This window comes from Perognathus longimembris, chromosome 4 (assembly GCF_023159225.1).
Source record: "Perognathus longimembris pacificus isolate PPM17 chromosome 4, ASM2315922v1, whole genome shotgun sequence".
NCBI classification, from domain to species: domain Eukaryota; kingdom Metazoa; phylum Chordata; class Mammalia; order Rodentia; family Heteromyidae; genus Perognathus; species Perognathus longimembris.
In genome coordinates, this window is record NC_063164.1 from 90,274,342 (window position 1) to 90,562,699 (window position 288,358).

The window sequence follows — 288,358 nt, forward strand, 5'->3', positions numbered from 1 at the left end:
ATGTTATTGAGAACCAACCACATATAGGACACACCATTCATTTGATTTCCACAGATGACCTATTAGGGGGTTGTGATTCCCCATTTTTTTTTTCAGAACAGAGTTGGAGAAGTTGAATAGTTGCACAGTACTACTCATAGTCTGAAAACACAAGGACAGAGTTAGAGCACAGAGTTCTCAGAATCCAGCTCCTGCTCTATTGGAACTTCCTCTGTTCCTAACTAGAGGCAAGCCTACCACAGATGGCTGAGCAATGTGTTCTGGCCTCCTGGGATGTCTTTGAGATACTCAAGCAATTTAACATGACACAGTGACAGGCACTGTACTGAGGGTGTCCAGGGCCTTTGAGAGGATTGAAGGAAGAAAGAAGTTAATTCTGAGGCCTTTGCACACATTCCTAATAACATTAAAATAACAATAAAATAACATTAAAGTAGCAATATTTTGCTAGATCATTCTTAAGTAATCCCAGGTGTATCTTAAGGTTTTATAATACTATTTCTTTTCTTTAGTGTGAGTGTGGGTGTGGGTGAAGGACCTAGTACAGGGGCTTGAATTCAGCACCTGGCTATCCCTTAGCTTTTCTGTTCAAAGCTGGCACTCCACAACTTGAGCCACAGCTCCATTTCCTCATATTGTTGTTTCTTAGGAGCACATGGTAGGAAAATAGATATTTCTTGGAATGCAACAGGATGTTCTGATTAGTTCACTTTGGTAAGAAGTTTTTAGAATATGTAGGCTAACACACTTTATTTGTGAAGTTGAAAAAACTAATAAATATTTTAAATCACCTTAAACACTTTAAATTAAGATATTTTAAATACAGTTTCCAGTGTATCCTAAAGCAGCAAAATATTTCTTCTTATATCTTTAACTGCTTATCTGCAAAAGAATAAAAAGAACCTGTAGCCTCCACTATGAAACACATACACACACACACACACACACACACACACACACACACACGTTGTTCTGATACTGAGGCTTGAACCCTGGGCCTGGGCACACTGTCCCTTAGCCTTTTTATCAATTTGAACCATAGCTCCACTTCCAGCCAGAAGATAAGGGCCTCATAGACTTTCCTGCATGGGCTGGCTTTGAAACCTGATCCTCAGATCTCAGCCTCCTTATTAGCTGGGATTACAGGTTTAAGCCACCAATGGTTAGCTCACATTTATATTTTTATTTTATTAGCTTGTAGAAAAATAAAATACTACTAATGTAATCACAAATAAAAGGCAAGAAAATAAAGCTTTAAGGGCCCAAACAGGTAGCAGGTGAAATACCTTCAAGGCAAATCCTTCTCTCCAAATTATACTATGGAGCTGAGTCAGACACTGCAGGTATGGGGAACTCTGACTGACATCAATGCTCAGTAGAGAATAGATTGTTAAAGCTAGGGTCAGGCAGACAGCATTTGAGTAGACTTGTGTCCTTGGACTTTGCCTTTAAGGGTTAATGTGTCACTATGTTTTCCAGAACTTGGGGAGCCAGCTAGCTTTGCACATTGGGTACTGGAAATGGCCAAGTCCTTACCTTTGGGAAGAGATTTGTTTTCTGGCCTCAGGGGACACAGAGCTCTGCAATTTAAGGTGTCCTTGAATCTTGTTCATTCAGTGCAAGTGATTCTGACTCAAGACTGGGAAACCAGGTTTGCATTAACCTATAGGCCTATTCCCCCCCCCCCCCCAATCTGTTTTCTATTCACTTTTTAACAAATATTTATGAAGGACTTGCATACCCTGGAAATTATCTACAGACATGCATGGTCCAAGCCTGCAAGAAACTCAGTCAAGTTGGAAGTTAGACTTTAACCAGTCACATTAGTCACACTAGTGAATGTGTAATTCTGAATAGGGATAAATAGACTCAGGCGGGAACTAAGGTTCTGGAAGAGCAAATACATTCTCCTACATGCAAATGACACTGAAGAGATTTCCAGGACAAGGTAAACCTGCAGATGAGATGGAGAGAAGGTGACATGAAGAAAGGGACGCTGGGAGTAAACAGAGCTACATCAAATCAAGCAAGAGGGTCTGGTTAAGAATTTAATCCATGAAGCCAGGTGCTATTGGCTACTCCTAGCTATTCAGGAGGCTGAGATCTGAGTATTGTGGTTCAAAGCCTGCCCAGGCAGGACGGCCCATGAGACTCTTAACTCCAATTAACCACCAAAAAGCTGAAAGTAGAGCTGTGGCTCAAGTGGTAGAGTGCTAGTCTTGATTGAAAAAACTAAGAAACAGTGCCCAGATCCTGAGTTCAAGCCCCAGTACCAGTACAAAAAAAAAAAAAGAATGTGTTCCCTATATGAATGATAGGAATGTCTGGAGTATTCTAAGCAGGAGATGATGTAATCAGATGTGCCCTTTGGCAAGATAGCCTTATGGTAATATAATGATCAGAAGGAGAAGAGAGGCTGCCAGAGCATCCACAAGAAGATCAACTAGTAGACTACGAGACTGCCCACACCAATGGAGCAAAAAAGAACTCTCACTGTGACTGATATACATGCAATGGTGCTGCAACTATAAAAAAAAATAGGTTGACAGTTTCTTATAAAATTAATCTTATCATAAAATCTAAACAATTCTTGGTATTTGCCAAAAAAGTTGAAGGTTTATTTCTACACATATACTTGTACATGGATGTTTCCAGAAGCTGTATTCACAGTTGCCTAAACTTGGAGGCAGCCAAGATATCTATCAGCAGGTGAAGAGGATAGTGAATTGTGGCTTACATTCACAGGGGAACATTATTCAGTGCTGAACAGGAATGCATTATGGAGCCGTGAAAAGACATGCAGGAAACTAAAATGAGTGAAAGAAGCCATCCTGGAATTCTAACTGGGTGATTTTAAGTCTATGGCTTTCTAGAAAAGGCAGAACTATGGCAACAGTGAACAGGAGAATGACTTCCAGTATTGCGGGGGGAGGGTGGCAAATAGGTAGAATAAGAAATATTTTGAAAGCAGTGACACTATTCCACATTATATTATGTTTGGTAATATTATCTAAACTGTAGAATGTGCGCTATGAGGGAATCTTCATGTTAGCATAGTCTCTGGGTGCTGTGTTGGATCAATACATAGATTCGTCAGTTCTAACAAATGTACCACTCGGAACTGGGTGCCAGTGACTCATGTCTGTAATCCTACTGGCACAGAAGGAAGGGAAGGAGGGAGGGAGGGAGGGAGGGAGGGAGGGAGGGAGGGAGGGAGGGAGGGAGGGAGGGAGGGAGAGCAAAGCAAAGCAGAAAATATCTTTGAAAAAAAAAAGATTGTTGTCCAAGCTATAGGCATGGCTCAGAGTAGAACACCTGCCTAGCAAGCACAAAGTCCTGAGTTCAAACCAAAGCAAAACAAAACTACCCAAAACAAAACAAAACAATCAGTGATTGTAGTGGTCAAGACAAGATGGTGGTAAGGACAATAAGAAGAAATCCTGAAGGTAAGTGAGACATGTCTGAAGAGGGACTGGATGTAAATGGGGGAAAGAAGGAGATGTACTTGGTACCTAGCTTTTGGAATGGGGTAGACACTGGTGCCATTTAGTAAGACAGAGATCTAGGAGGAGACTGGATGGTAGAGGAGAAAGCTAGGATTCAGACTCAGCTACTCAAAGTGTGCAGTGCTTTTGAAACACCCACTTCAAGCTGACCCCTTGCATGGGAAGGAGCATTCAAACCTAGCAGTCATCAGTGTGTCATGAATAATGAAGATGAGAATGGAGTCCTCAAGGCTAAGGATGTATATAACATTAAAGGAGGAAAGGGCTTTGATAGTCTTTATGAATTCTAGCACATAGCTTGGTAGAAGATTGAGGTTTTCTTAAAAAATATTCTAAAGTAGATTTGCTGCAAAATTATTTTTCCCATGTGTAGGTTTTATCCAAGGCTCTTTATTCATAATTTTGCATTTTTAAAACAATTCTCATTATAAAAAAACACTTTCATCTCCACAAAACCTGGTTATAGCCAGACACTAATAAATAAATCTAATAATAATAATAGTAGTGCCGGGCTTAGCTCTACCTCCATCTGCGTGGAGGTCCTGGGCCTCTCTGCCTCTTCCGTGTGGTCCTCTATCGCCCTCAACGCATCCCCTGGCCAGTAGGGATTGACTGCAGGAGTGAAGGCCACGTGCAGCCTCGGTCAGAGTGTGGTAGCAGGACGCCCTGCCCCCTTCCCCATACTCCCCAAGGAAGACACGGGCCCGTGGGGTCCCGGAGAACCCTCAAGGGGTGTTCTGGTTTAATAAGGGAAGGGCTAACAGTCTTATACCAGTAATGACATTCAAAGGAGAGGGACTGGCCAGGTGCCAACGATAGGCTAACAAGCGTGTCCATCACGGTGATGTCACAGAACTTCCCGCAGAGGCGGACACCTCCTGGCTCCGCCTCCAGGGCCAGCCAGTGCCATTCTGACACACATGCTTGCCGCTGAGAGGCGGGGGCTGGTCCGGCTTCTCTTCTGGTTGAAGCCAGAAGGAGGTGGGACGGGCTAGAGCCAGCCGTCCCCTCTTAAAGGCATAGCCATCCCCTACAAGTAGTAGTAGTAATCTAGTAATACAATAAAGTCAAAATGAAAACTAAATTGCTGAACATGTGTAGAATTATATTATTGCAAAAATGTTTACAATACATGAAAAGGAATTGTTTAGCAAAGAGACACAACAAAGAAAGCAGAACCCAAGGTACAATTTCACAGGGAGATTTAAAAAAAAAAAAAAAAGGATCAGCCTTGGGAGAAAGGCACCCAAAAAGCGAAACACAAACACTAATTCACACATACATAAAATCATATGTACATAGTTTAATATCCAGGCTGTAAAGAACACCAACGATAAGGAAGCAAAAGACTTCTTGATAATCAATCTTAGAGAAACTAAAGGACCCTATGCCCTTTACCTCACACAAGATGTACACAGGTACACATCTGAAAGAAGATGGGAGGAGGGCCCAGAATGAATGGGAAATGGAGGTGGGGGAAAATACAGTAGAAAGGGCCCAATAACTGCAATGGTCACTGATGAGAACAAACCAAGCAGCTCAAGGGCAGCAGGGAAGGGGGAAGAAATTAGAGAAAAAGAAGGAACAGACTACACTAAACAAGAGAAAAGAGATGTGTATGTATACATCACCTGATCTGGAAGGAATTGTTTTACAATTAATAACCATAGAGGATATAAGCATTGTAGACTGGAGAAACAATGTGAATTAAGGATAAGAATTTTATTTGTTTTAGAAAAAAATAATGAAGAAAGCAAGGGGGTGAGGGGCAGGGGGAAGGGAAGGAGGAAGAAAAATAAGGAAGGGGATAACAGATATGACAAGAAATGTATGTGTATTCACTACCTTAAGCATATGACTGTAACCCCTATGTGCATCATCTTGACAATCAAAAAAGGAATTGCTTAGGAATACATACATACATGATACAAAAATATGTAAATAAGTCCTGACACAGATGGCTTCATCTATAATCATAGCTATTCTAGAGGCTGAGATTTGAAGATGAAGATTGAAATCAGCCTGAGCAAGAAGGTCAATAAGACTCTTATCTCCAATTGATCAGCAAAAAGCCAGAGGTAGAGGCTTGGGTCAAGTGGTAGAGTGCTAGGAATTAGTGAGGAAGCTGATTAAGTGAGGAGTCCTGAGTTCAAGCATTAGTATTACCACAAAATAAATAAAATATGCCAGGAGAGGGGATGAGAGGAGGAGAGAGGAGGAGAGAAGAGAGGAGAGAGGAAAAGATAAAGAAGGGAAGGAAGAGAAGGACAGAGGAAGGGAGGGGAGAAGGAGGGAGTGGAAGAGAGAAGAGAGGAGAATAAGGGATGGAGATGGGGAGAGGACAGAGGAGAGGAGCATTTGCGTGGGAGCTCATGTAAAAGACTAGATCAGGAGGTGATAGAGCTGAGAATAGGCAGAAATGAGCATGCTTGGAGCAGGAGGAGGAGGAAGCAAGGAGAAGAGAACTGAGGACAAGGAAAACATTTGTCTTACATGGGGAATTTCTATTGCTTTCCTCCTTGCACATTACTTCCATGAGGCTCTGAAGGCTTAAGGGTACTGTTACCCCCTAAAAGGTTCTGAGACTACTTCTCTATTAGAAGGACCTGAGCCACGGAGTGATCGCAGCTAGACACCTCCACTTTTCATTAAATGTAGAGTGTGTATTTTTGCTGTACCTGAGGGAGACAGAAATAATTGGACAGATAATTAATAGTCTTTCATGATTCTGCTTTTAGCAGGTGTTTGGCTAGGGCTTAGAAGCCCAGGAGCTAAATAATTCTTCATTATAAACTGATTTCTCAGTGAATAGTGTTATTGGTATGAATTATTAGAGTCAATTTACCATCAACTACACTATTGAGTGGAGAAACAGTGTTTGTAATCTAGAATGTGCAATGATTTTTGAAATGCTTTCCATTGTTCCCAGGCACTTGGCACCTTTCCTGTGCATTTGCTTTTTTATTATTTCTGACCTGGGATGATTGGGAAGTGAGTTTGCCTTAATTTGCCTTCTCAGACTTTCAGAACTCACCTCTTGTACCCCCCAAACATGCTTTGTTCTCCTCAGTAATACATTTTACCTTAGATTAAAAACTTTTTTAAAACTCTGTAACTAAAACTATTAGGAGCAGGATATATTAAAAGAACCATGGGAGTAATTAATGATCCTCAGTCTAATCTGCCTTAAAACATTTTAACATCTATTCAAAATGGATCAAAGACCTTGATGTAAGACCTGAAACTGTGAAACTACTACACGAAGGAAGAGAAACCTGAGAACTTATTGCCATAGGGAGGAATCTTCTGAGTAGAGTTGCAGGCTCAATAAATGAATACAAATAATTGACAAATAGTGTTGCATCAAGCTAAATAAGGCCTCTGAACAGCAAAGATAAAAGGAGCCCACAGAATGGGAGTAGATCTTTACCAGCTATATATCTGACAAGGACCTAATATTCAGAAAATACAAGGTACTCAAGATACTAATGCTCGGGCTGGGGATATAGCCTAGTGGCAAGAGTGCCTGCCTCGGATACACGAGGCCCTAGGTTCGATTCCCCAGCACCACATATACAGAAAACGGCCAGAAGCGGCGCTGTGGCTGAAGTGGCAGAGTGCTAGCCTTCAGCGGGAAGAAGCCAGGGACAGTGCTCAGGCCCTGAGTCCAAGGCCCAGGACTGGCCAAAAAAAAAAAAAAGAAACTAATGCTCCCAAAGAATCAATAACACAATTAATAAATGGGAAAAGAAACTAAGTAGAGACTTCTAAGGACTAAAAATGTCCAATAAACACATGAACAAGTCATCAATATCTTTAGTCACAAAGAAAATGCAAATCAAAACACTGATATTCCATCCCTAGTAAGATTGGCCATCACCTGGACAAGTGGGACTGCATCAAACTGCAGAGCTTCTGCAGGGCAAAGGACATAGCTCACAAGATAAACAGAAAGCCCACAGATTGGGAAAAGATCTTTACCGGCCATACAATGGGCAAAGGTCTCATATCTAAAATATATGCAGGGCCGACCCTGGCCCAAACAGGGCCAGGCTGGGAAAGGGGAACCCAGCGACTGGCAGACAGGCTCCAAGAGCGCAGAATTCATATAGCGGGAGACCCACGGACACAAGGCAGGGTGCGGACCAAGACACACACCGGCAGCGACGAAAAGTTCGGGTCCACACCGGGTTTGGACAAGGGAACCCAGCGCGGCAGAAAGAGGGAACGGGGGAAGCCACCACGACACTTCGCCAACCCCTGAAGGGCCAACGACTGCGCGGGACACACACACAAAGCAGCAAAAGTGAGTCCCCCATTATCCCCTCCCCCAACGGGAGACCAGCTATCAGAGACCCAAGCCGGACAAAAAAGCTAGATCTCCCTCCCTCCCCCTCCCCACCCCCGAGGGAACAAAGAACCGCCAAATCAGGCGGGAAGCTCCCATCAGGCGCTGGGAAGCCAGTTTAGCAGGGGAAGGGCGGAACAGCCCCCAGCCCCCACAGGTTCCTGAACTGGCAGAACCGGCCCCGCCCCCTTCCCAACAGGGGCCGGGGGACGGCCGGCAGGGCAAGCCCGACCCGAGGAGCCTGGACCTCACAGACTCTTACAACTAAAATCACAGGTGCTGGCGGGCAATACCAGCCCAGCAGGGTCACCTGAGCCTGATCACGTCCCCCCACTTGCAGCGGAGGCGAGGTCTGAGGGTGCCAAGCCACACCCAGACAGTCGATCCCACTGGGCCCCACACATACCGCCTCCCCCAACGGACTCGCGGGAGGGCGCAAGCACAACCCAACAACCCAGGACTCGCTCTGGGAGGCATATCCCGCTAAAGTGCATGTTGTAGTGGACAATAGCGCACAGGAGGGTGGGGCCCCGGCAACAGCGCCCGCTCTGGTAGGCGTACCCTGCACTGGTGGGCGGCGCCACAGCGGCAGCACCTGCTGCCCTAGATACACCTACACAGGAGGGAGGAAAGAGCTACAAACCAAACTTGAGAAGCCATCCACAGATTTCCAGATGCGCAAATCACAAAGAAACATAACTCAGTTCATCAAAGGACAAGCCAACTCGCCAGCTCCAAAAAGCAGCACGACTGAAGAGGAGATGGAGACTAAAAAAGCAAATGAGGCTTGTTAACAGGAATGATCGAAAGCGACAGAAATTAAATCAGAAAACAATTCCAGGAGTTTAGAGCGGAAATCTGGAAGGACACCCAGGAAGCCAAGAAAGAAATGGAAGCAAAAATGGATACAATGCAAGCCTCGTTTAAAGAAATGGAAGCAAAAATGGATACAATGCAAGCCACCTTTAAAGAAAATCTCCACATCCTGAGAATTGAAATGCATGAAAAAATAGATTTAAAATACAACTCTTTAAAGGAAGAAATTTCCACGATCAGAGCTGATATGACAACCATAAATAGCTCTCTGACATCCATAAACTCCGCAATTGAAACCATAACACAAAGAGTGGACCATATAGAATCCAGAATCTCTCGCCTGGACGATGAAGCAGCTGACAACAACCAGAAAATGACCACACTCCAAGAAAAGGTGAAGCTTCAGGGAAGATTAATCCAGGAACTAATGGACAAAGACAAGATATATAATCTGCGCATAATTGGAATAGAAAAAGGAGCCGAATATCAGAACAGAGGACTTAATCATGTTCTCAATAAAGTTATTGCAGAAAACTTCCCCAATCTCACAGGGGACCCCATCCAGGTAACCGAAGCCTATAGGACACCTGGCAGGCCAGACCCCAGGAAAACCACCCCAAGGTACATAATATTCAAGACTACAGACCTCAAGATTAAAGAGCAAATTCTGAATTCAGCCAAAGCGAAGAAGGAAACTTTTTTCAATGGGAAGAGGATTCGAATAACATCCGACTTATCCACACAAACTTACCAAGCTCGAAGTGAGTGGAAGAACACCATCCAAGTACTTCAGAATAACAATTTACAACCTCAGATCAAATATCCAGCGAAATTGGAGTTCACATTCGAAGGGAGAACCAGATCTTTCCACACCAAAGAGGAACTAAAGGAGTATGTGAATAAAAAACCAGCCCTATAGCGAATTATAAGAGGGGAAGCCCACCCAACAGAGATCGTAAAAGACACACAGACAGAATCAGAAAGAAACTTCAACAGCCAAAGTCCAGCAGAAAGACCAGCTCACTAAAAACAAGAAGAAAAAAAAAAAGAGGAAAAAACAGCCCACCAAGAAAATGGAAGTAGAAAAAACACCCTTATCCTTGATCTCTTTAAATATAAATGGCTTAAACTCCCCGATTAAGAGGAGCAGACTGGCAGAATGGATTCGCTAACAAAAAGTTGACATCTGCTGTCTACAAGAGACCCACCTTACAGCAAGGGACAAAAACAGGCTTCGAATGAAAGGATGGAGCAAGATCTACCAAGCAAATGCACCCACCAAAACGGCAGGTGTAGCCATGCTGATCTCAGACAAGCTGGACTTCTCTTTAAAGTCCACTCAAAAAGACAAAGAAGGACACTACGTATTAATACAAGGAAAAATCCAGGATCAAGACATCACGGTGATAAATGTATACTCACCGAACAAAAGAGGCCCGACATATGTCAAGCAAATTCTCACAGAATTACAGAGCAAGATAGACACAAACACAATCATAGTGGGTGACTTTAATACTCCTCTCTCTCCAAGAGACAGATCCAACACCCAGAGGATTAGTAAGGGAGCTGAGGACCTAAATAACACCATTTCCCAAATGGATCTAACAGACCTATATAGAACCTTTCACCCTACAGAGACCCAATACACCTTCTTTTCAGCAACCCATGGATCATATTCCAAAATAGACCACATCATAGCCCACACAAAGAACCTCAGCAAATACAAAAGTATTGACGTCATCCCATGTATTATATCTGATCACAGTGGATTAAAGGTAACCCTCAACAACAAAGGAAACCACAGACACTATACACACTCTTGGAGGCTAAACCCCACGCTGCTATCCAACACTTGGGCCACAGACCAAATTAAAGATGAAATCAACGAATTCATAAGCCACAATGACAAAGAAAACACATCACAAAGAAATCTATGGGACACAGCTAAGGCAGTACTGAGGGGCAAGATCATTGCACTCAGCACCCACATTAAAAGAATGGAAGCAGAGCAGGTGAATACCTTCACGGTGAAACTAAAACAACTGGAGAAACAAGAAATGACAGAATCTAAAACGACTAGGAGGGGAGAGATCACAAAGATTAAAGAAGAGATAAATCTGATTGAAAATAGAAAGACCATTCAACAAATAAATAAGACTAAAAGCTGGCTCTTTGAGAAAATAAACAAAATTGACAGACCCCTTGCAAGACTTACAAAAAAAAGAAGAGACTCATATACGTAAAATCAGGGACTCCACTGGAAAAATTACAACAAGTACACACGATATTCAAACAATCATAAGGAGCTATTTCCAAAACCTCTACTCAGCAAAAAACAATAATTTTACAGAAATGGATCAATTCTTAGAGAAGTACAAACTGCCCAAACTGAACCAAGAAGAAATAAATCAACTAAATAAACCAATAACTTATGGTGAGATACAGGAGGTAATCAAGAACCTCCCTACTAAGAAAAGCCCAGGCCCAGATGGATTCACCAACGAATTCTACAAAACCTTTAGTGAGGAGCTAATACCAATACTCCTCAAACTCTTCCACGAAATAGAAACAGAGGGAGAAATCCCAAACTCATTCTACGAAGCTAATATCATACTCATTCCCCAACCAGGCAAAGACCCAACAAAAAAAGAGAACTACAGACCAATATCACTAATGAACACAGACGCAAAGCTCCTCAATAAAATATTAGCCAACAGGATCCAGAAACTGATCAAGAAAATCATACATCATGACCAAGTAGGCTTCATCCCTCAGTCACAAGGATGGTTCAACATCCATAAATCAATCAACATAATTCACCACATAAACAGATCTAAAATTAAGAATTACATTGTTATCTCAGTCGATGCCCAAAAAGCCTTTGACAAAATACAACATCCATACCTATTAAAAGCTTTGGAGAGAACAGGAATAGATGGAACATTCCTCAAAACAATAAAAGCCATATACAACAGACCAACTGCTAATATCATATTAAATGGAGAGAAACTGAAATCATTCCCCCTAAACTCAGGAACAAGACAAGGATGCCCACTCTCCCCACTTCTGTTCAACATAGTGCTGGAATCCCTAGCCATAGCAATAAGGCAAGAGGAGGACATCAAAGGGATCCACATCGGCAAGGAAGAAATCAAGTTATCCCTATTCGCAGACGACATGATCTTATATCTGAAGGACCCAAAAAACTCAGTCCCCAAACTCCTACACCTAATAAACCAATTTGGCAAAGTAGCAGTATACAAAATCAATCCACAAAAGTCAGCAGCTTTTCTGTACACCAGCAATATACAAACAGAAAATGAAATTATGGAAACAATTCCATTTACAGTAGCCAAAAAAAGAATAAAGTACCTAGGGATCAACTTAACCAAGGACGTGACTGACCTATTCAATGAAAACTACAAAAATCAAAGAAGACACAAGGAGATGGAAAGACCTCCCATGCTCATGGGTAGGCAGAATCAATATAGTGAAAATAGCCATATTGCCCAAATTGTTATACAAATTCAATGCAATACCTATCAAAATCCCAGCCACATTCTTCACTGAAATAGAGAAACCAATCCATAAATTCATATGGAACAGCAAAAAACCTAGAATAGCCAAAGCAATTCTAGGCAAAAAAAATAGTGCAGGAGGTATCACGATACCAGACTTCAAGCCCTACTACAAGGCCATCATAACAAAAACAGCCTGGTATTGGTATTAAAACAGATCGGAAGACCAGTGGATTAGAATTGAAGACCCAGAAATAAAACCGCACTCTTACAGCCAACTGATATTCGACAAAGGAGCTAAAGACATACAATGGAATAAACATAGCCTCTTCAACTACTGGTGCTGGGAGAACTGGGCAGCCATATGCAGAAAACTCAAAGTAGACCCAAGCCTATCACCATGCACCAAGATCAACTCAAAATGGATCAAGGACCTCAACATCAGACCTGAATCCTTGAAACTACTGAAGGACAGAGTAGGAAAGATGCTAGAACTTATAGGCACAGGAAGGAACTTCCTGAATAGAGTCCCAGGGGCACAACAAATAGGGGAAAGACTCAACAAATGGGACTACTACAAATTAAAAAGTTTCTGCACAGCTAAGGTCATAGCCACCAAAATAGAAAGACAGCCAACGATATGGGAAAGGATATTTACCAGCACAGCAACAGACAAAGGCCTGATATCAGTCATCTACAGAGAACTAAAAAAACTAAGCCCCTCCAAGTCCAATAAACCTATTAGGAAATGGGCAAAAGAGCTCAAGACAGACTTCACAAGAGAAGATATAAAAATGGCAAAGAAACACATGAGGAAATGCTCAACATCCCTGCTAGTAAAGGAAATGCAAATAAAAACAACCCTGAGATACCACCTCACCCCAGTTAGAATGGCCTATACTCTGAACTCAGGAAACAACAAATGCTGGAGGGGCTGTGGGGAAAGAGGAACCCTTTTCCATTGTTGGTGGGAGTGCAAATTAGTACAACCACTTTGGAGAACAGTATGGAGGTTTCTCAAAAAGCTCAATATAGACCTACCCTATGACCCAGCCATACCACTCCTAAGCATCTATCCTAAACAGCAAAACCCAAGATATCAAAAAGACATTTGTACTTCCCTGTTTATCGCTGCACAATTCACAATAGCCAAAATATGGAAACAACCCAGATGCCCCTCCACAGATGAATGGATCCAAAAAATATGGTACTTATACACAATGGAATACTACATAGCGATTAGGAATGGTGAAATATTGTTATTTGCAGGGAAATAGTCAGAACTCGAACAAATAATGTTGAGTGAGACAAGCCTAGAACACAGAAAACAAAGGGGCATGATCTCCCTGATATATGACTGTTAACAAAGGGAGATGGAGAGACAGTAGAGACCAAGTCTGTGAACACTGTATATGTGCTTGATACATTGTATATTGCATATGTGTCTACCTGACCTAGACAAGGGATGGAAAAACAGGTTGTAAGATATCACAAGAAATGTACACACTGCCCTTCTATGTAACTGCACCCTCTTTGCACAACACCTTGTAAAAAAATTTATGTTCAATTAATTAAAAATAAATAAATAAATAAATAAAATATATGCAGAACTAAAAAAACTACATTCCTTCAAGACAAAACCGCAAAGAACCAATAGCCCCCTCAACAAGTGGGCTAAAGACTTAAAAAGAGACTTCTCTGATGAGGAAATGAGAATGGCCAAGAGACATATGAATAAGTGCTCTACATCACTGGCCATAAAAGAAATGCAAATCAAAACAACATTGAGATTCCATCTCACCCCAGTAAAAATGTCCTACATCAAGAAAACTAACAATAATAAATGTTGGAGGAGATGTGGCCAAAAGGGAACCCTACTTCATTGATGGTGGGAATGTAAACTGGTTCAGCCACTCTGGAAAGCAGTATGGAGATTCCTTAGAAGGATAAACATAGAGCTCCCCTATGACCCAGCAGCCCCACTTTTGAGCATCTACCCAAAAGACCACAAACAAGAACACACTAAAGCCACCAGCACAACATTGTTCATCGCAGCACAATTTGTCATAGCTAAAACATGGAACCAACCCAGATGCCCTTCAGTAGACAAATGGATTAGGAAAATGTGGTATATATACACAATGGAATTTTACGCCTCTATCAGAAAGAATGACATTGCCCCATTCGTAAGGAAATGGAAGAACTTGGAAAAAATTATAATAAGTGAAGTGAGCCAGACCCAAAGAAACATGGACTCTATGGTCTCCCTCATAGGGAATAATTAGCACCGGTTTAGGCTAGTCACAGCAGAGGATCACAAGAGTCCAATAGCTATGCCCTTATGAACACAGAAGATGACACTAAGTGAAATGAACTCCATGTTATGGAAACGACTATTATATCACTGTTGTAATTATTTTCAATATACCACATGAAACCGTAGCTTCTAGTGTTGATGATCCTCTTGTATCCTCTTTCTGTGGTTGTACCTGCACTATCACTGTATCTTATCTGAGTACATTGCAAATTGTGTATACTGGTATTAGAACTAGGAAAGTGAAAGGGAATACCAAAATCGAGAGACACAGGATAAAAAGACAAAAGACTACAAAAGCAATACTTGCAAAACTGTTTGGTGTAAACCAACTGAACAACCCATGGAGGGAGAGGGGAAGGGGGCGGGGGGTGGGGGGAATGAGGGAGGAGGTAACAAACAGTACAAGAAATGTACACAAGGCCTGACGTATGAAACTGTAACCTCTCTGTACATCACTTTAACAATAAAAAATTAAATTAAATTTTAAAAAAAGATTGGCCATCACCAAGAATACAAACAACAATAAATGCCAGTGGGGATGCAGGGAAAATGAACACTATTACACCACAGATGGGAATGTAAACTAGTGCAACCACTATGGAAAGCAGTTTGGAGATTCCTTAAAAATGGTATTTGTAGGGGAGGATTACAATGGTGTAACTCCTTGGAACAACTTACTGTTTAACAAAACCAATACCAGGAGCTGGTATACATGTTGTCAGGAAGGGGATCAAGGAGAGAAGGGTCGACAAATGGAAAGAAGAGTGGGCAAAAAATTCATAATATTCAATTAATATATGTGAAAAGGGATCAGGTAACTTGAGATGAATAGTGAATTGGAAGTTGTGATCAAGATGCATTGTACTAGTTGGGTACCTGTGACTTATGTCTGTAATCTCCATTACTCAGCAGGGTGAGATCTGAGGATTATAATTCAAAGCCAGACTGAGCAGGAAAGTCCATGAGACTTTTATTTCCAGTTACCCACCAAAAAGCTAGAGGTGGAGCTGTGCAAGTGGTAGAGCACCAGTCTTGAGCAAAAAAAATCACAGGGAGGGTACATAGGCCCTAAGGACCTGAGCTCAAATATCAGGACATGCACATGCACACATTATACTCATAAAATTACATGTTAAATTGAAACCTCTTTACACAGCTACTTAATGACAATAAAAGATAAAACCCAAGCACCAGAGGCTCATGCCAACAATCCTGGCAACTCAGGAGGCTGAGATCTGAAGATCATGATTTGAAGCCATCATCTAGAGCAGGAGAATCTGTGGGATTCTTATCTCCAATTAAGCAACCCCTGTCAAAAAAAAAAAAGCTAGAAATGGAGCCGTGGCTCAAGTGGTACAGTGCTAGCCTTGTGTACAAAAGCTAACACCTAAGCCCTGAGTTCAAGCCACAGGACTGGTATTTAAAAAAGAAAAAAGAAAGATGCTTTGGCAATATTTGCTAGGTAACCATGTTTAGTTCTTCTTGTTAGTGATTTGTGAGACCAAACAGCAGGTATAAAAGATCTAGAAATAAATAAGGTATGATCTTAGGAACCACTGACACATGAGAAAAACATTCCTAGGAAACACTGACAGAGGAGAAAAATCAGTATACAAGCTGGGCACTGATATTATGCCTGTAATCTTGGCAACTCAGAAAGCTGATATCTGAGAATACCAAAACAAAGCTAGCCCAGGTACAAAGATCTGTGAGACACTTATTGTCAATTAACCACTAAAATCTCAGAAGTGGAGCTATGGCTCAGGTAGCAGAGCACTAGCTTCAAGCAAATAAGGTCAGGGTCAGTGCCCCAGCTCTAAGTTCAAGCTCCAGGACTGGTGCAATAAGAAAACAAACAAATCCAGCATATAAATATACATTTGCTCCCAAATTTTAACAAATATTTGGTTCCAAAATTTAATAAATACAAAGAAAAAGCAATCTACTCAGTCTCAGATGAAGGCCTTCAATGAAGATGTGCATAAAAGGGCTGGGGATATAGCCTAGTGGCAAGAGTGCCTGCCTCGGATACACGAGGCCCTAGGTTCGATTCCCCAGCACCACATATACAGAAAACGGCCAGAAGCGGCGCTGTGGCTCAAGTGGCGGAGTGCTAGCCTTGAGCGGGAAGAAGCCAGGGACAGTGCTCAGGCCCGGAGTCCAAGGCCCAGGACTGGCCAAAAAAAAAAAAAAAAAAAAAAAAAAAAAAAAAGATGTGCATAAAAGATACCTAAAAATATTTCCCTTTGTGTTGGGGTTCAGCTTTGGCCTTGAAGGGGGAAGGGTAAGGAGAGCTATCCCGAGATGCTGCCCTTCCCCCAGCCCTGGGGGAATGTGGAAGCAGGCCACACTTCTCTGGGTCTGGAACCAGAAGAGCTGGCTTTGCAACCAGCCCCCCCCCCAACCTCTCACCAACCCATGTGCTCCCCATTTTCACGGGCTTTGCCCATGGGGCGGTGCTATGCAAGTGACGTTAGCTGATGAAGGGGTCTTAAGACAAGCTCGCCAGCCTATCACCAGCTCCTGGTCTATCACCCCTTTTCTTGTCAGCATTACTATATTAACTGTTAGCCACTCCCTTATTAAATCAGATCTTGCTCTTGAAGCTGTCTCCGAGACTCCCTACGCCTGGCTTCCTACGTGGGTAAGAGGGAGGAAAAGGGATCTCGTTTCGGCCACGTGCACCTGAGGTCTTCCCTAGCCCCCCACTCCACCCTGGCCTTGCCTGTGGGTCGGGTGACCAGGGGAGAGGGTGAGAAAGGGAGCACAGATAATAGAGTAAAGCCTGACATCCCCGTGCCAGGGGAGGCGACCCTGGCCCGGCACCTTTGTGGTAACTTTTTTCAATAAATAATATTCTATTTATTTTTAAAGAATTTTTTCTTATCTTTAAGTAGTTATACAAAAGTTACCATTCAATGAAGCAGTTTATGAATACAATATGTCTTGATCAATGTCACCCCTTTCAACATTCTCACCTATCCCTTCCCACCTTTTCCCTCACTCTTTATTTCATAGCTTTACATTGGATTGTTGGCCACATTTTCTAGCTCTTCTCTTTGTGGGATATTCATTGGTTACCTGACTGTGTTATAACCCTCTTCTCATTCTGCTACCTCTTTTTCACCTTGATGGCACCCCACTTCTTTTGAGTACATGCTTTCTGGTGTTTTTGTTTTGATTTCTCTTTTTTTTTTTTTTTTTTTTTTTTTGAGATTTCACCAGAATCAGGAAATAGTGTCCCCAGTCCTTTTTTTTTTTTTTTTTTTTTTTGGCCAGTCCTGGGCCTTGAACTCAGGGCCTGAGCACTGTCCCTGGCTTCTTCCCGCTCAAGGCTAGCACTCTGCCACCTGAGCCACAGCGCTGCTTCTGGCCGTTTTCTGTATATGTGGTGCTGGGGAATCGAACCTAGGGCCTCATGTATCCGAGGCAGGCACTCTTGCCACTAGGCTATATCCCCAGCCCCCCAGTACTTTTTTAAAAAATTTAAACTTTATTGTAAAAGTGATGTACAGAGGGGTTACAGTTACATAAGAGTACATTTTGTTTTGCATAGTGTTACACCCTCCCTCATTTTCTCCCATTCGCCCCCACTCTCTCCTCACAGCCAAGTTGTAAAGTTCATTTCCAACACAATGTCTGGTGAGTATCACTGTGGAATTGGTTCACCCTTTGTCTCACTGTTTCTGTGATTTCCCTTCCCTTCCCCAAATCAGATAAAGGGTACTAAAATTAAGAAAAGAAAGATTGGCAACAGGAAATCAACCAAAAGGGGGGAGAGAAATAACTGCAAACAGTGCAATAAAAAAAAAAACCTCTTGTTTGCATGTCTTGAAGTTCATTTCAATAACCAGCATTTTAAACTGTCATATACACATAGCTATTGAGCCATTGTGATCCTCTGCTAAGACTATCCTAAACATATTCTAGCTATTACTAATGAGGGAAATCATGCAGCCTGTGTTTTTGGGGCTTGGCTTACTTCACTTAACATAATTTTTTTCAAGTCTTTCCACTTCCTTACAAATGGGACAATGTCATTCTTTCGCATGGAAGCATAGAATTCCAATATGTATGTATACCACATTTTCACCATCCATTCATCTACTGAGGGGCATCTGGGTTGATTCCATAGCTTAGCTATGGTAATGCTGCAATGAACATAGTTGTGCTGTAGCTTTAGTGTGACCCTGTTTGTGTTCTTTGGGGCAAATACCAAGGAGTGGGACTGCTGGATCATAGGAAAGCTCCGTATTTAGTCTTTTGAGGACCCTCCATACTGCTTTCCAGAGTAGTTGAACAAGTTTACTTTCCTGCCAACAGTGTAGTAGTGTTCCCTTTTGGCCACAGCCCCACCAGCATCTACTATTTTTTGTTTTCTTAATAACAGCCATTCTAACTGGGGTGAAGTAGAATCTCAATGTTGTTCTAATTTGCATTTATTTTATGGCCTGAGATGTTGAACATTTCTTCATATATCTATTGGCCATTTTTATTTCTTTAAATCTTTAGCCCACTTATAGATGGGGTTGTTACTTCTTTGAGGATTTGTTTGGGGGGGGGGGTAATTCTTGAGCTTCAAGTATATTTTAGAGATGAGGCCCTTGTCTGATGCATAGCTAGTAAAGTTCTTCTCCCAATCTGTGGGCTTTCTAACTATCCTGCTAGCTATATCCCTTGCCATACAGAAATTCTTCAGTGTAATGCAATTCAATTTATCCAGCTTTTACATCTTTGGTTAACTCCTAGGTATTTTTTTTTAGCCTATTACAAAAAGAAAGTTGCTTTCCTTATTTCAGCCTCACTCTTCCCATTGTTGGCATCCGAAAAGCTATTGATTTTTGTGGGTTAATTTTATACCCTGCTACTTTGCCAAAGTTTTGAACCAGCTCAATAACTTGGGAGACGAATCTATGGACTTCTTCAAATACAGGATCATATCATCTGCAAAGGAGGGTTTTACTTCTTTCTCACCACATGAGGGCAGAGAAAAGAGGTGGCTTCTGACAGGCCAAATCTCAGGAGAGACTAAACCTGCTGGTACCTTCATCTTGAACACGCAGCCTCCCAAACTGTAAGAAAATAAAGTGTTGTTGAGATTATCCAGCCAATTATGGTATTGTTACAACAGTCCCAGAAAACTGAACACTAGCCTAGGGCTACTGCATCAGATGCTTCTAATTTCAGAGCCTAATGTGTCTCATCTAGACTAACTAAATCAAAATTTATGTGGTGAAGGAGATAGAAGTCAGGATTTTAAGCATCCACTCAAAAACAAAAATGAAAAAAATTAAATATTCTCATCCATATGAAGTTTCAAAACTACTAGAATTAAGAACAACATAGGTGACACTGTTAAAAAAAAAGAAAATTACTCCTTACCTGACTTATATAACTGTTATCCTTCTGTGATCATCTTTACAATAAAAAAGAACATGTTCTATAGAGAGAATATATACATATATAGAATATATTTATTCTATATATACATACCTATGAGTTTCTGATAAACTCCAACATATGGAAACAAGAAGGTTATCGTTGTTGTTTTTGTTGTTTTTAGTGTACTGTGTAAAGATATTTCTTTTTTCTTTCTTTTTTTTCCCCTTTGGTTTATCCTTGTTGTCACTGTATTTGACTCTGGTATCCTGTGTTTTATGTATATATTTATCTGATTTAGGGAAGGGAAGGGGAACAACAAAGTGGTGAGACAAAGACAAAGGATGAACTAATGTAACAGCGAAACTCACAAGACAATATGTTGGAAATGAACTTTATGACTGGGGAGAGGGAAAGTGGGAGAAAAATGAGGGAGGGAATAACAATGTTCAACAAGAAATGCATGCAGGGGCTGGGAATATTGCCTAGTTGTAAAGTGCTCACCTCGTATACATGAAGCCTTGGGTTCGATTCCCCAGCACCACATATATAGAAAATGGCCAGAAGTGGCGCTGTGGCTCAGGTGGCAGAGTGTGCCAGCCTTAAGCATAAAGAAGCCAGAGGCAGTGCTCAGGCCCTGAGTCCAAGGCCCAGGACTGGTGAAAAGAAAGAAAGATATGCATTACTTATGTATGCAAGTGTAACCCCTCTCTGTACATCACCTGAACAATGAAATTCAATTTTTAAAAATCTATGTGGAAAAAAGAAAAGAATTCATGGATTTACTCACAAGAAACCTGTCCTGCCAAAAGTTTATGAAAGATGAAGATCCACTATGTTCATTTTAGCATATAATTATCAGCTTGTACTGACCTGATCTCACTATCTTTATCCGGCTCTTTAGATACTGTATTCATTTTCTGTCTTGTGATGACCTTTTCACTTCAATCTTTTTTCACCGCCTTTTACTATAAAACACTACTTTTCTTTTTTAGATAAATAAAATGTTGCCATAGAGAAAACATCCTTTTGCTAGTTGCTAAACTCTACTCACAAATAGAGAAAAAGGGATTTCAGGGTATGAATAGACCCCAGGCACATTAAAGTCACTATGTAAATAAACAAGGACCTAAATGAGAACAAGCTGAACTTAATAATTAATAACTTGCTCAAACATACTGGGTCATGCCACCCTCTTTCTCAAATATGTGGTTATGCATATATAGGTGCATAGTTCAACCTAAATGTCCATACATGGCTATATATATAATACTTGGTAGCAGTTAATTAGTAAGAGGAGAAGAAAGACAATTTTCCAGTCAGTCAGATCATGGTTTCAAGGATAATGGCAGAATTTCACATGTGTGAGGAAGAAATACTTGATTTGTTGGCACTTGCATGGGCCCTGGTCTATGTGGGATTTGAGGAGCGCATGCTTGGCCCTTAGGACCAGGGCAGCTGGTAGCTAACATAGTCTAACAGCCCCTCAGGCCTCAGATCAGTCTAACCACACAGCTGCATCTGTTAGGAGCATGGCCAATCATGGGAGCTTGGGTACAGAATTGCAGAAGGAGCCCTAGAAACCACTCGAACCAGTGTTCTACCTACATTCAGCAGGCTATGCATGTGACTGCCCTAAGCAGAAAAGGGGTTGGTGTATTTGCCAAGCACTTGATACGGTTTCTTCACATGATGTTTGGAGCAGATATTACTAACCCCATTTAGTAGCTGAAAAAACTGAGATTTAGAAAAAGTAAACTTGTAGGAACATCAGTTATACACACAGACCTTGCCAGGCACCAGTGGCTCACACCTGTAATCCTAGCTACTCAGGAGGCTGAGATCTGAGGATCACAGTTTGAAGCCAGCCTAGTTAGGAAACTCCTTAAGCTGCTTATCTCCATTTAACCTAGAAGTGGCACTGTGGCTCAAGGTAGTACAGCACTAGCCTTGAGAGAAAAAGCTCAGGGACAGCACCCAGGCCTAAATTCAAGCCCCATGACTGACAAAAGTAAGTAAGTAGCTAAATAAATAAATAAAATAAACAAACCTCACTTGTCAGGTACCTGCCAAGAATGGGCTCTTGATGAAAGGGCTATGGAGATAAGGTACCATTTAATCCCCATGTTAGGTCTGCCTATTCCCTTTGTTCTCCTTCCATGCACACATAGCCCCTTCCCTAGAAGTCCCAGACCAGCAACTATAACCTGGATGACTGTGCACCATGGTGCAGAGGAAGGTCCCCCAGGTTCTGATATCACTTCCTCTTCCTCTAAGGTCATGTTCTCACCTGCCCAAGTCATGCCTCCTTTGGACTGTGAGAGGTTCCCAGGCAATGAGGTCATGTCCAAAATCTGCTGTGGACACACCTCCTCCCTGCCCTCTCCCTATATAATCAATCTCCATGATCAGTTCCCTCTCCGTACACCTCCATCTCTTTCAGGGAAAACTTGCTCTCCACCTAATAAACTCTTTTCTGTTTGAACCACATGACTGGCTCCTTTCGGCAAACCTTACTGTTAGGTTTATTAAAGTACATTAGGTTTATTAAAGTAGGTAGCCAATAAAGGAGAATACCAAGCGGTATTCGGGCAGGAGAGAAAGTTATTCTGCTGACCTGCTCCCAAGTCCAAGGTGCATGCGGCTGGCAAGAGAAGGAGTCACCCCCAGGGGATGCCTTATGTAGGGTAGGGTGGGGAGGTGTGGCCAGGTGGATTAGGATGTGTACTCAGGGAAGAGGGAGGTGGTAACTTGGTGGAGACTTAACCAGGTGGGGGGCATCTGCATGGAGCCCTCTGGGAGAGGACCTTACACTTACATATGACCTGGGAGGGGATAGTGTCAGGAGTAGCTAGACCCTCCTTCTCTCTCTTTCTGAGAGTCAGTTAACTTCCTGTCCCCCCCTCCACAGACCCAAACTGCCATAGGAGCCCCACACTGTACCTCTCACCTTTACCATTGCTGGCCATGCATTCACTAAACCATTTCCTGTTTCCTATCTACATCTGGTGAGTGACTCTGTTCATCTGTCTCTGTCACCACGCCAGAGGGGCCCTTGCTCATTCTTCTTTTTGTCTCTCCAGGCAAACTCCCTCCGTCAACCTTCACATCTGTGCCTTCCAGCCATCTCCTCTATAAAGGTAACTTTCCTTATCTTGTAGCAGTTCAATCTCCTCTGTCTCTGTCTCTCTCTGTCTTTGTCTCTCTATTTTTTGGCTTGTCCCTTTGAGAGTGAGATTCAGGCTGGGACCTGGGGATCCCCCTCTAGGTTCCCTCTTGAAGGCTAGCCATCCTGGGCTTGAATTCTCTTAGCTAAAACTATCTGTCTATATATCTCTTTGAGAGTACCCACATTCTGTTACAGTGTGCCCCTTCCTTTCTGTCTGTCTGCCTGCTTGGTTACTCAGTAAGGCTCCACCAAGTTTTCCTACCATTGTGACTTGTCCAGGAATTTGCCATCTTGGCCATGTGGTGGGTTTTCATGTGACAACCACCCTCCTAGCAAGTGTTCAAAGCTCAATTTGTATGCAAATATGTCTTTTTTACCAAAATTGTTTTAAAGATTTTATGTTAACTACTTAACTGGCTCCTCAGGCCAGAAAGAAAAAATGGGCAGTTTTAAGCTTAAGCCACAAAGAAGCAAACAAATGTGTTTATTATCTGTTTCCCAAGTGTGCAAGCCACCTCGGATACAGAGCTCACAATGTTATGCCCATGTCGCGAGGAGACCGCCAAGAAGACCACCGAGAGACAGACGTTCCGAAATGCAAAAGCAAGGCTTTATTCAGGCGAGCTGCAACTCGGGCCTCGCTCGTCCTACCCACCGACACAGCGGAGGTTAGGAGGAAGGCCACAAGCAGAGTTTTACAGGGGTATTTAAAGGAAAAAATCACAAAGTTACATAAACCAGGTGCAGGCAGGATTGGGGTGTGAGAACAAATCTGATTGCCATGAGCCAGGTGCAGGGTTGGGGTGTGAGGACAAATCTGATTGACTCGGGGCTAGGGGTTCTCTAAAAATTGGTCTGACGACATTCCAGGGTGGTCAAAGTATCTGGAATGTTCCCGAACCGGTTGGGCCATCCGGGAAATGGGTTTTTATGGCTGGTTGGTTTATTCTTAGCTTAACACAAACAAAAAGATGGTTGCAGTTTCAAGATGGAGTCGTCCTAGTCTTTCAACAACAGTTTCAAACTTAATTCATATCTTAAACTACTATATTCAGTTAAAAATTAGCTAGATTTTTAATCAGTTGTTGTTTTGTTTTAAAACTCTCATAATGTCTACTATTGAGTTTTGTCATTACAGATTTTATCCTCTGTATCATTTAGTCAGACCCACAGAGGGATAAATACTCTTACAAGTATTTATTGGTCAAACTTCTGTTCTTAACAAGTTTGAGGTAAGCCCGGTTTAAAAACTATTTCTATTGATCTCCTGTTGCTTCAATTGGAACTATAGGGGCAAAGACTCATTTGATCTGAGGATCATGGTTTGAAGCCAGCTTGGGCAGAAAAGTCCCTCTGAGACTCTTTTCTCTAATTAACCAGCAGTCTGCTGTAATTGGTGCTGAGGCTCAAAGTAGTAGAGCACTAGCCTTGAGCAAAAGAGCTGAGGGACAGCTCCCAGGCCCTGAGTTCAAGCCAGCAACCAACAAAAGAACACCAACGAGGGCATTATTTCAGAAAGGAGCAGACACCACCAGGACAAAGCTTGTCCTGGTGAGGAGAGTCCATCCAGAGGTAGCTGGAAAAGAGGGGATGTTGTCACATCCTAAATGGAGTAACTCTGTGCCTGCCCTTTCAAAACTAACCAGAGCCAGGAGATCAAAAGAAAATAACTAATAAGCATGACTATCTAATGTTCATACCTGTCTTTCTTCTAAATGGATAGGAACTTACAGTGAGTCTCAGACTTAAGACAGTTAGCCTTGGCGCCTTCCTGGGTCTGCCATCCATACTCCATAGTTGAGACATCTATAGTCCAGTTACAAGCAATGACCAAGGCTCCTACCAGGCCCTTGACCACCCCAGTCCAGTCCCAGCTTTTGACTGCTTATTCTTAACCAGTCTACCATGCTTTCCCCTACGCTGTCACCAAATGCGAATCAGTCAGAAGTAGTTAGGGACATGCTCCACCAAATGCAGGAACATCTGGAACACAAGAGACAGGAACTAGACAAGTCATCCAATTTTTCTTCTCTACCCTAAACGGATGTCTGCCCTTCCTTCTGCCATTTGTGTACCCTCCAATATTATGATTTCTTTTCTAATTGTTCAGCCTCTCCCTCCTAAGGCCTCTTTCAGACTTCACCCAAGGATGCATGCACACATTCACCACCAAGGAACTGTTACTGCTGTCTTCTCCCAGACCAGATAGACAATATCTCCACCTTCTACCCCTAATGTGAACACCCCTTGTCAGCAGAAAGTAGCCAGAGAGAATCAGTGCCTCTTTATAACTATCAAAAGGCTGGAATGTTAGGTCCGCCCAGGAAAAATGGACTCTTCCCTTTGTTCTCCCTCTCCCCTTCCCTAGAAGTCCCCACCCAGCATCTGTAACCCAGGTAACTGGTGCAACAGGGGGCAGAGGGAAAGCCTCCAGGTTCTGACATCACTTCCTCTTCCTCTGAGTTCACATCCTCACTCCCCCCCCCCCAGCACCAGTCATGCCTCCTTCGGACTGTGAGAGGTCCCAGGCAATGAGGTCATATCCAAACCTGCTGTGAACACACCTCCTCTCCACCCTCTCCCTATACAAACAATCCTTATGATCAGTTCCCTCTCTGCAGACCTCTCTTGCAGGACCGGAAGTTGCTATCCCCCCCCCCCCGCCCCAGTAAATTCTTTTTTGCCTGAACTACTTGGCAGTCTCCTTTTGGGAAACCTTATATACCTCATCTACCAGTCCTTTCTCTAATCCATCTGTGAGGAAACTCTGCAAGGAGAAATGACTAGTCCTGTGCACACCATTCACATGTAGCAATGCTAGGATTTAAACACTGAAGTCTATGTTGCTCTTACTCTTCACTGTGACTTTTCAGTGTCCTTGAAAATAAATTCTCCTTAGGCCTCAACAGTTTCAAGGACAGAGAACTTGCTCTTCTGAAAGTGGCCTAATCTGCACATGAAATGCACTCATTACCTGAGTCATGTAATTGTAACCCTCCTGTATATCACTTCTACATTAACAATAAAATACATTGAAAAATGAAAATGATAAAGTGTTCTAAAAGATAAGAAAGGGAGGGAGGGAGGGAAAGGGAAGGAAGGAGAGAAAGAAAGGAAGGAGGGAGAGGAGTAGGGAGGAGGGAGCAAGCAAGCACTGGAAGTACCTGACCCTGTAGTATTAAAATGAGACACTCAGCCAAGAGCTGAGAGCTTATGTCTGTAATCCTAGCTACCCAGGAGACTGAGATCTGAGGATTGCAGTTTGAAGCTAACCAAGGCAGGAAAGTCTGTGAAAATCTTATCTCCAATTAACCACCAAAAAGCCAGAAGAAGAGATGTGGTTCAAATGGGTGAGAACAAAAGTGGGAGAGCACCCAGGCCCTAAGTTCAAGCCCAGAACAGGCATGAAACAGAAAGAGAGAGGGGGGGGAGAGATGGAAGAAAGGAAAGAAGAAAGGAAGGAAGGAAGGAAGGAAGGAAGGAAGGAAGGAAGGAAGGAAGGAAGGAAGGAAAGAAGGAAGGAAGGTGTTGGGGTCCATCTTTCTCCCCTGGATGGAAGGGGCCTGAGGCACCTCCCCCAGCTGGGGAATGCGGCCCTTCCATCCTCTCTACATTGGAATCCGGAGAAACCGGTTGGGCAAATAGACCCCCGACTTAGCTAGCAGCCAGCCTGGCGCCTACCAGCCCCGCCCTGGTTTGGCGCGCTCAGAGTGATGTAGCCCCTTGGAGGTCAAGTGACCAGCCCCTTGGAGGTCAAGTGACAGCCTTTTGGCCTATCGGAATCCTGGCCAACCCCCTTCCCCCGGATCATCTCCCCTTGTCCCTCTCTCAATAAAGTTAGTTCGCTCTCAGAAGCTTACTCCGTGGTCTATGTGCGTTAGCTCCCAGGGTAGGATAGTGGTCACATTGCCACGCGGGTCGCGCGCACGCCAGGACGGAGCCGCCCCTACGTCTCACCCTGACAGACCTGCAGGCCGAGGGTTAGGGGAAAGGACGATACGAGGGTAATAAGAGAGAAAATAAGCATTTGAGCCGGAGCAGAGAAAGCAGACCCAACAGAAGGAAGGAAGGAGGGGAGACGGAGGGAAGAGAGAGAGAGAGTTAAGAGAAGAGAGAGAGAGAGAAAGGGTTAAGTCAAAACTGGAAGAGTAAGGTCTGAATGCCAAGCTACTGTGCACATACTTGAGAATGTGCCTTCCAGATGCTCAGGGACCCTCCTGCCAATGCACAGACCAGTGAGCAGGTTGCCGTGGCACCAGCGGGCAGAGAAGGAATCCCTGAGAAGATAGTTACTGCCAGCTTCATCCAGCAGCACCATAAACTTTAATTAAAGCGAGCATTCAGCCTGACCAAGGGACTAGGAGCAGCATTTTGATGTTGGTGTCCAGTGGGGGCCAACAGAGAACTGCTGACTGTGAGCAGGGCAGCAGCCAGAAGCAAGCACTGGGGAACACGCAAAGAAAACAAAGCAATCAAAGGCTGCTAAGAAGATTGTGTTCCAAACCTGAATGCCGAGGCTGACAGATTGTTTCCCAAACCCAGCTCTGGAACGCAAATAATCATTAAGTCTTCCAGCTAGTTACTGGCTATCCTCCCTCCCTGCCTTGTCTTCCTTAGGAAAAAAGAACTAGATAATATCGGTAATAATAGGATGCACACTGAAGAGTTTTTTGCTTGGTTAGTTGGCTGGGTTTTGTGTGTGTGTGTGTGTTTGGTTGGTTTGGGTGCTGGTCCTAGTTCTTGAGCATTCTCTGTTGGGTTTTTCCGCTCAAGGCTATCACATTACCACTTGGACCACACCTCTACTTCTGGACTTTTTGCTGGTTAATTGGAGATAAGAGTCTCAAGACTTTTCTGCCCAGGCTGGCTTCAAACACAATCTTCAGATTTTTAGCCTCCTGAGCTGGGATTACAGGCATGAGTCCTTGGAGTTGTCTTTTTGTTTGGTTTGGTTTTGGTTAACATCTTTTAATTTTTTCTTTTATTATTATTTTTTTTTTCAAACCCCGTGTTGAGGGCTGACTTTCATTCGACCGCAGTGAGGGATTTCAGACCTGCTCTGCTATGTACTAAACCCTGACCCAGAAACAGGTCATGAAGGAACATTTTAGAGCCACATTCCACATGAGCAGGCGTTGTGTGATGGGGGAGGGGTGGAGTTATTTTTAGTGATTTAAATAAACTAAGAAGGTCAGGAGTTTCTTGCCTAGCACTCCAGAAGTACTTGTAAATGTTAGTTGTTGTTATTTTAATGTTCTTATGTATATAGTATCACAGAGATATTAGGAGCAAATGCTACTAACACTGTTTAGTAAAGGGCCATACTGACTTACACACTGTACTATTAAGCCATAAGTATATTTATCTTGTTTACTGTTGAGTGCCTGTGAAGAAGAGGCAGATGGGGTGATACACCCTTCTCTTCCTGGGACTCTGGGAAAGAGAACACCTAATAGAGCCTATACTCTTCTCCTTTTCCTGAAGACCCCCAGAAAGCAATGGAGGATGATAATGACACTGCTCTTTCTTCTTCCTAAAGACTCTGGGAAGCCTAGACAAAGACTGACAAAAGCAAAGCCCCTGACCGCCCTGCAGCAGACCCTCGAAGGGGACAAGCACTGCTCCCTTTGTGGTGAAGTTGACAGTGAACCAAGAAGATGCCAGAGCAGCTGAGACTTGCACAAAAGGATATAAAAGGGGGGCCCACAAGCACTGCAGGTAAGGCACAGTCTTCAGGCCTCCTTTATACTCTCACTGAAATCTCTATCCTCTCCTCCTCCTCTGACTCCTCCTCCTCTTCTTCCTCTCCTATCCCTCCCCTCCCTATCCTATCTTCATCCTCGCCTGGGAAGGGGAGTCTGGTTTGGGGGCCTATACTGACCGGGTCAATAGCCAGGAGGCTTTTCCTCAGTTTCTTCTGATGTCTTACTTTCAAATAACACTGGCCTCTGCTTCCACTTGTGCTTCATAATTCATATTTGGTAGAAAGAGCTCAAGACCCTTAGATGGCATTACCTACCCTTGTACTTGACTGTATTCTATATACACACATGCATATGAAAAGTTAATGTGTATGAAAAGTTAATGTGGCAGCCAGCACAACAATGTTCATCGCAGCACAATTTGTCATAGCGAGAAGCTGGAACCAACCCAGATGCCCCTCCATAGATCAGGAAAATGTGGTACATTTACACAATGGAATTTTATGCCTCTATCAGAAAGAATGACATTGTTCCATTTGTAAGGAAATGGAAGGACTTGGAAAAAGTTATACTAAGTGAAGTGAGCCAGACCCAAAGAAACATGGACTCTATGGCCTCCCTTATTGGGAATAATTAGTACAGGTTTAGGCAAGCCATAGCAGAGCATCACAAGGCCCAATAGCTATACCCTTAGAAACACATAAGATGATGCTAATTGAAATGAACTCCATGTTATGGAAACAAGTGATATATCACAGTTGTAACTACTTTCAACGTCCTATGTGTATGTGTAGTTTCTATTATTGATAATGTTTTGTATCACCTTCCTATGTTTGTACCTACACTATCTCTGTAATCTTATCTGAGTATATTGGAAACCGTGTTTACTGGTATTGGAAGTAGGAAATTCAAAGAGAATACCAAATTTGAGAGACACAGGGTAAAAAAAGAGAAATAACTACAAAAGCAATACTTGCAAAACTGTTTGGTGTAAGTGAACTGAACACCTGGGGGGGGAGGGAAGGGGGGAGGGAGGGGGGCATGAGGGACAAGGCAACAAACAGTACAAGAAATGTATCCAATGCCCAACGTATGATACTGTAACCTCTCTGTAAGTCAGTTTGATAATAAAAATTTGAGAAAAAAAAAAAAAAGAAAGAAAAAAAAGAAAAAAGAAAAAAAAAGAAAAAAAAAAGTTAATGTGGCAGAACAATAGTTACTAGATCCTGGAAAGAGTGTGGGAAAGAGGATGGCAGTGGTTGACAATAATTACATATTTCAAAATGTTGCTGGTGGTTGAAAGCTTTTAGCTGGATGATAGACGACAGCTTCCCTCAGCTTCCCAGTTTCTGTGCAAAATCACAGGTCCTTGAAACACGCTCAGAAAAACATGTCAACATGGCTCACTGAAAGCAAAGTCTCATATAATGAATGTTTTAGCAAGAATTTTTTTAATATAACAAGTTAGAAAAAAGAAATGAGAAAAGGAGAAATATTTCCTGCTCCCTACATAGGAACTGGACATTAAAGACTCAAAATGGTGGCTCCCGCCAGTAGTCTTTATAGTTTCTTAGCTGGGAGACTATCCCTGTCTTATGCTCTAGCAATTCTTAATCTTTAGACAGTGATTCTGGACCCATGGGTGCTGCTTATTATTCTGAAATATGAAGATATGTCTGGGTCTGCTCAAAACTTAGGGATGGGGCTGGGAATGTGGCTCAGTGGTAGAGTGCTTGCCTCGCATGCATGAAGCCCTGGGTTCAATGCCTCAGCACCACATAGACAAAAAAAGCTCGAAGTGGCACTGTGGCTCAAGTGGTAGAGTGCTAGCCTTGAACAAAAAGAAGCCAGGGACAGTGCTCAGGCCCCTAGTTCAAGCCCCAGGACTGGCCAAAAAACAAACAAACAAAGAAAAACTTAGGGATGGATGGAAGGTACATTTTAGGGCTTTCTTTTCCAACGTTTGTTTCTCATCTCTATGTCTCTAAACAGCTTTTTAAACAAAGGAGGATGAGAAGGCAGATGCTGATGTCTCTATGTCTCTCTTGTGACAACAGTAAGTAAAATGATAGGAAGGAAACGTGACTGTCTTTCTTTAGATTAGCTCCTGATTTCAACTTCTGAGTCTAGCCCCCGTGTGTGTGTGTGTGTGTGTGTGTGTGTGTGTGTGTGTGTGTGTGTGTGTCTGTGTGTCTGTGTGTGTGTGTGCAATGTCCCTGTCTCCTCATCTATCTGTCCTGACTCAATCTCAGAGATAGAGGGACAAATTAAGAAGTCTATGTAATGTTTACAAATCCTGTCACTGTCAGAGATAAACTGCAAGGCAGACAATGAAAGGAACTGGGAGGACATTTTATTACAGAATAAAAGTACACACTTGTAAGGAAAGTGCAGGCTTCTCAAGAAAGACTTGTGTCACTTGGGATTTTGGACAGAATTTTAACACACATTTATTTGGTAGAGAGGACTATTTATGAGTTAAAGCTGCAGAAATGAGGAAAAGTCAGGATTTTCCTGGAGCAGAGTTTACTGGCCTTTTCTGTCCTTAAGAGGAAGAACAGAGGGGAGGGGACAAAGGGGAGGGACAGGGCTGTTGGAGGAAGTTGAAGGTGTTGCTGATTGGTTCACCTGGGAGTAAGTTACAGGAGACTGAAACCTAGGTGGCACTATGATGACAAAAGATCCCGTAAAGCCTATGATGATGAAGGCTAATGGCAGAAGTTGTTTGTCCTCATTAAGGTATGCTTTTGAATATGGCTCAAAATAATCCTCTTTGGGTGAGCTTCTCTTTTGGGGAGCTATTTGACAGGCTGTTTGGAAGTGTTCTGGGAGTCCACGTGGACTCCTCAAAGACTCAAGGAAGTGAAGCTACTCCAACTCCAACTGCTCCCAGGGATTATTTATTCATACGTACTCTGTTCTACATTAGCGATTTTAGTTTTAGCTAGTCGAGGCTGCTACTTAAATAATATATCTTGATCCCAAAAGATAATCCTAAAATTCCTTGTGCCTTTTTACAATGGAGAATATTTTGATATTACAAGAATTAGTTGAATAGAAGATTAGATCTTAGGAATTACAGGATCGGAATTCAAAAGTCTTGGTTTCCAATCCTCTACTTCAGTGTATGAATCATAATGTACTTGCAAATGATATCAATTTACGCTCCTTAAGTTCATGTCATCCTTAAAAATTTCATGGCATTTTGGTCTGTGATTTATTATTTTTTTTCTCCTTCTTTGGTTAAAACTAAAATGCCCCCCCCCATTCTCCCTTATTTGAAGTCCTATGGTGTTTGAAGTAATGAAAAGCTTGACTGAAGTTTACTACTGAAAGATTACTAAAGTAAATGAAGATGCAAAAAGACTACTAAAGACAAAGAACAGAACAAAACAAACTTACAGAAGTCTTTCAGATTTTAGAGTCTCTTGGATTTGTGGATATTTGCATAAATTTCCAGGTTGAGTATCCCTAATTGGAAAAATCCAAACTCAAAAGTCTCTTAAATTCACAATGCTGCTCTGAAATCTTAAACTTTTAGAGTTTATTATCAGCTTATTGCATGCCTAATCACTATGGTGATCTTTGTCCCCAGGCTGGCTCTCCTAAAACACTTGCCTGGCAAAATTAGCACCAGGTTGGAGTTACTATTTGTACTTTGGAATATTAAAATTTCATTTCCCTGAAAACCTTCAGAGGGATAGTTATTTAACTCTGGTAGGGAGCAATGGTCCAGCTCTAATCAGCCTCCTTATTTCTGGTGGGCTCCAGGTGGCAGGGTCCGCTCCAAGACTGAAGGCAAGCCCTTCCACTTCCACCCTCATGATCGCTGGTGGGAGGGTATCCACTTCAAAGAGAACTTCCTTGCTGTGGTGATCCATTCAGAAAGCATTTAGTGAAAGCCCACTGGTCTCCAAGGTGGGAGGAGTCCAATCAGAAGGGAACTTAGGTGCCCTAACTCCCAGAGGGAGGGGATCCCATAAGAAAGGCCTCCGCAGTAGACGCTAGTGCATTGTGCCTGTAATCCTTGCTACTCCAGAGGCTGAGATCTAAGGACTGTTGTTCAAGTCCAGCCCAAGCAGGAAAATCCATAAGACTCACATCTCCAGTGAACCTAAAAAATGCCACACGTGGAGCTGTGGTTCAAGTGGTAGAACATTAGCCCTGAGCAAAATGTTCAGGGCCAATGCTCAGGCCCTGAATTCAAGTCCCAGCACTGGTGCATGCACACACATACACACACACACACAAACACACACACACACACACACACAAATTTGAAAAAAGAAAGAAGCTGGGCCCTGGTGGCTCACACTTGTAATCCTAGCTACTCAGGAGGCTGAGATCTGAGGATCATAGTTTGAAACCATCCCAGACAGAAGAGTGCATGAGATTCGAATCTCCAATTAACACCCAAAAAACTGGAACTGGACACTGGCCTTGATCACAAAACCTCAGGGACAGTGACCAGGCCCTGAGTGTAAGCCTCAGGACTGGTTAAAAAAAAAAAAGGAAAGTGAAGCCTCTAGAAGCTAACACATGACTCAAACCAAAACTACATTCCCCAAAGAGGGATATGTTAGGGACCACACATCTGTCAGGACCAGACAATGAAACTCTGGATATTCCCCTTATTGCAATTTCCCTTCACTCTTGAAAAGCCTGCTCCCTCAAACTCCTCTTTCTTTCCTTTCACTTTTAAATAAACTTACTCAAACCCTTTCCTGCTTTGTTGTTTTGTATTTTTTCCAATAGAATTCTTTTATTGCATCATTGAAGTATCACAAACTGGTTGTCAGGATCCTGGATGGTGTTTCTGAAGATGGGTTAACTTAGATCTTATTCATCAGCCTGTTGAACTGTTCCTTTTTCATAAACATAGATACCTTCCAAAAATTTTCTGATATCCTGTTTTTTAACTGTTGTTGCTTGCTGAATCAAAGCAGCTGAATTTGAGACAAGTTCAATATCATTTCCTTCAAGGATTAATTCATCTTTCTGGGCTTGAGATACAGAACTGCTAAGCAACACCTGTCCTCATCCGAACTCTTCGGATGTTCGGATGTATTTCTCACCCAAGAAGTTTCAGATTTCAACTATTCTCCTGAATAACAAAGTTGATGGGGAAGCGAGCATAAACAGACCTCATCTTGTAGCAGAAGCCCAGTGTAACACCCTTGATCGTGTTCTGTACATGACTACAGATAGTGCGAACGGTAGCCAGTTCCTTTTTGTTTCCCCACCATTTGTCAACCTGGAGCCTCTTCTTTTTTTTTTCCCAAGGAGACTGAGTTCTACGGTGATGTGGTTGAAATCCCTCCGCAGGGTTCCGCAGGGGCCCTTCACGATTACCGTGCATCCCTTCAGAGTGATGTCGACATTCTCTGGAATGTGGACAGTCTGATTTCTGAGAATGGTCTCCATTCTTGCAGTAGATGGGGCAAAGACCTTTGTTGTTCTTTAATTGGCAGAGAAAACAAACCTTCTCCTAGATGGTATCAATTTCATAATTATGAATTTTTTTTCCTCCTTAGTTTTGTTATGGGGTGGGGAGGACAAGCCCCCAACCCAAGATGTTACAGGGTTTGAGCAAAAACAAGTCCAGCACACAAACAAAGTAGGGAGAATTCAAGCTTTATTGCAAGCACAAAAGCTGACCGGCCAGGGACATAGTGCAGACTCGGGAGCTAACACTGTAACCTTGAACAGTCCTCAAGCCATCTTGGTTCGGAAATATTTGTCTCCTTATCAGTTTCTAAAATCAAGATTTGGCAGTACCAGCCTAAAGAAAGGAACTTGAAGGATAGTTAACTGGTCTTTCTTAGGTGATTAGGGTTAGAAAATGGTGACTGGGGCAGACCAACATGGCAAGAGATAATGACAAATGTCAAAATGTCTCTTGTTGGGGATTCAGCTTGGCCTTGAGGAAGGAAGTGCGATGAGAGTGGTCCCGAGACACTGCCCTTCCTCCTGCCCTGGGGCAGTGTGGAAGTTAGCCCCACCTGTCTCCTTCTGGGTCCGGAACCGGAGGGAGTAGCTCTGAAACCAGCCCCCCACCTCTCACCAGCGAGCACATGTGTCCTCTTTTCTCGGGCAGTACCCAGAGGGCGTGACATTAGCCCATGAGGGAGGTGCTAGGGAGCTGCTCTTGGATGGACAAGCTCGACAGCCTATTGTTAGTTCCTGGTCTATCCCTCCCCCCTTTCCTCCTCATCATTGCTATATGACTGTTAGCCCCACCCTTGAATAAACAGATTTCCCTCTGAGGCTTCTCCGAGACCAGTGCCTGGCTTCCTTGGTGGGTATAGGAAGAGGGAGGAAAAGGGGTCTCGTCCGGCCACGTGCACCTGAGGCTTGCCCATGTTCCTCCACTCCAATCTTGGCCTGCCTGCAAGTCAGGCAGCCAGGGGAGAGGGTGGAAAGGGAGCGCAGATAAGGGAGTAAGCGTAGCATCCCCGCACCAGGGGAGGTAAATCTAGCCCAGCATTTGGCACCCAATGTGGGACACAAAGCCCACAGGAGCAAGTCCGGCAGCTACCGGTAAGCCCTCAGGAATTTGGAGTGGGTTCTCCGGGACACGTGGTTCTCTCATCAGGTCAGTAAAGAAGATGGGACAGAATCAGAGTAGGTGGAATAATTCGCACCTTAAAATTCTGAGGTTCACCCTCCAAAATGCATGGATGAGTATTTCCGAACCCCATGCTATACAAATTTGGGAGAAGTTGACCTGTAGGGTCCCGTGGTTCGCTGGAGCCAATCCACTCTCGTGGGAAACTTGGGACCAACGAGGGAGAGAATTGGAAGGCAAGGAAGCGGAGTTGGGAGAGGAGCTCCCCCTTGTGGCCTTCCAAGCTATTAAGACCCTTAAAGCCTGCTTTTCTTCTGACCCAGGGGAGAATCTCTGGGTTTGGGAGAGGGCAGCAGGGGGGAATTTTTATCTAGAGGGGGCCCAATGCCCCGCTCCAGGGACGAGTGTGAGCCTGATCCCCGGGACCCTGGACTAGGTGCTGCTGTCCCGAGACACATGGCGGGAGAAGAATGCACGCAGCAGCCTCCGCCATCTCGCTACCCCTCCTCCACCGGATGCTCAGCTCCACTCTATGCAGACCTAAGGAGTCCCACTGAGCAGCCGCTTCACAGCGACTGCAACTGCGCGCATTCACCGAGCCCAGACGAATCCGAAAATCTCAACCTGGTAGCCATCTCAACATCGTGGTTGCCCCAGGAGGAGAAGGATTTCAGAGAATCCAGGAGAATAGTCCTCGAGGGAGGGGGACTGAATACTCGCTGTGGGGAGAGCCTCCTCTAGAGCGTGGCCCACCAGTTTTCTACCGCTCAGGAGTGGAGAAGCCTAGCCCGGTCATTGCTTGATAGAACAATGTATGAGGAGTGGTGTTCCCTTTTCAGACATGAGTGCTATGCTCAGGCAGAGAGAAATCAGGCCACCGATCCACCAATCCCCATAACCTTTGGCATGCTGTTTGGATCCACCCGCCCCCAACGGGCTGCCCTCCCTGCCCCCTACCTGCCCCCTACTGTGGGACTGGCAGCGTGGCATGGCTTGGGGGAGGGGTCCCTAGAGACTCCGGCAATAAAAACTACCCAAGGGACCAATGAGAGTCTTGCTGCCTTCATTGGCTGAGTGAGGGACAATTTCCACCGACAGTTTCCTGGGTCCCAGGCAAATCAATTTCTAAGAAGCCTGGTGTGGGAAGGGATGACATCAGAATGCAGATTGGCTTGTGCAGGAGTAAAGGAGAGATCTGTGGACAGCTGGATATATGCTTGTCAGGGCATCAGCACTCGAACCCGTCGGGGGCAGCTGCTGGCCGCCCTGCTTACTGAGGAGCCCGCCCCTGCCCCCACCCGTGAGGTAAGCAAGGAGCACTGTTACAAAGGTGGTGGCCTGGGCCACTTTAAGAGGGAGTGTCCTTCTGGTCTTGTAAGATCTGGCACCTCGAGAGGACAGCCCTCAGGCCAGACCAAGGAGCTACCCACAAAACCTTGCCCCGCTGCAAAAAGGGGTTTCATTGGCAAAAGGGTTGTAAGTCCAAATTTGATGCTAAGGGGAAGCCTTTCTAGTAGTGGGGCGCCCTCCAGCCCTGTCACCCAAAGGAGGCAATCAGTCCAGTGATCAGTCCAGCGACAGGCCTAATGACCACCCTGAGGCCCACTGGGCAGTCCCAATAGTCCCGGGAATTAGGCCAAAGACAGAAATTGTTATATCTGGGAAGAGGTTCCGATTCTTAATTGATACCGGAGCAGATCGGACTATATTAAAAAAGGAGGAGGTTCCTCCGTGGTGGGACTTGATCCTCGGGCCCCAGACCTCAGGGGTGGGAGGTAAAGCTGAGAGTGAGACAACTGGCTTACCTGGGATGGGATGATATAAGCGGTGGTAAGGGAGTAGTGCGTCCCCTGATAATGACAGGATTACCAGATAACCTGCTAGGACAGGATATCTTGGGAAAAGCTGAGGCCTCGATCATCACAGGCCATAGCCTGTCAGGTGGCCCTAGTGGCTATCAGGGAGTGCCTCCTTTCGAGGCCTCGGGGCAGGAGGCTCTCGTTTCTTCTACAGGGCCTCACCCCCAATTCTAAGGGCCACTATTCCTACCGTCCCTGCCATTCAATGGCTCCTGGGTCCCCCGGTGTGGGTGGAACAGTGGCCACTCCCCTCAAACAAATTAGAAAAATTAAAGGAAATAATATCAGAACAACTGTCCCTAGGGCATATTAGACCTTCGCTGAGCCCTTGGAACAGCCTTGTATTTGTTATACAAAAGGCCTCAGGTAAATGGAGGATGGTACAGGACCTAAGAAAAATTAATGAGCAGATAATCCCTGCAGACACCCCTTTACAGGGGCTGCCATGGAGCCCCTCCATTCCTAGGGATCGGAATTTCATTATAATTGACATCAAGGACTGCTTCTTTTCCATTCCCCTTGACCCCCAGGACTGTGAAAAGTTTGCTTTCTCCGTGCCCTCAGTTAACTACCAGGGGCCAGACCAGAGGTATGAGTGGGTAGTCTTACCTCAGGGCATGGCTAATAGTCCAGCCTTCTGCCAACATTATGTGTCACAAGTTCTTCAACCTCTTCAGAGCCAGTCAGATATTATTTTATATGTCTATATGGATGACATCATTATTGGGGCAGCAGATGCCCAAGTGCTGGACGCTGCCTATAGGAAGCTACGAACACTCCTACAAAGAGGACTGCAGTCTCTTATTCCCATCAGACCATGTGAGCTCCAAAACGTAGATACACGGACCTTACAAGGGAAAGGAGGAGATCTTATCACCCTCCTACTCCTGTTCTGATATGGAGGATCCAATGGAAGCGGAGTTCTGAATTTGTGTTCAGAGTTGGAGAAGCCGATCAGAAGGTCCCCAGTGGCACATGACCATGACTCAGCCAATTAAACCAAAGATGCATTCCCCCAAGAGAAAGAATGGCACTGAATACATGGCACACCTTGACAAAGAGGTTCAGGATACCAAACTCTGGGTTTTCTCCTTGGAGAGTCTGCTTTGCTTTGCTTTTTGTTTGCTCTATATGTGTCAATGACCTTCTTGCCTTTTGGTTCTTTAATCAGTGAAAAGTCTTAGCTGTAGACCAGATCAAGCTGAAACCAGAGGAATGCCAAGGATGTACTTTATTTATGTTTCCCTTTCATCTTAAAGAAGGGGAAGCATTCTTGCTACTTTTTTCTTAATTTTTTATTGTTATAAAAGTGATGTGCATAGGGGTTACAGTTATGCAAATCAGGTAATGAGTACACTTCTTTTTGGATAATGTCACCCCATCCCTTGCTCTCTTCCAGTTTTTCCCTCTGGTCCCCACCCACAAGTTGTATAGTTCATTTTCAGCATAGTGTCTAGTGAGTATCACTGCTGCAGTTATTCACCCTTTGTCCTGTGCCCCCACACATACTTTACCCTCCACACATACTTTATACTCTCAAAGGCAGATAAATTAACAAACAAGACAAAAAGAAAATAAGCACAACAAAGAAAAGTTCTTATGTTTCCATTTACTGGAGTTCATTTCAATAAATATCACGTTATATGATTAGAGGCACATAGAGGATCTTTTTTATTAACATGACATATTGTGACAGCCTGTACTCCTAGCTTACAAAGACACCAAGATCCAAGCCTATCCCCACTGGAGACATTATTTCTCCCCTTACACCTTGTAAGCAGGTATCTTCCATGTATATTATTTTGAGAAAGAGAGGGAAGGCTGTATTTTAAGAATTCCTGATGTAACTCAATTATCATAATGGGTATGCCGTGGGAAAGCTGCATTATCATCAGGTGTTTCCAAATTCCTAAGACAGAGGATACAAGATAGTAATTTAGGAAGGGGAGAGCAGAAAATCTTTACATGTGCATTTCATAAAAATGGATTGCATCTCCTGAATTTTAGTGTGACAGAATATTTGCCCTGCTTGTCCTGCTATTATCAATTAAGCTGCTTGTTATTAAAAAAGAAATATTTTTAAAAAGAAGTATGCATGACTGTTGAGAATGTTACCTTAATGACTATGCTCTATACTCTGTAAAATACCTCACTGGGATAGTGTCACCTGGACTGAAAGACAGATACAAACCCTGTGACCCAAATTGTGTTGACATATAAAGTAGGCTAATTCCACAAATACCCAAATTAAAAAAGCCAGTTCTATGGGCTGGGAACATGGCCTAGCAGTAGAGTGCTTGCCTCACATACATGAAGCCCTGGGTATGATTCCTCAGCACCACATACACAGAAAAAGCCAGAAGTGGCTCTGTGGCTCAAGTGGAAAAGTGCTAGCCTTGAGCAAAAAAAAAAGAAGCTAGAGACATGCTCAGGCCTTAAGTTCAAGCCCCAGGACTAGCAAAAGAAAAAAAAAAAAGCCGGTTCTACAAGCCCCATGACCTTACATTGAGTAAAGGAATAAAATGCCAAATGTTTTTCCAGTGAGTTGAAAGATCTAATTCAGCATAGTTTTAAAAAATAAAAACTGTATAAAAAAATGACAGATACTTTTTAGGTCTGTGTGATGGTACTAAGGTTTGAACTCAGGGCCTGTGTTGCAAGGCTAGTGTTCTACCACTTGAGTTATACCTGCACTTCCATTTTGCTTATTAATTGCTTGAACCTCAATCCTCATATCTCAGTTTTCTTAATAGCTAGGAATACAGATATGACACATTGGTGCCTAGCTGGCATATACTGTGTGTGTGTGTGTGTGTGTGTATACATGTATGTCCCAGTTTTGAGAAAGACTTGAACCAATGAAATACCAGCGGAATGAAAAAAATGTAGTGTCCCAATTTTTTAACACTAAATTCCGTTCTCTACAAAAGGGAGCCAAGACATTTGGGGACCAATTAATTCCAGGGATGTCACAGGGAAACTAGAAGTTATTCCTGGAATATCTTGTGCCAGAAAGTAAGGAATGAATTCAAATCCCATCAAATGGAACTCGGAAACATCTTTTTTTTTTTTTTTTTTTTTTTTTTTTGGCCAGTCCTGGGGCTTGAACTCTGGGCCTGAGCACTGTCCCTGGCTTCTTTTTGCAAAAGGCTAGCACTCTGCCACTTGAGCCACAGCCCCATTTCTGGCCATTTTCTGTATATGTGGTGCTGGGGAATCGAACCCAGGGCCTCATGTATATGAGGCAGGCACTCTTGCCACTAGGCCATATCCCCAGCCCCACTCGGAAACATCTTGAAGAGATTGTGTTTGTTTGTTTTTTAATCTAGCCTAATTGGCAATACTTTGATATAAAAATAATCGTAGCAATGAATTTTAACCCATCACAAAAATAGGAATCATGAGTCTGTGCTGATGTGCCCTAAAAACTGAGGAGAACGGAAGGATTGCCCTACCATAGAATGTTCTCTTTAGGGAAGATGGATAATGCCACTCAGGAGTTTCTATGTTTGTTGTCAGGTGAATTCTTATCTTCCAAAGTACTAAAAGAAGCAAAGAACAAAGTACAAGGCTGGCTAATGAGTAATCAACATGGTCTGATATGCTATGTGCCATTGTGAGAGAACCACCAGGCACTTAAGAGATGGGAGATCTGGAGACTTTTATACAAATTTTAAATACATATTTTAGGAGACAGAGTCTTGCTACAGTGTCCAGGCTGGCTTCAAACTCTTTGGCCCAAGTGATCCTTTTGCCTTCTTCTTCTGAGTACATGACATTAAGTCAGCTTAATTTTTTCAATCATTGCAACAAGTTTTTCCTCTGCACTGTGTTGACTTCCTAGTCAGTGTGAAAGAGGTGCTTTCTAAAATGTTGATTCTCTGGCACCTACAGCTCCTTCCATCAAAATACTGAATTCAAATTAGCCAGCCAGCTCATGAGTGAACTATACTTTGTATGTAGTCAAATGAACAGCTACTATTATTTTATTAATAGTAAGCAAATGAACTAGAAGGGATAAATCAAGGCCTATTGGAATTTATTGCCTAAAATACTATTATTTGGTGGCCATAAAACTTCCACCTTTCCCTAATAATTTAAACACATTAGCTACTAATTTTTTGGAAAGTACAATGTGCATTAAATTATTGTTTAATGTAAACAAAAAAGCAAAAACTGTCGAGTAAACACTTTCAATGTACCCTTGGGGGTTTAATTTTAGATGTTTAATCAGGTGTTTTACACATATTCAAAATGTGTATAACCTTTGAAATTTTCCTATATTAAAATTGTTCCTCTCTGTCACCTTTTTGTGGTTGGTTGTTGAAGTAACCATTTAAAGTACCTTTTAATTACATACTCCTAATCAAAATCTTGGCCCAGGGGGCCGTGTTTTTAATCCCCAGGAAGACACCAGTCTTTAATTACTCTTGCATTGTTTTTAGTTCCACTTTCAAAGTATATTCTCATCTGGAGTGACAAGATGTAAAAAAAAAAAATCTTACATTTCACATTTTGCACTTACAATCTAAATTGCACAGGACAATGGTAATCAGACTGTATTGTTTCGATCCTAAACCTGAGAGCTGTGGGAGATGGGGCTCCTAATAGAAAGAATTATTCAGTGCTTTTTTGGTATTCATGGGAGGAGGAGATATACTTGCTGTAGAGTAACATCTTTTTAGTGGCTCCAGCTTCTGACTGGGAAAACCATTCCCATGTGATTTCTTCCTAACAAGCCAGAAAGCTGCTTTAATCTTACCACATGAAGCCTTGTGCTTACAGTATCAAAGGTAGGCAAGTTCTCCTACTGAGGTTCAAAAGCAGATAATAAGAAGAACCCCATTTCTAATGACAGGCTGATGTCAGGCCTGAAACCACTTTTCACTTGATTGAGGCATTTTGTTCTCAGTCCTGCTTTGCTTTGTTCTGTTCTTCTGAATTTCCTCCAGCCCCTAACCAGGAGCAGCACGCTACATGTGGACCTAGAGGCTTCTTGTCAGCAGTTAGAGCCCTGAGCAACAGACACAGTTCTTGATAGTCTTCACACAGCCCAGGGAAAGTCAGGCACTTTTTCCAAACCAGGCCCCAGGCTCACTTGTCCACCACCACCACAGTGCTGACACTTCAGGTCCCAGATTGAGAAGACACCACTCTGACCAGGGTAGGCCTCCCAGACAACAGACCTTCCAGGATGCTGGAATACTGTCTGCGGCTCAGGCTCATTTTCTCCACTGATTAAAGAATTAAAGGGTGTTCAAAGCACACAGAGCATGTTTATGTGAAAAAGAAAGAAACCAGGAAATGACCTTCTTTTGCAAGGAAGGATGGAAATCTGCAATCCCCAAAATGTGAATGTCCACTCTGCCCTCAACCCCACCCTTGCCCTATCCCCCAGATATCAGAGGCCTGAATTCCCTGAAACAAGCCACACCTGGCTGAAACAGGACCAGCTCAGTGAGTTTGCACAACAGGCTTCGTAAATTACTTCAGACCCAAACCACAAACTTGCAATGCACAACTTTTTGTACTGTCCAACCACCCTCCCCCAGGGCCCTACTGAAGCCCCTCCACCCTTGCCCCCCAGGACACCTGTGTGTCCTGACTCTCCTCAGGTCACCATGGCATCACTCTTCAACTCTCCATTAAAGTTGATCTGGTCTGTTGAGGTGGTGTTCTGCTTTCTTTATTCTAACATCCTCATGACTCAGTTTCCTAACAAAGAAGGGTCCCAGAACCCAGTGTCTGCAGTCTCTCGGTGCCCTCTAGATAGAGAGTCTCCATTCTCCTTCCTCTAAGGGCACATGCCTGCTTCCACTCGCCAGAGGAGTGGACATGTATTTGATGGAAGTCTTGGGATTGGTTCCACCACCTCAGAAGTCTAGTAGTGTCTCTATGATTGGCTCTATCACCTCCTCAATAAGGAGGCAAGGTACTCTTGATTGGATGGAAGCTAGGTGAACACGTACTTGGTCATAGCCATGAAAGGCAAATGCATCTGCGACCCAGTGCCCATGGAGCCTGATGGGTATTTCTTGCTGCATCATTCCTCTCAGCCATGTTGGAACCAGGCCTGACCACCATTTTCTATCCCTCACTCCCTAGACAGGGAGGCCTGGGTTTCATGAAGATTTTCATATTCAGTTGTACACTTTGAGGAGTCATTCTATAAACTGTCTCCTACTAAAATAGGAAGAAGGAAAAGAGAAAAAGTTATTGTCAAAGAAAATTCTACCAGATAAAAGCAAGACTTGGATAAAGGGAAACCAAATAAACACATAACTATTCAGGTTGCAAGCATCTAACTTCTCATCTGCATATGATCCAAGATTTGAGGAAATGTACACTGTGCAGTTTTGAGTGTAATCCAAGACTGAGGAAGCCCAAGACCACTAGTCTCTGAAATGAAAGTCACTTTATATCATTTTACTTAGTTATTTATATAATTTTCCTGTGCCAGTTAAACCAGATTACCATAAATTCATATTTTAACACAAGATAAATTTATTCTTTCCTCGTTCTTGAGGCCAGAAGCTCAACATCAAGGCATTGGTAGGGTCATATCCACTTAAGAGTCTGTGGAAGAATTGACTCTGCCTCCTACAAGCAGAAATGTGTCATTCTAGGACTTGTGGCTGCATCATTTTAATTTTTAGTTTCTAGTCACCTTACTTTCTCTTCCTTCTGCATCAAATGTGCCTCCCTTTGTTCCCCCTGTAAGCATACAGGTGAATTACATGTAGTGCTTATCTGAGAAGCTGTAGAGATATTCTCCACATCTCAAGACCCTTAGTTTAGCTTTGTCTGCAGAATGCTTCTGTGCTGCATAAGGTAACATTCACAGGCTCTGAGCATTAGAACAAGCACATCTTTGTGGGGGCCATTATTCAGCCTACCATTGCTAGTTCTCTGTTCAGTGGACACTGTGATGGCAGATAGAAGGATTACTCATGCACAATATTCATTATGCCAAGATATATATTCATATTTCCATGAGAGTGAGGACAAGTTTAATGAACAGCCCCAATTAAACTCCTGCGTACACTCTGTCCTCTACACTTTTAATGGGTCAGAGAATACATGGTAGTTTGGAATGGTTTCCATTACAGATTAAAGGGTACATTCCAAGGGGGCAGGTAACAAGATATAAGGGAACAGTAAAGATAAGGACACTAAAGAGCAAGTACTCACTCTGACTTGGTCAGGGTCGCTGTGTAATATCCAGTGGTCAGGATCACTGTGTAATGTCCAGTAGTCAAGATTGCTGTGTAATGTCCAGAGATCAGGATTGCTGTGTAATGGCCAGTGATCAGGATCGCTGTGTAATGTCCACTGGTCAGGGTCACTGTGTAACATCCAGTGGTCAGGGTCTCTGTGTAATTTCCAGTGGTCAGGATTGCTGTATAACGTCCAGTACCCACAATCCAGTGTAAACAGGACAGGGAAACACACACAAACCAGCAGTTCCCCACTGGTATCAGACGTCCTCCACACACCCCATCCCACCATGCTCCCTGCACCCAGTTTAAGCTCCCAGGGGCTACAGGGCCCCCACATACCATGTTATTGTTAATTACTAAGACATGCCTCTTCTAGTATCTGAAAATAGGGACTGGCTGATAGAATAGAGCTGGGTAGTACATCCCAGCTTGGCCTCCTAGAACATCTCAGTCGCCTGTGGCTTTCCATAAGTAAACCACCAAATAAGACAGAACTTATTCACCCTGTTTCCCATCAGGCTGAGAGCCTCCAGATAGCTGAGTAAAATATGAAAGGTTGTCAAACCACCTTAAAACTTCCTTTTGGAAGATTAATAAAGAACTGATTACATTTAGTTTGCTTTAGAGTATATGCCTAGCAAGCGCAAGGCCCTGAGTTCAAACCCCAGTACCTCCCCAAAAAGCTTATGTTTGCTTCCAATGAGCATTTTTGTGAGCCCAAAAAGTCACAGGGTATGTACACCTAAAGGTATCTTTAAAAATCTACCACATCATTTCACTGGCTTTTCAGTCACTCATTGCTATGAGCAAATAGTCAATTGTGCAAGGCTGCATTCCCTTCAAGGGGCTGCAGCAGAGGCTGGTGGGACTTGCATGTTTGGGTATGACTTATAGGTTCTAAATAATTTGCAGCATAGCCTCCATCTGATATTATGATCTATATCACCTGGCTTGCTGGCCTGTGCTAAGAGTATGTACCAGGTAGTTACGCAGTATTGAGATTTGCATCCATTGGGTACACATCTATAACTTTCAGCAGCAACAATACAGAGGATGCACTCTGAAAATGTAGAAACTCTAGGCCTCATCCCCAGCATTATACTTAGTGGACAATACATCATAAATGAGGACGAGAATACACGAAAAGTAAAACAAGGGAATGAGAAGCTTTGCCAGGAACTGGGAATGTGGCTTAGCGATAGAGTGCTTGCCTCACATGCATGAAGCCCTGGGTTCAATTCCTAAGCACCACATAAACAGATGTGGCACTATGGCTCAAGAGGTAGAGTGCTAGCCTTGAGCAAAAAGAAGCCAGGGACAGTGGTCAGGCCCTGAGTCCAAGCCCCAAGACTTGCAAGAAGAAGAAGAAGGAGAAGGAGAAGGAGAAGAAGAGAAGGAGAAGGAGCAGAAGCAGCTTTGCCAGTTGAAAGCTTTCTTTCCCAACTCCCATCTCCTGCCTCTGCCTCACCAGTCTGAGCTGCTTACCAGTAAAGCTGGCTCTGCATTCACTCTGAATACATTCACATTTAAAATGTCCAGTAATAATGACATCCCTTAGCTGCTAATTGGTTGTGAAATGCTTTCAAGAGCTTTATGACAGAAGGAAGACACAATTAGTTATTATTAGATCATAGAATTTGTTAACTTAAAAGGGCAAACACAGCCTCACTGTGAGAAAATAGACTTTTCGGGTGCTCTCTGCTATTAGCAATGTCACTGCCTCACCAGAGTGGGATTTGTATATGTTGACACAATGTGAAAGTATAGTTGGGAGCAGTTATTAATGTTCAATTAGAGGGGATACTCCATTAAAACATAATTTAGCCATCTTATCCAATAAACAAAACTCAGATAGGAAGCTCTTATTCACTGTTTGAAATATCATAGGGTTAAAAGCAAAAAGGAAAGTCATGAGTTTAACACTGCTAGAACGCCATAAAAAAAAAACTCCTCATGTATATAGGAAAAGGAAAGTTTCAAAGCTATGACTACTTTAAAAAGAAATATTTAAGCTGCACTTATGAAATAATCTTTCTGTATAAATTACTAATGATACCATCCCACTTTCTGTTCCCTGAAGTATCTTCACAGTGAGAAGTTTCGTGTCTTGCTTTTCGATCTCCTGAGAACAGTTTTGGCTACTTACCTTTATAGACATTCTTTCTAAACAGGAGCCCTCAGCGCCTGAGGTGTGGCTCCCCAGTATTGCACCTGCCCACCAAGCACACAACTCTGACTAGTTCAAACCCAGTATAGCAAGAAAAGAATTTTTAAAAAATAATAAATAGACAACAAAAGCTGGGACATGTAGACTTTAAAAAAGCAACCACAAATAGCTCTTTTTGCTTGTTTGGTTGGTTGGTTTGGGGTTTTTATTGGTGGTGGTTGGTTGGTTTGGGGAACCAGATCTCACTCTATAGTCCAGGCTGACTTAGAATAGAACTCATGATTCTGCTGTCTCAGGTTCTTGTATGTTATAATTATGGAGTATTATGTTCCACTGTGGCTAGTGAAAAGTATCCTCAAGAACTTGACTTGAGGTTGAAGGCATGGCTCAGGTGGTAATGAACAAAATCATTAGTTACCAAGTTCTAGTCAGGATCTCAAAAAACAAAACAAAACAGAAGAACCTGGCTTATAACTTAACTTTTGGAATTGTAACCTCTCTGTACAACTATTTAATAATATAACTTTTAAAGTATTTGGAGGAACAACCTAGTCTAGCAAGTGCAAGGTCCTGGGTTCAATCCCAATACAAAGGAAGGGAGGGAGAGAGGAAAAGAGGAAGGGAGGGAGGGAGAGAGGGAGGGAGGGAGGGAGGGAGGGAGGGAGGGAGGGAGGAAGGAAGGAAGGAAGGAAGGAAGGAAGGAAGGAAGGAAGGAAGGAAGGAAGGAAGGAAGGATCACAGTTTGAGGCCAGTGTGTGGATGGGGAGGGGGGGAGTTCATGAGACTCCATCTCAACCAATAGCTAAGTACTTCTGTAGTGTTTCTGCATTCAGCTATGGTGGAAAGCATAAATAGGATTGTAGTAGAGAGAGCAGGACCGTATCTCAAAAATAACTAGAGCAATAGAGATAGGAAAAGCAAAGTTTAAAGCCAGTTGGAGGCAGAAATTTCTTGGAGACTCCACTTTCAATGAACTAGCCAAAAAAAAAAAAAAACTAGGCTAAAAGCATGACTCACCTGGTATAGTACCAGCCATGAGCAAGAAAGCCAAGCAAGAGCTTGAGGCGCTGAGTTCAAGCAATAGAACTGGTGATGATGATGATGAGGACGATGAAGACGACAATGGATACTGATATAGCCAGAGCAAAAAGGTCGAGAGGTATGATTCAAATGCCTGCCTAGTAATACGTAAAGTTCAAAACTCCAGTACCACAAAAAAAAAGGCAGAAAGTTTTCTGAAAGTGTTTTCATATATATCTCATCTATTGGGAACTTACCTAGATTCTTTGACTACAAGTGACAGACACCAAACTCTGCCATTCCAAACTAGGAGATGGAAGGGATGGAACTGATCTTAGGGATTCCTACATGCAGGGACTCAAATGCTCTGAAGATACGTTATCAGTGTGACCAAATTCCTGACCGAAACAACGTAGAGGAGGAATGATTTATTTAGCCCACAAGTGCAGAGGGGTCATCCCATGTAAGTGGGGAGACCATCATGGTAGGGGGAGATGTGGAGAAGGAAGCTGTCCACTTCATGGTGGACAGGAAGCAGAGAGAGCAAAGAAGGGATGAGGGACCAGGTATTACATAAAAAAATGTGTCCCATCCTCAGCTGCTTCCTTTAGCTAGGCCCCACCTCCGAAAGTTTCCAAAACCTCCCAAAATAGAACCAACAGATGAAGACCAAGCCTGTGGGGCACATTTCATACTTAAACTGTAACAGGGAACTTCACTCAATCTATCTCTTCTTTCTACATTTTGGCTTCGTTGATTTCATCAAAAGTAGAATTTCTCCATATAGCATAGACTTGGGCTTATAGCCTTCTATCTTAGTGATTCTTCTGGGAGAGGAACTCCTTTCACCAGATAGAGTTGGAAAACTCCAAGGAAGAGTTCTGACTGGCTTATTTTGAGCCACATCAGTATGCCTAGACCTATCTCTGAGGGCAATGGAAAGGTATAACTTTTGTATTCCTCCTCATGTCTATGAAGGGGAATTTTGGTAGAATAAACACAACCCAGAGCCAGACAACTATTGTGTTGGAGGATACAGGTATCTTCAATGACACAGAAGTTTGAATAATTAATAATTATAATATCAGACCACTGCTTTCTTTCAATATGGTTTGAGTTTTGGTATATGATTAAAGAAATCCTTCCCTGTGGTCCTAGAAATAATCTCTTATTTTCTTCTCTTTACATTAATCCACTTGGAGTTTTTTGTGTGCGATTGGTATTAAGTAGAGGTCTAATTTAGTGCTTTTCTTTATGAGTAGCTGGCTGTCCAAATCCATTCTTTGAAAAATCCATTCCTTTTGCACTGATTCATGGTTTACCCTATTGGTAGTACATGTCCTCTATATAGCTGAGGCTACTTATCAGTTCTTCTGTTCTATTTGTTTTCTTGACACTAATACTACAACAGCAGGTACCCTTCTAACATCTCCAAACTTCTCTTGACTTTTCTGGCCTAAAAGATAGAGACGATGCCTCTGTCACTATGGCTGGTACATATTAACATGTTTAATGAACAGTAGCTATGCCCTTTACCATTAGCAATTACCACCAGTTTGGCTAGATTCATTCATATGCCAGCAATTCTCAGCTTCCTGGAATAAGTTCTAAATGTATAGGTAGGGTTTCATTTTAACTAGCCCATTTATGTGTACAACACTTTTTTTTATCATAATCACCACTCTGCCATTCTCAAACCAATCTCATTAAGGGCCTTCTTCTATTTTCACACACACACACACACACACACACACACACACACACACACACACAATCACCTCCTTGTCTGCTTTTCTCCTACTAATGCCTACATACCAGACAGGAAATGTTTCAACTCCTCATATTCTTTTTAGCTAAAATGCTTGTTAAAGATAGTTTAACAAAATTAATGCCTAGAAGCTGAAATATGTTTCGCCTGGGGATTGTGGGGCTTGAGGTAGAGAGCCAATAAATGGAGAGACAAATAGCAGGTGAATACAGTCATAATATTCAATGTACATATGTGAATATGGAGCTAGATGACTTGAGTAGATGATTAGGGTTGGGATAGATGGGGGAGAATGACGGAAAGACAGCACTGGTCAAGATGCACTGTAAACATAAGTGATGTGTAGTGTTGAAAAATTTCATAAAATAAAATGCCTGCTACTTGTTCAATGGGGTTTTATGATATTGTCTCATACATGCACATACCAATGAGTGGCTGTCCACAGCCTGCATGAGCTCGCCACGCATCGCCCAGCCCTTCTGAGTAGATGCCTGTTCTAATCATGACATGATATCAAGGACCAAATGCACAACTGCTCAGGGCCAGGGTGATGTGATGTGCTGTACAGGGATTTGTGTTCAGGGCCATGAGGAGGGAGGCAGAGCCTCTCTGGCAGGGGCCTTTGTCCTGACTGTCCAGCCAGGCTCTTTTTCTGCTCTCAATGGCCTATTCTCATTCAAATCCAGAACCTCTAGAAAATCCAAAAGGGGCCTGGATATTGGCGTGTAAATGGGGTTCTTCATCAAAATCCACTAGAAAGTGCTCATGTTCTACATGAATCCCTATTCTTTCCCTGGGCCCATCTGTTTTCTAAAAAGAAAAGTTGAGCAAAAGAGAATCATTAAATTCTTTTTCAAAAAATCTATCAGTTCCAATCACTTTTCAAACTTAGGCAGAATGACTTGCACAGCTTCATTCAAGTTTGTCAAAAAGTAATTTTCTATCTAATTTACTTTCATAGAATGCAGACCTTTTCAAAAACCGGAGAAAAATTCCTTCCTGACAAGGCTGAGGCTGGTTCTTTCAAGGTTTCCTGCCTCCTGGCTACTTTGCATGTGTCAGACACGAAGGACAGAGGCCGCCTGGGCCTGGCACTGGAGCAAGGCCACTCCTACCCTGGCAGAACGGGAACCTGCGTCATCTGAGTCCCTGCCAGCACTGCTTGCTTGCCTAACTCCAGTATGGTCACCAAACAGAAATCCTGGGTCCCTGGGGACTGCGACACAGCTAAGAGAAAGAAAAAATACTGTGTGACTTCTTCTTTGCACAGGGGTTAAATGGAGGAAGGAAAAACTCAAAACCAGTATTGACTTGAGTTTTGCTAAGTCATTTATGGTAATGCAAATATAAATAAACCAGGAAAGGAAATCAGGCAAGTAAATTATTGTGACTTTCTAAGTGACCTCCTGCAGAGCTCTCTCAATCTCTCAATCTCTCTCTCTGTCTCTGTCTCTCCTGTCTCTCTGTCTCTCTGTCTCTCTGTCTCTCTGTCTCTCTGTCTCTCTGTCTCTCTCTCTCTCTGTCTCTCTCTCTCTCTCTCTCTCTCTCTCTCTCTCTCTCTCTCTCTCTCTCTCTCTCTCTCATTCTGGGGCTTGAACTCTGGACCCAAGCACTGTCCCTAGACCACTTTTGGCTTAAGGCTAGTGCTCTACCATCTGAGTCACAGTGCCACTCCCAGCTCTTTCTGTGACTAATTGGAGATAAGAGCCTCATGGACTTTCCTGCCCAGGCTGGCTTTGAACCCTGATCCTCAAATCTCAGCCTCCTGAGAGCTAGGATTATAGGCAGAGCCACGAGTACTTGGCCTCTCTCTCTTACCTCCCCCTCCCCCACCGTCTCTCTCTCTCCAGTCCTGGGGCTTGAACTCTAAGTTTCATTTTGTTCAAGGCTAATGCTCTACCACTTACAGCCACGGCCTCACTTCCCTCTTTTTCTGAGTAGTTTATTGGAGATAGGGAGCTCATGGACCTTCGGACTTTTCTGCCTGGGCTGCCTTTGAAAGGCAATCCTCAGATCTCAGCCTCCTGAGTAGCTAGGATTATAGGCTTGAGCCAGTGGTGCCTGGCTAATAGCAGGCTTTTCCTTACCAAGTTGAGCTAGTTCTGATAAGGACAGGTTTTCCTTACTATTTCCAGTAGAGCTGTGTATTTTATACACATACATTTTATTCCTTAAATATTGCTGTCTCCACATTATAGATTATTACTTTACTCTTCTGTCATGCACCACGGCTCACACCTCCATCCTAGCCACTCGGGAGACTGAGATCTATGAGTTAACCAACACAAAAGCCAGAACTAGAGGCTTGGTTCAGGTGGTAGAGTAACAGTCATGATCAAAAATGCCAAGTGAGAACACAGATCCAGAGTTCAAGTCCCATTACTGATACAAAATAACAACAAAACCTTGTCTACCTAATTGGCTCCAGCTGTGTCCATTTCCCCTAGTTAGTCTGCAGTCACCATCCTTGAGAGTATTTCTCCAACATTAGAGCCCATACTATAGCCTGCTCTGGCTCAGAACTAGATTTTGGAGGGATCAGATTCATCATTCACCTAAGTAGGTTTTCACTTTGCAATTAAAACCATCAACCTCCACCCCTTGTGAATAAAGGAACAGCCACCACAGAAAACACCCAATTGGCCTAAATCTCCGATTCAGCGTGGGACTCAGCCAAAAGGCTTCTTTACTCAGACACACATATGGTGGGATAACATACCTGCGCGGAGTCCAAATCAAATCCAACAACAGGCAAGTCATCTATGAAAGGAAATCGTTCAAAGATCACAGCAGAATTGCTTGTTAAGAGTTATTATAAATCACAGTACAAACATCGATGTTTATCCACATTTTTATTGTTGTTTTAAACAGCTGGCTTAGCAAACTATTTATCTCTCTGGGTATCCTGGCTCTAATAAATTGGCCTCGTGAAATGACAAAAACCAGAGCGCACTGTAAAAGTTACAGCCAGGATCCATGAGGGCCTCCAGCACCAAGCCAACAATCAACATACTCGATGTTTGGAATAAGAAGCATCCTGGGCAACAGCAGAAAGAGTAAAAAGTAAAAGTTGGTATTTTGTGGGCAAGAGAAGAGGAGAAAGTATTTATGTTTGCACTTCTGCAACCACCGTGGGTGACACTCCCTTCTTATGCTCCTCAGTAGAAAACCAGAGCTCTCCTTTGTCTAAACTCAGAACGTTCTCCAGGCTCTTTGAAGAGAAGGAAACCTCCCTTCCACTTCTCTGACCACTAACCACCCTGCATGTATGCCATTCTTTCCCACACCATACTTGTCTACTTTAGCCTGACCCTGCATCCCTGTGGCCTGGAACAAAGAGCAGGAAGCAAAGGGCAGCAGTGGGAGAGCAGGAGGGTAGGGTCATTCTGCCGTGTGAGCAAGTCACCCACAGCTACTGCCTGAGCCTCACTAGTACCCCCTGTATGTTCCTATGACCCCCACATTCTTGTGTGAGATGTTCTCCAGAATGCCATGAACGTGTTCTGGAAAGCAGCGAGAAGGAGTCTCAATTACCTGCTGCAACAGCTGTGGAAGCTGTCAAGCCGTATAAGAGAAAATGTGTGCACAGGTAACGTGCTGGCTGGAGTTTTTTGTTTTGTTTTGTTTTGTCTTACTGTATAGCCCAGGCTGTCCTCACACTCATAATCCTCCCGCTTCAGCCTCTCAAATTCTGAGATTAGAGGTGTTCTCCACCACACTCACCTTAAGGTAAATTCTTTGTGTAGCTTAAAGGGAAACAGGACAATCTGAAAGAGTTCCATGAGCTAGAACATTCAGAATGAGCTTAAGTGTAGAAGAGACTAGTGGTAGTAACTGACTTCTAAAGAAGAGCTGGGAGACTGGGAAGGGTGGACACATGACTTATGTACTACCATATTTAAACCTTTACTTTGGATTCTGCATTTAACCTTGTGTCAAGGTTGGCACTCTACTACTTGAGCCGCACCTCCACTTCTGGCTTTTTGCTAGTTAATTGGAAATTCAATGGAGACTTAATTTGCTACTTAATTGGCATTAATTGGAGAGTCTCACAGACTTTTCTGCCCAGGTTGGCTTCAAACCTTGATCCTCAGATCTCAGCTACATGAGTTGCTAGGAGTTGCATGGATGAGCCACCTGCACCCGGCTTATCTTGTATATTTTTTAAGGTTGGTTTTAGTGGACCTTGAGAATCATCCATATGAGGGTGAAATGTAAGGCTGGACTTTTCAAAAATGGAAGCCTGGCCACCATTCATTTGTCTCTTCACAAGACTTCCAGAAGTTCTTTCGAAGGGAAGGGACTCATTTTGAGAGGCAACTCATTTCCTGCATTTGCTCACAGATCTGGCAATGGAACAGGGAACAAATGGTGCTCATAGTTTTTGTTTCTTCCAACTTATTGCTCAAGCACCTGACATAAAAATTTCTTCTTCAGTATTCTTTCCCTCTCGATACTCCATGCCCAGGAACAGCTAACATTAATGGAAGCTCGCTAGCTCCACAGCATTGCGAAATGTTCGGATTGAGTCTGTTGTGTGCTGCTAAGCAGAACTGCACAGTCTGGCTAAATTTATAAAGAAAGGTATTTATTACAGTTCTGAACTCTGGGCAGTTCAAGGTCCAGGGGCTCCTTCTGGTGAAGACATGGGCTGCATGATCACACGGCGGAAGGCCAGAAGGGCAAGCATGTCACACAGGAAGCACAAGTAGGGGAAATGGGCTAAGCAGATCCCTTTGTCAGGAACCTACTTCGATGGCATCTAACCCACAGGTGTAGAAACAGCACTAATGAATTCCTGAGCACTCCTGACATCTCCTAAAGATCTCACCTCTCAACAGCATTGCTGGAAGACTAAGTTCCCAAACTACGTATTTCAGAGGATACATTCAAATTATAACCACATCATCTAATGTTCTTCCATTTACAGATATGAATGCTGAAATAAGAAAAGTGATGGCTTGAACACTAGCTTCAAATCTGAGGGTGTCCAAAGCCTAACCTATTAATCCCAACACAACATTCCATATTCTTCCTTCCTACTACTCATTGCTATTCCCCCAGCAACCCCTCCATTCACTGAAGAGTTTTCCATTTCACATTGCTATTTCTGTACTCCCCTTACCTCGCTTTCCTTGTAGGCTGGGAAAGACACCATGGAAGGGCATTCAAGGAAAGTGGAGAAAGCAGATGCATGTGTGCATGCGCGCATGCGCACGCACACACACACACACACACACACACACACACACACACACACACACAAGCTCTTGACAACCATAAGCTCCACTACTGAAAACTGTGCTCCTTTTGTTTCCTATAACCTTGAGCTTCTGCTTTTTAGTTCTTCTTCTTCTTCTTCTTTTTTTTTTTTTAAGATCCCTAAAAGCCTTGCCAAGAGGAATGGGAAAAGTTGCCTGGTAGACGTTTTCTGTGATTTGTCTGCATAGGTTGAGATGTATCCAGGCAGGCAGGACGTAGTAGGAATTGGGTATTAGGAAACAATGGCTGAAACAGGGAAGAGGCTGTGGATCAGGACTAGGAAACACAGAAGGACAAAGAAGGAAAGGGACAGATTAGTCCAGAGTGTGTGCAATTAGGCCTTTCATTCATGAGACAAACATCTCAGACAGATCAATATTTGGGGCAGTACTAGACTGAACTCGGGCTTCGCACTTGCAAGGCAGGTGCTCTACTGCTTGAGCCATGCCTCCAACTCTTTCTTGCTGTATTTATTTTTAAAATAGAATTTCTCTTTTTGCCTAAGCCATCCTACACTGTATTCGTATTTGTGTTGTAGCTGGAATAACATCCATGCTCTACCACATTCAGCTCCTTCTGTTGAGAGAGAGGCTCTGGAATTTTTTGACTTCTCAAGTAGCTAGGTTTACAGATGTGAGCCACCCATGCTCAGAAAACACCTTACTTCTTTTCGACACCAGAGTTTGAACTCAGGATCTTATCCTTGCTAGGCAAGCACTTTACTGCTTGAGCCATATCCACTGCTCTCAACTTTTAAAGAAAAAAAAGGAAAGGTTTGTTTGGGGGTCTCAATGTGAAGTTTTCTGTCCATGATGGACTGAGCCTGCAGCTTTGGGGGCAGTGGTATGGCAGCACTTGTCAGAGAATCTATGGCAGAATCTATGGCAGCCAGGAAGCAAGAAGAGAAAAATGAAGGAAGGGTATCCAACAGTCCTCTTTGAGTGCATATCAAACCCCGCTTCCCCACACTGTGATCTAGGATTTTTCACAATGCCCCATTCTTAGAGACTCTATACCTCCTGGTACAATATGGTCTTTGGATCTAGAATGCCCACATGTCACGACTATCACATTGGGGGGTCAGAGGCAACCTGTGGGTTGGGGGTATGGCATGGGGATTGGTGTTAAACTCATAACTGGCTGAGCTTTTCCCCTTTTCTTTTTCAACTTTCATAAAACAATCACAGAAACAAGAAAGTTCATCATACCCCCCTTTTACCACCTAGGAAAGTGTTGAACATTTGAGGACATTCTAGATCCAAATTATAGCCGGGCCTATAATAATGCCAACGTCTGGGTTGCTTATCAAGATTTGATTTCTCAGTCTTTGAGGCAGGTCCAGTGTGTGGCTAGGCTGCTTCCTAGTTCATGAGATCTCCTTAGTATGTTCACATGACAGAAAGCAGGGGACCGGAGCAAGCCCTTTTGCATTTCTTCTTGTAAAGGTGTTGATGCCATCATGAAGGCTGAGTCTCAGGATCTCATGTGACCTCGGTCACCTCCCACACACCACATCCCATTACTCCCATGTCAGAGATTAAAGTTTCAATCCACAGCCTTGAATGTGGGGGGGAGCAAAAACATTTAGTCCACAGTGGAGATTTTTTTCCTTCAACTTTTTCAAAGCAATCGTAACAACAAGAAAATGAATCACTCCCTCTTCCTACCCTCTCACTAATCAATAACCTGAAAAGAAATAACTCAATTACTGTCTTCCTCTCAGCCAGTCCAATCAGCCATTCCATAGTGAAAAGAAAAAAAAACCTACATTCAAAGCCTGTGTGCTAGAAGGAAGAAAAAGAGCTCCTGTTTGGTTTTCACATTCAAAAGTAGCTATCAGAACCTTACTAAGGAACACAGGAACACACACACACACACACACACACACACACACCATCTAGATAGATATCGTTGTATGTTGATTTCCTACAGATTGTGTCCCACACATGAAAGATGTTTCAGGGTCTAACAGGGGACTAACTAGCTTGAAAGGAAAACTGAAGAACTTAAACAGGTTTCTGGATAAGATCAGATTCAAATCGTCAAGAAGACTCTTGTTGTCTTATTTCCCCTCATCTATTTTCTCTTTTTCTTTCCTTGCTGCATACCTAAGAATCTCCATTTCTACTCTGTGTTTTTTTTTTCTCTTTTTCATAAAAACTAGACACAACAGCCAATGACATTACTTTAACTGACACAGCGCTAGAGTAAATACAGGACTGGAAGCTTCAAAAAGCATCCAGGTAAGATGCAATAGAATGGTGTGTGTGTGTGTGCACGTGTGCACACACACACATGCACACCTGCACCAGTGCTAGAGCTAGAGCCTGGCACTTTCACTTTTTCACTGAAGGCTGGTGCTCTACCACTTGAGCCACAGTTCCACTTCTGGTTTTGCTGGTTATTTGGAGATAAGAGTTCAAAGACTTTGCTGCTTGACTGGCTTTGAACTCGAATCCTCAGCTCTCAGCCTCCTGAGGAGCTAGGCTTACAGGCATGGGCCACCCACACCCAGTAGAGTGGCACCCTCGGAACAGCAGTCGCAGCCCATATCTGCAAGGTGAACAGAGCTGTATTTTTGGAGCTGCAAACTTAATCCACCAAGTCAATGGAAACAGATATTTTACACAAGAACTGTTGCTGGAAAGCCCAAGACTACACCTACAGCTGTTCTCAATAAATGCTGCTGTAGTAGATCATAGGAGAACATACGATGAGCAAGGTTTCTCAGTTCTATAAGTCACTATGCCTTGTGTCAAGAGTGGAAATAGGATCTGAACCTTCTCACCGAGGTCATTTATATGTGTTTCTAGATCACATGGGAACCTTGAGGACAAGGTAAAGAGCTTGGGTGAAGACTCGGGCACAGTAAGCATTCCATGTGGGTGGAGCCCCTGCTGAATAAGCTGGAGGTCCCTGCCTTGGCATCAATGTATGAGATGCAGTGCCACTGAAGGTTAACAATCTGAGCTGGTGCCGTGGCTCATGCCTATAACCCTAGCACAGCAGAACAAAACAAGTAGAGATGCACCTCTAGTGGTAGAACACCAGCTTTATGTGAGAAAGTGAAAGTGTAAGACCCAGGTGTTCAAATTCAAATACCAGCGCAAAAAGAGGAAAAGGAAGGGGAAGGGGAAGGGGAAAGGGAAGAAGGAGAAGGAGAAGGAGAAGGAGGAGGAGGAGGAGGAGGAGGAGGAGGAGGAGGAGGAGGAGGAGGAGGAGGAGGAGAAGAAGAAGAAGAAGAAGAAGAAGAAGAAGAAGAAGAAGAAGAAGAAGAAGAAGAAGAAGAAGAAGAAGAAGAAGAAGAAGAAGATAGTGAAACTTGGTCTCTAAAAAGAGAAAAGCCAGGCTGGGAATATGGCCTAGTGGCAAAAGTGCTTGCCTTGTATACATGAAGACCTGGGTTCGATTCCTCAGCACCATATATATAGAAAAGGCTTGAAGTGGTGCTGTGGCTCAAGTGGTAGAGTGCTAGCCTTGAGCAAAAAGAAGCCAGGGACAGTGCTCAGGCCCTGAGTTCAAGCCCCAGCACTGGCAAGAGAGAGAGAGAGAGAGAGAGAGAGAGAGAGAGAGAGAGAGAGAGAGAGAGGCCAAGTGCTGGAGGCTAAAGCCTATAATCGTTGCTATTCAGGAGGTTGAGATCTGAGGGTCATAGTTGGAAGCTAGCCTGGGGAAGAAAGTCTGCGAGACTCTTATCTCCAATAAACTACTCAGAAAAATCCAGAAGTGGCACTATGGCTCAAGTGGTAGAGTACTTACCTTGAGCAAAAAGAGGCTCAGGTTTTGGTACACTGTGTAATGTATATATGTCTACCTGATCTAGGGAAGGGAAAGAAAAACAGGGTGTAAGATATCACAAGAAATGTACACACTGCCCTATTAGGTAACTGTACCCCTTTTACACAACACCTTGTCAAAAAAATTGTTTAATTAATAAATAAATTATTTTTTAAAAAAAAGAGGCTCAGGGAGAGCGTCCAGGCCCTGAGTTCAAGCCCCAGGACCAGCGAAGGAAAGAAGGAAGGAAGGTTCTAACTTGGGATCAAAGTGCAGGTAACGGTATGTAGCTTGCTTGCATGTGTGCATGTGTATATGTGTAAGACCTGACAAGTGTCCTGCTTAGACAACAGGAGAATTCTGAGTGCCTTGCAAAGGTGGAATGTGTGGGGCAGTTCCTCCCAGCCTTGACCACACATTAGGATCATCTGGGAACTTTGAAGCCATGCCAGCCCCTGGGCCCTGATCCAATGTAGATATAGCCTCCCAGATAGGCTAAGCCACGGGCAGGGTGGTATACACGGGCCTTGGCATGGGCAAATAGATGGTCAAGTTCCAGCTCTGATACTTACAAGTGGCACAATTTTGAATGAATTCTTTAACATTAACTTAAGAATCTTTTTTTTTTTAAATTGAGCCAGCACTATCAATCTCACTACTGTATAAATGAGCAGCAGGGCTCACAGTAGGGACTCGATAAATTTGGTGACTTTCCTCTGGTATGCCAAGCATTTGAACTAAGTGCAAAAAATCACACATTATAGTAAATAAGGCAACTTCCACAATATTGAGTTCCACACTTTTCTCCCCTCTGGCACTCCCAAAACCTTCTTACAGAGTAGCTAGTGATTTCTCATATCTGAACTATTCTCAGTTTAAAATAATTTTATCTGAAATGCAGATACATGTTACCCCAGAGGTGCTGTTTTCATTGTTCTATTGTAGAACTCAGGTATTGGTATTTTTTAAAGACACATACATAGTGAAACAATAAATTCATGGCCAAAAGATGGGATTGTCTTCTAGCTCTGTCATTCACCTTGGACACATCACACAAAGTCTCAAAAATTGAAAGCAAATCCAAAGGTGTAGCTCCTCTAAACATTTAAAGTGCTATTTATTAAAATGAGTTTCAGAAAGTGGATGCATGGGTAGTGGTGCTTGTTTTTGTTTTTGGTTTTTTCTTTTGAGGGAGAAGCAAAAATGGGGTCCAGGGAGGGAGGGAGGAAGGAAAGGTGAACAAAGGCAGCCATGGTGCTCAGTACTGTGGAAAATGAACTGAGAAACTTGTGGCCAGAGACAAGAGCGAGAAACTGAGGGAAAGCAAATGAAAGGTGACATTGTCCAAAGAAAGAAATGTATTCATTACCTGACTTATGAAATGGCAACCCCTCTGTGTATAACATCTTAGTAATAACAACAAAAGTATACTTTAAATATTGAAAACAGAGATTGGCTTAGTAGTCAGTCATAGATTTGAAGAAGATAAGGTACTTGAAAATGCTTTTAAAACAGTGATGTGTAAGAGGCAATCTAAAAGATTCTTTTGTTGGACCCTGTGAATTAACTACATCCTCCAACTTGGTATCTGTGCTCTTGTTCTGGGTTATTCTCTGCTACATTTTACAACTACCTTGTGCTCCAGGAAAGGAAAGATTCCCTAGTAAGTATCCTGTGTGGAAGGCAAACTGCTCCCTCAAACAAGGCAATGCTCTCCTTTTATCATCTTATTTCTTTTTTTTTTGGCCAGTCCTGGGCCTTGGACTCAGGGCCTGAGCACTGTCCCTGGCTTCTTCCCGCTCAAGGCTAGCACTCTGCCACTTGAGCCACAGCGCCACTTCTGGCCGTTTTCTGTATATGTGGTGCTGGGGAATCAAACCTAGGGCCTCGTGTATCCGAGGCAGGCACTCTTGCCACTAGGCTATATCCCCAGCCCATCCTTTTATCATCTTAAATGAAACAACCAAAATCTCAGGAGATCACTAGTCAGGCAACTTGTTTAGATTCCCATTCCGATGCTAACGTGACAATAACTCTGGAATTCTCCAAGGACAAAGACAGAGCCATTAGTCAACCTGGCCACTTCCTGTGATTTGGGACTGTTTTAATTATACATACCTTTCTTACCTGCTACCCCCCCCTCCTCCTGCTTCTCTTCTTCCTCTTCTTCTTCCTCTTCTTCCTTTTCCTCCTTCTCCTGTTGCTGCTGCTGCTCCTCCTCCTCTTCCTCCTCCTTGGCCTCTTCTTCCTCTTCTCCTGGTCTTCTCTTCTTCTTGTGAAGGACATGCTTTATTATACAGACATCCTAACTCTTCCCTCCTCCCCCCACCAGTTGTTATTTAGCCTGAAGCCAATGTCTGTACCCAGGGGTATGGCTGAAGATGCTGTCTTCTCATGGCTGCCAAGTGATAAATATCCTTTCTCTACCTTCCACCAGGTTTCTTTACTTGGCATATGGAGGCAAATGGAGGCTGGACTTTGGTTCTAGAGTCTAAAAACCTTGGTTTCAAAATCATGGGGCATTTTAGCTGTTATTCTCCAGACAAAGTCTCTGGTGAGCTGCATAGCTGGCCCACAACCTTTCTCACACTGTCTAGTGCTTGGAGGTAGGACTGGGGCAGGCTTGAGGGCTGAGACACATGAGCATGTCCGCAGGAGATGATGTTGACTGTAACAAGGCCTTACGCACTTTCTCAAATAGGAAAAAGAAAACATCTCTGGTTCAAGAATTCAAACTTCAGGGCAAATTGAAGCAGTATATTACTTATCATCCCAAACAACCATTTATCTGCTATGGAATAGTTGCTTGGTTTTCTTATTTTTGCAATACAGTTTCTACTTTCTGAATATGGCTTCCTCCTGATCCTATAGTCCCTCCCCCACAACAGGTCTTGGAGGCAGATGGAGTCTTTCATTATTCTAATCACGCAGGTCCAGGTAGTGAATTTAATTGAGCTGCTTGTGCAGAGAATGGTAGGATATTGTCAAGCCTTTAGCCCTTGGCATTCTAAATCAGTGTGAATGTCAGTCAAGAAAACTAGTGAGATGTGAGTTAGGTTTTTGTCTGCAAATACTGTTACTTGTACCTGCAAATACTTTTAGTTCTGTAATAAGGGGGGAAAACAATAAAAGCAATAAACATTGCACTAAAATTCTACTTTATGGCAGAGTTAGAGATGTTTTCCAAATGCTGCCCTCATTGTTCAGCTCTCATTACACATGAAGCCATGTGTTCTTCTAACAGTTCTTTACTCGTCATCGTTCTCCCTGGTCACATCAAAGCAAGATAAGAGAAAATAAGGCATGCTATACAACAGCCATGAATCCAGAAACAAGCAGTGTATTTAGAAACATAGAAGAACTATCTTCTTTGCTTCTAAAAAGACTTGCTTCTGAATATCAAGAATGCACAAAGCCGGGCACTGGTGGCTCACACCTGAGATCTAAGGATCAGTTCAAGCCCCACAACAAAAAAAAAAAAAAAAAAAAGAAGAAGAAAGAAAGAAAACAACAAAACCCCAAAAAGCACATAGATTTTATGGCAGAATGCATTCCTTATCTCAAGGATAAGCATGTTTTATGGCAGAGTGCATTCTTTCCTGAAAGGGACACCCAAATATAATGGTCAAATATTTAAAGGACAGGTCACTCTTAGAGACCCTGAGCCCAAGTGATAAAAGTATAACACCAAGAGGGACTAGGAGCAAAGACAAACACTTAGAATAACATTAAGTCAGACCCTGCTTTTATCATATATGTGATATATATGCATCATATCACATGAGGATGAGATATGCATCCCTCTCAAGGTCTTTCCCTTTGAGGGCATCCACACTCTATCTACTAAAGTGTGCCTTTGCCTTTCTGCATGCATGTCTGCTTGTCTGCTTGTCTGCTTGCTATCTTACTCAACAAAGCTCTGCCAAGTTTTTTGCCATTATGACTTGGCCAGAAATTCATATGTTACGGTTGCAGTCAAGGACCTATGTGGAGAGCCCCTACTTCTAAAGGGAAACATCACAAACTCTATCCTGGAAGTGGTGACAGCATCATGTTGGAGTTTTTGAGAAATCACCATGTCTGGCTCCCTGGCAGATTCCACAGGTGGTTCTTGTACCCAGTGAAATTTGGAAGTGCCTGTCTGAAAAATCATCCTGATTTTAATCCTGAAAAGAATATGGCAGTATTGGGCTGGGAATATGGCCTAGTGGCAAGAGAGCTTGCCTTGTATACATGAAGCCCTGGGTTCAATTCCCCAGCACCACATATATAGAAAATGGCCAGAAGTGGTGCTGTGGCTCAAGTGGCAGAGTGCTAGCCTTGAGCAAAAAGAAGCAGGGACAGTGCTCAGGCCCTGAGTCCAAGGCCCTAGGATTGGCAAAAAAAGAATATGGCAGTATTATTCTCCAACTCACAAGGAAATGACAGAGACTCAGACAGGAGCAATCATGGGACTGGGCCAAGACCACATAGCTAGGTACTAATAACGCAGACTGGTCCCACCTAGATCGGCTGATTCTAAGAACAGAGTTCTTTCCATCTCAGGACATAGTCCTTTATGGATGATTATTTGAGCTGTGTTTTTTTGTTCTGTTCATGATTATACAGGAGCTTGAACTTAGGGCTTGGGCACTATCCTTCAGTCTGGCACTCTACCACTTGAGCCATAGCTCCACTCTGGACTTTCTGTTGTTCACTGGAGATAAGCGCATCACTGACTTTCTTACCAGGGCTGGCTTTGAACTACAGTCCTCAGATCTTAGCATCCTGAGTAGTTAGGATTACAGGCATGAAGCACTGGTACCTGGCTGTTTCGTTTGTTTGTTTTGTTTTAACTGTTATTGAAAACATGGTCTATAATTCATTTTATATTCTCTGCACCAAGAAGCTTCTTAGGGATTGTTTTGAACAAGCTAACTGCACATGGGTAGGAAAAAGAGAAAAGTATGAGAGATTCCATCCAGATGATAAAAAGTATGATTTCCCTTGATAGGGACCTTCATGAGAAAGCCAGGAAAAGGCTTCAATCTATGGATTTCTGGTAACCCTGGAAACCTGCTCTTCTGTAGCAGAGGGATAAAAATCCTCAAAGGATGCAGATGAGGATTAGTGACATAATTAGGTAGAAGGCATATAGAATCCTTTGAGAAAGAAATCAATACCCACACAGATGTAGAGTGGCCAGACAGGAATACACCCACTCTACCATTACACCCTGCAGCAAAACACTGTGGCCACATTTGAGGAGAAGGCAAATGTCCGAGACCTGACTGATGATATCATTCAGGTCGTCCTGTGCACTTGTCCTGCCTGATTCAAACTATAAGTAACCAGCAATGCAAGTGGTGCCAGAGGCTGAGGCATAGGAGTACATGAATATACATGGAATGGTTGTTAGTAACTGTGTGCCCTTAGGTAAAAGTCACCTGACTTATTTGAACTTCATTCTTCATATCCATATAATGGGACCTAATAAACCTGCCTCCCCTATATCATGGACTCTTTTGTTGTGCCAAGTTTCAAGACCACCCCCAAGAAGACCACCGAGATTCAGACACTCCGAAATGCAAAAGCAAGGCAAGGCTTTATTTAACGAGCTGCCAACTCGGGCCTCGTCCTACCCACCGACACAGCGGAGGTTAGGAGGAAGCCCCGAGCTGTGATTACACAGGGCTTATAAAGGCAAAGAACAAGGTTACAACAATCAGCTGTGCAAGCAAGATTAGAACACAGGTACAAATCTGATTGGCTCAGGGTTCGATTCTAAAATGGGGTTCACGTGGTGGGGCCTGACTTCAAAGTCTGGCACCTCATTTCCCCCTTTTTCTTTTTGGTACCTTGGGAGCCAATCATGGCTCCATTCTGTCCATTTCAATGGCTTGCATGTCTAGGGGATGATATAGAGGTAAGGCATGGGCCAGTAGGGCCCAATGTAGTAAACAAATGGCCTGTCACTATTTCTTACAAGAATATTCTCTGTGCCTCTTGCATGTCTCTAGTTTATCCTGCCTCATCTTCCCAAAAACAACTCTGGTCCCTTGATTTTAAAGGGGGGCTGATGGGTGAAGATCATCCATCTTCTGTAACTTCTTCAGGCTGACTCAGGGGCGTAGACCTTACCTAGCCAGGAACCTATAACCTTAGTCTCAGTCTAACTTTCTTTTCTTGAGGCGAAGGCAAAGCAGCTGAGTTGGGTGCTTGGAGACCTCCCATATTCCATCACAGTAGTTGTCATCCAGGGCAAAGGGGTCAGCTGGCTTGGCGTGGAAGCAATGAACCCAAGTGGCGATGCCGTCTAGGGTCCCTTCCACCGTGGTTAATCTGTTGATTGAGGGCATTGGCAAGCTGACAGGCCTTTAACAGATCTCAATAAGGACAACACAATCTCAGGTCTACAAGCTTTCTTTCCTAAACAGATGTATCAACTTAAAATCTTACTGCCAGTCAGGGCTTTGAGTAACTGTGGGGGGTGAGATTTTAATCTATCCTCTCATTTGACAAACTTACCCTTACTAACCACTATCACAGATGACTGGCAAATTCCTGCCCAGTAGACAGACATGGGCATTGGAAAGGCATGCTTATGAACTATTCTTCTAGGACTTCCCGGCTTTAACTTTTGAAAGGCCAACAGTAGTGACTCTAGGATCTGACACCATCTCTGCCATCCAAGCAGTGGCTTACTGCCTCTGGATGCTCCATCTCTTTTGTCCCAGGAGGAGTGACTTTCCACTGGACTTGGACTCAGGGCCTGAGTGCTGTCCCTCAGCTCTCCAGCTCAAGACTAGCACCGTACCACTTTTGAGCTCCACACCACTCCGTTCCCAGCACTCTGCTGGCTGATTAGAGACAAGTCTCTCACAGGGACCTTTCTTTGCCCGGGCTGGCTTCGAACCGCAGATTCAGATCAATGAGTCTTATAAGGGGCCACTTTACTCCAATTATAAGCAACAAGGTGATCCACACAGAAGTAGTTTTTAAGCATGCTCTCTTACCTGGAACTTAAGGGTCAGTATTAGATCTTGACAAACTTGTAGGAATCACCTGTGCTTTTCTGTGGGCCTGCTGGAAACTGTTACAAAAAAACCTACAAAGAAGCTGGAATGGCAATTAAACATTTTGGTAGCCATAATTCTCCTTTTCTCACTTTGCAATAATTATTTAGGACAATTTTACTTCCAAATTTCTTATCTAGAAATGTATTCTTGATTTCCAAAGCCTTTTTAACACTAACACAACACTTTAGCTTTTATCTGCATCAGAAAAACTGAAGCTCACAGGCAATCTGAAACCAGGTGCCGCCCTTTGCTTACGGGCTGCTTGTTTCAAAAGAGCCTTTTTTTTTTTTTCTTCAGTCCCAGTTACTGCATGGCATGAAGACCTTTGAATTTAAACTTAGTTTTGCATCATACTGCAGTCTTGAACATGTTCACACTCACACATGCACACACACATACATTTTCAAAAGATCTTAAAGCGCGCTGAATAAGCATCGGCCATACATTTTAAGACAAAAACCTTTAACAAATGATTTTAGCATTCTCCAGCCTCATTTTCCAGGGCTTGATAGTTTTAGTAAAACATTTTTAGTCTTAGTAAAACATTTTAGCGCACCAAACAATTTTCTGCTTAAGAAGGTTGGGTGGGGGTCCCCTAGAGTTCTTTTTTTTGCGGACATTCTCACTGATTGACTGATTGTGGACTGTCACCTGTACATCTTTCCAGTGAGCTAAAGTCAAGTCCAGGGGAGTGGAAGGAACGTTCCCCATCATCCGTTTGTCAATCAGGCACAGTGCAAGAAAAAAACACACAAAAATGAGCTATCTCCTTAACCTCCCTCCAGTGAGCTAGGATCAAGTCTAGGGGGCTAGATGGAGGTCCTCAAGATAGAACGTTATCCATAGCTCTGATCAGATGTTCAGTCCAAAAGGCTACAAGAAACAAACAATTAATACAAAAGGAGGAAAACACACAGGCCTAAGAAAAGCTACGAGTTGGAGATCTCCCAAGCTGGCCCACAACCTCCTACAAGGGTGCAGAAGGAATGGACCCGAGTTGGCCCACAACCTCCTGCAAGAAGGAGTGGACCCGAGTTGGCCCACAACCTCCTGCAAGGGTGCAGAAGGAGTGGACCCGAGTTGGCCCACAACCTCCTACAAGGGTGCAGAAGGAATGGACCCGAGTTGGCCCACAACCTCCTGCAAGAAGGAGTGGACCCGAGTTGGCCCACAACCTCCTGCCAGATAACCAGAAGGAGCAGACCCAAGTACAAGGTGGGCGGGTTGAGTCTCGTTTAGGAGGCCCTCCTGGTCAGTTCCGGCCAAAAACCAAACTGACTCGCGCCCTACAAGTATAAGCAAAAGCAAAACAGACAGACAAATTACAGGACAAGACAAATGAACAGCGCTGTTTTCTTACCTTCGGAGTCTGGGATCTCGGGGTCTCTGGGGCTATCCCGGACGAGCCCCCAAATGTTGTGCCAAGTTTCAAGACCACCCCCAAGAAGACCACCGAGATTCAGACACTCCGAAATGCAAAAGCAAGGCAAGGCTTTATTTAACGAGCTGCCAACTCGGGCCTCGTCCTACCCACCGACACAGCGGAGGTTAGGAGGAAGCCCCGAGCTGTGATTACACAGGGCTTATAAAGGCAAAGAACAAGGTTACAACAATCAGCTGTGCAAGCAAGATTAGAACACAGGTACAAATCTGATTGGCTCAGGGTTCGATTCTAAAATGGGGTTCACGTGGTGGGGCCTGACTTCAAAGTCTGGCACCTCATTTGATTCCTAACTAAACTAATCCATGTGAATGTACTTTAGAAATCATGGAGGCTGATGATAAATTGTAAGTACTGTTGTAATTAATAGTTTTTTTCCCCTTGTCTTTTAGTCATAATCACCTGAGACCCAGATTCCAACTGTGATGCTGAAAGTGGTGAGCATAATGCAGAACTCATCAGCTGCTGTGTGGCTTGCAGTCTGTGTCAAGCTGCACATAAGCAGAGGCTCTTTACTCAAGGCTGGGAATGAGGTGGGGAAAGCCCCCTAACAAAACACATCCCTCTAAACTCTGTCTCCTACTCTACCATTAAAGACATGTTTGTTTCCCTGAAGCAGGGTTCTTGAGAAGTGTGTGTGTGTGTGTGTGTGTGTGTGTGTGTGTGTGTGTGTGTGTGTGTCAGTCCTGGGGCTTGAACTTAATGCCTGAGCACTGTCCCTGAGTTTTTGTGCTCAAGGCTAGCACTCCACCACATGTGCCACAGCTCTACTTCCTGGGTTGTTTGTTTGCGATGTTTAATTGAAGATAAGTGTCTCATGAATTTTCTTGCGCAGGCCAGCTAATTTAAATCATGGTCTTTGGATCTCAGCCTCCTCAATAGCTAGGACTGTAAACATGAGCCACTTGTGCCCAGCTTGTCCTTGACCAGCTTTAAAATGCAAGATCTCCCAGGAAAGTTAACATACTGTTTATTCCTTACACTATATTTAGAATTTGTCTATCTACAGATTCTTCAAGTATTGTTCTTAAGCAAATACCCTAACCAAAGGTTCAAACCCAAGGAAATAAATGGTCATTTTGATAGTAGAGAAAAGGAAATTTTGGAGATTGAGACACTTCCTTGAGAGGCAAATTGTTGAAGTAGAGATACCAGTGGCTCAGGTTGCCTCCCAGGAGGAGAGATTCCCCAACTAGAGCAACGAATGCCAAATGAATGGTACATGGTGCTAAACCAAAGCTTCCTAAACTTTGATCAAGATCTGAAAGAAGTGGGCCCTGCCTTCCTGGCCTGATCTCTGCCTCTGTTCAGGAGGATTCTTTGTTTTCTGTTTAGAGCAGAATTTAGTTGGATATTCCTCCAGGTTATGGAAAAACAAGCAAAGCTAATGAAAAGTTTCTTAGCTATTGTTCTTTGCAAATCATCATTTATCCCAAACAGTTAGCTAAACTCCCTTTTAATTCTATCATGTTTTTTAAAATCAAAATCCTTAGCCAGGTGCCAGTGGCTCACACCTGTAATCCTAGCTACTCCCGACGCCACGATCAGAATATCCCAGATTGAAGTCAGCCCAGGCGAAAAGCCAGAAGCACAGGTGTGACTCCAGTGGTACAATATCAGTCTTGAGCTAAAAAACCAAGCAAAAGGGTGAGGCACTGAATTTAAGCTTCAGCGCCAGCACAAACACAAAAACCAAAGTCCTTTAAAGGCTTTTGTCCTGTGTAAGTTATTTATATTAACAAAGTAAGCATTCAAGGTTCTAAAAAAGAATCATTGAAAGCCATAGATCTGGGAAGTATTCTACATGATCTTTCACTGGTGTAATGAGCTGCCTCAGTTTCCCCAGGGTGATTAGGGTCTACATGGCTGAAGATAAGAAAATGAGTGGCTAACACTTCTCTGAAATACACTGTGTTGTCTCACAATGCCCAAGTGGATCCTAGTATGTTCTTTTTAAAAAATATGTTTATTATCTTTAAGTAGTTGTATCCAGTAATTGCCATTCAGCAAAGCAGTTTGTGAGTGCAATGCATCTTGATATAGTAGTATGTTCTTTTCTACAAGCTTGTACATTGTGAACCTTTAAACCAGCCAGCTCTTCCATGTCCTCACTTGCTACAGACTGGAGGACAGAGATCACCAGCATGTGTGCACAATGTCTCCCATTTTGCACTGAATCTCTGGATTCCTCCAGTTCTCACAGTTCCAGCCTCAAGACTTTTCACTTTGGGTTCTAACCTCTCATATTGTACTCAATCCAATTGTACTTAGATCCTAACTATGACTTTGGAGACCCCTAACTCACTAGGGTAGCTGGGCCTACCCAAATTACTCCATATTCTTACTCTGTCTTTGGAGGGTCTTTTAGGCCCACCCTGAAGAACTCTGTAGTAGTTATAGGCTCCCTTGGTCAATGAGAAGAGGCAGAAGTAACAGTGAGATCTACAGTAGGATTGCCTGGTTGGCATTTCCTCTTCTCAGTGCAGGAAATGTTGCCAGGAAAAGGCCTGGTCCTAGCACAGAAGTGTGTAAAAGTATTACAGCTGGCTCCGGTTGGACAAGGAGGGAGAAATAAACCTTTGTTACTATAAACATGGAAATTTGGAAGTCTCACTTGTCAATGTAAGTGATTCGTTGACACATCCTCAGGTTCCTATCTCTTGTGACTGGGAGGAAGCAGTCCTGAAGTGCAAACACAATACCTTGTCTCCATTCAAAGGTGGTTTTTAAAGTTTATTTTTCACATAGAGTTGTTTCTGTCCTAGGTAGGCACCTCAAGCAACAATTCTACCTATGCTTTATAGAGAGGGGAATTAAGATGTGTGTCACCAGGTGCTGGTGGCTCATGCCTGTAATCCTAGCTACTTTGGAGTCTGAGATCTGAGGGTTTGGGCTCAAAGCCAGCCTGGGCAGAAAAGTCCATAAGACTCTTATCTCCAACTAACCACCAGAAAAGTGTAAGTGGTGCTGTGGCCCAAGTGGTCGAGTGTTAGCCTTGAACAAAAGAGCTCAGAAACAGTCCCCAGGCCCTCAGTTCAAGCCCCAAGACCAACAACAGCAATAAAAATGTGTGTCCTTGTACCTATAATCCTAGGTACTTAGGCTGACATTTGAGGATCAAGGTTAAAAGCCAGCCTAAGGAGGAAAATAGACAATTACCTGCAGTAAATTACCAAAAAAGCTGGAAATGGAGCTATGGCTCAAGTGGTAGAGCATCACCTTGGGCTATAAAGCTAAGCAAGAGTGCAAGACCTGGAGTTCTTGCCACAGCACAGGCAAAACAAACAAACAAACAAACAAAAACCTGAGCATTGGTGGTGGCTCATGTTTATAATCTTATCTCCAATTAACTACCAAAATGAGAGAAGCAGAGCTGCGGTTCAAGTGGTAGAGAACTAGCCTTGAGTGAAAAGCTAAAAGATTGCACCCAGGCCCTGAGAAGAAACAAAAGGAAAGAAGGAAGGGAGGGAGGGGGGAGGAGGGAGGGGGGGAGAGAGATAGAGAGAGAAGCCATCATGTCAAGTCCTAGACTCCTATCTCATACAGCAAGTTCAGTAGACTGAACACAGAGACTCTTAGATGTCACTGCAGCCCAACACACTATAGTCTTCAGAGAGGAAGATGGACTCATAAGCTAGGAAAAGGCAAAGTGTTGTGTGGTGATTTCATGTCCCTTGATTGACAGATACCCAGCATTAATCACTACAGACATTGCTTTGTATGTAAAATTTTCTCCACATAAGAATTTTCATTTCTTCTTTTCTGCTTTTCAATCCAGGAAATAGGTATCTAGGTTGAGCTGAGAAAGCAGCTTCAACAATGCTGCATACCCCAGTGCAACGTTGAGACAGTCGTACCCCCTCAGGGCCTCTGAATTCTGAGTAATTCTTCAGAGGTAGCTCTCTCTGACACTAAACATACCGAAATGGTGGCTGCATACTACTGTCATGTTTTCCAAGCTCCATATATGCACACACATATATGTATATGTAGGTATACACATACGTGTGTGTGTGTGTGTGTGTGTATTTTCACCCTCCTCTGACCACACCAGTATAGGAAACTACAATATCTTGAGGGTAGAGACTAAAACCAACTCTTTTTAATTTTTTTATTATCTTTAGTTGTACAAAGGAGCTGCCATTCAACAAAGCAGTTTATCAATATGTGTCTTGATCTGTCATCCCTTTCGACATTCTCATCCATCCTTCCCAACTCATCCCTTCTCTCACTTGTCTTAATTTTGTACTTAATTTTTTACTGCAAGCCCTCATTCAATTACCGCTTCTCCCCTTGACCTTACTCCACCCTTTTCAAGTTCCTGGTTATTTGTTGAACTATGATTTTGCTTTTCTAAGGAGGACTTTGAGTTCTCCTTCAAATCTACCATATTTCAGTTAGTATGTTTGTGTATACTTGCATACCACTCAAGGTATTTACTTACCTATTTATAAACTAATTCTAGCTTCCACATATGAGAGAAAACATCTTTCTGGACCTGACTTAGTTCACTTAACATAATTTCTTTGCAAATGGTGCCATATCTTTTTTGGGGGGCGGGGAGGAGGCTAGTTCTGGGGCTTAAATTCATCCTGGTGCTGTCCTTGAGCTTCTTTTGCTCAAGGCTAGCACTCTACTAATTGAGCTGTAGCTCCATTTCCAGATTTTTGGGTCATTAATTGCACTTTCCTGCCTGGGCTGGCTTTGAAAAGTGATCCTCAGATCTCAGCCTCCTGAGTAGCTAGGATTACAGGCGTGAACCACCAGTGCCTGACTTGGAATAACATTTTTTTGTGGATGATGATACTGCAACTTATTTGAAACTCATTTTTAGTGGATGAGTAAAATTCCATTATGCGCATATATATATGTGTGTGTGTGTGTGTGTATATATATATATATATATATATATCACATTTTATTGATCCATTTGTCCATTGGGGGACATGTAGGTTGATTCCATACCTTGGCTATGGTGAATAGTGTTGCAGCACACATGGTTGTGCTGGTGGCTTTACTCTATCCTAGTTTGGGATAAATACTGAAGAGTGGAGTTGCTGAATCACAAGGCAGACAAATTTTTATTTGCTTTTTACAGGTACTGGAGCTTGAATTCAGGGCCTAGACATTGTCCCTGAGGCTTATTTTCCCTTAAAGTTGGTGTTCTACCACTTGAGCCACAGCTCCACATCTGGCTTTTTGGTGGTTAATTGAAGATAAAAGTCTCAAAGACTTTTTGCTCAAGGTAGCATTGAACAGTGATCCTTAGATTTCAGTAGCTAGTATTACAGGCATGAGCTACTGGCACCTAGCTTGATAACTTATTTGCCACTTAAGTGGCTACTAAATGGCCTGAGACACAATAAATATCCAATATGCACAGTGAAGCAAAATTATGAGTGAATGGAATAGAGTCTTTTGAAATAATTTGCCTTTCTTTCCTTTAGTTTTCTTTCTGCTATATATCCTATGCTCACCATGGCAGTCATCCAATGAAGGGAATGTGTGTATGTGTGTGTGTGTACACACACACACACACACACACACACACACACACACACACAAATGCCTAGCACCCTGAGCTCTACAAGAATGGGGTATTTTTACAGCCTTTGTTGAGATAGGAGTCTAGAGGAGAGATTCTGCTCCTCTGTGTACTGTCCATGTGCTTTAACCTGGCCATGCATTGGGATTCAGCAATTGAACCCCATCGTGGCCATGCTGGCTAATACATATTACTTTCAGAGTATACAAAATTTATTAGCAGGAGTTATAGCCAGCCAGTGGTTTAAATTATACATGAAATCATAATAAGAATTTTAAAAGGTAACCAACATCTCTGCCTGATTTTGACTTTGTAAAGGGTGAATAATAATTTTTTATTTATTCCCAAGCAGATATTAGATCTTCCTTTACCTGAATTCAGCATCTGTCTGGTGCTGCCAAGCCACACCTTGGCATCTGTTCTGCTGCTGTAGGGTACTATGTTTTCTCCTGAAACTTGGATCTAGACATTTCCAGAAAAGGGTGGCATGGAACTGGATGGAAATTTTTCACTTCTAGCAAGCAGAACCTAATTTTGAGGTACTCTAGAAACACAAAGCAGTCATGTCCCACAGATGTGTGTGTGTTTATATGTGTGTATGCATATATGTGTATATTTGTATACATATATATGTGTGTATATACTGATACTGATGTTTGAATTCAGGGCCTCATGTTCTTCTTTGGATCCTTTGCTCAAAGCTGGCACTTTGCCACTTGAGCCACACACCACTTCCAAGAAATTGCTTTCCTGTATGCTAGTACTGAAGCTTGAACTCAGGGCCTAAGCATTGTCCCTTAGCTTTTTCACTCAAGGCTATTGCTCTACCACTTGAAGTTTATCTCCACTTCTGGCTTTTGTGGTAGTTAATTAAAAAGTCTCATGGATTTTTCTGCCTGGGCTGGCTTTGACCTGTGAAACTCAAATCTTAGCCACCTGAGTAGCTAGGATTACTGGAGTGAGTGGCCAGTGCCTGACAGAATCATTTTGTTTATTTATTATCCCGGATTGGGACTCAAACTTGGTATCTGAGGCTTGTTACTCATTGACTGGCACTCTACCACCTGAGCCACATCTCCAACCCCAGAATCACTATTTTTTAATAGACTCTGTAGGTAAATCTTTCACATACTGAGCTGTTGAGAGTTCCCAGTATATTGGTTAAGACCATGGGCTGTAGAGTCAAATGAAGCCAAGTTTGAATTATTACTAGCTGTGTCACCAGCTACTTCACTTCACTAGACCTCATCATCTACACTTCTGAAAGGCTGCCCACTAAGTTGGAAAGGCAAAATGACACCAAGCAGTGTTCCTCAAATCTATGTGCACAGGGATGACCAGGGCCTTGCTAAAATGCAAACTCTGATCCAGTAAGCTCTCTGGTGAAGCCACTATAGCCAACCTTCTGTCTGTTTTTTTTATTACCTGGCATATTGTAAGTTCTTAAAGTTGTCATCTCCTCCATTATTCAGCATGGTGATGATGGAATGAGTATGCAGTGGGTTCATTTACTTATTTGGTGGCACGGGAATGAACTCAAGACCTGATGTCTATTAGGAAAGTACTCTACCATTTAATTTATAACCACCTCAAGTCATTTCTTTAATTTTAGGTTTTTTTTTTCACATTGGATCTTGTGCTTTGGCCTCCACTGGCTGTGGAATATGATCCTTCTACCTCTACCTGCTGGTATTGCAGGCATAAGCCACCATGCCTAGCCTATGTGGTAGCTAGGCTTTTTTTTCTTTAACTTCTATCACTCATTAGAATTATGCGATTGTTTGAAAAGCTTGAAAGGCTCCCATCTCAGAATATTCAGGTAGGTATCTTTAGGCAGAATCTAAGATTTATCTTCTTCAAGTGTTACAAGTGATCCAGGAAAAATAAGTATCTTGTATAAAGTTATTTTATAACCACTGAGAGAACACTCAAAGGTCTCCCTGGTACAGAATTCTAATTTAGCATGATGCTATTTTTAAATGGGCTGGCTAAATCATGACCATTAAAAGAAGAGCAAAAGCTGAGCACTAGTGGCTCATGCCTGTAATCCTAGCTATGCAGAAGGCTGAGATCTGAGGATCACGGTTCGAAGCCAACCTGGACAGAAAGTCCCTGTGAGACTCTCATCTCTAATTAACCACTCAAAACTGGAAGTGGTGCTGTGGCTCAAAGTGACAGACAGGAGACTTGAGCAAAATAGAGCTCAGGGACAGGGCCCAGGCCTAGAGTTCAAGCCCCATGACTGGCCAAAAAAAAAAAAAAAGAACACTCTCATCCTGAGTTCAAATCCCATTACTAGCACAAAAGTAAACAAATAACAACAATACTTATACCTCAGAATGAAATAAAAAGACAAGCTCATTATTTTTGTACAGCTTCATCTCAGCATTTGCAAAAATGCAGATTCTGAAATAAGGTCTGAGATTCTTCATTTCTACAAGCTCCTAACAGAGACCTAAGCACTAGATTACAAACAACAAATCAGAGCATAGGGAGTTAAACATGGGAATTCAGGTCCCTCACCTAGGCCCTGTCCCAGCAGCCTGGAGAGCCAGGGAGGAGGAAACATTCTAGTGTATCATAATCTATCTGTTCCACAATGGAATACCCTAATCCATCCCATTCAGACTGGGTCCAGAAACCTTGTTCCTGGCACCCAGTGGCACTGGCGGTGTGTGATACACATGCTGGGGTGTAGCCAAGGACACATCAGTGTTGAGGGGGAAAGGAAGTACTGAAGCAGGAAGCTGCATGGCCTTCAAGCCAAGAAGCCTATTGCCATCATCAGCCTAGGGCTGCTCCACAAATGTAGAGCTGTACTACCCACATGTCTTTCCTTGGTGTGGAACAGTGTAGGGTGGCTCCCAGGAGCCATGAGCATTCTCCCTCTGGCAACTAACTGCCTTTTTCACAGATGTTTTGTTCACCCTCCCATGAACTTCCCCCAGTAATTGGTTTCATGGAAATATGTGCTGGTGTAGCATTTTTGCCCCTCAGATTCATGTCCAGATTGGGAAGTGTTACATACCTCTTTCTACCTGGACTCATAAGAATTTAGGAAGACATTTTATCTAAAGGAAAAGAATATATTTAATAAGCATTATCAAAAAAACCTGAGTAGTGGGCTGGGGATATGGCCTAGTGGCAAGAGCACTTGCCTCGTATACTTGAAGCCCTGGGTTCGATTCCCCAGCACCACATATACAGAAAATGGCCAGAAGTGGCGCTGTGACTCAAGTGGCAGAGTGCTAGCCTTGAGCAAAAAGAAGCCAGGGACAGTGATCACGCCCTAAGTCCAAAGCCCAGGCAAAAAAAAAAAAACTGAGTAGATTAAAATATTCATTCACAGAACTGCATTTTACAGGAAAACTTAACCCCGCCCCCAAAAAACAAACTTCATTGTATTTAAAAAAAATTAACTTCTAGCTAGACACTCAAAGTCAGCTTGGAAAGAAAAGTCTGAGGTTCTTATCTCTAATAAACCACTCAAAAGCTGGAACTGGAGGTGTGGCTAAGGGATAGAGCCCCAGAGAAAAAGTCGAGGGATAGCACCCAGGTCCTGAGTTCAAGTCCCAGTCCCAGTCCACCCCCTCCCCCCACACCAGTCCTGTAACAGTGGCTGTCGCACAGATACTAATGTGAGACTCATAATGTGGATGTGTGTTCCACCCATTTGCTTCTCTAGGGCAGGCCCAGCGCCCTCTGCACAGTTAACAGAAGATTCTGATGGAGGAACTCAGTCTTAACAATGCCAATGATACTGCCTTGGATGTTTTTTGTTTATTTGTTTCGTTTTTCCATTTCCTATTCTTTTTATTGCAGGGGAGAAGAAGGAGGAAGAGAGGGAGAAGGAGGAAAAAGAGGAGGAGATGGGAAGGAGGAAGAGGAGGAGTAGGAGGAAGAGGAGGAGGAGGAGGAGGAGGAGGAGGAGGAGGAGGAGGAGGAGGAGGAAGAGGAGAGGATGACCACCTGCTTCTCAATTACAAACATTTCAAAGTTTGGCCATGCTGCCCTCTAGTGCAGACATTTTAATTTTCACTACTAAAAAATGTCGAAGTGAAAAAAATGTTGATATAGTGCCAGATGAAGTTACTGATCACGCCTCTACTATTGGTCCCATCTGCAACCAGATAAGGGTAGAACTACAGTATCTATACTTGGCTCTTTGCTCACCTTGTAGTTTTAAGACTTAGAAGGTCCTTATAAAAATGCGAACATACTCAGGAAGATACTCTATGAATCCTTTACAACTTGAATTAAGCTAGTTCAAGAGAGGAGACACCATGTAGATTACTTTTCTTATGGTGCTTGTCCTGGAGTTTGAACTTGGGGTTCTGCACCCTTGCTTCACTTTTTCACTCAAGGTTGATGCTCTACCACTGATTCCTACCTCCACTGCCAGGTTTTTCCCCTGTTTATAATTTGAGATAAGAGTCTCATGGACTTTTCTACAAGGGTTGGCTTCAAACTATGATTGTTCGTATCTCAGTGTCATGGGTAGCTAGAGATTGTAGCTAGTGCTCAGTGAGAAAGGCTCAGGAAACTCTATGGGAAATTGGTCATACAGCTGATCCATACAGGGAACCCTGGCTACTCCAAGGCTGAAGACCAGAAAGTGTGAATATCAACAATGCTTGCTTAAAAACCTCCCATGCTCCTGGATTAGAAGGATTAATATCATGGAAGCAGCAACGCTACCCAAAGCCATTTACAAGTTTGATGCAATGCCCATCAAAATTCCCACAACATTCTTCCATGATATAGAGAAAGCAATCCAAAAATAGCAAAAACAATCCTTAGTAGGAAAAACAATGCTGGAGGAATATCAATACACAACTTCAAACTCTATTACAAAGCTTTAGTAATAATAATAATAATAAAAACTCAACTTGGTACTGGCACAAGAATGGGCCCAAGGACCAAGAGAACATAATATAAGACCCAGAAATAAACCCACAGAACTATAACCACCTAATATTTGATAAGGAGCCAAGAACACAGGATGGAAGAAAGCCTTTTCAACAAATGGTACATGCAGGATTGGCTACACACATGCAGAAAACTGAAGCTAGATCCTTATGTATCACCCTGCACCAGAATCAATTCCAAATGTGTGGGAGAATTAACTTCTCTGACCAGTGGAAAACTTAGCCTTGGCACAGTTACTCAGATGCCTCATTAGCACACTAATAAGCCCATATGGAAAAAAAATTCCTACTAATGAGTTCCTTTGTGCTTGCAGGGCAAAGGACTCCACCTTTTGTTATGAGAATCTCCCCTTCCCCTGTACAGAGTCTCTCTGAGGAGACTGGCTTGACCAGCTGCCTTTAGCAATAGATGCTCACAGTAGATAGGGAAGTCTTTTCACAAGTGAATGGAGAAGTCAAGATCAAAGTTATTTAGCCTTGAGGAGATAGTAGCTAGGAGATAATTATAGCTCTGCCTTGACTGGTTATGGTCCTTTGTTTTTATATCAACAATCTTTGTAATGACTACCTGTTGTGATAGGAAAACTTTCCTACTAGTCTCTTTCCTCCCAGTAGTAACCTCCTCCACTTTTGTATTTGAGATGGATATCATACTGTATCAATGTTTACCCTTGAAGTTGTAAAGTTGATTTCTAACCCTATATAAACCCTGGCCCTCCTAAAATAAAGTGTGCATTGGTTCACTCGCCTTGCATCCCCTGTGTCCTGACTACTGGGTCCAGCACAAATGGATCAAAGACCTCAATCTAAGGCCAGATATCATAAAAATATTACCAGAAGGGGTAGGGGAAATACTAGGGCTCCTAGACATGGGTGAAAACTTCATAAGTAAATATCTCAAATCACAACAAATCAAAGAAAGATTGGATGAATGGAATTGCATCAAACTGAAGAGTTTCTGCATACCAACAGACATAGCCAGCAAGATAAATAAAAAGACCACAGAATGGGAGAAGATTTTTACTATGCATCAGAGAAGGGCCTCTAAAATATACTTAGGTTCAAACAAATAAATCCCCTCAAAATAAGCCCTCAAAGAAACAACCATCCAATTGATAAATGGGCTAAAGACAAAGAGTTTTCAGAAGAAGTAAGAAGGCCAATAGACACATGAAGAAATATTCAACATCATTAAAAGAAATGCAAATGAAAACAATATTGAGATTTCACTTCACCTCAGTTACAATGGCCATTATCAAGAAAATTAACAATAACAGATGTTGGCAGGGATGTGACCAAAAGGGAATGCTACTACACTGTTGGTGGGAATGTACTTGTTCAAACACTCTGGAAAGCAGTATGAAGGTTCCTTAAAAGACTAAACATAGAGCTCCCCTTTGACCAGGTAGTTCCACTCCTGGGCATTTATCCAACTGAACACAAACAAGGCCAGCTACCAGGTACCAAGTACCAGCACTGTTAGGTCCTCTCCCTGAGGGCTCCATGTAGCTGCCCCCCCTCATTAAGTCTCCACCCAGTTACCTGGGTAACCTGCAGACCTGGAGGCAGTTACCTCCCCTTTCCCTGAGGTCATATCCTAATCCACCTGGCCACACCCCTTGCCCCTGCCCTAGATATAAGGCAGGGGTGGGTGGGGGTCGCTCTCCCTTCTCTCTGGCCATGGATCATCTTGACCACAGGCCAGCAGTTCGGTAATAAACTTTCTCTCCTGCCTGAATATCGCGTGGTGTTCTCCTTTACTGGCTACCTACTTTAAAAACCTAACAAGCACAACCTTCATTGCTGCAACCAAGATATGGAATCAATCCCTCAGCAGACAAATAGGAATGTGGTATATATACACAATGGAATTGTATGCTCCCATCAGAAGGAATGATAGTGTACCATTTGTAAGGAAGTGGAAAGACTTGGAAAAAATTATATTAAGTGAAGTAAGTTAGACTCTAAAAAACATAAGTTGCATAGTTTCTCTCATTTGTTGTAACTAGAAATTGCCTATAAATGTACAAATAAACAGAGAGTGGTAAAAGACAAAAAATACACTTGGACATGATAAATTATACAAGACTCAAGACATTCACACAAGACCAAAGGAGGATAGTCTTAGGAGAAGATCATAAAGGCTCAATAGCTATGTGTATATGATCATATCAAGTGATGTTTACTGAAATGAACTCCAAGAAATTGAATTAAGAAGGTTTTTGGTTGCTGTTGTCATTTTGCTTCTTGGTGTTTTTTTTTTTTTTTTTTTGTCTTTTGTTGCTATTTTATACTCCTGTACCTTTTGTCTTATAGGTAAGTTTATTTGATTTGAGGAGGGTAAGGGGGAGCAGAGAAATGGAGGGATAAGGGTAAACAAATGCAGCAGTGACACTCACTAGATACTATGCTGAAAATGAACTATATAACTTATAGAGTGGGGTTAGGAAGGACAAACTGGGAGAAAAAGGAAGAAGTGATAATGTTCAAAAAGAAATGTTCTCACAACCTGACTTACATAATTGTTTATAATAACAATTTTTAAAATGTTGCCTCTACTCTCTCAAAAGTTGCCATTGTCTATTTAAACAGTGTTGGGGATCATTATGGCCTGGGAAAGGCTGCCCTTCCACCAGCCTTGGGACAATAGAAGTCCCTCCCACCTTCTGGCCTCCACCCCTTGGGAGGTGAACAAGTGCGTGCCACCATGATGGGGTTGTCCCGCCCACAAAGGGAAGTTTCGTGATGTCACTTGATGGACATGCTCCCTAGCCTATGACTGACCCTTTGGCCAGCCCCCTTTCTTTCCCGCCATTACTTCTATATAAGTGCCCTTCCATATTAAAGTTTTTGAGACGCTTTTCACCACCGCAGCGTGTCCCTGATGCCTTCCTTTTCGCCTCCGCCCTCGGTAACATGTGGGGGGACTGGGGGGAGGGGAAACTTCAGCAACCCGTCCTCAACTTAGCGTTTGCCCATGTGAGCACGCCTTTGGCCTTCCGCTGGCGGAGGGCCAGGCTGAGTGCTCTTTCATAGAGTTTGTGGTTACCATTCTCCCCGTGGGGGGGAGAAAGGGGGTGTCCAGAACCCCAACAAACAGAAATGCCTCAAAGAAATAAAATTAGAGCATAGTGTTAGGTTTTTAAAGTAGGTAGCTGGTAAAAGAGAACGCCACGCAGTATTCAGGCAGGAGAGAAAAGTTTATTCTACTGACCTGCTCCCAAGCTCAAGGTGCACGAGGTAGGCAAGAGAGCGAACCACCCCGGGGGGGGGGGGGGGGATGCCTTATGTAGGGCAGGGATGGGGAGGTGTGGCCAGGATGTAACTTCAGGGAAGGGGGAGGTAACTGCCTCCAGGTCTGCTGGTTACCCAGGTAACTGGGTGGAGACTTAATGGGTAGGGGCATCTGCATGTAGCCCTCAGGGAGAGGACCTTACACATAGATCTTGAAGTAAAATATGCAAAACTTCTAAGCTCAACAGGTGACTCCTTTTAATATAACATGTGTTGGCATCAAGAGTCTTAAATTTGGAGTAAAAAAAGGGAGGGAAGCTGGGCACCAGTGGCTCATGCTTGTAATCTTAGCTACTTAGGAGGCTGAAATCTGAGGATTGTGGTTCAAAGCCAGCTCAAGCAGGAAAGTCTGTGAGACTCTTATTTCCAATTAACCACCAGAAAACCAGAAAGGGTGCTGTGGCTAAAGTGGTCGGGCACTAGCCTTGAGCTGAAGAGGTCAGGGAGAGTGCCCAGGTCCAGAGTTCAAGCCCCATGACCAACAATAACAACAAAAAAGGAGATTAAATGCCATATATCTTTTATATATATGCTAATCATATATTAATCTTTTATTATTATAAAAGTGATGTTCATAAGGGTTCAAATTATGTAAGTAAGATAAAGAGCATATTTCTTTTTGGACATTGTCACCCCTTCCCTCACTCTCTCCCAGGTTAAATGCCATTCTTCTATTGACAAGATAAATCATACATACTAAGAAACCATTTAGCCTGCTTGTATCATCTGTAGAATGAGTGTGATGGTGATAATTTTCTGCTCTCTATAAAATGTTGGGGGAGGGCTGGGGATATGGCCTAGTGGCAAGAGTGCTCGCCTCATATACATGAAGCCCTGGGTTCGATTCCACAGCACCACATATACAGAAAATGGCCAGAAGGGGTGCTGTGGCTCAAGTGGCAGAGTGCTAGCCTTGAGCAAAAGGAAGCCAGGGACAGTGCTCAGCCCCTGAGTCCAAGGCAAAGGACTGGTAAAAAAAAAAAAAAAATGTTGGGGGACCCATACATTATGCAACAGTTTTATTATCTTAGGAATCCCTGAGAATCATGTGTTGTTACTAAGGTGGAAGTTTAAAGAAGGGTGTGTACAGTAAAAAAACAAAACAAAACAAAAAACCACTTGCCTTCAGACCTGTGCCTGGTAATTTGATGAGTATTATTAGGTAGCCATTGGCAGATTATGAAGTCTTTAACTTGTTTGAAAAATCAAGGAAAGAATGCACAGGTGAACAAGACACTATTAAAGAACTTCAGGAGAAAATCCAAAAGGGAAATACCTTAGGAGCAAAGATGGGAAATACTTTTTAAAGGTAAAGGGCTCATCAACACTGGAAACAGGGGAAAGGTGATAGGAGAGATTCCAGTCACAGATAGCAGAGAGGAGTTTTCTCCAAAGAAGAAAGGCCATGAACCCAAATGTAGAACTCGCAGAGATGGTTTGAGAGACAGACAGGCTCAAGAGACTCCCAAGACAAGGTAGAGGTGGTTCTAGGTAGTGGTGCACAACAAAAAGAAAAGAATGATGAAACCATTCCCAATGACTTTTACTCCAGTCAGTTAAGAACAAGGCATAGCCAAAGTTCTATCATATCAGACACAGAACCGGGAAAATATTTCCTGTTGGCCAGTGAGTTAAAACCCAGAGTTAGGGGCTGGGAATATGGCCTAGTGGTAGAGTGCTTGCCTCATATACATGAAGCCCTGGGTTCGCTTCCCCAGCACCACATATATAGAAAATAGCCAGAGGTGGCGCTGTGGCTCAAGTGGTAGAGTGCTAGCCTTGAGCAAAAAGAAGCCAGGGACAGTGCTCAGGCCCTGAGCCCAAGGCTCAGGACTGGCCAAAAAAAAAAAAAAAAAGAAAAGAAATGTACACATCACCTGACATATGTAACTGTAACCCCTCTGTAACACCATCACCTTTACAAAAAAAATGATAAAATAAAATGCCTTTGATGAGGCACATCTTCATTTAAAAAAAAATAAATAAAACCCAGAGTTATTTTTAAAATTAGGTCATATTATAATAGGAAAAACTAATATTAAATGTATTTAAACACCAATGGGTAATACTGACTCTAGATGATACAATCTGGAAACAGAAGACTAGTCCTGATACATCTGTCCTAATCCAATCCAAAAAATTTAAGATTGTGGTTAGGGAATGCAGTATCAGTTCCACCCAGGGATACCAAAATGGACAGTACAGCACCAAGCTTATTAACTTCCTGTGGAATCTTGTGTATAGCAATGTTTCTCAAACATTAATGTACAGACTATCAGTAGAGCTAGTGAAACTACAGAATCTTTGAGCTGAAGGTATAGTTTAGTGGTAGAGTGCTTGCCTAGCACACAAGGGCCCTAGGTCAATTCCTAGCACTTTATACATACATACTACACACACAAACACACACACACACACACACACACACACACACACACACACTTTGATTCGGGAAAGGGCCTTCAAGTCTGCATTTCCAACAAACTCCCAGAGGATGCTACTGCTGCTGGCCCTTATGCCACACACTGGATAGCAAGAGTCTAGATTTCTGTTATGTTGGTGGGTAAATGGGAAAAACAATGGCTGAAGAGAATATTAAGAAAATAACACTGGGTTTTGTGTTGGATCAATTAAAGCACATGAATTGCTAGTAAGGAATTCTAAAAGTTACCTGCCTTGCCAGGTACCAATGGCTTATGCTTGTAATCCTAGCTACTCAGGATGATGAACTTGGAGGATCATGGTTCAAAGCTAGACCAGGCAGGTAAGTCTGTGAGGCTCTTATCTCCATTAAACTACCAAACAAGCTAGAAGTGGAGCTGTGGCTCAAATGGTAGAGTGTATGCTAGCCTTGAGTAAAAGAAGCTCAGGGACAGAGTCTAGACCCTGAGTTCAAGCCCTAGGACTAACACAAAAACAAAATAAAAATAAATAAGTTACCAGCCTTGTATCTGTGTTGGTAGCCAAATAATAGTTTGATCTTTTGTAATTATTTTTGTATTTAATCTAAGTAAAATACATACAATTTTTCTATTTGGGTTTTTACAACTTAAGTCTTTAAAATATGAAATACAGCCAGGCTGTGATGGCTCACAACTGTAATCCTAGCTACTCAGGAGGCTGAGATTTGAGGATCACAATTCGAAGCCAGTCAAGGCAAAAAAAAAAAATTGTCCCCATAAGACTCTTATGTCCAATAAAGCACTCAAAAACCAGAAGTGGTTCAAAGTGGTAAAACACTAGCATTGAGCAAACGAGCTCAGGGAGAGTGCCCAGGCCCTGAGTTCAAGCCTTACAACCACCAAAAGAAAAATAAAATAAAATATCAAGTATGTCTGAATGCCAATGACTCACATGTTTAATCCTAGCTACTCAGGAAGCTGAGATCTGAGGATCATAGTCTGAAGCCAGCCCAGGTAGGAAAAATCTATGAGCCTCTTCTCTTCAATTAACCACCACCACCACCACCAACAACAACAACAAAAAACCCAGAAGTGGGGCTTGGGCTCCAAAAAGCCATGAAACTGAAGGGGATAGGGAAACTGCACGGTGCTTTGGAAAATTATAGCTTGGCACTAAATCTTGCCTAAAGCATTATACAATAGGCATATATATGTACATATATATATATATATATATATATATATATATATTTGCCGGTTTGGGGCTTGGACTCAGGGCCTGAGCACTGTCCCTGGCTTCTTTTTGCTCAAGGTTAGCACTCTGATACTTGAGCCACAGCGCCACTTCTGGCCTTTTCTATATATGTAGTGCTGAGGAATCGAACCCAGGGCTTCACATAAACGAGGCAAGCACTCTTGCCACTAGGCCATATTTCCAGCCCAGGCATATATTTTGATGGGTATGAATCGACATCTCTGAATCTGTGCTTCAAGCTCAAGATATGTTTCTGATGGATTATTCATTAAGGTACACTTAAGAGAAATAAGGAGGGAAGCAGGGAAGAAAAACTCAAGTAGCTGGGAATTGTAGTCCTGGTCCTGCCCTTTGACACAGGTGCTCTTAACCAAGTTGATGAGCCTCTCAGCTTCTTGGAAGGGTCACCTTATTTCTTCTTTATGTACTTGAGCCTTCCTTCCTCGATATTCTAATGTTTAAGTACACATTGCTTTGGTCCTTAGCATACTGCCTCTCTCACTCGGCAAATCCTCCTGACGTGCTCCCATCCACTTCTACAGCTTGGTACACACCAACACCTGCTATCCCTAGCTCAGTTCTTTCTGTGCTTTGTTTCCTAGTACATTGATTTTGTTGCACAAAACTCAAGATTCGACAGCACAGAAAACTCAAAATATGAAGACTTGAGCTCATCACGATGTTCACTTAACTATTTTATCTTTTTCCTTCCTTCTCTCCTTTAATCTCTTTCCTTCCTTCTCAGCTCAGTCTGCCCTCAAATTTCCACTCATCCTACCTACAGTGTGCTGGAAGTACAGGCAGGTGCCACCACACCCAACATCATTCTCCCTCTCTTCAATCTCTCAGGCAATTGTACTGCTGCTTCTGTAAGCTAACTATTTCTGGGATTCATTGCTTTGCATAGATATCCCACAAACAGCTCAGACTCAGCATATTCAAGGCCTAACTCACTCCTTTCCAACCTGCTGCTTCCCACTAGGTTCTAGGGAATGTGATCTTCATCACCAGTCATCAAATCTGGAATCCGGCTGTCATCTTCGACTGCTGTCTTATCTCTCAGAACCAAGTCATCACCAATTCCTGACATTTGACTTCCTACTTGCCTTCAGGCCGGTAGCCCCAGAGCCTGGGGAGGCTGGGATCTGAGGACCACTGTGGGGAGCCAGCCGGGCAGGAAAGTCCGCGGGATTTGTGTCCCCAATTAACCACCCAAAAGCCACACGTGGAGCTGCGGATCGCTCAACGGTGCAGAGCTAGCCTTGAGCCAGGCCCCGGGTTCAAGCCCCAAGGCCGTCAAAAGAGGGGGAGCAATCTCCTCTTCCCACAACCGGCAAGTGAGAGAAATAAAGGGCCGCTACGTAAGACTGCTGCGTGCACGCCTGCGTACCGCGTGCCTGCGTGCGTGAGCGTGCACAGGCCGGGCACCGAGTCGCCGCGGACTTCCCGGCGGCCCCAGGGTTGGCTGCCCCGGGCCGATTCCCGCGGCTGGGTCCCGCCATTGGCGGGCGGTTTGAATGGCGGAAGTGACGAGAGCCGGACGATGGCCGCCCCCTAGATACTCAAACGGCTACTGGGAGGCTGAGTGGGGTGAGCTGTCGGATCTCGTTTCCTGCGGGCTGCAGACCGAAGACTCCCGCTTTCCAGGTGAGCGGCTGCGGCAGCCCGGCCCGCGGAGCCTCGGCCTGGCGGCGGACGGAAAACAACCTGAAGGAGCGCGGCGGCCGGACGGGGACCGGGGGGGAGCGCGGCGGCCGGACGGGGACCCGGGGGGGGGGGGGGAAGCGCGGCGGCCTGAGACGCCCGGCCCCCGCCCGCCGGCCCTGGGCGAGAGCGCCGCGGCCCTGCCCCGCGCGCGGCCCCACAGCCGCCCAAGCTTCCGGGCTCCCGGCTTGCGCGCCGGACGCCGCCAGACCTTTAAGAGCTCTTCCCGGAGCCACTTCCTGCAAGAGCGAGCTCTCTGGGGCTCTGCCACCTTTAATCTCTCTGGTCATGTACATAGATATTGTATATAATTGTATATATATACATGTAACATGTACATTCTGTCACTAATCCAGTGTCCGAAATAGCAGTCATGAGTCCTTAATACTTATAATGGATTAGGCAGTTTTATGCTAATTAAGTTTCGAAATCATTAGTGTAACCTGCTGAGAGATAGCACTCCCTTATTCAGCTTAATCGATACCAGAAGGATTAAGTGACTTGGACGGTGTTGCTAATTAGTGGGCAAGGGTGGCTATTCAGCGCGTGTTGTCTCCGTTTAGTATTTGCGATAGCCACGTGCCAGGAATCCTCAGGATGAAATGTTGCAAGATAAGTAGTATCACCTCTGTCATTGTGTCTAAAACAGAATTTTAAAATGTGTATTGGTGGGGTTGGGAATATGGCCTAGTGGCAAGAGTGCGTGCCTTGTATACATGAAGCCCTGGGTTCGATTCCTCAGCACCCACATATATAGAAAATGGCCAAAAGTGGCACTGTGGCTCAAGTGGAAGAGTGCTAGCCTTGAGGAAAAAAAAACAAACCAACAGGGACAGTGCTCAGATCCTGAGTTCAAGCTCCAGGACTGGCAAAAAAATAAATAAATAAATAAATAAAATGAGTATTGGTAATAATAAGCAATTTCTTAAGTGAGGAAAACTTAAGGAAGTAGAACCAGCAGTAGTAATGACTGATATGTGTGGAAAGGGATAATGAAAATAGAAAATAACACTTGATACAGTAACTGGTTTGCCCAATTTTCAGTAGTTGATAAAATAAACCTAGTGGGCAAAAGAGATGAGAAATAGGACTTTTATAGATAGCCTGTGTTATCTATCCATCAATTACTAGGGGAAGAAGTGATTATAGTAGAGAAGCCTGGTAAGACATTGTCTTAACTCAGTGATCAAAGCTCACATCACCAGTAGTAAAACATGTTGACATCATGTACCTCCTGACAAGTACATTATAACTTCTGTGCAATGTGTGTGTGTGTGTGTGTGTGTGTGTGTGTGTATTTGTGTGCCAGTACTAGAGGACCTAAACTTGTTAGGCAGGTCAGGTTCTTTACCACTTGAGCTCCCCAGTTCTTTTTTTTTCTTTTTTTTTTTCCCCCTGGTACTAGGGCTTGAATTCGGTACCCAGTTTTTTCACTCAAGGCTGGCACTCTTCCACTTGGGCCACAGCTCAAGTGACTTTTTGGTGGTATATTGGCAATAAGAACTCAAACAGACTGCTCTCTGGACTGGTCTAGGCAGAAATTTTAAATTTTCTTAATCTACATGTTTTTGCATGGCAGAAAGCAAAGAGCTGTTTCACATAAGGAAAGCAAATTCTTCCCTTGACTCTGCCAGTAGATCCTTTAACTAAGGGCAGGTCCATTAACACAGAGGCCTTTATTCCTTCATATATAATATGAAGGTAAAAAGAATTGACACATTACTTATTGTTACCAAAGCCTTTACCAATTCACATTGCCATTAGAGTATTATTTGTATGACTCATTGGAAAAGTTTTAAACACAAGCAGTTTTGACATCAGAATCCTGTTGAAATAGTAGTACTCGCTGTATGCCTGTGTAGTACTTTCAGTGAATTAAGACGCCAAATCTGTCAGTCAAAACTGAAGCATCTATGCAGCTGCTTCTTGGAGACAGATTGCTGAGCATAAAATGGCATATAAGGTCATCTGTGTCCTCATTGAAGTTACACTATGAGAATTCACTGGAAAAATATTAGCCCATATTAGGTCACTCTAGGTCATGTTCTGTTTATATCTAATTGAACACAGTATGCATTCATAGTTTGTGAAGTAGTTATTATTACAATTAATATTAGTTTTAGTTTAATATTTTTTATTTTGTGGTGTCAGCAACGAAACCCTGGGTATCATACATGCTAGGCAAGTACTCTACCACTGAGCTACTCTCCAGCCATTTGGGGTTTTTTTGGGTTTTTTTTTTTTTTTCTTTTGGCCAATCCTGGGCCTGAGCACTGTCCCTGGCTTCTTTTTGCTCAAGGCTAGCACTCTGCCACTTGAGCCACAGTGCCATTTCTGGCCGTTTTTTTCTATATATGTGGTGCTGGGGAATCGAACCTAGCGCTTAATGTATGAGGCAAGCACTCTTGCCACTAGGCCATATTCCCAGCTTCATTTGGGTTTTTTTGTTTTTTTGTTTTTTTTGTTTTATGTTGTTTTTTGGGGATACGGTCTTGCTGTGTAGATCAGGTTGGCCTTGAACTCAGAATCCTGCTTGCCTCCTGAGTGCTGAGTTTATAAGATTTTTTTAAAATGACAGCCACCATCTTTCAGTTGTTAGGAATATATGTACAAAAGAAAATTGATCAAGAGCTAGAAGAAATAATACCGAGACAACAGTAGAAGTCTCTTTATGATTGTAGAGGTGATTTGCATTTTACCTGGACAGGGCAAGAATGGATGAGCAGAGCAGCTTCTACTAGAAGACAGCTTCACAGAAGAAGCAGGGTTTTGGCTGCTTTTAGAAAGACTTAAATATGTAGGAATATAGTTTATCTTGTCAGAGTAAAGAGACCTGAGAAAGAGACTTAACATAAAATCATGGTTGTGTTTCAATAATAACTAATTTTTGGAAATGGTGGTAATAGGAACAAGTTGATAGCAAGATTACTTTGGAAGGGTTTTCAAATTTTAGAAACTCTAGACTTATTTCTCTTTCTCCCATCACCCTCCCTCACACAGAGACTTGTTAAAATCTAGGGAGGAGAGTGAAAATTCCCGGTGTAAAAGTAGAAATACATTTGGCTAATCTAAATACAACATCCAAATGAATTATTTGATTAAAAGTGGGTATTGTTTTGTTTTCAGTTTGATTTTTGTGCTTCTCCTGGGGCTTGAACTCTGTCCCTGAGCTTTTTTTCTTAAGATTAAAACACCACTTGAGCCACAGCTCCACTTCCAACTTTTTTGGTGATCAATTGGAGATGGTTAGTTTGGTGATAAATCTTTGGACTGGGCATGGTGACTCTTGTTGTAATCCTAGCTACTCAGGAGGCTGAGATCTGAGGGTCACTGTTTAAAACCAGCCTGGGGAAGAAAAGTCCCCATGAGATTCTTATCTCCAATTAACCACTCAGAAAGTGTTTTGAAATGGCGCTGTGGCTCAGAGTAGTAGAGTGCTAGCCTTGAGCAAAAGGGCTCAGGGACAGAGTTCAGCCCTGAGTTCAAGTCTCATGGACTGACCAAAAAACAATAATAAAAAGTCTTTTGTCTCCTGGACTTCTCTGCCCAAGCTGGATTTGAGCTGCAGTCTTCAGAGCTCAGCCTCCTGAATAGCTAGGATTACAGGTGTGAGCCATTGGTGCCTAGCCTAATACAGGGTTTTAAAGGTGATTATTGATTAGAAAAAAATCATACCTTCATAATTATTGAAGAATAATTTGCTGTGGAGTAAGCCCATGGGATCACTGCAGTGATGGTTGGCGCTCAAATGATTTACAATAGACCCAGGAGATGGGTATAGCATGGCCTGCTTGTTCAGCTGGAGTTCTGCCACTTGAGCCTTCATCTCTGCTCTTTGTTGGGTAATTTGGAGGAGTCTCAGACTTTTCTGCCAGGGTTGGCTTCACAGAGAGATCCTCTAACTTTGCCCCCTGGGTAGCTACAGTTATGAATGTAAGCCCGTCACACTGGGCTTGTGCTTTTTCATTCAAATGAACTAAACTGAAAATTCCAGTGAGGAGTGAGGTCTAAGATATTCTAGGTAATTAGTATGCTGCGTTTCATTCTTCACTTCTTTTTGTTTGTTTTTGTTTTTCGACAGTGTCTTCTTTTTTAACCACTGTTCTGAGAACCAGTGATCTAAAGGCTGGATTTATAATTATTTGTAAATAAGCTGGCCCATTCTTGTTTACCCCCATTATTTTACTTGTATATCTTGGGCCTTTTAACTGTTATAAGTATGGATATGATTCCCCCCGCCCCCCTTTGGGCTTGAACTGGGCCTGGACACTGTCCTTGAGCCACAGCGCCTCTTCTGGTTTTCTGGTGGTTAGTTGGAGATAAGAATCTCGGGGGGGGGGGGGGGGGCTTCCCTGCCTGGGCTGGCTTCATACCCCAATCCTCAGATCTCAACTTCCTAAATAGCTAGGATTACAGGCATGAGCCACCGGTGCCCAGCTAGACAAAAAATTTTTTTAAATTATTTTCATCTCTGCTACCCTACTCAATAATTATCCAATAATTTATCTTTTCTTTGTGAGAAGTGAATTTAGGACCTCACACTTGCTAGACAGGATTTCTATTTTAGCCACAGTTCCAGCTCAGTAGTAAATCTCTTTATAGATATTCTTCCTTTCTTTGAATTCAGATCTTATATATTTAAAATACACAGAAATGAAGAGAAAAGTAGTGAATGCTAGCAAGCTGAGATTGAGTCCTAATGAGGAAGCTTGCATTTTGAAAGAAGATTATGAAAGAAGACGAAAACTAAGATTGCTACAGGTATGATTTATTTTAACTTATGTTCCTCAAATCATCTGCTTTTCACATTGGAGTGTTCTAAATGAAAAACTGCATTTAAGTGTTTTCTGGTTATGTAATAGTACTGATTCTTGTGTATTAACCAGGTTTGCAGCATTTGGGGGAAAAAGATGGTAAGTAGATTAGAGATGAGTTGAAGGACAGATGTTTGACTCAATAAATATTGGAAAATAATTTGTCAAGTATCTTTAAATGTCTGAATTTGGCAGGAATTAGAATAGGAAGCTTAGATTGACTTTGAAGAAAATATATTGGAAAGATTATTAGATGATTTCTCGGGAAATTACAGATTATTGTCCTGTTCTGGCAGTAGAGAATAAGAATGGAAGCTTTGTGAAGTATGCTTTAGATGCCATCCTGTCTAGAATTGGAGATGTACCCTAGAAATGGAGTTCTTGTCTAGCTCTGTTAAGAGTTCCTCTTGGTTCTCAATTTTGTTTCATCATGTTGTATACCAGAAATAGAGCTCTTATCTGGCTCTTTCAGAGCTCTTCTGAGCTCTGGATTTTGTTAGATCATTTTACTATCTTATTAGACTTTTATAGGTTGTTCAGGTGGTAGCACTAGTTCCTCTAGGGGTTTAGAATCAAGGATCAAAATCAGACGAGGCTTTGGGAGATATCCACTAAATACTCATCCTCCAGGTTCGAGAACAGGAAAGGGACATCGCCTTACAGATCAGAGAAGACATCAAGCAGAGAAGAAATGAACAGTTTACTCGCTTGGCAGAGGAGCTGAGGGCACAATGGGAAGAAGCCCAATCTCAGAAAATACAGAACTTGGAAAAACTGTACTTGGCAAGTTTAAGAGAGATGGGAAAGGGACATCGGCAAGCCAAAGAAAATGTGAGTGAGCTTATTTGGCTATTTGATTGATAGTAGCAGTGATACTGCTTCAGAGTAAATTATATTGTTTAATGTTTGTATATCTGTATTGAGCAGCCTTAGGTAGCTTCTTTTTTTTCTTTTGTTAATATAATTTGAAAATAAAACTATGTGCATTTCTTAGTAAATCATATCAGGTAAACTACTTCACCTATGATGTTTGAGTTAGCACTATTCTCTTCCATATTTTCTCCATTTGTGTAAACCAAGAAATAACTTTTTGAATCAAAAGTTGTTAAGCAGATTCCAATTTAGATTTCTAATTTTACTATTATTCCTGATAGGTTGAGTATCTGTGGGTGAACATATATACATTTAAGTTTCATATATAGATAGAAAAACTGATAGAAGAACTTATTCGATATTCAAGGCTGTTGCTTGACTTATTTTTTTTATTGTTTATTGTGACTTACGGTTAGAAGGTACTGTGGTTCTTGGCCTCAGGTGCACAGTAAACAGCCTGGTTCCAAGGGAGACAAATCTCAGATAACATTTTGTGGAAAAATCAATTATCTTTAAGCAGTGTGGCAGCCTGTTTTTCCCCCTGGTTTTCATATATGTGTTTAGTAATAATCCTAGGTTCTGACATCAGATTTTTGTAACTTTGATGTCACGTTTTGCACCATTAACTTTGTGCTTTAGCTACTCAGGAGGCTGAGACCTGAGGATTGCAATCTGAAGCCCTGGCAGAAAAGTATATGAGACATAGGACTCATCACCAATTGAAGCCAGAAGTGGAAGTGTGGCTCAGGTTGTGAAATGCCAGCCTGGAGTAGAAAAGGGCAAGAAAGAGAAGCTGAGGCCCTTAGTTCAAGCCTCCATACCAACACACACACACACACACACACACACACACACACACACACACACACACAACTTAATATTTCAGTGCAGTTTTCCCCAACTTCCGTCATTTCAGTGGCACTGCATAGTTTTTCCCTGGGTGAGACACACGCAAGTATTACTATATATTTATCATGTTAGCTTAAATGAACTCATTAGTTAACCTTTGTCCTTAAGTAGTTTGAACTCTGTTTACACTGCTTGTTTCTGTTTGTCTAACCCCTTGTAGCCTATGATTGGTGATGATATTATCATCTTTGAGAGGTACTGGGGTAGCATGTAGGCATAGATTGCAAAAATAAAAGGTCACATTTGTATTGATATGAAATATAGATGCATTTGTTTAACATTTTAAGTAATATGTACTTTCAGCAGCCAGATTTGGATGCTGTGGCACGGCGAGCAGCAGAAAGGAAGAAAAAAGCAGAAGTGAGACATAGAGAGGCCCTGAAATTACAGAAAAATCAAAAAGAAATGTCTCTGAAAGAGAAAACCTGGTAGTGTAATTTTTACCATTTTCTTCTCAATTGAAACTAACATGGTTGGAAACGAGATACATAAGAGATTGTGTAAGCCTATTACATGAAAGTCATATAGTGTATCCACTGCATTCTCAAAGTGGGTTTAAAACAGTGTGGTGGGTACTTGTGATAACTGATGAGTACTGCCATGTTTTAGTCTGAAAGTTCTGCAGAAACAGATGGCATGCTCAGAATACATGGCAACCAAAATCTGTGTGTCTCTGATGTAAATGGGAAATAAAAACGGATGTGATTAAGAACGTTGGGACAGGTTGCAGACCTTGTGGATGTCATTAGGTTGGTTTTCTTTGGGTATTTTTTTTCATGTTTTAAAAATTAAGGAGTCTGTTACTGGTGTCTTGATGGTCATTTTGTGAAATGGCCCATCTTCCATTAACATATGTAGCTTGCCACTCTAAACTGTTGTAAAGAACAACAGATGCTTGTGAGGCTCCTGTATAGCTTTCTGTAGACTGGCCTCTTCTAATTGGCAAGTGTTCTTGGACATGTCCCCTTTGAATGGGCTTTTGTCATATAGTGTGCTAAGTCCGTAAGCTCAGGCTGGAGTCTCTGCCTTCCCTGCTTTTTAATGCTGCTAGAATCTGAGAGATTAAGTGCTGACCTCTCATTTTTTAAGGTATATAAACGCTCGAAAAGAAGCATTGCTTGTGGAAAAAGAGAGATCTGCCAAGATTACAAGCCTGCCAATTCCTCCTCCAGCTCCTTTTGAGGTAAATTACTTTGAACTTTGAGAGGAATTAGTTGATAATTTTTTACATTTAAGTTTTATTGGAGGTTATCATTTGTTTAAACTTCAATCTTTAGCTAAGCACCAGTGGGTCATCCTGCCTATAATCCTAACTACTCAGGAGGCTGAGATCTGAGGATCATGGGTAAAAGCCAACCTGGGCAAGAAAGTCAATAAGACTCTTACCTACAATTAATCACCAAAAAGCCAAAAATGGACTGTAGCTCAAGTGAATAGAGTGCTCCTCCCAGGGACAAATGCACAGGCCCTGAGTTCAAGCCCCAGGACTGGCAAAAAAAAGAAGAGGGGAAGTAAGGAAGAGTGGAGGAGGTGAGGTTGATGGGATTTTGTATGCATGTATGGAAATGTTACAGTGAAACCTCCCTTGTATAACAGTGTATACTAATAACAATCCTGCTCCTGACTTATTCATATATTACGTAGCATTACTCAATTTGGTGATAATTGTGTGTGTGTAAATGTGTGTGTATGCACAGGTATGTGCAGATACTGGGTCTTAAATGCATAATCTCATGTTCTTGCTTGGGTTTTCCATTCATGGCTAGTCCTCTGCCTCTTGAGCCACATATATCCAGTTTTTTTGCTGGTTAATTGGAGATAGAATCTCATAGACTTCCTGTCTAGATTGGTTTCAAACTATGATTCTCAGGTCTCAGCCTTCTGAGTAGCTCAGATTACAGGTATTAACCCCAACAACCTTCTAGAATTGATGTCAATTTAACCCTCAAACAATGACCCCAGTTTTGGGAATCCTCGGTGGGGGGGGGGGGGTGGTATTTATGCCTTTATTCTTCTGGAAGTAATTGGAAGTTGTGAATTAAATCACATTTTTATTCCAATTACATAAAGAAGTCTTGTAGACTTTCTTTTTCACTTGTGTATGTGCACACATGCACATGTGCAGGTACGCATGTACCTGGGGCTTGAACTTAGGGCCTAAGAGGTGTATCTCAAGGCTAGCTAACACACTGTCACTTGAGCCTCAGCTCCACTTCTGGCTTTTTGCTTGTTGGTAGTAAATTGGAGATGTTTGGTTTATAAATCAACTGGGATGGTTTTGAACCAAAATCCTCAGATCTCAACATCCTGAGTAACTAAGATTACTGGCATGTGCCTGGCTGATATGTTTGTTTTTGTTTTGTTTTTGAAGGGTTGACTTAAAAGTGACTGAGAGGCTAGGTGCCTGTGGCTCACGTCTGTAATCCTAACTACTCAGGAGGTTAGACCCTGAGGATCACGGTTTAAAGCTAACCCAGGAAGTAAAATTTATGAAACAGTTACCTCCAATAATAAATTACCAAAAAGAAGTGGAGCCTATGGCTCAAGTGGTAGAGTATGCTAGCCTTGAGCAAAAGAAGCTCAAGGATAATGCCCAGACCCTGGGTTCAAGGCCCAGGCTGCTACCCAGAGAGAAAAGAAGAAAACTACTAAGATCTTCTGTGGAGTGGAACATTGTTATTTGATTATTGTATTATTGCTATCTCTGAATGTTTGCTTTGTAATTTCATTTTCTTTTTGCTCTTTTATGTTTTACTCCTTCCCTTTTTTTGGTGGTACAGCTGGTTGCTCAAAGTTGTTTCCAGCTTTGGCTGGATATTCATCATCTGGAAGCTTGTGATGGGCTCTACCCCCCATCCCAAAGATTCTGATTTTAATTGGTTTAGTAGAGGGCCAGTTTGTCCACACTTTTTTTTAAAGCAGTTCAGACAATTCTGCCCTAGTTACTGATTTAGTTTTCATTCATCCCACCTTTGTCCCTTTTTGTTTTCTCATTTATATTTTTCACCTATTTGTATTAAAGATAAATCTGATTCTCAGTCCGTTCTTACACTTTTCTCCCTCCAAGCTTGTGTTGGATTTATGTCAGTGTTCCCATTTTTCAGTTATAAGAGTTTTTTTAGAAATCAGTTGTGACAGAAGTTGTCACAATGGCTATGTGTTATGAGGAAAACTGCCCCCACTTGAGAAGACAGAGGCCAAAGATGTTACAGAACCTTCAGAGACCAGTACAGAAGACAGCAGAGGTTTTAGCATTTCCTTGTAAATATTTCTTTCATCATGTTATATATAAAATGCCATCTTATTTGAACTGTTACTTTGAGCTCCTTAAAGTCAGGGGACATTCTTTTATTTTACTTTTCAATATCATTATATAGTAGGTAATTAAGAGATTTCTTGTTAGTTTATTTGATTTAACTAGATGCCTGTGCAAAATAAATTGTGGTAGGCCAAATCTGCTTTTATGGCAAAATGTAGGAAAGTAGGAGTAGAAAGTAATTTGTTTCATCTTTGTGAGAGTTATTTTGTTCTGGAATTAGTATACTTAATATTGGCTAATACGTGAAACACCAAAGCCTAAAATGTGAGAAGTAAAACTGATGTGAGCTACAGTGGAATTTTTATAATTTTTGTGATTTGATATGGAAAAGAACAGGTTTTTATAATTTTTGTGATTTGTTATGGAAAAGAACAAGCCTGGGTTTGGTCTTTTTTTTCTGTTTTTTATTTACAAATGAAATACCTTGCCAAGGACAAGTAACTTCTGCCTGTCATCCCAGCTCTTTGGGAGGTGAGAATCCCCAGGATCACAGATTGAAGCTGTCCTGTCTCACTTAATATGTGAGGCATGATGGTGTACATCTCTAGTCCCAGCTGCCCTGTAAGCCTTAGGTAGGAGGATGCTGGGGTGAGGCCAGCCCTGGGAAAACAAAACAAAAAACAACAACTGAGATGCACCAAGAAAAATAATTGAAGCAAAAAAGGGTTAAGTGGTTAGGTGTCTGGCTGAAGTAGTAGACCCGCTGCCTACCAAGCATGAGGTCCTTGAGTTCAAACCCTGGTGCCGGCAGAAAAAACAAAAACACCTCAGGGTGGCAATGCAGCTCAGAGGAAGAATAGCTCCCTAGTGTGGGTGAGACTGTGAGCTCAGCCACTAGGATGAAGCAAGGAATGTATGTGTGTGTTTAGTGTCTCTCTAACTTGGAATTTGAAGGGAACGTCTGAACTGAAGGAAAAGACAGCTAGAAGATATTTTGAAGCACTGGACATCTAATTAAAATTTGAAGTAAGATATTTAGCTCATCTCAGATGAGATTAGCTGGTTTTCAGTGTATATTCTGTTACTAATAACACAGGCCACACACTAAATATATTACAGAGAAAAGAAATATATTTTGGTTTATGGTCCAAGGTTGAGGGACTGTGCAGACACAGTCTGATGTTGGCAAGGTTGAGTGACTGTGCAGACATAGTCTGATGTTGGCCTGTATGCTGGCAGAGCTCACATGGCTAGAATAAAGGAGTGTGCCAGACTGGATTGTAGAGCAGACTCACTCTGGAAGTAGTTCATTATCACTGAGAGGATTAGTCTGTTCATGAAAGGAGAGGCTTTGTGACCTCCCAGAGGTCCCACTTGGTCGCCTGCAATATCCCAGAATGGAGATTAAATGTCAACGTAAGCCTAGAGGACAATTATAATACTAATTAAAATACAAGTTTTTTTTTAATTGGATCCAGCTGTAATTTGAATATCTGTGTTTTATATTCCTCTTTTCAGAACATAGAAATAAAAAAGATTTCTTCGGTGAAAACCAATAGTTCTACCTACCATCATATGTCCACATTTGTGAATAGACAGATGGATGCATCGGAGGTGATTGACTTTTTGTTTCTTTTGTGTTCATTGGATTAAGTTCTATCCTGATTCTATGTCTGATGTTGCCAGATTTCAAAATTTGAACAGGCCATCCTAAGGGTACTTGGTATCAAAGCCTCCTGAATGTGTTTTGAGTATTCATGTCAGGTGTATGTATGATAACTGTTTCAGTGGTTGGGCCTTCATTCAGTGTACGAAATAATGGGTTTCATTAGATTTTTAAACTTTTTATCATAAAGTAAAAATGTGAAAACTTTAGATTTATGCACATAAACATAACTGGTAAATGCTAATATTGTATCACCAAGTGTTATAGTTAATATCTTAATGAATTAATCTTAGCCAATTTATATATAAACATATACATGTACTTTTCAAAACATGATTTTTAAGTAGCCACTTAGTATTTCATCATTGGGTTTACTTAACTCTTTTCATTGTTTTGGGTTTTACTTCCTTAAATAATGCAAACATTTATATCCGCATCTCTTTTTTTTTTTTTTTTTGGCCAGTCCTGGGCCTTGGACTCAGGGCCTGAGCACTGTCCCTGGCTTCTTCCCGCTCAAGGCTAGCACTCTGCCACTTGAGCCACAGCGCCCCTTCTGGCCGTTTTCTGTATATGTGGTGCCGGGGAATCGAACCTAGGGCCTCGTGTATCCGAGGCAGGCACTCTTGCCACTAGGCTATATCCCCAGCCCTATATCCGCATCTCTTAAAAGAATAGATTCCTAGAAGAAAAAATTTTGATTCCTAACGATATAACATTTGATTCAGATCATTAAATTGCTTTTTATAAAATATCTGAGCAGGCTGGGAATGTGGCTTAGTGGTAGAGTGCTTGCCTAGCATGCATGAATCCCTGGGTTTGATTCCTCAGCACCACATAAACAGAAAAGACCAGGAGTGGTGCTGTGGCTGAAGTGGTAGAGTGCTAGCCTTGAGCCAAAACAAAAGCCAGAGACAGTGTGCAGGCCTTGAGTTCAAGCCCCAGGACTGGCATAAATTAAAGAGGGGGGGAGGGAGAGAGCAAGAGAGAGGGGAGAGAGAGAAAGGGAGGAAGGAAGGAAGGAAAGAAGGGAGGGAGGGGGGGAGGGAGGGAAGGAGGGAGGGAGGAAGGAAGGAAGGAAGGAAGGAAGGAAGGAAGGAAGGAAGGGAGGAAGGGAGGAAAAAGGAAGGAAAGGAAGGTCCTCTGACATACCTTTGTCTGTTCAGGATGTTATGGCTTAATAATGATTGCCTTCTGACACTGCTGACTCATGCTCTTCAGGAGGCTGAGATCTAAGGAACTTGATTTGAAAGCCTATCTTTTCCTTACTTTCTGGTCAGGAAAGTCTGTGAGACTCTTATCATCAATTAACAACCATCACAAAGCCAGTATTGGAGCTATGGCTCAAATGGTAGAGCATGAGCTTTGAACAAAAAAGCTCAGGGACAGCACATAGCCCCTGAGTTTAAGCCTGGGGACTGGCACCAAAAAGCGGGGGAGGGAGGGAAATTACCAGCTTCGAGTGCTGTAGATTTTAATTTTTTTTAATATTTTTATGTTGCATCTGTTTGGCTAGTAGGAAAATCAACTATCAGTGTAGTATTCTTCTGGGGTTTAGAACACATCAACTGCAGGCTGGAGTGGGGCCAAAGCATGGAGAACTTGCCAGTTGCTTAGCCCTTGAGGACCTGAGTTCAATCCTCAGTACTGAAAGAGTAAAAAGGCAAAAGGAAAAAAGAGAATGTAACAAATATTTATTTTAGCTGACTTCTTAATTGCTGATGTTAAAGTCATTGTACCAAAGATAAATATTATCATTACAGAATGAGCCTCTAAGATTGAAGACTTAATTTAAGATTTATTTAAAATTGTACAGTGTTATGATTTTGATATTATAATACAGCAGTAATTTCAGTCTGCATTTTTTGCCATATTTACTAGATGTTCCCTTCTACTAAAAGTGATGAAGAAAGACTTTTTCTGCCTCTCTCCCTTCATATAGAGTAATGCTGAAGTGCTGCATTCAGCTACAGCTTCCTTTTTTGATAGTCACTTACAACCTGTCCTCTTCAGTTTCAGGCAGTGTTAGCTGAAAACCAAAGACAAAACTGTGTCCCTTAGCCACTGTGTGACCTTAAATGTTGTAGGTTGTTTAATGTCTTTGTAAGTTTTCCAGCAATTTCTTTACTTCAAAAATAGGAAGGAATATGTTTGGATAAGTAAAGCTTAATTTGCTTGGAAATTAATTTATAAAACTATACTGGGAGAAAAGTGAGGGAGGACATAACAAGTTTGACGTATGTAATTGTAATCCCTCTGTATATCACCTTGACAATAAAATTTAAAAACTTCTATTCATCCTTTTTATCAATTTTCAGTTAATAAATTGTGGTCTTCTTGCCTTTTAGTTTTAATAACTATGAAGTGCCTTTAAGGCTATTTTTATTTTAGCTAATTCTTTGCCTCACACTTCAAAGAAAAAAAATATCTAAAATATTCTTGATTGACTGCTAGCCAGATGCTCGTTTGGCTGCTGAAAAAGAAGCTACCCGGTTGGAAGAGCTACAGAGGCAAGCTGCACAAGAGAGAACAGAGCAGTTTGAGAAGGCATATGCTCGGGGTTTCCAAGCAATGCAGAAGATCCATTTGGCCCACGTAAGAATTAACTTCTATTTGTGACTACTACTGGTAGCCTTCCAGACCTGGTTAGTGAGTGAGCTCAAATGAGGAGGATATGAGGATGTTAAATATAATCTGAGTCATCTGATTTCAAGCTTCCCAAGTACCTTGTCCTGCTAGTTCAACTTTAGGTTACATTAAGCTATTCTCACAAGTGTGTCACTATTCTAAAATTTTACTAATAATTTTCTTAAAGGTGATTTCACTCCAAAAATAACCTGAGAATATTAATCACTTTCTGAATATAGTTAGTTTTTCATTTGTCCTCTATAAATATAAGGATCCCATTTATTAAATATTAATTGAACAAAACAACTACTGGCTTTGCAGTGTATTGATTAAGAGGTAGAAGCATCAGGGCACCAGTGGCTCACACCTATAATCCTACTTACTTAGGAGGGTGAGGTCTAAGCCAGCCCAGGCAGAAAAGTCTCCTCCAATTAACCACTCAAAAACTGGAAATGGAACTGTGGTTGAAAGTGGTACTGCTAGGGCTGGGAATATGGCCTAGTGGCAAGAGCGCTTGCCTCATATACAGGAAGCCCTGGGTTCGATTCCCCAGCAACCACATATATAGAAAATGGCCAGAAGTGGTGCTGTGGCTCAAGTGGCAGAGTGCTAGCCTTGAGCAAAAAGAAACCAGGGACAGTGCTCAGGCCCTGAGTCCAAGCCCCAGGACTGGCCAAAATAAATAAATAAATAAATAAATAAAATAAAAAAAGAAAGTGGTACTGCTAGCCTGAGCAAAAGAGCTCAGGGACAGTGCCCAGGCCCTGAGTTTAAGCCCCACAGTACACACACACATTCTCTCCTTCCTTCCCTCTCTCTTCTGTTTTTCTCCCCCCCTCCCCCGTGAAAGAGCTCTGAAACAGCCTAAAAATAATTCATCCTAAATAAAAACATCCTTAAAATGACTCATCCTTAAAAACATAATTTCATTTTCTGAATTTAGCTAATAATGTACTTGGACATTTTAAATACCTACCTTAGGTATGAGGTTTGTAATTTTGTGAAAATTAAATGCTTATTTTTTTAAAAAAATCATTTGATTAATTTAAAATAAATTATGATCTTTTTCCTTAAATTTTTGGCTTTTGTAAACTGGGTAATTATGACTAAAATAACTGAACTATCTTTAGTCTAAGGTTTAAAACTCTAGAAAAATGCATACAAGAAGCAATGGTAGGGGCTGGGGATATGGCCTAGTGGCAAGAGTGCTTGTCTCGTATACATGAGGCCCTGGGTTCAATTCCCCAGCACCACATATGTAGAAAATGGCCAGAAGTGGCGCTGTGGCTCAAGTGGCAGAGTGCTAGCCTTGAGCAAAAAGAAGCCAGGGATGGTGCTCAGGCCCTGAGTCCAAGCCCCAGGACTGGCCAAGATAAAAAAAAAAAAAGAAGCAATGGTAGGGTCTGGGAATGTGGCTTAGTGGTAGAGTGCTTGCCTAGCATGCATGAAGTCCTGAGTTCAATTCCTCAGCACCACATACACAGAAAAGGCTAGGAGTGGCACTGTGGCTCAAGTGGTAGAATGCTAGCCTTGAGCAAAAAAAAAAAAAAAAAGAAGGAGAAGAAGTAGCAGTGGTAAATTGAACCCATTCTTCCATAAAATAGCAGTTTTGAGTGGCTGGTGACTGCAACTTCTTTTTATTACTTGTTGTTTGAGCTCAAGTCACTTAGCCTTTCTGAGATCTGGTCCAAGGACTTATTAAGGAGATAAATATCTTTTAAACTCCTTAGGGAATGTACATAGAGTTTCCAAAGTTCACAGTAAATGTTGGTAGGAATGATCACTTACTAAAAATAACACTGGTAGAATAATTTGTCTTCCTTTTAGTTGGCTCACAATAGTACACTTATTCAGATAATTTACTGAGATGATTTGAATCTTAATGTAAATGAATGTATTCTCAATTGGTTATCTTTTTTTTGGTCTGTTGTGGGGCTTGAACTCTAGGCCTGGGTGCTATCCCTGAGTTCTTCAGCTCAAGGCTAGTGGCCCTTTGAGCCACGGCGCCACTTCCAGTTTTCTGGTGGATAATTAGAGAGTAGAGTCTCACAACTTTCCTGCCTGGGCTGGCTTTGAACCACAATCCTCAGATCTCAGCCTCCTGAGTAGCTAGGATTACAGGCGTGAGCCATTAGCACCCAGCTTCTTTATCACTTCTACTTTACTCTGCACTTCGTATATATGAATGTTTGTTCAAAATGGAGTACTCTTAGTACTGACATATTCCCTTTTCCTGTCTGAACCATTTTGCTGTGGTATCTGTTGTGACCTATTTTTCTGATGGGTCTGTTGTACATAGTATGTTGTTGAACCTGGGTAACTGCAGTCGAAATCAGGACACGGGGGATGCAAGGCGAGTGAACCAATGCATACTTTATTCCAAGAGGGCCAGGGTTTATATAGGGTTAGAAACCAATTTTACAATTACAGGGTAAAAGATCAATACAGCATGACATTTGTCTCAAATACAAAAGTGGAGGAAATTTCCTACTGTGAGGGCAGGAACTTGGTACAAATGCCTTTCTAATTACAGGAGGTAGTGACTACAAAGATTATAGATATCAAGACAAGGAACTGTATACAACTGAGGTAGAACTAATTATCTCCTAGCTATTATCTCCTTAAGGCTAGATAACATTAATCTTGACTTCTCCAAATACTTGTGAAATAACAGTGAGGAGACTTTCCTGTTTACAGTGAGAATCTAGTGAGGAGACTTTCCTGTTTACAGAGATAATCTAACACTAAAGGCAGCTGGTCTAGCAAGTCTCCTAAGAGAGACTTGCTAAGTAGGGGGAAAAAGGAGATTCTCGCAACAACTGGTGGCTTCCTTTGGCCCACAAACACCAGAAACTCCTTACTGGGAATGAGTTCCCAAGGGCCTATTAGTGTGCTAATGAGGCATCGGAGTAACCGTGCCGGGGCTAAATTTTTCCACTGGTTGGAGACTTTAATTCTCCAACAATTCCCCCTTTTTTATTAATTTTATTAATTTTATTAATTTTCCACAGCCGCTTCTCTAGAAAGTTTAAGGGCAGTTAGTAAAACATCAGAGGAATTATTCCTAGTGTAACGCTTTATTATAGCTATGATAGAACAATATCCTAAGAAAAAGACACATATCATAAGTATTAAGGCAATAGAAGCACTTCCAACACTATGGGTAATACTTTGCCACCACCCCCTAGGGTCTAGTCCTTCTAAGGTCTGAGCTAGTCCTTGGGCTATATCATCAATAGAAGAGGCATCTGGCAATTCCTTTTGAAAAGCTTCAAAAACCTCCCTGTACAAGCTTTGTTCACTTAACGTACCATTTAGTAGGGCTCCATCTATAAGCATTTGTATATCATTCCATTCACATTCAGAGGCATTATATTTATAAGGTGTTACACAGACATGACTAGAATTCCAATCACGAGTCAAAAACAATCGTTGCTGTAAAGCCAAATATTTCTGTCCAAGCCAAAACACTCCTCCTTTAACAGCTTCTAACTCATCTTGAAGGTGGGCATTTACTTCCAGCTGGTGTTGCCACAGATTGTGGGAGTCCTGGTGCCACTGCACCATAAAGTCATGAGTTTGTACAGATTGTCGCAATGCAGCTCCGGATACTGCTGCAGTTGTAGCAATGGCAATTAGTCCAACAAGTCCTGCAATAATCAGTCCAATGGCACGACGACTCCTCCTCAGAAGCCGCTTGAAAAACTGCATTACCAATCCTTGCACAGGTCCTCCAGCCCAGGGACGGTGCATGCGAACAGGAACCCAAAGGGAGTTGCGCTGGGTTAAAATCATGATCCTATCTTGACTAAAATTAAAGGTGACATTGTTATTCAAACAAGTATACAATTTACAATTTATGCAGGTAATGGCATTCTTAGTTATGTTTATGGGGCCGACCATCAGTACATGTGGAAAATGAACACAAGCAGAGATATTATAGGTCTTTACAACTGTGAAGTTGTAGGAGGCCGAGGATCTTTTAGTTCCTGAGTAAGTTCCATTGGCCAGCAATACAGGAGCCAGAGAAGCTGCTAATTTCCAGAGATGACGTTGTGGAGGAAATAGCCTGTTTCCATGGGCGAGAGCAGGCCGGGGGTCACCAAAGCCTGCTCCAAACCACCCTAAAAGCTGTTTAGCAGACATGGCATTGGACATGTTCATAGATAAAGTAGGGTCACAAGATGAGTTATATTCAGTGCAGTTTTTCAACTGCACACCAAAAGGTCCCCAATCATACCAAGTATGCTGGGATGTATTCCAAATAGTTGGAAAAAGTTCAGGTTCAGATAAGTAAAATTGTCACATTTAGGCAGGCCAGCAGGGCTAGGATAATTATCTAATTTATAGGTATGAGATCCCACAGACCAGGAAGACAGTCTAATCAGCCGAGTTCTACTGGAGTTATATGAACCTCCATGCTGAATCCAATATTGATATCTAAAAGGGTAACATGGGGAGCGGCCTTGACAGATAGCTTTAGAGAACTGAGAATAAGAGAAGTTAAATGATCTTTCCTCTTCCATAGGAAAGACTGGAATGCCAGACCCATAGGGGGAGAGAGTAAATTAGTAATAGATGTAAAAGAGACAGGGGCTTTTGTCCATAAGTATGGACATAAAGGAGGGTTAGAAATATAGGCCCAATACATTACCTCTGATGTAGCCCCTACAGGTTACCAGTGCACACCTGTCCATTAGAATGGCCTTATCACTTGGATGAGAATGTTTCACCCCGGTCTTGATGCACAGAGGGGTGTTTGTTGCTGGATCCACTGGAGCAGGTGCTAGAAAGATGGGCTGTCTTCTGTAGAAACATAAGCATACCCTCGCCCCTGGGTTAACAACTCCCCGGGGACCCAATTTAGCCCAACCCCCAATCTAATCCAAACCGGCTGCGGTTTGTTTTGCATAGGCGGAGCTAGGAAGTGTCGCTCAGCTCTTGCTAAAACATCTCCTTGAGACAAATTTAAAAAGTTAAGGACAAATAGTGCTTCTGCAATAACGGCTTGGGCTGTTTTGTAAATACTTTTCATAGAAGTTGCATATCCCTCAGTACTATCCATACTCCCCCTCTTTAGTTTTTTAATTTGTGTTTTTAATGTATAATGAGCTCTTTCTACTATACCTTGACCTTGAGGATTGTATTCAATTCCTGTAACATGAAAAATGTTATGAAATTCTAAAAATTTTCGTACTTGTTTACTGGAATAAGTTGGTGCATTGTCAGTTTTTATTTGAGAAGGAATCCCCATGACTGCGAATGTTTCTAGTAAATGTTGAATGACATGAGTCCCTTTTTCCCCTGGTAGAGGAGTTGCCCAAATAAAAGAAGAATATGTATCAATGGATACATGCACATATTGTAAGCGGCCAAATTCAGGGATGTGCGTTACATCCATTTGGTAAATTTTGTTAGGAGCCAATCCTCGAGGATTTGCACCGTGGGGAAGAGTTTGCAGATGTAAGGGTCTGTAAGTAGGACAGTTAGCAATGATTTGTTTAGCTTGTTTAAAGGGAATTTTATAAGTAACATGTAAATGACCTGCATTAGAGTGCCGGGCAGCATGATCTTCTTCTGCTGAGGCAAAAGAGACTAAAGCATCTACTTTAGCATTACCGTATGCCATAGGACCTGGCAAATTAGAATGAGCTCAAATATGGACTACATACAAAGAGTGTTGCCTCTGGCGCAACAGGTTCTGTAATTGATTAAATAGTGAACTTAGTGGGGGTTTTATTTGAGAAATAACAGCAGAGTATATATTGCATAAAACATGTGCTGCATAAGCAGAGTCAGTAATTAAATTAAAAGGTATCAAGAAATTTCCCAGAGCATATATAATAGCCTGTAACTCATTTTGTTGTGCTGATTGCCAAGGGGTAAAGAAAACTTGATATTTATCTTCTGTCCAGAAAGCACATTTGTTATTTTTAGTACCATCTACAAAAACATTGGGAGCATTTAGAATGGGCTCAGAGAGTAAAATATTATCAATAACATAAGTTTGTCTTTGAAAAAATTGCCAAAGAGGACTAGAAGGTAAATGGTATAAAATTTCCCCTGTAAAGCCATTTAAAGCCAGAGGGAGAAGATCAGAGGTTTGTAACATAAACTCAAACTGCTGTTTAGGTATAGGGGTGATAATGAAGTAGGCGTCTTGCCCACTGATTTGCAGGCATCTCTTACGGCCTTGCATGATAATGAAACTGATCATCTCTGGATAGGTGGATAACGTTTTGGAGAAAGTGTGTTTGGTATATATCCATTCCAAAGGCTTATTGTACTGAGCTAGCACCCCTGTAGGGTAGTCTTTGGTAAGTAAAATTAGCAACCCAATAGGGGCAGATAGGTCTACCCAAGCTAAGGAATTTTGAGCCAGGGCCTTTTCCACTAGAAGTAGCTCCTGACGTGCCTCATCAGTTAATTTTTGGGGGCTTTTTAAGTCCGAATCTCCTTGAAGGATGGAAAATAGGTTAGGAATTCTGGGAATTACCAGAATTCCTAAGGAAGGGCAAAGCCAATTGATGTCCCTAGTAACTTTTGAAAATTATTAAGAGTTTTAAACTCTTCAGTACGAATTTTTATTAATTGGGGGGTAATTACTTGTCTTTTAACTAAATATCCCAGATACTTAAATGGTTCTTCTGTTTAAATGAATTTTATCAGGGGCAATTATTAAATCATACTGTTGAAAGTCTAAAGGCAAAATTTGTAACAATTTTGATACAATATTTTTATCAGGTGCAGCAAATAATAAATCATTTTATTGAAAACCTGTAAAACAAACTGGAGTAGTAATTAAACAATCATCTTGATAGCCATCGTTTTCCTATATCCAACTTAAAACAAACATTTTAAATTTCATATCTCAGAATACATTTTTGATCTCAAGTCTTTTACCAAGCCTGGTTGTATTAAAAGAAATCTGGAGCCTAGGTATCACCCATTGCTTCATGCTGCTTGTTTTTCACTTCCAAATTTCTTATCTAGAAAGGCATTCTAAAACCTTTTAAAGTAGAGGCTTTCACACCTTTACCTCAGCCTGTATTTGCATAGAAAAACTGAGGCCCAGGGGGCACATTGCCTCCTGGTTGTCTGCTTTAAAAGAGCCATTTTCCTATATACAGAGAGTTAATGAAAGTTGTGTACTTCTATCCCCCATTAGTTTATATACTTTAAAATATTTACCTGATTATATGTGACTTAAGATAGTTAATCTTACTGTTACAGTACAGTTTACACTTAAAAAATTTAGTACCTGATTCATTAAAGTGATACCCAAAACAATTGTAACAAGAGTACACTTAGCAGTGTGCCCCAGAATTATAACCATGAGATTTCAGAGTTAGCATATTTGCCTTTTTAATACATCCAAATTGCAAACCTGTACAGGAATCGAGTTATATCAGGTAAATAAACTTTTAACTCTCCTTTAAGATATTCCAATTTTAATCCATCCTAAGGGGCAATTTTTAGAAGTATCAGTCAAATCATACATTTTACCATGAGGTTTCCAATGTTTACCTGAAAACAAAAGAAATAAAAGAAAGGCCTCCATTGGCCTGTCCTATAGAATGGGCCTATCTCCATCCTACTCCTTAGAGCTTGATGAACTGCCTTGGGGCCAGCTTGCCCTCTCCCACTATGAATGGACGCCACCCTACGGCTGTCCCATCACGTGGATGGCTAAACTGTACTTTTGTCAGTTTACCCCTCACTACTGAGGATAGGTTCAAGGGCCCTTGCTAAGTTCTTATTTATTTATTTATTTATTTATTTATTTTTAACCATGAATTAAAGAATTTTTTAACTATAGTCCCTTTTAAAATAAAGTAATAATCCTTTAAAGCTTTTGGTAAAGCCCAAACTCGATGATCTTTTGAAGTTTAAAGTTAAACTAACCTATTTTTACATCATACATTTTTAATCTTGAACACATTCACACCCACATTTGTGCGCGCGCACACACACATACATACATTCACATATGTAGGTATATTAATGTAAAAAGAACTTAAAAGCAGTCCAAATAACTATCAGCTGTACTTTTTTAGTGGCAAAAGGTATATTTTCCAATCTTACTCTTGTAATGACCAAAACTTAAAACAAAACCTTTAATGAATGATTTTAGCATTGTTTAGTCTTATTCGCTAGGGCCTATTAGTTTTAGCAAAGTATCTTAGCATACTAAACACTGAAGATAACTGGGTTGGGGTCCCCTGGAGTATTACTGAGTCCACCTAGCACTTGACTCTTAGTGTTTACTCTCAGGCTAAGATTAGCCTACCCGGCTGTTTGAACTCAGCTCTTAGCAGCCTGCACTTTTTCTGTCTTCTTGCAGAAGGAGACACAGTACCTAGTAAATGTTTTGCCCATAGACATGTAAATGGACAACAGAAATAAGGGAAACAAAAGTTTATGTTTAAAACTGGTACCAATCTCAAAGACAAAACTAGTCAAGACAAAACAGAACATAGAAACAGAGGCTTTTACGCCTTGGATGGCATGTCCAGCGTCCACAAGCTGCCAGCCAGAGTGATGGAAAGTCCATAGGGCCCTGAAAATTCTCAGGGGGATCCTCCCCAGTGGAGATTTCCATCCCATGGCAATCAACCTGCCGAGGCCGCCCACCAGAGGACTTTTTTCCCAATTTAGCACTCCACACGAAACACAACTAATCAAACAAGGACAAAGACACATGAAACATGTAGCGCAGGCGCAAATTAAAAGTGCAATTGCAGTAAAAATTCTCTTGAGAAGTAAAAGAAAAATCACTAGTCCTTCCCCAATTCCAGGCTGATGGACTAAAACAGGGAGTGTCAGCTCCCCTGCTAGCGCCTGGTTGTAAAGAAAAGATGATGGGGAAGCCTCCTTCACTGAAAGGGAGCCATGAGACGGCCCCGTATTACAGCTGTCCTAAGTTAAGTGACCCTGGTCAATATCTTGTTAATGAGGGGTCTGTGCTACACCTCCGGTTGGAGGGGGTTGAATGACAGGAAAAGTTTGATAGCAAGAGAGAGAAGCAGAACCATAGGACTTAGATTAATTAAAGTAAAAGTGGGCTCCGCGGCCACAATTATTTGTTCTTTACTTTCACCTTCCTGACTGCCCCTGGCAGATCGAAAGAGCATCTGTAGCACTTTGACTGCACTGCTGAGCTGCCTAAATTATCATCTTTCTCTGAAGGAGCATAGGTAGAGGCTGAAAGCTTATTTGATGTTAATTTTTCTTTAACAAAACTGACAGGAGATAGTTCAGGTGTTGCCATGTCTTTTAGCTCCTGCCCAATTTGAGTTTTTACCTCCCCGGACAAATTATAAGCCTTCATAGCTTTTTCCACGTCAGCCTCTGGCTCAGCAGCTGATGTTATGATAGCATCAGGAGACATCATGCTCACGGCTGTATGTATTAATGCCCAAACAGACCAAAATGTAACTGGAACCTTGTCTCCACACCGATATTCATTTTTCATATTATTCTCTACTCGTTCCCAGACTTCTAAATCTAAAGTATCTTCCTCCAGGAACCATAGATTATACTCCACTACCTGTACACACTCATCTCTTTGTGAACAGGAGACCATAGCTCCGTCCCGTTTTAATACATGGTGGATAAAATTAGAAAATGGAGTTGGTTTAGCTTGTCCCATAACCCCGTAATTTTTTAAGAATAGGAGCTCACCACACAGATCCCTTGTCTCCTGTGAATTACACACAGATCCCTTGTCTCCTGTGAATTAAAAATATCTCTCACCTCACTCGAGAGCTCGGCAGTTCCGCAATCTCCTGTGGATCAATTGTCAGGTCCCTGGGTCCGGACGCCAGATGTTGAACCTGGGTAACTGCAGTCGAAATCAGGACACGGGGGATGCAAGGCGAGTGAACCAATGCATACTTTATTCCAAGAGGGCCAGGGTTTATATAGGGTTAGAAACCAATTTTACAATTACAGGGTAAAAGATCAATACAGCATGACATTTGTCTCAAATACAAAAGTGGAGGAAATTTCCTACTGTGAGGGCAGGAACTTGGTACAAATGCCTTTCTAATTACAGGAGGTAGTGACTACAAAGATTATAGATATCAAGACAAGGAACTGTATACAACTGAGGTAGAACTAATTATCTCCTAGCTATTATCTCCTTAAGGCTAGATAACATTAATCTTGACTTCTCCAAATACTTGTGAAATAACAGTGAGGAGACTTTCCTGTTTACAGTGAGAATCTAGTGAGGAGACTTTCCTGTTTACAGAGATAATCTAACACTAAAGGCAGCTGGTCTAGCAAGTCTCCTAAGAGAGACTTGCTAAGTAGGGGGAAAAAGGAGATTCTCGCAACAACTGGTGGCTTCCTTTGGCCCACAAACACCAGAAACTCCTTACTGGGAATGAGTTCCCAAGGGCCTATTAGTGTGCTAATGAGGCATCGGAGTAACCGTGCCGGGGCTAAATTTTTCCACTGGTTGGAGACTTTAATTCTCCAACAGTATGTGGCTGCTATCTGTCTCTCCTGGGTTGTTTGTTTTTGTTTTTTGTTTTTTTCCTTCCACCCATGCTTTAGCTATAATGAACAGTGTGTGTTCTCTAAACACCCCAAGTCTTCATCTCCACACTTTTGTGCTGCAGTTTTTCCTTTTATTTCTGCTCCTTCACTCATATATATCTTACTAAATTCTCATCCAAGGACTGGCCAGTCTCCCTGTCTCTCTTAACCTCTACCACCAAAACTCAGTTTAGTTAACCTCATTACAGTACTGTGCATAACCTCTCAGATCAGCCATATTCTTAGCTTAAAGAGATGCAGACCTCTGTTACTGATGGGAATATTAAGAGCATGGAGTAACAAGGACTATCATTAGTTACGCCACAGTTACTCCGGATCTTAGCTCTTGCCTGTATATGGAGTACATTGCAGGAGCCATGGCAACTGCATGTTACAAGAAAAGTAACTTAATGACTTTCCTCAGAAAGGAGAGCTGTCTTGGCAGACACTTTTGAAGCTCTATCACTTAGCCAGAGCTACTCTCTCAGAGTACTAACAAAATGCTATCTGTTGGGCTCATTTACTACATGCCAGGTTGAGATTTTTCTCCCTAGTACTTACATTTCCCTGATACTTGTTGATATTCAGCAAGTGTTTATTGAATGCCTATATTAACTAATGTCATTTATTTTGGTGCAGAACAGTGAAAGGGGTGAGGAGAAAACTGTAGGCCCTCTGTTCCTCATAGTTTCCCTATGTTTTCCCTCGCTGGTTATTGTTCCTATCCAATTTGATTAATCTGCCATTGATCTCCATTCTTAAAGAATCAGGAGAACGTAATGAGAGAGCTGAAGCAGCGTCAGCAAGAAGACCTGGCACGCAGGCGGCAGACTGTAGCACAGATGCCACCACAGCTAGTGGAGCTCCCGTACAGACGAAGTGAAATGAAGGAAGACTGGCAGAGAGAGCTGGAATTCGCCTTTGAAGACATGTACAATGCAGACAGGAGTAAGATGTTTTCCACAGATTTTCAACAGTTCTTTTAAATATTTTAGTGGGAAAGTAAATTTGTGATGGTAAAGTAGTTCCTATTTTGAAATGAGCTTTTAGTTTGAAAGAGCCCTAACATTTTAGAGTTTAAATGGCCTAATTCTTTTAAATGATGTTGGTTTGGAAACATACCTGTTTATTTTTTATTTATTAAGAGGTGAAAGGAAACCTGATTTTGCACCTTGAGCCAGAGCCTTTGCCCACCATGAGTGACCAGATTCAGGATGAAGAATTGGACCTTTCGGTAGAACAGAAAGATATGGATGAACTTGAGAACCTTCAAATGACGGATGCTGCAGTCGTAGGTCCTCATGAAACAAATGGTAAAAGTTCCTTCTAGGCCAAATATGGCAATATTACACAGGATAAAAAGAATATCCACTATGAGCCAACAGAAAAATCTCTTTTGGCTTAAGTACAAATAATGACCCATCCTGTAGGAGTGGGTATCCAGGTAAAGTTACTGTTTTCAAGTGTTCATAGTCTGCAGATTCTTAGATTAGTTAGCTGCTTGATTCTGAATTCATTTGAATGGTCAGAAGTTTATAGAATTAGAAATCCTCCAGTGTTCTATTCTTACTGGATACTTCTGGTATAATGATGAGTGTATGAACATTGATCTCCTTCCCTTCATCTCTGTCTCCAGCATACTGGACTTTTCACATGTTGGCTGTCCCATAGGTACTTCAAACTCCGAGTCCAGCAAAAAATTAGCATCATCACTTCCTCTCTTTCTTACCTTAGTTAGTAATGGTTCTGCAGTCTGAGGTTCCTATGCCACATGGGTGGCCTCTCCTTTGACCTTCCCTTTCTTTTACTGCCATACCTCCTTAAAGACCAAGTCCTTTGGGACCTCTTTTTCTTCTCCCATACCTTCATTATTACTGCCTGTTTAAAACCCTTCAGATTCCTTTTCTCTGTACCCTACACTGTGAACATAACCCTCTGATGCTAACATTAGGTAAGTCTACTAGACTCCTCAGGTGGGCACTCTTAACTTTCATTCTTGGCTTATCTGCCAATGTGGGGATAGCCCACATTGCTCTCCAAACAAGTAGAGGTTCCTGTGTTTGGCTTTGGCATAAATTCAACATAGTTTCCGTATTCACTTGCCTTTCTTCTAGAGTTCCCATGAAAACTTCATTTCTGAATAAGTCAACAGTGTCTTTAAAAAGATGTTCTACCACTTAGCCTTTTATTTTATTTGTTTTTATTTCTTGTTATTCATTTATTGTTATTTTGTGAGGCTTCAACTTTGCCTGGGCACTGCCCCTGAGCTTTTTGCTGTTCAAGGCTAGTGCTCTACCATGTTTGGCCACAGCACCACTTCCAATTTTCTGTTGGTTAATTGGAAATAAGAGTCTCAACAGACTTTTCTGCCCTAGATTGCTTTGAACTGCAATCCTCAGATCTCAGCCTCCTGAGTAGCTAGGATTACAAGCGTGAGCCACTGGCACTCAGCCAAATTCTTAATTTAAGGTATTGACAGCGAAAGTTCAGAATGCTATTTGGTGGTAGAGCCCTTGCCTAGTATATGCAAATGCCTGGGTCCAATCCTCAGGAAAATACTGGTAACTAATCAGTTTCTTAAAAATGAGTTGGTCTACCAGCAGCTGATGGCTCAAGCCTGTAATCCTAACTAATCGGGAGGCTAAGATTTGAGGCTTCTGAGCTCAAAGCCAGCTTGGGCAGAGAAAATCTGTGAAACTCTTCAATTAAGCTCTACTTCCAACTTTTTGCTATTTAATTGGAGATAAGAAAAGCCAAGTGAGCATGTGAGTTCAAGCTCCAGAACTCATGCGAGTGCGCATACACACACACACAGCCTCATGGTGAGTGGAAGAAGCCAAACAGAAAAGTTTACCACATACATGAATCCATGTTTATATGAAGTTAAAAAACAAACACAAGGGGCTGGGAATATGGCCTAGTGGCAAGAGTACTTGCCTCATATACATGAAGCCCTGGGTTCGATTCCTCAGCACCACATATCTAGAAAAGGCCACAAGTGGCTCTGTGGCTGAAGTGGTAGAGTGCTAGCCTTGAGCGAAAAAGAAGCCAGGGACAGTGCTCAGGCCCTGAGTTTAAGCCCCAGGACTGGCAAAAACAAAAACAAAAAAACACACACAAAAAACTAATCCATGGTGGTGCGGGAAATCTTCCACATAGTGATCTGGATGATGCTACACTGGTGTGTAAAAGTCATTGACCTATGTACTTTGTAAACCTACAATGCAAATACAAAGTGTGCGTGCGTGCGTGCGTGCGTGTATCCTGGGCCTTCATCTTAGGGCCTGAGTGCTATCCCTGAGCCTTTGTGCTTAAGGCTGGCACTTTACCACTTGAGCCACAGCTCCGCTTCAGGCTTTTATAGTGGTTGCTTGGAGATGCAGCTCTCACATACTTTCCTGCCTAGACTGGCTTAGAGCCACATCCTAACATTGCTGTGGGTATGGAACTAGTTTCCCAGTTTACAACTTCTGTAGAGATTTCTTAATTTTACTCCTTGATTAGCCAGAGTGCTATATGTTAAGCTCTGAGTTTTGTTTCCGTAGAAAATTATTGACTGTCGTGACTCTTAGTATAACATCATCAGTCTGGATGAAAGAATACTTGGTTTTTATTTTGTTTTTGGTAATTGAAGGAACTTCTTTACAAAGATAGAAGGGAGTTTTCCTCAGATGGTATTGGGAATAACTTGGGAGCAATTGATTTGATTTAAAGTTATAAAGCAGTGTTTTCTTCTCAAACTCATTCAGAAGTACTGAGCCACATTTGGAATTAGGAGAGTATAAGTCAAATTTAAGCATGCTTTTTGCTAAAATGTAATATTAAAGAAAACAAAGTTTTTCTGTTCATTTGTTTGTTTACTAGTCCTGGGCTTGAACTCGGGGCCTGCACACTGTCCCTGAGCTTCTTTTGCTCTACCACTTTAGCCACAGTGGTACTGAGGAATCAAACCCAGGGTTTCATGCATGCTAGACAAGCACTCTACCACCAAGCCACATTCCCAGTCCCAGAGTTGTATTTTTATTCTAAGTAAGGGGTAACTAAGTATGATTAGAGCACTCTCTGCCTGGCACATAATAGGTTCTAAATAAGGTTTTGTTGTTGTTTTTCTTTTTCCCCTTGGCAGTGAAGACTCAACAAATTCCTTCAAAAATTCTTTTTAAAAAATTACTAAATAAAATTCGAAGCCAAAAATCCCTGTGGACAATTAAATCCATATCTGAAGATGAATGTGAAATGACTACAACTGTTAGTGAATCTGAGCGCAAAACAGCAGCAGTTGAAGCAGGAGCAGTTGATGGTGAGGAAAAACATTGGCCTCCCTTTTCTCCATTTGTTGGTTTGATAGCACAGACTGTTTAAAGTTGTTTAAAAATTCAGATCATTCCTGAAAAATTGAGGTTAGAGGTCAAAAGTTTCTGTAACTACAACAAAGAAATGATGAAAACCTTATTGAATCTCTGTAGTACACATATTAATCACAGGGAAATCAGTGAATCAAAATGAACCAAGTTCCTGTTGCTGGCTGTGGCTGTGACATTTATGTTGTTTTCACTTTTTTTTTTTTTTTTTTCAGTACTGTGGGAATTGAACTCAGGGCCTCTCCCTTGATGGGCAGGTACTCTGTCACTTAAGCCATACCTCTAGCCCCATTTTCCATTGGTTATTTTCTTTTTTATAATTTATTAATTAAACAAAATTTTTTTGACAAGGTGTTGTGCAAAAGGGGTACAGTTACATAGTAGGGCAGTATGTACATTTCTTGTGCTATCTTACACCATGTTTTTCTTTCCCTTCCCTAGGTCAGGTAGACATATATACAATACACAATGTACCAAGAACATATATAGTAGTCATGTGGCCTACGCCAAAGAAAATTCACCTAGTGCTTTAAATGTAATGTCTACAATAGACAATATATCGACAATAGTCTTATATGAACGTACATACATAGCTTTTGAGCTATTGTGATCCACTGAGAGGTCTATTTTTGACCTTTATATGTTGAGTAGTTGTTTGGTTTTAGTTACATAATGTAGGGTTGCTGACCCAAACCTGTGGGAAATACCATTTGACAAGAGGTTTTTGGTTTTACAGACCTGGTCTCTACTGTCTCCCCCTCCCCCCACCTTAACAGTCATATATTGGAGATCATGCCCCTTTGTTTTCTGTGTTCTAGGCTTGTCTCGCTCAATATTATTTGTTCAAGTTCTGACCATTTCCCTGCGAATACCAATATTTCACCATTTCTAATCGCTATGTAGTATTCCATTGTGTATAGGTATCCATTGGTTATTTTCAAGGTAGGGTCTCTATGCTTGGCTGGGCTCTGATCCTCCTAATTGTGCTTTCCTGTCTTGCTGGGGATAACAAGCTTGTGCCAATGTAAGACCCCATAGCAGGGACTGGCAATGTGGTCTAGTGGTAGAGTGCTTGCCTCACATACATGAAGCCCTGGGATCAATTCTTCAGCACCACATATACAAAAAAAGCCAGAAGTGGTACTGTGGCTCAAGTGGCTAGGGTGCTATCCTTGAGCAAAAAGAAGCCAGGGACAGTGCTCAGGCCCTGAGTTCAAGCCCCAAGTCTGGCAAAAAGAAAAAAAGGAAAAGAAAAAAAGAAATGTATTCACTGCCTTATGTGTGAAACTGTAACCCCTCTGTCCATCACTTTGACAAATAAATTTTTAAAAATTAAAAAAAAAAAGACCCCATAGCGGGGATAATGGGTATGTGCCATAACACCCAGCCATTGTCTGAGATGGAGTCTTTCAGAGTTGTTCTTGGCCTCAGGTTACAGGTTTGAGCCACCATGCCTAGTCCATGTCTTTTATTTTCTTCCACACAGATTTTTTTGTCATGCCTTTCTTTTTAAAAAAAATAATTATTTATTGTCTAAATGATGTACAGATGGGTTACAGTTTCATATGTAAGGCAATGGGTACATTTTTTGTACTATTTGTTACCTCCTCTCTCACTCTCCCCTCCCCTTTTCCCTTTCCCCCATGAGTTGTTCACTTGATTTACACCAAATGGTTTTGCAAGTATTGCTTTTGGAGTCGTTTGTCTTTTTAGTCTTTGTCTCTCGATTTTGATATTCCCTTTCACTTCCCTAGTTCTAATACCAGTATATACAGTGTCCAGGGTACTCACACGAGATACAGTGAATAGCGCCAGGACAACTGCAGGAAGGGGATACAAGAGGATCATCAACAAAAGAAGCTAAGGTTTCACATGGCATGTTGATAGTAATTACAACAGTGATATAACACTCGTTTCCACAAAATGGAGTTCATTTCACTTAGCATCATCTTATGTGTTCTTAAGGGCATAGCTATTGGGCTCTTGTGATCCTCTGCTGTGACTAGCCTAAACCTGTGCTAATTATTCCCTATGAGGGAAACCATAGAGTCCATGCCTTTCTTCTTTTTGCAATACAGGGGTTTCAACTCAAGACCTTATTACACTGGCCCACTTGCTTGACATGTATGTACCACCGGTGCCACACCTCCAGCCCCCACTTGCCTTTATTAGCATATATTAATTACTTGTAGGAGGTCTTTGTTGTGATATATCATATTCATATAAAATAAGTTGATGGCTGGACTGGTGGCTCATACCTGTAATCTTATCTACTCAGGAGGCTGAGATCTGAGGGTCATGGTTCAAAGCCAGCCCAAGCAGGAAAGTCTAGGAGACTCTTATCTCCAGTTAACCACCAGAAAACAAGTGGCACTGTGGCTTGAAGTGGTTAGCCTTAAGCAAAAGAGTTCAGGGACAGTGCCCAGGGCCTGAATTCACTATGACCCACAAATATAAAAAATAAAAAGTAATAATTAGATCATATTCACTCCTCTACTTTTTTCTTAGCAACAATTTAGTTATACAATAGGGTTTTATTTTAACATGTCCATTTATGTATCCTGATTACAATTACCCCCTCTGTCATTCTCCTCGCTTTCCCCTTTCCCAGATTCTGTGACTTTTTATCCTTGCAGTTTTGTTTTTGTTTTTTTTGCTTTGTTTTTTCCCTGATCAGTAACCACATTGGTTTATGTGTATTTTTTCCAGCAAAGAAGGGAAACACATGATTCAGTAATTCATTGTTAGGACAACAGTGGAATGCTATATGTATAGAATCAGTGGTCCTGGCCATGAGCTGTAGTGCAAGGATACCAAAGAGAATTTATTATGACCTTTCCTACTTGTATACAATGTACTTCAATTCTACTCTCCTTCTGCCTTGCCCTCTCTTTCCTTCTTCACTTCCTGCTAATTCCTTCTTCCACAACAATCCTCCATTTATGTTCATGTCCAGTATTTTTCCTTGTGATCTCACTTCTACATAATGAAATATGCCATAATTGTCCTTCTGTATTTAGCTTATTTTATTTAACACAATGATTTCCAATTCTATCCATTTTTGTATAAATGACATAATTTTTGTGTTTTTTTAAATGACCAAATAATACTCCATAGTAATATGTATGCCACAATTTTTTGTTTTATTTGTTTTGTTTCTGTTGCCAGTCCTGGGGCGTGGACTCATGGCCGGAGCACTGTCCCTGGCTTCTTTTTGCTCAAGGCTAGTACTCTACCTCTTGAGCTACAGCTCCACTTCCGGCTTTTTTCTATATATGTGGTGCTAAGGAATCGAACCCAGGGCTTCATGTATACGAGGCGAGCACTTTACAACTAGGCAATGTTCCCAGCCCCATATACTGCAATCTTTATTTATTTATTTATTTATTTATTTTTGGCCAGTTCTGGGGCTTGGACTCAGGGCCTGAGCACTGTCCCTGGCTTCTTTCTTGCTCAAGGCTAGCACTCTGCCACTTGAGCCACAGCGCCACTTCTGGCCGTTTTCTGTATATGTGGTGCTGGGGAATTGAACCCAGGGCCTCATGTATGCGAGGCAAGCACTCTTGCCACTAGGCCATATCCCCAGCCCCTGCAATTTTTTAATCCATTTGATAAACACCTAGGCTGATTCCATAACTTGCCTCTTGTGAGTAGTATTACAGTGAATATAAATGTATAGGTATTTGTATTATGTGCTTACATTACTTTGGGTATATGCCCAAGAATGATATAGCAGGATCATATGGTAGAACTCTTATTACTTTTTTAAAGAACCTCCTTCAACAATGTATAAAAAATACACACACACGTGCGTACACACACACATACATACACTTAGCCTGCACATCTTCACATTTGCTGTTTTTTCTTTTTCATTTTCCTTTTTCCTTTTTTTTTTTTTTTTTTTTTTGACAGTGCTGGGGCTTGGGACTCAGGGCCTGAGCACTGTCCTTGGCTTCTTTTTGCTCAAGGCTAGCACTCTAACACTTGAGCTACAGAGCCTCTTCTGGCTTTTCCTATATATGTGGTGCTGAAGAATTGAACCCAGGGCTTCAAGTATATGAAGCAAGCACTCTACCACTAGGCCATATTCCCAGCCCTGCTGTTGTTTTCTTAATGACTGCCATTCTGAATGGAATGAGATAGAATCTCATTATAATTTTTTATTTTTATTTTTGTCAGTCTTGGGGCTTGAACTTGGCCTGGGCACTGTCCCCTGAGCTCTTTTGCTCAAGTCTAGTGCTCTACTACTTTGAGCCACAGCTCTACTTCCTGTTTTTCAGTGGTTAATTGGAGACAAAAGTCTCATGGATTTTCTTACCTAGGCTGGCTTTGAGCCACTGTCTTCAGATCTCAGCCTCCTGAGTAGTTAGGATTATAGCTTTGAACCACCAGGGCATGGCTCTTGGTGTAATTTTTATGTATATTTCCTTTATGGCTCATATGGTGAATATTTCTTCATATACCTATTGGCCATTTCTACTTTTTTAAATAGAATTTTGTTACTAAGATGTTGCACAGGGGTTACTGTTTCTCATTTCTACTTTTTTAAATATAATTTTGTTATTAAGATGTTGCACAGGAGTTACTGTTTCTTAAGTGAAGTAATAAGTACATTTCTTTTTGGACAGTGTCACATCTTCCTTTGTTCTCTCCCAGTTTTTCCCTCCTGTCTCTCCACAAGTTGCATACATAGTTCATTTTCCACCTAGTGTCTACTGAGTACTTTTTAAAAAGAAATGTCTGTTCAATTCATTTACCCATTTTCAATTGGATTGTGTTTTGGATTTTTTTTTTTTAGTTCTTTGTATATTCTAGATATCCCTATCTGATAGTTGGTGAAGATTTTCTTCCCTTCTGTAGGCTATGTCTGCATTCCAATAATTGTTTCTTTTGATATGTTTGATGCAATTCCATTTGTCTATTCAAGATTTTCTTTCCTGAGTAATTTTTTTCACTCACAGCTAAAGGGCTACCACTTGATGTGTACTTCAAGTTCTAGCCTTTTACTGGTTAGTTGGAGAGAAGTGTATGTCTTATTTGTGTTGCTGTGCTGGCTTTGAACTGAGATCCTCAGATCTTAGCCTCCTGAGTAACTAGGATTACTGGCACCCAGTTCTGCTTTTTGAGAGAGGCTTACTCCTAGCCTTGAACTTGTGATCCTCCTTGCCTGCAGGAGTATGCACCAGCACATCTGATCTTTCCCCCCTTCCCCCACTCCCCCCCCCCCCTTTTCCAGTCCTGGGGCTTGAACTCAGGTCCTGAGCACTGTCCCTGCTCAAGGCTAGTGTTCTACCACTTGAGCCACAGCTTTTTCTGGGTAGTTCACTGAAGATCAGAGTCTCACGGACTTTCCTGCCCAGGCTGGCTTTGAACCACAGTCCTCAGATCTCAGCCCCCTGAGTAACTAGGACTATAGGCATGACCCAACAGCGCCTGGCCAGAGTCAGTATATGTTTGCTATGTTTGAATGCTATATTACCAGAGCCTAGTGCTTTGTTCATTAAAGATGCCCAATTAGTGTTGGTTGAATTAGTTGACTAGCTTAAATCAAGAGATGATTTGAGAAAGCAGACATGTGTAATGTTTAAAGCCATAGACATGGAAAGAATTTAGTGAGAAGAGGGAAGCCATCTGAGTAATTACAGGAACCTTTATATTAATACATAATTGAGTTCTTTTGTATGAGCAAGCTTTCTTTATTCTCACGGTGCTTCATCCTTCCCCTTTCCTGACTATACTTTATGCACACAGATCTTCTTTCGGTTCTTTCCCCCACCTCCTACCCTGTCCATCCTGTCACAGGTGAAGAGAAAGGTGCCCCCAACCAGCTATTCTCCTTTTTAGCATGCACACACACAAACATAGCCAGGTAGCAGTGGTTCCCCTTCTCTCTGTCGCTTAGAACCAGCTGCTTTCTGTCAAGAGATGGTTCAGAGACCGCAGACCTCCTGCTCTGGCTTCCTGTATAACCAGAATTGTAGGGATGCATCCCACTTACTCAGTGTATTCTGCTGGCAAAGTATTTTATTTCCCCTTTTTTTTTCCTGCCAGTACTAGCCTTGAGCTCAGAACCTGAAGGCTCTCCTCCTTCAGTTCTTCAAGCCAAGCTTTATTTTCACAGGGCCTTTTATATAACCTGATTCTTCTATACTATCAGGTGTCTGCCTAAAGGTGATTTCTTCCAAGAAAACAGATCAGACCCACAAATCCAGTATTATCTTTAACACATTCATTCTGTTGTGTAACTCTTAAGTTTTTCCAGGATAATGATATGAAGAACTTGTCCCTCCTTTTACCCTGTTAAAATTATCCCTGGAAGCTTGTTCTCATTTACCACAGTTTCCTTAATGGCTAAGTGCCAAACGATGAATGAGTGAACAAGTGAGTGCTTCAAACAGAGTATCTGCCTACCTTCATATGATGAGAGTAAATTGTTCAACTTTCTTCACACAGTGTCCTGGCTTCACAAATAATAAAAAAATCTTTGCATTTAAACATACCAAAGACTCTTACTTAGCTTCCCTTTTTTAACTTTGATACTTTGCTTATTCTGTGCTTTTTTTTTAATGCTTCCCCATTGTGTTTGAAAACTGTCAGCATACATTTTAAACCAGTTCTTTATTTTTTTCCTTGTTGGTGATTTTAGTCTTCTGCATTGCCATAAGAACCTGGGGTTTGATGGGTAATGTATCTGATCATCAAGAAGGTGACCAGATCTTAATGAAGTGGTTCACTTCAGGTAGACTAAGATTCAATGGTTACTTTGAATGTCAGTTTTGTGATTTTTGCTCCCATTAAGCTTGACAGTGATGAGATGGTTATAGTAACAGTGGTATGATCTATTACAGTCATCCAAAGTGATGTGCTGACAATTGAGTCTGGACCACTTTCTAGTGAAGATAAATCACTTCCATGCCATACAGACACTGAAAAAGAACAAGGTATTTGTTTGTTTGTTTTTTATCACATCCTCAGATTAAGCTTGGTAGGCTCTGTAGGTGTTTTTCCTAGTAAGATATATAATAAATGCATGACAGGGTGTTGTTGTGGGATCAAAATTCTAAGTTATTGAAACTGATTTTTCTTTTGGGCATTGTCATAGAAGTAGATGAGACTCTACCTGGCACAGCTGTCGCTCAGAGCTCAATTCTACTTCATCCTCAAGAAGAAGCAGTCAGAGTTAGAACATCAGCAAAGCAGAAACAGGTTATATGAAATTTTATTTTCTTCTAGATACTATGATTTTGTTTAACCCATGTAATCTGTCTTACTGTCTAGCTAATTTTGATGTCATGTTTCCTACCTGTCTTGCATAGATATTTAGCTGATAAAATATATTTTGTCTTTGCTCATTTATTTGACCCTTACTGTGTCTACTTTGTATTTTATATTTGTATTACTATAAAATTTATAAGTCTTTTTAAGTTAGTATTTTCTTTAAAAAGATCAATTGATCCTAGAGTTTCTGATGCAATGCCTTACATAGTAAGTGCCCAATGAAATACTTGTTGAATTACTAAGTCCTTGCCATAATGCTAGACAGCCAGATGGTCTTTGTGTAACCCCAAAAGATTTTGAAAAATAATCTTTTAAAGCAATTGATTTATTTGCTTGTTTTTGGTTGCAGTGCAGGGGATACACTTGCTGGACAATCGCTCTACTTGTTGTGCTAAACCTTCCACCTAGATCATGCCTCTTGAGGGTTTGGGGAGTTTCATTGGCTTGTTTTTGGTGCTCTACCTGGGGCTTGAACTCAGGGCCTAGGTACTGTCTCTGAGCGTTTTTGCTCAAGACTGGCACTCTACCACTTTGTGCCAAAGCTGCACTTAGGGATTTTGTGTAGTTAATTGAAGATAAAAGTCTCACAGACTTTCTTGCCTGGGCTGGCTTTGAACTGTGATTCTAAGAGCTCTGCCTCTTGAATAGGTAGGATTACAGATAGGAACCACTGACACAAGCCTATCTCTTCTTTTTTTGTTGTTGTTGTTCTTTTGAGGTAGTCTCAATATTTAGCCAGACTGATCTTGACGTTGCTTTGTAGTCAAGGCTGGACTAGGAGCACCAGACTTCAAATTCAGATAAATCTATATCTATATCCATATCCATATCTATAGATAGATACCCATTTATCTAGCCAAATTACAGATAGTAGATACAGGACATTTATCACTGATCCAGTACTTGAACCTACTATTCATTTCAAGTTCAACCAACTGGCAGCTATTTTATTATATTTTTCTTGTGGTATGGAAACCCCCAGCTGGAGATAATGTATTGCATCAAATTGTCATGCCTCCTCATTCTCCTTTAATTGGAGGAAGGAGGTGGTTTTTATGTTATTTTTGGTTTGTGTTGGGTTGGTTTGAATTGGGTTGGTTTGTTTCTTGTTTGGAGACATGGTTCTATATCATTGGTTGCACTTGAACTCACAGTCTTTCTTTCTCAGCCTTCTGAGTGCTGGGATTACAGGTGTGTGTTTACAACACCTGGCTTAGAAGAAAAATTGTCTAATTCAGCTACTTATCTAAAATTCTAGTCTCTTCTACTTTTAATAAATGGTTTTAATGCAAATTAACTTGAATTTGCTTATTACTACTTAGCCAATTTCAAAAACACAACTGGGAAATGGGAATTCTACAAGTCAAATCTATCTATGGCATGAGGCTTGAGCTTAGAACCTTTGTGGCTGGTGTTTTGCAACTTGAGCCACATTTCTCCTCTGTTATTTTGCTAGCTATTTTGGAGATAGAGTATGGTGGTCTTAGCTACAAGGGCTGGATTTGAATATTGGTCATCCAGGGCTCAGCCTCCTGAATAGCTAGAGTTAGAGGTGTCTTGCTTCATTATTCCTTTTCAAATGTCTTCTAATCTATTACAAAACAGTGTTGTACAATAGGACTTTTCTATCATGATAGAAATGTCACACATCTCTGTCATATATGGATACTGCTAGCCACATGAGCTGTTGAACATTTAAGATGTGACTGAAGAGCTAAATTTTACATTAGAATTAATATAATTATTCACATGTAGCTAGTGATTCACATTAATAGTACAGTACTAGATGTGCTACAGACCTCACATAATCTAAGCTCAGTGGCCCCTGTGATGAAGAATAAATAAGGAAGAAATCAGTAACTCTGCCATAGCCACTATTGCCTGAATATTTAAAATCTCAGGTTGAGATAGTCTTCATTATCTCTCTCTTCAAGTGCTCTTTATAAAACTACATATGTTTGCCCTTTTCTACTTATTCAGTAAATATTTGCAAAGCAGGACTCTAAGTGCTGCATTTGGCAGACAACAAAAGAGACTAGTCCTTTGACTTCCAAATAGCTACTGTACTTAACCACTGTCCCTAAGAAGTCAAATCGGTTTTGGAGGCCTCAGCATTTAATTTCTTTAGTAATATACATACTGGGAACATTATAAATTAAAGAAGTAAACATAGAGTTTGGTTTCTCAATGCTTGCACCTTTTCTGGAAGCAGTTCTTCAGTGGTGATCTTGATTTCCGGCCCTCCCAGAAAAACAAGTAATAAATGCTCTAATTTCCTCTTTTCTGTCTGCCACATTAAGCTTTTCTCCTCTTTTTTTTTTTTTCACATGCCTCCTTTGGTATTGCTAGTAACAAATAAAATGCTGGTCATGAGCCCTGTTTCTCCTGGTATTGGGGTTTGAACTCATGGCCTTTGTAGACAGATATTCTACAACTTGAGCCATATCCCCAGCCCCTTTCTGACTTCCTTGTTTTTTTCAAATAGGGTCTTTTTGCTTAGGCTGTTCTGGACCATAATCTTCCTATTTATACTTTGCAAGTAGCTGAGATACCAGATGTGCACCATCATGCCCAGCCTTATGTTAGTTGAGATGGTGTCCTTTTGATCTTTGCTGGCCTTGAACTCTAATCATCCACAGCTACCTTCTATATAGCTAGGATTACATGTGTGACCTACTACATATGGCCTAAACCTATTTTAAGTTTAAATAAATTTTCTTTTGTATAAGCTTTTTTTAACAGATCAGTGGTATTCTTATCTAGATAATGGAAATAGAAATTCAAAAGCAAAAGCAGTTGGAGTTACTGGCACAAATTGAACAACAAAAGTTAAGATTGGAAACCGATTGTTTCCGGGCTCAGCTGGAAGAAGACAGAAGAAAAAGGACTCTGCAGCCTGAGGTAGGATGCAAGGAATGTCTTTCCTACATAAACTATTGGGGGGAGCACAAGAAAATATGAGCAGTCATAATATTCAGAAATGTAAAATGTCCTTCACCTACATTTATTTGGTCATTTAATAAGCTTGTTTTGGTCATTAAAGTTATCTGTATACACAAATAAGTTTGACTTTTTCTTTCAGTTTCAGTAGGGTACCAACATAGACATGGCCATGATTTATGTAATATGTATGTACAGATTTTAGACTCAGCACTAAAGTAGATTACTTCATTTCTTTTATATAGAAGTGCCAATGTTTTTAATTGTGTTTTGTTCAAACACAGCTATCGCCCTAGCCTGCCCAAGGGAGCTTTAAACTTGTGTTCCTCCTGCCTTAGCTTCCTAGGTACTGGCATTCATATATATATATATATATATATATATATATATATATATATGCACTGCACTGGGCTGCGCACACACACACACGCAACACGCGCACACATACGCATGCTCAAAGTTAGGTAACCATTACCACTATTATCAGTTTGGGTGAGGGTTTTTTGTTGTTTGTTCTTAAAACACTTTTATTTTTATTTATTATTACAGTCCTTGGGATCAAACCTAGACAAGTGCTCTACAACTAAGCTATATTCCCAGTCCTAATTTCCAATCTTTTTATAAAAAATAAAGCCAGGCACTAGTGGTTCATACCTGCAATCCTAGCCACTTAAAAGGCTGAGATCTAAGGATCATTGTTTGAAGCCAGCCTGGACAGGAAAGTCTATGAGACGCTTATTTCCAAAAAAGCTGGAAGTAGAGCTGTGGCTCAAGTGGTAGAGTGCTAGCCTTGGATAGCACTCAGGCCCTGAGTTCAAGCCCCAGGACTGGCCAAAAGTGAAAAAGAAAAGGCTACATAGAAATGTATAATTATAGAACTTTAATTTGTTTTTTGTTTTTGTTTTTTTGGCCAGTCCTGGGGCTTGGACTCAGGGCCTGAGCACTGTCCCTGGCTTCTTCTTGCTCAAGGCTAGCACTCTGCCACTTGAGCCACAGCGCCACTTCTGGCCATTTTCTGTATATGTGGTGCTGGGGAATCGAACCCAGGGCCTCATGTATACGAGGCAAGCACTCTTGCCACTAGGCCATATCCCCAGCCTTGTTCTTTGTTTTTGCTTTTGCTTTTATTAATCTTTTGAATTAGCTGGGTGCCATCTTAGCTACTTTTGAGGCTGAGATCTGAGGATCATGGTTCAAAGCCATCCTGGGCAAGAAATTTCATGAGACTCCAATAAACTACTCAGAAAAAGCTAGAAGTGGCTCTGTGGCTAAAGTGGTAGAGTGCTAGCCTTGAGCAAAAGAAGTTCAGGAACAGTACCCTGAGTTGAAGCCCCAAGACTAACAAAAAACTTTAGTATTTGTTTCTGAGTTTTGCCTTCTAATTAACTGTCTTTTATTAGGTCGGTACTGATTCTTCATCAAGCACTGTCATTTCTGATGAAGATGACCATAGGCAGATGATTCGTAACTATCAACAGCAACTCTTACACCAAAACAGGTATTAGAATATAATTTCTGTATGACAATAGACTGTGTCTTCAGGGTTAATTATTTGATTTATACACATATCTAACTGGGATTTCTTTAGAACTTAGCATTTTGATTTCTCTAAGGGCAATAGGGGTGTTGCCTCTCTTCCACTATGATTATAGATAGTCCTAGATTGCTGTTTGTTAAATTCAGTATGTAAACACTTGAGAATGTGAGGCTTTTATTTAAATTTTAAAAAATATTTGTTTTGTGCTTATTTTTGATAGGTTACACAGACAATCTGTTGAAACTGCCAGGAAACGGTTACTAGAGTATCAGACTATATTAAAAGAGAAGTACCCTTCGTCAGCCACAACATCATTGGTGTCTGATTCTGTTGTATCAGAACATTGGCATCAGAGTCGGGGTCTAAATTCATGTCCCTACAAGTCCAAGCCTGTGCAACCCATCCAGTCCTCCAGATTAGAACAAGGTCATATTCAGTCACTAAGACAGAGTCCCATTCCACAAAGACAGGTGGAAGCTACAGAAAAACTAAGTGCTTCAGATGTTTTAGCCAAGAAGTCTTTAGACTCACAAGACCATATAAGGCAATTCTCTGGAACTGAAACACAACAGACAGACTATACATTGGTCCCTACTGAGTTTCATATACTTTCAAGGGCATTGTCATCTGATAGGGCACGAATACAAAATGCTAGAGAACTATCTGAAACATTTAGGCTAACAACTTTTCAAACTTTAGACTCCCAGCAAATGTCACAGGACAATGAAAACATATCTTCTAAGCTAACTGAATCGTCTTCATTTCTACCACTGGTACCTGAACATTCTTTTACTCTTCTCCCTGTTAACGCTGAATCTGGAAAAATTCAGGAACCCTTACCAACCACCAGCAAAAGTGCAGTTTGCATAAGCCATTCTGTAGATAGCCAAATGCATGATCAGCCTTTGACATCCTCAGAGACTATCACAGCCCATCAAGGTAATTTGAAGGCTCTTCAAGAACAGTTAGAACTACAGAAGGATATTCTTCAGGCAAGACAAGAAACTCAAGAGCAAATGCTTTTGCATAAACAGAAGGAATTGGAAGAGCAGATTGGCTTCTCAGTATTCCTCCCATCAGTAGCACATTCATTTGCTTCACTGACTTCTGCCACAGCAAAATCAGGAAGAACCCAGGAGTCTTCTGTAGCCAAGAATGCTACATCAACTTCCTCAAGCGATCCTGTGATCCCACAACTTCAGGATAGGCTTTCAAGTGTTTCACAGCCTACGTTATCGCAGCTAAATAGCTTAAAATTTCCCCCTGAACAGTTGAATATTCATAAAGACAGCCTTCAGGCCAGGCGGGAGGCTCAGGAAGTCTTATTTGTACATAAGCAGTGTGATTTGGATGGAGGACTGTGTTCTGGACAGCCTGGACCCTCTTTTCAACCACACCAAGTAGCTCAGCATACATTTACTTCATGTCCTTTTGCTGATACAAAATCTACAATAATCCAGGAACAGCCTTTATCTAACAATGAGGAAGGGTTTCTGTCAAGCCATTCTGAAATGCTAGTGTCTCAGAATGGAGCTTGGAGTTTCCTCCCTCTACATGATAGTTCAAGGTTACTTCAAGAACAGCTGGCTACACAAAAGGATATTCCTCCCATTAGATGTGATGCTCAAGTGGACGCACTTTTACATAGACAAAAGGATGTGAGGAACACTCAGCTTGGGCACATAGGCTCTTCACCAGTACTCGTTCAACACATAGACGCTTCACCAGTTTCTACTGATGCTCAGCCTAGATTTCAGAAACATTACTTATTGAAGAAGGAGAGCATAATTCCCTCTGATGATTTGACAAGCCCAAGATTTCAAGATACATCTCTTAGCTTTCCACAACAGGGCGTGCCAAAGCAAGAACATTTCACAACACTCCAGGAACAATCACACATACAGAGAGTAATACTTGGAGCTAGAAAAGAAACTCAGAAATTTGTATACAAACAAACTGAACTGGAAAAAAGAATTTCTTCTGAACAGAGTGGCACCTCTTTACCAGGAGCTGAATCTGGAAGATTCCAGGACTTGACATCAATCAAGAGTGATGATACAGGTCCCTTAATTCATTCTACAATTCCAAGGTTTCAAGAAAGACTTTTGAGATTTTCACAACATGTACTACCTCAACCAGATAATTTACAGAAACACCAAGAATATATGGACACACCAAAAGAGGTCTCGCATTTTAGTCAAAAAAACCAAGATAATACACCTTCTGAACAAACTGGTTTTTCTTCCTTCACGCCTCAATTAAAGCAGCTCTCAATTACATCATTACGTTCTCCTGACTCTAGTATAACCCAGGAGCCAATTTCAATAGCAAGTGATAGTAAAATATCTTCAAGCCATTTTCAGATTCCCCAGTTACAGCACAAGCTTCTAAAGCTATCACGTTGTATCCAGCCTCAACAAGATAATTTGAAGGCACTTCAAGAAAAATTAGCTACACAGAGGGAAGCCATCATTCAAGCTAGACAGGAAGCTAGGGAAGAAATACTTTTACGGAACCAGCGAAATTGGGAGGAAAGAGTATCACCTGAGCAGGTTGGCATCTCATCCTCACTCCGAATAGCCCAACACCCATGTGCTTCATTACCTCCTACTGGGCCTGAAAGAACCCAAGAACCCTGTCCTGCACACACAGAGAGTACAACCCCCTCCAGTCACACTGAGGTGCTGGTTTTGCCTGATAGGCTGTTAGGTTTATCACATACTGTTTTGCAACAGCAAGATAATTTGATTACACTTCAAGAGCACTTGCATGTACAGACAGATTCAATTCCTTCTGAGAAAACTCAGAAAGAGTTAGTGTCCAGACAACGTGAGTCTGAGACAAAAGGATCTTCTGAGCATTTTATCCAACCTCACCATGGTGATTTGAAGACATTGCAACACCAGTTAGACATACAAAGGAAAGCCATTCGCTTTGGCCAAGAAGTTCAAGAAGAACTGCTTTTACAGAGATTAAGTACATTGGAGAAAAGAGTATCCTCTGAGCAGATTAGCTCATTTGCATCCCAGGTAGAGTTACCTATTGCAATCTCTGAAGGAACCCAAAAGTCTTTCCCAGCAGACAGCGGTAATATGGAATTCTCCGCATTGCCTTTGAGCTCTTCACAGCCTGTTCTGCCTCCTCAAGGTGATTTGAAAGTGTGTCATGAAGAGGACACCCAAGAAGAACTGCTGTTAAACAAAGAAAGTCAATTTAGCAAAATTGAATCTGCTGAGCTTGCTCTTTCTTCTTCCTTTCTATCTGAGGAGCTAGAGCATTCATTCATTCCACTACCTTTTGCAGAAACTAAATATACAAGTACTTATGAATTGAATTCATCTAAAAATGAACATGAAGCTTCCTCATGTGATTCTGAGATACCAGGATTTCAAGAAAGACTTTTGAATTATTCACAGCCCATCTTACTTCAGCAAAATTATATGAGTGCTGAGAAGCAGTTCGATCTACAGAGGGAAGTTGTGCATTATAACCAGAAAGCCTCTGAAGAATTTCTTGAGCATAGACAAACATTGCAGAAACATAGTGACCATCAGGTAAATTTTAACTTAAAAACCTAAAATTTAAACCACCTTACTCCCTTTTCATTTTAGGCCTATAATTTTTAGTGATTGAGGATAAGTGGTTTGACCTTTAACTGCTTTCATCTGCTACCCAAACAATTGGGAAATTAAAGTAGAAATTTATCTACCTCATATGGTGTTTATGATATAAATGCTTATTTGAAACCCAACTAATTTTAGATGTAAACATTACAAAAGCATATAAATTTCTAACTCTTATTTTCTCTGCTGTGCTCAGCTGGAATTCAGGGGTTGGTGCATGCTAGGCAAGATCTCTGTCACTGATCTAGATCTCCTGTGAGAATATAGATTCTAATTTGGAATCAAGTTTTGTTACAGATTTTACAGAAGTGTGGCCCAAATGGTAAAGTGTCAGCTTTGAGTGAAAAAGCCAAGTAAAAGCACAAAGCCTTGAGTTTAAGTCCTAGTGCTGGTGTACACAAACACAAAAATGCTATTCAGAAGGCTGTGATCTGAGGATCACACTTCAAAGCCAGCCCAGGCAAGAGAGTCTGTTTAACTCCAATAAACCATGAGAAAACTGGAAGTAGTACTGAGGCTCAAAGTGGTAGAGCTCTGGCCTTAAGAAAAAAGAGCTCAGGGACAGTGCTGAGGCCCCAAGTTCAAGCCACATGACCAACAATACAACAAAAAAAGGAATTTTTAAGTTTAATATAGATAACATTGTAAAAATAACTCATTGGCAGAATGTCTTATGCCATAGCAAAGACCTTTATGTAATTGTATATGAATGTTCTTTATGTATACTACATTGTAGACATTTATATATGGTTAAAACTGGTACTCTCTTTTTCCTTAATTGCTTTATTGTAGATTGTTATAAAGGTATTTATAGAATGATTTAGAATTGGACTTGATACTCTTGCTTCTGAATATTTGGAAAGACTGGCTTGGTCACTCAGACATTCATAGCTCTTCCCATAGGAGACAAGAGTGTGTTCTCCTGTATAAATGTATACATATTGTTGTAGAAGGTCATTTAACTTGTTGGTGTTCAGGAAAATTTGATTTGAGTCCAGTAGAAGCTAAGTCTTAGGAATTAGTATAGAGGAAAATGGAAATGAAAAGCAGAGAATAGCCAAGTATCTTTCGCTAAAAAAAAAGTACATAGGAAACTTAAGTTTTATGATAGTTGTACTGTTCAGTGGGAAAACCAACTTTTCAATATTGACAACATATCTCATTTTATCCATGAGTAAAATTGTAATTGTGTGAGTGATGGAATATGGGTTTGGTTGAGGTTATGATGTAAGTAAATTCTTGGCATGATTCCTCAGTGTGTCATCCCTGCTTTCATCTGTCCACTTTTCAGGAAAGCAAGGCCATGACTGAAAATTACTTTAAAATGCAGAAGATGGAGCAGTTCAGAGAATGGATTCCTCATATCCAAGGCCTAGCAGGAGGTGATCAGGAAAGCATTAGTCATGCTGCAGGTAGGGGCAAATCTGATGATGATCAGCTGCTTTCAGAAGATACTAGTGCCAAGCTAAGGGGTAACAAGATTGCATTTATTGAGTTCTGCTCTTTGCTTTCATCCTCTGAAGACAGAAGCTTACAGTGTGCTAATGGATCTTTATTGTGCTTGATTTTGTCTTTGAACTGATAGGTGAGCATCTAGACAAAGAACTGTGTAAAAGAGCCTCTAAGCCGCCTGTGGCCAAAGTTAAATGTGGACTGAACTTAAATCAGCATGAACTTAGTGCTATACAAGAAATAGAATCACCAGTAAGTGGCAGAACTTCTATACCAGGTAAACCAGTGGTTTGATAAGTGATATTTTAATATTTTGCTAGTTTCCTACAACTTTTTAGGATGCTAAAATTTATCAAAAAGAGATTTAGTATTTACTTTTTCAGAAGAATTTTCTGCTTAAATGGGTCCTTTTTTTTTTTTTTTTTTTGTCAGCCCTGGGCTTGGACTCAGGGCCTGAGCACTGTCCCTGGGTTCTTTTTGCTCAAGGCTAGCACTCTTCCACTTGAGCAACAGCATCACTTCTGGCCGTTTTCTATATATGTGGTGCTGAGGAATCGAACCCAGGGCTTCATGTATACAAAATAAGCACTCTTGCCATTAGGCCATGTACCCAGCTTAAATGGGTCTTTAAACTCGTAAAGAAGTGAAATTAGGTGGCTACTTGAAATATTAGGTGACTTTTTTTTTTTTTTTTGGCCAGTCCTGGGCTTGGACTCAGGACCTGAGCACTGTCCCTGGCTTCTTCTTGCTCAAGGCTAGCACTCTGCCACTTGAGCCACAGCGCCCCTTCTGGCCATTTTCTGTATATATGGTGCTGGGGAATCGAACCCAGGGCCTCATGTATACGAGGCAAGCACTCTTGCCAATAGGCCATATCCCCAGCCCTAGGTGACCTTTTTTTTAATGTATAGGAGGAAGCAATTTACAGTAGCCAAATAGTGTTATATCCCATATGACATTCTTACGCATTCTGCCTTCTTTGATGTCTACCTTCTAAATCTGTTTAGGATATGACTCAATTCTTTTCTTCCCTTGTTGCTTTTCTACTTTCACTACTCATTTCACAGCTCTGTCTGTCTTCCCTCCCTCCCTCTCCATCCTTCTCCCTCCTTCCCCCCCCTCACAATTATCATAAAAAAATTAATTTTCCAGTACTAGGGCTTGAACTCAGGGACTCTCGCTTTCTCAGCTTTTTTTGCTCAAGGCTGCTGCTCTACCACTTGAGCTGCTGCCAGCCTTTTTTGAGTTAATTGGACGTGAGTCTTGCATATGTGTCTCCCTGGCCGATTGCACACTGCAATTCTCAGGTAGCCTTCTGAGCAGCTAGGATTATAGGCCTGAGCTCCTGAGTGTTCCAAGTTTTCCATTCCTGAAGATTAGTTTCTTTTTCTAATAGCTGGTATCTTTACTTCCCAACATTTTTGTGTGGATTTGGCATTTGTTATTTTTTGTATGTCAAAATATAACATTCAGAGAGGTACATAAGTCTTAAATTTATTTCAGTAGTTTGTTTTTAACGGTCATGGGGCTTGAACTCTGGGCCTGGGCACTGTTTCTGAGCTTTTCAGCTTGAAGCTAGTGTTCTACCACTTGAGCCACAGTGCCACTCCAGTTTTCTGGTGGTTAACTGGAGATAAGAGTCTCATGGACTTTCCTGCCCAGGCTGGCTTTGAACTGTAATCTTAAGATCTCAGCCTATTGAGTAGCTAGGATTACAGGCTTGAGCCACTGGTGCCTGGTTCAGTGGTTTATTAAGTGTTTTTTTTTGTTTTTGTTTTTGTTTTTATTATAAGCTAAATCACTGGGGCTGGGGATATCAAGAGCGCTTGCCTCGTATACATGAAGCCCTCGGTTCGATTCCCCAGTACCACATATACAGAAAATGGCCAGAAGTGGCGCTGCGGCTCAAGTGGCAGAGTGCTAGCCTTGAACAAAAAGAAGACAGGGACAGTGCTCAGGCCCTGAGTCCAAGGCCCAGGACTGGCCAAAAAATAAAAAAATAAAAATAAGCTAAATCACTGGATTCGGGTCCACAGCTGAAACAGCCATGTAAGTACCACCTATATCATGAACTGGAGCATTACAGCTCTATGAATTCTTCCCTTATGTCCTCATTATCCTTTCTTCTAAGCCTGTATCTTGATTTCTTACATCACAGATTTGTTGTGACTGGTTTTTGAACTTAATACCTATTCTTCGTGCATGTTATATCTCAAAGTATGATGTGATTAGTAGATTATCCAAGCCTTTTCCCCTGTTATTAGTTAGTACTGAAGTATGATCTGGTCTAAAGACATAGGAGCATCCTTAAAAGCTTGTAAAAATGAAAATAACTTTAGAAGGTCTGTGAACAATAAGCAGTTACTATTTCGTTGCTTTTAAGATTTTAGATTTTTTCCTTAGTATCTAAATTACCATTTTAGTTTTAACTCACTGTAGAAATTTAAGTGGAAATCTAAGGAATCTATTTTCTTCTCAGATAAGCTAGTTATTTTTGAAGACAGAGACCCCATGAGAGTCTCAATAAGCCGAGAACAAAATTTCCTTCAGAGCCCACCTGCTCATGATCCATTTGTTTGTCATCAGCCATCTGCACAGGAGAATATCAGAAGTGATGGCATCACTGATGAAGCAGGTGAGAGAGAATTATGTTGGAATCGAAACTGTAGAGTTATTTGTTAGGGATAAGAACCTCAGTGACTGTTAAGCATGAAATCATGATAGCATATGCATGTGTTCTATACATAGCAACTTACCTAGAATGGCCATCATTATTGGTACAGAGTTGTTTCAGGGGCTAGGTTTTGCCTTCTCTCTTACGTACTCAAACATCATAGACTTTTTAATAAGCATGTGTTATGTCTGAAGTTTATTGGGAAAACAAGAAATTTTGCTTTTTTGGGGGCCAGTCCTGGGCCTTGGACTCAGAGCCTGAGCACTGTCCCTGGCTTCTTTTTGCTCAAGGCTAGCACTCTGCCACTTGAGCCACAGTGCCACTTCTGGCCATTTTCTATATATGTGGTGCTGAGGAATCAAACCCAGGGCTTCATGTATACAAGGCAAGCACTCTTGCCACTAGGCCATATTCCCAGCCCGAAATTTTGCTTTTAATTGCTTCATTAACTGCCAGTTGGAAGTAATGAGGGTATGAGTTTGATACAGTTGGCAGCTCTGTATAGTTTGTGTTGAAGAGACAAACAGTCCACATTTGTAACACACTTGTAACAGTCCACATTTCAATATAGTATTAAGAAATATTTTAAAATTTTGATAGTATTCTAAATGAGCTGCTTTAGGTTTATTTGTAAATATTTGGGCAGATAAAGATAATTATAAGGACTTTATATCAATCCTACTACCTAATGACAATGTTAATTTTATTGCTTCTGAATTTATATGTGCATACACCATATTTTGTATGTAATATTGCTTACTGACCCTACAAGGCATATTTCTAGTAATGCTTTACTATTTGCAACCTATCTTTTAAATTGAAGCAAGTTTAAATTCCTTTTATTTTAGCTGTTATGTCTATCATTTATGTCTTCGTTATATCTATAGTTTAATAGCATAAGATGAGGGACATTCTGTTTTAGGGTTATAGGGGAAAAATTGACTTTACTGTCTGTTTTTTAAAATGTAGGTGGGAATAACTGTAAAAGATATCACTTAAGGAAATGAATCTATGGCTCAGGTGGTAGAATGCTAGCCTTGAACAAGAAAAGCTCAGGGACAGTGCCCAGGCCCTGAGTTCAAGCTTCAGGACTGGTACCAAAGTGTGTGGGAGGGTAATTTAGTACATTAAAATTTTTGACATTTTTTAATAAAACTTCATATTTTTAGATTGTACCACATTAGTAAACATGTTAGCAAAAAGGCATTAAAATTTTATTTATTTATTTTGCCAGTCCTGGGGCTTGAACTCGGCCTGAGCACTGTCCCTGGCTTCTTTCTGCTTAAGGCTAGCACTCAGCCACACTTGAGCCACAGTGCCACTTCTGGCCATTTCCTATATATGTAGTGCTGAGGAATCGAACCTAGGGCTTCATGTATACGAGGCAAGCACTCTTGCAACTAGGCCATATTCCCAGCCTGGCATTAAAATTTATTATAGCCATCTCTCTGCATTTAAAGATTCTGTATCTATGGATTCAATCACTTGCACATCAAAAATAACTTGAAATGGTGGGAGCGTAGCTCACTGGTAGAGCACTTACCCAGGTACCCTGAATTAATTCCCAGCACTGTCAAAGGGGAAAAAAAAACATTGCCTGAGTTTTTTTCTTTGATGTTTTCCTAAACTACAGTGGAAGAACGATTGCATGGCATTTATTTGTATTAGGTAGTATAAGTAATATAGAAATGGTTAAAGTACAGGAGAGGAGGAAGTATGTAAGTTATATGCAAATTACATACCCTCTTATATGAGGTACTTGCTATCTGCAGGGGTCCTGTCACTTTTGTACAGGAAGGGACAACTATATATTACTTTGCTTGTATTAGATGATTTGGAGGAAAACTCAAAGAAACAAGACTCGTATTGCTGTTAGGAAGTGCTAGTGTTAGTGTTGTGAGGAAATAGGGTAGTTCTGTTAGTAGGGAGGTAAGAAACCGATTTCCATGAAGTAGGAAGAATGAAGTGAGGTAAAGTTGCAACCACTAAAGCAGCATCAGATGTTGTACTAACCTGGAGAAGAGGATACTTGATCATTTTGTGTCTTGGACAATATTCATGGGGCTTTTTGCATTTAAATATCTTATAAAGGCCTTGGTTTTGCTATTAAAATTCTGTTTCCCCTGCCCCTTCATGCTAGTCTCCAATATCTCACACCTTGTTTTCTTAGTAGCCCTTTAGATAGAATTACTAGCTTCAAGCTCTATATCCTTAGCTTTTCTAAGAAAGCAGGATTTTAATATTTTATATACACACACAAACTACATGAAAGGCATGAGTTATAGAAAACCTGAACTAGAATAGGATAGAGTAAAACTATTTGAAGATAAGTAATACTTGCTATTAGTTTTTGCTTCAACCAAGCATATATATTTTATAAATGGACTTAGGTCCATATATATGTACACATTTGGGTACAGAGTTCCCATTTAAATATATCTTTTAACATATGTGATCTCTCATAATATCAAGATGGTGGTAATACAGAAATTTAGTTTTAATTTTATTCACTTCCAGAGCCAAAGGTAGTTGTATATCTTGGCAAGATTTCTCAAATTCAAAACTCCTGGGTATAATTAGTGGAAACAGTATAATTTCTGTATGTGAAATATAATTAGAAATGGCAGCCATTATTCATATATACTGTGTATCTAGAAAGCATTGCAGGTGAAGCTCAGTGTAGAGTGATTGTTTAGCATGCACAGAGCTCTGGGTTTTAGTGGCATATGACTTCAGCATCTTCAGGGGATTGAATTGGAAGGATCTTCCTCCCTTCCCCTTCTTCTTCCCCTTCCTCTTCCCCTTTCCCTCACCCCCCTTACCCCCCCTGTATGTTGATACTGGGACTTGAATTCGGGGCTTTGTGCTATTTTTTACTTTTAATTTTTTTTTTTGCTCCCAACTAGTGCTTTTTTCTGGTTAGCTGGAAATACAATCTCCTGTCTGCCTGGGCTGGCTTCTAACCTTGTCAGACCTCAGTGGTCATAGGCGTGAGCTACTGGCACCTGACTAACTCAGGATTTTTTAGGTTTACTTTGTTTTGCTTTGTTTTTTTTGGCCAGTCCTGGGCCTTGGACTCAGGGCCTGAACACTGTCCCTGGCTTCCTTTTGCTCAAGGCTAGCACTCTGCCACTTGAGCCACAGCGCCACTTCTGGCCGTTTTCTGTATATGTGGTGCTGGGGAATCGAACCCAGGGCCTCATGTATACAAGGCAAGCTCTCTTGCCACTAGGCCATATCCCCAGCCCTTTAGGTTTACTTTGGACAACATGTGAAATAAGTGTCTTATCACTAATAATTATACTTTGGTGTTGTTCATTGGTGTCTAATATGCATTTTTCTCATATTTGTGGTTATGTTGTACTTTAGTTCACATTTTTTGCTTCACATTATAATGACAAAAGGATTTCCCACTACTTTGATGTCTTATATTTTATATATAAAACCTCAAAACAATATGTGAATTTTATATATTATATATTTTTAAAGGGCTTTATTCAAGAAGTAACAATGAGGGCTGGGGATATAGCCTAGTGGCAAGAGTGCCTGCCTCGGATACACGAGGCCCTAGTTTCAATTCCCCAGCACCACATATACAGAAAACGGCCATAAGCGGCGCTGTGGCTCAAGTGGCAGAGTGCTAGCCTTGAGCAAGAAGAAGCCAGGGACAGTGCTCAGGCCCTGAGTCCAAGGCCCAGGACTGGCCAAAAAAAAAAAAAAAAAGAAGTAACAATGACGAGTAGTTTTTTGGGTACTTTTAAGGAGTGAGTGCTGCCATTTCATTTTTTTTTTTTCAAGTAAAAAGATGGATTTATTGGGGAAGTAAAAAGTATACTGACCAGCCTAGGTCACAGCCCAGACTCAGGAGCTGGGACCGCAACCGTAAAAAGCAGGCTGGCCGGCCAGGGCCACAGCCCAGACTCAGGACCTGGGACTGTGTGCCTGCCATTTCATTTTTTTTTTTTTTTTTTTTTGGCCAGTCCTGGGCCTTGGACTCAGGGCCTGAGCACTGTCCCTGGCTTCTTTCCGCTCAAGGCTAGGACTCTGCCACTTGAGCCACAGCGCCGCTTCTGGCCGTTTTCTGTATATGTGGTGCTGGGGAATCGAACCTAGGGCCTCGTGTATCCGAGGCAGGCACTCTTGCCACTAGGCTATATCCCCAGCCCTGCCATTTCATTTTAAATGCAAAATAAAGTGATAGCTAGGCTTCGGTGACTAACATCTGCAGTCCTAGCTACTCAGGAGGATGATGATCATAGTTTGAAGCCATCCTGGGTAGAAAAGTCCCTATCCCTATAAAATAACCATAAAAAGGTAAGCTGATGACATGGCTTAAGTGGTAGCATGCTGTTAGAGACAGTAAGGTAAGCAATCACATGGCCTGTGTTCAAATTCCAGTAACAGCAAAACAATAATACCCAGATACTGGTGGCTTGCACCTGTAGTCTTAACAGTTAAGGAGGCTGAAATCTGAGGTTTGAAGTTCAAAGTCAGCCCAGGAAGGACAGTCCATGAGACTCTAGTTGACTAGCAAAAAGCTGGAAGTGGAGCAGTGGCTCAAGTGGTTGAGCATCAGCCTTGAGCAAAAAAAGATAATGATAAAGTGGCCTTGAGTTCAATCCACTGTATTTACACAAAGATAGACAGTCAGTCAGACAGACAGACAGACAGACAGACAGACTGAATAAATATATTTTTCCCCTCTGGTCTTAAGACAAGGCATCTTTAAAAAGCCAAACTGTTCAGCCTACTGGTGAGAAGGTAGAGAATGGTGACCTGTTGCTGAGACTTTGATTTGTCCTCATCCATCCCACCCTCATTTTGAATTTCAAAATCATTTTTAGTCAAGGTCAAGGAATCTGACGTTGAAAATTGTGCAGTATTAAGCTATGCTGTGGAAGAAGTGTGCACACATGTGACTCCAGTTGTGCAGCCAGATAATAAGGTTAGTAATATCTTCACATTTACTAATGCTTTTTGTTTTATATTCTCTAGTTTCCTGAAAAATTAAAGTCTGTTACCTGAGGTCTGCTTTCATTAAAGTGGATCAATGATGAAAATAGCCAAATCTGAGCATCAGAGGATCTACCGGTCTACCTGATGCATGATCTCTAGAGTTCTGAGAAGCAAAACTACAAAATAATAAAGATATTGTGTGTGTCTGTGTGTGTGAGAGAGTGAGTGAGTGAATGAATGAATGAGAAGCTAATCATCTCTGAGCAGTGATGAAAAAATTTTACTACTGACCTTTATAACTATGAAGGCTTCTACACTTGACCTGAGCTCAGAATTGACAGCTACAGAGATTGGTGAGTTTTTGTAGCTCTTGCTTGATACATCATGGTCTGGTTTCTAACATTTCCCTTTAATTTTTAGACTGAAGCACAAGATCCTTCTCACGAGCCATCCTCAATAACTGTTTCTACTGGTAGCTTTTTAAGTTATGAAAACACAGATTTGAGCCTTACAGATGCAGGTAATAATACCAAACCATATGTAAACAGATTGAAAGATCAGTTGCAGCATAATGTTGGGAGAAGCATTACTTTCTCACAGCAGTGACAGGAAACACTTTCAGTTCCAAAAGGAAAATTCTAGTGATGAATAGAATATTGGACAATATAGTATTCTAAAAATGACTGGAAGTCACAGGATATCCTGTAAATCCTTTGAGAAACACTTGCTACTATCACATTTTCCCATTTGCTGGAAATCTGTCCAAACAAATTTCTTTTTTGTGCTGATCTCGTAGCAATATATATTGCCATACCTCTGTACCAGAATATCTTTCTAAGGAATTACTTAGGCAATTAAAAGCAACATTTTTAATGTTCAGTAAGTATCTTCATGAAACTCAATTTTCAGAGTCATTTTCGGAGCCTATGGACCATCAGGAACAAGAATCTACCATTAAACAAGAGAAAACAGATATTTTAAGTTCTGTAGTTTCTTCAATGCAAATGATTTATCAGCAGCAACAGAACTCTTCAGATGTTCCTAACTCTCTGTTGCCTGTAATGGAAGAATTTACTTCTGGTCACACAGAATCTCAACAGAACACAGACAGTTGCAGAAAGGAAGTAAATCTGATACCTGAGAAAACAGACTTGTGGGGTAAAATTATCTTAAAGGAATACTTTTGTATAAATTGTGTTTAACTTTTCACATTTCATCCTTTTTTGTATTTAGTATTTGTGTTGCATGTTCTGCTGCAGCACACTTATACCAGAGAAAATATTGAGAGCATTTAGTGAGAGAAGTATCAAAAGTTAATGCCAAATTTACTAATTAAAGAACATAAAGAGGTAAATGAGGAGATGTGTTTAGCCTTTTCACCTCCAGCTTAAAAATCAGAAAGTCCTTGGTTCCAGAGTTAGACCATTTCCTAGCCATGAGGCCATGGGCAAGTTAAACCACTCCTTCCATAAAAAGGTACTAGAGATTAAATGAGATAGGACCTGTGAAGTACTCTAGTGAATATTTCCTTTAGAAGTACTCTAAATAGTGAATATTTCCTTTTCATCTTTTTAAAATCATTAATCCTGAAGTGAGCTAAGTAAGAACAACAAAGTTTGTTTAAAAAAAAAAAGTAATGAGCACCTATTGTTACTCTTTAGAAGCCTTTGGAACTAGTAGAAATAGAAATGCTTTTTAATGTCTATCATCTCTAAAAGTAAATTTGAAGTATAAAAGCAATTCAGAAACAAATTTATATTTGTCAAAAATTCTGGTCACTGAGAATATCTGTGTTTTCTATACCTTGAAAATAGTCATGATAGGACTTAATTTGAAAGCATCTGTTGATCCTGGAGAGGGAAAAAAAGAAACAATTTGTTGAACTGGAGTTACCTAATTTTTTTTTTCAATGATTATGTCTTAGAACTCTTCTAGGCTTTAAATTGAAAACAAAATTGTCTTTTTTTCTCTCAAATCCAACAGTTGACCTTGACTTTCCAGAACTGGAGTTTGTTTTCCCAAATTTGCATCATCAGCTCTTTCAACCCTTAAAGCCACAAGCAAATTTTGATTTATCATCATCATCATCATCTGGGATTTCTCAAGACAACAGAGAGTTTTACCAGGTATATTAAAGTAAATGCTCCATTGCAAGGACTTGTTTTCTTTTATAGAAACTTTTTTTTGGTTTTTTGGTCAGTCATGAGGCTTGAATTCAGAGCTTGGGTGCTATTCCTGAGCTCTTTTTGTTCAAGGCTAGAGCTTTACCACTTCGAGCCTCAGCACCATTTCTGGTTTTAAGGTAGCTAATTGGAGTTAAAGAGTCTCATGGACTCTTTTGCCCAGGTTGGCTTTGAGCTGCGAGCCTCAGATCTCAGCCTCATGGATAGCTTTATCAGGCCTTGTTTAATTACTTTAAAAAAGTAAAAAGCAGTTGTGCCCAGTAGCCTCCTGTCATCCCAACTACTCCAGAAGCAGAGATGCTCCAGAGCGAGGGTCCTGCCTGGTTCAGGACCTAGTCTAAACCTCTGATTAGAAAGATCCCAGGTGGACCAGCTGCCAAGTATGGTGTATGTATCTGTAATTACAGCTGTTCAGGAGGCTTCAAGTGTAGAACAATGGCAGTCAAAAACGCTCCTGGCAAAAACTGACCCTGTCTGAAAACTAATGCAAAAAATGGACTGTGGGTAGAGGTAGAGGATTTGCCGAGCAAACATGAGCCCTTAAATTCAAACCACTCCCCCTCCAAAAAAGATCCTACTGCTGAGGCTATACCCCAGGCCAACCAAATCACTGCACTATTTTGTTTTTTAAAGCTTCCAGTTATTGGAGATGTAGAGGCGAGATGGAAAGCATCAGCTGGGTGTGTTGAGTTAGGCTTATCATCCCCAGGACTTGAGAACAGGGAAGCGATGGCAAGTTGGAGGCTACTCTTAGCAAGTTGCAGGTCACCCCAAGTTATATTGTAAGACACAATGGAGTATACACAATGGAATTTTATGCCTCTATCAGAAAGAATGACATTGTCCTATTTGTAAGGAAATGGAAGGACTTGGAAAAAGTTATACTAAGTGAAGTGAGCCAGACCCAAAGAAACATGGACTCTATGGTCTCCCTTATTGGGAATAATTAGTACAGGTTTAGGCAAGTCATAGCAGAGCATCACAAGGCCCAATAGCTATACCCTTATGAACACATAAGATGATGCTAAGTGAAATGAACTCCATGTTATGGAAACAATTGTTATATCACAGTTGTAACTACTTTCAACGTCCCATGTGTATATGTAGCTTCTATTATTGATGATGTTCTTGTATCACCTTCCTGTGGTTGTACCTACACTATCTCTGTAATCTTATCTGAGTATATTGGAAACCGTGTATACTGGTATTGGATGCAGAAAATTGAAAGGGAATACCAAATTTGAGAGACACAGGGTAACAAAAGACAAACAACTACAAAAGCAATACTTGCAAAACTGTTTGGTGTAAGTGAACTGAACACCTCCGGGGGGGGGGGGAGGGAAAGGGAGGAGGGAGGGGGGTATGAGGGACAAAAACAGTACAAGAAATGTATCCAATGCCTAACGTATGAAACTGTAACCTCTCTGTACATCAGTTTGATAATAAAAATTTGAAGAAAAAAAAAAACATGTAAAGGAGGGGAAGGAGAGGTGTGCACTCCATTTGTCTTACCCGCTTTGCCTGTAGCTTGTGGGGATAAGTTTAGGAAAGACCAAAGGACTCCTTTAACTTCCACAGAACGTTAAAGTATTTAAACAAATATGATTTTAGAACATTTCAAAAATACTTTCCTGCACAGTAAAGAAACTGAATTTCAAACTTGGGACTGTATTTCTTCACATTCTGACATCAGAAGTTGTTCTAATTATTTCCTGCTTGTCAAGAAATTATCATGTTTTTAAATTGCCTAATTCCTTTTTTTTTTTTTTTCCTTTTTCAAATGAGTTTATTTCAACTATGGTTTCTCAAGAGGCAAGGGACATTTGAACAGCTCTGGGTATTTCCATATTCCAATAAGTACCTGTCAGTATAGCTCATTACAAAATAGGCAAAATGTCAAAAGAGATCACTCACTGAAGAAGATACACAAATGGGCTGGGAATATGGCTGAGTGGCAAGAGTGCTTGCCTTGTATACATAAAGCCCTGGGTTCGATTCCTCAGCACCATATATAAAAAAAAGGCCAGAAGAGGCGCTGTGGCTCAAGTGGCAAAGTGCGAGCCTTGAGCAGAAAGAAGCCAGGGACAGTGCTCAGGCCCTGAGTCCAAGCACCAGGACTGGCAAAAAAAAATAGACAAATGGCAAACAAGCATAGGAATAAAAGATGCTCAATATAATTAGGAATTAAAGAAAGGCAAATTTGGGGCTGGGAATATGGCCTAGTGGTAGAATGCTTGCCTAGTATGCATGAATCCCCTGGGTATAGAAAAAGCCAGAAGTGGTGCTGTGGCTCAAGTGATGGAGTGCTACCCTTGAGCACAGAGGTTCAAGCTCCAGGACTGGCATACTATTACCATGCAGCTTCAGAAAGGCTGAAATAAAAATAGTAATAACAAAAAATGCTGGTGAGGATATAGAGTAAAAAGAAACTAGGTCACAGATAAGAATGTGAAATGGTGTTACCTAGTCTTTAAAACATAAACTACCTAATTCTTTTGGACAAAAGTAATTTCTTTTTCTTAAGTCTTCCATAATGGCTGAAAGGAAGAGATGGGTTTGTCAGTCCACAAATTATTCTTGTTCTACTGAAGTAGTACTTAAGAACATAAACTAGTATGAGCCGGGCATCAGTGGCTCATGTCTATAGAGCTACTCAGGAATCTGAGGTTTGATGATTATGTTGGTTCAGGCCAGCCTGGGCAGATAAATCCAAGAGAAAGCTATTTCCAATAAGTAGCAAAAAGCCAGAACTAGAGATGATGTGGTCAAAAGGCACTAGCTGTGAGCAAAAAAGCCAAGTGAAATTGCTCAATACTGGCACTTAAAAAAAAAAAAGTAATATGAAGTTTATTTGACTATTTCAAACTTTTTGTGTTGTTTTTGACAGACCTTAGATTCATCTGAAAGATACCATGCTACTGTAACATCCAGAAGTACAGTTTCTTTTACAGCACTGAGGCAGACCCACTTGAATTCTTTTCTTAACACAAGACTAAACCAGCAACCTGACCCTAACTTGACTCATATTGCAACTCCTACTTTTGCTGCAGGAAACACTGAGGGTATGTACAACTACCATAGAAAAAAGTTAAGACCCAGTACTTTATGGTTCCTTTTCATCCATTTCCTTAGGGATCATGCTTGGATACTTCTTTGTCTGCACATTTGTCATAAGTGTTTTATATATATATATATATGATCTTTTTTTTTTTTGCTATCCAGGGGCTTGAGCTCAGGGCCTGAGCACTGTCCCTGGCTTCTTTTTGCTCAAGGCTAGCACTCTGCCACTTACTTCTGCCACAGTGCCTCTTCTGGCTTTTTCTATGTATGTGGTACTGAGGAATCAAACCCAGAGCTTCATGTATACGAGACGAACATTTTACCACTAGGCCATATTCCCAGCCCCTGTTGAATTTTTTTTTTTTAAACACACATTAGTGAGGCACCAATGGCTCGTGCCTCTAATCCTAGCTACTAAGGATGCTGAGATCTGAGAATTGGAGTTACAAGCCCGCCCAGCCAACAAAGTCCATGAGATTCTTAACTCCAGTTAACCACTATAAAGTCAATAGAGGTGTGGGCCAAGTTACAGTGAGCAAAAAAGCTCAAGGACAATGCCCAGGCCCGCAGTTCAAGCCCCAAATTGGGTAACACTTGTATGCAAGTACACACACACACACACACACACTTACACACTTGAAGCTGGGCATTGATGGCTCATACAATAACTATAATCCTAGCTACTAAGGAGGCTGAGATCTGAGGATCAAGGTTCAGAACCAGCCCAGACAGACATATTTTGAGATTCTTACCCTAAGTAGCAAAAAGCTGGAAGTGAAAGTGTGGCTCAAGTAGTAGAGTTCCAACCCTGAGCAAAAAAGGTAAAAGCAAATGCATGGGAACACACATATGTATACACTTCATTTACATTATGACAATACTGAATTTCATTAGAAGCCCAAAAGTTGTTCCTGCCACTGAGTTTCTCTAACCACAAATTATGTATTTGTTAGATCAATGCATACATAGATATGTGCATTCTATTCTGTTTATTAAATATTCACTTCCATAGGGGAAAATCTGCATTGTATTGAATAATTTTTACTTAGAAACACTTGCAAATACATGAGGTACAGTTGTTTGGAAACCACTGTGTACATCGTTCATGTTTACTACATCCATCTTGACTCAAAATTGTAGGAGCCTTGCAATCTGTTGCAGAATATGTAAGACTGAGTTTTATTAAATTTTTTTAATGTAGGATCTGAAGAACCTTTTCAAAAGCTTCTGCCAGAAATTTCTTCCCAGGAGGGGAGCCAGCATGCCGATCTTCCAACTATTGTTAGCATTGAAGCAAGAGATTCTTCCCAAGGCATGGAAAATGAGAAATCTCCCTGTGAACAGGCTGAAATTCTACAGAATAAGAAAAGTGTTCATTTTCACCGTTGTGTAGGAGATTCTAGTTCAGCCTGCAGTTCATCTGATTTTAGTGTGTTTGATCAGTTGCGTGTACAGCACAGCACTCCATGTGGCTCCACCTCCAGTGAGTGCTCAATAAAACTAGAAAGTGAAGAGGGCAGGCTGGACTTCCAAGAATTGTCCAAAAGACAGATGGTCACAATATTACAAAGCCAAGAATTGAAAGATGATAAAAGGACAACTTGTAGGTCACCTATAAATCCCCATGTTGAAGACAGTGACTCACAGTTGCGTGTGAGAACAGTAGAGATGGGAACTTCAGTGCAGACACCTGAAGAGTATTTTGAAAAATCATGTAAGATCGAAACTCCAGAAGCCCTAAGCCTATCTCAACCAGCACTGTCAGAACCCCATAGAAGTCTAAGATCATTTTCATTCCAGAGCTCTATTCCAGTGTGGGTAAGAACTCCAATTAACAGAATTTAAATACCTTTTAAATATTAGAAGCATCAAAACTAATGGCTAATATTCCTGAAGCAAGCTGATAAAGCCCAATTTTTTTAATGTAAGAGATTTATCCTAAGATCCCTTTTCCAGTTCCCAACCTGTGGCTCAACTTGTGCTTTACGCCTATGCTTCATACATTGCATTCAACCTAGTGATTCCAGTTGTCAACAGCTTGATAGTTGCAGTCCTTTATGTGTATGAAGATCAGGTCAATGTCACCCACTCAATTGTTCACTCCTTCCCATTGATTTATATAGTTCATTCAATCCTTACTTAGTACACATTGGAGCACATCTGTGCTCTTCTTCCTGCCTCTCGCTTTGAGAACTAGCTCAGAACAACCTTTGCTGGGGTCATGAATGCACATTGTACCTGTAAAAACTGGCAATCTACCAGTAAGTCACATCCTAACTTCCAATACTTAATTGAAGACTTCCCTGCTTGTGCTAGCTTTTAATCTGATCTTTAGATCCCATTTGGGTCAGGCCCCTGAACTTCATTTTTGGTGGTTGTTGATCTCTGCCTCCTTAGCAGCTAGTAGGACTACAAGCCAACAGTGCCTAGTGTACAATTGTGAAACTTGCTCTAACTCCCCTTGGAAGTCCTGACTTCAGAAGACTACATATTGAAAACCATTTGTTCATAGTTTGTGACTGTTGCATTTCTCCCATCTATTGGTCTATAAAATATTGTATTTATGGACCAAAGGCTGTTTTCCTTATACTGTGCAGGAGACAGAATCTGGCCATGGCATCATGGAAGAGCCAGATCTTACTCTAGTAAGCAGCAGTGATATCAGTATTGCTGAGACCGATTTTGCAAACTTGACCATAGAAGAAAGGAATGAATCAAACTCTGTTCAGGTAAACTTAGTGACAAAACTTACATGGGTGACAGCTAATTTCCTTTAGTGGACCGGGAAATTAATGATTCAACTCTTGTAGAGGAGCTGCAGGTGGGGGATACTTTGTACAGGTGCTGGAGCAGGATTGAAGCCAAGGTTTGGGATATAAGGTTACATTCACAAACCAAAGGCAGGGTGTGATAGAAACAATTTCCAACCTTTTTTACAATTAGGTGAATGAATTTCTGCCTTTTATATCAGCAACAGAAGCCTCAGATTACACACCAACAGTTTCTACAGGTATGTATCCAACAGCCCAGGGAAAATGGGAGCTCATGGAAGATGCAATTTTAATGAAAACATTCCCCAAATTACAGCTATGCCTGAGACTTTACAAGCAGCATTTATGCAAGAAAAAGAATCATTTATGGCAAGATCCTACCAGAGGCAGAAAGAACTATCAAGCAAAACGCAAATCTCTGAAAATTCTCTGATTGGAACAGGTGAAGTACCATGGCTTCTTTCAGTCCATTGAAACAGCCCCCCCCAAGACAACTAATGCTTTTCTTTTCTCAGATTCAGCAGGTCATCACAAGGATGTGAATGATGTCAGGGTATGTCTTCCTGAAGACAGACAGAATGAACAAGCCATTATGCCAAGAAGGGTTAAAAGGTAGTTTTTGTTTATACTTACATGTAGTGATTTGTTTCAGCACTAGTTGTACTTCATACAAATTTCTTCCAGGTTATGCAATCAACTAGCTGAAGTCAAACAACAAAAGGAAGAAAAAGCAAAACAGGAAGTATATGCCCAAAACAGAGCAAAGGCTAAAGAGTTTCATAAGGTGAGCAGACACCAGCCCCCCCATGTTATCTCATGCTTGAGACAAACCACTAAACAACTTTATTCCCTCTCTCCACAGAAAACACTAGAGAAACTTCGAGCCAAAAATACATGCTGACACACAGTATTTCTTTTGAAGTCAATAAATTTTTATTTAATCATTTCCATGTGAATTTCTCTTGAAATCTAAGGCAGTCCTGAAAGAAAGTAAATAATAATTAATGTCTTGGGCATTTATGATTATTGCTTTTTCCAATTTTATTACAGTGTATCTCCTCTGGAAAACATAGCACTTAACATTGAGTGGCTATCACATCCTATGGAGACCTTCTATCTTTGGTCACAGCGTTAAGAGCTTTTGGTTTGAGAACCCAACAAGCCCTCTTTGAAATGACCACCATATATAGTATCTTTTCTCCTGTGTACATACACACCTTGAAAGAATTTAAGCCACAACTCTGCCCAGGAAAGTGTTGGTTGCTAGTCCAAATGGCCAGCAAAAAGCTTAAACTCAAGTGGAAAAAGCACCAGGTCCCAAGTTCAATCGATCTCCAGTGCCAGAACTGATTGGCCCTGCATAAAACAAAGAACTGTTATGTAGCTCCCCTAATTTAAATATTAGAAGCCAAGAGTTACAATGTGAAAAGCCTATTGCTTTTTGGGGTACTGATAGCCTACATGGTCCAAGTGTTCAATCTCCATGATCTTCCCTTACAATCACAGCAGAATAAAACAAGTAAGCTTAATAAAATGTTCCCAATAGGTTGACTGCTAACAAGGTAGCATATAAGATGAAAACCTAGTGGAAATTTCTCTATGGTCATGTCCACGGCAAACTAGAAACTGCATTCTATAAGCCTTGGTAATTGACCATTGCAATCTAAACAGTTTGCTTGCAGTTAAGAGAAAACTTACCTACCACAAATCTTCTATAATACTGATGACAACTTCAAAATTCAACATCTGTGAACAAAAGGACTTTCAAAATCAGGTGGCTAAAATTTAAAATACCCTTAACCTTAGTAACCAAAAGTTCATTTATTAACGAACTATTTGCATTCAATACCACATGGCACTGGGCAGAGGATGTGACAGGATGACTAGCCTTAACCCAGAAGAAAACTACCTATTAAGGACCCTGTCTCATTTAAAAAAATTGAACTTACTTTCTGATCTACCCTCAAGTCCAGAATTTGAAAGGTTAAGTTCCTTCTGTGGATGTTCAGAAAGGCAACTTCATTCAGCTCATTCAGAGCAGTTGAACATTTTGCCCATCATCATAACATGTCAGCCAAGTAAACATGATCTTTGTTCCTCTAATAGTCAGTGAAAAAAAATAAATTTGGCTGCAGTGAGATTGCTAACTAGTGCAGCAGTGCTACAGAGCATCACACAACTTAGGAGAAAAGATTCTTACCTGGTCTTTGAAATGACATTCCTCAAGCAAATTATTTGGCGATCCTAGAAAGATGAATTATAGAAAGCTCATGTTATAATTTTGTGCATTACTATTAATACGGATTGAAAATTCCTCATATCTTTTTTTTTTTTGCCAGTCCAGGGTGTTCAACTCAGGGCCTGAACACTGCCCCTGGTTTATTGACAAAGTGTTGTGCAAAGGCCTAGCTTCTTTTTGCTCAAAGCTAGCACTCTGCCACTTGAGCTGCACAGGATGCTGAGGAAGCCCAGGGCTTCATGTGTATGAGGCAAGCACTCTTGCCACTAGGCCTTGGATCCCCAGCCCATCACTGTATCTTTTGACCCATGAGCTTAAAATGTTACAGGTCTCATTGTCACCACTGCAATTCATTTACTGTGATGGAAGCACAACCTGTGTCTCAATTTTGCCCCTGTACCAATTTTGGACACTGATCAACAGTGCCCATTCTCATCTGGAATGAGGCTTTGTGCAAGTCCTTCCCAAGCTCTGCCTCTGTGTGCATGTCGTTATAGGGTAGGGATAGAAATTGCCTTACATTTTTAAGGTTAAGTCCAACTGCTTGATTTCAACAGCTAGCCACCTGCCTAGATAAAGAAAAGCATTTGCTGAGAAAAGCATTTACTGTATTATCAATATGAATTGTCAGAGAAGCTGTATATACTGTATCAATAGAAATACCAGGTTTACCATGGACAAATGCCAGGAAAACCAACGATGCCAGATATTGAATTTATATTGCACTGTCCTTTGAACACAACAGCAGGACATACTGCTGAGTGCAGATACCATGCAGTGCAATTATAATTGTGTTTCTACTCATGCTACTGAGAAAACTGAATGATTTTATACACAATTATTATTCCAACAATGTAATTAACATCTTACATAATCAAGCAAAATATCCAAGTATACTAACAAGAGTTGCCATAGAGGGCTGCAAGAGGCCTTTGATACAGGCCTGTAATCCTGATTAGCCAGGAGGCTGAAATTTGATGAGTAGGATAAGTCTGCGCCCTAAGTGGCTCCAAACTGTCAACCTTGAGCAAGAAAAAGTTCAGAAAGAACACTCAGGCCCCAAGTTGAATCCCAAAACTCACTTAAAGAAACAGGTTAGAGGGGCTGGGGATATGGCCTAGCTGCAAGCCTCGTATACATGAGGCCCCAGGTTCAATACAGAAAATGGCCAGAAGTGGCCCTGTGGCTCAAGTGGCAGTGCTAGCCTTGAGCAAAAAGCCAGGAACAGTGCTCAGTCCGAGTCCAAGGCCCAGGACTGGCCAGAAAAAAAAGAAACAGGTTAGAAATCTCATGATTTTTGCTGTTCTCACCTAGAAATTTTTTTTGAGCTAAAAAGCATATAGCCCATCCATCTGGTCTCTGCCTACACACTTACTGAAATTGCAGGCATGGACCAGCATGATGGTCAGCTCAGTTCCATCTCCTTGACTATATATATAGGTTATTCAGGACAAAATGCCTAACTTGCTTATAGCATATGTCTAATTTAAAAAAACAAAAACCTGAGACACCATTATCACCTGCCAGTCAGGGAAAATCAGCAATGAAACGGTTCAAATGGTAGAAGGTCAGCCTAAGTGAAAAAGCTATAAAGGAGAGCATATAGAGGCTGGGTTCAAGCCCAGTACTCTTGCACTATAAGAACTGCATAAAAAAAAAAGGCAGAATTGATGTTGTGCTGATGACTCACACTTTAATCATAGGCTCCTCAGGAAAAGCCCACTGGGGGTATGGCTCAAGTGATAAACATACCAGCCCAGCAAGCAAGTTGATGGATGGAAACAACTCCAAATCAGACAGCTACTCAAAAGTGGCTGCTAAGATTTTTAGATCTGAGGATAACCGTTCAAAGCCAGCCCAAGCTGGGACTGGTTCTCACCTGTAATCCTAGCTACTCATTAGACTGAATCTGAGGATCACGTTCAAAGCCAGCCTGGAAAGGAAAGGAAAGGAAAGACTCAAACATGAAACATATCTCCAATTAACCACTAGAAAACTCAAAGTGGCACTGTGACTCAAAGTGGTAAAGCACTGGGTCAGTGTCAAGAAGCAGAGTTAAAGCCCCATGACAACCAGAAAAGGGTTAGCCCAGGCAGTAAAGTCTGATTATTCTTTGCTTCAAGTTCTGTACAGTTAATATAAGTATTTCACTCACCCAGTTCTACGAGTCAGCGGCAAAGTAATTTCTCCTGAGAAAATATCAAAGAAAAGTTTAGGATGCTCTAGTTACAAAAATGGGAAGGTATTATACATTCAGAATGAATATTCAGCTCTGTCAGAATTAAGTTCCAGTTCATTCTGTATCATGCAGCAGTTGAACAGTTACATTCATCATTAGAACCAAAATGATATTCCTAAAAGATTTTATTGGCAATTAAAACTTACCTATATTGCAGGCAAGTCTTGGACATGCTAATACCTAAGTTAACAAAAAGAAATATAAGCCAGGTTCTTAGAAAACCAATTATCTGAAAATCATTGTTCCAAACCAGTTGCTGTTAGCAGGAATGCCTATGATACTCTTGCCTAAGAACTACCATAAAAGCAAGAAGTGGAGCTGAGGCTCACTACCCTGGAGAACAAAAACTCAGGGCCAGCAGAAATAAAATTTAAATATACAGAAGTGATATCACTAAGTGCATTTACATAAATTTACATATTCTGCCTTTATGTAAATGTAGGCAAGTACATTATCTGTCCTGCAGTTAACTTCCCACAGACACAAAATAGTACTGTGAATAAAGCAAACCACATATTTACTCTATGAGGCGTTTCCAACGATGTGTGGCCACAGATGCTCCATCGGGATAGACCTCAACTAAGTCTTTTTAAGTATTAAGTTGAAATTAACCAACTATCACAGCCCTGAGAACAAGCCCAAGTCATATCTCACATTACAATATTATACTTACTGTATGATCCATTCACAGTAAATTTATCTTCAACTCGAGACCTCAAGTTCTCAAGACAGAAGCCTTAAAAACAAAGCCACCTTCATGTTATCACATGAAAACTGAAATGCTTACTAAGTCTCAGAAGCATCAATTAGCTTTTATATCAACTTTATTCAGAGCCAACCTGTGTGAGTTAACAAAGCCCCACATTGCCAACTGTTGTAGGAATCATATTCCTTCTTAGATGTACCAAAATCTCATATTCAACAATGAGTTCTGGGTTGCAAAAGAGGATTTACTGTTTGCACCTGTCTGTAAGGCTTTGTTACACAACTAAACAAAGGCACACACACAAGTGCTCCAATACACATCAATACATATTTAGGAACAATGTTAATTACATTAGTTTAAAGGTATTACAGGTGAGACTCTATGGTGCCAGAGATTGAATTTAGGACCTTGAGTGAAATCACCAATGCATGGGGAACCTATTTAATTTTTCTAACAATGTCAAACATTCAACAAAGATCACTTTTCCCTTCACATACCCTCATTAATAAGTTGGTTACAGCTTGACATGGTGACTAACACCTACAGTTCTAACACTGAGGCACAAAGAGGAGTTATTTCAAGAAAATTAAAATCCCTTGTTTCAATAGTGCAGTAATACCTATAATCAGTAAAACAGCAGGACTACTACTTAGGGAAGAAATCCAACCCTTTCTTCAGTTTCCAATTTTAACCACTTTGTTCTCTTTCATATACTCCAGATGTTCTTATTCTTCTCCTTTGGATGTTCTTGATATATTCTTCATCCCAAGCTGGCTCATACATTCACATTTAACCTTCCTATGCAAAGTCATTCTTGCTGTAGTTTACCTTGTCATTCACATGTTTTGTCTCCTTTTCAGCCCAATCTCTTTTTTTTCCCATTAGTTTCTTTCCCCTTAGTTCTCTTCTTAGACAGTGTAACTTCTTTATTCGTTTGTTCTAAATCTGCCTTCCTTTTCTTTGGGAATTTAGAACTTATTATGAAACAATTGTGCTCCTACACAAAAAAAAAAATATCAGTGTAACTAAGCAGATGATTTTGTGACTTAGTGCTATTACTTGATTAAAAAAATCTAGCTACATCCAAGTGCAAAATTCCAAATTGTCTATGTATTTTCTCACTTTATAACAGTCCAAATGTACAAGTTCATAAAAATCCTTTCAGCCTCAGTGGCAGAATGCAAATGGAAAAATGTCCACATTATCATTGTCAACTATCCAAATATTTCCTTGTGTCCTACCTTAAATTTACTGAGCCTTACAAATTTCAATAGAATGTAACCAAAACTACTGTACTTCCCCAATTGAGATGAATCACTTACTACCAACTGGATATCACAATCAGGTTCATGATGTGCAGGCTCATCTTCACCTCTGTAACAAAAAGATGGATCACTTCAACAATGAAGTCTCTGAGCTCATTTATGTGCTCTATTGACAAGGCAATACTAGTGATGGTAAAAAAAAAATCCAACAGTAACACACAAATGGATACCTTGTGTTTTGAGCTCAGGCTCAAATGTATTTCCAATTGCTTATTACTCTAGCATTTACTAAGTATTAAAAACACTGGCTGGGAATATGGCTTAGTAGTAGAGTGCTTGCCTAGCATTCATGAAGCCCTGGATTTGATTCCTCAGTACCACATAATCCAAAAGCCAGAAATGACTCTGTGGCTCAAATGGTAGAGTGCTAGCCTTGAGCAAAAGCTCAAGGACATTGGGCTGGGAATGTGGCCTAGTGGTATGGCCTAGCATGCATGAAGCCCTGGATGATTACTCAGCACCACATAAATAGAAAAAGTCAGAAGTGGTGCTGTGGCTCAAGTGGTAGAATGCTAGACTTGAGCAAAAGAAGTCAGGGACAGTTCTCAGGCCCTGAGTTCAATCCCCAGGACAGGCAAAAAACAACAAAAAAAAACATTGATGGATCTAACCTATCAGCAGTTATTTTACACGATTCAACTTACATCGTTTCTTCAATAGGAGAAATGGATCCATCATCATCCAAATATTTGTATCTACGACTATCCAGATCTTCTTTTTCTAAATCTTCACCAGCATTCATTTGTTTCAATGATTCCTTAAGGTGGTGTTCATACTTCAGTTTTTCAATGTGGTTAAAGAACCCTCTTGCAATAGCTTGCTGTTAAAAATTGTCTTTCATTAGTCTAATCAACTAAGATGCTTTCCTTCATTATCAGCAGATACCCTATGTGCCTATAAAATGTATAACACCTTCCATCTGAATCTTGACTTAACCAGTCCCTGTTTCGGGATTCTGCATTATTCCTTGTAATGTATCAAGCATTAATTCTCTTGGGGGGGGGGGGGAATCACTGGTTCTAGTAAGGGATCGAGTATTAACAAGCATTCAAGTATTTGAATGAACTGGCTTCACTAAGATTACTGCAAATTAGCAAAACGTATACTCAGGTTGTATTTAAAAAGCCAAGGGCTAGGAATATGGTAGAGTACAAACATAGCATGTATGAAACCTGGGTCGATTCCTCAGTCCACATAAAGAGCTACTAGTGGCGCTGTGGCTTGGTGGTAGAGTGCTAGCCTTAAGGAAAAGCTCAGGCTTTGAATGCCATAAATTGTATAGTCTAACCTGTAATATCTCTAATATCCACTGAATAGGATAGTAAGACTGAACCAGAAATCCAAGTGCATTTTCCACTTAAAGATGTGCTTTACACAAAGTCAGCAAAAAACAGATTCATCATCCAGGCTTAGGTGGCACAAGGCCTAGCTAGTCTGGAGGCTGGCTGGGAATCTATTTGAAGCAAGACTGTGAAGTGAAGTGCTTGAGACACTTACCTCCCATTAGCCACTGAACAGCTTATTCAGTGAAGATGTAGTACAAATGGGAGAGCACTAGCCTGGATACAAAAGCTCAAGGGCAGTGCACAAGTAGACCTGACTTCATGCCCAAAAAAGGGAGAAGCATGACAGGATAGATCATACAAAAGAATTAGGGAGAAAATGGGTGAGAACAGAGAGGGAACATGGTAGGTGAATCTTTCCAATATACTGCAACTATGTATGAAAATAAGGGATCTCAATAGAAGCAATCAACCAGTAGGTTGAAGGGCAGAGGAAATGGAAAGGGCTTTCACTCTGCCTGGCCACTATACCTGAACTCTTTTGCTTAAGGCTAGTCCTCTACACCTAGAACCACAGCTCCACTTCTGGTCCTTCAGTGGTTAATTGGAGATGAGTGACAGGGACTTTCCTGCCCAAGCTGGCCTCAAATTTCAATCCTCAGATATCATCCTCCTGAGTAGCTAAGGACTACAGGTGTGAGCCACCAACACCTAGCTCTAAAACTCATACTTTAATTTTCATGTTTCATGACAGGAATATAGAGCAGGCTCTGTTGGAGAGTGGTACTGGTAGGAGATGGTAAATAAGCTGGTCCAGGAATGTGGCTTAGTGGTTAAGAGTGCTTACCTAATAGAAGCCATGAATTCGAATTCTCACTACCACACTAACAGAAAAAAACATAAGTGGCACTATGGCTCATGTGGTGGAGTACTAACCTTGAGCAAAAGCCCAGGGATAGTGCCCAGGCCAAGTTCAAGCCACAGGACTGGCCAAAAAAAAAAAGTTCAATGTTTTTCTGCCTATATGAAAATGTTATTGGGGGCTGGGAATATGGCCTAGTGGCAAGAGTGCTCGCCTCCTATACATGAAGCCCTGGGTTCGATTCCCCAGCACCACATATATAGAAAATGGCCAGAAGTGGCACTGTGGCTCAAGTGGCAGGGTGCTAGCCTTGAGCAAGAAGCCAGGGACAGTGCTCAGGCCCTGAGTCCAAGGCCCAGGACTGGAAAAAAAAAAAAAGGAAAATGTTATTGGGTACATTGTATACATGGGTGGAGATTGCATATGAAACGCCCTTTAACTCGTGTGCTAATAATTTTTCAGATATTTCAGAGTGTATTCCAGGTGCATTTTTTTTTTGGTGTGGATAACTTGGGATTGAACTCTTGGCCTTGTGCTTTTTCACTCAAGAGTGGGTGGTACTCTGTCACTTGAGGTACAGCCCACATCCAGCCTTTTGCTTGGCTGGTTAACATAATAGACTTCTACATGGGCTGGATTCAAAGCTAAATCTCAGAGTAGTTAGGATTGCAGGTGTGAGCCACCAGTGCTAGACTTCCAAGGATACCTTAGGACAATTCTGAGTCTTTTTTTGTCATCTATGTACATCAGTAAATAAAAAATACTTACCTCAAAGGTTAAAATTTTCCTCCATGGTAATGTTTTTTTCCCACTCTCAGTTTGCAAAAATTGAAACCTTGATCCTTTGTCTTTAATTTGTTTCTTATCTATCTGGGACCTTCTAGTGTTTTTTCTGCCTTTTGGTCTTCCTCGTGGTGTTAATTTTCGTTTATATTTCTTCTTTTTACGTTTCCGCTTCTTTTGCTTGAATCTTTCAAAAATAGCTTTTAAAGTCAATGGTCTTGGTTCTATGGATGAGTCACTTGAATCTGTTTGAACACTTTCAAGTGAATGAGTAAGAGTAGATTTTCTGATAAAGTCTACTTGCCTCCATTTAGGTGAAAGAGGAACACATTGTGTTTTAAATAAACTGCTTCCCGATGAAGAGTCGCTACAAGAAAAAAAAATTAAGTGAATGGCTGGTATACTGGAGAGGCAAATGTACACTTCCTCTACTTATATCTAACAATGGGCTCAAGATCAGCCAGAATGCTGCTTACCATCATACCCAAAATTGACCCTCTAGTAAAAATTACCTTATTTTCTGAAACAAGTTCCAGTGATCTATAGCAACCCCTAACCAGTGCACCTGACAAAACTGGGGCAATTTAGTCAGGAATACAATGTTGTTGTCTTTTTAAATAACTCAAAACTATACAAAGAGGTAAGCCAGCAAAGTCAGTGCTCTCTTAATTTGCAGAAATTGTATCTCCTGGTAATCAAACATCTCAAATATTTCAACTGAATAGTCATGTCTCCCATAAAAATCCATTTACCTTTCATTTTCAATTTCCATAGTTCTATCAGATGATATTCAGTCAAGAGAATCCATTTGATCTGCAATTGAAAAATTCAGTAAATGTAACATAGTGTCACTAAATAAATGCAAACATACAGCTAGTTACCTAACATGTAGAATCTAACTTTATTTCTGAAAACCCAGAACCTGCATTCTTGTGTTGGGGACGCGATCAGATACCCTGGTGTCCAATCTGGGGGTGGGAGCTGCATTCACAGGCTCTTCCCAGTTTTGCTCTCTAGGGTATACTCAAGATATTTCCAAGGAAGATAGAGTATGAGAAGCTTGACAAGCCACATAATATCACTTCATACAATGTTAATGTACATTAGTGAGCAAAATGTTTTCCAATGCCCAGGGAAATTACATCATGTATCATTTTTGTATTCCTGGTCTGGGATTACCACAACCCTCTTTGCCATGATGGATACCGTCTTTTCCCCAAGCTAGAATTTTAGATATACACCTTTTCTGTGCAACTGCTTATTCCATTTCATTATCACAAATCCCTCATCATACATGAGGGCTGGCATTTAAACGGAAACACACCCCATAATTAAGTACTCCAAGTCTAGCGAGATGACCAGAGCAGTAAGCTCATTGCTCTTTTGTTGTTCTTGCTGGTGCCCGTACCCAAGGCCTCGATTTTGTCCCTTCACTGATTTGCTCGAGGGCGGCGAGATCATCGAGCCCTCGCCCCTTCCCCCGCTTCTCTTCTGGCCGTTTACTGTTCACCTGAGCGCCAAGGACCGCGGTTCGAAGCCTGCAGGGACAGGAGGACCAGGACTCCAGCCAAACACTGAAAACTCGACCACGGGAGCAGAGGGCGGCTCGCGGCCCGGCGCCGTCCTGGGGCAGCGGCCGCGGGGCCGAGGCCTGGCCTTACCATCCGGAAAGCACCGGGCACGGAAGACGGGGCCCGCAACGGCCCCCAGGCAGCCCTGGACACCGGCCGCAAGTGACCTCCGCCACCCGCCTAACGGCCACACCGCGGCCCGATGCTTCCAACCCAAGGCGTGCGGGGCCGGGGGTGGAGCCGCGGCCCACCTCGCCCCTCACGCAGACCCGGTGCCGGCTGCGACCCGAGCCCCGGCCTCCACGCGGCCCCTCCATACCCGCTCACCACACGAAGCGGCTCCTACCTCCTCAGCTGCGCGGCGGGAAAGGGCTCGCGTGGTGCGCAGCCGCACTAAAACGCGGGCGAAGTCTCGCGGCGACACAGGCTGGCGAGACGGGGGTGGAGACGCAACCCGGAAATGCCTTCGGGACTCGCTGGGAGGTGGCGCGGGGGCAGGGCCGGCGGGGCGGGGCGGGGCCCACGGACGTCAGTTCCAGCGCGGTCTGCATTTCTCCCCGCCCAGCGCGGTGCGGCTCACGGATACACCTTGTGGCTGGTAGGCAGGCTTTGCGGAGCGGGGCGGGCGGGCTGGCCGGGAACCCGGGGGTGCGGGGGTTTCCTGAGGCCTCCCACGTGGCCTTCAAGCGGCGGGCGGAGGTGCGTACCCGCTCGCCTGCTCCCTTCTGGTCCGCCTCTGCCCTCTGGCGGGAAGCGCAGGCCCTTTGAAGTTCCTACCAGTAGTTGGAGCCTCTTTTTCCCAACAAAAAGTAGATTTTGTTGTTGGCTAAAAAAGAAAAAAGCGCCAGATACTGAGCAGTTCCAAACCAAGTGATCAGGATCCTGCCCGACGGCAGCAGTCACACCTGTAAACCTAGATACCTTCCCTAGAGTTCCAGAACAAAAGGCTTATTGTTTAAAAAGGAAAGCCTGGGGCCCGGGCGCACACCTGTGCTCCCAGCCACAGGCAAGGCCACACTGAGAGATCCTTTCTCCACTTCAGCAAAATGCTTAGACTTGAGACATGGCTCAGGTGTCAGTGGTGAGGGAACAAGTAGGAGGCCCAGAGTTCACATCTAAGGCTGATCGTGAGGCATCCCTACCACAATCTGAGTTATCCTATGCCCCAGTTCCAGTACCGTCTGCTTGACTCAGAAACTAACACAAGCACTCACGGACAGGTTCAGTACACAATGAAAACGCGAACCCCTTGCAGGAGATAAAGAGAAAGAAAAGTGACCTTGGAGACGCTAAAATAGCTGGTGTCCAGGTGCATGCATACCCTGGGCGGTGGGTGCATTCCCCAAGACCTCCAAACAGGATACTAAAATACAAGCTCTTCCCTGGCATTGCACTGACTGAAAGAACCTGCCCCAGCCATTCCAGAGGACCATGTGGAGATAGTCACAGGACAGGAAAAGGTTTATAAGGAGGTTTACTAGAGGGGCCATATTACTTATATAACTCTAGGGCTAAACCTAAAGGGGAAGTAGGTAGGTCTGAATGGTGAGTGGGAGTGGCCCATTATAGCTGTAGGACAAATAGTTTAGGTAGGGTGGATCTGGGGGTTAATGGGAAGGGCTGAGGACCTGAGGCAGGTAGGTAAGAGTCTAGCAAACTACTGCCTGGGCAGGCTTTGAACTGAGATCTGAGATCTGAGCCCTGAGTAGCTAGGATTACAGGCATGGGCCACCAGCGCCCAGCCCTGGTTTTTGTTCCCCTCCCTTGGCACAGTCACACATTCTGTGAAATCCAGCACCCCTGAGGTTCCACATGTGGGTCCATGAGAGTTCTGTTCTAACGGTGCCTTACAGAGCCTTACTAGAATGTGGTAGCAAGGTGCGGTAGAAGGCACAAGTACGTACCTCTTTATTCTTGTTCTGCTCCTGCTTAACTGACCTATGGGACTTCACTTAGACAAAACTGTTAGATTTTAAGTAGGCTAACTAATTAACTAATTAGAGACTAGCACGTGGTATTCAGGCAGGAGAGAAATTTAATTTCTGAACCACCAAGCCCAGCACAAGTTGGAGATGCAGGTGGCAGAAGGGATGGGGAGCTGCCCAGCCTGGGTTAAACTAGGGAAGCAGTGGAGAAAAGGTGTGGTCACATAGGATGGGATGTTACCAAAGAGCCTGGGAACCTCCCCTGGTCAGAAGGAAGACTGATGGGGCGGTCCAGGATGTGTCCTTAGAAGAGGCAGGGTTACTGCCTTCTGGTGTACAGTCACCTAGGTAAAGCAGGTGCTGGGCAGTCTTCCTGCATGGAAAATGGGGGGGGGTGGGAGGGGGGTTGCCTATGTGTAAGCTGTCAAGGGGCTCCTACAGGACCTTCCAGGAAGATCTAACAAAAACACAATTTCAAATAAAAAGTTCACTTGGTATGTTATCAGAGTAACTGAACCTAAAAACCACCAAGAAAAACTATTCATTTGTAAACTAAACTCAAAATTGGAATTTCAGAAGCTAATCATTCCATAGGTTTCCATTTCTATTAGTAATTTAAATTTTCTTTTGTAAATTTTCTTTTAAATTTTGTTTTTGTCTACACATTCACACACAGTGAGACCAAAGGAGGACACGCTTAGGGGAGGAACACAAAGGCAAAATGCCTATGTGCCTCTGACCATATAAAATAATATTTATTGAAGTTAACTCCAAAAAACCTGTTGTTTCTGAAATCTTTTTAAATTTTCATTTGTAAAAATAACATTGAAGTTTTGTTTTTTGTTTGGTTTCTTTTGCCAGTCTTGGAGCTTGAACTCAGGGCCTGAACACTGTCCTGGAGCTTCTTTTACTCAGGGCAACTACTTGAGCCACAGAGCCACTTCTAGCTCTTTCTGTTTATGTGGTACTGAGGAATCAAACCCAGGGCTTCATGCATGCGAGGCACGCAATCTACCGCAAAATCAAGTTTCAGCCGGGTGCCGGGGCCCAGTGGCTCACGCCTATAATCCTAGCTACTCAAGAGGCTGAGTTCTGAGTATCTCAGTTCAAAGCCAATCTTGGGCAGGAAAGTCCGTGAGACTCTTATCCCCAGTTAACCACAAGAAAACCAGAAGTGACACTGTGGCTGAAGTGGTAGAGCGCTAGCTTTGAGCTGAAGAGCTCAGGGACAGCACCCAGGCCCAGGGTTCAAGCTCCACAACCGACCCCACTCCCCTCAAAAAATCAAGTTTCTATTTAATTTGTGAAAGGAAACTACATTTTTAGCTTAAAAGTCAAGTAGAGTAAGAAATACAAATTACCTGTTTTAGAAATGATTATGTGTTTGTTGATTCATTTGCACATACACTATACAGTATAGTATAATAGGCATATCATTATATCTAGTACATACATTATACTATCTACAACCACTTAGACAATGTATGTGTGCATGTGTATCTGCTGGTACTGGGACTTGAATTGAGCTTCTGCATTCTTGCTCTGTTTTTTCACTCTTTCATTTGAGCCATGCCTCTGGTACAGGATGTTTTTGTTTTGTCTTTTGATGGTTAAGTAGAGGTAAGATTTTGTCTGCCCAAACTGGCACTGAACTTCTATCCTGCTATGTAGTAAGGATATCCAGCTAGACACTTATTCATAATCCTCAGAATTTTGCTTTAGGGGGCTGAGAATATGGCTAAGCAGTAGAGTCCTTGCCTTCCACCCATGAAGCCCTGGGTTCGATTCCTCAGCATTACATTTATAGAAAAAGCCAGAAGTGGGGCTGTGGCTCAAGAGATAGAGTGATATCCCCAGGACTGGCAAAAAAAAAAAAAAAAATTTGCTTCAAGACCTATTTTCTTTCCATTGGCCAGCCATTAGAAAATTAAGTTCAATGAAGGAAGGTAAGTAAACAGAAAAATGAATCATAGGTACCTTGTTGGCTTGGGAATTCTCTTTGGGTCTTTTTAAATGTTAACCATGTGAAATAACAAAGCCTGGTACTACTGAAGAGTCTAAGGATTGTGATTTGAAGCCAGCTAAAGCAGGAAAGTACCTGAGACTCTTATCTCCAATTCAACAGCAAAAAGCCAGAAAAAGTAGAGTGCTAGCCTAGCCTTAAGTAGTAAAGCTAAGGGTTAGTGCTCAGGTTTGAGTTTAGTACTGGCACTAGAGATAGATAGATACATAGATAAATAGATACATAGATAATATAACAGTGGTTGGGAATGTAGCTCTGTGGTAGAATGCTTTCCTAGCATGCATGAGGCCTGTATTTGATTCCCAGAGCAACAAAAAAAAGAGTAGTATTAGAAGAGGTCACTTGGGGGGCTGGGGATATGGCCTAGTTGCAAGAGTGCTTGCCTCGTATACATGAAGCCCTGGGTTCAATTCCCCAGCACCACATATACAGAAAATGTCCAGAAGTGGCTCAAGTGGCAGAGTGCTATCCTTGAGCAAAAAGAAGCCAATGACAGTGCTCAGGCCTTGAGTCCAAGCCCCAGGACTGGCCAAAAAAAAAAAAAAAGAAGAAGAGGTCACTTGGGCATTGCCCAGTTGAAATAGTAAGTGCTAGAACCTGTGATTGCCTTTCTGTGGGAACAGCAAAATCTGAATGTTCTTTGCTCTCTTTATGTAACTGAACTCTGAGGATAGAAAATGCCTTTTGCCCTCTTTATGGTTACATAACTCCTTAATTGTTCATTTTTAGAGCAGTGGCTGTTCTTGCTGATAGCACTGTGAACTCTCGTGATAACTTACCAACACCAGCATCATTTGTGCAACCTCCTGCCTGAAGAAGAAGGAAACATGGCTTGTATTGAGTTTTCTTTTCATGTGCCAAGTCTGGAGGAGCTTGCTGGAGGTAAAAATGATATTAACTTTGGATTTTTAAGATCTATATTAAGGTAAAAAAATGGAATGATTTTTAATGTATTTTACTCCTTACCTTGGTTGTTGAAATGGTACTTTTGATACAGAATTTTCCATTCCAGTATCTGTTCTGTACTGTTCTGGTCAATCATAGGGCTTGAACTCAGAGCCTGGGAGCTGTCCCTGAGCTCTTTGGCTCAAAGCTAATGCTCTACCACTTTGAGCCACAGCCCCACTTCTCAGTTTTCTGGTGGCTAATTGGAGATAAAAGTCTTACGGACCTTCCTGCCTAGTCTGGTTTTGAGCCTCAATCCTCAGTTCTCAGTCTCCTGAGTAACTAGGATTACAGGCATAAGCCACTGGCACCCGACTGTCCTTGAGCTTCTTTTTGCTCAAGGTTAGCATTCTCCCACTTGAGCCACAGCTACACTTTTCAGTTTTTGGCAGTTTTTTGTTGGAGATAAGAGTCTCATGGGCTTTCCTGCCTGAGCTGGCTTCAAACTGCCATCCTCAGATCTCATCCTCATGAGTGGCTAGGATTACAGCTGAGAGCCACTGGCTCCAGCCTGTACTGATACTTTTTGTTTTTGTTTTTACCGAGAAAGTTCAGCATTCTGTTTCTCATTTTTAAAAAAAGTAAATTCATCATTTATACATGCTTGATTATACCAGCTTTACATAGGGGAAAGAACTGGAACTCCAAGATTTAAATATGTGTGATAGCCAAAGAGCTGTACAACTTTGCTTTAACATTTTACCAGTTACAATATTACTTAACTATAAGCCTACTAATTGTGTTCCCAAATATGCTTGTTCCCCCAACCTTATGACTTGGCTGTCTGCCAATAAACTTGCCTAGATTTCAGTGTATATTTTACCTTCTGAGTTGGCTGCCTGCCAGTAAACTTGCTTAGATTCCAGTGGATATGTATTTTACCTTGTTTGGACAAGAATTTCAAGCAGCTACCTAATGTAAGTTAGGAGAAAAGACAATGAGAAGGAAAAAAAAAAAAATGGAGCCATAAAGTAAAGCTGAATAGTGCTCATTCAAACAACTGTGAGTGCTGGGACTGTGTATGGTACACAGTCCCCTGCTTTATTTCAAAGTACATTGACCTGGTAGTTGGTCTCTCCACCTGGTAAGAAGAAAATCAAAAAGTGTCCTCATTTTTTTTTGTTAGTTCCCTGAGTATATTTTGTTTTGTGATGGTACTGGTGCTAGAACTCAGTTGGGCACGGTCCCATAGCTTTTTCCACTCAAGACTGGTGTTCTACCACTTGAGCATAGCTCTGTTTCTGGTCTTTTGGTGGTTAATTGGAGCTAAGAACTTTCTTGCTGTGGCTGGATTAGACCCATGATCTCTAAATCTCTGCCTCTTGAGTAGCTAGAATTACAGTTTTGAGCCATTGGTGCCTAGCTTTGTTGTTGTTGTTGTTGTCTAAGTTAATGGTAGCTGGTAAAATGTTAAGAGTATTTGGGGGCCTATATTTCTCTTCAAATCAGTCTTTCTGTCATCTCTTATATGACAGTATAGCCAAGAATCTTTTCTTTGAGTAATTTTCTCTATCAGTCTTCTCTGGTGTTTTTATGTTTCTACCTTTCTGCTATCTGTTTAGAATATGCTCAGTATAAAATAGAAATGTAACCTAAATTATCTGGCTTAACATTTTTTTTTATCAGCCCTAAGGCTTGAACTCAGGGCCTGGGCACTGTCCCTGGTTTCTCTTTGCTCAAGGCTAGCACTCTACCACTTGAGCCACAGTGCCACTTCTGGCTTTTTCTACATATGTGGTGCTGAAGAACGGAACCCAGGGCTTTGTGTATGCAAGGCAAGCCATATTCCCAGCCCTGGCTTAACATTTTTTTAGCAAGAACTTGGTCCCATTGTAATTGGTTAAAAAATGTTTTGTTACAGATTGATATACTGAATCTGTATATATTCATAAGTCATTAGTCAAAGTAGAGGTATTTTCCAATTTGGCTTTTGCTTTTACATAAGTAATGGTTCTGATATGGACTATCTATATGGCAAGATTTAGGCTGACTTTGTGTTTCAGAGTATGACATTACTATTGTCATACTGTTATTGAACTTTTGGTTACAAATTCATTGCTCTTAGATTTATAACTTGAGAGACAACTATGCTTGTCTACGTTTTAACTATGACATAACATATATTCAGCAAGTACAATCATTATAAACAGACAGCTTATTGAATGTTAATCTATATTCATACCATGTAACTACCATCCATATCAAAATACAAAGTGTTTTCTACATCCTAGAAGGCTTCCTTATGAACCTTTCCAGTCAGTCTCCATCCCAAGGGGTAACTGCTATTCTGATCTTCTTCACCTAAATTAGTTACCTGTGTTTGAATGCATAGTCATTTTGTAGTATTCTTTGCTAAAGCTGTGACATATAATTCATTACTTTTTTTTTTTGTCAGTCCTGGGCCTTGAACTCAGGGCCTGAGCACTGTCCCTGGCTTTTGTTTGCTCAAGGCTAGTACTCTGCCACTTGAGCCACAGCGCCACTTCTGGCCGTTTTCTATATATGTGGTGCTAGGGAATCGAACCTAGGGCTTCATGTATAGGAGGCAAGCACTCTTGCCACTAGGCCATATTCCCAGCCGCAATTCATTACTTTTTAAGGAGCTTGAAGTACATATCAATTGAAAACCTTTTGGGGGTAAAGGTTTTAAAATCCCCTTTCTCAAAGGAATATAGTCTGTCTATATTTTTAACTGGTTTGTAGTCATAATGGATATTTATATGCATTTGTGTACATTACATTATTTGATGATGTTAAAGTCTAATCTTATTTATTTGTTTGTTTGTTGCCAGTTCTGGGGTAGGACTCAGGGGCTGTGCACTGTCCCTGGCTTCTTTTAGCTCAAGACTAGCACTCTACCACTTGAGCCACAGCGCCACTTCTGGCTTTTTCTGTATATGTGGTGCTGAGGAATCGAACCCAGGGCTTCATGTATATGAGGCAAGCACTCTACTACTAGGCCATATTCCCAGCCCTAATCATATTTATTAATAAAACAACTTCTCAGCGTGGGGGATTGGAGTACCTCAGTGGTAGAACTTGTGATCAGCATGCCTTAGGCCAGGGATTTCATCCCTAAAATTACACTAAAAAAGAAATAATAATAATTTAAAAAGTTGGATGTTGGTGGGTCATACCTATAATCCCAGCTAATCAGGAGACTGAGCACTGAGAACTGAGGTTCAAAGTCAACCCAAATAGGAAAGTCTGTGAGAGGGCTGGGAATATAGCCTAGTGGCAAGAGTGCTTGCCTCATATACATGAAACCCTGGGTTCGATTCCTAGCACCACATATATAGAAAACGTCCAGAAGTGGTGCTGTGGCTCAAGTGGCAGAGTGCTAGCCTTGAGCAAAAAGAAGCCAGGGACAGTGCTCAGGCCCTGAGTCCAAGCCCAGGACTGGCAAAGAAAAAGAAAAGTCTGTGAGACTCATCTCCAGTCAACAAACAGCCAGAAGTAGAGTTGTGGCTCAAGTATAGGGTGCCACCCTTAAGCAAAAAAGCTAAGGGAGGGCCCAGGCCATGAGTTCAATCCCCAGTTAACCACCAGAAAACCAAGAAGTAGAGCTGTGGTAGAGCACTAATCTTGAGCAAAAAGCTTGAGAACAGCTCAAGCCCTGAATTCAAGCCCCATAACAGAGAGAGAGAGAGAAAGAGAGAATGAGAGAGAGAGAGAGAGAGAGAGAGAGAGAGAGAGAGAGAGAGAGAGAGAGAAAGAAGATCATCTCTACACTTAAAAAAAAAATAAGTATAGTTTGCCAGTAAGAAACACAGAAAACTTGAGGGAAAATTTAAAATGCCAATGTTTGACTTACTATTAAGTATCCCTTTTTCATGTGTTTATTAGTTTTGCAGAAGGGGCTAAAAGATAACTTTGCTGATGTCCAGGTCTCTGTAGTTGATTGTCCTGATTTGACTAAGGAACCATTTACCTTTCCTGTAAAAGGTAAGCAAGTTTTTTAATATGCTTTGGGTTTTGCTTTTTCTGAGCTCAGATCATTTTTTTCTTTTCAATAGAGGATATTTATTGTTAAAACTTATAGGCTAAATTTTGCCTGATTTCTATGTTCATTTCTTTTTAATGTTGGTCCAGTTTCACTTTAGACCCACATAGAAAAGATAATGTTTTTTTTTGTTTGTTTGTTTTGGGGTTTTTTGTTTGTTTTTTTTGCCAGTCCTGGAGCTTGAACCCAGGGCTTCATGTATACGAGGCGAGCACTGTACCACTAGGCCATATTCCCAGCCCAGAAAAGATAATGTTTAATGTGCTTCACTGGCTATAAAATAGATATTCAATAAGCTAGAAACTTTTTTTTGTAGTACTGGTGTTTGAACTCTAGCCAGTTGAAGACTGGCCCAAGCCCCCAGTCTTCAATAGGCTAGAATCGTGTGTGTGCGCATGCATGTACGCGCCCGCACGCGCCCATGCGTCAATACTAGAACTTGAACTCAGGGCCTGGACACGGTCCCCTGGTTTTTTCCACTCAAGGCTGGTGCTCTACCACCTGAATGGTTAATTGAAGATAAGAGTCTCAAAGATTTTCCTGAGTTAGCTTCAAACTGTGATCCATAGATCTCAGACTCCTAAGTAATTAGGATTACTGTAAACCACTGAGTATTAGGACACTAACTTTAATTTTTTGTTTTATTTATTCACCAGAAAGCATCTTAAAAGGCTTATATTTAATGCACTTATTAAATTCTTCCAACCTTGGCTAAAATGGATATACTATTTGAAGTGAGAAGGGAAGGAAATTCATATTGGTTGAGTATAATACTGTATCATTGTTATAGATGCCCATTTTTGATAACGTAATGTTAACCATACTACTGCAAGGTATTAGTTGCAAACATAGAAAAGAAAACTGAAGCTGAACAAAGCTAAAGTAATCTAAGTGTGAGTCCCTGAGGCAGGTCTGTCTGCCTCAGAAGTCCTTCTACCAAATTGTTGTTCTTTTATTATGTAATGGATACCTTTTGTTAAAAAGATCTGGGCCAAGTGCTGGTAACTCATGCCTATAATCCTAGCTATTTAGGAGACTGAGATCCCAGGATTGTGATTCAAAGCCAGCCCAGAAAGGAAAGTCCATAAGATTCTTACCTCCAACTAACCACCAGAAAATTGGAAGTGGAGCTATGGCACAAAGTGGCCTTGAGCAAAAGAGCTCAGGGACAGCACCCCGACCCTGAATTCATGCCTCAAGTTCCACTACTAGTATACACACACACACACACACACACACACACACACAATATCAAAAAGTCTGATTTTTAAGTAGTCAGGTAAATTCTAAAACTTATTTGTGTCTGATTCAAATTCTCTTAGCACTTTGAAATCATTTAGAATAATATCTTAGACTCTAATTGTTTTATGTAACTCTCTTAGTTTTTCTATTTATCTTTGTTTGTACCTTGAGATAACAACTTTATATATAAAATATTGATGTATTTTCAGCTATTTAAAGGACATCTCTACCAATAATTTCCTGTCTTCCCTCTCTGCAGTCACCATTATTAGCTCTCTTACCTAGACTGCTAATAGTCTCCTCATGGTTTCTCTACACTTGGTCTTGAAGTGCCAGACTTTGAAGTCAGGCCCCATTTTACCACGTGAACCCCATTTTAGAATCGAACCCTGAGCCAATCAGATTTGTACCTGTGTCCTAATCTTGCTTGCTTGAACACCTGATTGTTGTAACCTTGTTCTTTGCCTTTATTAGCCCTGTGTAATCACAGCTCGGGGCTCCCTCCTAACTTCCGCTGTGTCGGTGGGTAGGACGAGGCCCGAGTTGCAGCTTGCTTAAATAAAGCCTTGCCTTGCTTTTGCATTTCGGAATGTCTGAGTCTCGGTGGTCTTCTTGGTGGTGGTCTCATGACTTGGCATAACAGTCTGAGCCAAAGGCTCAAAAGCAATTCCTAGTGACTTCTCTAGAATTCAGACATCCCTGTCTTTTCTGAGAACCTTGTCTATGAATAATTTACATGGAAAACATTTCCTAAGACTTCATTTAAAATAAGGACCTCATAAAACTTTTTTTTTTTGGCCAGTCCTGGGCCTTGGACTCAGGGCCTGAGCACTGTCCCTGGCTTCCTTTTGCTCAAGGCTAGCACTCTGCCGCTTGAGCCACAGCGCCACTTCTGGCCATTTTCTGTATATGTGGTGCTGGGGAATCGAACCCAGGGCCTCATGTATACGAGGCAAGCTCTCTTGCCACTAGGCCATATCCCCAGCCCCCTCATAAAACTTTTGTATATCTACCTTCTGCACAGATAAAGAAACAGAACAGTTACATTTATTTTACTGTGTAATGTGTTAGTATAAAACTGGCAACTGGGGCTGGGGAATATGGCCTAGTGGCAAGAGTGCCTGCCTCGGATACACGAGGCCCTAGGTTCGATTCCCCAGCACCACATATACAGAAAACGGCCAGAACCAGCGCTGTGGCTCAAGCGGCAGAGTGCTAGCCTTGAGCAGGAAGAAGCCAGGGACAGTGCTCAGGCCCTGAGTCCAAGGCCCAGGACTGGCAAAAAAAAAAAAAAACTGGCAAGTCTACTTTTTTCTCAACTAGAATTTTTTTTCACTCTTCACTTAAAAACAAAAAGACTTCTCAAGCTGGGAACTTGGCCTAGGGGTAGAGTGCTTGCTCATATACATGAAGCCCTGAGTTCAACCTAGGCACCACATATATAGAAAAGGCCAGAAGTGCGCTGTGGCTCAAGTGGTTAAGTGTTAGCCTTGAGCAAAAAGAAGCCAGGAACAGTGCTCTGGCCCTGAGTTCAAGCCCCAGGACTGGCAAAAGAAAAGAAGACATCTCACACATGCTGTTGGCTCATGCCTTTAATCCTACCTACTTAGTAAGCTGAGATCTGAGGATCACAATAAAAGTGAGCCCAGACAATTATCTACCAAACTAACTAGCAAAAAGAAGCCAGACTGCAGATGTGACTCAAGTGGTAGGACTCCAACCTCGAGTGAAAAACACGGAGAGAATTTGAGGCCATGAGTTTAAGCCCAGGTACTGGCATTTAAAAAAAAGCCTTCTACCAAATTGTGTATAACTGTATTATGCTAATAATAAAATGTAAGTAGAAGACTGGAGTTGTAATGCTGTATGCTCTTAGACTCAAGATTCTGAGTTTTGATGGTAATAATTCTCACCATCAAAAAAAAACCCCTAAAACTTTCACCTGACATACGTAACTGCAATCCCTCTGTATATCACCGTTATAGTAACTTTTTTTTTTTTTTTGGTCTGTCATGGGCTTGAACTCTGGGCCTAGGCACTGTCCATGAGCTAGCTCTTCAGCTCAAGGCTAGCACTCTACCACTTGAGCCACAGCACCATTTCTGGTTTTCTGGTGGTTAGAGATAAGAGTCTCACAGATTTTCCTGCCATGGCTGACTTTGCCCCCCCCCCTTTTTTTTTCCCCCAGTCCTGGGGCTTGGACCCAGGGCCTGAGCACTGTCCTTGGCTTCTGGTTTTTTTTGCTCAAGGCTAGCACTCTACCACTTGAGCCACAGCCCCACTTCTGGCCTTTTCGACATATGTGGTGCTGAGGAATCGAACCCAGGGCTTCATGTATACAAGGCAAGCACTCTTGCCACAAGGCCATATTCCCAGCCCTCAGGGCTGACTTTGAAGCACAATCCTCAGATCTCAGCCTCCAGAGTAGCTAGGATTACAGATGTGAGCCACAGTGCCCGGCAAATAGTACAAATTTTTTTCTGTTTGCCAGTCTTGTGGCTTGAACTCAGCGCCTGAGCATCTTCCCTGGCTTCTTTTTGCTCAGGTTAGTACTCGGCCACTTGAGCCACAGCACCACTTTGGGCTTTTTCTGTTTATGTGGTGCTGAGGAATCGAACCCAGGGTTTCACGCATGCTAGGCAAGCACTCTACCACTAAGACACATTCCCAGCCCGTAACAATTTTTTAAAAAGCTAAATAAACTTGCCAGTGGCTCATGCCACTGTAATCCTAGCTACTCAAGAGGCTTGAGATCTGACGATTCCAGTTCAAAGCCAGTCTTGGTAGGAAAGCCTCTGAGACTCTTTTTTTGCCAGTCATGGGGCTTGAACTCAGGGCCTGAACACTGTCCCTGGCTTCATTTTACTCAAAGCTAGCACTCTACCACTTGAGCCACAGCTCCATGTTCAGTTTTTTTTCTGGTTATGTGGTACTGAGGAATCAAACCCAGGGCTTCATGCATGCAAGGCAAACACTCTACCACTAAGCCACATTCCCAACCTCTCTGAGATTCTTTATCTCCAGTTATCCAACAAAAGCCAAAAGGAGCTGTGCTCATGGCTCACACCTGTAATCCTAGCTACTCTGGAGGCTGAAATCTGAGGATTATGGTTTGAAGCCAGTATGAGCAGAAAAGTGAGACTCCTCTTATCTCCAATAAACTACTCAGACAAAGTCAGAAGAGGAACTGTATCTCAAGTGGTAGAGTGCTAGCCTTAAGCAAAAGAAGCTCAGGGACAGCACCAAGGCCAGTATTAAAGCCTCAGGACCCGCAGGAAAGTAAAAAACAAAGTGAGTAGAGCTGTGGCTCAAGTGGTAGAACACCATCCTTGAGCAGAAAAACCTAACAGCTAGTTGCCAGGCCCTGAATTCAAGCCCCTGCACTGAGACAAGAAGAGAAAAAATAAGTAAACAACTGAAATAGAAAGCTCCTAGCATCTAAGCCTTATCTGTCATTTGTACTAAAACTACTAGAAATAAACTTACAAGAATATTTCCTAATATAGATGTAAAAAGTATATATTCTGCCGGGTGCCAGTGGCTCAATTCTGTAGTCCTACTCAAGAGGCTGAGATATGATGATTGTGACTCAAAGCTTTGAAGGAAAGTCCATTAATCTTCAATTAACCACCAAACCAGAACTGGAACTATCGCTCAAGTGGTAGAGTGCTAGAATTCAGAAAAAATAGCTAAACAGCTGTGCCCAGGTCATACGTTCAAGCCCCAGGACTGGAACACACATATAAAACTCTATTTCTATGGGAGTAAGCTGGGGTTTTTTTTCCTCCTTTTTAAATTATGTTTTTATTATCTTTAAAGTAGTGGTACAAAAGAGTTAGCATTCAACCAGAGTAAATTGCTTTTAAGTTCAAAAAATTCTAGCCAAAAGAAGAAAGGAAGGGGGCTGGGAATATGGCCTAGTGGCAAGAGTGCTTGCCTTGTATTGAAACCCTGGGTTCAATTCCCCAGCACCACATATATAGAAAACGGCCAGAAGTGGCACTGTGGCTCAAGTGGCAGAGTGCTCTTCTTGAGCAAAAAGAAGCCAGGGACAGTGCTCAGGCCCCAAGTCCAAGTGCGAGGACTGGCCAAAAAAAAAAAAAAGCAAGAAGAAAGGAAGGACCCTCCCACTGGAAAAACAATAGATTTTAAGAGATTATGACATTATAGACTAACTCTAAAAATTTTATCCAGTCTGAACTTGGACCTGTCAGTAGCTTTTAGTTACTTGTATTCTGCCAACTATGTATCAAGTGGTACTTAGAAATGACATTATTGCAGACAGAGCTAAAATTGGACATGTGTGCAAGTTATATCTTACATGCTCTGCCGTTTGCAAAACTAGGAGGATGGAGAAGTGGTATACTATTCATAAACAAAATTGTTGTCTTCTGGCATTTAATATTGAAGTTGTCTGCTTCCCTATTTTTAAGATGGCTTGTGTTTTTTTAGGCATCTGTGGGAAAACTAGAATTGCAGAAGTAGGAGGTGTGCCTTACTTACTGCCTCTTATAAACAAAAAAAAAGTAAGTGTACATTTACTCTTCACATTCACATTGAAGATGGCAGAAATTGGGTTGATTCCTGTTTATTGTAAGAAGACTGATCAATGTAGCAGACAAAGTGCTGTAGAACTTGGCTATAAAAAGGAACTCATGAAATTTATATGTTCTGATTGAAATATTTTTATCTTCATTATAGGTTTATGATCTGAATAACATTGCAAAAGAAATCAAGCTGCCTGGAGCTTTTATTCTTGGAGCAGGGGCAGGCCCATTTCAAACTCTTGGGTTCAATTCTGAGGTCAGCATACACATAATTATTTTATTCTATTGATTTCATGTTTGGTTTGTCTTTTCTTTTCACCGCTCTATCAACAAGCCTACTTCTTTGAATAAATTTTAAGTAGTTGAAACATACCTTTCTACAGATTTACAACTATTTGATACAGATTTGAACTACTCATACTCCAATAGGTACAACGGTAGTACATCAGTAATATTTAGTTTCAGGGGTTTTTTGTTTGTTTGTTTTTGTTTGTCATGGGTCTTGAACTCTGGGCCTGGGCCTGGGCACTGTCCCTGAGCGCTTCAGCTCAGGGCTAGTGCTCTATCACTCAAGCCATAGCAGCACTTCCCGTTTTCTGGTGGTTAGAAATAAGAGTCTCCTGGACTTTCCTGCCCAGGCAGGAGTGATCCTCAGATCTCAGTCTCCTGAGTAGCTAGGATGATAGGAGTAAGCCCCCAACACCTGGCTAGTTTCAGATTTTCTTAAGGAAAAGATTCAACCTTATATGAACCAAATCTTTATGGTATTCTGGGAAGACCTTGGAGTGTAAATTCTGAGATCTTTCCTCGATGGAAAGGAGAAAGAGAAGGAAAGAAGGAAAGGGAGGGTAGAATAAGCACAACAGCAGCCAGGTGCTGGTGGCTCACTCCTGTAATCCTAGCTATTCTGGAAGCTGAGATCTGACGATGGTGGTTCAAAGCCACTCCAGAAAGGAAAGTCTGTGAGACTTGTATCTCCAGTTAACCCCCAGGAAATCAGAAGTTGTGCTGTGGCTGAAAGTGGTAGAATGCTAGCCTTGAGAAAAAAGAGCTTAAGAACAGCACCAGGCCCCAAGTTCAAGTCCCAATACTGACAAAAAAATAATAATAACAAGGGCAAAGGAGGAAAAAGATTATTGTGAACATTTGTAAAAATGTTTATACTAGATTTTCATATTGACAATATAACTGTAATAACCAGGTTTTAAGGAAGAAAAATTTAATTTGTCCAGTTTCAGAAGTTTGGTCTCATTTCTTAGAGCACTATAGCAAGGGGTTCATAGTGCAGCAAAGCTGCTCATCTTGTGGGGAACAAGAATTAGACAGGTCAATAGAGACAGAGACAGGGGGAGCTCAGTAATATAACAAAGCCCTTCCCACACCATGCATTGAGCTATGAATCCATAAATGTGTTGACTTATGAGATCAGAGTCCTCATAACCTAGTCAACTCCCAAAGTCTCCAACTCAGAAACCACTGTACTGAGTCCCAAGCCTTCAGGATATGGGGGCTCTTAAGATCCAAACTATCACATGTGGGCCAGGAATGAGGCTTAGTAGAAGAGTGCTTGCCTAGCATGCATGAAACCCTGGGTTTGATTCCTCAGTACTACATAAACAGTAAAAGCTGGAAGTGGTGCTGGGCTCAAGTGGTAGAGTGCTAGGCTTGAGCAAAAGAAGCTCAGGGACAGTGCCTAGGCCCTGAGTTCAAGCCCCAGGACTGGTAAACACACACACACACACACACACACACACACACACACACTCTAACATGTTTCTTGTGTTTTGTACCTAAAGGTAAGTACTTTGTATATCATGTGATTTTGTATGTGTTAGAAAAGACTTGAAATAAAACGTCCTAAGTCCAAGACAAAATATTCTTCCATCATTTTTTTTTGCCATTCCTGGGGCTTAAAATCATGGCCTGAGCACTGTCCCTGGCTTCTTTTTGCTCAAGGCTAGCACTCTGCCACTTGAGCCACAGAGCCACTTCTGGCCTTTTCTATATATGTGGTGCTGAGGAATCCAACCCAGGGCTTCATGTATACAAGGCAAGCACTCTTGCCATTAGGCCATATTCCCAGCCCAAGACAAAATATTCTATTACATTATTTAAGATTAAGATGTTTTCTAGCCAGGTGCTGTTTACTCACACCTGTAAGCCTGGCTACTCAGGAGGCTGAGATATGAGGATTGTAGTTCAAAGTCACATTCCAGAAAGGAAAGTCTGTGAAATTCTTTTTCTCCAATAAACTACCCAGAAAAAGCCAGAAGTGGCTCTGTGACTCAAGTAGTAGAGCACTAGCCTTGAGAAAAAGAAGCTTAGAGGTGTCTCTCTCTTTGAGAACATCCACATTCTTAGTGGCTTCCTTTCCTTTCTTTGAGGAAAGATCTCAAAAATGTACAGTCCAAGGTCTTTAAAGAATACCATAAAGATTTGAGTCATATAAGATTGAACCTATTCCCTGCCTTGCTGCTTGTCTGATTTTTTTTTTTTTTTTGGGCCGGTCCTGGGGCTTGAACTCAGGGCCTGAGCACTGTCCCTGGCTTCTTTTTGCTCAAGGCTAGCACTCTGCCACTTGAGCCACAGAGCCACTTCTGGCCATTTTATGTATATGTGGTGCTGGGGAATTGAACCCAGGGCCTCATGTATACGAGGCAAGCTCTCTTGCCACTAGGCCATATCCCCAGCCCCGCTTGTCTGATTTTTTTCTGTCTGGTTGCTTGCTTTCTTATTCAATAAAGCTCTGCCAAGTTTTCTTACCATTATTTAAAAAAAGAAGAGTGGCTGGGAATATGGCCTAGTGGCAGAGTGCTTGCCTTGTAGACATGAAGCCCTGGTTTTGATTCCTCAGCACCACATATATAGAAAAGGCCAGAAGTGGTGCTGTGGCTCAAGTGGCCAAGTGCTAGCCTTGAGCAAAAAGAAGCCAGGGACGGTGCTCAGGCCCTGAGTCCAAGGCCCAGCACTGGCAACAACAACAAAAAAAGAAGCATCTTAGGGACAGTGACCAGGCTCTAAGTTCAAGCCCCTTGACCAGTGCTCCCCATATGTGTTTTTTCTAAATATAGATTTACTAATTGCCTTTTCTTTTCCTTTTAGTTTATGCCAGTTGTGCAAACAGAAAGTGAACACAACCCTCCTGTGAACAGAAGTTACTTTGCACGGATTAGCCCTGATGATGGAGGGTGCTTACTAGAGAAATACAGTGAGAAATACCATGGTTTTGGATGTGCATTACTGGCTAATCTTTTTGCCAGTGAGGGCCAACCTGGCAAGGTGATTTTTGTCCACAAAAACACAGAATTCTAGCTGGCTACCTGGGGTTCATGCTTGTAATCCTAGGTACTCAGGAGGCTGAGACCTGAGGGTCACGGTTCAAAGCCAGCCCAGGCAGGAAAGTCCATGGACTCTCATCTCCAGTTCTCTACCAAAAAGCTGGAAGTGGACCCTTGGCTCAGTGGTAAAGCACTATCCTTGAGCAAAACGCTTACAAGCCTCAGGATTGGCGCACATACACACACACAGAAAAAGGAGTGAGAAAGGGAGGGAGGGTTAAAAAAAAAGGGAGGAAAAGAAAAGAGTATTCAAAGTTACACACACACACACACACATGCACACATATACATGTAATGTGTATATATGTGCGTATGATTGATTAAGAAGTGTTTCAGAGGATTGAGACATCTCAACTCACACTTAGATGCACTGAACAAATGCGAATATTTTCTTGATGGCACTTAGATAATGCTACCTTTAAGTAGTTAACCACTGCAAATTTTTCAGCTTACTTAATGGTGTGCTTATTTGTGTAGGTCATTGAAGTAAAAGCCAAAAGAAGAACTGGACAGCTTAACTTTGTGACGTGTATGAGACAGGCTCTAGAAAACCATTATGAAAACAAACCAGTAGGGATGGGAGGCACGTTTCTGGTTCAGAAGGGAAAAGTAAAGGCTCACATTATGGTAAGAGCTCAATGTATGTTGCATGGATTGCTGTGTGTATGTACCTATACTCACCATCTCTAAAGACACTCTTTTGTTGTGAATCTGTTACTTGAAAATTTGAATATAAAAATTCTACACATCAGGGCTGGGAATATGGCTTAGTGGTAGAGTGCTAGCCTTGCATGCATAAAGCCCTGGGTTCAATTCTTCAGCACCACATAAACAGAAAAAGCTGAAGAGGTGCTATGGTCAAGTGGTAAAGTGCTAGCCTTGAGCAAAAAGGAAGCCAGGGACGGTGCTCAGGCCGTGAATCCAAGCCCCAAGTCTGGCAAAAATAAAAATAAAACAAAAAAATTTTACGCATCATATTTTGAGATAACGTCTAGTAAAAGTATTGCAATTTTCTTTTAGATTTTTATTTGTATCTTTCAATCCTCAAACGATTGTATAAAGGACTTACAATTTAATGTGTCCATTTATGTATCTATCCGGTGCTCCTTGAGCAGAGTCACCCCTCCTGTCTTTCCCCCACCTGCTCTACTCCTTCTCCCCAGGCTCATGTATTTTTGTGTGTGTGCCAGTCCTGGGGCTTGAATTTAAGAGCTTGGGCACTGTCCCTGAGCTACTTCTGCTCAAGGCTAGCATTCTACCACTTGAGCCAGAGCACCACTAGTGGCTTTTCATGCATGCTAGGCAAGCACTTGTACCACTAAGCCACATCCCCAGCCCTATTTCCCACTTGTTGATCAGATATGTATATTGTATTTGTCCACCATTCCCTTTTCCACTCATTTACAACCCCATCTCACTACCTCTCCCCACAATGTTGATTTCAATAGGCTTTGTGGGTTTTGTTTTGTTTTGTTTCGTTTTTGCTGATGCTTTAGTTGGCCCAGTATCTCATACATACTAGTCAAATGTGCTACCACTTGAGCTGTGCACTGTGTCCTGACAGTTTTCATTATTTGAAGACAGGCCATATCTTCCATATCATCTTCCACAGTGGCTGCACCATTTTACTTTCAGCAGTGCTCAAGAGTTTCAGTTTCTGTACATCATAGCCAATGCTTGTTATTTAAGGGTTTTATAATAATAGCCATTCCACCGGGTTAACGTACTGTCTCCTTGTCATTTTAATTTCCCTAATGATTAGTGATGTTTAACATCTTTTCACATTATTTTCATTTTAACTAATTTTTAAAAATTTTAACATAAATCCAGACACCAGTGAATTACCTTTTGTAATCCTAGCTAGTCTAGAGCTGAGGATCCAGGTTGAAAACCAGAGCAGGAGAGAAAGTCTGTGACTTGCTTATCTCCAATTAACTATCAATAAGTCAGAAGCAGAACTGTGGCTCACAGGGTAGAATAGCAGCCTTCAGCAAAAAGCTAAGGGAAAGTGTCTAGGCCCTGTGTTTGAGCCCCAGCATCACACACACATATACACCTCACAAATGTTAATATAAAATCACACATTTCTGGGGATTTGATGCATTGTATCATGTTTAAATTAGCTTAAATGTATTTGACAAGACTAACCAATATGGATTACACATTCAAAATCCATTTTTTGTAGCTTTAAAAAATGTACAGTATATTATCATTGCTTTTAGTTATCATAGCTCACCAGGATTTCTTACCCCTATCTAAGTAAAACATATTATCAATCAACTTTACCCAGCTTTCCTTCACTCATGAAAACCATATTCTGCTTTCAACTTCGTGTGTGTTTGTGTGTGTGTGTGTCTAAGTCTAAGTAAAACATATTATCGATCAACTTTATCTACCTCTCCTTCACTCATAGAAACCATATTCAGCTTCAACTTTTACCTAGCTCTCCTTCACTCATGGAAACCATATTCAGCTTTCGTGTGTGTGTGTGTGTGTTTTCCTGGGGACTGAACCCAGGGCCTTACACATACCAGGCAAGCACTTTACCATTGATACCAATGAGTACATTCCCCTATGGGAAGTAATTTACCTATGGGTAATTTACCCATTATTAGTGGTGCTAATCAAAGAATAGGCCTTACACAACCAACTGTACAACTCATAGGGGGGAAAGGGAAAGGGGAAGGAGGTGGGGGAAAAATGAGGGAGGAGGTAACAAGTTGAACATGAAATGTACTCACTGCCTTACATATGAAACTGTAACCCCTCTGTACTTCACTTTGACAATAAAGAAAAAAAAAGAATAGGCCTTACACATCATAGGCAAATGGCCTATCACTGAGGTAATGCCTCAGCCCTGAAGTACCTCAGCAAGTCATCGAGTCCCCAAACACAAGATGTTTTCCTTCTTACAAAACTCTTCTTTCTGGGCATCAGTGGTTCACATGTATAATACTACTACTCAGGAGGCAGAGATAGGAGGATTGTGGTTCCACGCCAACCCATACAGAAAAGTCCATGAGATTCCAAATAACTACCAGATCTCAAAATAACTACCAAAAACCAGAAGTGGAGCTGTAGCTTGAGTGGTAGAGGGCCAACCTTCAGCAAAACAGCTCAGAAACAGTACCCTGAGTTCAAACCCCAGGACAAGCATACATGGACACACACACACACATCTTTATTTCTTTCAGCAGTGTTGTCTATAAATAAGTCTTTTATTTTCTTGGTTAATTTCAAAATGGTTGTGTATAGTTTTGTGTGTGTGTGTGTGTATGTGTATGTATACACCAGTCCTGGGGCTTGAATTCGGGGCCTGTTCTCTTCTCTTTATCTCTGAGCTCTTTTACTAAAGGCTGGTAATATACTACTTGAACTCTAATTCTGGCTTTTTAGTTAATTGGAAATAGAAGAGTCTCACAAGTTTTCGTGCCTATACTGGCTTTAAACTGGGATCCTCAGACCTCAGCCTCCTGAGTAGCTAGGATTACAGGCAGGAGCCACTGCACCCGGCTTTTATTCTATCTTTTATGTCAAAATTTCTTTTTTTTGTAATATCTTTATTAATTAAACAAAAATTTTTTTGACCAGGTGTTGGCAAAAAGGGTACAGTTACATAGTAGGTCAGTGTGTACATTTCTTGTGATATCTTACACCCTGTTTTTTTTTCCCTTCCCTAGGTCAGGTAGACATATATACAATACACAATGTACCAAGAACATATACAGTAGCCAAGTGGCCTATGCCCAAGAAAATTCACCTAGGGCTTTAAATGTAATGTCGACATTAGACAATATGTCGACAGTAGTCTTATATGAACGTACATACATAGCTTTTGAGCTATTGTATTCCACTGAGAGGTCAATTTTTGACCTTTATATGTTGAGTAGTTGTTTGGTTTTAGTTACATAGTGTTGGGTCACTGACCCAATCCTGTGGGAAATACCATTTGACAAGTAGTTTTTGGTTTCACAGACCTGGTCTCTACTGTCTCTCCGTCACCCCATCTTAACAGTCATATGTCAGGGAGATCATGCCCCTTTGTTTTCTGTGTTCTAGGCTTGTCTTGCTCAACATTATTTGTTCAAGTTCTGACCATTTCCCTGCGAATAACAGTATACCATTACTAATCGCTATGTAGTATTCCATTGTGTATAGGTACCATATTTTTTGGATCCATTCATCTGTGGAGGGGCATCTGGGTTGTTTTCATATTTTGGCTATTGTGAATTGTGCAGTGATAAACATGGAAGTGCAAATGTCTTTTTGATATCTTGGGGCCTGTTGTTCCGGGTAGATGCCTAGGAGTGGAATGGCTGGGTCATAGGGTACGTCTATATTGAGCTTTTTGGGAAACTTCCATACTGTTCTCCAAAGTGGTTGTACTAATTTGCACTCCCACCAACAATGGAGAAGGGTTCCTCTTTCCCCGCACCCCCTCCAGCATTTGTTGTTGCCTGAGTTCAGGGTATAGGCCATTCTAACTGGAGTGAGGTGGTATCTCAGGGCTGTTTTTATTTGCATTTCCTTTACTACCGGGGATGTTAAACATTTCCTCATATGTTTCTTTGCCATTTTTATCTCTTCTCTTGTGAAGTCTCTCTTGAGCTCCTTTGCCCATTTCCTAATTGGTTTATTGGGCTTGGAGGGGCTTAGTTTTTTGAGTTCTCTGTAGATGACAGATATTAGGCCTTTGTCTGTTGCTGTGCTGGTAAAGATCCCTTCCCATATGGTTGGCTGTCTTTCTATTTTGGTGGCTATGTCCTTAGCTGTGCAGAAACTTTTTAATTTGTAGTAGTCCCATTTGTCGAATCTCTCCCCTATTTGTTGTGCCCCTGGGACTATATTCAGGAAGTTCCTTCCTGTGCCTATAAGTTCTAGCATCTTTCCTACTCTGTCCTTCAGTAGTTTCAAGGATTCAGGTTTGATATTGAGGTCTTTGATCCATTTTGAGTTGATCTTGGTGCATGGTGATAGGCTTGGGTCTACTTTGAGTTTTCTGCATATGGCTGTCCAGTTCTCCCAGAACCAGTAGTTGAAGAGGCTATGTTTATTCCATTGTATGTCTTTAGCTCCTTTGTCGAATACCAGCTGACTGTAAGAGTGTGGTTTTATTTCTGGATCTTCAATTCTGATCCATTGGTCTTCCGGTCTGTTTTTATACCAATACCAGGCTGTTTTTGTTATGATGGCCCTATAGTAGAGCTTGAAGTCTGGTATTGTGATACCTCCTGCACTGCTTTTTTTGCCTAGAATTGCTTTGGCTATTCTAGGTCTTTTGCTGTTCCATATGAATTTATGGATTGCTTTCTCTATTTCAGTGAAGAATGTAACTGGGATTTTGATAGGGATTGCATTGAATTTGTATAACAATTTGGGCAATATGGCCATTTTCACTATATTGATTCTGCTTACCCATGAGCATGGGAGGTCTTTCCATCTCCTTGTGTCTTCTTTGATTTCTCTTATTAGATTTTTATAGTTCTCATTAAATAGGTCCGTCACATCCTTGGTTAGATTGATCCCTAGGTACTTTATTCTTTTTCTGGCTACTGTAAATGGAATTGTTTCCATAATTTCCTTTTCTGCTTGTACATTGCTGGTGTACAGAAAAGCTGCTGACTTTTGTGGATTGTTTTTGTATCCTGCTACTTTGCCAAAATGGTTTATTAGGTGTAGGAGTTTGGGGACTGAGTTTTTTGGGTCCTTCAGATATAAGATCATGTCGTCTGCGAATAGGGATAGCTTGATTTCTTCCTAGATGATGTGGATCCCTTTGATGTCCTCCTCTTGCCTTATTGCTATGGCTAGGGATTCCAGCACTATGTTGAAAAGAAGTGGGGAGAGTGGGCATCCTTGTCTGGTTCCTGAGTTTAGGGGGAATGATTTCAGTTTCTCTGCATTAAATATGATGTTAGCAGTTGGTCTATTGTATATAGTTTTTATTGTTTTGAGGAATGTTCTATCTATTCCTGTTGTCTCCAGAGCTTTTAATAGGTATGGATGTTGTATTTTGTCAAAGGCTTTTTGGGCATCCACTGAGATAACAATGTGATTCTTGATTTTAGTTCTGTTTATGTGGTGAATTACATTGATTGATTTACGGATGTTGAACCATCCTTGTGACTGTGGGATGAAGCCTACTTGGTCATGATGTATAATTTTCTTTCTTTTTTTTTTTTTTTTTTTGGCCAGTCCTGGGCCTTGGATTCCTGGAATTGTTTTCTGATTTCGTTTCTGAGGCTTTCCATCATTTCTGCTAACAAAGCCTCAGTTGATTTTTTTATTCTCCATCTCGAGTCGTGCTGCTTTTTGGAGCTGGCAAGTTGCCTTGCCCTTTGATGAAATTAGTTATATTTCTTTGTGATTTGCTCATCTGGAGATCTGTGTGTGGCTTCCCTGGTTTGGCTTTGTGCTGGTTCCTGCTGGTCCGTCAGTGGGAGACTTGTTTGTGTCCTGGCTCTGGGTTTGAGCTTGGCTGTTGATCCTTACTGCCCAATGGTTGAGCGTGACCATCTCGGTTGTTGCCGAGGTGGTCACCCTCCCTGCACTTGGGGGTGGGTAGGTTCTGTGTCTTTCTCTGCAGGATAGTGTCCTGCCGCTGTGTTGTGCTGACCCTAGCGTGCCCCTGGTGGAGGTTTGCTGGTCGCTGATTCAGCGTGGCGTGGAGGCTTTTCTCTTCTTTGGTTCTTTTTTCCTCTCAGGTGGTTCACCCTCCTGTGTGGATTGCTCCGGGGCTGGTGTTGTTGAGGGGCGGCCCACCCACTTGTGTGAAATTTGCCAATCTGAGTGGGCGCTGCTGCTGGGTGGCTCTGCCCTCCTGTGCGGGTGCGCCTATCAGAGCGGGCGCTGCTGCTGGGGGGGCCCTGCCCACCTGTGTGGCGTATGCCTACCAGAGCGAGCCCGGGGTCGTTGGGGTGTGCTTGTGCCCTCCTGTGAGTTTGCTGTGGGGGTCGGTATGTGTGGGCTCCAGTGGGATCAAGTGCCCGGGCGTGGGTTGGCGCCCACAGACTGCGCCTCCGCTGCGAGGGGGGCATGTGATCGGGCCCAGGTGTCCCTGCTGGGCTGGCATTGCCCACCAGCGCGCCTGTGACTTTTGTTCAAAAAGTCCGCAAGGCCCAGGCGCCTCAGGTGGGGCTTCTAATGCCTGCCGGTCTCCTGTTGGGAAGGGGGCAGGGCCGGTGTAGCCGGTTCAGGCTCCTCTGCTGTCTTGGCGCTGCTCCGCCCCTCCTCTGCTAGCTCCGGTGTCCTCCCAGAGTCTGAAGGGACCTTTTGCCACCTGATTTGGTGGTTCTTTGTTCCCTCGGGGAGGGAAGGGGGAGGGAGGGAGCTCTAGCTTCTTTGTAGGGTTTGGGTCTCTGATAGCTGGTCTCCCGTAGGGGGAGGGGGTAATGGGGAATTTACTGGTCCTGGATCATTTGTGTGTCTCGCGCTGTTGTTGGCCCTTCGGGGCTCTGGTGCTGGGGTGCGGCGCTTGGTCTTTTGGTGGTGGCGGGCCCAGGCTCTCCCATTCTGCATCGCCTGGTTCCCCCGCCGCTCACGTCCAATCCCGGCCCTGCGGTCCTGTGCCTCCCGTTGCTGCCGTCTGTCTGGATTGGTCCGCGCTCCCCCTGGGGTACGTGGAGCTCTTGCTGTCTGGACTCCGCGCTCCTGGCGTGACTTTTCAGCAGTCGGTTTGCCGGCGCCGGGTCCCCTTTCCCAGCCTGGCCCTGTTCGGGCCAGGGTCGGTGGGTGGGGGGCGGGTACCCCGGAGATTTTCTGGCTCTGCGCAGGTTATAGGCTCTTCTTTTTTTGTTCTTTTTCGTTTCCTGCGTTTTTTCTATTGCTTCTGGCTGCTGGTTTTGCTGGGTTCTTGATGGGGTGTTGGGTGCTGGAGTTCCCAGCTCGCTATTCAGTTGGAGCGAGTTGGGGTGCCTCCCTACTGTGGCAGCGCCATCTTCTCCAACCCAAAATTTCTTTTTATTAACAAAGATTGGAAACTGTACCCCGTTTGCACAACACCTTGTCAATAAAATTTAATTAAAAAAACAACAAAACAAATGTTGGTTATACAAGGGGGTTTTCATTGTGACATTTTCCCATATGCATACAAGATACCCCATTAACCTCCTAGGTTTAATCCAAAGCACCACACACCTCCAAAACTTTTGAACATTATGATAAAAAGTTGAGAGGCACCGGGCAGTGCCTCTCGGGAGCCAGAAGTGGAGCTATAGATCAAGTGGTAGAGCACTCGTCTTGAGCCTTGATGAAGCCCCATGACCAACAACAACAACAAAAAAAAGTCTCACTGACTTTACTGCCAGGGTTGGTTTGGAACTGTGATCCTCAGATCTCAGCCTCCTGAGTAGCTAGGATTGCATTCATGAGCTACTGGCTCCAAGTGAATCACTATTTTTTTTGAAAAGTTGGGTATAATAATAATAAGACCAAAACAGTCAGTACAGTGTGTAAGAGGGCTTAAAAGTATAACTGAGGGGCTGGGAATATGGCCTAGTGGTAAAGTGCTTGCCTCATATACATGAAGCCCTTGGTTCGATTCCTCAGCACCACATATATAGAAAAAGCTAGAAGTGGCGCTATGGTAGCCTTGAGCAAAAAGAAGCCAGAGACAGTGCTCAGGCCCTGAGTTCAAGCCCCAGGACTGGCAAAAACACAAAACAAACAAAAAAAGTATAACTGAATCAAATTATGCCATTATAAAAAGAACTTTAATTTTCATGATACTCCATATGTTTACCTGTTTAATAATTTGTTGTTACAGCCTGCAGAATTTTCCTCCTGCCCACTGGACTCTGATGAACAAGTGAATAAATGGCTGCATTTTTATGAGATGAAGGCTCCTCTGGTTTGTCTTCCAGTTTTTGTCTCCAGAGACCCAGTAAGTTTATGCTGTCTTTTATATTACAGTATACTGTAGTGATAGCTTGATGTTAGAATATTCTTTTAGAATTAGGTACTTTTTTGTTCTGTTATTTAAGGACTAAAATAAGCTTTACAATTTTCTTGAAAGATAAGGCTTCCTGCCCTGAGTTTGGCAGAGCAGATTTTACTTTTGAGAAAGTGAAGCAACAAGTATTTTCAGTAAGACATAAAGCCATGCAATGAAATAGTAGAAACATAAATAGAATCTATTGCTTCTGTCTTATTTAATGTTTATATTCTAATTCTACACACTGGATAAAAATTAATATAGACCAGACAGTTGCTGGTGGCTCACATCTGTAATCCTAGCTATTTAGGAGGCAGATCTGAGAATCATGGTTCAAGTTGATCCCAGGCAAAAAGTCAGTGAGACTCTTATCTCCAATTAACCACCAAAAGGCCAGAAGTGCAGCTGTGGCCCAAATGTTAAGAATACCAGCCTTGAGCAAAGAAGCTAAGGGTTAGCATCCAGGACTTGAGTTCAAGTCCCAGTATCAACACCAAACACATTCTCAAAGCTATATTGTTGAGTAAGAAAACAGTATGTAGAACCATGTACAGAGAATGCTACAAGTTGAGTGCAAAGAGGAAAAAAAAGTAAGTATTTCTGGAAAGCTATGTAAGAAACTACTTATATTTGTTGTGTGAAAGGAAAGGAAATGAATGGTAAAGTTAAGGAAGGGATCCTTTTACTGAAGGCATCCTTTCATGTTTGGAATCATGTGCTTATACTGCTTTTTTAAAAAAAAATACATGGATGCAGCTAAGTGGTATAATGTTCACCTATCAGCATATAGCCCTTGGTCCTACAAAAAAAAAAGAAATGAAAAATTAAAAAAAAATATTGGGGCTTGAGATGTAGCTTAGTGGCAGAATGCTTGATTAGCATATGTGAGGCCCTAGGTTTGATGGTCAGCACTACAAAAGAAAAATAATCACAATTCTTGGCATGGTGGTACAGACCTATAATCCTAACATTTAGGAATTAGGGATAGGAGAATCACAAGTTCTAGACCTGAGTTACCTTGAGACTCTGTTATATACACACAACACACACCAAAAACAAAAAAAAAAACCCAAAACTTTTGTAATGTAAATGAAAAAAATCTGTCCTTAAAACTTTTTAAACAAGGACTGGGAATATGGCCTAGTGGTAGAGTGCTTGTCTCGTATACATGAAGCCCTAGGTTTATTTCCTCAGCACCACATATAGAAAAGGCCAGAAGTGGCGCTGTGGCTCAAGTGGTAGAGTGCTAGCTTTGAGCAAAAAGAAGCCAGGGACAGTGCTCAGGCCCTGAGTTCAAGCCCAAGACTGGCAAAAAATAAAAGCTTCTTAAACAACAAAAATCATTATTTGGGGAGGCGGGGGAGCTGGGAATATGGCCTAGTGGCAAGAGTGCTTGCCTCATACATGAAGCCCTAGATTCTGGCAAAAAAAAAAAAAAAAAGGGTACTGCTTTTGCACTCAAGGCTTCTGCACTCATTACACAAATGCTCTACCACTTGGACCGTGTCCCCAGCTCTTACCGATTCTGTTAGGTTTTGAATAGGGTCTTACTAAATTTGCCCAGGCCTTCTTGATCTTCAGTCCTGGCTTCCTACATAGCCAGGATTATAGGCCTTCCCTGGCACATCTAGCTTTTTCCTGGCTAAGATGGGGTGTTTATGGGCTCAGATGTAGCTCATTGGCAAAGTACTTGCCTAGCAGGTGCAGTGCTCTGGGTTCAATCCCCAATACCAAAAGACAAAGATGGGGTGTTGATTGAGAACTTTTTGCTCGGCTAGCTTCAAATCATGGTACTCCCACTCTCTGCCTCTTGACCAGTTAGGATTACAGACATGAGATACTATACCCATTATCCTCAAAATTCTCATCAAAGTAACTACCGTGCATGCTAACAGGTTATTTCTCTGTTGTCCCAGGGGCTCGATTTGCGCCTGGAACACACTCACTTCTTCAGTCATCATGGAGAAGGTGGACATTACCACTGTGACATCACCCCAGACACGGTGGAGTATATCGGCTACTTCTCACCTGCCCAGCTTCTCTACAGAATTGATCAGCCAAAAGAGACTCACTCATTTGGAAGAGACTAAGTCAGCTGATGCTCATTTAGAAAAAAACTATTCAAATTGATCAGCTTGTTAATTGACATCAACATAAAATCCAATAGAAATTATGTTTCTACTATCATCCTATTTTAATAGTATGTGAAAGGAAGGGTTATATTGACATAGGTTACTTCATTGTCTGAAAGAGTTTACTGGGAACAAAGATATGTAATTGAAGTTTATTTTCTTTTTTATGTACTCATTGAATCAGCATCATTTTTTGTTCTTCAATATCAGCACAGCCTAGTTTATAATTATATATCAACTATGAACATGAACAGGAATCATGGTAAATCATATAGTCATTTAATGATTCTAATTCTTACTATCTAATAGAAACATGTCTGAGTAACACTTAAAATTTCAAATTAGTCTGACAACGAATAAGCAGATTTTCAGGTTTTTTGAAAAAGATCATTATCATATTGATGCTTGTTGAATTTTTGTACTGAATTTTTAAAAGCCCACTCTAGAAATCAGAATATAGATTTTTTCATGGAACAAAGTGAGCAGTGGGGAGGCTGTCACTCTTTAGGTGAAGTTATGCCATATTGAGAATTTACTTCACAAATATTAGCAACATGTTGATTAGCCAAGATTCTTCCCTTATTGTGACTGGCAGTCAGAAGAAGTTTGTACCTTATTGGTTGTTTGCAAGAAGGGGGAGGGGTAGAAACCAGCATCAAAATACATTGATGTGACAATATCACATACTGTATTCTTCAGTGAGATTGTTGCTGAACATGAATCACTGTCTATATGAAATAGAAAATCACACCTTTTTACTGATTACAATGTGTGAGATTTTCCTTGGTGTTCTGTGTATGTTTGTGTGTCTGTGTGCATCAGTGTACACTGGGTTCAGGCTTGAACTCGGGGTGAAAGGCTGTAATTTACTCCACCTTTTTGCTCACTGCTGATCTCTACCACTTGAGCCACAACTCCATTCTGGCTTTTTGCTGGTTAATTGGAGATAGTCTCTATGACTTTTCTTCCTGGGTTAACTTCAAACCTTAGTTCTCAGATCTCAGCCTCCTAAGTAACTAAGATTACAGGTGGAAGTCAGTGGTTCAGTGGTACCTGATCTTTTTTCCTTTTTTTTTTTTTTTTTTTGCCAGTCCTGGGGCTTGAATTCAGGGCTTTGTTCCCATCCCTGAGCTTCTTTTGCTCAAGACTAGCACTCACCACTTGAGCCACAGCATCACTTTGGGCCTTTTCTGTGTGTGTGATACTGAGGAATCAAACCCAGGGCTGCCTGCATGCTAGGCAAGAACTCTACCAATAAGCCACATTCCCAGCCCCTTGGTTTTCTTAATAATACTAGCTAGAAGCCAATTTTCCACTTTTAGCAATGTCAACAATGTGTTAATTTAGGAACAATATAGTATTAAGCATATAATCAATAGTGTATTTGGATTGTTTGCATTTTATATCTTGATATTGTTTCTTGCATGGGTTGGCCTCTAATCATGATCCTCCACATCTCTATTTCCACGTAGCTAGGATTACAAGTGAGAACTACTATACCTGATCCTAACTAAATGAAGTTTTCTTAGTTTTTTTTTGTTTGTTTGTTTTAATCAGTATTAATCAGTACTGGGGCTTAGAATCAGGGCCAGGGCACTCTCCCTTAGCTTTATTGCTTAAGGCTGGCACAGTACAACTTGAACCACAATTTGGTGATTAATTGGAGATAATCTCTAGGACTTTGCTGCCTGTGCCAGTTTGCAACCAAAATCCTTGTTATCTCTGCCTCCTGAGTAGCTAGGATTACAGTTTAGAAACTTCTTCCAATGTACATATTTAATCAATTTGTAAGCTTCCTCTTCCCCCTTCTGGTATAAGAAGGGGATATGACTGGAGTATTTTCTATAGAGAGTGAATTATTGATTCTGCTTTCCCTCTTTGACAGGTGACTGAAGTTTCCCTAGTTAACTGTTTTGAGACAGGATCTAGGCTGGTCTTGGGCTCAGCTTCCTGAGTACTGGGGTCGTAGGCGTATACCCCCACTACTGGCTTAATCTAAAACTTCTATTCTTGTTTTTGTGGTTCTGTTGATTGAACCCAGGATAGAGGTTTCAGCCCACCCCACACAGATGAGTCAGATGACTTGTGGTTTAGGATGAAACATCCCAAGCAAGGTTAAGACTGATGAGGATTACCCCCATTGGCACAGGGCTTGCCCAACAGAAGGAAGGCTGAGTGTGATACCAGAATCATATTATTTTATTTGTATTGTTACTATAAAGGTAATGTACAGAGGGGTTACAGTTACTTAAGTCAGATAAAGGGTGCATTTCTTTTTGGTCAACACCACCAACAACAGAAAAACCTTTGTACCATTTCCTAGAGTTCATTTTGACAAATATTAATTTTTTTTAAAGTATTGTCATTATAAAAGTTATATACAGAGGTGGTTACAAACTATCTAGGAAGATAATAGCAAAGCTCTCCTGGGGCTAAACAGCATGACATCTGCAATCCAAAGAATGGTACATATCTCACTTCTAGGCCTTTCAAAGGCAGGTGAAAAGCCCCCACCACCCAGAAAGACACCAGGATGGCTGTAAGAACAAGGCATGTTATTTAGCCCCAGTCTCCTTATTCAAAGCATACGCAATTTAACTTTAGGTGGTGATGAGCATGATTGTTTTCTTCCAATTGTGTCTCCCCCCCCCCCCCCCCCCAGTTGTGGGGTTGTGGAGATTGAACTCTGGGCCTGGTCGCTATCCCTGAGCTTTTTGTGCTCAAGGCTAGTGCTATAACACTGGAACTATACAGCTCCAGCCTCCTGCTTCTTATGGTTAATTGGAGATAAGAGTTCACATACTTTCCTGCTGGCTTCAAACCACTATCATCTCAGCTTCCTGAGTAGCTAGGATTACAAGCATTCGGCACCCGGCATTGTGTCTTTAAGTTTATACATCACCAAACATGTTTCTACTCTAGGTGTCAAGTCTCAGCGTCACAGGACTCTCGTCAAAATAGAATCCACTGAGTTCTTTTATTGTCGTGACCTTGAATCACTTTCAAGCAGCTAACACTTCTTAAAATGCAAATAAGGAGGGTCTTTTGGGTTTTGTTTTTTTGTGTGCGCTAGTACCGGGGTTTGAACTCCGAGCCTCACATGGTCGCTCTACCACCTGAGCCACGCTTCCACTTACAGCTTTTTGTGGGTTGACTGGAGATTAGACTGGAGGACTTTCCCGCCTGGCTGGCTTTGAAGTCGATCCTCAGATCTCAGCCTACAGAGTAGCTAGGATTATAGGTGAAAACCATGGAGGCCAGGCTCCCATTTCCTGAACAGGGAGCAGGAAACGTCTCTATTTCCCCTAAAGTTCTCCCTATTTTTAGCTCTGTTGCACTGAAATAAGTTCCTACTAAAACTTTCAAGAATAAATAAAGCGCAGACGGGCCGAGACTCGCCTGTCCTCTTGGAGCAGTCGATGCAATCACTGGCCGGAGGCCTTCCGGTCCTGGTCGGAAGCTCACCCGGCCGGAAATCCTCCCGGGGATCTCCGCGCGCGCACGCACTTCCTGCCGTGAGACCCGCGGGACGGGCGGAGTCTCGCGGTGCTCTCTGGGAGCCGTGCAGCGCGCGTGCTCCGTGGCTGTGTGGGCGCCGCGGGCTCCGCGGGTCTCGCTCGGTGTCCCGCGGTCCGCCCAGGCGCCCGGGCTTCTCCCCTCCGGCTGGACCCCTCGGGGTCCCGGGCGGCGGCAGCATGTCCGGGGTGCGCGCGGTGCGCATCAGCATCGAATCGGCCTGCGAGAAGCAGGTGCAGGAGGTGGGCCTGGATGGCACGGAGACGTACCTGCAGCCGCTGTCCATGTCCCAGAATCTGGCGCGCCTGGCCCAGCGCATCGACTTCAGCCAGGGCTCGGGCTCCGAGGAGGAGGAGGCAGCGGGGCCCGAGGGCGACGCGCAGGACTGGCCGGGCGCGAGCGCTGACCCCGACGACGAGGAAGGTAGGAGAGGCCGTGGACGGCTCCTTCCAGATCGGGGCTGAGGCTCCGTGCGCGAGCACTCGGCCTTTTGAACCTCTGCCCCGGAAATTTACATCTGTTCAGGTGTCGGGTGTAAATGCTGAAGGAAGGGCGCAGTTTATTCAAAGGCCCGCCCGGCACCCGTGGTTCCCGCCTGTGATCCTAACGCCAAAGCAGCCTGAGGATCCCAGTTAGAAGCCAGACTGAGCAGGACACACTGAGACTCGTCCCCAGTTGAGCTGTTGCTTTGGTGGTGGCTAGCCTTGAATGGAAACAGCCGAGGAACAATACCCAGAACTGGAGATCAAGTTCCTGTACTGGCACACACAAAAGCTTGCATAAATTCGAAACATAATTGAGTGCCTACCTGTGATGTTTTAGTGGCAGATTTAAACTGTAAAAAGGAGACATCCTTTTGTTTTGCTCTAGCAAGCAGGTTATATTAAGTGTTGACAAGCATTCAAGAAAGTATGAAGGAACCAGGTGCCACTGGCCCAGGCTTGTTATCCCAGCTTTTCACGAGGCTAAGATCTGAGAATCGCAGTTGGAAGCCAGCCTGGGCATGAAAATACGTGAGGCCCTTATCTCCAATTAACCACCCAAAAAATCCGGGAGTGGAGCAGAGCTGCTGCTCAAATGGTGGTGCCCTGGCTTTGAGGACAGCACCCAGGCAGGCTCTTGAGTTCAAGCCCCAGTACTGGCACAAAAAAAAAAAAAAAAAAAAAAAATGGAAGGAAGGGAGGGAGGAGAGCAATGAGGTAAAAGGGGGTTGTTTGAAAGAAAAATAGTTTTCCTTTTAGATCTGAGGATAGTGGTTCAAAGCCATCTCGTGCAGGAAGGTCCATGAGACACTGTCTCCAGTTAACCACCAGAAAACCAGAAGTGGCACTATGACTCAAGTGGTAGAGCTCTAGCCTTGAGCTGAAGAGCCCAGGGACAATGCACAGGCCCAGAGCTCAAGCCACACGACAGACAAAACAAAAGAACAAAAATTTAAACCATGATTTTTCTGTCTTCTATTCAGTGTAATAATTTGTCTGTCTTCTTTCTCTTTTTAGGGTTAGTAAAATTTCAACCTTCCTTATGGCCTTGGGACTCAGTGAGGAACAATTTGAGAAGTGCTCTGACAGAAATGTGTGTGCTCTATGATGTCCTCAGTATTGTTAGAGATAAAAAATTTATGACTCTTGACCCAGTCTCTCAGGATGCAATTCCTCCAAAACAGGTATTGTAATATTCATTTGAATAATAATTTCTTAATGAATTCCTGGATTATTTTTTGGTTGTGTGCCTGTTTTGGGTGGTTCCCTTTACTTTTGATTGTATGCTGTTTTTTTTGTGTGTTTCTTACCTTTTTAACAAAATTTTATTTTTTAAATTGTTATTATAAAGGTGTTGTACAGAAGGATTAGTTTCATAAGTCAGGTAATAAGTACATTTCTTTTTGGACAATGTTACCCCTTCCTTCACTTTCTACTTCCAGTTTTTCTCTCCTATCCCCACCCACAGGTTGCATAGTTCATTCCCAACATAGTGTCTAGTGAATACCACTGATGTATTTGTTCACCCTTTGTCCATTTCTGTGCCCCCTTTCCCTCCCAAAGACAGATAAAGAAACAAACAAAAAGAAAACAACAAAGCTCTTGTTTCCATTTCCTGGAGTTTATTTTGATAAATACTATTTATGATCAAAGGCTCATAGGCTTTGATTGGCCTCACTATGTGTGCATGCCTAGAGTCCTATATAGTTTATCATGCCCCAGTGTATTTTAGGCATAACCTCATATGAGTGAAAACGTGCTGTTTTTCTCTCTGAGCTTCGCTTACTTCACTTAGCATGATTTGTTCTAGGGCCATCCATTGCCTTGCAAATGGTGTAATGTAATTCTTTCTAATGGCTGTGTAAAATTCCACTTTGTATAGGTACCACATATTTTTTTAAATCCATTCCTTTTTTGAGACCAGGACCAGGACTTGAACTCGTTGTCTGAGGCTTTCATCTACTTACTGGCTGGTGTTCTGTGACCTGAGTGTTATGACTAAGCCTCTAACGCCAAGTGGTGGGCCCTATTTTTTTCTTGAAAAATTAAGTCCAGCTGGTCCCAAGCAAAGTCATAAAACCACATTTCTTATAGATTTGCCCTTGGAAGAGATTTGTTCATAATGTTATCTTTAAGCTTCCCAAATATTTAGAAATTTTTACAATCTGGGTCCTTAGTTTTTGGTATACAATTTGTGATGACAAAGTCACATAAACTTGGATTTAAATCCTTCTGTCTTTGTGTAACTGTACTGGTTTATTTTCCATAGAAAAAAGTCTCAAGTCTCCCCTTGAATCTTTTTTTTTTTTTCAGTGATTTTTCAGAACAATAGGCTAACTTTTGGAACATAGTGAAAGCTAAGTAGATGTTAATACTTGATTTTTAAAAAGTGTATTCAGGGCCTGGGAATATGGCCTAGTGGCAAGAGTGCTTGCCTCCTACATATGAAGCTCTCAGTTCGATTCCCCAGCACCACATATATGGAAAACGGCCAGAAGGGGCGCTGTGGCTCAGGTGGCAGAGTGCTAGCCTTGAGCGGGAGGAAGCTAGGGACAGTGCTCAGGCCCTGAGTCCAAGGCCCAGGACTGGCCAAAAAAAAAAAGTGTATTCAGCTGGTCTCCAGTTGCCTGTAATCCTAGCTACTCAGGAGGCTGAGATCTGAGGATGTGGTTTAAAGCCAGTCCCTTGGTGGAAAATCTATGAGACTCTTTTCTCCAGTTAACTACCAGAAAACCAGAAGTGACACTACTACATAGACTACTAGCCTTAAGCAAAAAAAAGCTCAGGGACAATGTGCAGGCCCTGAGTTTGAGCCCACAACCACCACCAGCAACAACAAAGTATTCAATGCAATGGAATTCTAGTCTTTCATCAGAAAGAATAATATTGTTAATTTGTAAGGAAATGGAAAGACTTGGAAAAAAATTAAATTAAGCAAAGTAAGCCAGACCCAAAGAAATGTAGGTTACATGGTTTCCCTCGTTTATGGTAACTAGAATGTGCCTATAAATCTGCAAGTAAACACACTGGATGGTAAAAAATAAAATAAAAACAACACTGGAACATCATAAAATATACAGGTCTCTAGACAGTTACACAGTTGAGACCAAAGGATATGCTTAGGAGAGAATCACAAAGACTCCATAGCTATGTACATATGATCATATAAAATAATTTATGAAATGAACTCCCAACATATTTTTCTTGTTGCTGTTTTTATTGTATTTTCCTTTTGGTTGTTTGTCTTTGGGAGGGTAAGAGGGGGGTACAAAAAGATGGAACAGGGGCTGGGAATATGGTTTAGTGGCAAGAGTACTTGCCTCGTATACATGAAGCCCTAGGTTCGATTTCCCGGCACCACATATATAGAAAATGGCCAGAGGTGGCACTGTGGCTCAAGTGGCAAAGTGCTAGCCTTGAGCAAAAAGTCAGGGACAGTGCTCAGGCCCTGAGTCCAAGGCCCAGGACTGGCCAGAAAAAAAAAAAAAAAAGGAACAAAAAGTGAACAAACACAGCAGTGATACTCACTAAACACTGTTGAAAATGAACTACATAACTTGTTGGTGGGGGAAGGGAAGGAAAAAGAGTGAAGGAAGGGTGGTATGGTTCAAAAAGAAATGTATTCATTACCTGACTTATGTAACTGTAACCCTCTGTACATCACCTGTACAATACAATAAATATATTTTTTAAAAAATGTATTCAGAACTGAAGAAGTGGTTTTAAGAAGTAGAGCACCTACCTACCTAGCAAGCTCAAGCCCCAGAGTTTAATCTCTGTACATCATAACAAAAAATTTAGTCTTTGAACATTTGAATGTGAAAGAGGGGTGGCAGAATGAGGAATTGGGAAATGTAGGGTCAGTGAATGAGGAAACTACTGGAAAAGTCCTTAGGAAAACAAGATCAGAAGCAATGGCTTTGGAATTTAGAAATGTTGAGCTGAAGACTTCAGAGAGCTCATTAAATCTACTTCTTCTGAAAAGAGAAAATTAAGGCATAGAGATTTTTCCTTTGGTTATGTTGTAGTCAAGCCAGTAGTTTGGGAGCCAAAACCTGAACTCTAGCACCTCACTCATTGGGCCTGCTTCTCCACCCCTCTGCTTTTCAGAGAGCAGTCTCCAGGAGCTGGTTTGCTGCCTCTCAGAGCTGCTTTTGTTACGTTCCCTTATGTGATGAAAGGATTACTGTGGTATTTCTGCAAAACTTTGGTTATTTCCACTCTTTAAAGCTAAAGCAAATAGTACCTTAGTACTATCTAATAAAATATACTAATTTACAGTGATCATGACTATATATGTATTTGCATATGATACATAGATTTTGATTTGTGATGAGTTTTCATAAATCAGCATTTAATGCAGTATATTCAATACTAATGCTACATGATTTCATTCATAGTTCAATAGGTTATGGCAAATAAGATCATTTTACAGGTATGCCCATCACTCATTCACTAATTAAATCAAATTTTATACAACAGGCATTGTAGTGTCTGTATATATACTGCTTTTTGCTCATGTAAGTTACATTCAGTGGGATAATAGATTTATTTTCTTACATACTCAACTCAGAGGCTCAGTTCCAATCAATTTGTATCACCCCCCCGTGTCACTTCTTTTTTCTTCTTCCTTCCTTCCTTTCTTTCTTTCCTCCTTTCTCTCTCTCTCTCTCTCTCTTTCTCTTTCTTCCTTTCTTTATATATTTTTATTTTCTCTGTGGTACTGAGGAATTAAAGCCTCATGCATTCTAGGCAAGCACTCTTCCACTGAGCCACATTCCCAGCCCTCTGTTACTCCTTTTTTGCTGGGCTTTCTTATCTTTAAGTAGTTGTACAAAGGGGTTTCAATTCAACATGTCAGTCTTCAAGTACAGTGCATCTTGACCAATGTTACCCTTTTTATCATTTCCCCATTCTCTTTCCACCCTACCTTATCTCCTCAGTTTTCCTAATTCCATTTTCACATACATACATTGACTGTTTGACCTCATTCTCCACCCTTCCTCTCTGAATCCATCTGCCCCTCTGCCCTTGACCTCACCTTCTAAATACACATCAGTTCCAGCTTCCTGGTGTTCATTTTGTCACGCTGAGTTCCTGGTTCAAAGAAGTTAAACTAATGGAAATTTCCTCAGCTGAGCTTTCTTTCTCTTGACCATGAAGCCATGCCTCCTGTACCAGATTACACACCTTAGAATGTGAGTGATACAGAAGAATGCTTGTGAATAGCAGTGGCGGGGCAGCATGTCACAAAGGGGTTGTGTCTAAGCTCACTTTGGTAGAGGTGACCAGTGTGCAGTGCAAGTCCTCATGTCCATTTGTGATGTTTTTTCTCTAACAGAGATCTTTGTGAGTTGACCAGAGAAATAGGTTCAGATTTTCTTTTGTTAATTTATGGCTTGTTTCTTTGTTTTCTGGTACTGGGATGGAACCCAGGGTCTTAGGCTTATGAGGTAAAGATGCTAACATTCGGGCCACACTTCCCACACAATGTTTTATTATCTTGAAAACTTTTTGGCCGTGCTAAGGATAAGATTATCTTGTAACAGATTGTTGTGTATACTTCATCCTCTCCTTAATTTCTGAAGTTTCTCTAAAGTAGATATCTTGTTACTATTGAACCATGTAATTTAGATGTCATCTAAACATACAGAGCAGCAGTTCTGGATAGAAAACTTGATAGACTGTTTCTGATAGAATCCTCAGACATTGCAGCTGATATCTAAAAAGAAGTCACTTGCTGGAGCAGCACAAATCCTCCTGAAGGGTGCAGAAAGACTGACTAAATCAGTTACCGAGAACCAGGAGAACAAGCTGCAAAGAGACTTCAACTCTGAGCTCTTGAGATTAAGGCAACACTGGAAACTTAGAAAAGTTGGAGATAAAATTCTTGGAGATCTGAGCTACAGAAGTGCAGGTATAGATGATTGTTAAAAACTGCTTCTTGTGTAAGTCTATAGGATTGACTAATGTTACATTTTTTAATAATTGTCAGCTGCATGCTACATTTTAAAAGTTTATTTTTATAAGATAATAAAAATTTAATTTCAAAATACATTTTGTGCCTGAACATAATTCAAAAAGTTTATTTCTGTATGAATACAATAATGCCATTCTCCTTTTTCCTTTTTTGTGTTGATACTAGGTTTTGAACTCAGGGCCTGTCACTCATAGTTGGCATTCCATCACTTAAGTTATATCGCCAATCTTTTTTGCTGTTTAATTGGAGATATAGTCTCTTGGGACTTTTCTGTCCCTGCTGGCTTTGAACTGCAAATCCTCCAGGCCTCAGCCTCCAGAGGAGCTAAGATTACATCAATAAATCATGGTTGCCCAACCAAAACTATTTCTATGATAGCCCTATAATAAGTAACCTAGCTATAATCTGAACCCCTGTACTGTGTCGGTGTTACAGCTCAATAGAGTAAAAGCTTTCAGTGCTAAGAGTTGAAGCAAGGAGTCCTGGCTGGGACATTTGTGTTAGCAGTAGTAGAGTGATGCCATATGACAAGGACTTGTGCCAGAGCAAGCCATCATATCTTAAAGTTAAAAGAAGGTAAGTTGAGGGAGTGAAGTGAGATGCTGGAGGACCCAGATGCTTCAGCATTGGTGTGAAATGGGAGCTCTGAACCAAGAAAATAAAAATCCACCTATAAAGCTAATAAAGTTGTTTTTGCATTTTACTAGGTAGACTATGAGAAGCAGTGCTTTCTGGGCAAATAATCATATGCAAATACAGTTACAGATGACCATCCTTGATTGTGAAAGAATTCACTTACATTGCATGTGTGTGTCTGTATATGAAATGGTTGAAAAAAGACTGTGTGTACGTTCTTCATCTTTCTATTGCTAGATTTAAAACGTTTCCATTGTTATATGGGAACAGAGGCTGAGCCCCAGTGGTATCTCATTCCTGAGACCTCAGTCCTGAGGAATTATCTTCTACAAGCATACCTATTTGTTATCAAAATATTTGCATATTTGTTATCCAAATTTGCATTCCAAATATTTGGCCTATGCATTTTATATCATAATGACACCATGAGACTGAAAATACTGAGTTATATCCCCAACCCAGGTTTATTTTGTTTTTAAGTAACAAGGGCTGGGTATGTGGCTTAGTGGTAGAGTGCTTGCCTAGCATGCATGAAGCCCTGGGTTCGATTCGTCAACACCACATATACAGAAAAAGCTGGAAGTGACACCATGACTCAAGTGGTAGAGTGCTAGCCTTGAGCAAAAAGAAGGAAAGGACAGTGCTCAGGCCCTGAGTTCAAGCCCGAGGACTGGCAAAAAATAAATAAATAAATAACAAGCTGGGCACGGATGGCTCATGCTTTAATCTTAGCTAGGATTACTGCTCAGGAAGCTGAAAATCTGTGAGACTCATCTCCAATGAACTACCAGAAAGCTGAAGTGGTAACATGTTAGGCTTGAGCAAAAACCCTAAAGGACAGTACCAGGCTCTGAGTTCAAGGACTGGTATCAGCACACATGCACACACAAAAGATAACAGTTTTTTATTCTGCTTACTTATTTTTCCCCTTTCCTCACTACTATTTCCCCCCCCCAAAAAAATACAACATTTTTTATTGGGAACTTAATTTTTGTGCATGTGAAATATATATATATATATAGTTAACATATGTATGTTAATGTTTTCTGTTTCCCTATCTTGAATACCTCGTTAGGATCTCTCTTTCCCCATCATGGCACCTTTGAAGTCATAAAGAACACAGATATTGATCTGGATAAGAAGATACCTGAAGACTACTGTCCCCTGGATGTCCAAATTCCCAGTGATTTAGAGGGGTCTGCATACATCAAGGTATTTGCGAAGGAATTCCTCAGTCAATCTTACTAAATATTCCTTAAAGCTAATTAGCTAATGTTTTCTTATGTTTTTATTGTCATACAGGTTTCTATTCAGAAGCAGGCTCCAGACATTGGTGATCTTGGCACAGTTAATCTCTTCAAGCGGCCTTTGCCCAAATCCAAACCAGGTATGATTATGTGCCATCCTTTTTTAAATCTTAATTTACATTTACAGATAAATCAAGCATAAATATAGAAAAGGAAAATAGGTGCTTTGAAGTAAGAACAGTAGGAAGTATAACTTAAAAACTAACTTTTTTATTTTTCTGGTACCAGGGTTTGTGCTTACTCAGCTACCTTGATTGCCACACGTTTAGCCTGGCTTTTTCTTTTTTTTTCCCTCTCTCCTATTGATCACAGGGCTTGAACTCTGGGCCCGGGCACTGTCCCTGAACTCTTTTGTTCAAGGCTAGTGCTCTACCACTTTGCGCCACCCAGGACTCCACTTCTGGTTTTCTGGTGGTTAATTGGAGATAAGTGTCTCTCAGACTTTCCTGGCCAGGCTGGCTTTGAACCATGATCCTCAGATCTCAGTTTTCTGAGTAGCTAGGATTACAAGAATAAGCCATCAGCACCTGGCTCAGTCTGACTTTTTGCTGGTTAATTAGATATGGAGCCTCAAATACTTTTCTCTGAGTTGGCTATGAACTGTAATACTTCAGATCTCAGCCTCCTGAGTAGGTAGGATTACAGGTATCAGCTACTGGCACCCAGCCTGTTATAATTGGTTTGTTTGTTTATTTGTTTGAGACAGAGTGGCCTTGAACTTGTACTCCTAACCTCAACTTTCCAAGTCCTTTGGTTATAGGCATAGGTCATTATGCCTAGTTTTGAAGTTACTACTTTTTATAATTTGTAAGTAAATGAACAACTTAACTGTACTTTTATTTTGGGATTAAACTTACTAGTATTGTTTGTTTAAAAGAAGTGAGATGTTTATAATTTGGAAATAATATGTTTTGCTAGCTTTTAGAGTTTTCTGAGTTATATGGAATTTGAATTATACCTATACTTATCTTTCAGGCTCCCCACATTGGCAGACAAAATTAGAAGCAGCACAAAATGTTCTCTTGTGTAAAGAAATTTTTTCACAGCTCTCTCGAGAAGCCGTTCAAATTAAATCACAAATACCTCACATCGTGGTGAAAAACCAGATAATCTCTCAGCCCTTCCCAAGTAAGAACAGCCAGCCCTTTTGAGACATAATAATAAGACTGATTTGAGGGTGTCTCTTGGCCTGAGTTGGGAGAATAACAGCAGAGGTGATGTGCCGTCAGTGATGGCATCCAGGCAGCTCAAAGCCTGAGCTAGAACCACCAGTTTGTGCTGCATCTGAAGCGGTGTCACTCTTAGATTTTCTTTTTTTTTCTTTTGCCAGTCCTGAGCCTTGAACTCGGGGCCTGAGCACTGTCCCTGGCTTTTTTTTTTTTTTTTTTTTTTTTTGCTCAAGGCTAGCACTCTGCCACTTGAGCCACAGCGCCACTTCTGGCCGTTTTCTATGTATGTGATGCTGCGGAATCAAATCCAGGGCTTCGTGTATGTGAGGCAAGCACTCTTGCCACTAGGCCATATTCCCAGCCCTTAGATTTTAAAACTGCATGTTGCAAGTTTATACTTTCATGACTACCATTAGTAACAGTATTTCTTTTTTTGGTGGTGGCGGTACTGGGGTTTGGATTCAGAGCCTCATACTTTGTTCTACCATGTGATTCATAGACTCAGCACTTTTTGCTTCGTTAGGTTTCAGATTAGGGACTTATGTTTTTGCCAGGGCCAGCCTCAGACCACCGTTCTCGTAGCTCTGCCTTCCACATACCTGGGATTATAGATGAATACCACTGTACTTGCTTATTTGTTGAGATGTGGTCTCACTAAACTTTTTGCCTAGTCTGGCCTCAAACTGTAGTACTCCTGATCTCTGCCTTTGGAGTAGCTAAGAGTACAGGCCTGACCCCTCATCCTCAGCACTGTCCGTGATGCCTGAGTTCTGCTGCTCAAGGCTAGTGCTCTACCACTTTGAGCCACAGATCCACTTCACTTCTGGTTTTCTGGTGGTTAATCGGAGATAAGAGTCTCGTAGAGTAGCTAGGATTACAGGCGTGAGCCACCAGCATGCAGCTGCAGTAGTTGTTTTGAAGTGAAATTTTTTTTCATATATGTTTCCTTGTCTAAATAGAAATGTCAGTTTAAAAATGTTCTCTCATAATGTTACAAAATCTTAGAAGTTATATTTTTACTGTTTATATGCAATTAGACTTACTTTAGAAATCCGTTTGTTATTAGGTGTTCACTTTTTTCACATAAATTCATAAGACTGCACTTAAGTCTTATCAAGGAAATAGGTTTGGGAAGAGAAAAAGTCCATCATGGTTTTCTCATGGAAGTAGGAGAAGCATCTTGGTGTTTTCATTTTTGTAAAGGGAGGGAGGAAGAAAAATTAATAGATTGCTTGCTTACCAGGCCTTAGCCACAGCTTGAGATCAGGAACTGTAGCATACAATTGAAATGATAAATATTCAACAGAATTTGAATGGTTAAAATACATGAGCTTATTAAATGCATAAATGGTCATTTTGGAATAAAAATGTTGCTCATAAGGCCTGATTTTCAAGTTTAGCATTTGTTTTTGTGAATGAGTTATGATTATGCCTTAAGACGACATTTGAGAGTGTAGCTATGGTTATACTGTGTGAAGACAGTTCTTTTCGACATCTTAGGTAATTTGTATCTGTCCTGTTTATAAATAGGTTTGCAGTTATCTATTTCTTTGTGCCATTCCTCAAATGATAAGAAATCCCAAAAATCAGCCACTGAGAAGCAAAGTGCGGAGGAGCACCTCTATGTTCTAGAGCACAACTTGCATCTGCTGATTAGAGAGGTAATAAAGTACATGTTTCTGTGAACCGTGGCCAGCATGCCCCTCCCTCAGCTTAGTGTCAGTACATAGTAACAACACACAATACCTGAGGTGGAAGATGTTTGCTATGTGCTAAGAGGCTCCCTTCTAGAGGTAGGAATATATCACAGGCTGTATAGTAGAGGTTCAGGACATGACTAAAATCAGAGGGAAGAGGAATTCTGACGGGGAACGAAAGGGATGGAACATTCTGGCCATTGCTTGTGTGAGTGGAAAGGCCCAATTAACTTCAGGACATGTCTACTGAATGGGCTGTACTGTGTGTGGCCAGGTTTTGAGAGTGCGGGTTCACAGTGAAGACTAATTTCAGATGAGTTCGGGCACATTCAGGGTGGTATGGCTGTAGACAGTGAAGACTAATTTAGGAGCTGAGAAATTACATAGAAATACTTATATCTATCCTCTGTGTCCCACTCCCAGATCTGGGTTAGTTGGTTTTAAGGACATAAAAGCCATTGTTTCCAAAAAGCTGCTGTTATACTAATAGTAGGCAGACTTAGAATCTGGAGTACAGAATGTAGTGGAATGCCTTATCTACTGATTACATACATTCTGTTCTTGAGGCTCAATAACAAAAATGATATTGTATTTTTGTGCCTATTTTGTGACTCTCCTGGGGCTTGAACTCAGGGCCTGGGTTCTGTCCCTGAGCTTTTGTCCTTGAGCACTAGCTTGGGACTAGTGTTCCACCACTTTGAGCCACAGATCTACTGCCTGCTTTTGATGGTTAATTGGAAACAAAAGTCTCATGTACTTTCCTGCTGAGCAGGCTGGCTTTGAACCATGATCCTCAGATCTCAGCCTCCTGAGTAGCTAGCATCCTACTTGTTTTGTATTCTTTAAAACTTTTAAAATAAAATTTTCAACTGAGAAGGGCCCTTTTTACAAACCTGCATTAGTGTGACTTAGTAATGTTAGTATTTATCTCTGTCCTTTCTTTTATTTGTAATTCAAATACATTGTCTCCCATAGTCCAAGATAGCAGCTCTGCTGTGAGTAAATGTGACGTGCTGTTTACAGTTTGTGCTGGTTATCTAAGATGGCGCTTTTTGTCAGTTTCATAAGCAGACCTTGAGTTCCGTCATGATGCCCCACCCAGCAAGTGCACCTTTTGGCCACAAGAGAATGAGACTCTCAGGTCCTCAAGCTTTTGATAAAAATGAAATTAATTCATTGCAGTCCAGTGAAGGGCTTCTGGAAAAAATAATTAAACAAGCAAAGCATATTTTTCTGAGGAACAGGTAAGGATGAGGAAACATTATTTATGAAATTGAAATCCTTTTTCCAGTATTACTTCATGTGGTAATATTTTGGCCCAAACCTTTTCCTCTAGAAGGAAGGAAGTGGGGCTGAGAATATGGCCTAGTGGCAAGAGTGCTTGCCTCGTATACATGAGGCCCTGGGTTCGATTCCTCAGCACCACATATACAGAAAATGGCCAGAAGTGGCGCTGTGGCTCAAGTGGCAAAGTGGTAGCCTTGAGCAAAAAAAAAAAAAGAAGCCAGGCACAGTGCTCAGACCCTGAGTTCACGGCCTAGGACTGGCCAAAAAAAAAAAGGAAGGAGGTGGCTGCAACATAAGAGTTTATGGTCATCCACTTTGTCCTGTTAAATATAGAGAAGACTTAAATCCATATCTGTTCTTACCTAAATGTTTAAAAATTTGCAAAGACATAATTGGGAAATGGGGGGGGGTGATGACCAAGGTACATTGTACTCAAAAATTAGCCTGTTGACAGGAAACCTTTTTTTGTTTTGTTTTGTTTTGCCAGTCCTGGGGCTTGGGACTTAGGGCCTGAGCACTGTCTCTGGATTCTTTTTGCTCAAGGCTAGAGCTCTACCACTTGAGCCACAGCACCACTTCAGGCTTTTTTGTTTATGCAGTGCTGAGGAATGGAACCCAGGGCTTCATGCATGCTAGGATAGCACTCTACCGCTAAGCCACATTCCGAACCCAGGAAACCTAAAGATAATCTTTTTTAAGTTAAAAAAAATTGCAGAAAGAGCTGATTAGAAGTGTGATTAGAAGCTGATTAGAAGCCAGATGCCAGTTGCTCACACCTGTAATCCCAGCAATTCAGGAGGCTGAGATCTGAGGATCACAGTTCAAAGCCAGCTGAGGCAGGAACGTCTGTGAGACTCTTATTTCCAATAAACTACTCAAAAAAGCCAGAAGCACTTTGGCTCAAGTGGTAAAGGGCTCACCTTGAGCAAAAGTTCAAGCCCCAGGACCATCAAAGAAAAAAAGAAAAGTGCCTTAGGAAGCCAGATTTGTTTTTTCTTTTTTACTGAATCCAGAATCATGATATTTTATTTTATTTTTTTTAAATTTTTTTGCACCCATCTTGGGGCTTAGACTCAGGTTTGGGTGCTGTCCCAAAGTTTAAGGCTAGCGCTCTAACACTTGAGCCACAGTGCCACTTCTGGCTTTTTCTGAGTAGTTTATTGGACTATAGATAAGAATCTCACAGACTTTCCTGCCTGGGCTGGCTTTGAACCATGATCCTCAGATCTCAACCTCTCAAGTAATGTGAGGATTACAAACATGGACCACCAGCTCCTGAATGATATTTTATAGCTTTATGTATGTGCATATCACACTGGTGCTGGGGCTTGGACTCTGGGCCTGAGCACTGTCCCTGGCTTCTTTTTGCTCAAGGCTATTACTCTGCCACGTAAGCCACAGTGCCACTTCTGGCCATTTTCTATATATGTGGTGCTGAGAAATTGAACCCAGGGCTTCATGTATAGGAGGCAAGCACTCTTGCCACTAGGCCATATTCCCAGCCCTGGAGTTGATTTTATAAGAGATAGAGGTCAAGTTTCATTCTTTTACAAGTTGATAATGTTTTCCCCACACCATTTGTTGAAGAAGCTGTCTTCTTCGGTGAATGGTTTTGCTCCTTTGTTGAAAATTAGATGGCTGTAGCTGTATGGTTTTATTTGCAGCTATTCTATTGTGTTCCATTGTCTTCATGTCTGTTTTGTGCTGGTACCATACTATTTTATTACTGTGGCTTTATAGAAGAGAAAGCTCAATATTGTGATGCCTTTTTACTTAGGATTGTTTTTGCTATTCAGGGTCATTTATGCTTTCATATTAATTTTTGGATTGATTTTTCTATTTCTGTGAAGAATAGCATTGGGATTTTGATTCATACTGTGTAGTCTGTAGATTACTTTTGGCAGTGTGGAAATAGATTCTTTTCTACAATATTGGTTCTATCAGTCCCTGAGTCAGGAAGGTCTTAAAATCTTGTATCTTCTTCAGTTCTTTCTTCAGAATTTTATAGTTTTCACTATAGAGGTCTTTCACTTCCCTTGATTAAACTTACTTAAGGATACTGTATTTACTGTGTTTTAGGGTATTGTGAAGGGTTTACTTTTCCTAATTTGTTGTGGTATCTTCTTGTCTATCTCTAATGTACTAAGTGGAGTTTATAAGGTTTATCAATCTTAATTATTTTTTCAAAGAACCAGGATTTTGTTTTCTCCCACTGATTTTTCACCTGGCCTTTTATTTTTCTAGGAGCTTTAGGTATATTTAGTGAATCTTAGTTTTCATGTTTATTTGTCTTTCTACGTGTGTAATTTTAATTCCATTACAAAATATGTCAAGGTGTTTGTAGGTTCTCAAGCATTTAATATCAGAGATCAGGCATTGGCACTTATGAGTAGTAAATGCAAAGTCCATTAGCACTTGAGAAATGCCTTTCTCCTGTGGCCTGCTAAGCTGTCCTGAGTGGGACAAAGTGAATGGAGTTAAAGGAATAGACGCATTATGAATTTTGATCATCAGAAATGTGTGCTGAGTGTGGTAGTTAGTTGAGACTAGCAAATCATCATGTGATGTTCAAGAGGTTGTCCCAAGTATTTCTACTAACTCTGTTTTTCTTTTCTCCTTTTTTTTAACTTAGGCAGGGCTTGGACGCTATCCCTGAGCTTTTCTTTTTTTCTTTTCTTTCCTTTCTTTTCTTTGTAACTTGTGGTGGGGCTTGAATTCAGGGCCTGGCCACTGTTCCTGAGCCTCATTGTGCTCAAGGTTAGCGCTCTACCATTTGAGGCACAGAGCTACTTCCAGTTTTCTGGTGGGGAATTGGAGATCAGAGTCTCGCGGACTTTTCTGCCTGGGTGGCTTTGAACTGTAATCATCAGATCTCAGCCTTCTGAGTAGCTAGGATTGCAAGTGTGAGCCATTGGTGCCTGGCCTGCTTTTTTTTTTTAATGTAATTTTATTGTTATTATTAAGATATTATACAGGCAGATTGCCATTTAATGAGTCAGGTAATGAGTCAGGTAATGTCACCCCTTCTTTGCTTTTCCCCGGTTTCCTCTCCATCCCTGTCCAGACGTTATATTAGGTACACTGACATAGTGTATGCTGAATGGCACGATTGCATTTGTTCAACCTTCCTCCTCCCCTTCCTGAGTCCCTCCTTTAGCCGTTCTGAAAGAAAAAAAGAAAACCCTAGAGCAAAAATAAAGACCATCAACAACCACCACTTTTGGCTTTTTGGTGGTTAATTGGAGATAAGAGTCTCAGGCTTTACTCAATGCACTGGCTTCAAACCCTGATCCTCAGAGCTCAGCCTGCTAGTTATAGGCATGAGCCACGGGGCCCCAGCTCTGCTGTTGCCTTAAAATCTTTGCTTTTCAAATGGTGGGTTTATAAGAAAATAGTAGCTGGATTTCCAAATTTTCATATAGTTAATTCAAACCCTATCATCGGATATGGTGACTTTTTAAACACTTTTAGCTCCTTTTCTTTTAAAGAACAGCTGCAACCATTGACAGCTTGGCAAGTCGCATTGAGGATCCTCAGATCCAGGCTCATTGGTCCAATATCAATGATGTTTATGAATCCAGTGTGAAGGTGTTGATCACATCACAAGGCTATGAACAAATATGCAAGTAAGTAAGAGAAATTAAAGTTATACATTTTATTGAGTTGCTTGTTAGGCACAGGTGTTTGCTAGAGAATTCTTTTTTGGTTTTGGTTTGCTAGAGTGACATACATTCCAGTAAATTACAGGGGTAAGAGTGTCTAGAATAGTCTGTTAGGTAAATTAGGCTCACACATTTGAGCTATAGGAAGCAGTGGAGCTTCCGCATTGAGCAGAAGGCCCTATCTTCTTATATATATACACATTACAACTACTTTGAAGTTTTGCCTAGAAGTGTGAAAGTCTAGCATATTAGAAACAAGGATGCCATTGATTTTTGCCAATCTTGGGGCTTGAACTCGGCCTGGGCCCTTTCCCTGAGCTTCTTTTACTCAAGGCTAGCATTCTACCCTTTGCCACAGCACCACTTCTCTTTTTTTCTGTTTATGTGGTACTGAGGAATTGAACGCAGGGCTTTATGCATGCCAGGCAATCATTCTACCACTAAGCCACATTTCCAGCCCATGGACGCCTTTTATATTACAGCTTGTGTTCTGCATGTTGTACTTACAATAGCCTAAGTTTTGTAGGTACAAAACTAGATGCCGGTGTTGGCCCAGCATCTAGTCTAGTTCATGATTATGCCTTTTTTCTTTCTTTACTTTTTTTGTTTTGTTTTGTTTTGTTGTTGTCAATTATGGGGCTTGAACACGGGGCCTGGGCACTGTCCCTGAGCTCTTTTTGCTCTTTTGCAATCTACCATTTTGCGCCACAGTTCCATTTCCAGTTTTTGAGTGGTTAATCGGAGATAAGAGTCTCAGAGGGCCTTTTCTGCCCTGGCTGGCTAACTTTGAACTGCAATCCTCAGATCTCAGCCTCCTGAGTAGCTAGGATTAAGTAAGCCACCAGTGCCCAGCTTAGATTATCCCTTTTAAACCAGGCTGATATCAATGGGTCTATGAAGAGGCAAAATAATTTTGTTCTACTGTTCTTAGAGATGCTTGATTTACATTCACAAGTCAGAAGTTAGTAAAGTTGTCCCAGAGCCATGAAAAGATAGTCTTCCCTTTGAGCCTCTAGCCAATAAGCACTTGACAAGATACAGTTGAGTCTCTTCCTGGAGTTAGTGTGTCTAGTTTTCCAATGTCAGCTGATATATTTCAGACCTAACTAGTCACAGTGAGCAAACACCTTGAGAAACACTCCACCCCACCCCACCCCACCCCAGAAGCAGGAGCAGAACATGCACTTACAATGCAGTTTTTAGTGTGGCAGTTTAACTTCACATAAGTGTAAGAGCACACAGTGAAACTTTTGAGACTTCTAGGGAAAGACAGAGTGAAGGTAAATCCTAGCTTTCTTCTGTATCTAATGAAGTAAGATTATTGGGGTGATTTGGTAGTGGGATGGGAGGAATGGGTGTTGAATATAGTGAAACAAATTTCAAAGTGAGTCTTTACCTGTTAAGACTAGTTAAGACTAGGTGATAGAGGGGCTGGGAATATGGCCTAGTGGTAGAGTGCTTGCCTCTTATACATGAAGCCCTGGGTTTGATTCCTCAGCACCACATATATGGAAAAAGCCAGAAGTGGCACTGTGGCTCAAGTGGTAGAGTGCTAGCCTTGAGCAAAAAGAAGCCAGGGACAGTGCCCAGGCCCTGAGTCCAAGGCCCACAACTGGCAAAAAAAAAAAAAAAAAAAGACTAGGTAATAGAATCACAAACTATAGTTGCATAGTAATCTCCTTTTGTGTTTAAATTTTTCTGTAATAATTCAGAGAATGAATGAGCACAAAAGAAAGAGATAATTACTATCATGCAACAATTTATTTATGTCTAGACTCAACACCAAAACAACTGGGATTCTGGTTATAGTACCCAATGTAAATTTTGTGAAGAAGGTTTAGTAGTGATGTAGCCTTGACAGAATTAGTAGAGAGGAGCTAAGAATGGTAGTTCCTGCCCTTAATCCCAGCATTTGGGAAGCTAAGACAGGAGGATTTTGAGCTTAAGGCAAGCTCAGACTACATAGCAAAACTCTGTCTCACCAAAACAAAAAAAAAGAAAAAGGAAAACAGTAAAATGGAGAAAGAATCAGAGAAGAGAAAGGAGCTAGAGGGAGAAATTGAGTGCCTTTTTCCTCATCTTTATTTATTCATTATCGTCCGGTCATGGGGCTTGAACTCAGGGCCTGGGCACTGTCCCTGAGACTCTTTGTGCTCAAGGCTAGCACTCTACTCCTTGAGCCACAGTGCCACTTCCAGTTTTCTGGTGGTTAATTGGAGATGAGTCATGCTGGGAATATGGCCTAGTGGCAAGAGTGCTTGCCTCGTATACATGAAACCCTGGGTTTGATTCCTCAGCACCACATATATAGAAAAGGCCAGAAGAGGCACTGTGGCTCAAGTGGCAGAGTGCTAGCTTTGAGCAAAAAGAAGCCAGGGCCAGTGTTCAGGCTCTGAGTCCAAGTGCCAGGACTGACAAGAAAAAAAGAGTCTCATGGACTTTCCTGCCTAGGCTGGCTTTGAACCATAATCCTCAGATCTCAGCCTCCTGAGTAGCTAGGATTACAGGCATGAGCCACCAGTGCCAGGCTTTTCTTCATCTTTTATAGCTTGGGTCCTCTTACTCCCTTGAGAATTGAAAACAGTTCTCAGAATTCAAGAGCAAGCAAGTTAAAATGTGTGTGTGCATGCATATGAGTATGTGTGTGTTCTGGGGCTTGAAATCAGAGAAGTGTAGCTGTGTCTCAAGTGGTAGAACACCAGCTACGAGCAAAAAAGCTAAGGGACAATGCAAACCTTGAGTTCAGGCCCAAATATGGGCAGGCACGTACACACAAACACAAAAACCCAGTTGGGTATTGGTGGCTCACACCTGTAGTCCTAGCTACTCAGAAGGCTGAGATCAGAGGATCATGGTTTGAAGCCAGCCTGGGCAGAAAAGTCCATGAGACTTTTACCTCTGATTAACCACCAGAAAATTGGAAGTGGTGCTGTGACTCAAAGTAGTAGAGCTCTAGCTTTGAGCAAAAAAAAAAAAAACCTCAGGGACACAGCCCAGCCCTGAGCTCATGACCACCACCACCAACAAAAAAATTTACAATTTTATGTTGGCTGTGCACTGGTGGTTCCCACCTAAGATGAGCACTTTGGCCCCCATTAATGTTAAAATCATCACCTTTCTCCATGATATTAAAACTGCATGTGGTGGCTTTGTGTAAGATGATTCTGAGTTCTGTGTCTGCACAGGTCCATTCAGCTGCAGCTGAACATTGGAGTCGAGCAGATCCGAGTTGTACACAGAGATGGAAGGGTGATCACACTGTCTCATCAGGAGCAGGAGCTACAGGATTTTCTTCTGTCCCAGGTAATCGTTGCACACAGTCTTTAAACCTTTCTTCTCATAACTGCATAAAGAAGTAGTTAAAATATAGTGAACCTTATACAGAGAAAAGCATTGGGATTTTGTTTGCTTGCCATTTTATTTAATTTCTACTGCATTTTGTAGGCTGGTACATAATTGAAAGTGTCTGTTCGCTATTCTAGATGTGTTTACACTTGCTTTGGTTTTATCTCAACCATGAGACAGGTTTGTTGTGAGGCCCAAACTAGCCTTGAGCTCAAACTTTTTATTTAAGTTACAGGACCAGTTCTGAGAGAAGGAAGTATTATCAATTATGTTTCTCATGATTTCCAGTATTACCCAGGTAAAGTAGAGAAAGGAAGATCAGATACGAAACTTAATGGCCATTAGCTATGATAATAAGTGCAGTACCTTTCTCAAGCTCTAGAATAGAGTTCCTTCCTCCTCCTTCTGTTAAGGGGCAGTATAAAAAGTGCTGGGCCTGCTCCCCACTCTGCTACAAACTAGCTTTTATACTGGACAATCCCTGATCTGATCTCTGGGTTTGTAAAGCAAGAATAATATTTTTCCTCCCTTCTCCATGGAGTTACAGGGATCTAGTGGCTTGCTGAAGTGTGGGAGAAAGGATGTGTTTGAAATAAGGAATGAAAGTGCTCTCATACAAAGTACTAATTTTCCCCGTCCGGGAGTGATGCTCTTATAGCTTTTAGCTAGTGCGTACTAAGGGGCTTTGATCAACTCAAGCATAGAGAAGTGTGTTGGAATGTGACTGGATAGCTCTAGCATGAATGAGAAGGCTGGAGGTGCAGGTCCGCAGTGATGAGGAATCCCAGCAGTGAGAAGATGGTGCAGCTGCAGCCCTGCCCTCCTCCCTGCCTCCACAGGTGCAGGGTACCCAGGCACAGTTTGAACACCAAGTAGCCAGCAAGCTTAGGAGGTTCCGGTTAGTAAGAATCCACTGCAGGAGAGCCATCAGAGATAATCTGTTAGTAGTAACCAGGCACTAAGTTTTAGTGATGTCACAGGGCAAATACCAAAGGAATAAATACTAGGAGCCTCGACTGCCTTGTCTCCCTGCTGCCTCCCCCTGAATTACCTGAAGCCACAGAGCTTATAAGCATTATCGAGGCCCAAGGTTCAGACTTGAAGGACACTTCTGGTGTGTTCCACTCTCAGTGGTCCCAGTGAGAGGCTCTGCTTACCATGTTTGTCACCTGGCTCTGCTCAAGCTGCCCAGTGGGCTAGAAAGCCAGAGTATTGGCTGACATCAGCTTCTGAGTGACAGTGAGGTCCTGCTTCCTGACCCTGTGCTCACACACAGCCTCCTCACACAGAGCACAGAATTCTACCCTAGACATGGATAATCCCAACAAAAGCTTAGGTGGTCCTTTTGGATCACTGCAGTGTTTCCTTTTCCACATGCAGATGTCTCAGCACCAGGTGCACGCCGTTCAGCAGCTGGCCAAGGTCATGGGCTGGCAGGTCCTGAGCTTCAGTAATCACGTGGGCCTGGGCCCCATAGAGAGCATTGGCAACGCCTCGGCTATCACCGTGGCCTCCCCCAATGGCGACTATGCCATTTCAGGTACCATCTTGCTGATGCTTCCTGTGTGCATGTACATGCTGGTGGGGGCGGGGGAGGGGGGAGTTCTGCGGCTTGGAACTCTGGGCCTGGGTACTGCCCCTGAGCTCATTTTGCCACTTTTGGCTTTTTCCATTTATGTGGTACTGAGGAATCGAACCCAGGGTTTCATGCATGCTAGGCAAGCACTCTACCACTAAGCCACATTCCCAGCCCTGAGATATTCTTCAGTTAACCATCAAAAGCCAGAAGTGGAGGTATGGCTCAGGTGATAGGAGTGGAGTGCCTGCCTTGAGCAGAAAAGTCTAATTAAGGAAGAGTAAGGCCCTAAATTGAAGTGCCAGTACCAGCAATCAGTCAATAAACTAAAATAAAATAAATAAGCAGCTGAAAACATGAAAATAACAATGTCTGGCCCTAAAGGCCCTCAAAGCAGTCCTAACAGGATAGAACAGAGAATGCCCTGGGGCTTGAACTCAGGGCCTGAGCACTGTCCCTGGCTTCTTTTTTTGCTCAAAGCTAGCACTCTACCACTTGAGCCACAGCACTACTTCTGGCCTTTTCTATATATGTGGTGCTGAGGAATCGGACCCAGGGCTTCATGTATACAAGGCAAGCACTCTTGCTGCTAGGCCATATTCCCAGCCCAAGTACTCAATATTTTATTAAGTACTTTTTTAAACTGCATTAGGGTTTGCATTTGGATTCCATGCTTGTTAGGCAAGGACATGAGCCACTCCTCTGGCCATGCCTTATTTTGCTTTTGATATTTTTCAAATAGGGTCTTTCTCCTTTTTCATCATGCCAACCTTAGGTTGTAGGTATTTAGAATTAAAGATGTACATTACCATACTGGTTTATTAGTTGAAATGGTGGTCTTACTAACTTTTTTTCAGTCCTGGGGCCTGAACTCAGGGCTTCTTTTTGCTCAAGGCTAGCACTCTACTTCTTGAGCCACAGCGCCACTTCAGACTTTTCTATATATCTGGTGCTGAGGAATCAAACCCAGGGCTTCATGTATACTAGGCAAGCACTCTACCACTAGGCCATATTCTCAGCCTGGTCTTGCTAACTTTTTACCCAGGCTAGCCTTAAACTCCAATCTTTCTGATCTCCGCCTGTCGAGTAGCTATAGGAGTTGCTTCACCCAGTGAGCAAGCATTTCATTAGGAACTTACAAATACATTATGTAGATTAATCTTACATTTCTCCATAGGACCCCAGCTTGAGACTCTACGTTTCATCACTGTTGGCTCTTTATTGCTAGGCATTTCTCTTTTTTTTATAGGGACTGAACTCTGGGCCTCAGACATGCTGAGCATGCATTCCACTTCACCCTCAGCTAGGGATTTTCATTGTGCTGAGCCACATTTCTTTAATGTGGTACTGAGGAATTGAACCCAGGGCTTCATACACACTAAGCAAGCACTCTACCCCAAAGCCACCTTCCCAGCCCCTGAGCCACATTTATAACCTGAAGTTCTATCTTGGGTGGTAGTGGAGATTGAGAGGATTTTGGTTTGAGACCAGCCCTAACAAAAACTTAACTGAGACTATTGTCTCAACTAACAAGGTAGAGTTGATGTTTCATATTTGTAGTCCCAACTACTTTCAAGGTATAGGTTGGATCAACATCCAAGTCCTGGGTACAAGACCCTATCCAAAAATAGCTAAAGTGAAAAACAGCTGAAGGTGTGGTTCAATTGATAGAGTGCTTGAGGCTTTGAGGTTCAAATTCCAAAACCACCCTTGGGCTCCAGTGGTTCATGCCTCTAATCCTACCTGTTCATGAGTCAGCTTAAGCAGGAAAGTCTCTGATCTGAGACTCTGACCGGTTGAAGTCTGGAGTCAAGAGTCTGGAAAGTCTGATCTCAACCACCAAAAAAAGCCAGAAGTGGAACGAGCAGTGGCTCAAGTGTTAGAATGCTCACCTTGAGCAAAAACACTAAGGGACAGCACCCAGGCCCTGAGTTAAGTCCCAGGACCAACACCAAAAAAGAAAAAAAAAATTGCATTTGGAATTGAAAAAGACTAAAGTTGTTCACCAGTTAGGTTTTGATATTCACAGCCAGCCACAGGGCATTGTGGGATCTATTCCCTTTTGTGTTTTCTGAATGCAGATGAGTTACTGATACATGAGTTTCCCTCCCTAGTTCGCAATGGGCCCGAGAGTGGCAGCAAGGTCCTGGTGCAGTTTCCTCGGATGCAGTGCAAAGATCTTCCCAAGAGCGACGTGCTGCAGGACAGCAAGTGGAGCCATCTCCGTGGGCCCTTCAGGGAGGTTCAGTGGAGTAAAATGGAAGGGCGGAACTTTGTTTACAAAATGGAGCTGCTCATGTCTGCGCTCAGCCCTTGTCTGCTCTGATTCCTCCACAAAGTGGACTCTGGATGCTTGCGGGACAATTAGAAGCACAAGGAAGAAAGAGCTTCCAAAGTGATGTAATAAACATTTATCTGTCAGTTTGAAACCTTTCACTTTGTAAGTGACAAGTACTTTAAAATGCAGTACAGTTGTAGATAAACAGTGTTGGAAAACAAAGTAATATTTTTATGCAGTTAAACTGAAAATGTTATTTAAATTTTTCTTTAAAATTGCCTTTCTTTTATGGTAATGTCAATTAAAGTGTGGTCAAAAATCTCAAGTAAGTCAGGCACCACTGGCTTATGCCTGTAATCCTAATTACTCAGGAGGCTGAGATCTGAGGATTGTGGTTCAGAGCCAGCCAGAGCAAGAAAGTCCATGAGACTTTTTTCTCTAATCGTCAAAAGAGCCTAAAGTAGAGCTGTGGCTCAAGTAGTAGAGCACTAGCACTCGCCTTGAGTTAAGCAGCTCAGGGATGGTGCCTAGGCCCTGAGTTTAAGCCCCAGGTCCAGCACACAAACGTGTACGCACGTGCACACACACACAAATCTCCCAAGTATTTTCCTAACAACAATTCAGATGAATTATGTCTGAAATCAACTATTCATCCTACATTTGTTTTTGTTATTATTGGAGTTACAACTTAAAACCATGCGACTTGGGCCATTCCTCCAACCCTCATCCCACTGTTTTTCAATCGTCTTTCACAGGGATGTGCACTTACACTTGAGTAAGCCAGGCCCTTCCCCTCCTGCCGAAGTAATGGCCCATTTTCCATACTAGGGCTCTGAGGGTGCTCCCCTCGTGTAAGTGAACAGTCTCTTCTTCAGCCTCTTCCTGCGTGCCTCATTGCCACAGTTGAGGAATTCCCTTGCAAGGGACAGCTGAGGGCAGCAGGGACACTCTTCTCAGCTTCTTCTATCTGTATGTTTACCTGGGCATCCCCACTACCCTGGAAACACAGCCTTCGGTCCCCAGCTCCCCTGCCATTCTCAAGCCTCCTCATGGGCTGCCTCGCTTCATCCATTAGCGCTCTTCTACAAGGTTAAGGGATGGGTTGTCTTAAGTAACAGGCTTGCATTCCTTGGAAACAGAGCTTGAGTTCTAAAGTGTACCTGAAGAATTCCTGTGGATACCACTGAAAAGAATAGGTTTCCTTATAAGTAAAGTTTTCAAATTCCAAAATGTTCTGCTTTAATAATTTATAACTTAAGTTATTACATTTATAGTTTATGTAACTATATTTTTTCATCTTTTTATTATTATTAAAATGACACTTGTGGGCCATAAGGTAACATCTTGGAGCATTGGCTTGCTTTTTTGCCATTATCAAAATTTTACATCTTGATCTGGAAGCTGGTGGCTCGTGCCTGTAATGCTAGCTACTCAGGAGGCTGAGCAATCCGAGGATCACAGTTCAAAGCCAACCCTGGGCAAGAAAGTCTGTGAGATTTTCAATTAACGACCAGAAAACCAGAAGTGGAGCTGTGGCTCAAAGTGGTTAGAGCACCACTGTTGAGCAAAAGAGCTCAGGAATAGCGCCCAGGCCCTGAGTTCGAGTCCCATACTGACTAAAAAAAGGTCCAGAGGTGGAACTTAGTGGTAGTGTTCTTATGAGCATGCAGAAGACCCATGGGCTCAACCCCAGCACCGTTAAGGAAAAAACTGTCTACTCAATAGAATTCAAAAAACAGGTATGAATCATCAGTAACTCATTTAAAACTCTTTAGTCTCTATAAGAATTCTGGTGGTGGCAGGCTCACATCTGTAATCCTAGTTACTCAAGGCTGAGATCTGAGGATTGCAGTTAAAAGCTAACCCAGGCAGGAGAGGCCATGAGACGCTTCCCTCCAATAAACTATTCAAGCCAGAAGTGGTGTGGCTCAAGTGGCTTGCCTTGAACAAGAGCTCGGGGACAGTGCCCAGACCAAGGGCTCAAGTCCCAGACTGGGACAAGGACTCTACCACTAAGCCACATTACCAGCCCCTCCTTGAGCTTCTTTGCTCAAGGCTAGAGCTCTACCACTTGGGAAGTGGGAAGCTCCCCTATGGCTTTCTGGTGGTTAACTGGAGATAAGAGTCTCATGGACTTTGCTGCCTGTGCTGGCTTCAAATCATGGTCTTCAGATCTCTGCTTCCAGAATAGCTAGGGTTATGGTGTGAGCCACAGGTACCCAGCTCGGTTTGGTTTCTTTAAGTTTCTTTCCATTGATTGAATACTTTGTAAGTTATAAAATGAATTACTAGAAAATTGAAGTTTTTGAAGGATAAAAGCTGTTTGTTTATGACAGACATTGACTTGTGAAATAGAAAAATTCTGAATGGCTGGGTGCCTGTGGCTCACACCTATAATCCTATTCAGGAGGCTGATATGTGAGGATCACATTTTGAAGCCAGCCAGGGTAGGAACATCTGTGAGACTACATCTCCAATTAAGCAGCAAAAAAGCCAGGAGTAGAACTGTGGCTCAAGTAAGGGAGAGCATCCAGGCCCTGAGTTCAAGTCCTAGTACACCACACATTTTTTTTTTTTAAAGAAAGTAGAAAGAGTGAATATGGATAAGTGGCCATTTCATTGCTGTGCTGGCACTCTTGCCTGAGTTTATGTCTTCCAGCTTAATGTATGCATCTGAAAGGATGTTTGTGCACTTTGGAGATAGGGCATAGAAAACCAGTTAGTCAATCAACAACTAGCTAGTTAGCAAAATTGCTACTATTGGCCAGCTTGTATGAGCTGGGCAGGTTCCCCTTTGAATTTGCTTCCTTCCATATACATATCTTCTGCTAACCTCATAGCTTTCCATGAGGTCAGTACTGTATTTTAAATTGTAAAGGTGCTCTGCAAATACAAAGCATTAAGCAGCTGTGATTCCAAAGTCCAGCAAGGCTAGTGATGCAGTTTGCTGACATAGTCCTCAGGTTCCATCACCAGTAACACCAAAAACAAAAAATCTGAACAAAACATCTCGGAATGTCATAGTCTGATTTGTAAAGCCATTGTATGTGTTGAAGACGATGTGCTTTTTGTGGGTGAGAAGATTTGAGGGTTTTCCAATTTTAAAGTCAAGCTCTGTGTCCTACTTTTCCAGACTCCTTGCCTTTGTACTTAATTTGTTGGTTGACAGTTTGTCAGTCTTGTTCCTTGTTGATGGCTGATTGCTGAATCTTTGAATCTCAGGATGGTAACTATTTCTCAAGGCCAAAACCCACTCTGACCCAGCTCCAGCACTACTCAGAAGTCAGTACCTACAGCCCCTTCTCTTTTTTCTCCCCTCCCCTCTTCTTTTTGCCAGTACTGAGGCATGAATTCAGAGCCTTTGACTCTCACTTAGTTTTTTCTCTCAAAACTGGTACTGGAGCCACAGCTCCATTGAAGATTTTTGCTGGTTAATTGAAGAGAAAGGACAAAAAAAAAAATCTTGGATTTGCATGCTTAGGCTGGCTTCTTTATCTCAACCTCCCAAGTAGCTGGGATTACAGCCATGAGCCACCAGCACTGAGCAATATTTAAAGCTTTCTAGAGTTTGCTCTCTCCTAGCCTGGTGTTCTCATCTAGAAATGCATCCTCTAGTACTACTTGACAAAGCACAGACTCACAAGAGTTCATGGGTGGGATCATTATGAGAGTTCTATAGAAGTAGGAAATCAAGACTCATCTGAATGTCCTTGGATAAAATAAAGATTATGTAGATGATGCTGGAGGAGCCACAGGTTCAGATGCTTGATTTTATTTCTCTGAAAGTGGAGCCCACATGTTATAGGTTTTTGCTCCCTATTTTCTGACTTCCCTTGTCCACTTGCATCTTGCACACCCTCCATTTCCCTGTTCACTGCTGTGAGTGAGTCTTATTGCATAGAAACATTTTCTGTAGGAAGACAGACTATATTTGACATGCAGGTTGACAGATGAGGAGAAGGTTGTGGTATAAAGATGACATGCAAGTTGAAAGCTGCTTGGGGTGCTCTAGTTACTATGCTGAAGTCAGGGCAGTGACAGAATCTCCTGCTTTGCTTCCAGCTTTGTAGGTTTATAACAGCTTTATAATTTGAGTCTCCTGGGTTATATAGAAACAGTCATGATTTGTTCAGGAACTAAAATGCCTAAGGCCTGGTGGAACTCATACATTACCTTCTCAGCCTCACCACGTTGTGTGTGTGTCTGAGTGTGTGTGTGTTCGCGCGTATGCGCACACATGAGTTCCAGGGCTTGAACTCTGGGACCTTGTGCTCTCATTTGGCTTTTTCCACTCAAGACTGTTTCTCTTTAATTTGAGCCACACCTGCAGTTCCAGCTTTTTACTGGTTAGTTGGAGACAAGAAGCTTCCAGTGCCGACCACAAACTGCACTCCTCAGATCTCAGCCCTAGAGTAGCAAGGGCTACAGACTTGACCCACTGGTGCCCAGCTGACCACATGTCTACCCGAACACCATCAAGCAAAACCCATATGACCAGAAGTTCTCACCAACGTTGTCAATGAGTAAAAACAGGAAGTGCTAGGAGAAAATGAGGGAACAGAAGACGCTGTGTGAGAGGAAATGTACTCATTACCTGACTCATGTAATTGTAATCTCTCTATACATCACCTTTATAATGACAATGAAGTAAATTAATTTTTTTCCAGTCCTGGGGATTGAACTCAGTGCCTGGGCACTGTCCCTGAGCTTCTTTTACTCAAGGCTAGCACTCTGCCATTTGAGCCACAGCGCCACTTCTGGCCGTTTTCTATATATGTGGTGCTGGGGAATCGAACCTAGGACCTCGTGTATCCGAGGCAGGCACTCTTGCCACTAGGCCATATCCCTAGCCCCCTGACAATAATAAACCAGTAATAAACCAGTGACTGCTCAGGCAATTCTATGCTTACAAAAAATTTTTCCTTTAGGAACCTCAAACTTTATGGATTTCCCCTCCCCCAACAAAATTGAGTGAACTTAGTAAATAATTATTTACCCCTAAAGAATTTGCCATACCCACATAGGCATTTTACAAAATTAAACATATTCACATAAGATTGCATTCCTATTATAAAATATTGAATTCAGCCCAAAGCCAGTGGCCCATGCCTGTAATCCTAGCTACTTCAGGAAGCTGAGATCTGAGAATTGCAGTTGAAAGCCTGAGAATCTTATTGCCAATTAACTACCAAAAAAAACTACTTAACAAACAAGCATTGAATGTCCAAAAGATAAAAGTTAGAGGATTCGAAACCATCATCCAAGGCAAGAAAGTCCATGAGATTTTTATGTCCAATTAACCACCAAAAAAAAATCAGAAGTGGAACTATCGACCAAGTGATAGAGCACTAGCCTTGTGCAAAAAAGCTTGGGGACAGTGCCTAGGCTCTGAGTTCAAGCTTCATTACTGGCACAAGAATAAGAAGAATAAAATTCCTGATGGTGCTGCCACAGTAGAGAGGCACCCCAACTCGCTCCAACTGAATAGCGAGCTGGGAACTCCAGCACCCAACACCCCATCAAGAACCCAGCAAAATCAGCAGCCAGAAGCAACAGAGAAACGCAGGAAACGAAAAAATAAAAAAGAAGAGCCTATAACCTGCATGGAGCCGGAGAATCTCCGGGGTACCCTCCCCCCACCCGCTGACCCTGGCCCGAACAGGGCCAGGCTGGGAAAGGGGACCCGGCAAACTGCATACCGACTGCCGAAAACTCACACCGGGAGCGCAGAGTCCATACAGCAGGACTCCACGGACCCCAGGGGGAGTACGGACCAAGACGGACGGCGGTGACGGGAAGTTCGGGACCGCATGGCCGGGATGGGCCATGAGTGGCGGGGGAACCGAGTAGTGCAGAAGGGGAGAGCTCGGGCCGACACCACAACCGTTCGCCACACCCCAGCACCCCATCCCCGAAGGGCCAACAGCGGCGCAGGACACACATACACAATCCAGGGCCAGTGAGTTCCCCATTGCCCCCTCCCCCAATGGGAGACCAGCTATCAGAGACCCAAACCCTACAAAGAAGCTAGAACTCCCTCCCTCCCCCTCCCCACCCTGAGGGAACAAAGAATTCCCAAATCAGGCGGCAAGGTCCTATCAGGCTCATGGAAGACAAAGGAGCTAGCAGGGGAAGGGCAGAGCAGTGCCAAGGCAGCAGGGGAGCCTGAACCAGCCCCACCGGCCCCACTCCCTTCCCAACAGGGACCCGGGGGACCGGCAGGCATTGGAAGACCCGCCTGAGGCGCCTGGGCCTCGAGGGCTTTTTCAACTAAAGTCACAGGCGCGCTGGTGGGCAATACCAGCCCAGCAGGGACACCTGGGCCCGATCACGCGCCTCCCTCACAGCGGAGGCGCAGCCTGTGGGTGCTAACCCGCTCCCGGACACTTGATCCCACTGGGGCCCACACATACCACCCCCCACAGCAGACTTGCGGAACAACCTGGGGCTCGCTCTGGTAGGCGTACACCGCACAGGTGAGCAGGGCCCCAGCGGCAGTGCTCGCTCTGATAGGCCCACCCACACAGGAGGGCAGAGCTCCCCAATGGTGGTGCCCACTCAGTTTGGCGCATTTCGCACAAGTGGGCCGCCCCTCAACAACACCAGCCCCGGAGCGGTCCACACAGGAGGGCAAACTGCCTGAGAGGTGAGCTCCTCTGACCAAGATACAGAGTGGAATAAAGAACCAAAGAAGAGAAAAATGTCCACACCATGCTGAATCAGCGACCAGCAAAGCCCCACCAGGGGCACGCTAGGGTCAGCACAACACAGAACTACAGAACAAGATAGACACAAACACAATCATAGTGGGTGACTTTAATACCCCACTCTATCCAAGAGACAAATCCAACACCAGAGGATTAGCAAGGGAGCTGAGGACCTAAGTAACACCATATCCCAAATGGATCTGACAGATCTATACAGAATCTTCCACCCTACAGAGACCCAATACACCTTCTCAGTGGCCCATGGATCATACTACAAAATAGACCATGTCATAGCCCACACAAAGAACCTCAGCAAATACAAAAGTATTGACATCATCCCATGTATTATATCTGACCACAGTGGATTAAAGGTAACCCTCAATAACAACAGTTACCACAGAGGCTATACACATTCTTGGAGGCTAAACCCCACACTGTTATCCAACACTTGGGCCACAGACCAAATCAAAGATGAAATCAATGAATTCATTAGCAACAATGACAATGAAAATACATCACAAAGAAACCTATGGGACACAGCTAAGGCAGTACTGAGGGGCAAGATCATCTCCCTCAGCACTCATTAAAAGAATGGAAGCAGAGCAGGTGAATAACCTCACCATGAAACAAACAACTGGAGAAACAAGAAATGATCGAACCTAAAATGACTAGGAGGAGGGGTCACAAAGATTAAAGAAGAGATAAATCTGACTGAAAATAGAAAGACCATTCAACAAATAAATAAGACTAAAAGCTGGTTCTTTGAGAAAATAAGTAAAATTGACAGACCCCTTGCAAGACTTACAAAAAAAAAGAAGAGAAGAGACTCATATACGTCAAATCAGGGGCTCCACTGGAAAAATTACAACAAGTACACACGATATTCAAACAATCATAAGGAACTATTTCCAGAACCTCTACTCACTAAAAAACAATAATTTTACAGAAATGGATCAAATCAAAAGTAGTATAAACTGCCGAAACTGAATCAAGAAGAAATAAATCAACTAAATAAACCAATAACTTACAGCGAGATACAGGGGGTAATCAAGAACCTCCCAACAAAGAAAAGCCCAGGCCCAGATGGATTCACCAACAAATTCTATAAAAACCTTTAGTGAGGAACTAATACCAATACTCCTCAAACTCTTCCACGAAATAGAAACAGAGGGAGAAATCCCAAACTCATTCTATGAAGCTAATATCATACTCATCCCCAAACCAGGCAAAGACCCAACAAAAAAAGATAACTACAGACCAATATCACTAATGAACACAGATGCAAAGCTCCTCAATAAAATATTAGCTAACAGGATCCAGAAACTGATCAAGAAAATTATACATCATGACCAAGTAGGCTTCATCCCACAGTCACAAGGATGGTTCAACATCCGTAAATCAATCAATGTAACTCACCACATAAACAGAACTAAAATCAAGAATCACATTGTTATCTCAGTGGATGCCCAAAAAGCCTTTGACAAAATACAACATCCATACCTATTAAAAGCTCTGGAGACAACAGGAATAGATAGAACATTCCTCAAAACAATAAAAGCTATATACAATAGACCAACTGCTAACATCATACTTAATGCAGAGAAACTGAAATCATTCCCCCTAAACTCAGGAAGCAGACAAGGATGCCCACTCTCCCCACTTCTGTTCAACATAGTGCTGGAATCCCTAGCCATAGCAATAAGGCAAGAGGAGGACATCAAAGGGATCTACATCATCTAGGAAGAAATCAAGCTATCCCTATTCGCAGACGACATGATCTTATATCTGAAGGACCCAAAAAACTCAGTCCCCAAACTCCTACACCTAATAAACCATTTTGGCAAAGTAGCAGGATACAAAAACAATCCACAAAAGTCAGCAGCTTTTCTGTACACCAGCAATGTACAAGCAGAAAAGGAAATTATGGAAACAATTCCATTTACAGTAGCCAGAAAAAGAATAAAGTACCTAGGGATCAATCTAACCAAGGATGTGACGGACCTATTTAATGAGAACTATAAAAATCTAATAAGAGAAATCAAAGAAGACACAAGGAGATGGAAAGACCTCCCATGCTCATGGGTAGGCAGAATCAATATAGTGAAAATGGCCATATTGCCCAAATTGTTATACAAATTCAATGCAATCCCTATCAAAATCCCAGTTACATTCTTCACTGAAATAGAGAAAGCAATCCATAAATTCATATGGAACAGCAAAAGACCTAGAATAGCCAAAGCAATTCTAGGCAAAAAAAGCAGTGCAGGAGGTATCACAATACCAGACTTCAAGCTCTACTATAGGGCCATCATAACAAAAACAGCCTGGTATTGGTATAAAAACAGACCGGAAGACCAATGGATCAGAATTGAAGATCCAGAAATAAAACCACACTCTTACAGTCAGCTGGTATTCGACAAAGGAGCTAAAGACATACAATGGAATAAACATAGCCTCTTCAACTACTGGTTCTGGGAGAACTGGACAGCCATATGCAGAAAACTCAAAGTAGACCCAAGCCTATCACCATGCACCAAGATCAACTCAAAATGGATCAAAGACCTCAATATCAAACCTGAATCCTTGAAACTACTGAAGGACAGAGTAGGAAAGACGCTAGAACTTATAGGCACAGGAAGGAACTTCCTGAATAGAGTCCCAGGGGCACAACAAATAGGGGAGAGATTCGACAAATGGGACTACTACAAATTAAAAAGTTTCTGCACAGCTAAGGACATAGCCACCAAAATAGAAAGACAGCCAACCATATGGGAAAGGATCTTTACCAGCACAGCAACAGACAAAGGCCTAATATCTGTCATCTACAGAGAACTCAAAAAACTAAGCCCCTCCAAGCCCAATAAACCAATTAGGAAATGGGCAAAGGAGCTCAAGAGAGACTTCACAAGAGAAGAGATAAAAATGGCAAAGAAACATATGAGGAAATGTTTAACATCCCCGGTAGTAAAGGAAATGCAAATAAAAACAGCCCTGAGATACCACCTCACTCCAGTTAGAATGGCCTATACCCTGAACTCAGGCAACAACAAATGCTGGAGGGGGTGCGGGGAAAGAGGAACCCTTCTCCATTGTTGGTGGGAGTGCAAATTAGTACAACCACTTTGGAGAACAGTATGGAAGTTTCCCAAAAAGCTCAATATAGACGTACCCTATGACCCAGCCATTCCACTCCTAGGCATCTACCCGGAACAACAGGCCCCAAGATATCAAAAAGACATTTGCACTTCCATGTTTATCACTGCACAATTCACAATAGCCAAAATATGAAAACAACCCAGATGCCCCTCCACAGATGAATGGATCCAAAAAATATGGTACCTATACACAATGGAATACTACATAGCGATTAGTAATGGTATACTGTTATTCGCAGGGAAATGGTCAGAACTTGAACAAATAATGTTGAGCAAGACAAGCCTAGAACACAGAAAACAAAGGGGCATGATCTCCCTGACATATGACTGTTAAGATGGGGTGACGGAGAGACAGTAGAGACCAGGTCTGTGAAACCAAAAACTGCTTGTCAAATGGTATTTCCCACAGGATTGGGTCAGTGACCCAACACTATGTAACTAAAACTAAACAACTACTCAACATATAAAGGTCAAAAATTGACCTCTCAGTGGAATACAATAGCTCAAAAGCTATGTATGTACGTTCATATAAGACTACTGTCGACATATTGTCTAATGTCGACATTACATTTAAAGTCCTAGGCGAATTTTCTTGGGCATAGGCCACATGGCTACTGTATATGCTCTTAGTACATTGTGTATTGTATATATGTCTACCTGACCTAGGGAAGGGAAAGAAAAACAGGGTGTAAGATATCACAAGAAATGTACACACTGACCTACTATGTAACTGTACCCTTTTTGCACAACACCTTGTCAAAATTTTTTTGTTTAATTAATAAATAAATTACAAAGAAATGTTAGATTCATTCAGTAAGGAGTGGAAACCATGTGGTTGAAGGAACTAGTCTGATATGATAGAAAATTTATCTAATTAATTTTTTTTCCAGTCCTGGGGCTTGAACTCAGAGCCTGGGCACTGTCCCTGAGCTGCTTTTGCTCAAGGCTAGCACTCTACTACTTGAGCCTCAGTGCCACTTCTGACTTCGTGTGGTACTGAGGAATCAAACCCAGGGCTTCATGCATGCTAGGCAAGCATTCTACCACTAAGCCATATTCCCACTCCTTTTCTAATATTTTTATCTCATTTATTATTAGAAATAATAATGTTTTCAGTGTGAAATTATATGCATGCTATAGATTGCATTGTACAGGCAAAAAAAAAGTGAAATTTAGCAGTAATAGAGACTAAAAATAATGCCCAAGACACATTTCGTAAGAGAGGCAAGTTGTAGGGCAATATGTGATAGAGTCTAATTTTATTAAAGAGTGAAATGGTTGATCCTGGCTGCTGGTTTTCACCTGTAATCCTAGCTACTCAGAAGGCTGAAGAAAAGCCAATGAGACTCATCTCCAATTAACTAGCAAAAAGCCATAAATGAAGGTATGGCTCAAGTAGTAGAGCACCAGCCTTGAACAATAAAGCCAAGCAAGAGTGAGAGGCCCTAAGCTCAAATCCTAGTACTGACATACAAAAGAAAAAAAAATAAAGAAAATGAAAAGAAGAGAAAAAAAAGGGAAGAGAAGGAAAGAAATGGTTGAATGTGTTGTGTTTGATAGACTCATAAATGCGTTTGTTATTTAGAAGGATACACACCAAGTTAACTATTGTTCTTTTGGGGAAGTTTAGTGAAAGAAAGGAAGAACTTTGAGTGTGCTTAGATTTAACCATCACTTGGCTTTTTGAGTAAGATTTACAGTCTTTGTATTTAAACTAAATGGCCCCCACTCACCTGTTTTTGAAGGTGTGTGGGGAGTGTGGGCTCAGCAGCCTGCTTCTGAAGCATGCTGGTGCTGAAGGGGAGTGTGGCCCTGCACCACTGTATCTCACGTGGCTTGGTAGTGGGAGTGTCCCTGGGGGTTCACTCCTCACACTTGGCTGCTTGCTGGTTCTTGGCACTCCTGCTTCTCTCCATAGTTACACTTCTTGAGCCCCGTGGGATCACGGCATGAGCAATATCCTATCCTACCTCTGCCTCCACTCTGCACCTTTGTGCAGCTTTGCTTCAGATAGGGTGAGGTTTTGTGAAGTTCCCTCTGCACCCTACTGGGTTTTAGTGCCAGGAGCTTAACTTTAATCACAGAATAAGAATTTTCACACACATCACTATGGTAAGAAAACTTAGCAGAGCTTTATTGAGTAGGCAAGCAAGGAAGTAGGCCAGCAGAAAGATATAGGTGCACACTTAACAGATAAAGTGGTGCTCACAGGGAGACACACCACACTCTTCACATCAGGACTATTCACCATCAAGGCAAGGTTTGGCTTGAAGTTAAAATTATTTTAGGATGTATTTTTCTTTAACCTAAACTTTTTATTTAACCTTATTTTCTTCCCTTTCCAAGTCTCTGGGATCCATCCCTGAGAAGGGGTCAGATTTAGGAAAGCAGTGATTGCCAAGAGACTGGACTGGAGCCATGTGCTAGCAGGGTACTGGGGAGTGGGAGCTTGGAGTATGCTTGGGGCTTGCACTTCAAGAACCTCTCTGATGCCACCATTCACACAACACTGCCTTCCCTTGCAGTGGTGGCTCCCAGCCACTCCAAAAGATCTTTCCCCAGAGGACAAAGATGAAGCATGCAGCCCGCTTCAGCCTTCTTCCCAGGAAGGGAAAGGGCCAAAACCTTTAATATCATCTCACCTTGGTCTGGCTGGACCAGGGCTAATCACCACAAACCTACAGTGGCCCAGGCCACACCTCCCCTGCATTCACCTCCAATCCTGAAACCCTCTGAATCCTTCTTCCACAATCCTATTTTAAGTGAAATATGGCAGCCTTGTCTATTAGAATGGTACAAAACAAACAAACAAACAAAACCAAAGGAAAAAAAACCAAATAAAAAACCCACAACTCTCTGCATCTCCCTGTGGGGCTGGTGGAGCCAACTCTCTGCAGGAAGGTCACGGGAGAGCTTCCTGGAGGGAGATAGGATCAGCTTCTTTGAAGAGTCATGAAGTCAAACTGTGTTGGGCTTCCTCTAGCCCTGCTGACATCCCTTGTGTGGCTCCCTGTATCACAGAGCTGTAACAAAGCACTCTGTGCTAGTGATGTGAACAAAAGTCTCGTTCAAGAGCTATGCCACTGCTGGCCTGGAGAAGGAAATTGTTCCTGCTCTAAAGAGTGTATGCTGTGCCTTGGGGCACTTTGGGACAAGTGCTGTGATTGTGTTGGTATGTGTAATCCTCAGAAGTACAGTGACACTCCTCCCACTTCAAAGAGCACAGTAGAAGAACTGCATGAGCCTATCCCCTCTCTCTTCCGGGCTCTCACAGAAGGAGACACCCAGTAGAATTGGAACATTGTTTCCTTCCATGTTGCAGAGGAACTTCCACATCATGAGAACCTGGTTTCATTTTTAGAAACTGAACCAGCCTCATCACCCAAATGTGTCTGTTCCTAGCAATAATGTTCACGCCCCTTATTCCAGTGACAAAGAGCACATGTGTACCTTGGTCTATTTTGATGACCGCATGTCCATACATCAGTGTAAAATATCCTGTGAGTCCATGGGAGCATCCAAGTACCACTGGTTTCATAATGCCTGCTTTTAGTGCATCGGTCCCAAATGCGTGGACTACGGTAGTAAGACCATCAAGTGTATGAACTGTGTGTTTCAAAGAAGAAAAATTTAAATAGCCTCTTAGAAAGAAATTTGTACATATGATAGTTCCTCAGAGAATGGACCCGTGGCATCAGAGTGCCAAGAGTTTATGAAGATGTCAAGAATCTAGAAGGCATTACCTTAAAGGTATGGTATATCCAGGGATGTCTTCAGTTACAGGGTTATGGCTGCTCTTGTTCAGTTTATTCCCCACCAGGAACATAGCTTTACCTTTGGGCACTTGTATAACTTTGGTCATATGTGCAACAGGTACACAGAGAATTCCTAAAAGATCTGAGTTTTTAACATAAAAGCTGATGATCTTTTCTTTGGTATTCAAAAGTTTTCTGTCTTCAAAATTATAGCATTATACTGTTAACATGAGCAATGATTTCCTGACTTGCTACTGAATATGTCATTCTTCATTGGTGCCTGGTAGTATGTATGTACTTTATAAGCATAGTACATATTCAAATATATTTCTGTAATAGCTCACATGAAAAATTACCATAGGAAATTGAAGTTAAACATCTTTACTTTGGTTTTAGAAAGTGAAAGCTTACTATATTTATAATTTTAAAAAATATGTAGTAGAATCTATCCTGTAATACATATGCTGACAGTGCTTTACTGAAAATTTGTCATTCTCTTCCATTCCCTTCCTGAAGTGCTGATATAGATAATAGAGCCATCCCTATGAATTTCAGGGTACCTATGCCTTTTAACAACACTAAATACATGTGAGATTAGGTGAATAGCCAAGTGAGGCATTTGTTTGAGCTAAGATGCAGCTTTCAGAGCACTGGAGCTTTGGAATGACTGCCACTTGCATTTTGCATGGGTCCCAAGGGAAGAACCTGTATTCCTATAGGGAGCAGCATAACTAAAGGCAAAGCTGTACTGCGAGAAGAAACTAGTCTAGCACTAACAACTTGGTGCCTAGTTCAGTAGACACTGTGTCATCAGAGGGAAACTGAAGATGTGTGTCTACAAGAGAGGGTAAAAGTTCAGGGAACTGTAATGGGAACAATGTTGGGGACTATTTTGGCCTTGGTGGAAGAAGGGCGCCAAGAGTGAGACGCTGCCCTTCCCCCAGCCCTGGGACAATGGGGGAGGGAGCCCCTCCCACCTTTCAGCCTCAACGGGAAAAGAAGCCCCCCACCCCTTGGGAGGCGAATATGTGCATGCCACCATGATAGGAAGTTCCAGGATCACTTGAGTGGCAGCACAGTCAGCCAATCAGGCAGTCACCCCAAGTCCTTCCCCTTCTGCCTTTGTCATCATAATAAATTTCTCTGGCCCGCCCTCGGAGGGCTGAGACGCATCCCACCATCGCATCGTGTCCCTGATGCCTTCTTTCCGCCACCGCTCCTGGTAACATGTGAGGGGACTTGGGGGGAAGGGAGGCTTCAGCAACCTTTCCTCAACTTAGGGCAAGTCCACGAGAGTATGCCTTGGCCTTCTGCCAGCGGAAGGCAAGGCCGAATGCTCTTTCATAGATTTTAGGGTGCAAGCATTCTCCCCGGGAGATTGGGGAGAAAGGGATCAATCAGATCCCGACAGAACAACTTACAGCTGTTTATGTTAATTGCTTTGGTTATTTTTACAATTTTCATTTATTAAATTTCTACCTACATCTGATGTTCTTTTTTTTTTTTTTTTTTTTTTTTTTGCCAGTCCTGGGGCTTGTACTCAGGGCCTGAGCACTGTCCCTGGTTTCTTTTTGCTCAAGGCTAGCACTCTACTACTTGAGCCACAGCGCCACTTCTGACCATTTTCTATATCTGTGGTGCTGAGGAATCGACCCCAGGATTTCAGGTATGTGAGGCAAGCTCTCTTGCCACTAGGCCATATTCCCAGTCCCCTGATGTTCTTTTCAAACACGTATCATACTGGGAGGCTAGAATGCTTTTCACTAAAAATATACTACACAGCTATGCAAACAGCTTTTTTAAAAAACAATGTTTCAGTAGAGATAAGCTGAAGTACTGTATGTCCTTCATAGGAATAAAACTCCACCTTTTAGAGTCAATCTGACATTAATATTTCTATTACACAGATAATTGTATGGATTGCCAATTTTTCTAGGGCATATGTGAATTACAAGTACTTTTTTAAGAATATTTCTTTATAACATATTTTAGTATATAAAAATAGATCATGTCTTGATACATTTATATATTCATTATTTGAACAGTAGTTTAAGATCAGTTGTAACACTGTAAATATTATAAAAATTAAAGCCCTGGGGCTGGGAATATGGCCTAGTGGTGGAGTGCTTGCCTGGTATTCGGGAAGCCCTGGGTTTGATTCCTCAGTACCACATATGTAGAAAAAGCCAGAAGTGGCGCTGTGGCTGAAGTGGCAGAGTGTTAGCCTTGAACAAAAATAAGCCAGGGACAGTGCTCAGGCCCTGAGTTCTAGCCCCAGGACTGCCAAAAAGAAAGACGAAAAATTAAAGCCCTGATATTTTCCTGCTCTTTCCAATAATTTTAATGAATATTCAAGGTACTTTGGCCTTTTAAGAGGCTGAGAGGTATCTCACGGATATCACTGATACTTAGATATTAGCATGTTCTTTCTTATTTTTTACTTGAAGTACATTTGTTTAAAAGTACCTGAAACAGGGGCTGGGATTATGGCCTACTGGTAGTGTGCTCACCTCGCATACATAAAGCCCTGGCTTTGATTCAGAACCACATATACAGAAAAAAACACAAGTGGTGCTGTGGCTCAAGTGGTAGAGTGCTAGCCTTGAAAAAAAGAAGCCAGGGACAGTGCTCAGGCACTGAGTTCAAGCCCCAGGACTGGCAAAAAAATAAAAAGAAGAAAAAGACAGTGAAGAAGAGGGAGACAGAAAGAGAGAGAGGGTGGGAAGGAGAGAGACAGAGACAGTAAATGAGAATCAGATGTGTTTTGGTATTTTTTTTTTTGCCAATTTGGGGGCTTGTGAACTCAGGGCCTGGACACTGTCCCTGGCTTTTGGCTCAAGGATTACACTCCACCATCTAACCCCCAGCACCAGTTCTGGCTTTTTCTATTTCTGGGCTCCAGAGGAATCCAACCCAGAGTTTCATGCATGCATGCTAGGCAAGCACTCTACTGCTAAGCCACATTCCCAGCCCTTGGATGGGTTTGGGCCTGGTTCTTTTTACCCAGCTGCTTACAAAAGCCACATTCAGGGATGGCTGGCCATGCCTCAGAAATTTGCCTGTGACAAGTTCCCTATTTGATAGATTTCATTCCTCGAGTTGACTTTGTGCTCTCCTGTAACATGGCAGCCATTCCTTCCTCCTAGTATTCAAAGAAAAGAATAGCCACACAGTAGCAAGTGCAGGGATAAAGAACACCAGAAGTCCACATGTCCTTTAGCACATAGAGTACATTCAAGTCTCAGTCATAACAGGCAAAAAGGCCAAGTGCAATGTTCAAGGTTCCTTGCTCGTTCTCGTGAGGACAGTCTGGCCACTATCTGTCTAGAAAGGACCTGTCATGATTCCATCCATATCTACTGTATCTACCGATATTACAGTGGTGTACTGATATTCCGCTGTGTGATTAAGACTCATGGCCTTTACTTATTAGATACCTGTATTGTGTTAGAGCCCCTCCTACCCTATGCACTGACCTATTTTTCTAACAAGGTCCTCACCTCCCCACTCTTGATACTGAACCAGCAAGATTCACACAAGTGTCAGGAGGCCATGCAGAGTGTTTGCAAGAGGGATTTAAGTGTACAGAACATAGGATTTGCTCTCAAGAGGTGTTCTGACATTGTGAGAAGTTAAGAGGAGCCATGAGGTCAGTGATGGACTTCTTTTGAGGGTAGAACTTTCATAGCATGTTGGGCATGTGTCTTCCAAAACGGGTACCTGGGGCATGCTAGAGTGAAGGCTTCATGGGTAGTTCCAGTACCAGTGCTCATGTGCACAGTGGACTATAAAGAGGGCTTGGCTCCATGGTGCCATTGTGACTCATCTGGGGAGAAGAGGTCCTCCATTTTCCTCTGCCACAGGACCCCTGGGAGCTCATGACATTGGAGAACCCTCAGGCTCAGTCCTGCTGTGAGGAGAGGTCTGGTCCAGTGCTGTCCCATAGCCCACAGTACTCATTATAGTGGCAGGGCCCAGTGAGGGGCTTGAGTGACACACCAAATGGGCTCCCGGGCCAGAGTTGCTTGTATCTTGCGCTAGGCTCACCTGGGCCTCTTTAGGTAGGAGGAGGGCTACAACCTCTTGGGTAGTAGGAAGCAGCTCAGACTCCAGGAGCTCTACAGGGAAAGAATACCATCAGGTAGCCCAAGGGAGGTCCCACCTTGCTGGCCTTCCCAATGGTGTGCCAAATGTCAGATCTAGGCTGGGAAGACCTGGACATGGGCTTGGGGCAGAGTAGCTTAGGGCCCACTGTGGGTGGCAGGCTCGGGTACTCTGGCTGGGAGTTAAGTATGAAGGGCAAGATTTCAGCACTATGTGGTCTTTCCTTAACAACACCCACCCATGAATAAGCCTGCTTCCAAGCTACCAGGGGATTACCTTCTGTGGACATCACCGCAAGTTCTACATGGTCCACGCAGGGAAAAGCCCCCTCCATGCTTGTGCAGAGCTATGGCAATGTGGTCGTGTTAGCCAGGCTTTCCTCATAAGGGACAGCGAGTGAGGCTAATAGGAATGCTTTTCTCTAACAAGGCCTGGCCCAGTGGAATTCGGACTGCTCAGAGCGAGCTCTTCTGGTCCACCTAGTGAGGCTTTAGGTCTTGTCCACTCTGCCTGGCCTCACCTGAATCTTCTGTAATCTCTGGCTCCTCTTTCATATGAAGGTGGAAAGGCAAGTGCCCAGGTTGTGTCTCAGCCCCAGGTTCTGAGGCTTAGTTTGAGCTCCATGCTGAAAGCTGGAGGGCTCTGTTTTCTCTGATAGGACCTCCTGGCCCTCAACCTGGATTGTGACCTGGGGAGATGCCCCCACCAAGTTGAAAGTGACGCTGGGTACAGTCAAGGTTCATGACCACCCACTCTAGAACCCCAAAGTCTGCCTGGTCAACATCTTCTTACTAAACCCTCTAAACTCTTTCTTCCCCTAGGCCCCAAGCAGGGAGAAAAAGGCCCACTTGTCGGTGCAGGTCTACTTGTTACCCTTCCTCTCTGCTAGCCTGTGGCCCATGTATCAACATAATTCCAGGTGGTGTAGGGATGAACTTGCAAGAACCCTTCTTGTCCTGAGAAGCCTCGCAGAGGATCCTTGTTATAGGTGCTCACCACATTTGCACCATGCAGGTAGAAGAGGGTGTGTCTGGCCAGGTACAGCACTCCCCAGGGCAGAAGACAGCTGGATGGTGCTCCAGTCCTGAGATCCATTCAGGTCCATTAACTCACCCATCTCTGAGGCTCACCCAGCTCTCTGTGAAGCCTGTCAACCAGGGCAACAGCCTCTTCAGGGCTGTCTGGTTGTTGTCCTTGTATTTGAGCTTGAATCTCAGGGGAGCAATGCACCCAGGAACTAAGAGTTCCAATCTGGTCCTTGGAGGACACGTCTGTCTGCAGCCATGGGTGACACAGCTCATGAATCCAGGCTAGGGCCTCTTGGGGTTCTGTTGCCTTCTCCTAGCAGAAGCACCAGAATTGGAGGTGTGCATCTTCAGAGCTTGGGTCCCACAGGATGGCTTCCTACTCCTGCTCCTCCGAGTTTTCCAGCTTCACCACCACAGACATCTTCTGGAGGTTCATGGCCAGGGAAGCCCAGCATAGTAGTTCTCATCAGGATTACCAGGTCAGATCTGGGAAGCCAGTGCCTGTCTCTAGGAAGGAATAGTATGAGGCTGCTCAAGTAATGATGAAGGAACGGTGAATGCTTATGGATATCTATTATTTATTTGTTTTTCCAGTCCTGGGGCTTGGACTCAGGGCCTGAGCACTGTCCTGGCTTCTTTTTGCTCAAGGCTAGCACTCTACCACTTAAGCCACAGCACCGTATATGTAGTGCTGAGGAGTTGAACCTAGGGCTTCATGTGTACGAGGCAAGCACTCTTGCAACTAGGCCACATTCCCAGCCTCGATATCTATTATATGCTCTGCTGTTCCACCCTGTTTCCGGTCGAAGGCAGATGACCAAACAGGTGCAGAGAGGCAGGCACTATTCCGGACCTGCAGGTCTGTAAGTCCTGGTTGAGTCTCCTCTTTTACTGGCCCTATTCTCCTTCCTTTTCCTCCTGAGTGCTGTGATAACAGGTGTATGCCACCATGCCTGGCTCCCTGACCTCTGTGGCCAGGCCTGCGCAGTGTCTCTAGGACAGGCTGCCTGGGAGACCTCCCCAAGTCCTGCTCTCCACCTTCCCCCTCCAGCTAGTGGAAGCCACCTCCTGCCTAGACATCAGCACCTACTCCCTCACCGCACAGATATTCTCTCAGATTTCTCCTCTCCTTCCCCAACAGCACTAGCTCCTGATCTGGTTGGTCCTCAGTGGCCGGCCGCCTCAGCGCCGCCCCCCCCCCCAAGTTCTCCCTCAGCCAACCTGTGCAATAGTCACCCAAGGATCAGCTCCCAGGCAGCCTCCTTCCCTGTCTCAGCCCCATCACTGAAGCCATCAGCCCGGAGATTTGGGTACCGCGGGGTGGGAGGTGATGTGGGAACTTCGGTGGGCCAGGAGTCCGACAGGAAGGTCCTTGTGGATCCCGCCAAGAAGGGGCGGAACCTCTGAATCTCAGTTTCCCCACGTGCAGACCGGGCGGAGCTCCCCCTGGTCAGCGAAGCTCCTGCCCCACCTCCGAGTAGGGCGCAGCGCCCCAGCCTGCACGAAGCCCCGTGGTTGGATTCCACTGCCAGCGCGGCCTGACCTCCGCGCCTCCAGGTGGTGTCAGCCCCACGGAACGCTCGGGTCACCGCCGGCCCGGCGGCCAGGCTCGAACCTGCGAGGGCTCCGGAAACCCACTTCCCAGAAGCCGAGGCGGCCGCTTCTGCTCTGGGGTGCCCAGGGAAGGTCTGGCAGCCGGTGGCTGGACCCTCACCCCCACCCCAGCCCAGAGCCCCGCCGGCCTGGTGAGGCGCCCGGGACGCCCGCGTCTAAGGCAGCCTGCTGCCCGCGCCAGAGCTCCTGAACGTGAAGCCCCGCCCTCACCGCCCCGGCTCTCGAGCATGCGCACTCCGCCTTCGTCCTCCCGAACGGACTCCATCTCCCAGAAGCCTTTGTACCCGCTCAAGGCTCCGCCCCCCCCCATTTCCAGTCCCTTCCTCACCCGTCTCAGTTCCCGAGCCCCTCGTCCTCACCCTCGGATCCTGGGCGGAGCTCTGGCCTTGACGGGAACCCGTACTCCGGTCTGGCCTCCCTCCTGGGATCTCGTGTCGGGGACGAGCGGCAGGCCCTCAGCGTTGGCCCGGGGAGGGTGGGAGCGCCCGCAGCGGAGCCTTCCGGACTGCGCCTCCGTGTCCCACAGGTCGGTCGAGGAGCGTTCCTCCTCGGGATGCGCAGAGTTCTGCACCGGCCGCCGCCCTCCCGCGACACCGGCCTCCGCCCGTTGCCTCACCCCGCTCCCAGCTGCAGGGGCCCCCTCCTCTACGGTGCTTTCTCGAGTCCCAGCCCGAGGCTCCGGCACCGTCAGCCCGCCTCATTCCCCTGTGGGGCGCCTTGTGTGGAGCGGGACTGGCCTCGAACTCACGGCCCGGGCGCTGCGCGGCCTCGTGCAGAGGCCCGGGGGCTCGGGGACGCCGGCGTCGGTCGCGTGGACGCCTTATGTCTATGCGCTCACCTGTCGGAGGACAGTTACAGAGGGGTTACAGTAACAAAAATAAGAAAGAAAAGCTCCATCTTCTGGTAGCACTCTGAGGAAGGAGACAGATTAACGTTTCATTGTATGCACAAACTCCTGGCACTGGTCTGGCTTCCTCTGATTACAACGTGGGAGGAGACACAGGTATGTGCATTTGTACACACATATGCAGGATATGGCCTGAGGTACGTGTCAGGTGCAGAGCTGCATGTCAGGTGTGCAACCCAGTTGCTTCCATGTCTTTGGGAAAAGTGCACTGAAGTGTTTGGAGCCCTTCTCTAGATCACTGCACCTTCAGTCCGATCCCTTTCTGTAGCTCTGGATTCATTATTTAGGGCAAGGCCTATAAATGAATTCTCCAGGTAAACTTTTTTTTTCCCCCCTCCTTTTTCTTTCCCTTCCCTAGATCAGGTAGGTATATATACAATACCCAGTGTACCAAAAACATATACAGTAGCCACGTGGCATACGCCAAAGGAAATTCACCTAGGACTTTAAATATAATGTCAACAATAGAGTTTGCTTATCCTTGTCTTATATGATCATACATATATACCTTTTGAGCTACTGTGATCCACTGAGAGGTCTATTTTAGACCTTTCTATGTTTAGTAGTTGTTTGGTTTTAGTTACATAATGTAAGGTCGCTGACCCAAACCTGTGGGAAATACCATTTGACAAGAAATTTTTTGTTTCGCAGACATGGTCTCTACTGTTCCCCCCACCACCTTAACAGTCATATATCAAGGAGATCATGCCCCTTTGTTTTCTGTGTTGTAGGCTTGTCTCGCTCAACATTATTTGTTCAAGTTCTGACCATTTCCTTGTGAATACCAATATTTTATCATTTCTAATTGCTATGTAGTATTCCATTGTGTATAGGTATGACATTTTTTGGATCCATTCATCTGAAGAGGGGTATCTGGGTTGTTTCCATATTTTGGCTATTGTGAATTGTGCAGCAATAAACATGGATGTGCAAACGTCTTTTTGATACCTGTTGTTCAGGATAGATGCCTAGGAGTGGTATGGCTGGGTCATAGGGTAGGTCTATATTGAGCTTTTTGAGGAACCTCCATACTTTTCTCCAAAGTGGTTGTACTAATTTGCACTCCCACCAACAGTGGAGAAGGGTTCCTCTCCAGGTTAACTCTTTACCTGCCACATGTGAGGTAGAAAAGATAGGGACATTGAGGATCTTGAAGGAAGAAAAGGAATGTTCTAGCAATTCTCCTTTTGTATGCGTGATTTTTCAGCTGAGTTGTAGAAATATAACTAAGGACCCCAGCCTCCATAATAACTAAGGTAGTAACTTGGGTCCATAGTTATAAATAGATGAGAGAAAGGAATAGAAAATTCATTCCTGCCTGCTTTTAGAGCTTTCCCAGTGCAAGCTTGCTTGGTAAACACTATGACCACCAACTTGAGAAAAGAAAGCCCAAGGCCAACTGATCCAATCCCTAAGCTTAACGGGCCCAGTATCCCAGGACATTTTCAATGCCTTAGACAGTATATAGCACTTGGCAGTATAAATTTCCCAATCTTTAAAGAATTCTCATGCTTCTCTTACGTTGCTCACTAGGGATTCTGTGGCTTTCTTTTTGTATCCTATGAGGTAGGTGAAAGCCAAGTGTTTCTCAGCCTGTGTGAGGAGAGCACATGGACACATGGAGTATTAGTAACTGTCCAAGATGACGGAGCTCCAGTTGTCCCCTCCACTGTGAAGGCTTCGGTCTCACACAGCAGCCTTACCAAGCTGGCTGCAGAGCAGGGGCAGCTGCAGTGGACGTGAGCTGCATTTTCCTCACACTGGTCTACACTGGGCTATGGAGGAGAAATCCAGCTGATTTTTAAATGAAGGAGAAAGAGCAAGCTGGTTTTCTTCCTATCCCTTGTATCCAAAGCAGCAGCACACTGGGCGTCTCTAATACTTAAAGCAACTCATTACAGCACTATAATACCCCTCAGGCTTGCTCTCTTTTTTTTGGTTGGGGAGAGTATTGGGATTTGAACTCAGAGCCTTACATTCACCAGGCAGATACTCTCATCACAAGAGCCGCCTTTGGAAGGTGCAGCTGTTTTCAGAGCAGAGGGGGCCAGGGAGGCACAGAGAGTATCTTCCAGTGCTGGCTGCACCCCAGTCGCTCTGGAGACACTGGCTGAGACACAGGCTCCCAAGGCCATTTGAGTCAAGAGCAGTATCAGATAGTCATGGGTATGGACATGGCCTTGAAGCTGCAGCCAAGCAAAGCTATGCATCAAAGCTACTCCATGAGCTTCTTGCAAGTCCAAAACCCTGAATTTGTTCAACCCACAGTCTTCAACTCCATGTTGTCAATTTCCCTTCTATCCGTCTCATTAGCAATGGCTTAGGTGACACGAGCACAGGATAATGAAGAATGGATTGGCTGTTTGTTTGTTACATTGGGAAATAAAGCTTTCCTCTTGAGGTAGCAAAATAATTGGGCCCAGCTGTGACTAACATTCAACATCCTGCAGCTCGACTTCCTCAGTTGTGCTTTCTGTGAAGAAAAAGACAAGTCAATCAAATGAAAGTCAACCATACAGTGATTTTTTTGGGGGGTGGTGGTGCTGGTACTGGGGCTTGAATTCAGAGCTTGGGCGCTGTCCCTGGCTTTTGTGCTCAAGGCTAATGCTTTACCATTGAAGCCATAGTGCCTGTTCCGGCTTTTCTTTCTTTCTTTTTTGGGGGAGAGGGGGTTAGTTAAAGATAGGAGTCTCGGGAATTGGAAGTGTGCCTCAGTTGGTAGAGCTCTAGCCATGAGCAAAAGCAGCTGCAGGTACCAAGTTTGAGTCCCAGTCTCGGGCCTAGAAAAAAATAAAAGGAAAGAGTTTCATGGACCTTGTTGCTCTGATTGGCTTCAAACTGCAATCCTTAGATCTCAGCCTCCTGAGTATGAGCCAGCGGTACTTGGTCACATACAGTGAGTATAACAACACAATGCCCAGTGCCAGTGGCTCACACCCACAATCCTAGCTACTCAGGAAGTTAAGATCTAGGGATTGGTGTTCAAAACCCAAACTGGGTTTAAAAGTCTGTGAGATTTTTCTCTCCAATTAATCAACAAAAAAGCTAGAAGTAGGCTGGGAATATGGCCTAGTGGCAAGAGTGCTTGCCTCATATACATGAAGCCCTAGGTTTGATTCCCCAGTACCACATATATAGAAAACGGCTGGCATTAGAACTAGGGAAGTGAAAGGGAATATCAAAATTGAGATATAAAGGATAAAAAGACAAATGACTTCAAAAGCAATACTTGCAAAACCATTTGGTGTAAACCAACTGAACAACTCATGGGGGGAGGGGGAAGGGGGGATGAGGGAGGAGGTAACAAACAGTACAAGAAATGTACCCAAGGCCTAACATCCTAACATATGAAACTGTAACCTCTCTGTATATCACTTTGACAATAAATAGAAGGGGGAAAAAAAAAAAAGAAAAGAAAACGGCCAGAAGTGGTGCTGTGGCTCAAGTGGCAGAGTCTAGCCTTGAGCAAAAAGAAGCCAGGGACAGTGCTCAGGTCCTGAGTTCAAGGCCCGGAACTGGTGGGAAAAAAAAAAACCAAACAGGAAGTAAAGGAGTGGCTGAAGTGACACAGTGACACAGCACCAGCCTTGAATGAAAAAAACTAAAGGAGAGGAAGAGGCCCTTACGATAAGCCCCACTTCTATCAAAGACAACACATGCCAGCTAGGTGCCAGTGGCCCACACCTCTAATCGGAGCTACTCAGAAGGCTGAGATCTGAGGATGGAGGTTTGAAGCCAATCTGGGCAGAAAAGTCCAAGAGATTCTTTCCTTTTATTTTTTTCTAGGCACAAACAAACCCGGGAAGTGGATCTGTGCTTCAAGTGATAAGACTGCTAGCTTTGAGCACCAAATCCCAAAGAGAATGCTCAGTGCCTAACTTCAAACTCCAGGATTGGCACCCTAAAACAACCCCTCTCCCCAAGATTAAAAATTGAACAACACATACCATCTCTGGCCTCAAAACCATTGAGCAGATTTTCCTTGCTTTCCAAGGCTCAGAGCATTACCTTTGAGTTTGTGTCTTCTCTTCCTCTGGAATTTGTATGCACACCTGTTACACACCCACATGAAGCTGATCAACACTGCAGCCACCGCACCCAGCAAGGCAAGGAAGACAGCAACAAAGTGAAGGTCTTCATAAAGAATCTCTGAGGAGCGGGGAGAGAAGACATATGCCTTTAATATGACCACATCTGCTGCCCACACCTGCGGTTCCATGGGGCCCTGGGGCTCTCTCACCAGACACCTGCAGCATGATGGTGCCAAACTGGCTGCTCCCCAGGCGCTCAGTCACAGTGATGACATAGTAGCCGGAGTCCCGCACTCCCACACCGAAGAGCTGGATGGAGCCATTGTCGAAAGTGCAAACTCTGTCCTTGTGGCTTTGGGAGACATTGGCTGGAGTCCCTGGTTTCCACTCCACAATCTTCTGTGCTCCCCAGCTGGACCTGTACCTCCACTCGATGGTGGGCACCCCATGGCAGGCGTAGTCCACAGACAGCAGGATGTCTTCCTCCACGGTGGCATTGATGGTTGACTGGGGAATGTACAGTGACACGCCCTGGCCTGCAGGATGGAGTGCTCAGTGTCGGCACATATATAATTGTAACCTCATGTCAAATTACTTAATGCACTAATACATGTCGCAAGCATTTACCACATGCCTATCACAGTCCAGGAAGGTTTGGGTGTTTTGTTCTGGTCCTGATACTAGAGCTTGAACCCAGGGCTTCGTGCTCTCCCTTGGCTTTTTCACTCATGGCTGGCACTATCACTGGAGCCACAGATTCACTTCCAGTTTAGCAGATCATGTAGAGATAAGAATCTCATGCACTTTTCTGCCTGGGCTGGCTTCAGACTGGGATCCTCAGATCTCTGTCTCTTGATGAGCTAGGACTACAGGAGTGAGTCACCAGTGCCCAGCTCAAGGTTCTGGTGTTGACAGTATATTTGTGGACAAGTCAGGAGATTCACTATCTAGACTATGTTCCATAAGGAGACATACAAGGGCTGGATAGACAAATCAGGTAATTTTAGGTAATAATAACCACTGTAAAGACAGTATGCTAGGTGATACTGAGATGGGAGGCAATCTGCAGCATGAGATGGTCAGGGAAGACCTCCTGAGGAAGTGGCCTTTGAACTGGGACCTAAAGAACAGGAAGAGGAGGAAACAGGACAGAGCAGGGCTGCGTTTCTGCATGCTGGAATGTAGTGAACCTAGGGAGGGCTAAGGGAGGAGGCTAGAGAGCCAGGCAGGAGACACATGTTGACGTCAGATCCTCAGGGTCAGGAAACCGCAGGATGGCTCACACAGGAGGTGATGCTCCCCAGTAAACTTAGAACATCTGCCACAGAGGACCAGGGCATCAAGAGCATAAGGAAAAGAAGCAGTGAGATACTGCAGGGGATTAGAGAGAAGGGATCCATGGGGGCATGGCTCATGGTAAAGCACTGAGGCCCTGAGTTCAAAACACTCAGCCCAGGGGCTGGGAATACGGCCTAGTGGCAAGAGTGCTTGCCTCGTATACATGAAGCCCTGGGTTCGATTCCCCAGCACCACATATATAGAAAACGGCCAGAAGTGGCGCTGTGGCTCAAGTGGCAGAGTGTTAGCCTTGAGCAAAAGGAAGCCAGGGACAGTGCTCAGGCCCTGAGTCCAAGGCCCACAACTGGCAAAAACAAAAACAAAACACTCAGACCATCCTGTCCAAAACAAACCTTTTTACCTGAGAATATGAACTACTATGAATAAAATAGTAACTCAATGCATGCTGTACCTGTGCACAGCTCACTGGCTTTTGTGAGATGCTAAAACAAAACATAATACAGACTGGGTCACGAGGTGACTGGAGTGGCTGGCTAAGAACATACATTTAGAAGTAATGAGGCAGGGCATGGTGGAGTGGGGATGGGTGAGGCAAAGAGGCATTCGCTGAGTATATGGATGGATAGCACTGCCACTGGCTGAGTGCACATGAGCGCTGTTGTACTCAGTAGGTACCCATGTCAGTGCTTTCCATTTACCATCTCATTAAAGCATCATACATTACTAAAGCAGGGCAGCTGAGTCAGAGAAACTGAAGTTAGTCAACATTAAGTGTTAATATTTATTGTCAAATACCTTTTCAAGTTAAATGTTAAATAATAAATTTCAAGGTATTGAAAGTAATAGGGGGCTACCTCCCCTCTCACCACACCAACTTTAGATGTTAACTAGAGCAGAAGACAGGAAAGAGCTATCTGCACCTGCCTTTTCCTTCGAGATGGTAAAAAGCTATAGACATTGCCAGGAGCCTAGTGGTTCCTGTCTGTCATTCTAGGGCAAGAGCCTGAGGTCTGAGGAGAGTGATGAGGCCAGCCTGTGAAGAAAAGTCTAGGAGACTCTCCTCTCCAATGAACACCCAAGTATTTTTTTCCTTGAGGAAAAAAAAATCCCAGAAACTAGTATAAGGCTCTGAGTTCAAGCCCCAATACTGTCATCTCATCTGCCTCTCTCTCTCTCTTTCTCTCTCTCTCTCTCTTTCTCACACACACAGAGTGAGTGAGTAAGCTAGAAAGAGAAAAAGAGCAAGGGAGAGAGCTATAAACTCCTTTGCAGTGGGTAAAGAGAGAATATGAAGGTAAAGGGAAGCCCTTAAATCACCCACTGTCCTGGTGTCTTGAGTGGACCTAGATTTCATCTCCATGTTTTCATTTTGTTTCATTGTTTTCTTTTTTGTGCCAGTCCTGGAACTTGAACTCAGGGCTGAGGTACCGTTTGAGCCACAGGTTAACTTCCAGCTTTTTGGTGCTTAACTGGAGATAAGAATCTGGTGGGCTTTCATGACTGCCGGTTTCAAACCCTGATCCCTAATCTCAGTCTTCTGAGGAACAAGGATTATAGGCATGAGACACTGGTGTCTGGGTGCATCTCCATGTTTTACAGTAATAAACAGCACCCTTCTTACCTACCTAGAACCATGGTCTAAGGATTAGAATGTATTCTTCCAGCACAGAGAGTATAAACACCACAGATAAGCACCATCATTTTGAGCCTTATACTCCCATTTCCTGCATAGGAAGCAGAAAGTGTTTCCCCATTTTATGTCTCCACTCTATCTTGTTATACTAAAATAAACCTTCGTAAAACTTTCACCATTTGACACTCTTTTTTGGTTACGTGATGTCTTGAAATTCTTTGCTGGCTTGGACTGCAAATTCCTGAATTTTTTGTAGAAACTGGAAAGTTGAAGGGTACCCACCCTCATCCGCACCCCCATACAGTGACAGAACCCTTGTGAGTCTTTCAAGGATTAAGCTCAGGCACAGCAGGACTGAAAAGCCTGTCCACACTCACTTTACAGGGAGGAGTCTATCATTTGTAGCTAGGTGTTCAAAAGTGATAGGTACGCAGTTAGCCATGAACAATGAGGTTAGGTGAAGTGAACCTAAAGTTGAGGAAGTTGGAAGTGGTGCTGTGGCTCAAGTGGTAACAGTTCTAGCTTTGAGCAAAAGAAGCTCCCAGGGACAGCACCCAGGCCTTGAGTTCAAGTCCCAAGGACCCCACCCCCACCCCCCACCACCTCAAGAAAACCCCCAAAACTAAAAACCTGTGCTGGGATAAAAGTAATCCTCATTCTCATCCTAGAGACATCAGTCTATGGAAAGTGCATTCCTTTCCTAATGAACTTTACTATGGCTTTCACCTTGTTTCTTACCTTGCAAAAGACACACTGACTATCTGATAACAAAATGTGCAGGTCACATCTTGGGGCTGAGGCTATGTCCAGGTAGATAGGATCAGAACTCAACTAGATCAGTGAACACCCAGGGATCAGGTAGATAGGATCAGAACTCAACTAGATCAGTGAACACCCAGGGATCAGGTAGATAGGATCAGAACTCAACTAGATCAGTGAACACCCAGGGACAGCCTTCTGGAGATACTTCTGCTGGCAGAAGAATTCCGTTAATGGCCAGGCCTTGATGGCGCACTCCTACTCAAGAAAGATACTGAAAAAGGTGAGATCTAGAGTATCTCAGTTGGATGCAGCCTGGATGGAACAGTCCATGAGACTCCATCTCCAAACCAATCAACTAAAAGCCAGGCTGGAGATGTAGTTCAAGTGGTAGAGCACCTACTATGAGCAGAAAAGCTGAACTAGCAAGAGGCCCTGCATTCAAGACCCATACAACTAAAAAGAGAAATATTGTGTTAATGTGAGATAAGGAAAATGTTTGTTAAATCTTGTAGACTCCTCAACTTGATGTTGTAAAAAAATGTCAAAGAAAAGCTTAAGTACAACAAGCATCTATATATGAGACCGACCAATAGTCAACCCTTGTTACATGTGCTTTTACTGGAAACAAATTGACTTGGCAAGGTGGCTTGTGCCTGTAATCCCAATTACTAAGGGTGTGGAGGCTGAGACTGAGGTTACAGTTTGAGGGCAGTCAAGGCAAAAAGTTCAGGAGACCCCATCACAGCAAGCTGGGCATGGTGGTGCCCACTGTCAACCCAGCTCTGTGGGAAACACAGGATTTCAGTCCAGGCTGGCACAATAAAAATGCAAGCCCCTTACCTAAGAAATAACTAAAGAAAAGGAGCCGAGAATTCCTATGGCACAGCACAGGCCTGAATCCCAATCCCACTGCGGAAGCCTGCCATGCTGGCACACAATGATTATCCCAGCACGTGGGGTGCTGGGCAGGAGGACCTCAGGTTTCACAGCCACCAGAGCAGCCAGCTTGGGCTAGACAGCAAGATCCATCTGAAAACACATGAAGCAGACACCCTGCCATTTCATCTAGGGCAAACTATTTCTCTACATTATCCAACCCTGAAATCTAATTTTGGTGTAATACTACTCTGTTTATGTCTCTGTCTGTCTGTCTCTCCACCCTCCCCCCTCCTTTTTTTCTTTTTCAGTGGTAGTATAGTTTGACTTTAGGACCTCTGTTTGCTAGACAGGTGCTGTACCACTTGAGCCTTATCCCTAGATCAAGATTTGATATGTTTTTATATTTTCTTTTCTTTCATTTCTTCTTTTTATTCCTGTACATTAGTTGTACAAACAACAGATTTGTGTGTGTGTGTGTGTGTGTGTGTGTGTGTTGTGTGTCCATGTGTGCCAGTCTTGAAGCTCAAATCTCAGCCTCCTGAATAGCCAGGATTACAGGTGTGAACCACCAGTGCCTGGCCAAACCAGGTTTCATTCCCCACATACAAAAAATGCATCCCAACCAACCTCACCCACTTTATCACTCTCTCTTTCCCTCCTCACTCCTTAAAACAGGTTCATCTTTCTTTCTCTCTTTCTTTCTTTCTTTCTTTCTTTCTTTCTTTCTTTCTTTCTTTCTTTCTTTCCTTCCTTCCTTCCTTCCTTTCTTCCTTTCTTTCTTCCTTTCTTTCTTTTGTTGGTTGTGGGGCTTGAACTCAGACCCTGGGCACTGTCCCTGAGCCTCTTTGTGCTCATGGCTAGTGCTCTACCACTTGAGCCACAACGCCGCTTCCAGTTTTTTGAGTGGTTAATTGGAGATAAGAGTCTCACAGGGACTTTTCTGCCCAGACTGGCTTTGGACTGTGATCCTCTGATCTCTCAGCCTCCTGAGTAGCTAGGATTACAGGCATGAGCCACTGAAGCCCAGCTCATTGTTTTATTTTTATATATGCAAGCAAACGACTTTAACGATAGTCAGCCCTCATCCTCTTTATTATCCCTCCCCGCTCCCACTGGCTCCCCCTTCTCTAGCAGTTTGTTTGGAGGTTGTCAGGTTTGAGAAATTGCATTCCAACTAGAAAAAGTACTGCAGAACAGCAATATTTACTATTTTCTATCAGGAACACTGGACTACTACCACAGTCCAATTAGCCAAGAAAGGGAAAGTTGAATAGCCTGGCTATTATCAGTGGGGCAAAGATGAAGTGTGATAACATTGTTTCATGAGTGTGTAAAAGCTATACCCAAACACTACTACAGTGATTATGCAGCTTGGAAGGGGATAGGACAAAATTGATACAGATATTTAAACAGCACACAAGTCTACTTTCGGAACTCATCCAAGGAATGATGAGGACACAGAGTACCAGCCGTGCATGCAAGCGCTCTTACGAAGCATTTCAGTCACCTGTGCTCACCACACACAGCGACTGCCCGCATGTCTACCCTGTGTGTTCACTGCTACTTCAGTGACCATCCATGAGTCCACGTCAGAAAAACATACTTCATCTCTAACTTCCCAGCCAACACAGTGAATATTACCAGAAAGTTTATGGCAGTTAAACAACCTTAGTCTTTGTGTCTGGAAAAGGAAGAATTTGGGCAAGATGTGAACATAGTAAAGGTGATAAGAAAGTTTATCAGAGGAGAAATGTGGCAGAGTAAGCAAGCATATGGCATAAACATGCCAAAAGGAAGCTAAGCCATCTTGCGCCATATTCTCCATGACAGAGCTTGGCTCTGGGTTAAATAGTGAGACTTGGAATTCTTGAAGATGGCTTTCTGATTGGGAGGTCTCTTTTCTGTTTCCTGTAAGGCTGTGATGTCAAAGATTTACTGTCCAGTCCTTGTTTTCCCCGTTATCAGGCGGGTTTTAGACGATCAGCTTACTGGCCCTCTGCAAGCTGTATAGGCCTACTTTTCTTCCAAGTCTTACCAATACTTTGGAATACCACAAAGGTTTTCAAAAGTATGAGGGAGACCTGTTGATATTAGATGATCTCACAAGAAACAAGAAAAGCACAGAGTAAATAATGTATAGATAATAGGGTTTTTTTGTTTTTTTTTTTTGCTTGTCTTGGGGCTTGAACTCCAGGCCTGGGTTCTGTCCCTAAGCCCTTCTGTGCTGATAATACTTCTATTTGAATAAAGTAATTATGTAGAAACACACAATCACCCGAATACATGTAGACTTACTCGTATCTGTATGAACCCATTAAAAATCATTTCCTTTCTTTCTGAGCCTGGTTTATTTCATTATCTCCTTTTCTGTACATACTCTGCTGAGTATATGCACCACATTTCTGTGCCCATGTATCAGTTGAGTGGCGCCTAGGTTGATTCCATTCCTTAGGAAATGTGAATCACACAGCAATAATCATGGCTCTGCAGACATTTGTCTTTTATGCTAACTTACATTCCTTTGGATATTCAGCCAAGTATGGTATGCTCCAATCATAAAGCAGTTCTGTTTTTACTTTTCTAATGAACCTCCCTAGTGATTTACATTCCCATCAACACTGTCTATGCCAATTTAGATTTCCACCACAGTTTGTAAGTTTGTAAGAGTTCCATAGATGATTGTGTTAGGTGGCTGGGGATATGGCCTAGTGGCAAGAGTGCTTGCCTTGTATACATGAAGCCCTGGGTTCAATTCCCCAGCACCATGTATACAGAAAACGGCCAGAAGTGGCGTTGTGGCTCAAGTGGCAGAGTGCTAGCCTGGAGAAAAAGAAGCCAGGGACAGTGCTCAGGCCCTGAGTCCAAGGCCCAGGACTGGCAAAAACAAAACAAAAACAAAAGATTGTATTAAAAATAGGACCTATAGTTGTTTTGGAGAGGAGACTAAAGGTTCCACTATATAGCCCAAGCTGGCCTTGAATGATAACCTCCTGCCTCAGCCTCCCATGCAGTAGGATTGCAGGCATGCAGCACGCTTCCTACTTTCAGACTCACCCTTTGAACACTTGAAATATTTTAGGAAGTTTGTGAATTACTTAACAAGGAAAAACACTGGTCCTAAAATAAAAGGTGGGCAAGACTAAGTCTGAGTCCTAGATTGTTAATATTTGAAAATATTAACACATACTTAGCAAAGAACCTCACAAGTACTGGCAATTGATAGGCACCTCAAAATCAACATCTCCAAAGAAAAGCATGTGCTGCTGGGTGCTGGTGGCTCAGGCTTGTAATTCCAGCAGGCTGAGATCCAAGGATAGCAGTTCAAGGTAGCCAGTACAGGAAAAGTTTGAGACACATTTATGGCCAATTAAGCACCAAAAGCTAAAAGAGGAGGTGTGGTTCAAGTGGTAGAGAACTAGCCATGGCCAAAAGCTAAAGGAGGGAGCCCAGGTTCTGATGCCAAACCTGAGCACACACACACACACACACAGCACACACACACACAGCACACACACACATAGCACACACACATACACACACAGAAACAAAAACAGAAAAATGTTCATGCACAATTGTGTTAAAATATGTAAACTGTCTCTGAGGGTAAACATGAGTAACAGACAGCAGGAGGAAATCTAGGGTGCTAGAGAAAGACTTTGAAGTACAGATGTCTGGAAGTTAGGACTGAGTGCAAATATTACATATTGAAACACAAGCAAAAATTTACAAGATCAGATTGATTCCGAATCTTCTGGTGCCTATTGTGTCAGGGAAAGGCTCTCAGGGCCACAAGGCTCAGGACTCCATCACCACCCTCCTCCCTCCCCCTGGCGAAGTCACTGCTCCCCACCAGCTCCACCTTCTCTCTCCCTTCTCTGTCACCTGGTCCAGGCTGCTTCCTCACATACAGTGGCCATGGCTCCCTGTACCTTACCATGTTTTCTCGGTCTCTTCTTGTTGCTGTACACACATTCTCCTTTTCTTTTTCTTTTGTGCTGGTCATTGGTTATTAATGAGGCTACTGGACCAGCTCATCTCATCTGTTCTTCTGGACTGCACAGCGAGCTTGGGACACCCACCTCAGTAGCTGTAGGTTATTGGGCAAGGTGGGTAACTTGACTAGTATGGGTCAGTCAGATCTCTCCTAAGCATCCCCAGTTTGGACCCAGGGTGTGCTGCTCTTCCTGTGATGCCTCTGGAGATGTGATGTGGCAGTAAGGCCATCATGGAGAAAGCTCCTGGGCACTGGAGGCTGTAAGGCGGTGGGCAAGGGAATGGATTCGGCTTCCCAAGAGCTGCTGAGGAGAGGCTACAGGGTTTCTGGGATCAGTGTTCCTCTCAGGGGAGAAACTTAACCCTTGAATATGTTTCCCTTGAAACATATTTTCCTCTGATTATTTCCTGGTTCTTAAAAATGCTTAGTTTTCGGGATTTGTTTCTTTTTCTGAAAAGTGGGTTTATCTCAACATTCACTTTGCATGACTATTGTGAAGACTCAGTGTCTGACTCTAAGCTACTCAAGAGGCTGAGATCTGAGGATAGAGGTTCCAAGCCAGCCCAGACAGGAAAGTCCATGAGACTCTTATCTCCAATCAACCACTAGGAAACCAGAAGTCACGATGTAGCTCAAGTGGTAGAGCACTAGCCTTGAGCTGAAGAGCTCAGGACAGCATCCAGGCCCAGAGTTCAAGCCCCATGACCAACAAAAAGGAAATATATAAATAAATAAAAACAATAATACATATATATACATATATATATATATATATATATATTTCCAGATTCCATCACTGCTAGTTTGAGGAAATGGCACAGTGGAGTGATCAGGGCTCAGGAAGGCCTGGGTGAGAGCCCAGGCCTTCCAGATTCCTACTCTTTTTGCTGGCCTGTTGTGTTTTAAATTCTTTTCCCACTTTCATCCTCAAATAAGATCTTATTTGGAGCGAGGGAGTTTTGCTCAATGCTATTGCTATACCACTTGAGCCACAGGTCCACTTCTGGGTTTTTGGGGTTTTTTTAGGTAGTTCAGTGGAAAAGCCTCACAGACTTTCCTGCCTGGGCTGGCTTCTACCTGTGATGCTCAAATCTCAGCCTACTGAGTAGCTAGGATTACAGACACAAGCCACCAGACCCCATAATTACAGAGGATACAAAATTATAATGAGATCCTGAGGGTGCAGTCCAGCACTATACAACTGCTATCTTCTGCAAAGAAGAATTTGGACCTAGAGCTTGACAGGTACACAGAGAAAACACCTTGGGCAGGTGAGGTAAGGAGGCAATGCATCCGAAAGCCAAAGACACCAAAGGGGTCATGACAGACAGAACAGTGTCTCAGAGCCCTTGAAAGTCGCTTTGCCAACTCAATGATCTCGGATTTCCTTCAGAATTGTTAGGCAGTAAATTACCAGTTTAAGTTATCAGTTGTGGCAATCTGTTATGGCTACTAGAGCAGCCAATTGAGGAATTAATTTCCAGGACTAATAGTCCTCAGGTATTGTTTTCCAATTGCAAATGCCTGAGGAAGTGATTTAAAAATACTACCCTGCACGAATGAATTCAGAATATCTGCCACGTTCTGGTGGTTCACTCCTGTAATCCTAGCTGCTAGTGCTTGCCTTTTCTGTTCAGACACCAGCATGACAAAATGAAACAAAAAAGCCAACAACAAGCAACTCCCCCAGCCCCAAATGGATAGAATACTTCCTTCCTGTAGAATACTTCCTTATCTGTTAGATCTTAGTTGTACCAGGTTTCCTCTGTGTCCACACATTTCTCCTGCTCTGCTGTGATTTTTGGCTAATGTTTTTTGATAGACTGTTGGCATTCAGATCACATGGAAGCTGGTCCATGTGTTCACTGCATTGCCAAAGCCTCATGCTCAGACTTCTCATGAATACCTGCTGAGGAAATGACTGTTTTAAGCATGTCCCTCGACAACCCAGAGCCTCAGTTTGCATGTGAAATGGGGACTCACAGCACCTTTGTGCAGGATTACTGTGAAGGTGACTCAAAAGCAGTACTTAACCATGTTGGATGCAGGTGGCTCTTGCCTGTAATCCTAGTTGTTCAGGATCTGAGATCTAAGGATTTGGATTCAAAACCAGCCTGGCAGAAAAATGTGAAACTCTTATCAATTAACCAACAAAAGCTAGAAGTGGAAGTATGGGTCAAGTGGTAGAGCACCAACTTTGAGCCAAAAAGCTAAGTGAGAGTAGGAGGCCCTGAGTTCAAGAACCAGTACCAAACTGGGCACCAGTAGCTCACCCCTGTGATCCTAGCTACACAGGAGGCTGAGATCTGAGGATTGAGGTTTGAAGCCAGCATGGGCAGAAAAGTCCCTGTGAGACTCTTATCTCCAATTAACCACACAAAACCAAGTGGCACTGTGGCTCAAGTAGTAGCGTGCTAGCCTTGAGCACAAAGAAGCTCAGGGACAGCACCCAGGCCCTTAGTTTAAGCCCCACAACTGAAGGGGGAATAAAAAGAACCAGCACCAATACACACACAGAAGTCACAGTGTCTAACACCAAGTTCTCAATAAAGTCGGTTATTATTCTCATCCCATTGTTTTCAATGGTGATACATACTCAGGAGATACAGACTTTTCTTTAAGGTTGGATGGAAGTTATTACTAGTGAGTTTCCTAAACCATACTGTGTTTCCCCTGGTTCTAAAAGATCCACCAACAATCTGCTTCCAAATTTCTTTTTTAACCCTGTCTCCTATGACTTTCCTATTCCAATTGCATTATAGAGCTGACCCTGTCTTCTCTGCCAGGCCCAGGCATCTCCTGCCTGCAGCCTTGGGTAGTGAGTGGCTGCCAGTCTCCCATGCTAGCTCAGCATCACCAGCACACAAGGAATGAGTTTTGGTTCAAGAATCCCTGAGGAGCTGGGGATATGGCCTAGTGGCAAGAGTGCTTGCCTTGTATACATGAGGCCCTGGGTTCGATTCCCCAGCACCACATATACAGAAAGCGGCCAGAAGTGGCGCTGTGGCTCAAGTGGCAGAGTACTAGCCTTGAGCAAAAAGAAGCCAGGGACAGTGCTCAGGCCCTGAGTTCAAGGCCCAGGACTGGCCAAAAAAAAAAAAAAAGAATCCCTGAACTCTCATCCTCAAAGTATGTAAAGGCTGACCAGTAGGGAAAGGAAAGAGATCTGGTATTCTACTTTTACTCATCTTTTTTTTTTTTTCTGGCCAGTCCTAGACTTTGAACCCTGGGCCCGGGCGCAGTCTCTATGCTCCTTTTGCTCAAGGCTAGCACTCTATCACGAGAGCTACAGCGCCATTTCCAGCTTTTGATGTGATTAAATGGAGGTAAGAGTCTCATGAACTTACCTGCTAAGGCTAGCTTTGAACTGGGATCCTCAGACCACCTCAGCCTCCTGAGTAGTTAGGATTACATGCATGAGCCACTGGCACCTGGCTTAGGCATCAGTTTCTAAAAGGCATGCATGTACACAACTATACAGTGAGCCAGGGCAGGGATCTCATGTTTTGTGTGTATGCCAGTACTGGGGCTTGAACTCAGGGCCTCATGATCTCACTTGGCTTTTTGCTCAAGACAAGTGCTCTTCAACTTGAGCCACAACTCCACTTTCAGCTTCATAATACTTAATTGAAGAACAGAATTTTTTTTTTGGCCAGTCGTGGGCCTTGAACTCAGGGCCTGAGCACTGTCCCTGTCTTCTTTTTGCTCAAGGCTAGCACTCTGCCACTTGAGCCACAGTGCCACTTCTGGCCGTTTTCTATATATGTGGTGCTGAGGAATCGAACCCAGGGCTTCATGTATGTGAGGCGAGCACTCTTGCCACTAGGCCATATTCCCAGTCAAGATGAGAATCTTGTGAGAGCCGAAAAACTGAGCTGTGAGACCTGAAAGGATTGGGAGTTGGGAAGGCCTCCTCCCAATGTGAACTCTCAGAACACTGAGTTCATGGGAAAGATTTCTATCCTGAGTGTGGGCTTTCTGGGAGCTTGGGGAGAGAGAAAAGCCTATGTAAATTGTAAGTCATTTTTTGTTTACCTCTACTTCCTTGATATTATTATTATTATTATTCCTGTCAGTTGTGGGATTTGAACTCTGGGCCTAGGTGCTGTCCCTGAGCTCTTCAGCTCAAAGCTAGTGCTCTACCACTTGAGCCACAGCACCACTTACCGCTTTCCTCTACTTCCTAAGATAAGGAAGTCATTTATCACTTAATAAGATTGTATCACATGATTGGTGCTTGTGACTTCAAGGATATTGATACTTCACTTTCTACTAATATGCCCTTGTACCCAACTCAATAAATACCTTGTAAAAAGGGACCTTGGTCATCTGAAGCTGGCAGAAGGCTTCAGGACCCTGGTGGCCCAAATCTCAATTCTATGGTCTGGTCTCCATTACTTCCTTGTCCCCAGTCACCGTGGGTTGCAACAGAATCTCATGAAGTTTTTGCTCAGGTCGGTTTTGAATCATCCTTAGAGGAGCTTCACATAAGTTTCCCTTAGCAGTGCCTGGTGCCCCAGGGACTCATCTCTCCCTCTTCCTTTGCATTAGTGCAAGGAACTATTGAGGAAATCATTCTAGCACCTCCCACCCTAGAGCCAAGACTTTCCCAAGCTTGATTCTTTTATCTGCCAGGCAACTCCTGATCTGAACAGGAAGAAACTGACATGCATTGAACCTCTCTGGAAGCCTAACAGGGTCTGGATATGCTTGGCATAACCGTAAGTTATGAGTGTGACATTGCTCTTCCTTTCTGAGTGTGCCAGGCAGAGAGTGAGAGAGGGCTCGTTGTCAGGGTGACAAATGCCCATTCCCTAACCAACCTGTGACACTGGCTCTGAGGTAAGGACCAAGCAGCAGTTTGTTCTGATTGCAAATTCCTTGGTGATTATATGACCAAAGAATGCTACTCTTGCCCTTCTCTGGTTCTGAGGATATAAACAGCTTGTCATAAAGTATGCATATGGCTTCCATCTTCTTTCCTTCTTTTTTTTTTTTTCTTGCTAGTCCTGGGGCTTGAACTCAGGGCCTGAGCAATGACTATCCCTGGCTTCTTTTTGCTCAAGGCTAGCACTCTACCACTTGAGCCACAGCGCCACTTCTGGTTTTTTCTATATGTGTGGTGCTGAGGAATCGAACCCAGGGCTTCATGTATACAAGGCAAGCACTCTACCACTAGGTCATATTCCCAGCCCTTCCATCTTCTTTCTCAGAACATTTACCATTGTGTCGCAGAGCATCATTTATGTCTTACTTGAAGTTTTATCTCAACCAGCCTCTAAAGACTTTCTCATCAAGCTTAGGGCAAAAGACGAGGCTGGCAGTCTCTCTTTCTCACTTTATCTTTTTGTGCTGGTACTAGGGCTTAAACTCAGGGCCAGTCCCTTAGCTTAGGTCTCTTTTCTCAAGGCTAGTGCTCTAAGATTTGAGCCACAGCTTCACTTTCAGCTTTTTGTTGATTAATTAGAGACAAGTATCTCAAGGACTTTCCTGCCAGGGCTGGCTTTGAACCCTGATCCTCAGATCTCAGTCTCTGAGTAGCTAGGATAACAGGTATGAACCACTAACTGCCAACATTTTTTGCTGGTTCAATTGGAGATCAGTGTCTCTCCGACTTTGTTGTTTAACTGGCCCCTGAGATCCCCAGATCTCAGTCTTCTGAGTAGTTAGGATTACAGGCGTGAGGCTCCGGAACCAGGCAACTAGTGTTGGCTTTGAAGTGTTTCAATGACTGTGCGTGCACTGGGCAGCATGGCAGGTGCTGGGAGTGCACAGCAGGTCCCTGCCCCAAAGGATGGTGTAGCTAGCCCCAGGGGCAGACCTCTTGCAGATAACTGGACATCAGGGACCCCAAGCACTGAGAAAAGTGGGAGATCCTTGAGCTCAACAAGAGCTTCCTGAAAGGGAAAGCTTGAAGGCAAAGTAGGACTTGGTTAGGTGAGCAGGAACAGGGAGCTCTGAGCTACCAGAATCACATGGAGTCCATGGGCTAGTGAGAGAAGTGATTGCTATCTAATTAAACAGGACTTTATGGTCCATTGTGTCATTCTCCCCTTGCCTGTAGGGCTGATTAGTACCTACTGTACCAACAAATTTGTTATGCACCAGTTCTCCAGGCCTTGCCTCTGCCAGCTGGGGTCTATGGATCTCACCTGGGGTCAGCATGTTGCAGGTTTGATCTTTCCCCTAGGGCAAGGGGCCAGCATGTTTCCTTAACTGGCTGGACCTGTGGACAAGGAATGACCTGTGCTCCCTTTCTGGTCTGATTCAGTGAGTCATTTCTTCTCTGTCCACAGGACTGATTGAGGCCAACTGAACCTAGCAAATAAGTTACAGGAGAGTCATTTTCAACTGTGAGTTCACCAATCCTTTTTCTTCCACTCTGTCCCCTGCCCTCTGGTCCTGGGCTTGAACTCAGGGTCTGGGCACTGTCCTTGAGCCTCTTTGAGCTCAAAGCTGGTGTTCTACCACTTGAGCCAACTAGGAGGCCAAGATCTGAAATTCATGGTTTCTGAGACAGCAGTCTGGAAACGCCATGAGACTTACCTCCAGAACTATCAAGAAGTTTGAAGTGGAGCTCAAGTGGCTTAAGCACAAAAGCTCAGAAACAGCGCCCTGAGTTCAAGCCCCAGCACAAGCACAAAACAAAACAATATTAGCTGTACGGCCACTTCAGCATCATATGACTATACTTCCCTTCCTCTCTCATTTTCCTAGGCAATCCTGGGTGCAGGGAATCTGATTTCTGAGGCTTTTTTTTTCCTCAAATTTTTATTATCAAACTGATGTACAGAGAGGTTACAGTATCATACGTTGGGCATTGGATACATTTCTTGTACTGTTCTGAGGCTTTTAATGGCTGTGTGAGTGGCCACACAGGTGGGCAGCCCAGCACCAGCTGTGTTCCAAGTGAGTGTTTGCCGGGCCCACGCTCTCCACTCTGTTGTGTACTCTACCCAGGGTGTGTAATACAAGCATACACCTTTCCTGACTCAACCTCCTTTTTTCTAGAAAGCTTGTGGACATTGCAGGTAGGAAAGATTCACATAGTTTTTGAAAGGCTCAGTTTTAATCCAGGCCAACAATACTTACAGCAAAGTTATCTGTAACATGCATGCTGACTTTGCTATGAGCTATATTTCCAGTTGATATATGAAAATGTTTTAAAAGAGATAGAAAACAGTATTGTAGTGTACTCTAGAACCTATTCCTCTGTTCTCCTGGGAATGGGGGGGGGGTAGTGACTCCAGGGCTGCCTCCTCCATCCTGTCTCCACCCTGTTAAAGATGCTCTTGTGTGTGTATGCATGTGCACATGTGCATTTGTGTATGTATGCATGCATGACTGGGATGTGTGTGTGCATGAGCATATGTGTATGTATGCATGTGTGTGTGTGTGTGTGTGTGTGTGTGTGTGTGTGTGTGAATCTGAGCAGCCGTTGCACCTCTATATTGTAGCTTGGGCCTGACTGGGCCCTGAAGCTTCCTGGAATAACTACAGAACATGACAATGTGAAGAGCCTGAACAAAATACAATCTAAAATAATCAAGGTAGTCAGAGAGACTTCATTTGACCAGAGGCCAGTTAAAGTTAGAATGCTTTAGCCATTGTGACACAAAGGAAAGGTATTGAAGTGTGGCCAGTGTGTTTTGTGTTCCTGAAACATGGTTAATGAGATAGCCACTTCTGAGAAATAAGGCCCACTCCCAACAGGTGTGTGACTTAAAGCCGTAAACCTGCCCCTGTGACAAAGTACAGAAGTGCAGAGATTCCAGGAGAAAGTGTCAATAACTTCTTTGGGCAGTGAAACTCTCATAATAACCAAGTAATCAAGAAATAACAGGAAATACCTAAAGTTCCAGATGTCCCCTTAAGCTAAGGATGACTTGGGCGACACCCTTGCAACCCAGATCATTTGTCTAAACCAATCATTTTGAACCTCATAAGCTAGCCAATCACCTTCACCAGGCCTGTTCCCGCCACTGATTAGGCCAATCATTCTTAAGAATTATTTTATGATTTTCCCGCGATATGAAATGCTTTGCTGCGAGTTGTTATGCTGTTTTATGATTTTCCCGCGGTGTGACATGATTTGCTGTGTGATGATGTGGCGCATGGAATGTTCCCCAAAACCCTATAATAATCCTGCTGAATGGAAGGTTGGGGCTCTCGATTCAGACCCAATGCGTTGGTGACCACCGTGAGCCAGGCTCAAGCTTGCAATAAAGACTCTCGTGTGATTACATAGGCTTTCGGCTCCTTGGTGGTCTTTGGGGACCCCGAAATCCGGGCATAACAGAACCAAACCTTTCTTTCAACACTTTGCTTAAAAGGCTGAGAACTGAAATCATGATTCAAAGCCAGTCTAGGCAGAAAAGTCCATGAGACTCTTATCCCCAATAGTTCATCAAAAAGCCAGAAGGGGAGCTGTGGCTCATGTGGTAGAGCACCATCTTTGAGCAAAAAGCTCAGGGACAGTACCCAGACCCTGAGTTCAAGCCTTTGTATTGGCATTAAAAAAAAAAAAAGCCAGCCTAAGCACACAAATCTTAGGGATGTTTATCTTCAGTCAGGAAAAAGCTGGAAGAAGAGGTATGGCTCAAGAGGTAAAGTGCCAGCCTTGTGTAAAAAAGCTAAGCAACAGCATAAGGCCCTAGTACTGCTAAACACAATTCTTTTTTCAGGCAAATACCCAATACTTTTCACAAAACACTAGAATAAAATGAATTTTTGACATTTTTAAAGAATTCTCCATTTTCCACTGTCCAATACCATGTCCCTGGTTTCTCTGTGAGACCTCAGCAAAACTGACCTTAGCACCTATCTGTTTAATTGCACTTCAAAATCTGCCAGCTTCTACCCAGTTCCACAACCATTTCCAGTTTCACCTACTTATTAGAGTCATACTCACTCCTTCCTACTAATTTCTGTCTCAGACAGTTTCGGCAACACTCAGGAAATCACGGAAGCAATGGGGCAACTCTCAGGAAATCCTGAAAGCAATGTCTCCACATCTCTCCTTTGGACCAAGGAAGCAGTCCAGATGGTCTTGAACCACTTTGTTTATTCCTCTCCTGGATGAAGCTTACAAAACAGACATTCATTTTCTGACTGTTTTGGAGGCTGGGAGGGAACCCCTTCCTAGCTTGTTAAATTGATTGCTTGGCTCTCTAAGGGCCCAGGAAGACAAATCTTCTCTGGTTTTATCATAAGGGCTCCAATCTTAGGATTTCATCTAAACTGAATTGTCTAACAAAAGACCATCTTCCAATAGCATTATCAGAGGTTAAGACTTCAATCTATGAGATCTGCATGGACACAAACATTTAGTCCATAACATCCTCATTTATAGAGGAAAGGCTCCAAACATAGGGTGTTTGAGGACATAATTTAACAGACTTTTCTGAGCTCCATGTATTCCCCTCCCCCCCCCAATTCAGGGCCGGTGCATACATAGTAGACTAAGACACTGCTAGAGAGCTAGCAATGGTCCTAGACTGAAGTGTGTGTGTGCTGCCTGTATAGGGGCTTGAACTCAGGACCTGACTTGTGCTTAGCTCATGGCTGGCACTCTAGCACTTGAGCCACAGATCCACTTTGGGTTTTACTGGTCTCTTGAACTTGTCTGCAGGGGCTGAATTTGAAGAGGGATCCTCAGATCGCAGCCTCCTGAATAGGGAGAATCACAGGCATGTGGCCCCAGCATGAACCGGAGGAAGCTCCTGACAGGTGCGGTGGAGAAAGAGACCAGAGGTCCGGGCCACCACAGCTTTAGGGCTAGCCTAATCTCCAGGTCTCATCTAAATAGATACACATTTCATCCTTTTAAAAGGGCGGTTCCAGGCTAGCATTTGGGCACGTGCCAGAGACTCAGAGCTGAAGAGAGCTTGCCCTCTCCACTATGCACAGCAATTCCAAAGGCCCGGGATGGTCGGAAACTCTGACCTGCTCCCCAGGCTTTGCACAGGCTCTCCAGTCTCCACACCGGTTTCCGTGTCTAATTCCTCGGGGCTACGCCCATCCATTAGGTCTTTGGACTCTATCTTTTGGGAAGCAGTCCAGATGATCTTGTGCCCCTCCCTGTGGAGGGTTTGTTCTGTCTCCAGTGCTCCTAGAATGGGCATCCATTTCCTATTAGGGCTGCCACTCCAAGCTTGGCACTCTTGTTGGCTTATCCCTTCCAGAGACGAACAAGTGACTACCTTCTCTGCCCCACGCCCAACCTAAACTTCCAGAAACCCTTTTTTGCAGGACCTGGTTGCTGTGGGTTGCCCGAAATGGCCAGGGGAGTGCTCCGGTGCCCCAGAAAGCGCTCGGAGCCTGAGCGGCTCTGTGGAGGGGGCGGCAGCGTGCACCCCGGGAGGCTGTGGTCAGGTTATTCCAGGAAAAAGAAATCTAAGGCGCAGCGGGAAGGCAGGTCCACGGCACTCGTTCTCCCGCCGGCTTCCGGCTCCAACGCCAGGGACCGTGCCCTCCCGGCGCAGCCAGCGCTCCGAAGCGACCCCAGGTGCGGGGCCGAGGACGCCGTCGCCCTGCCCGGCCGCACCCGCTGCGGCGGCGCCGGAATCTGAGCTGCACGGAGTCCCGCGGGGACGCGGACCGCCGAGTTGGGGCAGCCCGGCTCCCTGCGAGACCGCCCTGCCGCATGAGCCGAGCGCCCGCGCCTTCCCGCCCGCCTCTCCCCGGGCTTACTTTGAAGACAGCGGGCTGCGGCCACGCAGAGGGCGAGGAGCGCCAGGAGGCCATAGCGGTTCGTCCTCGCCCAGCGCGCCGGGGGCCACATGGGCGCGGACAGCGAGAGAGGGCCGGGCGGGGCTGCCCGGGTCGCCGCGCCCCGGGCTCCCGCGGGCGCCGGCCCCGCCGCTCCGGTTCGGGCTCCTTGTCTGGCTTGGGCTCCTGGTCCGGTCCGGCCCGGGCTCCTCCGGGCTCCGGCTCTGGCTCCTCCTCCGGCTAGGGCTACAGCTTAGGCTCCTGCTCCGGCTCCTGCAGGCCACAGGCCGAGGAGCTGCTCCTCCTGGAGGAACAGCTAGTTCCTGGGAAACAGAGGAAGGAAGGGAGGAGGGACCGGGGAAGGCATTGGAGGACTGAGAGCGCGCACACGCAGAGGCAAATACCGGCAAATCGAGAGCGATCTCGGCGTCCACACCGACCTGACTGGGTCGATGAGCACTCCCGACACGGGGCGCAGGCTCAGGCGCCGAGGAAGGGAAGGTTCGGGAACGTAGCGGACCGTATGGGGTGGAGACACCACCGGCCTGCTCCGAGGCGATCGAGCACAGGGATGCCATCCACCTCGCATCCACGCAGAAGGCGTGTGCAGAGCGCTGCCCTCGTGCGTAAGGCCGGGCACTGGCGGCCGTCCACTCCCCCAGGACCTAAGGGGACGAGGCTGGGCACCGGGCTAAGCATCGGAGATCTTGTGAGCCCGCGGGGAAAGCTACAGCTGGGCAGGCAGAGGACCCCGGGGGGAGCGCGGGAAGACGGAGGTGGGCATTGCACTAGAAATCATCGCGGGTGAAGACTGGAAGAAAACAGCAGCGCCCCGCCTGCCAGCCCAGGCAGGAAGTGGCGCTGTGGCTCTAAGTGGGCAAGCGCTAGCCTTGAGCAAAAGAGCTCAGGGACAACACCTAAGCCCTGAGTTCAAGCCCCGTGACCGACAAAATCAATAACTGTACAGTATATACGGTGCTGTGACATTGTGGAGACAGGCCCCAATGGGGACCGGAGAAACTGACTCTGGAAGTGGTGAGTGTGTAAACCGGGCAGGAGGTGACCTGACACTCTTAGTGTGACATTTCCTTTTCCTGGGTCAGATTTCCCAGCTTCCCTGCAGGTGGGGACTGCAATACTGGCCAGTCAGGTCTTACGGGGTGTTTTGTGTTTGGTGCTGGTCCTGGGGCTTGTACTCAGAGCACTTTTTGCTTAGAGCCACCTCTGTACCAATTGAGCCACAGCTCCACTTCTGGCTTTTTGTTCATGGGAGATGAGTCTTGTAGACTTTCCTGCCCTAGCTGGCTTCCAACTGTGCTCCTCAGATATCAGAATCCCGGCTAGCCAGGATTATAGGCATGAGCGCCAGTGCTTGGCTTTCTCTAAGGCTGGGACTGCCCCATCTTGAAGGCATTCCTCTTTAGACCCATGGTCTTTACTTGTTCCATGAAGTTACATTGGTGAGAACAAAACTGTCATGCTTAGTGAGATGATGGGGTCCTAGGAGATCATAGAACTACATACACTTTCCTACATCTTTCTGGTTTTTAACAGTAGTGGCACCCTGCTGACTACCTTGAGACAAGAGCATCACCCAGGCCCATCCTCCACCTCATCCCGCTTTTGGCTGAGGGCTGGGGAAAATGAGCGATAGTGGCACTGGCCCACTATGCCCAGCCACATCACAGCAGGTAGGAGCAATGGACTGTGGTGGGCCACATTATACCATCTTCCATTTATTATTCTGACATCTCAGTGTTGTGCATTTAAGACTTCATTACAAGTACTTCAAGTACATGTCAGTTAATTTGATTACACGTTTTTCAGTGAGTTCATTGTAAATATACTTGCTTATCCTCAAGCCTCAGAAGGGGAATTCTGTGTCCTTCCTCTGGCCATCAGGAGTTGTTCCTGAGAGTTCCTAGGTTAGCCTTGTAAAGAACTCACAACGATCTGAGTAGGTAGGATTGCAGGTGTGAGCCACTGGCTCCTGGCCTTTATAATCTTTAAATCGTTGTATAAAGGGGTTTCAATTCAGTATGCCAGTTTATGAGTCACAATGCACCTTGACCAATGTCACCCTTTACCTATGGCTGTGTAGCAAATTACTCTAATACTTCCTGGCTTGAAACAACTCACATTTATTTTCTCAGCCTTTTTGTGGTTGAGGAACCCAGATCAGCATAGTCCTTTGCTCCAGGGCTGCTTGCAAGGGGCAGTCAGGTAGTGGCCAGGGCATTGCCCAAGGCCACTGTCCAAGTTCAAGTTCACTTTCACTTAGTGGCAGCCAGCAGGACTGCTCCTCCCAGGCTGCTAGAATGGAAGTCTCAGTTCCATATGTATGTATGTATGTATGTATGTATGTATGTATGTATGTATGTATGTCTGTCCTGGTCCTAGAGCTTGAACTCAGGGACTGGGCACTGTCTCTAAGCTCTTTTCCTCAAATCTATCACTATCACTTTGGACAGCTTCACTTCTGGCTGCTTTATTGGTTAAGTCCACGAACAAAGGAATGGGTCTGTTAAAATGCAAAAGTTAAGTAGAGCTTTATTTTGTGTCAAGCATCAAGAAAGAACTGACCGGCCAGGGCCACTCCTGAACAGGAGCACGCCGACTCGATCTTACAGGATAATTTTATAGGGAAAACCCACAAACCACAGGGCTATGCCTGACCTTTGATCACAATCGGCTGGTACTAGGAGAATTCCACCATGGCTCTGTTGCTGTTACTTAGTTGAGTGTTAGTTATTTTAGAAATTACCTATTGTGACTCGGCTGCGGGGAGCCAGCCCAGGTGTCAGGAAATGATTATCACTCCCTTTTCAGGCAGTTCTGCATGCTTGGTTTTCTGGTTTGTGCTAAATTCCAGCAAAACTACATCAGCCAGGGTCACTCCAAGTTCATTCTAAATTGAGGTCAAAATGGAGTCATCTGGGCTTTTAGACTGGCCCCTTCATCCCCTCCTCTTCTTTTGGGCCCTGCCAAATCATTGGCAGGTTTCTTGCTCTTCCTGAACCAGAGGCTAATAGGGGTGCTGGGAATGGAGGACCATATGCTTTACTGCCTGTCTTGAATACATTTCATAAGACAATGTATAAGGCATGAGATAATAGTTAGGGCCAAGAGTAGTAGAGCCAAGGATCTGCCAAGGCAGCTATCAGAGTAGTTGCCCATGGTGACCAGGAAAACAGCGACTGACACCAGTTCTCTCCTTCTTGCTTTTTGTTATATTTCTACCAAATGTCAAGCTTTCCCTAATGATTCCTGATTGATTGGCATAAAAACAGTACCCTTCATAGTAATCAGTATATTTGTCCCCCTTTTTACAGAAGTTCTTTTTTATCATAAAAGAAGCATATAGTTATTCTAACTATTGTGGGGCTCCCTTGTAGGGTAGGGGAGTCCACCACGGTTGGTCTTATTCGGAATGAAATGGAGCTCAAACACCCCACTAGGGGACAGTCTCCCCATCCTATAACTTTGTTATCATCAACATCATAGGCAGTTCCTTTGGTTTCTTTTTCTTTTTTTTTTTTGGCCAGTCCTGGGGCTTAGACTCAGGGCCTGAGCACTGTCCCTGGCTTCTTTTTGCTCAAGGCTAGTACTCTGCCACTTGAGCCACAGCACAACTTCTGGCCATTTTCTGGGGAATTGAACCCAGGGCCTCATGTATAGGAGACAAGCACTCTTGCCACTGGGCCATATCCCCAGCCCCTGGTTTCTCTCTTTTTTTAAATTTTTTTTAACAATTGTCATTTTTATTCATTATCTTTAAGTAGTTGTACAAAGGAGTTGCCCTTTAACAAATCAGTTTATGAATACATGCATCTTGATCAGTGTCACCCCTTTCAACATTTTCACCCACTCCCGCAACCCACACTTTCCCATTTGTTGAATTTTGTAGTAAGTACATTGAATTATTGACTGCATTTTTCCCTCTTCTTTTTTTATTTTTATTTTTTTCAAATTTTTATTATCAAACTGATGTACAGAGAGGTTACAATTTCATATGTTAGGCATTGGATACATTTCATGTACTGTTCGTTACCTTGTCCCTCATACCCCCCTCCCTCCTCCCCCTTTCCCTTTCCCTTTCCCCCCTGAGGTTTTCAGTTCACTTACACCAAACAGTTTTGCAAGTATTGCTTTTGTAGTTGTTTGTCTTTTTTTTTTTTTACCCTGTGTCTCTCAATTTTGGTATTCCCTTTCAATTTCCTACTTCTAATTCCAGTATACACGGTTTCCAATATACTCAGATAAGATTACAGAGATAGTGATACAAGAAGGTGATACAAGAACATCATCAATAATAGAAGCTACAGATACAGATGGGACGTTGAACGTAGTTACAACTGTGATATCACAATCGTTTCCATAACACGGAGTTCATTTCACTTAGCATCATCTTATGTGTTCATAAGGGTATAGCTATTGGGCTCTTGTGATGCTCTGCTATGACTTGCCTAAACCTGTACTAATTATTCCCAATAAGGGAGACCATAGAGTCCATGTTTCTTTGGGTCTGGCTCACTTCACTTAGTATAATTTTTTCCAAGTCCTTCCATTTCCTTACAAATGGGCAATGTCATTCTTTCTGATAGAGGCATAAAATTCCATTGTGTATATGTACCACATTTTCCTGATCCATTCGTCTACTGAGGGGCATCTGGGTTGGTTCCAGATTCTAGCTATGACAAATTGTGCTGCGATGAACATTGTTGTGCTGGTGGCATTACTGTGATTTTGTTTGTGGTCTTTTGGATAGATACCCAAAAGTGGGGCTGCTGGGTCATCCTTTGGTTTCTCTTAATAAGAATCACCAGTGATATCCACTGGCATCAACAGTACAAAACAGAGTCCAAGAATTAAGATGACATAAATCTTAGCTTTAGCCTGTGGTCGGTGGGGTTTCCTGGCACTATCTTCCGCCCATCTCTGGCTCTCTCGCAGTCCTCCACCTTCTTGACGTGGCTCGCATGGACCCATGGCTGGATGCCTTTCACCTTTTCCACGGTTGGGGTAGTTAGGATGATGGTGAATGGTCCCTTCCAACGAGGCTCCAGGTTTTCCACTTGTCAGTAAACCCATACCAGGTCTCCGGGCTGATGCAGATGAAAGGCCTTTTTAAGGGTGGATTATAAGGCCTGCAGGGATTGGAGCACAGTCTGATCAGTTATTTCGACCAGGGCAGTATCTTGTAACCACGGGCAGAGTAGGGGAGGCTGTCCATACATTATCTTAAAGGGAGTAACTTTATATATGGAGTACACCTAGCCCTAAGGAGGGCAAAGGGAAGAAGTTCCACCCATCCACCACCAGTCTCCAGAATTAATTTTGTCAAAGTTTCTTTGAGAGTCCGGTTCATCCTTTCTACCTGTCCAGAACTCTGGGGCTAGTAGGCACAACTTCCAATCAGTGCCCATGGCTCTGGCCAAAGCCTGCAAGATGGAACTCACAAAGGCTGGCTCATTGTCCGACCCAATCGCCAGAGGCAACCCAAACCTGGGGACTATTTCTTTTAAAAGCCTTTTTACCACTAACCCAGATGTCTCATGTTTAGAGGGAAATGCTTCCACCTATCCTGAAAAATTATCTATAAACACCAGTAAGTATTTATGCCCATAGTTTTCTGACTTTATTTCTGTGAAATCCACTTCCCAGTAAACTCCCGGTTCCCTGCCTCTCTCTCTCTTTCCTCTTCCCATCCTAAGTCTTCCTGCATTTACTGCCTGGCACTGGACACTGACACAGCCCTCCACTACATCCTGAACCACCCTCCCAAGTTTGTGAAACTGGTACTGATTACCCATAAGCTCCTTAAATATACTGGCTTTTGCAGGCTGGCACCCCACTGGATTTCAAAACAGCTTTAGGCAATGGCCCTTGGCTAAAGTAATTAGATATTTCCAATAAGGCTAGGATTTCTAGGCTGACATAGAAGGCTTGGCCTGTAGCCATCTCTCACAAGTGCAGTCTCCACTTTCATACACTTATTACTACTGTTTTTCATGTCTCTAATAAGTTATACTGCCTCTTTCTTTAAAATGACTCTGGTCCCTTGATCTTAAGGGGAGCTAATGGGCGAAGATTATCCGTATTCTGTAACTTCTTCAAGCTGACCCTACCTAGCCAGAAACCTAGAGAGCCTTAGCCTACTTCGCCAAAGGGTTGCAGGATCAAATGTCCATTAGGAGCTTTACTCGAAACTGGAAATTTTATTTAACATTTAACTTTTAATAACTTTTCCTTGGGCTGCAGCAGCATATCCTTTCTTTTGGGGGGGGGGCAGTTGTGGGCAGTTGTGGGCCTTGGACTCAGGGCCTGAGCACTGTCCCTGGCTTCTTTTTGCTCAAGGAAAGCACTCTACCACTTGAGCCACAGCACCACTTCTGGCCATTTTCTATATATGTGGTGCTGGGGAATTGAACCCAGGGCTTCATGTATACGAGGCAAGCACTCATGCCACTAGGCCATATTCCCAGCCAGCATATCCTTTTAACATTCTAGTTTGCAAAAGCATTTACCTGACTGGCTGGGAAACTGATCTCTAATGACCTAACTAACAAGGCCTACACTGCCAGTTAGGGCTTTGAGCAGATGCAGGCATCGGGATTTTTAAACTATCCCCCCATTTAACAACTTAGCTGTACTACCCACTATCACAGATGACTGGCAAGTTCCTGCCCAGTAGACAAACATGGGCATTAGAAAGGCATGCTTACAACCTATTCTTCTAGGACCTCCCAGCTCTGATTAACTTTTGAAGGGCCAAACACACATGACTCTAGGATCTGACACCATCTCTGCCATCCAAGCAGTAGCTTACTGCCTCTGGATGCTCCATCACTTTTGTCCCAGGAGTGACTTTTCCATGCTGGTATAAATGCACCATTGGCAGTGCTCTTGGTCCATCGCTGGATTTGGACTCAAGGCATGAGTGCTGTCCCTCAGCTCTCTAGCTCAAGACCAGCACTCTGCCACTTTGAGCTCCATCTCCATACAACTCTGTTTCCAGCACTTTGCTGGCTGATTAGAGACTAAGACTCTCACAGGGACCTTTCTCTGCCCGGACTGGCTTCGAACCACAGATTTCAGATCAATGAGTCTTACAAAAGGCCACTTTATTCCAATTAAAAGCAACAAGGTGGTCCACATAGAAGTAGTTTTTTTTTTTTTTTTTTTTTTTTTTTGGCCAGTCGTGGGCCTTGGACTCAGGGCCTGAGCACTGTCCCTGGCTTCTTCCCGCTCAAGGCTAGCACTCTGCCACTTGAGCCACAGCGCCGCTTCTGGCCGTTTTCTGTATATGTGGTGCTGGGGAATCGAACCTAGGGCCTCGTGTACCCGAGGCAGGCACTCTTGCCACTAGGCTATATCCCCAGCCCATAGAAGTAGTTTTTAAGCATGCTCTAACCTGGAACTTATTAAGGGCCAAAGTTACATCTGACAGATGTGTAGGAATTGTCTGTCCTTTGTGAACCTGTCTTCAGTTTTTACAGAAAACCTGCAAGGCAAACTGGAGTAGCAATGAATCATTTTGGTAGCCATAGTTTTCCTTTATCCAATTAAAAATAAACATTTAGGACAAGTTTTATTTCAAAGTATCATATCTAGACATCCATTTTTGATCTCTAAAGTCTTTTACTAACCTCTGTTTTAACATTTACACTTTCGCTTTTAATTATATTTGAAGAACTCCAAAATTTAGAGGCACTGGTCACATTCCATTGCCTCAGGGTGGCTTGTTAAAAAGGGCCATTTTTTTTTCTGCAGTCTGAGTTACTGCCTGAAGACCTTTCAACTCAAATTATAATTTTTTAGTGCAAAAATTACAATTACAAAAACGGAAATACTTATCCATTCAACTTTCCAATAAATCAGTAAAAACCATTATCCCATTTTGCTGTTTCTTTCTACATACAGAGTTAATGAAAGTTGTTTACTTCTATCCCCATTAGTTTAATATATATATACATATATACACACATATCTATACTTTAAAATATTTTCCTGATTATATGTAATTCAAGAGTTAAAGTCTTACTATTACATCACAATATACACTTATAAAATTCCATACCTAAATCATTAAACTAGTACCCAAAATAACTGCAGCAAAAGTATATCTAACAGTTCATCAAAATTAAAACACAAGAATCCAGACTTCACATCTTTGCTTTTTCAATACATCCAAATTGCAAAATAGCACAAAAATCAAATTACATCTGGTAAATAAACTTTTTAGCTCTCTTTTGAAACTTTTTTAAAAACTTCTCGAGGGGCAGTTTTAGATTTTAATAGTATCATCATATAACCTATTTTACCATCAGGTTTTTATGTCCACCTGTAAGGAAAGGATACAGGTAAAAAAAAAAAAAAAGCCTCCATTTGCCCATCCTACAGAATGGGCATATACCCATCCTATTCCTTGGGGTTTGGTGAATTGCTTCTGTGCCAGCTTACTCTTTTTCCATCATGCGTGGACTCCCCCCAGGGCCTGCCCACGTGGACTGGCTAAGCTGCACCTTATGTTGGGGTTTCTAGCTGCCCCGCGCTCCCCCGACCCACGGGAGAGATGGGAAATCATGCCCCGACCAGACAAGCAAAGAAAGGAGAAGGGTCTGCAGGCCATCCGCACCCAGCCCTCCCTCATCAGAGGACAATCAGACGGCCTGGGAGTCAAGTCGGCGCAAGATCTCGTTTATTGGGGAAGTACGTGCCACTAATATAAGGCACAGGAGCCAATCAGGTCTAAGATCAGCAAGAAGGTGGGGCATCACAGCCCACAGAACCGCCTCCAGTTTATAACCAAAGACACTTGTAGCAGCTGCGCGTTGTTGTTAGGTGCCACCATCTTAGCCACACGTGGCCCCAAGACTGAGAAACAGGCGGGGCCAGCTAGCTGACTTCCAGGTGTGCCCCACACAAGATCACCCCTCATTTCTGAAGATAGGCACACAGGCCTGCCCTAAGTTTTCCTGTCTTATTATTTTTTTTTTTAATCTCTGGCTGAGAAACTCAAGCAATTCCTAAACAGTGATAAACAAACCTTTACATCCAAATTTCTAACATTTAGCTCAAATTTTTAACAATGGAGGAAAATAAATTCCAAGTTCCCAATGCCTTTTGTTAAACCAAATAACTTAATTACAGTGCAAATAGTCATATGCATTAAGATACCCAATTTTTCCCCACAAATTAAGTAAATATTTTTTAACTATAGTTCCTCAAAAGATTTAAAAGATCTTAGAGAGTGCAAAATAAATATTGGCTGTACATTTTCCAGTGGCAAGAGGTATTTTTGCCAGTCTTACTCCTGCAATACCCAAATTTTAAGACAACACTTTTAACAAATGATTTTAGCATTCTCAAGTCTCATTTACCAGGGCTTGTAGTTCTAGCAAGACATTTTAGCACACCAAATACTTTTCTGCTGAAGAAGGCTGGGTGGGGGTCCCCTGGAGTTAAACTCAGCCCACCTAGTACTTGACTCAAATCTCAGCCCAATTTTGGCTAGAGCATTTTACAGACCAATTGACCCTTGAATACCTTCGGTTGGAAGAAAGTGGTTACTTGAAGCTGATCTCTCTTCCCCTCAGTCCTCCCGATCCTGGGAGACCTGGGGAGGCTCTTTGGAACTTGATACTTCTCCCTTTCTGCCCCATACACAGCAAACAACAAAAGAATTAGCAAGAAGGGGCTGGGAATATGGCCTAGTGGTAAAGTGCTCCTCTTGTATACATGAAGCCCTGGGTTCGATTCCTCAGTACCACATATATAGAAAAAGCTGGAAGTGGTGCTGAGGCTCAAGTAGCAGAGTGCTAGCCTTGAGCAAAAAAAGGCTAGCGACAGTGCTCAGGCCCTAAGTTCAAGCCCCAGGTCTGGCAAAAAAACCCCAACCCAACAACCAAACAAACAAAAAGAATTAGCAAGACAAGACAAAGACAACCACAAACACAGTGGACCTTCCTAGACAAGTTAAAAACACTCCCAACTCCAAAACACAACCTGCTGTTGGGGGCTGGGGATATAGCCTAGCGGCAAGAGTGCCTGCCTCGGATACACGAGGCCCCAGGTTCGATTCCCCAGCACCACATATACAGAAAACGGCCAGAAGCGGCGCTGTGGCTCAAGTGGCAGAGTGCTAGCCTTGAGCTGGAAGAAGCCAGGGACAGTGCTCAGGCCCTGAGTCCAAGGCCCAGGACTGGCAAAAAAAAACAACCAAAAAACAAAAAACACAACCTGCTGCTGCTGGGGATTTTCTCGGTCCCCTGACTGCCTGAAAGGGATTTTCTCTGTCCCTCTGGGTATTTTCACGGTCCCCTGGCGATCTATTGGAGGTGCATCCACTCAGACCCTGGGAAGCTGTATTGCATCCAGTTTCTCCGATGGGCCAAATCAAACAGATCAAACAGAAAAACCAGCCTAATAAAAGAGCATCACAGCTTAACAAAAAGACAATGTAGCTACACAGCTTACCTCCAGAGGCTTTTTCAAAAATTTCTGATGCTGGCTCAGTCCTAGACCTTTGTTCCCAGCCAACACACCATATGTTAAGTCCGTGAACAAAGGATCAAATTTGATAAAATGCAAAAGTAGAGCTTTATTTTGCATCAAGCATCAAGAACTGACCGGCCAGGGCCACTCCTGAACAGGAGCATGCCGACTCAATCTTACAGGATAATTTTATAGGGAAAACTCGCAAACCACAGGGCTATGCCTGACCTTTGATCACAATCGGCTGGTACTAGGAGAATTCCACCATGGCTCTGTTGCTGTTACTTAGTTGATTGTTAGTTATTTTAGAAATTACCTATTGTGACTTGGCTGCGGGGAGCCAGCCCAGGTGTCAGGAAATGATTATCACTCCCGTTTCAGGCAGTTCTGCATGCTTGGTTTTCTGGTTTGTGCTAAATTCCAGCAAAACTACATTAGCCAGGGTCACTCCGAGTTCATTCTAAGTTGAGGTCAAAATGGAGTCACCTGGGCTTTTAGACTGGCCCCTTCATCATCATCATCAACTACCACCACCATCATCATCATCATTACTTTGCTAGTCCTGAGGCTTGAACTCAGGATCTAGATGCAGTCCCTGAGCTTTTCTGTGCAAGGCTAGCATTCTGTCACTTGAGCCACAGCTCCACTTCTGGCTTTTTGTGGTTAATTGGAGATAAGAGTCTCATGGACTTTCCTGACCCAGCTGGCTTCAAGCCTTGATCCTCAGATCTCAGCCTCCTGAGTACCTAGGATTACAGGTGTGAGCTACCAGTGCCTAGCCTACTTCTGGCCTTTTGCTGGTTAATAGTGCAGGGCCTTATTACCTCCTGTGTAGTCCCCTTTCACCCTCAAGCGTAAGCCGCTTGTCCCGCAGATGACAAAGCTGGAATGAGGGCTACGTGCAAGCCTTGGCATGTGTGGCCGCGAGCCGCACCCCCCCTCACTCGCTAAGAATAAGGAGGCAGGACACGCGGGCTGTCTTGGGGTAAGCTTCTGGAACTTCCACCGGTTTTACTCAGGGGAGGGGTTTATATAACAGTAATGGCGGCAGGAAGGGGCGGGACTAACTGCATTCTAGCGATAGGCTGATAAGCTGCCCATCTTAGTGATGTCAGAGAACTTTCTCTATGGGCGGTTATCACATCCCATAGGACCGCCCCTTGGGCCTGGCCTGGCGCCATTTTCACACACGTGGCCGAGGCGGAAGGCGGAGTTGGTTTGCTACCTCTTCCTGTTCTGGACCCGGAAGGGGGTAGGAGTGGCTAACAGTCATGCAGCCCCAGGGTGGGGGAAGAGGCAGGCCTCTTGGGACTGCCCCTTAAAATTATAGCCAGAGCCCAACAAATAGGAGATAAGAGTTTATTTGCCTGGTCTGGCGTTGAATTTCAGTTCTCAGATCCCATGCTTTTAAATAGCTAGGATTACAGGATTGAGCTACCAGGACTTGGCTCAGTCCTGACTATTTTTAGCCACATGGGCTTCTCCAATCTAAAGCTTTCCTCATCAAAGTCAAGGAGAGAGTTTGTGAGTCAAGTGGAAGTCATGATCTTTTTTTGCCTTCATTATAACCTGTGTATTGGAATCACAGCATAGTGCCAGTCCACACTCAGGTAGAGTGGATTCTGTAAGGGCACAGGCCATGACAGCTAGGAGGCAAGGCTCACTGGGACCACCTCCTACGCAGGTAATTCTCATGATAGAAAGCTATTCTAAACAGGAATGTACAGAAGCCCATCCTGGGCCGTTTACTGGTGGCTCATGCTGGCAAGCCTAGCTACTCAGAAGGATAGGATCTGAAGTTTCCAGTTCAAAGCCAGAAAACACATCCTGGAGAGGCTTAATCTCCAATTAACCAACAAAAGACCAGCGGTGGTAGAATGCCAGTCTTTTTTTTTTTTTTTTTTTTAATTCTCAGCAGCTTTTATTAACCCCAGCCTCCTGTGTATATCACAGGTTGAATAAATACAATTCTTTCATTTGAATAATTAGAATGCCAGTCTTGAGAGAAAAAATAAGCAAGAGCGTGAGGTCAAGTTCAAGCCCCAGTTAACATCCCCCCCACCCAACACATACACAAAGAGAGAAGCCCATTCTGTACCTTACCTCAGGTTAAGGAGTAATAGAAGCTTGGGATAGTAAGTCCAAGTGAGAGGCTGTGTCTGGGTTTTTTGCTAACCATGTATTGAACAGTACATTCTCTCCAGAATCAAGGCATGTGTAGTACAGTGATACGTAGAAGACAATATGTTGTAAATCAACTGTACAACTTGGGGGGGTATTGAAGAAGAGGGAGGGTGGGAGAAAAATTATGGAGGAGGTAACAAGTTTGACAAGAAATGTACTCACTACCTTATGTATGTAACTGTAACCCCTCTGTACATCACCTTGACAATAAATCTTCTTTAAATGAAAAATGGGGAACAGTATAATTGTCCAATAGTTGTATTGGTGCAGTATCTTCAGAATAGTAGTTTATATTCTTTAAAAGAGATGCTTTCCTGGTTTCACTGACTTTCCTGTCAAGATCCTCAGATTTCAGTCTCCTAAGTAGCTAGGATTATAGGCACAAGTACCCCCATGTTTGTGAGATTCTTATCTCCAGTTAACTAGATACTTTAAGAGTTTTAAAGCTAGGGGAAAGTACACCAAAATACTGCTGAGAGAAAATTAGGCAAAGATAGAAAGATAGTGAAAGAAATGAAGTGGACAGAAGCTAAAGGAACAGGATAAGCAGACAGTAAAAGGAGAAGAGAAAGATTAAGATGTGTGTATGTAGGGAAGAACACAGAAAAAGGGAATGGTGGAGAGAAGGGGAGGGGGACAGGAACAAGACCAGGAAAAGCAAGAATCCAGATCCTTCCCAGGCCATCAAGCCATTTAGTAGCCTCGGCCTGGCCCAGCCCTGGAGGGCAATGTGTTTGCTAGGGCGTCTGTCTGCTCCCAGTGGGCTGATGCCTAAGAAGCAGAGGCAGGTTGTACTGAGAGTATCCTTCGTTCCTACTAGAGAACCCAGCCAGGACTAGTGGGCTCTGGGCCTGAGGGTGAGACAGGACTGGCAGCGAACACATTTGGAGAGGTACCAGTCTATATGCCCAAGGGTAGCATTTTCCCAGGCTAGCCTCAAGTCTAATGCCAGGACAACATGTGGAGGTTGCTGTGCCTGGAATAGTTTGTTTAGAGTGGTCGGTCCTGGTAGTTCTGCAGTTCCTGGGGGTAGGGTTAATGATGATTGAGAACTGGTAGCTATAGAAGCTGTATTATTTGTTTAAATTAATAGGGTTAATGTCAGATGCTGAACTTAACTGGAACTACTTTCTTCCAAGAGGTCACTGTCTACTCAGTGGCCGGCAATAGTCAAGTTAATTAACTATAAGACTAAAATATGGGGCTGGGAATATGGCCTAGTAGCAAGAGTGTTTGCCTCATATACATGAAGCCCTGGGTTCAATTCCCCAGAACCACATATATAGAAAATGGCCAGAAGTGGCACTGTGACTCAAGTGGCAGAGTGCTAGCCTTGAGCAAAAAGAAGCCAGGGACAGTGCTCAGGCACTGAGTCCGAGGCCCAGGACTGGCCAAAAAACAAACAAACAACCCCCCCCCCCCAAAAAAAAACAAGACTAAAATATGTCCTTTCAGATGTCAGGCTCCATAAAGATTTGTTGAAGAAATGGATGAATGAACAAATGTTTGACTCATGTATCTACTGGCACAGAAGAATAATTATTAACTATTATTACTATTATTTTTTTACTATTATTAGCTCTCAGGATTAGACATATGACAAGTACCCATACAGTTCTTGGGGGCGGGGGGGGGAGTCCTGGGGCTTGAACTCAGGGCCTGGATACTGTTCCTTGGCTTTTTTGCTCAAGGCTGCTGTTCTACCACTTGAGCCATAGCTCCACTGCAGATTTTTTGGTGGTTAATTGGAGATAGGAATCTCATGGATTTTTCTTCCTTGGCTAGCTTTGAATCGTGGTGCTTAGATCTCAACTTTCTGAATAGCTAGGGTTACAGGTATGAGCCTCTGGCACCCTGCTTGCACCCATATAGTTTTATTAAGCAAATGACTATGTCACAGCACAGGAAAACTGAAAAGTACTCTCTAGGAAAGTGGCCCTGTGCTGTCACCCACTGACTGAATCCTGTTGCTGACTTCCAATCTCATGAACTCACTTAGATCTCCTTTCTCTTCTTTGAGGTGGGCAGTGCCGGAATCTTCATCTGCATTTACAGATCAAGAGACACAGAGTCAGGTCAGCTGCATTTTGTGCTTAAAGTTTGAAGGCAACTCCATTCTTGCTCCCACACTGGTGGCCAGCCCCAGGTCTGGAACTGGCTAGTGGCATGACCTCTGAGTTGAGTTTTTTTGGGAAAGGAATCCATAATGGTGGAGGTAAAAACTATGTACCAATGATAATTGAGCAGCTTTTTGTAAATTTCATATAAATAGTCACTACCTTATAAGAAGTGATTTTTTTTTCAGTGTCAAGGATGGAAACCAGGCCCTTCTGCATGCTAGGCAGAGCCACACCTTTATCCCTCATGCCAGGGTACTTAGTCTCATTCTAGAGTCATCAAAACACAATCTTGGAAAAATCAAGTGAACATGGCGATGGAGTTGTGTTGATCTTGTGTTGGTCTTCCCTCTGCATCATGGTTATTGGAGGTAATTTGGAGGGAGAAGAACAAAGTGGTAACCAGTCTCACTCTTCTGAGACTTCCTAAGTCAGCCTGCATGTTGGGATAGAAAACACTTAGAAAACCATGTGGATTATTCAAAAGAGGGAGCTAGGAATGGTGATTGCTCTCAGAAAACTTTTTTGAAAATTGCTGAAGACATATCAGAAACTTTTGGAAGGTAGTTTGACATTGAAAAAAGGAGATTTGATTACTTCTATGCTAACTTTTTATTTGTAATTTGAAAATGAGACACCAAGAAAAGCTGATTCTTTCTTAAATCGAGCTCATCTGTCTTTAAGAGAAAATGAAATAACCATTTTGCTGGATCATTCTGTTTTTTAGGAGTATGAAATCTATGCTGTTAATATCCAATAAATACTTTAACTTGAGGCCTGGGAATATGGCCTAGTGATAGAGTGCTTGCCTCTCATACATGAAGCCCTGGGTTTGATTCTCCACCACTACATATATGGAAAAAGCCAGAAGTGATGCTGTGGCTCAAGTGGTATAGTGCTAGCCTTGAACAAAAAAGAAACCAGGGACAGTGCTCAGGCCCTGAGCCCAAGCCCCAGGACTGGCAAAAAACAAAACAAATACTCTAACTAGAGCCACAGCAAGGAAGTCTGTGAGACTATTATCTATTAACTATTATCTCCAGTTAACCACCAGAAGTGGCACTGTGGCTCAAGTGGTAGAGTGCTAGCCTTGAGCTGAAGAGCTCAGGGACAGACCCCAGGCCCAGAGTTCAAGCCCCACGATCAACAAAAATTAAAAAAAAAAAGTTAAGTCAGGCACTGGTGGCCCACTCTTTTTATCCTAGCCATGTAGGAGGCTGAGGTCTGGAGGACATCCTGAGATGAAAAGTTTGCTAGACTCTATCTCCAAAATAGCAAAAAACAGGGCTAGATTTAGGGCTCAAGTGGTAGAACATCATCCTAACAAGTTTAAACCACTGAGTTCAAATGCCAATACCACAAAAAAAAGAAGAAAAGAAAAAGGAAGAAAGAGAGCAAGTAAGCAAATAAGAAGAAAGAAAGAAAGAAAGAAAGAAAGAAAGAAAGAAAAAGAAAGAAAGAAAATCTAATACCTTGAAAATCCACAAGGTAGTGTTCCAGGCCTACACAGTGAGATTGTAGTTGCTGGAAAGGAATACTGTGCTCAGGGCCAGTCTGAAATCTGACTTTTGGTTAAAAGAAGCAGCAGGAGGAGAAGAGACAAGTCTTTGTGGCTGTTTTTTGTTTTTTCATTTGCATTTGAGCCATAATGTGAGTTCCAGGCATTGAGGATTCCCTCATATTCAGTGTGTTTTCTAGCTCTGCCAGGGCAAGTGCTGTCCTAGTGTCATTTGTTCATCTGAGTTCCATGAATTCTTCCCAGAATTAGGCTTCCTTCTCTTCCATTCCCTTTCGTGGTTGATCTAATTTGCCTGCCCTGGTATTAGAGTGACACCCTTGTGCCTAGCAACTGGTCAGTCAGTCTCCATGGGTGTCTAGCTTCATTCCCTGCAGTAACCATGGCAAACCTTCACTGCTCTTCTTCATACTGAAAAGCAGAAGCGCCTGGATCAGGTTCTTTGTTTCTTTTGGTCTTGAAGAATGAGTCCATGGACACAGAGGAGGAACAAAATGGCAAACATTTATTGAATAAAAAGATAAGTAGAACTGCTACCAGACGAGAGGGGTCCCAAGGGAAGGCACCAACAGATACAGGGGTTAATGAAGTGTCTCTGAGAGATTGTTGAGATCTTTGGACAGCCCATGGACCACATGAGTCCCCACATCCAGTAAGAGGCTCCAGACAGCCTGCACGTGGTCTCCATGAGTCCTCTAGTCCCTCTGACTGGACACCCATCTGGCACACTTCTCTGAGGCTTAATCAGTCCTCTGTCCAAGTGCAAGTCTTTCATGGGCAATGAGCCATGAGATAATGCCAAGTGGGCGGGGCAATGTGTGACTGCTCCAGGCCATGATGATGTGATGCTAAGAACCTCTCAAGGCTGTCATGAGAAATGCAGAACCTCTATGAAAGGGGCCTTTGCCCTGGCTGCCTAGCCAGACTTTTTCTGCTTTCATTTGCACCCTCCCTTCCCTGTCCTTACTACCCTTTCCTCCTAGGAGTGAACTCCCGCCCTGCAGTTCACAGATGAAGTGAAAGTTATCTTTGAAGGTTCCCTCCACTTTCTAACTGCACATTTGAGCCATCCATAGTCCTGTCTCTCTTCCTCTCTGCTCCCATTCCATGACTCCTATCGCTCCTTGGCTTTTCATTTATTTGTTCATTTGGTCACAGGAATTTAGAGTGGGGGAAGAGGAAAGTAAAAGCAAGCTGGAACTCATAAGGAGCAGCAGCCCACATGCACTGAAGCTTGTTAGTCTATGTGGCCCCTTACCTTCATCTAATGGGTATCTGCAGAAGAAGCCCAGGCTTGTAATCCTAGCTAATCAGGAAGCTGAGATATGACAATCATGGTTTGAAGCCAGCTGTGCAGAAAGGCTATGAGACTCATATCTCCAATTAACCACTTAAAATTCCTAAGTTCAAGTCCAGCTACACACACATGTGCGCGCATGCACACACACACACACAAACTCAATTACTATATGATCCCAGAATTCCATTTCTGGTTACATAATCCAAAGAAGTAAGTCTCAAAGACATAAATTTGTATATCCATGTTGACAACATTGTTATTCATTATGCCCAAAAGGTCGACACAATCCAAGTGTCTGTCAATGGATGAACGGATAAAAAAATATGTCATATGCATACTACAGTGAGATATTCCTCAGCCTTTTGGAAGAAAATGTGATACATAAAACAACATAAATAGGGCTGGGAATATGGCCTAGTGGCAAGAGTGCTTGCCTCGTATACATGAAGCCCTGGGTTCAATTCCCCAGCACCACATATATAGAAAACGGCCAGAAGTGGCTCTGTGGCTCAAATGGTAGAGTGCTAGCCTTGAGCAAAAAGAAGCCAGGGACAGTGCTCAGGCCCTGAGTTCAAGGCCCAGGACTGGCACAAAAACCCCACAAAACATAAATAAATCAGAAAGGAGCAGGGCCCGCCAAGGGTCTGCCTACCGCGGCTGTGGGGCTACCTGTCTTTTTCTCCCTTCCCGGAATGGAGCCAAGGCAGGGAATAAAGGGAATTAAATAGCACACGGAGATTGGGTGTCTGAGCCGCGTCTTGGAGTTAAAACCATCATTACAGGCCTATTATGCCACTGTAGAAGAACGTACCAGCATCAAGAAGCTTTCTTACACGCAAGTAACTGATGTTGAGACATGTCTCCCTAAGATCGCAGCCTAGCTTCAAACTTAAGAGTCATCCTGCCTCAGCCACCCAAGTGCTGGGATTAGAAGTGTTCAACACAACACCTGGCCTTACATATTGGGATTTGTTTTGATGCAAGTTTCCTCAACCTGAATGTTTTTCCACCTTTTGTCTCTTAACCACACAAGCAATACTGACCATAAGCTGCACATATTTATACTAGTAAGTAGCTTATAGTAAGCTATGCTTTCAAGTTGTCTACCTTTGTTAGCTATCCTTTATTTATGACTGGCATAATAGGTACCAAATAAGTACAGCAAGAAAAAAAATCAACATGGCCGAATGCCAAGAAATTAAATTGACAGGATAGCAAGGAATACATGTCAATACAATGATGACATTTTTAAAACCATTTTGGCAGTATTGATTGATCCCTAAGCCTGGTATGTTAGCAAAGCACTCAACCACTTGAGCCATATGCTCTGTTCCTTGGGGCCTCTTGTTTGCTAGGCAGGTCTCCACTAAAAAAGCCACATTTTCAGCACCACCACCACTACCATGATCTGCCTATTTTACACTTTCCATTACATTAGCTGCAATGATAGGCGCATGCCCATTATGCTCAGTTTCCTTCACTGAGATGGAGTCATGAGCTTTTCTGTCCAGTCTGATCTGGAACTGCGATCCTCCCAATTAGCTAGGACTATAGGCATGAGCCACTGTCACCCAACCTGTATTTTCATTTGTGAAGCTCATCTCTTATCTTTAGCCTGGGCTGGCTGTGAACTTGCTATTACCCTGATTTTGCTTCCCAAGTAGCTGGTATACCAGAATATCTTTAGGGAATTTTTCCAAGAATAAGATCAGATTTTCACAAGTTACAAGCAATCATGTCTTCTTTTGCTTAACTGCTTAGCAAAAATCTATTTCCCCCACTTTGAGTGGAAAGTAAAGGTTAAACCCTGTTCTGTTCTTAGCTGCTTCCTGAACAGTGAGCATTTACTGAAAGCCTACTATGTACCAAAACTACTCTTTTAAGTGTCTATTCCCATAAAACTACCTATAACTTGATTAAATAATATATATAGTTCATAAAGGAGGAAACTGGGATTTTTCCGGTAAAAAACATCAACTATGATTCCAACAAGAAAAAAAAACCATAAATAAATCTTAAAGACATTATGCTGAGTGAAATAAATTAGTCATAGAAAGACAAATAGTGTATGATTCCATTTACATGGGGTACCTATGTTTCTAGTTAGGGTGGGCCAAAAATTCATAGAGGCAGAAAGTTGAATGCTGTTGCCATAGAGTAGGTCAAGGAGGAGAGGGGTGATATTTAATGGTAATTTTTTTTTTACTTTTCAATTTATAAAATTTAAAAAACTATGTTCTTTTGGGCTGGGAACATGGCCTAGTGGCAAGAGTGCTTGCCTCATATACATGAATCCCTGAGTTCAATTCCTCAGCACCACATATATAGAAAAAGCCAGAAGTGGCGCTGTGGCTCAAGAGTGCTACCCTTGAGCAAAAAAAAAAAAAATCCAGAGACAGTACTCAGTCCCTGAGTCCAAGCCCCACAACTGGCCAAAAAAAAAATTATGTTCTTTTAATAAAATTATATCTTTTTTTATTTTTTAAAATTTTTATTATTATTATTATTATTTATTTATTTATTTTTGGCCAGTCCTGGGCCTTGGACTCAGGGCCTGAGCACTGTCCCTGGCTTCCTTTTGCTCAAGGCTAGCACTCTGCCACTTGAGCCACAGCGCCACTTCTGGCCATTTTCTATATATGTGGTGCTGGGGAATCGAACCCAGGGCCTCATGTATATGAGGCAGGCACTCTTGCCACTAGGCCATATCTCCAGCCCCAATAAAATTATATCTTAAGATTTTTATTTTCTCTCTCTCTCTCTCTCTCTCTCTCTCTCTCTCTCTCTCTCTCTCTCTCTCTCTCTCTCTCTCTTATTTCTTTCTTCTTTTTGCTGAGGTATTAGGGCTTAAGTTCAAGGTCTGTATGCTGTCTCTTAGCTTTCTAGTTCAAGGCTGGTACTCTAACACTTGAGCCAAAGCTCCACTTTTGATTTTTTAGTGATTAGATAAGTGTCTCACAAACTTTCCTGTCTGGGATGGCTTTGAACCTTGATCCTCAGATCTCAGCTACTTAGATCCCGAGTAGCTAGGATTACAGTTGTGTGTCACCAGCCCTTGGCTAAATTATCTTTAAGTGGTTTTATGAAGGGGTTGCAGTTCAACATGTCAGATTATTAGTATAATACATCTTGACAATATCATCCCTTTCATCTCAAGTTACCTAGTTCCATTTTATTTATTTATTTATTTATTTATTTATTTATTTATTTATTTATTTGCCAGTCTTGGAGGTTGGACTCAGGGCCTGAGCACTGCCCCTGGTTTCCTTTTGCTCAAGGCTAGCACTCTACCTCTTGAGTCACAGTGCCACTTCCAGCTTTTTCTGTTTTATGTGGTGCTGGGGAATCGAACCCAGGGCTTCATGTATGTGAGGCAAGTGCTCTACCCACTAGGCCACATTCCCAGCCCCCTGGTTCCATTTTGACATATGTACACTGAATATTATAATGGTGTGAGCAGATGTGCTCACCCTCCCATTGACTATTCACTTTTTTTTTTTTTTTTGCCAACTATGGAGCTTGAATTCAAGGCCTGAGCACTGTCCCTGGCTTCTTTCTGCTCAAGGCTAGTACTCTATCACTTGAGCCACAGCACCACTTCTGGCTTTTTCCATATATGTGGTGCTGAGTAATTGAACCTAGGGCTTCATATATATGAGGCAAGTACTCTACCACTAGGCCATATTCCCAGCCCCTGACTATTCACTTTTATAAGATAAAAAGGTTCCAGAGATTTCAAACAACCACATGAATGTACTTAGCCTTGAATGCATCCATAATTTTGTTAGATGCATTTTACCACAATTAAAGAAATAATTTCAAACTGAAGATAATTTAAAAAGAAGTGCAATAAACACTTCCATGGTCTCCATCTAGAGAAGCCAATTGTTTTGCTACATTTGCCCTCAAATTTTAAAAAATATTCTTTGATTTTTTTTTTTTGCCAGTTCTGGGGCTTGAACTCAGGGCCTGAGCACTGTTCCTGAGCTTATTTTGCTCAAGGCCAGCACTCTACCACTTGAGCCACAGTGCCACTTCTGGCCTTTTCTGTTTATGTGGTACTGAGGAATCGAACCCAAGGCTTCATGCATGGTAGGCAAGCACTCTACCGCTAAGCCACATTCCCAGCCCCAATTTTATTTTCTTTAGGTCATTGTACAAAGGAGTGGCCATTCAACAGAACAGTTTGTAAATACAGTGCATCCTGATCAATGTCATTGCTTTCAACACCCTCATCCACCCCTCCCACCTTACCCCTTTCCTCTTAATTTTAAGTTATGTATTGAATTCTTTCCATTTAACAAAGCAATTTATGTACACAATGCATCTTGATCTGTCTTATTCCTTCAACACCACCCTTACCCTTTCCTTTGTTTTTCTTTTCAGTTCTGTGGCATATACAATGCTTTCTTGCCCACATTCTACTCATTTCCTTGGTTCAGTGTATCCCTCTCCTCTTGACACCCCCTGCTACAAGTATCCATTTCCTAGTACTTATGTTGTTGGGCTTTGACTTACTCTTTCTAAAGAATTATTCTATTTGCGTTCTCCACAGATTCTATTAACTTCAGTAAATTCATTTATAGCCGCTTGGGTGCCACTCAGTATGTTTACTTCTAGATTTATAGACACATTCTAGTTCCCACTAATGACCGAAACCATGAAACCTATGCTTCTCTGGGTCTGGTTTACTTCACTTAACATAATCCTCTCCCAGTCTTTCCATTTCCTTATGAATGGGGCAATGTCATTCTTTCTAATGGAGCAACAGAATTCCATTGTGTACATTTACCACATTTTCTTGATACATTCATCCACTGAGGGGCATCTAGGCTGATTCCATATCGTGGCTATGGTAAATAATGATTCAATAAACGCGGATGTGGTGACATCTCTAGCCATAAAGGAAATGCAAATCAAAACAATGCTGAGACTCTATTTCACCCCAGTCAGAATGGCCATTATTAAGAAAACTAACAATAACAAATGCTGGTGGCATGGATGTGGCCAAAAGGGAACTATACTACACTGTTGGTAGAAATGTAAACTTGTTCAACCACTCCAGAAAGCAGTATGGAGGGTCCTCAAAAAGCAACACTAGTGTGTGACCCAGCAACTCCACTTCTGGGAATTTATCCAATAGAGCTCAAGTATTTTTATATGTTGGAAAGTAAGTTGTAGTTATCATGATACTTTCCAGTTGAATATTTCAGCCTTGTCTCCTAAGAAAAAGAGTATTTTTCATAACTTTGCATTCAAGAAATTTACTATATGATTTGTAGTAGTAATATTATCAAATATACAATCCATTTCCAGGATTTCTCAGTTGTACCAATAACTAGAATCTTTAGACTTTTTGGTAGGCCAATTTTAGATAGCTGAAATTGAATCCTTTCTATACATAGCACATTGTTTAAAGGGATGAATAGCTCAGGGTAGATAAATGGTAGACCATAAACAAAACGGATAAATGATATGTGGTATTGAGATCCGGATATTGTCAGTAGCAAGGAGGCTGAATGAAGGGAGAAGGGAAGCCAGTTTATAGAGTCAACAATCACCATGTGGAATGTCTCCTTCAGAGGGATGAGGATTGCCTCACAGCCGTGGAGGAAAGCTCTAAGGTGCGAGGATGAGAGCTAGGAGACCAATACGAAGGTAAGCACAAAATTCCCGGGAGAGATGCTAAGAACTGGCCCCCTGCAGCAGCAGAGATCAAGGAGGCAAATCCTAGAGGTATTCTGAATATAGAGCCAATGGGAACTGACAACTTGGATGTGGCTGTGGAAAGGAAAGTGACAGGAATCATGGGCGGCTTCAGGGTTTCTGGGTGGAGCAAGCTGAAAGATGGAATTGTCATCTCCTAAGATGGGCAAGAATAGAAAAATGAGGTTCATCTCCACTCATGTAATTTCCACAGTAACTTTAAGAGGTAGGCACCATTATTATCTCACTTTATCCTGGAGGGAAATAAAACTGGGAGATTACTTTGCTCAAGTCAGTGAGTATCAAGCTAGTAAGTGTCAAAGGTGGGTTTAATGCCAGGTCATTTGCTTTGCTTAACTATCATGTGATGCCGGTCTCCTTATTTATTTATCTATGTATCTCTTTGTTTTTGTGTTGATACTGGGGTCTGAACTCAGGGCCGAGACCTCTCACTTGGCTATTTTCTACTCAAATCTGGTAATCTACCATTTGAACCACATCTCAGATTCTGGCTTTTTGCTGGTTAATTAGAGATAGCATCTCCCAGTTTTCTCCCTGTGCTAGCTTCAAACTGCAGTCCTCAGATCTCACCCTCCAAGGTAGTTAGGTTTACAAGTGTGAGCCACCAACACTCAGCTTCTCTGGAATGTTTAGTTCTTCGTTTGTTTGTTTTTTTGCCAGTCCTGGGGCTTGAACTCAGGGCCTGGGCGCTGTCCTGGCTTCTTTTTGCTCAAGGCTAGCACTCTACCACTTGAGTCACAGCCCCACCTCTGGCCTTTTCTGTATATGAGGTGCTGAGGAATTGAACCCAGGGCTTCATGCATGCTAGGCAAGTACTCTACCAATAGGCCACATTCCCAACCTGAATGTTTAGTTCTTTATGAGGAACTTTATAGAAATTCTTTTGCCCCCTCATTCCATCCGTTCTTCCTTCTGTCTTGCTGTTCTTCCTTCCTTGTCCTTGAACATTTGTATACAGACTTGGCACTAGCCTTTATACCAAGAAGACAGTTTACACAACTGGATAATTAAGGCAATCTGCTTCTAAGCACATCCTCAGGATTGTGTCTCAGGCCTCACTTCAAGTCTTCTTCCACAATCCTATGCTAATGGAGGACCACCTAGAGCTGACCCTCCGCCTTGACTTCTGGTTTCTGTCTCCAAAGCCCAGTGGGTATCTTCACAGGAGGCTCTATGGACACAGAGAAGCGACCCATCCCCTCTGAACTCAGCATCCCTCCACCCTCCTCCTGTTCTCAAAGTCCAGATGGCATCATGTTTATCCACAGCTCCCCTCTTTCTGGTCATGCCCAGCTACCAGGTCCTTATTTTGGCTCATGGCCTTCCTTGTCCTCCCACAAGCAGGCTGTCCTCCTTACAGAGCTCCTCACAGCTGTGGATGCCACCCACACTGTTACCTCTGGATGAAAGGAGGGGAAATGTGTTTGCCTTCTCACCAAGTGACTTGTCTACATATTTCTCCCCAAGTCCCCAACACAGTGTTGTGGTTACTTGCTCCCATGGTTGGGACAATGGGAACAAATGAGACAAAGTGGGAGGGGAGACAATTTGGGAAGATGAGATCTCTGTCACAAGGGGGCGCTGCTGTGCAAAGCCTTGGCAAGGGACTCATTTCAAAAAGTGAACACATCCCTCCTAAAGGATGGTGTGCAAATCAGAAAGCTAGTTCTCCTCTCTTTCTCTCTCTCTCTCTCTCTCTCTCTTCCCTCCTAAAGGATGGTGTGCAAATCAGAAAGCTAGTTTTCATTCTCTCTCTCTCTCTCCCTCTCTCTCTTTCTCTCCCCCCCCCCCCCCCGATTGTGTGTGCACCTGGGCACTGTCCCTGACCTTTTTAAGGCTAACTTGAACCACCGCTCTGATTCTGGCTTTTTCTCAGATCTCATCTTCCTGAGTAGTTAGGATTACAGGTGTGACTCAACAGCACCCCAGCAAAAAAGCTAGTTTGCTGTTCTGCCTTTCACAAACAGCTTCCCTTCCCTTCCCTTCCCTTCCCTTCCCTTCCCTTCCCTTCCCTTCCCTTCCCTTCCCTTCCTCCTCCTCCCTCCCTCCCTTCCTTTTCTTTCTCTTTTCTCTTTCTTTCCTTCCTTTCTTTCTCCCTCCTTTCCCTTTTTCCTTCATTCCTTTTCTTTTGCTTTCTCTCTCTCTCTCCTCTCTTCTTTTTCTTTCCTTTCTCTGTCCTTCCTTCCATTTACCCCTCCCCCCCAAACCTGGCCTAGAAAGATCAATTCCACTGCTCCTTAGAGGTGGTATCACAAAAGCATCTCCAATTCAGAGTCTGATCTTTCAGAGAGACAAGCAAGCAGAGATAGTGAAGTCGCTGGGGTAACTTAAGGGGTTGGAATCACTTGCTCTGCCACTGGTTACAGGTGGCCTCAATACTTCACTCCTACTCCTCCAGGAGTCTTTACCTGTAAAATGGGCATAATAATTTTTACCTACCTCAGAGGTGTACTGGAAGGTATAATTAATGGTGGTTAAAGTGCTGGGAGAGGCACAGATAAAAAGGCCTTATTAAACACACAGCATTATTATGATTGATGGCATTTTTCTTTGAACACACTGGGGACTGCCCTTTTGACTTAGGTTATTTAACCACCTCTCAGCACCCTCACCAGACAAGTCATAATACAGCTTCAAGGTTGGCCTTATGAGAAACTTTGAAAGCCTTGGAAATCTGCTGCTTTGCTAAAAGTGATTTTCTTTTTTGCTGGTCCTGAGCTTGGATTCAGGGCCTAAGCACTGTTCCTGGCTTCTTTTTGCTCAAAGCTAGCACTCTGCCACTTGAGTCACAGTGCCACTTCTGGCCATTTTCTATATATGTGGTGCTGGGGAATCGAACCCAGGGCTTCATGTATACAAGGCAAGCACTCTTGCCACTAGGCCATATTCCCAGCCCCTAAAACTGATTTTCATCTGTTGTCCCACACTCTTTTTACATGCCTCTTACATTTTCTGACTGGAAAAGTGTTTGCTCTTATACATTATAAGCATATGTTTAACCCAATATTTCTCATCATGTGTGATGAGAAAAAATGTTTTTAAATTAACTAGCTCTTCGCGCGCGTGTGTCTGTGTGCACTTGCACGTGCGCACTCATGTGGGGCTTAAACTCAAGGCATTGAACTCTTATTTTTTTTCCCCCAAAGCTACTGTTGTACCACTTGGACAACGCCTCTGCTTTCAGTTTTCTTCTGGTTTATTATTATTACTCTTCTTATTTTTGGTGTGTGTGTGTGTGTGTGTGTGTGTGTGTGTGTGTGTGTGTCTGCTGGTACTAGGACTTGAATGCAGGGCCTGGGCATGGTTCCTGAGTTTTCTTGCTCAACAGTGCCACTTCTGGTTTTCAGGTGGTTAATTGAAGATAAGAGTGTCATGGACTTTCCTGCCCAGGCTGGCTTCAAACTGCAACCCTCGAGTCTCAGCCTCCTGAGCAACTAGGATCAAGGTTTGAGCCACCAGCACCCTGCCACTTCTGTTTTCAGGTGGTTAATTGGAGATAATAATCTCACTGATTTCTCTGCCCGGGCTGGCTTTGAACTGCAATCCTCACATCTCAGCCTCTAGAGTAGCAAGGATTATAGCTGTGAGCCACAGGAGCCTGGCTCGAGGGGACTATGTTTATTCCTCTTTTTCTTGACCAGGTAGGTATTTTATGACATCTAGGACTCCGATTTTAGTTACTATACTTGGAGAAGGATATGAACACAGATGAGTTTGGAGTTGATGCTCAGTTCTTTTTTTTTTTTTTTTTTTGCCAGTCCTGGGGCTTGGACTCAGGGCCTGAGCACTGTCCCTGGCTTCTTTTTGCTCAAGGCTAGCACTCTGCCACTTGAGCCACAGCGCCACTTCTGGCCATTTTCTGTATATGTGGTGCTGGGGAATCGAACCCAGGGCCTCATGTATATGAGGCAGGCACTCTTGCCACTAGGCCATATCCCCAGACCCTGATGCTCAGTTCTTGAACCAGAGAGCTCAGGGCTCAGGAAAGAAGCTTTGGGAGAGATATAATTGTTATTGGGTCTGGGTCACTGGGTCAGGGATAAGAAGGTTCTTAGTTTCATCAGAGTAAGAATTTAAGGGTGGACAGAGAGGAGATTTAAGTACAAGGAGGTTTATTAATGCAAGGCGAGGAAAGCGTCTGCTTTCCAGAGGCAAGGGTGAGCAGGCTGAAGGAGGGCTGCCAGTTGGGTCCCCATGTCATAAGCTTTTATTGGAGGCTGTGGGTATGGGGATGGACATTCCTGAGAAGCTACACTGTGCATAATTAACTCATAGAGACGTCATTAATTCTTCATAAGTTGAGAGGGACAGTTTGGGCTGTGGGTGGTCAGACTAGGCTATCATTTTCTGCAGGGGTGGAGAGGCTGGGTCAGCAAGGCACTCCTGCATATCCTGAGTTGTTCCATTTATGTTAGCGAGCCTGTGATGGTTTTCTCTATCAGCAGCCACAATTCATTCTCTCTCTCTCTCTCTCTCTCTCTCTCTCTCTCTCTCTCTCTCTCTCTCTCTCACACACACACACACACCATCCCTTTTCTCACTAGTCCTGGGATTTAAACTCAGGACCTCCAATCTTTCTCAGCTTCCTTGCTCAGCTGGTATGTTCCCACTTGAGCTACCAGCCACCTCAACCCTCAGGTTCCCTAACTCCCTGCTTGACACCTGCAGCACCACCATAATCCTCAAGAATATCAAGGGAAAGCCAAGCACCAATTAGGCCAAGGGGTCAACTATGAGGCTGCAGAGCCACATCTTGGCTTCTGAGGAGGAAGACATTTTAAACCACTTGAGCTTTTCAGTGCGGAGGAATGGACGACCTTGAGATGTGTTTTAGTGACATTGGTAACACACCTTAGGGTTAGCTGACAGGCCCTTGAGGACAAGGACATCAGAGGGAGGTATCTTGGGCTACTTTAGGGTCTAATGATGACAATGATTTAGGGCAAACAGTTCAGAAGTTATGAAAGGGATCCACACAGGGTGACTGGTAGTTAAGGATGTGATTGTAGAGCCAGATTCCTTGGCGAATGATTTGTTCTCTTCATCCTTGTTTCCCAATGTGTGAAATGGAGACAATAACATTGGATACTTGGCCTCCAGGATCGTTTTGAGGATAAAGGGAATTAATAGAAGATGTTCTAATGTCTCCACACAGATTGAAGTCATTTTGCTTTCAGAATGGTAAAGATTCAGAACATAAAGGTTCACCTTTAGGAAAAGCATCATTTTAAGTAATGTGATTAAATTAAAGGCCGTTTCAGTATTTTGGAAGAATGTCTGGTCCTAGGAAGTGTAATTCATACTTGGAAAATGAGTGTCCTGAGAATCTACTCTGAAATCTGGAGCAAGGTTGTTCACTAGACATGAGGAGGGAGGAAAGAAAACAGAAGGTCTGGGAGTTTTCTCTCTTGCAGTTAAACCTTCCACTTGGACACAAACCAGAGGTTCTGGAGGCCCCACCTAGAGTGGCTGCCAGATTTGTTCTTCTAAGGATATTCTAGGCCTTGTGGATGATGTAGATTCAGTATACCGTGTTCAGGGAGGGGGTGGGGGAAGTTGGGCTTGTCTGTAGTTTCATTGTCTTCTCTAGGAACACCATCAGGTAGAAAGGCCTACTAGACATGTGTGTGAGCTGTGGGAAACAAGAAACTCTTGAAGATGTGAAGCACATATGTGGTAGGCTGAGGGGAACAAGCAATCCTGAAGCCTAGAGGTGACCTAGCATAAAGCATAGTCAACCATCTAGGACAGGTTGTGATCACACATCTGAGAAAATCAGATGGTTTGTTTCATGATGGCTAATTTTATGAGCAAATTTGGCTGGGCTATGAACCCAGATATTTGTGCATGATAGGTG

The 288,358-nt window shown here is 42.7% G+C and overlaps 5 protein-coding genes, 2 long non-coding RNA genes, 10 other non-coding genes and 2 pseudogenes across 18 annotated transcripts; 8 read left to right on the plus strand and 11 right to left on the minus strand.

The window, feature by feature from the left end:
• Positions 1–33,504: 33,504 nt before the first annotated feature.
• Positions 33,505–34,179, minus strand: LOC125350054 (annotated as a pseudogene).
• A 51,636-nt stretch (positions 34,180–85,815) lies between these two features.
• Positions 85,816–148,498, plus strand: Cep295 (centrosomal protein 295). Its single transcript, XM_048345628.1, has 30 exons — positions 85,816–85,960; positions 90,645–90,784; positions 91,468–91,668; positions 92,923–93,047; positions 93,709–93,802; positions 97,397–97,492; positions 99,996–100,136; positions 111,479–111,662; positions 111,860–112,027; positions 114,841–115,014; positions 121,927–122,019; positions 122,181–122,284; positions 125,120–125,257; positions 126,697–126,794; positions 127,054–130,387; positions 131,748–131,868; positions 132,042–132,185; positions 134,388–134,543; positions 139,427–139,527; positions 139,959–140,058; positions 140,448–140,696; positions 141,522–141,664; positions 144,609–144,783; positions 145,983–146,599; positions 147,379–147,510; positions 147,725–147,791; positions 147,869–147,994; positions 148,068–148,164; positions 148,237–148,336; positions 148,415–148,498. Exons 1-30 carry the CDS (start codon positions 85,837–85,839, stop codon positions 148,451–148,453), a joined length of 7,581 nt encoding a protein of 2,526 aa, XP_048201585.1. The 5' UTR covers positions 85,816–85,836; the 3' UTR covers positions 148,454–148,498.
• LOC125350948 lies at positions 139,628–139,707 on the plus strand. The gene has a single exon (XR_007210855.1). It is a non-coding gene; the product is annotated as a small nucleolar RNA U2-19 (small nucleolar RNA).
• Positions 139,800–139,869, plus strand: LOC125350947. The gene has a single exon (XR_007210854.1). It is a non-coding gene; the product is annotated as a small nucleolar RNA U2-30 (small nucleolar RNA).
• Positions 148,499–148,599: 101 nt separating the features above from the next.
• On the minus strand, positions 148,600–148,732 carry LOC125350937. Its single transcript, XR_007210846.1, has one exon. It is a non-coding gene; the product is annotated as a small nucleolar RNA SNORA25 (small nucleolar RNA).
• Positions 148,733–149,083: 351 nt separating this feature from the next.
• LOC125350942 lies at positions 149,084–149,208 on the minus strand. Its single transcript, XR_007210850.1, has one exon. It is a non-coding gene; the product is annotated as a small nucleolar RNA SNORA32 (small nucleolar RNA).
• On the minus strand, positions 149,151–157,802 carry Taf1d (TATA-box binding protein associated factor, RNA polymerase I subunit D). Its single transcript, XM_048345634.1, has 9 exons — positions 157,742–157,802; positions 156,975–157,356; positions 154,706–154,881; positions 154,059–154,110; positions 152,704–153,733; positions 151,947–152,210; positions 150,312–150,360; positions 149,502–149,796; positions 149,151–149,298 (listed from the first exon to the last, which is right to left on the minus strand). Exons 1-5 carry the CDS (start codon positions 157,759–157,761, stop codon positions 153,593–153,595), a joined length of 771 nt encoding a protein of 256 aa, XP_048201591.1. The 5' UTR covers positions 157,762–157,802; the 3' UTR covers positions 149,151–149,298; positions 149,502–149,796; positions 150,312–150,360; positions 151,947–152,210; positions 152,704–153,592.
• LOC125350933 lies at positions 149,552–149,623 on the minus strand. The gene has a single exon (XR_007210842.1). It is a non-coding gene; the product is annotated as a small nucleolar RNA Z40 (small nucleolar RNA).
• On the minus strand, positions 150,109–150,240 carry LOC125350941. The gene has a single exon (XR_007210849.1). It is a non-coding gene; the product is annotated as a small nucleolar RNA SNORA1 (small nucleolar RNA).
• LOC125350934 lies at positions 150,435–150,573 on the minus strand. Its single transcript, XR_007210843.1, has one exon. It is a non-coding gene; the product is annotated as a small nucleolar RNA SNORA8 (small nucleolar RNA).
• LOC125350964 lies at positions 152,062–152,132 on the minus strand. Its single transcript, XR_007210868.1, has one exon. It is a non-coding gene; the product is annotated as a small nucleolar RNA SNORD5 (small nucleolar RNA).
• On the minus strand, positions 152,484–152,610 carry LOC125350943. The gene has a single exon (XR_007210851.1). It is a non-coding gene; the product is annotated as a small nucleolar RNA SNORA18 (small nucleolar RNA).
• Positions 152,915–153,045, minus strand: LOC125350950. The gene has a single exon (XR_007210857.1). It is a non-coding gene; the product is annotated as a small nucleolar RNA SNORA40 (small nucleolar RNA).
• Positions 157,803–159,122: 1,320 nt separating the features above from the next.
• C4H11orf54 (chromosome 4 C11orf54 homolog) lies at positions 159,123–188,433 on the plus strand. 2 transcript variants are annotated; one of them, XM_048345632.1, is made up of 9 exons: positions 159,123–159,158; positions 163,238–163,390; positions 167,300–167,398; positions 173,151–173,224; positions 173,400–173,501; positions 176,348–176,524; positions 177,061–177,210; positions 185,348–185,464; positions 187,432–188,433. In XM_048345632.1, the coding sequence occupies exons 2-9, from the start codon at positions 163,336–163,338 to the stop codon at positions 187,603–187,605; spliced, it is 948 nt and encodes a 315-aa protein (XP_048201589.1). In that variant the 5' UTR covers positions 159,123–159,158; positions 163,238–163,335; the 3' UTR covers positions 187,606–188,433. The 2 variants fall into 2 exon arrangements, with proteins under 2 accessions (XP_048201589.1, XP_048201590.1); XM_048345633.1 differs by lacking the exons at positions 159,123–159,158; positions 163,238–163,390; positions 167,300–167,398 and having other exon boundaries at positions 173,151–173,228.
• Positions 188,434–191,215: 2,782 nt separating this feature from the next.
• Positions 191,216–214,736, plus strand: Med17 (mediator complex subunit 17). The gene is made up of 12 exons (XM_048345631.1): positions 191,216–191,586; positions 192,663–192,829; positions 197,343–197,562; positions 199,337–199,473; positions 199,564–199,648; positions 200,544–200,696; positions 202,268–202,398; positions 203,494–203,678; positions 207,210–207,347; positions 210,569–210,686; positions 212,109–212,268; positions 214,419–214,736. The coding sequence occupies exons 1-12, from the start codon at positions 191,343–191,345 to the stop codon at positions 214,628–214,630; spliced, it is 1,950 nt and encodes a 649-aa protein (XP_048201588.1). The 5' UTR covers positions 191,216–191,342; the 3' UTR covers positions 214,631–214,736.
• LOC125350779 lies at positions 203,679–204,154 on the plus strand. The gene is made up of 2 exons (XR_007210815.1): positions 203,679–203,780; positions 204,003–204,154. It is a non-coding gene; the product is annotated as an uncharacterized LOC125350779 (long non-coding RNA).
• LOC125350778 lies at positions 208,124–209,106 on the plus strand. The gene is made up of 2 exons (XR_007210814.1): positions 208,124–208,791; positions 209,021–209,106. It is a non-coding gene; the product is annotated as an uncharacterized LOC125350778 (long non-coding RNA).
• Positions 214,737–227,320: 12,584 nt separating the features above from the next.
• Positions 227,321–228,078, plus strand: LOC125350894 (annotated as a pseudogene).
• Positions 228,079–237,983: 9,905 nt separating this feature from the next.
• Vstm5 (V-set and transmembrane domain containing 5) lies at positions 237,984–259,318 on the minus strand. Its single transcript, XM_048345635.1, has 4 exons — positions 259,143–259,318; positions 240,093–240,419; positions 239,861–240,001; positions 237,984–238,325 (listed from the first exon to the last, which is right to left on the minus strand). Exons 1-4 carry the CDS (start codon positions 259,231–259,233, stop codon positions 238,282–238,284), a joined length of 603 nt encoding a protein of 200 aa, XP_048201592.1. The 5' UTR covers positions 259,234–259,318; the 3' UTR covers positions 237,984–238,281.
• Between the last annotated feature and the right edge of the window lie 29,040 nt (positions 259,319–288,358).

What these genes read in the sequence shown, in the direction of transcription:
- Taf1d (XM_048345634.1), bottom strand. Translation starts at nt 157,761, where the DNA reads ATGGAAATTGAAAATGAAAG. An exon ending in GGAAAATTTTAACCTTTGAG is followed by an intron (nt 154,882 to 156,974) that starts GTAAGTATTTTT and finishes AATTTTTAACAG; the next exon opens with CAAGCTATTGCAAGAGGGTT. An exon ending in ATTGTGATATCCAGTTGGTA is followed by an intron (nt 153,734 to 154,058) that starts GTAAGTGATTCA and finishes TTTTTTGTGTAG; the next exon opens with GAGCACAATTGTTTCATAAT.
- Med17 (XM_048345631.1), top strand. Translation starts at nt 191,343, where the DNA reads ATGTCCGGGGTGCGCGCGGTGCGCATCAGCATCGAATCGGCCTGCGAG. An exon ending in AGGGGTCTGCATACATCAAG is followed by an intron (nt 199,474 to 199,563) that starts GTATTTGCGAAG and finishes ATTGTCATACAG; the next exon opens with GTTTCTATTCAGAAGCAGGC. An exon ending in AATCTCTCAGCCCTTCCCAA is followed by an intron (nt 200,697 to 202,267) that starts GTAAGAACAGCC and finishes GTTTATAAATAG; the next exon opens with GTTTGCAGTTATCTATTTCT.
- Cep295 (XM_048345628.1), top strand. Translation starts at nt 85,837, where the DNA reads ATGGCGGAAGTGACGAGAGCCGGACGATGGCCGCCCCCTAGATACTCA. An exon ending in AAAGGACTCTGCAGCCTGAG is followed by an intron (nt 125,258 to 126,696) that starts GTAGGATGCAAG and finishes GTCTTTTATTAG; the next exon opens with GTCGGTACTGATTCTTCATC. An exon ending in ATGAATCAAACTCTGTTCAG is followed by an intron (nt 147,511 to 147,724) that starts GTAAACTTAGTG and finishes TTTTACAATTAG; the next exon opens with GTGAATGAATTTCTGCCTTT.
- Vstm5 (XM_048345635.1), bottom strand. Translation starts at nt 259,233, where the DNA reads ATGTGGCCCCCGGCGCGCTGGGCGAGGACGAACCGCTATGGCCTCCTG. An exon ending in CGCAGCCCGCTGTCTTCAAA is followed by an intron (nt 240,420 to 259,142) that starts GTAAGCCCGGGG and finishes TCCATCCTGCAG; the next exon opens with GCCAGGGCGTGTCACTGTAC. An exon ending in CATCATGCTGCAGGTGTCTG is followed by an intron (nt 240,002 to 240,092) that starts GTGAGAGAGCCC and finishes CCCGCTCCTCAG; the next exon opens with AGATTCTTTATGAAGACCTT.
- C4H11orf54 (XM_048345632.1), top strand. Translation starts at nt 163,336, where the DNA reads ATGGCTTGTATTGAGTTTTCTTTTCATGTGCCAAGTCTGGAGGAGCTT. An exon ending in TCTGGAGGAGCTTGCTGGAG is followed by an intron (nt 163,391 to 167,299) that starts GTAAAAATGATA and finishes TGTGTTTATTAG; the next exon opens with TTTTGCAGAAGGGGCTAAAA. An exon ending in CTCTTGGGTTCAATTCTGAG is followed by an intron (nt 173,502 to 176,347) that starts GTCAGCATACAC and finishes TTTTCCTTTTAG; the next exon opens with TTTATGCCAGTTGTGCAAAC.